At 46.0% G+C, this 288,358-nt stretch overlaps 2 protein-coding genes across 2 annotated transcripts; both read left to right on the top strand.

Annotated features, from left to right (window-relative positions):
• Positions 1 to 7,112: 7,112 nt before the first annotated feature.
• On the top strand, positions 7,113 to 146,674 carry LOC119973948 (POC1 centriolar protein homolog A-like). Its single transcript, XM_038812632.1, is given in 12 exon segments — positions 7,113 to 7,244; positions 12,399 to 12,483; positions 18,386 to 18,557; positions 29,137 to 29,275; positions 29,277 to 29,317; positions 32,335 to 32,442; positions 36,351 to 36,466; positions 46,536 to 46,669; positions 70,579 to 70,647; positions 83,058 to 83,207; positions 134,345 to 134,545; positions 146,247 to 146,674. Coding segments are annotated over 12 exon segments (1,311 nt in total). The 5' UTR covers positions 7,113 to 7,229; the 3' UTR covers positions 146,328 to 146,674.
• A 57,847-nt stretch (positions 146,675 to 204,521) lies between these two features.
• On the top strand, positions 204,522 to 210,030 carry dusp7 (dual specificity phosphatase 7). The gene is made up of 3 exons (XM_038812634.1): positions 204,522 to 205,337; positions 206,063 to 206,497; positions 208,111 to 210,030. The coding sequence occupies exons 1-3, from the start codon at positions 204,947 to 204,949 to the stop codon at positions 208,416 to 208,418; spliced, it is 1,134 nt and encodes a 377-aa protein (XP_038668562.1). The 5' UTR covers positions 204,522 to 204,946; the 3' UTR covers positions 208,419 to 210,030.
• The last annotated feature ends 78,328 nt before the right edge of the window (positions 210,031 to 288,358 follow it).

Genomic DNA, 288,358 nt, shown 5'->3' on the forward strand with positions numbered 1-288,358 from the left:
CAAAGATGCTACCAAACAAGTCGAGTATTTGCAACATTTTCTGTTTTTATTCACCACTTTTCTATTTTCAAAATTGTATATTCCTAGAAATCCCCAGTTTTATTTCAGATTCCCAGCATCAGCAAATTTCTTTTCAATCCCAAATTTTAGATTTAAAGAAAAATGTAATGATCTTGTGCCAACATGCGTAGGAAAGGGCAGCACGGTGGCGCAGTGGTTAGCATTGCTGCCTCACGGCGCTGGGGTCCCAGGTTCGATCCCGGCTCTGGGTCACTGTCCGTATGGAGTTTGCACATTCTCCCCATGTTTGCGGGGGTTTCGCCCCCACAACCCAAGGATGTGCAGGGTAGGTGGATTGACCACAGAAAATTGCCCCTTAATTGGAAAAAATGAATTGGGTATTCTAAATTTATAAAAATAAAACATGTGCAGGGAAGATTAGTTTGAGGGACAGCAACATCAGTGTAGCAGATTATCCAACTTGTGTTTCCTTGGGGTTAGACTCATGGGACTGTGGATTACAGAAGTTATCATTTGCTGTATAATAACCTCCTTTGTTTGATATTGAGGAATACATCTATTTATTGATTCTTCTCTGCTTGTGCCTGAGGATCATTGGATAACTTGTACAAACGGAATTATTTTGGAGAGACACAATGTAAATGATGCTCCATAAATTTACAATGAATGTTTCAATAAATCTGAGCATCCATTTCACCACACAGACTTCGGTGGAGCTGTCAGTACAATATTTGAACAGGGGGAGAGAACTCTTTAAAATATTATATACTTGTTGGCAGAAAATAATATATTGTGCCAGATGTGAAGTTTGCACGTTATCCCTCCTCTCTGTGTGGGTTTTCACCAGATGTTCTGGCTTCTTCCCACAGTCCAAAGATGTGCAGGTTAGGTGGATTGACCATGCTAAATTGCTCCTTAGTGTCCAAAGGATGTGCAGGTTAAGTGGATTGCCATAATCAATCTGGGGGGGTTACTGGGTAAGCGCGAGGGAGTGGGCGTACAGTGCTCTTTCAGAGAGTTGGTGCAGTCTCGATGGGCCGAATGGTCTCCTTCTGCACTGTAGGGATTCTATAGATTCCTGCTGACGGAAGATTCTTACAAACTCACTTAGTGCAACAACCTTGGAGACATCAGCAAAGGGAATCTGCGCAGAAGTCATGCCTCTCTTTTGGGAAACAGCTGCCGTATTCTGGTAAATAATTTGAAAGTCGAAAGGTTATGGAGAGAAGGTAAGTGGGTGGGGTCGGGTGGATCGGACGGTGAGTCAGGGAGGTTATGGAGGGTTGAAATGGTAAATGGTAGTGGGAGATATAGAGGGCAGGTCGGAGGAGAGTTAGGGTGCAGTCAGAGAATCTGGAGTAGTTGGTGGTGAACACTCTCCAGGTTAGATGGGGGGGGGGGGGTGTCAGGGCAGTTGGCGGATGGAATCAGGAGAGGTGATGAACGGGAGGTTAAGTCAGGGGCATTGGCGGGCAGTTGAATCAGGGGTATTGGTCGGGGGAATGTCAGGGAAGTTGGTGGGGGGAGTCAGGGAGGTTAAAGGGGGAGGAAGTCAGGGGTGGGTTGGTGGGCATGAGGTTACGTCAGGAGGGGTTAGTGGGTGATGTACCCTCAATAAAGTCACAAGAGTGTACTCGTAAACGAAGGCTTTAATAAACAGAGAACTTCACCAGCCAGAGAGATGAATGCTCACTGAGCGCTGCCCACAGGACGTTACCTTATATCTGGAACCCTGGGAAGTGGAGTCAGAGGCGGAATCCCCCAGGGTTCCAAACCTGGTCTTAAAGGGGTATTACATGCATCGGTCTTAAAGGTACATTACTCATTCATCACAGTGGACATGTTGGGGATTAGACAGAGGGTGTTGGCAGGCAAGCAGGGGACTATTAAATCAGGGGGGGTTGGTGGGTGTGGGGATTTAACAGGTGGGTGGATGGGCTGGAGGGAGTTAGAGTGTTGGTGGGGTGGTTTCAGGGGATTGGGGTTTAGCAGACAGTGGGGAGTCAGGGGTATGTGTGTGTGGGGTGGTGTTGGTGGGTGGGGTTCGGGGGGGGGGGGGTGTATCTTCAGTGTGAAAGATTGGGAGTGAGTTCTGTAGTATCCCCGGAATTAAGTTACAGGGAATTGCCCAACCGAAGATCAAACCTCCTGAGCAATTCCAATTGAGTCTGTGCGTTGGGACTCCTGCAGCCCGCCCCCCCCCCCCCCCCCCCACGCATGAGGAATATCTGGCCTTGACCATCCGTAGACTACATGGACCAGACCACAATCTGTCAGAGTAATGATGTGGAGATGCCGGCGTTGGACTGGGGTGAGCACAGTAAGAAGTCTTACAACACCAGGTTAAAGTCCAACAGGTTTGTTTCAAACACGAGCTTTCGGAGCACGGCTCCTTCTTCAGGTGAATGGAAAGGCTTGTTCCAGAAATGTTTATATAGACACAGTCAGAGATGCCCCGGAATGCGAGCACCTGCAGGCAATCAAATCATCAAAGATGCAGAGAGAGAGGTAACTCCAGGTTAAAGAGGTGTGAATTGTCCCAAGCCAGTTCAGTCGGTAGGCCTCTGCAAGTCCAGGCTTGTTGGTGGGGGCCGAATGTAATGCGACATGAATCCCAGATCCCGGTTGAGTCCGCATTCATGCGTGCGGAACTTAGCTATAAGTTTTTGCTCAGCAATTTTGCGTTGTCGCGTCTCCTGAAGGCCTCCTTGTAGAATGCTGACCCGGAGATCAGAGGCTGAATGTCCTTGACTGCTGAAGTGTTCCCCAACTGGAAGGGAACAGTCCTGCCTGTTGATAGTCGCACGATGCCCGTTTATTCGTTGTCGCAGTGTCTGCATTGTCTCGCCAATGTACCACGCTTCGGGACATCCTTTCCTGCAGCGTATGAGGTAGACTACATTGGTCGAGTCGCACGAGTATGCGCCGCGTACCTGGTGGGTGGTGTTTCCACGTGTAATGGTGGTGTCCATGTCGATGATCTGGCATGTCTTGCAGAGATTACCCTGGCAGGGTTTTGTGGTGTTGTGGTTGCTGTTCTGAAGGCTGGGTAATTTGCTGCAAACAATGGTTTGTTTGAGGTTGCGCGGTTGTTTGAAGGCCAGTAGTGGGGGTGTGGGGATGACCTTGGCAAGATGTCCATCCTCGCTGATGATGTGTTGGAGGCTGCGAAGAAGATGTCGTAGTTTCTCCGCCCCAGGAAAGTACTGGACGACGAAGGGTACTCTGTCAGTGGTGTCCCGTGTTTGTCTTCTGAGGAGGTCGGTGCGGTTTTTTGCTGTGGCGCGGTGGAACTGTCGATCAATGAGTCGAGCGCCATATCCCGTTCGTACGAGGGCATCTTTCAGCATCTGTAGGTGTCTGTTGCGCTCCTCCTTGTCTGAGCAGATCCTGTGTATACGGAGGGCTTGTCCATAGGGGATGACTTCTTTAATGTGTTTCGGGTGAAAGCTGGAGAAGTGGAGCATCGTGAGATTATCTGTGGGCTTGCGGTAAAGCGAGGTGCTGAGGTGACCGTCCTTGATGGAGACGAGTGTGTCCAAGAATGGAACTGAATTTGGAGAATAGTCCATGGTGAGTTTGATGGTGGGATGGAACTTATTGATGTCATCGTGTAGTCGTTTCAGTGATGTCTCGCCGTGGGTCCAAAGGAAAAAAATGTCATCGATGTATCTGGTGTATAGCATCGGTTGAAAGTCCTGTGTGGTGAGGAAGTCCTGTTCAAACTTGTGCATGAAGATGTTGGCATATTGAGGTGCAAATTTGGTCCCCATGGCTGTTCCGTGCGTCTGGATGAAGAATTTGTTGTCGAAGGTGAAGACGTTGTGGTCTAGAATGAAACGGATGAGTTGCAGAATTGCGTCTGGAGATTGGCAGTTGTCGGTGTTGAGGACTGAGGCTGTTGCAGCAATGCCGTCGTCATGGGGGATGCTGGTGTAGAGTGCCGAGACATCCATTGTGACGAGGAATGTTCCTGGTTCAACTGGTCCATGGGTGCTGAGTTTCTGTAGGAAGTCCGTCGTGTCGCGACAGAAGCTGGGTGTACCTTGTACGATGGGTTTCAAGATGCCCTCGATGTGGCCAGAGAGGTTCTCACACAGGGTCCCATTGCCTGAAACGATAGGACGGCCTGGTGTGTTGGCCTTGTGTATTTTCGGGAGGCAGTAGAGATCTCCAATGCGGGGATTACGTGGGATGAGAGCACGTAGGGTGTTCTGAAGGTCTGGATCTAAGGTCTTGATCAGTCTGCTGAGTTGGCGGATGTGTTCCTTGGTTGGATCTGCGGGTAACTGCCTGTAGTGTTCCTGGTTGTCGAGTTGTCGGTATACTTCTTTGCAGTAGTCTGTTCTGTTCAGTATGACGGTGGCCCCTCCTTTGTCTGCTGATTTGATGACGATGTTGCGGTTGGTCTTGAGAGTGCGGATGGCGTTGCGTTGTGCTTGGGTGACGTTTGAGGCTGCCTTGTGATTGCGAGTGATGAATCTGGCATTGACACGACTTCTGACGGCTTGAGCATACATGTCGAGTCTAGGGCAGCGGCCTTCCGGAGGGGTCCAATTTGACTCTTTCCTTTTCGGTTGCTGCACTGCAGATCTCGCGGTCTGCTGTTCCGGTTCATTGGTCGTGTCCCTGGGTTCGCTGTCGGCCTCTTGGGGTCTGTGGAAGAATTCCCGGAGCCTCATTCGCCTGATGAATTCCTCCGTATCTGCCGCGAGACTGATGGGTTCCATTTTGGTGGAGCACCCTACGTGCTCTCATCCCACGTAATCCCCGCATTGGAGATCTCTACTGCCTCCCGAAAATACACAAGGCCAACACACCAGGCCGTCCTATCGTTTCAGGCAATGGGACCCTGTGTGAGAACCTCTCTGGCCACATCGAGGGCATCTTGAAACCCATCGTACAAGGTACACCCAGCTTCTGTCGCGACACGACGGACTTCCTACAGAAACTCAGCACCCATGGACCAGTTGAACCAGGAACATTCCTCGTCACAATGGATGTCTCGGCACTCTACACCAGCATCCCCCATGACGACGGCATTGCTGCAACAGCCTCAGTCCTCAACACCGACAACTGCCAATCTCCAGACGCAATTCTGCAACTCATCCGTTTCATTCTAGACCACAACGTCTTCACCTTCGACAACAAATTCTTCATCCAGACGCACGGAACAGCCATGGGGACCAAATTTGCACCTCAATATGCCAACATCTTCATGCACAAGTTTGAACAGGACTTCCTCACCACACAGGACTTTCAACCGATGCTATACACCAGATACATCGATGACATTTTTTTCCTTTGGACCCACGGCGAGACATCACTGAAACGACTACACGATGACATCAATAAGTTCCATCCCACCATCAAACTCACCATGGACTATTCTCCAAATTCAGTTCCATTCTTGGACACACTCGTCTCCATCAAGGACGGTCACCTCAGCACCTCGCTTTACCGCAAGCCCACAGATAATCTCACGATGCTCCACTTCTCCAGCTTTCACCCGAAACACATTAAAGAACTCATCCCCTATGGACAAGCCCTCCGTATACACAGGATCTGCTCAGACAAGGAGGAGCGCAACAGACACCTACAGATGCTGAAAGATGCCCTCGTACGAACGGGATATGGCGCTCGACTCATTGATCGACAGTTCCACCGCGCCACAGCAAAAAACCGCACCGACCTCCTCAGAAGACAAACACGGGACACCACTGACAGAGTACCCTTCGTCGTCCAGTACTTTCCTGGGGCGGAGAAACTACGACATCTTCTTCGCAGCCTCCAACACATCATCAGCGAGGATGGACATCTTGCCAAGGTCATCCCCACACCCCCACTACTGGCCTTCAAACAACCGCGCAACCTCAAACAAACCATTGTTTGCAGCAAATTACCCAGCCTTCAGAACAGCAACCACAACACCACAAAACCCTGCCAGGGTAATCTCTGCAAGACATGCCAGATCATCGACATGGACACCACCATTACACGTGGAAACACCACCCACCAGGTACGCGGCGCATACTCGTGCGACTCGACCAATGTAGTCTACCTCATACGCTGCAGGAAAGGATGTCCCGAAGCGTGGTACATTGGCGAGACCATGCAGACACTGCGACAACGAATAAACGGGCATCGTGCGACTATCAACAGGCAGGACTGTTCCCTTCCAGTTGGGGAACACTTCAGCAGTCAAGGACATTCAGCCTCTGATCTCCGGGTCAGCATTCTACAAGGAGGCCTTCAGGAGACGCGACAACGCAAAATTGCTGAGCAAAAACTTATAGCTAAGTTCCGCACGCATGAATGCGGACTCAACCGGGATCTGGGATTCATGTCGCATTACATTCGGCCCCCACCAACAAGCCTGGACTTGCAGAGGCCTACCGACTGAACTGGCTTGGGACAATTCACACCTCTTTAACCTGGAGTTACCTCTCTCTCTGCATCTTTGATGATTTGATTGCCTGCAGGTGCTCGCATTCCGGGGCATCTCTGACTGTGTCTATATAAACATTTCTGGAACAAGCCTTTCCATTCACCTGAAGGAGCCGTGCTCCGAAAGCTCGTGTTTGAAACAAACCTGTTGGACTTTAACCTGGTGTTGTAAGACTTCTTACTGTCAGAGTAATGCAAAGTATAAAAAAATTGCAAAAAACATGTTTTGGAGGCATCATAGAATTTCTCCAGTGCAGAAGGATGTCCTTTTGGGCCATGGAGTCTGCACCAACCCTCCAAAAGAGCAGCCTACCCAGGCCCACTCCCTCACCCAACAACCTCACCAAACCTGCACATTTTTGGGCTGTGGGAGGAAATCCAGACAGACAGGGGGAGAAAGTGCAAACTCCACAGTCACCCAGACTGGAATTGAACCCAGGTCCCTGGAGCTGTGATGGAGCAGTGCTAGCCACCGCGCCACCATCCTGGAGGGGAACGTGACCCGAAAGCGCCCTTCTTTCAAAAGCGACTTTAACTCCTGCTGCTCGTTCTTCTGCTGTCAGGTGTTTGCCATTTAAATCGGCGGAGAGATATTTGGCCCATGCCTTCGCCTTTAAGGAAGGGGCGTGGCCTGGCGGCGGCGGCCAACTGCCCGCGGGAGAGGAGCGCCCGGATTGGTGGAGCGGGGTAACCAGGGTGACGGGAGGGTAGCGCCGGGCCTAGTAGGGCAGGCAGCTCCTGACTCCAGCTGAGGAGGCAAGATGAGTTCCGGCCTGGTAGGTGAGCCGCGATGGCCGGGGACCGGCTCGGCGGGGTTGGGGTGGCATATCAGAGCCGGCTCTCCGGGTGAAAGGTGGGAGGAGGGAAAGCTGAGAGCTGGGCAGGGGAGAGGCTCTACCAGGCTGTGGGGAGGGTGAGAGCTGGGCAGGGGAGAGGCTCTACCAGGCTGTGGGGAGGGTGAGAGCTGGGTAGGGGAGAGGCTCTGCCAGGCTGTGGGGAGGGTGAGAGCTGGGCTGGGGAGAGGCTCTGCCAGGGTGAGAGAGTGAGAGTTGGGCAGGGGAGGCTCTGCCAGGGTGAGAGCTGGGCAGGGGAGGCTCTACCATGCCGTGGGGAGGGTGAGAGCTGGGAGGAGGGGAGGCTTCACCAGGGTGAGAGCTGGGAGGCGGAGAGGCTCTGCCAGGGTGAGAGCTGGGCAGGGGAGAGTGAGAACTGGGAGGAGGGGAGTGCCAGGCTGAGAGAGTGAGAGCTGGGCAGGGGAGAGGCTCTGTTAGGCTGAGAGCTGGGAGGAGGAGAGGCTCTACCAGGGTGAGAGCTGGGCAGGGGAGGGGCTCTGCCAGGCTGTGGGGAAGGTGAGAACTGGGAGGAGGGGAGGCTCTGCCAGGGTGAGAGCTGGGAGGAGGGGAGGCTCTGCCAGGGTGAGAGCTGGGAGGAGGGGAGGCTCTGCCAGGGTGAGAGCTGGGAGGAGGGGAGGCTCTGCCAGGGTGAGAGCTGGGAGGAGGGGAGGCTCTGCCAGGGTGAGAGCTGGGAGGAGGGCAGGCTCTGCCAGGGTGAGAGCTGGGAGGAGGGCAGGCTCTGCCAGGGCGAGAGCTGGGAGGAGGGGAGGCTCTGCCAGGGTGAGAGCTGGGAGGAGGGGAGGCTCTGCCAGGGTGAGAGCTGGGAGGAGGGGAGGCTCTGCCAGGGTGAGAGCTGGGAGGAGGGGAGGCTCTGCCAGTGTGAGAGCTGGGCAGGGGAGGGGCTCTGCCAGTCTGTGGGGAGGGTGAGAGCTGGGAAGAAAGGAGGCTCTGCCAGGCTGACAAAGGGTGAGAGCTGGGCAGGGGAGGGGCTCTGCCAGGCTGTGGGGAGGGTGAGAGCTGGGAAGAAAGGAGGCTCTGCCAGGCTGACAGAGGGTGAGAGCTGGGCAGGGGAGAGGCTCTGCCAGGCTGTGGGGAGGATGAGAGCTGGAGTGTGTCAGCGGATTGACTTCTTGCACCATGAATGCCATATTTATTTTAATTTTTTCCATTGACTACCCTCCCATAACAAATACACGACTGCCCAAGGGCATCAGGTTCACTTCAGCTCAGCTTTAAATTGCAATATAGTGAAGCAGCCTGAAGATGTCACATTTTAAATCTGGATTTGGTCATTGCAAAACTTGTTTTGTTCCAATAATGGGTCACTGGTGTAGACATTTATCGTCCATTTCAGGAGCATGAGATCACGCTGCCCTCTCCTGACACTAACACTGATTATCAGTCCAGGGTCATCTGGAATGTGAAGGTAACTCCTGGCATCTTATCTCCCTGCTATGAACTGTCTACTTCAAGCCCTTTCCCTACTTCCTGTCCTTCAGCTGCAATTATGAGGAGTTTTCAGAATGCTTTGAAACTAACCTTGACACGGTTCATTCAACTGCCTTAGTTGTGTCTTTTCTCTCTCTATTACCCCCCCCCCCCCCCCCCCCCCCCCCGCCCCCAAACAACGCACTCACACACGCACCTAGACTTGGCACTTCTTTCAGTAGCATCCCTCCCCTCATGCCCTTTCTGAGCTCCCTTGATCCTATTCCTGCTAAATTGCCAACTGTCCCACTTGCCTTTTTCACTCCTTCAGTGGCTCAAAAGCCACTCCGATGCTGCTGGCACTGCAAACTGTTCATAGAACATACAGTGCATTCGGCCCCTCGAGTTTGCACCGACCCACTTAAGCCCCCACTTCCACCCTATCCCCGTAACCCAATAACCCCTCCTGACCTTTTTGGACACTAAGGGCAATTTAGCATGGCCAATCCATCTAACCTGTACATCTTTGGACTGTGGGAGGAAACCGGGGCACCCGGAGGAAACCCGCGCAGGCTCCGCACAGACAGTGACCCAGCGGGGAATAGAACCTGGGACCCTGGCACTGTGAAGCCACAGTGCTATCCACTTGTGCTACCGTGCTGCCCATAAGAAAGCTGTGAAGTGACAGTGCTAACCAATGTGCTATTACTGCTGCCCTCAACCTAGTATCATGTACCTAGATATTATACCTATTGTTTTCAAATCTGACACCATCATCCTTCTCCATTTATTAAAAATACCTTTGCTTTTTAAAATTTTCTTTTTAAAACCACTGCCCCATCTCTGACCTTTTCTTCCCTAAAGGCTTTAAACTTGTTGCTCCCTTCCAAATTTGTGTCCATCTTTCCTGCTGGCCCACATTTGAAATTCTTCAAGTCATATTTCCATCCCTTCAACAGCACAGAAACATTACGATCAAAGTGACAGTAGCATCTTGTGTGTCTGAAACAGTTGATTGCTATTCCTCCTCATCTTTCTCTATCCCTTTGCAACCTGAGATTCAACTGACATTGTTCAGGCCATTGTTAAAGGCTTCCCTCGAATATATTCCCACTGGTTGCCTTGGAATCTCTTGCAATGGCTTCTCTTACCATTCCTTTTGAGCCACTGAAGGACCGATCCTCGAGCTACTTCAACTTCTAATCAATATGATACCTCTTAGTAATATAATCTAAAATCGTGACACCAGTTTCGATATGTATGGTGATGACATTTGGTTCTATCCAACCACCAAAACTGCTACCAGACCACTCATCTGATGTCTACTCCTGGATGAGCCACAATTTCCATCAGCTAAATATTGGAAAGACCAAAGCTATTGTCTTCTGCCCCGTCACAAGTTTTGTTGTGCCACCCATTCCATTCACTTCCATTCCATTCGCTTCCATTCGCTTCACTTCACTTGTTGCTGTCTCCGGCTGACTGGACTGTTCACAACATTGGCATCATTATTAACCCTGAGCAGAGCTCCAGATCTCTGTACTCTCCCATCTAATTTCACATCCATAACATTTCTCGTTCTTACCACAGCCTTATGTCTTGGGTGCTGGAACTTTAATTCATACCTTGTTGACTCCAGACTGAAACATTCCAATGCTCTCCTGGTTGGCCTCCCATTTCCCACCACTCAAAAACCTGAATTCGTCCAAACTTTTTCTGTCCATATCCTAACGCACATTGACTCATTCAGCTATCAGCCTGAAACTTGCTGACCTACATTGGCTCCCATGTTCCTGCACTTCAGATAGAAATTCACAACCACATGGTCAAATCCCATTTGCCTTCCCTTCTTCCAGGAACTCTGGCTTGGATTTCTGCTGAGCCAAGTGATTTATTGCTTATGCTGCATGATGACATCACTGCTACTGGATATCCCCTTGGTGCCAGATTAGAACTGGTGTCAGGAAAGGGGAAATCCACAGCAAGGAGATTGCTACATCTTGTGGGCAGCTTTTCTTGAAGTCAGCAGTGAGCATTGTCACTTCACTGCTGCCCACAGAATGTATCCCAAATGCCAACTATAGTGTGATGAGAATTGGACACTACAACCCATATTAGCAAGAACAAACAACAAAGAAAAGTACTGCACAGGAACAGGCCCTTCAGCCTTTGATGCCTGCGCTGACCATGATGCCGGTCGAACCTAAAACCTTCTACACTTCTGGGTCTATATCCCGCAATTCTCATCTTATTCATGTATTTTTCACGATGCCCCTGAAACGTCACTATTGTACCTACTTCCACCACCTCCTCTGGCAGCGAGTTCCAGGCACTCACTGGCCTCTGTGTTTAAAAAAAAAACTTCCCTCGCACATCTTCTCTAACTTTGCCCCTCGCACCTTAAACCTATGTCCCACTGGTAATTGACTCTTCCACACTGTCAATGCCTCTCATAATTTTGTAGACTTCCATCAGGTTGCCCCTCAACTTCAGTCGTTCCAGTGAGAACAAACCAAGTTTATCCTACCTCTCCTCATAGCTAATGCTCTCCATACCAGGCAACATCCTGGTAAACCTCTTCGGTACTCTCTCCAAAACCTTCACATCCTTCTGGTAGTGTGGCGACCAGAATTGAACACTATACTCCAAGTATCTCCTAACTAAAGTTGCAGCATGACTTGCCAATTTTTATACTCAATGCGCCGGCCAATGAAGGCAAGCATGCCATATGACTTCTTGACTACCTTCTCCAATTAAGTTGCCACTTTCAGTGACCTGTGGACCAGCACACCCAGATCCCTCTGCATGTCAATACTCTTAAGGGTTCTGCCATTTACTGTATATTTCACACCTGTATTAGACCTTCCAAAATGCATTACCTCATATTTGTCCTGATTAAACGCCATCTGCCATCACTCTGACCAAGTCTCCAACTGACCTATATCCTCTGACAGTCCTCATCGCTATCCACAATTCCAACCTTTTTGTTGTCCGCAAACTTACAAATCAGATCAGTTATATTTTCCTCCAAATCATTTACATATTCTACAGTAGCAAATGTCCCAGCACTTATCCCTGTGGAACACCACTAGTCACAGCCCTCCATTGCCATTTATTCCAACCATCCTATTTCTGGTTGCTTAAGTTACTCTGAACATATGAAACAAAGGATGGGAAAAAGCAATCAGATGTGTCAAGTTTGCCTCAAGGCAAGTTGGAGGGGTGGGAGTGGGGTGGGATGGGGAGGTGATATTCAGTTTCTACCTGCGTTGGGTGCGAGGCTGCCAGAGCAGCAGTACTCCTTGCCTGAACCTGGTGGCAAGAAATCTGGACCATTTCAGTTTTGGTCCACGTTCCATTATTTTTCCAGAACTGTGGGTCTCAAAGGGGCATTATGCTGGTACTCATTGCGTGTGGGAAGGTGGAGAATTGGCGGACTGCTACTCAAAGCTAGCTGGAAGGTAGAACGCGTGAGAGGACAGATGCATGTATTTGTATGAAATAATTATCAAAACTGTTTTTGTGTAGGAATATTTTCTTTTTCGCAAAATGTGTGTTGCACAATCATTTAAAATAAATACACTGTAACAATAATTATTAACTGGGTGTAATTAATGTTTGAAACACAGTATGTGCAAATATTTAAGGTTTCACTTTTTTATCTTGTAGGAGGATCCGACATTAGAACGGCACTTTAAAGGCCATCGTGACACTGTCACAAGTATCGACTTTAACTCTAACATGAAGCAGTTGGGTATGTTTCATTTCCTGAATAAACTATCAATTTATAATATTTTGGGGCATCAATAAAGTTAGGGGATAAGGTATGTGACAACTTGTTTGTTTGGGGAGAAGGCATTGAGGACCTCTAGTGATCAAGCTACCTAGAAATAAAGACTTCCATTTACCTAGTGCATTTCATGACTTTGGGTGCTCCAAAGCACTTTGCAGCCAAGGAAGTACTTTTGAAGTCTAATGTTGTAATATAGGAAAAGTATTCTAACATCAGACAAAATCCCAGATTTTTTTCACCAGGTCAGAGTTTAGTCAACATCAGTGTTGATCATGAATAATCAAAACATCCAAATCCTCAACCGTGCATTCTGAATTGGACTACTATCACTGCAGGTCCAGACTCGATATTCTTACTGTTGCGAAACAAAGCCAAAGAATGAAATAGCGAAACACAACTTTGGCTCATCAAGTAAAGTTCACACTATGCAATTTACTTTGTGATATTAGGAAAGATTCTGTGTGTTGCAGACCCAATCTGGCAGATATATCTTTCAGGGTTTGGCCAGCTCAGTCAGTACTGGTGCTACTGAGGCACTCTTGGTGATGGACATCGATATCCCTCACTCAGAATACATTAGTACCCTCAGTCCTTCTGCGAAGTAGTGTTCAACTTGAAAGGGTACTGATTCATCAGCTAAGGAAGGGAGATAGATGTTAACAGCAGATTTCCTTGCCCATGTTTGACTTGATGTCATAAGATCCGATACGGTCCAGAATCATTGTTGAGGATTTCATGGGCTGTTCCTTCTCGAGTTGCCATTTCTGGTGGGTCTGTCCTGCCGGCGGGACAGGATGTCCATAGTGATGATGTTGGAGGGGTCTGGACTATTGGTTATTAGGTATGATTTGTTGAGGATGACGATGCCAGGCTGTTGCTTGGCTAGTCTTTGGGACAGCTCTTGCAATTTTGGCCATAAATCCCCAAATGTTAGTGAGGAGCACTTTGTAGGATTGACTGGGCATCTTGTGCTTTTGCTTGTTTATTCTTCCTTTACTGAATTGGCAATAGCATCTTCTTGTGTGAAGGCAGATCCAGAATACTCTTTCACTCCCTCAACCATGCCCTCTGTTTTCAAGATGATTTCCTTTTTGGTCCTTAATCTGTCCCATCTTCCCTCTCACCATCTTTTTAAATGTTTAGAAAAGACTGTGGGGGTGCTCTGTTTATGTGTTACCTTTTAATCTTCCCTCTTTTGTGCTATTTTCCCCTCTTACTTCACAAGAAACAGGAGCAGGAATGGGCCATTCAGCCCTTTGAGCCCGCTCCACTATTCAATGAGGTCATGGCTGATCTATTTCAACACCATTTTCCTGCACTATCGCCGTATCCCTTGATGTTTTGAATATGTATCAGCTGCAGAGAATTTCAGCGATTCAAGATCCTCTGAGTAAAGAAATTCCTCCTCCTCCTCCTCCTCAGTCTTAAATGATGTGCCTCTTAATCTGGGACTATGTCCCTTGGTTCTAGACACCGCAGCCGAGGAAACATCCTTTCTGCATTTACCTTTTAAGGGTATTTTGTCGAACCTTTTAAGAATTTATAATAATAATCGCTTATTGTCACAAGTAGGCTTCAATAAAGTTCCTGTGAAAAGCCCCTAGTCGGCATATTCCGGCGCCTGTTTGGAGCGGCCGGTACGGGAATTGAACCGACGCCTTGTTCTGCATTACAAGCCAGCTATTTAACCCATTGTGCTGAACCTTGTCACACGAAGGCTTCAGTGAAGTTACTGTGAAAAGTCCCTAGTCGCCACATTCCGGCGCCTGTTCGGGGAGGCCGGTACGGGAATTGAACCCGGGCTGCTGCCTTGTTCTGCATTACAAGCCAGCTATTTATGTATGTTTGAATGAGATCACGTCTCATTCTTCTAAAATCCAGAGATTAAAAGCCCTGTCTATTTAATTGTTTCTCATAGGATAATCCCCCCATCTCTGGAGTTAACTTAGTGTACCGTCATTACACACTGTATGGCAAATAAATATTACCTTGTTAAGAAGACCAAAACTGTGCACAATATTCCAGGTGCAGCCTCACCAAGGCTCTATAAAATTGCAGTAAGACATCTTTACTCCAATACTCAAATCCTCTTGCAATATAGGTCAGCATACCATTTACCTTTAGAATTACTTGTTGGACCTGCATGTTAGCTTTCAGTGACTCATTAACGAGGACACCCAAATCCCTTTGATGGTCAACACTTTCCAGCCTGTCACTATTTAAAAAATACTCTGCATTTCTGTTTTTTCTACCAAAGTAAATAACATCACATTTCTCCACATTGTATGCTAAATCTTTGCCCACGCGTTTAGCCTCTCCAAATCCCCATAAAGTACCTTTGCTTCCTCCTCACAACTCACATTTCCACTTAATTCTATCTGCAAACTTGGAAATATTACATTTAATCCCCACACCCAATTCATTGATATTGATTATGAATAGCTGGGACCCAAGTACTTACCCTTGCAGTACCTCACTAGCCACTGCTTGCCAATCTGAAAATGACCCATTGATTCACAATCTCTGTTTTCTGTCCGATAATGTTCTCAATCTATGCCAGCATTTTCTCCAATTCCATGTGCCCTAATTTTGTCTACCAATTTCTTGTGTGAGATCTTTTCAAAAGCATTCTGCAAATCTAAATATACCACATCCACCGGTTCCCCCTTATCTATTCTGCCAGTTGCAACTTCAAAAACCTCCCAACCGGCTTGTTAAGCATGATGTCCCTTTCATAAATCCACATTAACTCTGCCCAATGCTACCATTATTTTTGAAGTGTCATGTTATCACATATTTTATTGTAGATTCTAGCATTTTCCCTAGTACTGATATAAAGCGAACAGGCCTGTGGTCCCCCCCCCCCCCTTTTCTTTCTCCCTCCTTTCGTAAATAGTGGGGTTATATTTGCCACTTTCCAATCTGCAGGAACCATTTTGCAGTCTATAGAATTTTGAAAGGTGACCACCAATGCATCTATTACCTCTACAGCCAACTCTTTCAACAATCTGGCATGTAGATCATTAGGTCCAAGGGACCTTATTTACTTTAAGTCCTATTAATTTCTCTAGTACCTTTGATGTACTAATATTAATAACTTGCACTAGTTTACACTAGTTCCTTGATTCTTCATTATTTCTGGGAGGTTTTAGTATTTTCCTCCATGAAGACAGCCACACAGTATTTGTTTAGTTTCTCTGCCATTTGCTTATTACCAATTATAAATTCTTCAGACTCCACTTGTAGTAGACTCACATTTGCTTTTGCAATCTTTTCCTTTTTACATACCTATGGGAGATATTGCATTCCTTTTTTATGTTTCTTGCTAGTTCACTCTCATTTTCTATTTTCCCTTTCTTAATCTTTTTCTTGGTCCTCCTTTGCAGAATTCTAAAATGCTTCCACATCTCAGGCTTACTCTATTTTTTGGCAACTTTGTACGCCTCCTCCTTTGATCTAATAGGATCTTTGATTTCCTTTTATAATTCTGCTCTGCACTTGCTGCATGATTCCCTACTGTTTTTTTTTAACCTGACAGTTATCATAAGCCTCCTTTTCCCCATACATTTTTAAAAACCTCTTTAGCCATCTAGAGGGTTCTAACTTTGGATGCCCTTTCTCTGCCCTTGAGGAATATGTTTACCTTGTACTCAGACTATCTCTTCCGTGAAGGCCTCCCCCAATGCTCCTTCACCGTTTGACCTGCCAATCATCGGCTACAACCCTATATCATTTTCCAGCTCATTGGAATTAGCCCCGCTGGAGCTGAGTTTCTTCATTATAGAATTGTCCATCTCTTTCCATAATGACCCTAAACCTAATGATCGCTATTAGTTAGGAGAAAGTATTACTCAATAATGCAATCCTGTTCATTAAAAATAATATAATGTGCCTTTAGTTAGTAGAAGGTTTCTTAAGATTGATTATTTTGATGAATACTTGAATATTAAATATCAAATTTGCAGAAAACAACATCAATACAGATCCTTAATGTTTTCAGGACATAAACTACTGACAATCAAAGGGTGCACATTATTTTAACTGACTTTTTAAAGCAGCTATTTCCAGCAGCTGTTGGACAGATTTCTGTCAAATTGAGCGAAACAGCATTGCTCATCTATCTTTTTTAAAAATTCATTTATGGGATGTGGGCGTTGCTGGTTAGGCCAGCATTTATTGCACATCCCTAATTGCCCTTCAGAAGGTGGTGGTGGTCTGCCTTTATAGAATCTTAGAATTTACAGTGCAGAAGGAGGCCATTTGGCCCATCGAGTCTGCACCTGCCCTTGGAAAGTGCACCCTACTTAAGCCCACACCTCCACCCTATCCCAGTAACCCCACCCAATCTTTTTTGGACACTTGAGGACAATTTAGCATGGTCACTCCACCTAACCTGCACATATTTGGACTGTGGCAGGAAACCGGAGCACCTGGAGGAAACCCATGTAGATATGGGGAGAATGTGCAGACTCCACACAGACATTGACCCAAACCGGGAATCGAACCTGGGACCCTGGAGCTGTGAATCAACAGTGCTAACCACTGTGCTACAGTGCCTTGAACCACTGCAGGTCCTGAAGTGTACACCCACACTGCTGTTAGGGAGGGAGTTCCAGGATTTTGCCCCAGTGACAATGAAGGAACAGCCATATAGTTCCAAGTCGGGGTGGTGAGTAACTTGGAGGGGTGGTGTTCCCAGGTATCTGCTGCTCTTGTCCTTCTCGATGGTAGTGGCCATGGGTTTGGAATGTGCTGTCTAAGAAACCTTGACAAGTTATTGCAGTGCATCTGCCACTGTCATTTCTTTGTTTCTGAAGGGAAGTTTAACACAATAAATTTCTACCACAAAATAATTCATCGGCTTTATTTTATGCTAATAACGTGAAAGAAAGAAAGATTTGCATAATATAGAGTCTTTGATGATCCCCAGATTTCCTGAGCATTTTGCAGCTAATGAAGTACCTTTTGAAGAGTAGTCACTATAATATAGGAAACATGGCAGGCAATTTGCGTAGAGCAATCTCCCACAAACAACGTGACAATGGCCAGTTAATGTGTTTATTGTGATGTTATCTCCCCTGCTCTTCTTTGAAATACTGCTGTGGGATATTTTACCCAGACAGGTTCATGGTTTAACTTTTCATCCTTTTTCAGATAATGCCATATAATTACCTATTTTTCTCATTACCTTATCTGCTGGCTCAACTAATTCACCCATTGAATCCATATGGTCCATTTAGGTCAGGAAAGCCCAATCTCAGTTGGGGTAGTGGCGAGGGTGCAACTGACCTCTGCTTCCATGGCTTAAAGCAGGGAAAATCCGCTAGAAATCTGGCTCTAATTTGTGTCTGATGGTCTTTGCTGTTTGTTGGGCCAGGATGGAATTGGGTTTGGCTGTGATGTCTTCATTATTGAATCGTTTTCTATCGATGGGTGGTGCGGCTAATGGATGAATCGTGGCTGAAGAACTGTAAGGACAGTGAGAAAACAATAGGAGGAGAGAAAGTGGGTAGTTGGTGAAAGTAAAGAAAAGTAGTACTGCAAACCTTGGGGCTTTTGGGTAGTCCCTGGTCCTGAAAAGAGTAAAGAGATCCGAAAGCTGGGCATAAGATCAAATTCTGTTTCACAGTTTTTATACACTGATCAAAATTGGCAGATTTGAGACAGGTGAGGCATAGTTTTCATAGCATCATAGAAATTGTTGCATTGCAGATTATGGAATAAAATGGTTACGTACTCAGTTTACAAATTAGGGAAAGGGGTTGAAGGAGACTGCATTGATGCATACTTTTAAGGAAAGAAAATGTACCAGTTTACATTGCAGGTTTGAAACAAACCTTAAAACTTTGTTTTCTTTTAACAGCAACCGGATCAATGGATTCCTGTGTCATGATCTGGAATTTGAAGCCACAGATGAGAGCCTATCGATTTGTCGGTCACAAAGATGCAGTCCTGTCAATTCAGTTCTCTCCCTCTGGTCACTTAGTGGCTTCTGCATCCCGAGACAAAACAGTCCGCCTCTGGGTTCCCAGTGTGTAAGAAACGTTTTTTTTTGAACTTGTGATTTAAAGTGGTAAATGAAAAGATTGATACCTATTACTGCTCAGGAACTGTGGATTGTGACTCAGTCTGGTCCCTTTATTGTATCTGCCAATTTTTATTGTGATGGCTACAAGCAGGAATGTTTATGGAATGTGGGCATTGCTGGCTTGGTCCTTAATGTCCACCCAAATTGCCCTTGAGACGGTGGTGGTGGACTGCCTTCTTGAACTGCTGCAGTCTCTCTGATGTAGGTATACCCACAGTGCTGTTGGGGATGGAGTTCCAGGATTTTGACCCAGTGACAGTGAAGGAACTGTGACATATTTCCAAGTCAGGATGGTGAGTGACTTGGAGGGCAACTTTCAGGTGGTTTTGTTCCCACGTGTCTGCTGCCCTTGTCTTTCCAGATGGAAACACATCGATCGACAGTTCCAATACGCCACAGCAAAAAACCTCACCAACCTTCTCAGAAGACAAACATGGGACATAACCGACTGTGTACCCTTCGTCGTCCAGTACTTCTCCGGAGCGGAGAATCTACGGCATCTTCTTCGCAGCCTTCAATATGTCATCAATGAAGACGAACACCTTGCCAAGGTCATTCCCACACCCGCAATACTTGCTTCCAAACAATCGCGCAACCTCAAACAAACCATTGTTTGCAGAAAACTATCCAGCCTTCAAAACAGCGACCACGACACCACACAACCTGCCATGGCAATCTCTGCAAGACGTGCCAGATCATTGACATGGGTACCACCATTATACGTGGGAACACCACCCACCAGGTACATAGTACATACTCGTGCGACTCGGCCAACATGGGTCTACCTCATACACTGCAGGAAAGGATGTCCCAAAGCGTAGTACACTGGCGAGACCATGCAGACACTGCGACAATGAATGAACGGACATCGCGCGACAATTGCCAGGCAGGAATGTTCCTTTCCAATTGGGGAACACTTCAGCAGTCAAGGGCATTCAGCCTCTGATCTCTGGGTAAGCGTTCTCCAAGGTGGCCTTCAGGCCGCACGACAACGCAGAATCGCCGAGCAGAAACTTGTAGCCAAGTTACGCACCCATGGGTGCGGTCTCAACCGGGATCTTGGATTCATGTTACATTACATTCACCCCCCACCATCTGGCCTGGGCTTGCGAAATCCTACCAACTGTCCTGGCTTGAGACAATTCACACCTCTTTAACCTGTGATCACCCCTCTCTCTGGATCTGCAAAGACTTAATTACCTGCAAAGACTTGCATTCAAAGTATCGTATTGCATCTTTGACTTTGTCTATATATATGTTTCTGGAACCCACCTCTTCATTCTCCTGAGGAAGGTGCTGTGCTCCGAAAGCTGGTGATTCGAAACAAACCTGTTGGACTTTTAACCTGGTGTTGTAAGACTCTTTGCTCTGCTCACCCCAGTCCAACATCAGCATCTCCACATCATGGATGGAAACGGTTGTGAGTTTGAAACATGCTGCCTAAGGACCTTGGTGAGTTCCTGCATTAGTACATGGACTGCTTCAGTGCCTGAGGAGTCACGAGTGGTGTTGAACATTGTGCAATCATCAGCGAGCATCCATACTTCTGACCTTATGATGGAAGGAAGGTCATCAATGAAGCAACTCAAGATGGCTGAGCCCAGGAAACTGCCCTGAGGAACTCCTGCAGTGTTATCCTAGAGCTGAGATGATTGATCGCTAACAACATGGCAATCTTTCTTTGTGCCAGCTATGACTCCAACCAGCAGAAGGTCCCCCCCCTAGTTCCCATTGACTCCAGTTTTGCTGGGGCTCCTCAATGCTGCACTCGGTCAAATACTGCTTTGATATCAAGGGCAGTCACTCTCACCTCACCTCTGGGGAGGTTTTGTCCATGTTTGAACCAAGGCTGTAATGAGGTCAGAAACTGGGTGACCCTGGCAGAATCTCAACTGAGCATCAGTGAGCAGATTATGGCTAAGCAAGTGCTACTTGTTAGGATAATCTAAGGAATTGTAATATTTTTCTATTGCTAACATTCCGGTCTATTTTTAAACAGTTAGGGTATACGAATGATAATTAAAGCAAAGGACAAAGTGACTGTGGGAACGTAAATTGTAAGTTAGCTATGTTAATGAGACTAGCAAGACATTAAACAGATGTTTACTTATGGTGATTGAGTGAGGATGATTATAGAACAGGAATAGATTTGAATGGGTGTTGTGGCTCAGAGGATAAGGTAAATAAGGTGTGAAGGAAAGATGTCATAGGTAAAGTATGGATAAAGGAAGTTTACTTTTAAATTCTAAAAGCTAAAGTAAAGACATTAAATTAATCAATTCTGGGAGAAAGCAGCCCTTAAGAAACTGGACGAGAGATCAAAGAGAAAGAACATATTTGAGGAGATACTGAAACCTATGAAGGTTTAGATCTCTGCCAACAGCGGGAGTATCTGGTTAACTTTCAACAAACCGTTAGAACAAAGCCAGATCTGCAAAGCAAACTGCTGGGAAACCGCAGAGGACACACTAAAAGAAAATTAAAAGCACTGTTTGGTAAAAGTTACTGAACTTTTATAGACCTTAAAATCTATAAGGTGTTGCTGAACAGAAGAGGAAGATCAACTCTGAACTCTGAAGGTAGTTAAATTACTACCTGTTTAGGTAGCTGTTTAGCACAGGGCTAAATCGCTGGCTTTGAAAGCAGGCCAGCAGCACGGTTCGATTCCCATAACAGCCTCCCCGAACAGGCGCCGGAATGTGGCGACTAGGGGCTTTTCACAGTAACTTCATTTGAAGCCTACTCGTGACAATAAGCGATTTTCATTATTCAAATTATGATTGTCTGGAGCTGTGTAAAGTATTGGTACATGTGAAGTCATTGTCTGATATGTATACTTCTATTTTAGTTTATTGTTTTTGCCGATTACTTAATAAACATTTACTTTGCTATAAAAACATCACAAGTAGTCGGGGACATTATTTCTAGATTTCAAAACGTCTCCACCTACTATACAAATTGCAGAAAACAAAGGTGAGGTCAGTTGTTTCACGTTTCTCTTCTGGTATTTGACAGCTCGGCAGTTACTATCAGCCGTGCCTTAACACACTGGATGATGACCTCTTTCACCTGCAGTAGCCTTTTATTCTCAGTTTCTGTTGTGCATTGACTGTGAACCACACCCACAACTGCATGTCATTTTTGCTCCATCCAGCCTATGCCCGTGCAGCTCATTACCGGTTAGAACCAGAGGGAATTGTCCTTCAAGACAGACAAAATTCTCACCATAGAAATGGAATAGAAGCAATGTGCAGGGATACAGGAAAGGGCAGGGCAATGGCACTAAACCACGATGCTCGTTTGGAGAGCCAGTGCGCACACAACGGGCCAAATGGCAGCCTCCTGTACCGTGACAATTCTGGAATAGAACTTGTGCAGAGGTTTATTCGATGACGGCAACGAGCACTATCATAGACCTCTAAATCCTGGCCCGTGAGTAAATTAAGCACAGCTTGATAGGTGGAAAGCTGCTCCCTTCCGCTGGCTTCATGAATTTGGGCAGGTTTTATCCAGTTCTTGGTAACTATGCAGCTCCAGAAGAAAACTCTGTGAAAAATACAATACCAAGGGGATTTAGGCCCCAGTTTAGTTGGTATGGGAAATTAAAAAATGCCACCTTGGTACAGTTGGTGGTGCTGTGTAATACAGGTGTATTATTAGAGACGAGGATTGAGAGCTTTAATCTTCACCTCACTGGTCCAAATCTGGTTTCGGGCATGATACTGCCCTTGGGGGGGCTGAAATGGAAATTACCCTTCTTATCAGCAATGACATCTTTCACCTTGGACAGGTAAGGGACACATCCGATGAGCCAAAAGGTGATTAAGAGCCTCTTTTTTTTTGAATGAAATTAAAATTGGACATCATGGGCATTATGTGATACATGACCCCATAATGAAAAGGAAGGAGTGCTGATAGATTTAAACAGATTGTGTCGCATCTGTTTATTTGCTGGAAAACGCTGGGTATATTTAAGCTTCGCTCCCAAGACTTGGACTCATCAGCTAGTACAGTACTGACAGTGTGTCATTTTTACAGATGCTGTTGAATGTGATGTTAAACTATGTTTTGTCTAAGCATTGTGATTCTATTGCCCTACTCGAAGAGGAACAGGGGGTTTACCTTAATTCTTCAACCAAAACCATTAAAAGTAGATTAACTAATCATTTGTTTAATTGCTTTGTGTTGGATTTTGCTGTTTTCAAAATGGCTATCATATGCCTGCATCTGAGAGTAATTAATTGTACTTAAGCACTGTAATGCACTATTGAAAGATGTGATTTTGTTGCTGTATAAAAGTATTTTTTATTTTCTTCTGGTGTGCTTATGAATAGCCACTAGGTGGTGCTATTGATATTGTTCTTTTAAAACTGAAGATTTTGTGACGTTGAAATTTTGCTGAGGCTGTAAAAGTGTTTAGAAGGTTTGTAGTACTAAGGAGTGTGTACTCATCAAACAATGCACAATGTAGCATATTACAATGATACTATAAGAGATGTTTATCCAGTATTTCTTCTTTGTGTAAAGCCCGCACTTGAAGTGATCTCCAGATTAAATAATGGATGTATTTCAACAAGCTGAAAGCACTTCATTAAGTTGTTTTGATATTTGCTTATCTGCTTTGCATCTAACAATTACTAGATTATAATAATATAAAGGTGTACAGCAATTAGTAGAAGACTGTTTTGTTTCTTCAGCAGATGGTTTTTCCCTAGCCATGTGAGAAGGCCAATGAAACCCCCAGATCTCTAGCTTTTTTGAAAAACAAACAAAATTATGCATTGAGTAGAGCTTTTGATTTGATTGATTGATTGATTTATCGTCCCGTGGACCGAAATACAGTGTAAAGTATTTTTCTGCAGCCAAGGGAACGTACACAGTACGTACACAATAGACAAAAAGAATAATCGACAAAGTACATCGACAAATAAGTATTTGGTCACAGTGCGGAACAAGGGCCAAACATAGCAAATACATGAGCAAGAGCAGCATAGGGCGTCGTGAATAGTGTCTTGCAGGAACCAGATCAGTCCGAGGGAGAGTCGTTGAGGAGTCTCGTAGCTGTGGGGAAGGAGCTGTTCCTTTGTCTGGATGTGCGGGTCTTCTGCCTGATGGAAGGGCCTGGAGGAGGGCAAAGTCTGGTGTGAGAGATCTCTGACAATATTTTCTGCCTTCCCGAGGCAGTTGTGAATATAGAAACATAGGAAATGGGAGCAAGAGTAGGCCATTTGGCCCCTTGAGCTTGCTCTACCATTCAACTATATCATGGCTGTCTTTTACCTCAATGACATTTTCCCACATTATCTCCATATACCACATCCTAAAGTCTATCGATCTCTGTTCTGAATATATGCAACTGCTGAACTTCCACCGGCTTCTGGGGCAGTTTAGGGACGTACCTTTTCTAGGGGTTGGATAGGTGTTTTGAGTCTTTTTAAATATTGTAGCTATAATATGCTACGGTCATTAAAATAGGCAGTAAAATAAGGGAAGTTATCACTGGTTTAAAGCATGAAAATTTGCCACTTTGCAAGCCAATGTGACATTCACACACTTCACCCTTCGAAGAAATTCCAAAAAAACTAATTGCCAGAAATCAACTTGTATAATATAGACAAAAACAGTGGCGAGTTTGTTTCAAGGATGCATTGCAGATAATGGCAGTTATTTGAGCTTTGGTTTTGTCATATCAGTTTATTTATTCATCAACTGGATTTCTGGTCTGCAAAAGCCACTCACCAGGTTGAACCTCCAGATCAGCGTCCTGGCAAGGTTTCTATCTGCCTAGTGTGGATTGCATATCCCTCTAGAATACAATTATAGAATCCCTACAGTGCAGAAGGAGGCTGTTCAGCCCATTGAGCCTCCACCGGCCCTTGGAAAGAGCACCCAACTTAAGCCCATGCCTCCACCCTATCTCTGTAAAGCAGTAACACCGCCTAATCTTTTGGATACCTAAGGGGAAATTTAGCATGGCCAATCCACCTAACCTGTACATCTTTGGACTTTGGGAGGAAACCGGAGCACCCGGAGGAAACCCACGCAGACACGAGGAGAAAGTGCAAACTCCTCACAGACAGTCACTTGAAGCCAGAATTGAATCCGGGTCCTTGGAGCTGTGAGGCAGCAGTGCTAACCACTATGCCACCATGCCAGCCAGTTACTTCCCAGTTGCCCAAATTCATAGAACATAAATGCAGGTTAGCAGAGGCAAGGTTCTGGAATCCCGATGTGTATGTGTAGGTGAATGGCTGTAATTCAACTAGCTAAAACCACACTCATCAGAATTACATCATGCTATTTAACTACCTAGAGCTAGCCTACCTGTTGGGGCCTATCTAGAGCTGTGGCAAGAATTATGGCTTCCAGTGATGGTTTATTCCTCCAGGTGCCATCAGTGAGCTATTCTTGGAATACTGAATCTATAGCAGAGGGTTGCTTTAGTTTTGAGCTTACACCACTGTCAACTTACCCTACCAACTTTCCTCCAGTAGCTTCACGATTGGTTTGGCGTGAGACAGTTCCCCAGGTTTGTGCCCTTGATGGATGAAAAGCTAATCGTGAGACGCACGTTTATGGAATGTTTTTTATATTCTTTCATGGGAAATTGGTGTCACTGGCAAAGTGAGTTGCCCTTGAGACGATGGTGGTGGTGAATCGCCTTCTTGAACTGCGACAGTCAAACTCCATAAACCAACTAACTTCATACAAAGTAGTGAACAACAATTCTATGCTTGAAATTTAATTGGATTGCTTTCTGCTTTGAAACATGAACATTTCAGCTTTGCTGAAGCAAAATACTAAATGTGCATTGAATTCGGGCAAGCTGGTTAAAAATGATCCTTGGGCATGCAGACTATTGATAAGTGATCTGCACTTGTAATTGCTTGATTGGCAGAAGTTGATTGTGAATGTTGTTTATGAAATGGTCTAGCAGCATTTGAATTAACATAAATTTTGTTGGCAATTTTGTCCCTCGAGTGAAAATGAAAAATGTAATGTTTGTCTGCTGATCACTTACTCAGCTAGAAGTGTACAATAATTCTTCAGATTTATTTTGTTTAGACTGATGTATTGTGTGACTGGGGATTAAGTCCTATGAACATCACTGTGTTGTATCCACCATAATCCAGATATACAATGATTCAAGACCAAGAACGCTGATGATTAAAAGGTCTGAAAGTACTTGTAGATTGTTGCTGGGCAACATAAGAACGTTCAAATAGATGTTCTGAAAATATATTTAACAATAGCGGCCTGTGATAAAGAGATGCAGTGGCTATATTTAGCAGCGTGAACTTAGCAGCAATTTGTTTCCATGTACCTACCTTGAGGTTGTGCACCTTGATTTAAATGTGGGTTTGCAGTTTTTCAAGTGTGTGTCCTGATTTAAAATAAATGTCATTGTATTTAGAGCTCTTAATTGCATGCAAAAATGGAACAATAGCATTACAATCATTAATCCTTTGAGAGTTCTGGTTCATATTCAGTGGATAGACAAATGTGTTCTTGAATAATTGATGTAATTCTTCAATTATTGAATACTGAGATCTATTGTAAACAAACGGATCTCCTGTGGCATTGCTCACTGAGTTGGAAGCTGTGCTGTTTTACTGCAGGATTATTGGATCATGTAAACCAGAATTTAGTGAGTGACATGTCTTATGACATTGTTCATGAACCAAAAAATAAACTTCTCCCTGTAGTGCATAATCTAAAATGACAGTCCAGTGCAGAACTGAGGGAATGCTGCGTCGTCACAAAGTCATTTGTAGGGGTCAATAAACGGATCCATTGTCCAGTGCCTCAGATGATCCTTTGTTGCGACTTGAAGAGCGAGGAATTTTCCCAATGTTCTGGGAAATCCTCTCTAAACTAACCAACAGAAAAGACCCTGAATTCAAAATCAAAGTAGAAATCTGAGTGTAAAATTAAGCATCCATTGTAGAGTAAATGTTCATTGTGAATCTTATGCAAGGATCAGTACAAGCTATTTCAAATTTGCCTTTGAAGCTCATTGCTGATTTGTAACTAATTATAATCTCCAGTGTCTGTTTTTAAAAAATAGTTTATGCAATAGTCTTGTGTAATTTAGTATATTGATGTTTGTGTCACAGGGTCTTGCTTAGAGTAGTGGCTACTGAGGAGACTTATCAGAATGGTGCCAAAGAAGGACGGTAAAGGGGGGGGGGGGGGGGGGGGGGGGGGGCGGTGCTGCTGAAAATTCTGTGAATTGTTTTGACAGTGCACTGTCTGAAAGGTTGGTGGAATAAGGGCTAAATTTTACTGTTTGTGTGGAGGATCTGACAGTGGGGTCATATCCTTGGTTGTCTGCCAGCGTGCAGGGAGGCCAGCCAATTATTGGTGGCATGAGGAAGCTAGTGCCAGCCTTGAGGCATGATGCAGCCACAGGGTCCATCAGAATGAGTACAGAACAAGGGAACCTGCAGGGGAATGGCAAGCATTCAAGGAAGGTTCGCTCCAGAATTTAGTGATGCCGCCCTAGAGGTGCTGCTGCAGGCAGCAAGGGATTGGAGAGATGTGTTGCTTCCAATTGAAGAACAGAGGAAGCCAGCAAACCTCGCAAAGACCAAGGAAGTCGGGAGCTGTGAGATGATTGCAAGAACATGGGCCTAGTGCCAGAAGAGATCATTGACCTGATGTGGTCTGAAAAGGTTGGCATACATTATTGAAAATTGGCAACCTAACACAAATGAAATAGTGCCCATGAAATGTGAGCCAGATGTTTAACCCATGCCTCAGACATGACTTGGCACCAGCCTCCATGTTGAGGCGCCCATTTTCTGCATATCTGAACACCGAGCGGTGTTTTGAGATGACTGAATGGCCCTTTGCTCTTGCCATTCCAACGGCATGATGCTGCATATACAGTGCCTCAGTGAGTGGCACCGCTGGGCCTGAGACAGGAGTGACACTATGTATGGGTTTGCAGGAGAAGCATGCTCACAATGCCAGGCAGTGCTAACGGATGGGAGGTGCAGTCCATTGCTGTGGTGATGCCGATGGATGAGGAGGTGATGGAGGTCGGATGGTTGCGACAGGGCAGCCTGCTGCTGAGGACGAGAAGGGTGTGGCGCCCCTGGCACCAGTGAATATTCTGGGTCATGGAACAACTGAGATTCCTTCTCAGAACTAACCTATGTTTTAAAACCAGTTGAGCCGTGAAAGGAAGGTCACTGCAAAAATACACATGTTTGAGGGGGAGAAAAACAAACATGATCATAAAATAAAGAAGATGATTTTCAATATGCATGTCTCTTCATGCCACTTCCTCCATAGCCGTAGGATTGATAATATTGACTTCCAAGTGTACTAATAGCACAGGATGACATTGGACCATTGCATCTGTATTTTGCTTGGATAATAAATCATTTTATGTTGATGTTGAATCACAGTGTATCAGTTGTGAGCTACAGAAATATTTCATGCTCTAAAAGCACACTTTGCAATTTCGTTGCACTCATTAAAATATTTCAAAGGTATTTGGTGAGCATTTCCTGATTCACTGCTTAAGTCTACAGAATGTAACAAAGATTAATCAATGAGAGGGATTTTAAAAAACTATGGAACTAAGTGAGAAAGTACCTCTTATGACTTACTCTGATAGACTGACCAGAGGCATTTAATTACTCCTCAATATGCCAAACTATATGAAATACTTTTAAAATTTAACACAAAAATAATTTAGTTGCGGGAAATGTGAGATTTACTTGAGTTTCTGAATTGAAATTTGATTTATTTCAAGGAGTTAAGTCTACTTCACTTTTTGATCACCCGGCTGCATGTGCTCCCCCCCTCTCTGCACCCCACCAGCATCACCATCATCTTACTTTTTTTTTAAGTGTTGCCTTGAATTTATTTGCTATGCACTTGATCACACCAGGCATTCATGCATCGCTTATATAGAAATAGAAAATGCTGGAAAAATTCAACAGACCTGGCAGCATCTGTGGATAGAGAAACCGGGTAATGTTACCAGTCGTATGACTTCTTTGGAACTGACTCATGCATCACTTGTTAGGTTGGGAAATTATAAGATAATGTATAAGATAATGCATTTAGTTTTAAGGATATTTTTTCTCTCTCTCTCTCTCTCTCTCTCTCTCTCTCTTCCCCCCCCCCCCCCCCCCCCCCCCACACCCCAAACCATAATTCATTGCTTATGGAGGGCCCAAGGATGTGGGATTGGGGACAGTTTTTAATCAAAAAATTGGCCTTTTTTTTTGTAGATGCAGCTTACTGAGCCTCAAAAGATTTTGAATTTGATATTCTTTTGTGTCTGCATTCATTTGTTAACTTGATTATGGCATGCATCTGGTTTCTTGAAGTAGAGAAGTACTAGGACCTTAAGAAATAATAGCGGTCAGTGGGAGGTGGTGGATGGGAGGTTGCCTTTCGAGAGATGGTTCAATGTTTGGACACTTAATCTGTGGAAGCATTTGCTGTGTGGTGTGTAATATTGCTTTTCATGTAATCAATTCTTTCCCCCCACCATTTTTCTACAGAAAGGGTGAGTCAACCGTGTTAAAAGCTCACACAGGAACCATACGGAGCGTTCAGTTCTCCAGTGATGGACAATCATTGGTCACAGCTTCTGATGACAAAACAATCAAAGTTTGGACAGTTCATCGGCAGAAGTTTCTTTTTTTCGCTGAGCCAGCACATAAATTGGGTTCGCTGTGCCAAGTAAGTACTTCTGTGGTGGTAATGATACTTTACAGAGAGGAGGCAGGAAATGGTTTGGTTGGCATTCCTGTGTATCGTGCACATCGTTTGATGCATAGATTAGTCTTTGTGTGACTACAGAGACTGAGTAGATCTAAAATGTTAAAGCTTGTATTTTAAAGCATTTTGGCAGAATCTGTGTCCTCTGTACCAATGTTCCTTGTGTGGCTGGGTGGTCTGAGCATTTTAGTAATGCCCTTACTGCTGGTCTGCATTTTAAGAATGTGAAAAGTTATCCTCCCTGCTTAGTTTCTTTTCTTTTTCCACATGTTGCAAATTTGTTCTTTTTCCTTTGGAGGAAGTTAGAATGTGTTTGGTATATTATGCTAATTTTAAAGTGCTTTTTGTGTACTTGTATTGGTTTATGCTACATATACTATATTATAAACTTGTACTTCTGTTTGCTATTCCTTGCTTGGGGAGTTTGGATGGCCGGTATATTTAGATACTTATATTTGATATCCAGTATTAGGATAACATACATGTGCTTGTACTTGTATTTCTGTGCACCATCCTTTACGTGATGAGTTTGAATTTCCACCAACTCTCCGGAGAGGCACTAATTAGGAGTAGAGGAAACAACGTACAAGGGAAAGAGCGTGCCGTACCAAAACAGTTGTTTTCTAGTTTGATGTGATCAACCTACAGCAATATTGGTTGAGTCCTGGGCTTAATTTACTTATTCACATGCTTGACCAGTAGCTTCATGAAATTTTAAAAAATGAAATGGAGAAATAACTTTAAAAAATCAGATGGGAGGATCTCCCTTTCTCTATTTGGCTGGCAGAGTTTATCCTTCCTGTCTTCAAGGGCTGTTCTTTTTGGTTGGTGATATTTGGCTTCATTAATAGATTTGAAAGCGATCACTACGAATGAGTCATTTTATGGTATGTGTAATTCAGTAGATTATCCATATGGAGAGTATTTAAACATTATAAAATCTGTATATGATGCTGCCCTTTTATATAGTGCCACTTTGATCAAAAACCTGATAGTATCAAAGTACAACCTTTTATTCAGTTAGCACGGAGGTTTACAATTTTCACATAACAGGCAGCTTGCAGGTCGGAGGTGTGCTTCGACCAAATTTTGCAGTCAGCAGAGAACAAATGTCTCTCCCATTTCATTATAAAGAACAAGAACAAAGAACAATACAGCACAGGAACAGGCCCTTGGTCCTCCAAGCCTGTACCGGTCATGATACCAACCTTTGCCAAAACCCTCAGCACTTCATTGTGCCGGATCCCTCTATACCCATCCCATCCATGTGTTTGTCAAGATGCCTTTTGAACGCCGTTAATGGATCTGTTTCCACAACCTCCCCTGGCAACGCACTCCAGGCACTCACCACCCTCTGTGTAAATAAATAAATAAATCTGCCCCGCACATCTCCTCTAAACTTTGCTCCACGGACCTTAAACCTATGCTCCCTGGTGACTGTCCCTTCATTCAGGGAAAGAGTGCCTGCCCATCCACTCTATCCATGTCCCTCATAATCTTGTAGCTCTCTATCAGGTCGCCCCTCAACCTCCATCTTTCAAATGAAAACAGTCCGAGTCTATTCAGCCTCTCCACATAGCTGACACCCTCCAGACCAGGCAACATCCTGGTAAACCTCCTCTGCACCCTCCAGAGTCTCCACATCCTTCTGATAGTGTGACAACCAGAATTGTGCGCAATATTCCAGGTGCGGCTTACAAAGATTCTATGCAACTGTAGCATGGCTTGCCACTTTTTATACTTGATGCCCCGTCCAATGAAGGCAAGCATTCCGTATGCTTTCTTGACTACCTTGTCCACTTGGTTGCCACCTTCAAAGATCTGTGGATCTGCACGCACAGATCTCTCTGACTTTCTATATTCCTAAGAGTTTTACCATTTACAGCATATTTCCCCTCTATGTTCGACCTACCAAAATGCATTACCTCACATTTGTCCGGACTAAACTTCATTTGTCATTTCTCTGTCCAAGGGGCTGTTTAGCACAGGGCTAAATCACTGGCTTTGAAAGCAGACCAAGCAGGCCACCCTTCCTGCCCACCGAATTACAATTGGCTTTTGCAATGAAGTTGCAGTGATTCGATTCAAAACCCAAAATGGCACAGTGGGCTCTAACAAGTGACCTGTGTGAACACGGAAAGAATCCCTAATCAATCAGGCTGAAAAATCCTTAGTGAAGCACACCTGGTCTAAACTAGGAAGTGTAAGTTGAAATATTTAACTTAATATAAGATCATGGTTTGAAAGCAAAATAAATAGAGGGAAAGAAAGATGGGGTTTAAGAGAGGCATAAGAGACGAAGAAAAACATTTAAAGTAGAAAAACATAATTTTATAAAATCTCCAAAAATAATCAAAATTTGAAGGAATGATATTCTGTACCTGTTAATTTTCAATACCAGAGAGGTTGTTTGGTATTAATTGAGACTTTGCACTCTGTTAAAATTTCATTTACACTTGCATGGACAAGACCCAACTTTTTCTGGAATGTTTAGCGGATATATAGTTGGGTGTGTACTGGAACTATAAACAATTGAGGCCTTGGGGATCGAGGGACGGGGTTGCATTTGGACTGACTCGATTGTTCTGGGGATCGCAGGCATGGACTCAGTGGCCGAATGGCGGCCTCTGTGCTATAATTGAATCTATGATAGCACATCGTTCCATGTTGTGAGTCTCTCAACAAGCTACTGTCATAGTGAAGCTTCTGAAGAAGCTCGGCACCTCAGAACAGCAACTTCCTGATTTCTGTATTTTATTTAATTCCACTTTGTGTGGTCACTGGAAGTTGCTGTGCAATAATGTGAGTGCTGATAGGCTTGCAACTATTTTTATCACAAAATCCTGGCCAATATATTTGAGGGAGGTTCATTTTTTTGTAATTTCCATCTACATTTCTATTCAATGCATAGACCTGGGAATAAAGTATTTCTTCCATTTTTTAATAATTTAACTTTATTTTTTGTTTTCAAATTCAAGGTTTTCACCAGACGGACGACTCATTGTTTCTGCAAGTGATGACAAAACTATTAAAATTTGGGATAAAGCCACTAGAGAATGTATACATTCATTTTACGAACATGGAGGGTGAGTTTTAATTTTGTATGTTTGGAAGTAAATTTTCAGTGTATTAATAAGTGAACAATCCTTACCTGTAGTGCTTGCACTGTCACTCTGTTGTGCAGTGGAGTGATGGGGATGTAGGTTTGCTCCCAATGATTTTCCTGCCTGCCAATTTTCTAATCTCAGTGATGATATTGTGAGCTGGTACAGGATGTGGAGCTTCCTCTGGAAGGAAGGAAGGAACTTGGATGAAAGTACATTCTGTACCTTCTAGCATATGACGTATTTGCTGTGATACCCTGGAGTTAAAATAGAGTTTTGCTTAAAGAAGCAAACCAGGCTGGAGACTGTGGGTTTCACTATACCAGGATATTTATTGTAAGCGGTAAACTAGCTGGTGTGACATTAATTAGCTTATATATGTTAATAGTGGTTCATCATGCAAAACCATTTGGATTGTTGTCACCTTAAGTTTGTTTTGTCACCTGCAGATGATCCTTTAAGATTAAATAAATATGCAATTGGATAAGTGGATTTAGGTCTGACTTCTATTAGCTGACAGTGGTATAATACTATTTACAGTTAAACTTGATTTCCTTTGGCTCATGGAGATCAGGCAAGAGATCAAGTATGTTATTTTCTTTATTTGGGGAGGATATATATGTTTGCTGAACTACTGCCATCTGTTTTCCCTTTGTTACTACTTACCTTGTTAATGAACTTGTCTAATTTATAGCTTAAACTTTACACTATCACTTTGTAAAATACAGCAGATAGAACATAGAAAAATACTGAACAGAACAGGCCCTTCGGCCTACGATGTTGTGCCAAACTTTTGTCCTAGATTAAGAACAAATTAATCTACACCCCATCATTCTACCATAATCCATGTACCTATCCAATAGCCGCTTGAAGGTCCCGAATGTTTCCGACTCAACTACTTCCACAGGCAGTGCATTCCATGCCCCCACTACTCTCTAGGTAAAGAACCTACCTCTGACATCCCCCCCCCCCCGATATCTTCCACCATTCACCTTAAATTTATGTCCCTTTGTAATGGTTTGTTCCACCAGGAGAAAAAGTCTCTGACTGTCTACTCTATCTATTCCCCTGATCATCTTTTAAACCTCTATCAAGTCGCCCCTCATCCTTCTCCGTTCTAATGAGAAAAGGCCGAGCACCCTCAACCTTTCCTCATAAGACCTACTCTCCATTCCAGGCAACATCCTGGTAAATCTCCTTTGCACCTTTTCCAAAGCTTCCACATCCTTCCTAAAACGAGGCGACCAAAACTGCACATAGTACTCCAAATGTGGCCTTACCAAGGTTTTGTACAGCTGCATCATCACCTCACGGCTCTTAAATTCAATCCCTCTGTTAATGAATGCTAGCACACCATAGGCCTTCTTCACAGCTCTATCCACTTGAGTGGCAACTTTCAAAGATCTATGAACATAGACCCCAAGATCTCTCTGCTCCTCCACATTGCCAAGAACCCTACCATTAACCCTGTATTCCGCATTCATATTTGTCCTTCCAAAATGGACAACCTCACACTTTTCAAGGTTAAACTCCATCTGCCAGTTCTCAGCCCAGCTCTGCATCCTATCTATGTCTCTTTGCAGCCAACAACAGCCCTCCTCACTATCCACAACTCCACCAATCTTCGTATCGTCTGCAAATTTACTGACCCACCCTTCAACTCCCTCCTCCAAGTCATTAATGAAAATCACAAACAGCAGAGGACCCAGAACTGATCCCTGCGGTACGCCACTGGTAACTGGGCTCCAGGCTGAATATATGCCATCCACCACCACTCTCTGACTTCTATCGGTTAGCCAGTTTGTTATCCAACTGGCCAAATTTTCAACTATCCCATGCTTCCTTACTTTCTGCATAAGCCTACCATGGGGAACCTTATCAAATGCAGTGATGGAGTGATTTATGCAATGTCCAGAGCAAGTTGAGTGATGGAGAATTTCTTTGTGAAACATGGGCATGGAATCTTACCACATTTATGCTCCATGGAGCTTGGTTAATGCATTAAGTTTAGAATTAGAGAGTTTTGGATGTGGTGGCTGGGACGTGGAACATTTTTCTATAAACACTCCTTCAGTTTATTTTAGTGTGAATTAAGATGCAAGGTTCATCTCCTTTTACTCAGTGCATGATCCAATCTGACAAAAATAATAGACCAGAATTTACTGTGACTGGCAAACAAATGCCAACAATATTGCTCATTAGACTTGCCCTTGCACGTTACATTTCTATGACCTTTTAGCACAAGAGGTTCCTGTAAGTAAGTGGGAGATCAAAACAGCATGGGGTCCTCTACAGAGCATCTGGGCTCTGAGCGAACCGGGCAAGCAACTATGTGTTTCTTTGACGAATTGGATTAAAGTATTGTTAAATGAACAGCGCACATTCTCAACCAGGAAGGGTAAGCTTTGTAATGAATTGAATGTCAAATCAGATATAGAAAGCTAAATAAACAGAGGAAAGAAAAACTGGATTGAGAGATGGAGAGAAATAAAAGACTGAAAGAACAAACATTTCTACTAGCCATTAAAATCTGAAGGAATGGAATGCCGCACTTGTGAAAATTAATTTTCAATACCAAAAAGATTGTTTGACAGTAATTAATTCATATCGTACCATTTTTAAAAAGTAGTTAGATTGAAATGGACAATTATCCACTAAGGTTAGTCCATGTTGACCGTTCAAGTCCAACAACTTCACACTACTCGATACATTTGGTTGGGGATCCAGGTAGCGAGGTACTGTTTTCATGCAGCTCATGGCGGAACAGCACATCATGGACAGCAATATCTGGATTTTCATGTTGCACTATTCTGAAGGTGCTGTCCGGTTTGCGCTGTTCGCCTCACCATTAATCTTACATTAAGTTCTGTCCCACTATTTGTTGTACCAGTGTGATGCTGCTAACTTTTATACAGCAGCTTTCCTTGTTATCTTTCAATGTAATTGCCAGTATGTGCTGAAATGAGTTTTGTTCAATGAGCTTCTATTGACAAACTGTTGATTAAAACTGCTCACATGTATATAATTTTGAAGGCATTGGAATGGAAAAAAGGAAATATCTATCCATCGGTTAGGTCCTAGGTTTAAAAAGGCTTTGGGCAAAATTTTCCTGCAGGTTTTGGGATCCCGACGGCAGGACCTGATGGAGGTCCCATGCCCATACTTGACCTCCGAGAGATTGACACAGTAGTATTCCTGGAGATAACTTCCTAATTGGCTTCCAACATTGCAGGGCCAGTCAGAGGGCCGGCAATTCTGAAGAATCGGCAGCCCCACCTGGAGAGGTGGACGCTGCTGAAGCGGGCATGAAGCCTCAAGGGAACCTCAAAATGTAAGCTGACTCGAAGGAGTAAAGTTAAATATATTCCTCAGAGGGGGAAGAAAGCCTGTTGTTTTTCGGATTAGTGGGGACTGCTGTGGGTGGGGGTTGGGGGGCGGGGGGGGGGGGGGGGGAGTGTGGAGCGTGGAGGCATACTTTCCTGCCACAGGAAAGGTAGGAATGTCATAGGGCGGCTTCCTCATATAGCAAGGGCTCTCTACCAACAATCCAGTTTAATTGGGACCTTCATTGTTCCCCAATGACAGGAACGTGTTGGGTGTATCTGACCCAGCTCTCCAGCTTTCCGTTATGTTGCCGCTTCCAAGCCCACCACATGGTGCTGCAGAAATTCAGCCCATTGTTTTATCCAGTCCCCAAGTAGCTTAATCTGTGGTCCATGTTCCCACCAATTGCCATTATACTGTTGATGAAGTTTGGCTCAGCTGTTCTGCATTGTTGTTACCTAATGTAGACGAAAGAAAATAGCTTTGCTTTATGCCAGTAGCTTTCCCTCTCAGTAAAGTAAGAAAAATAAAAAAACCTAAAAGTTATTTTCTTTCCTTCCTAAAAGGTTTGTTAATTATGTAGATTTTCATCCCAATGGAACGTGTATTGCAGCAGCAGGAACAGACAACACTGTTAAACTTTGGGACATTCGTATGAATAAACTTCTTCAACATTATCGAGGCAAGTAGATTGCATTCCCTATATTATTTCAACTCCATTTGCCTCCTATGCATAATGACTACCATAAGTGGGTTTACAATATTTATTAGAATTTTCTGATACCCAATCTAGTTTATTTTAATTAGTAAGTTGGGATAGGAGCTTAAATATGTTTGCAATAACTATTTTGTGTATTTGCTCTTTAGATATTTTGTTAGGTTCCACAATTTTTTTGACTTTAATTGATGTCAGGCATAGCTCAAAGCCTGTAGGTTATGTATTCTTTATCCATGGAAAGTACCTTTCATGGTCACCTAACAGGAAAGACCATGTTATGATCCATACAAATTGTCATGTGAGAGTACCTTTCAAGAAATGGGTGTTTATAAATGGGTATGTATATAAATATCTGTACTGAGAGTACCTTTAAGAAATGGGTGTTTACTACTGCAGTGATGTCAGAGAGTGGATCGAGCTGGGCTGTCTGTCAGCTTTTTACTTTCATTTTTGAGCAGGCTACATGGTGTGTTTTAGTTTGGTTTTCAGTGTTGGAACTGAAACCAGAAAGAGCAGGTGTACTGTTGATTTCTCTGCCATGAAAAGACTATCTCTTGATCATTTGGTGAATTCAGAATTATAAATGTTCTCAGTAGTGAATGTAAACCTATTGTGCTTCTGTTAAAAGGTGTTTCTTCTCGATGTTGTTTGGGAAGTTATTAAAGATTACTCAGTGTTGTATTCTTTGGGGGTTGTATTTGAATTGATGGTTGCTAAGATGTTCACTGTATGTTTTAAAAAGATTAACTTGAGTTCATAAAATATTTTTCCATTTCTGCTCTATCACCCCTGTAGAGTGGGCTGTGTGCTCCCCATACCATAATCTATTAAAAGTCGTGGGTCAGGTGAACTCCATGATACACTTTGGGGTTCTCTAAACCCTGGCCCATAACACCTTACCTTAACTTAAATTAATGACCTTGAACTCCAGATGTACCTACAGGTTAAAAGTGAATGGATTACTGACAGCCAGAATTATTCTCGTTGATTGAATATTTAGAAAATTTCGCAATCGGGAGAAAAAGATTGCTTGAGGAAAGAATATTGAGAGAAAGTCAAAATTCATGCATTCGATATGTTACAAGGTCCTCGAAGCAAGTGTTATGACTCTTGTGGAGAACTGTAAACCGAAATAACCAAATTTACTCGGTGCCCCTCAGATACAGAGATCATCAACCAGAATCCGCATTTTGTAGTTTTTGTTGTAACATAAATCAGAACCAATGCAAATTACACATGAATTAACAAGCAAATGATACTTCAAATAAAAAGGTAAATTTGATTTTAAATAATTGAAATAAAGATATATTTTACACAACCATAAACATTCGCATCATTCTGTACAAACATGTGGCACCATGTAGCTACAGAGTTCCTACAATATGCTGGTCCTTATTCACACTGGGTAAGTCAGGAGTCCTATCCGACAACTGATATCGCCTTCAATTTCACTGGTATGATTTTCAACAGAAGGTACACTTCTATGCACCCCCTCGCGCCACGACATTTCTGATAGTGTAACTTTCCAGAGTACCTTCTTAGCCGACTGACCGATAACGTTCCGGTTCATGGTTTGGCTCCTTCTGAGGAAACACCCAGCTCTTCTATGTTCTATTAGACATATGGACGATAAGGGAATAGTGTAGATGGGCTTTAGAGTGGTTTCACAGGTCGGCGCAACATCGAGGGCCGAAGGGCCTGTACTGCGCTGTAATGTTCTTTGTTCTTTAGTGTTGCTGCGCTATTCACACACATTTCTAGATTTTAAACCTTTTTAGCCAGCTCACACAGTTCTTCCAAGTGTTCCTTGCTACTTTTCTGCCAAACAGAACATTCCTCTTCCCAAGAGTGATTTGCTTCTTCTCACATCAATAAACCTTTTGTGTTCATTTTTCTGTCTCTCTCTGCTTTCTCTTTTTTCCTGCATCCGTTTGCTGATTGCCTTCACCCTCCAGTTTCTCTACCCATTGCTCAACTTTGTGTCTGGAGCTCTGCTTTGTGTCTGGCCACATGGCTTATTTTTGACCTTCCTTTTTTAAAAAATATTTTTATTCAGATTTTAGCTTTTTTTTTAACAAAGCTTATGAAAAGACCATACATTTACATATCATGGTAGGAATATTCTCCCCCTCCCTACCATATCGAATAACCCCCCCCCCCTTATAATTAAAATGTTTCATTGGCGTCATGTTTTATCTTCCGTATTTAGGGGGCGGGATTCTCCAATCCCCCTGCAGAGTGGCCACGCCGTCGTAAACGCCGTCGCATTTTACAACGGCGTGAATGGGCCATTCCCACGTCTAATTCTGGCCCCTACAGGGGGCCAGCACGGCATTGGAGTGGTTCACACCGCTGTGAACTGGGCGGCGAGGGATCTATGCATGCGTGGTTGCGCCAGCGCCAACGAGAACATGCGCAGTGGCACCGGCGCAACATGCGCATGCGCAGTGGCTTCCATCAACGCGCCGGCCCTGATGCAACATGGCGCAGGGCTACAGCAGCCAACACGTCGGAAAGGAGGTCCCCAGTGACAGAGTCCCAGAGGTGGGTCCCGATCGTGGGCCAGGCCACATCGGAGTCCCACATCGGAGTCCCGCCTCGGGGCCGGACTCCCCCCCCCCCCCCCCCCCCAAACAGGCCGCCACGCGACCCTTAGACGCCGAGGTCCCGCCAGCCCAGAGCAGGTTAGAATGGCGCCGGCGGGACTCGACTCCTTTCCAATGGACGCTCGGCCCATCTGGCTGGAGAATCAGCGGGCCGGCCACGTAGAGCGGCCCGCGACCGGCGCCGCGCCAACCACGCCGGCGCCAATGGCACCGATTCTCGGCACTGCGGAGAATCGCGTGCCGGCGTCTGGGCGGCGTGGCCCGTTCACGCGATTCTCCGGCCGGCGTGGGGCTGGGAGAATACCGCCCATAGGGTTTTACTTATTTACTTGTGTCAACCCCAACAAAAAGAATAGCAAAGATGGGAGAGGGAGATGTTACATGTGGGGTACCTCGCTTCCATCTCTGCCCCCCCCCCCCGCCCCCCCTTTTCGGCGTACAATGGCTCGGTTCATTCGATGGTTTTATTTGCCCCTCCACGTACAGGGTTAATTCAGCCTGTGTAGGCCCCTGTTCCGAACTGGTACCCTTTCCTCTGCGGCCTTGTTCTCGGCCCCTACCTCCCCCCCCCCCCCGTCATCTGCCCCAGCTGTTTCCGTCTCTCACCCCCCCCCCCCTCCCCTCTTAGTCCTTGGAGTGTTAGTGGCCTTTGTGCTGTCCATCCTCGCTCTATTGGCTGTTGACTTCGAACAGGTTGGTGAATGGCTTCCATGTCTTGATATTTTCTGGAAGCCCTCTTCCAACCCTCGAATTGTGAATTTTATTTCTCCAGGTGCAGAAATTCCGACAGGTTGGCCAACCAGTCTGCAGCTTTGGGTGGCGCTGCTGATCGCCAGCGGAGCTTCTTTGGTGGGGGATTAGGGAGGCAAGGGCCTTGGCCCCCCCCCCCTCCGCATGAATAGTTCTGGCTGATCCGGTACCCAGAAGACTACCATTATCGGGCTTGGCTCCACTTTACCCCCACAACCTTGGACATTGCTTCAATGAAGGCTGTCCAGAACCCGGCAAGCTTCGGGCAGGCCCAGAACAGGTGGTTGGCTGAGCCTCTCCGTTCACATTTGTCCTCCACCTTTGAGAAGAACCTGCTCATTTGGGTCCTAATTAGGTATGCTATGTGCATCACTTTCAGTTGCATTAGGCTTAGCCTTGTGTATGTGGAGGTGGAGTTGGCCCTGTTCAGTGCTTTGCTCCAGAGCCCCCACTCTATGTCAATTCCTAGTTCTTCCTTCCATTTCTCCCATGTCTTGTTCAGCGGGGAGCGTGCCCCTTCTAACAGTCACCTATACAGATACCCGCAGTTCTCCCCCCCCCCCCCCCAGGTTGCCCACGTCCAACAGTTCCACTAACATTGAATGTCTGGGTGCCTGTGAGTATGATGTTGTCTCCTTGCAGAGGAAGATTTTTACTTGTAGGTGTGCAGTTTGTTCCAGTTGGACAGTTGTAGCCTTTCTGTCAGGTCCTCTAATGTTGCTAGTCTGTCGTCCATGTAGAAGACCGTGTCAACGTCCTTCCATCATGTCTCCACCCCTTAAAGGTGGCATCTATCATGGCTGGCGCAAACCTGTGATTGTTGCAGATGGGAGTCATAGTGGACATTACAGTCAGACCAAAGTGTTATCTCATTTGTTTCCAAGTTTGGAGTGTGGCTACTACCACTGGGCTTGTTGAGTGTTTGGCTGGCAGGGATGGGAGTGCTGTTGTGGCGAGGGCTCAGAGGAATGTACCTGTGCATCTTTGCCTATTCTGTTTGCGGTTCCTTCACCCATCCCCTCACTCTTTCTGCTGTAGGTTAGGGAGGGCCAGGCCCCTATACTTCTTTTTCTCTGTAGGACCATTTTGGGGATCCTTGGATTCCTCCTTCCGTTCACACCCCCCCCCCCCCCCCCCCCCCCCCCCACCCCCCCCGACAACCATCATGATAATTTTGTCAATTGTGTTAAAGAAGACCTTGGGGATGTAGATCTGTATGGACCTGACCAGCAAGAGGAACCTGGGCAGCACATTCACCTTGATTGCCTGCGACCTCCTGTCGCTATCTCAGATGGCCAACTGCAAAGGACCATGGGTATTATGGCCAACCAAGGACTCAGACACACTCAGAGCTTGTGTGTGTATTTGCAATCCAGATAGCTAGACGCGATCGAAACCCCAGCTCGTTTGCGTTCTAATGGCCCATTTTCCCAGAACAAAAGGACTGTACTCAGGTAACCGATACAGATGCAGATTAACCGGCACCACTCCCTTTGCTAAGAAAGCCCAAACAGCCAAGGTCAATGACTGCTCAGGACATGCCTTTATTGGCCAAAATCGAAGGCAGTGATCGAAGCCTGTTGAATTATTGGGTCCAAAGCTAAGGACCGTACCAAAGAGCGAGAAATCCCAGAGGGATAAAAAGAGACACAGCCATGTGTTCCGTCTCTCTTGGCCCCGGCCTACGCTTAAAACCAAGTGTAGCATTACGACCAGAAGACAAGTTCACAACCAACTATCACTACCAGACGGATGAGCCCAGCAGAAATTAAGCCACTTCTTCTACCCAGCCACGCAAGATCCAAACAAAAGGCCTTGTTCATCTGCAAAGAGCCAGTTGCCCTGAAGTTAAGTATAGGTTATTGTAGTTGCTAGGTGTAGTTTAACTTGTAGTGTTTTATGTTGCATGTCAAAGTAATCCTTGTGTGTTAATAAACTATCTTTGAACTTGAACTGACAAACTGGTTGTTTGATCTGTGATCGATATCCGGTAAAGCCTTGTGGTGGTATCATTTGATACCTGGCGACTCTGAAAAGCAATATTATCATTAATAACTGCCATATCTAGTTAATTTGGCAACATTATTGGTGCCGATTGGTGGGATAGTATTCCACTCATTAAAAAGAGCAAAATTATTGATGACTCCGGTGCCAATTGGCAACACTCCCCACTAGGAAGAGTGGGAGTGTGTCCCACTCTGCAGGCTTTTTTTTAACTTTCGCTGCCAGACTGTTCGGGTTCCATTTGTGGATCCACGTCCAGTCATGGGCAATTTGGATCCCCAGGTTGCGGAATTTTCCTTCCTGTTGGTGCTGCTTCTGGATCAAGGGTTGCCAGGTCACATGGACTGATATTTCTGATTAAATTTAAAAATTACAATTGATACATTTACAATTGATGCAAACGCTTAAAAGATCTTTTCAAACATTCTTAAAACAATTACAGATTCCACAGACCTTTTACAGAAATTATAAATTCTCCTGACTGTTAAATGTTATATTGGGTATTTGAAGAATCGCTGGTGTATATGCGCGTGATAACAGAAAAGGAGATCTGAAGGTTAAAGGGATTTCAATGGAGGTGTGTTGGTTTGTAGATCATAACAGGTTTGATGAGGGCAGCATGGTGGCGCAGTGGTTAGCACTGCTGCCTCACTGCACCGAGGTCTCAGGTTCGATCCCAGCTCTGGAACACTGTCCGAGTGGAGTATGCCGTTTCGCCCCTTGTTTGCGTTGGTTTTGCCCCACAACCCAAAGATGCAGGCTAGGTGGATTGGCCAATCTAAGTTGTCCCTTAATGGGAACTGATGGGCTCCAGTTTGTAGGGGCTTGCTTTCTTGGAAAGATTTTAAAAGATATTGAGGACAAGCTCTTTTCCAGTCCTTCTCTTCCAGATATAGTTATCAGCACCAGACTCTGGGATTGTGCTGCTTGCAACTGGTGTTCTGTGTTAATCCAGCCAGTATTAAAGGCAATAATCTATTGTGCATATTGGGGCATTGCTTTAATTTCAGTTGGAATTAATTGGCCTTCCAATGTAGCACTTGTACTACTGAGGACAACAATCACTAAATTTGTCTGCAGCCTGTGTATCAATTGGTAACTTGTGATCCCCAAGAAAGTATGAGAAAAAATGTGCACCGTTTCCAGATCAACTGATTTAAAGGTTTTCCTGTTGCTAAAAGAGAATTTCATAAGGGTTATTTATGCAGCAAACCATGTAACTTTTAGACCTTCTTGTTATGTTTCTGTTTGGACTGCAAGTTTTGATTTTATCTTCAGGATTTATTGAAGTTCATTATGGAAAGCGTGGCTCGATATAAAGACCAGTGAAGGTACTCTGGAAGGCCCAGGGAATTGGGACATACATATGAGAATCCTTTCAAAATATGGAAGGTGGAAAATCTAGAGAAAAAAAGTTAGAAAAGGACCAAAAGTGTAATGGTCTATAATAGATAGATAGATAGAGAAATACAGCACAGAACAGGCCCTTCGGCCCACGATGTTGCGCCGAACTTTTGTCCTAGGTTAATCATAGAATTTTGGACAATTTTTCATGGCCAATCCACCCAACCTGCACATCTTTGGACTGTGGGAGGAAACCGGAGTACCCGGAGGAAACCCACGCAGTCACGGGGAGGATGTGCAGACTCCACACAGACAGTGACCCAAGTCAAAATCGAACTTGGGACCCTGCAGCTGTGAAGCAATTGTGCTATCCACAATACTACCGTGCTGCCCTTAAGAAGTTAACCTACACTCCATTATTCTACCCTAATCCAAGTACCTATCCAATAGCCGCTTGAAGGTCCCTAACTTTTCCGACTCAACTACTACCACAGGCAGTGCATTCCATGCCCCCACTACTCTCTGGGTAAAGAACCTACCTCTGACATCCCCTCTATATCTTCCACCATTTATCTTAAATTTATGTCCCCTTGTAATGGTGTGTTCCACCCGGGGAAAAAGTCTCTGACTGTCTACTCTATCTATTCCCCTGATCATCTTATAAACCTCTATCAAGTCACCCCTCATCCTTCTCCGTTCTAATGAGAAAAGGCCTAGCACCCTCAACCTTTCCTCGTATGACCTACTCTCCATTCCAGGCAACATCCTGGTAAATCTCCTTTGCACCTATTCCAAAGCTTCCACATCCTTCCTAAAATGAGGTGACCAGAACTGCACACAGTACTCCAAATGTGGCCTGACCAAGGTTTTGTACAGCTGCATCATCACCTCACGGCTCTTAAATTCAATCCCTCTGCTAATGAACGCTAGCACACCATAGGCCTTCTTCACAGCTCTATCCACTTGAGTGGCAACTTTCAAAGATCTATGAACATAGACCCCAAGATCTCTCTGCTCCTCCACATTGCCAAGAACCCTACCATTAACCCTGTATTCCGCATTCAGATTTGTCCTTCCAAAATGGACAACCTCACACTTGTCAGGGTTAAACTCCATCTGCCACTTCTCAGCCCAGCTCTGCATTCTATCTATGTCTCTTTGAAGCCGACAACAGCCCTCCTCACTATCCACAACTCCACCAATCTTCGTATCATCTGCAAATTTACTGACCCACCCTTCAACTCCCTCATCCAAGTCATTAATGAAAATCACAAACAGCAGAGGACCCAGAACTGATCCCTGCGGTACGCCACTGATAACTGGGCTCCAGGCTGAATATTTGCCATCCACCACCACTCTCTGTCTTCTATCGGTTAGCCAGTTTGTTATCCAACTGGCCAAATTTCCCACTATCCCATGCCTCCTTACTTTCTGCATAGCCTACCATGGGGAACCTTATCAAATGCCTTACTAAAATCCATGTACACTACATCCACTGCTTTACCTTCATCCACATGCTTGGTCACCTCCTCAAAGAATTCAATAAGACTTGTAAGGCAAGACCTACCCCTCACAAATCCGTGCTGACTATCCCTAATCAAGCAATGCCTTTCCAGATGCTCAGAAATCCTATCCCTCAGCACCCTTTCCATTACTTTGCCTACCACCGAAGTAAGACTAACTGGCCTGTAATTCCCAGGGTTATCCCTATTCCCTTTTTTGAACAGGGGCACGACATTCGCCACTCTCCAATCCTCTGGTACCACCCCTGTTGACAGCGAGGACGAAAAGATCATTGCCAACGGCTCTGCAATTTCATTTCTTGCTTCCCATAGAATCCTTGGATATATCCCGTCAGGCCCTGGGGACTTGTCTATCCTCAAGTTTTTCAAAACGCGCAACACATCTTCCTTCCTGACAAGTATCTCCTCAAGCTTATCAGTCTGCTTCACGCTGTCCTCTCCAACAATATGGCCCCTCTCGTTTGTAAATACTGAAGAAAAATACTTGTTCAAGACCTCTCCTATCTCTTCAGACTCAATACACAATCTCCCGCTACTGTCCTTAATCGGACCTACCCTCGCTCTAGTCAATCTCATATTTCTCACATATGTGTAAAAGGCCTTGGGGTTTTCCTTGATCCTACCCGCCAAAGATTTTTCATGCCCTCTCTTAGCTCTCCTAATCCCTTTCTTCAGTTCCCTCCTGGCTATCTTGTATCCCTCCAGCGCCCTGTCTGAACCTTGTTTCTTCAGCCTTACATAAGTCTCCTTCTTCCTCTTAACAAGACATTCAACCTCTCTTGTCAACCATGGTTCCCTCACTCGACCATCTCTTCCCTGCCTGACAGGGACATACATATCAAAGACACGCAGTACCTGTTCCTTGAACAAGTTCCACATTTCACTTGTGTCCTTCCCTGACAGCCTATGTTCCCAACTTCTGCACTTCAATTCTTGTCTGACAGCATTGTATTTACCCTTCCCCCAATTATAAACCTTGCCCTGTTGCTCGCACCTATCCCTCTCCATTACTAAAGTGAAAGTCACAGAATTGTGGTGGAATGAGTGGAAAACAAATGTATATGAAAAGAAGAATAAAATACAGAGAAAGTAAGATATTAGCAGCATATTTTTCATACACTGAATTTTGTTTGTAAATCCTGGCAACTCTGTGGATCACAACTTAAAGGTATTTTGTAAGTCGCACTTAATGTAAAATAATCTGTAAAATGGATGGTGAGATGCATTCCAGGTGGATAACTACAAACTGGTAGGAAACTTTGGACTACGTCAAGGCTATTTAAAATATGTTTCCATTGGGATAGAATGGACTCAATCAAATTGGCGTACCTTTTTATACTTTTGTGATGTATTATTTTTACTACAAAGGTGTTATCTATTTTGACAGTTTCCCTTAGCAACCAAATGTAATGTTCTTTGCAGTTGGTTTTCTCGCCCTGTTTCCACTACCAGGAATGCTTGTGTTTTTAAAGGACGGCAACCGAAGAAGGAAAGATTACCCATCTCGTAGGATTGTCCCATTTCTTTTACATGTAGGCATTCACCACAGATCAAACTCTCACTCTGCCATCCCACGAGGCTGCTTTACATTTGGTATTGACGCTTTTGCAACTCGGGGACTGGGTCAAAATGTAATGGTTTGGAGTGGGTGGGGGATCCTCTGTATATTTCATGCCAAGTAGAGGAATGGGACATTGACTGAGGTAATTAATTTCAAAATGGTCGGGCTTTCTTTATTTTGAAAAGCCTGGGATACTTAATTCAAGGAATGGCGACTTAAGTTAGGTAATCTTTATTTTCTTACAGTTCATAGTGCTGTGGTAAACTGTCTCTCATTCCATCCAAATGGAAACTATCTCATCACTGCATCTAATGATTCAACACTGAAGATACTTGACTTGCTCGAAGGGAAGTTGCTCTACACGCTTCATGGTCATCAGGTCAGCACATCAGAATTGTTTGTTTCAGTGAGAATCTTTTCATTTTGACAGTGAGGGGTCTTTGCGTTTTGCATGGTGTAACTGTCTGTGGAAGATGTGTCCAGAATTTGTTTTTCATTATGACTCTGAATTCTAAATGAGTTAGTTTTCCATGTCCTGTCAAAGAAGTGCATATTATATTGAGGACTTTTCTTCAAGCTCCAAGGACGACAATTCAGATTGTTTCTTTCTTTCTCTCTTTTTTTGAATATGAATGGACCTCAACAGGAATGAAGGCAAGGAGACCTTGGGTTCTTCATGGCTGCTAATTTTAAGCTATCACTGAGAAAGACTTTGCAGCAGGTCAATCCAGAGTAGAGCATATCTCCTTACAAAAGGAGGAATTGACCTCCATACTTTGGATCCAACCTTGCTGGACCTTTAGTTAGTACTGAATATAAGGCTTCATGTTTCACACAAGATATTAGTGAGTGAATTAATTAGCCTTTTGGAATAGATTTGAAAGGTTTATCCTTAAAAAAAAAAGTGTCAAACTTTGGGTTACACCCCCATTACCAATGCTAATATTGATATGGAAGCATTCCTCACTTCCCGTTAGATGCTAGATATTCCAAGGCCGGGAAATACGCCCAGCCAATGTGTCAAAGTAAAGATAAAATATGAGCCATGCAGCTCATTAAAATATTTAAATAAATGACCCATCTCCTGGGATCGGATTCATCAGCCACTCCTGTTGTACGCCCCTATTGTGTTAAAACAAAACGCAGGTGGGTTTGAGGCAGATTGAGTTCAGGTATGAGATTTTAAACATTTCCACAGCCAGCTGACCCAAACTTACCTCTTTTTGGCAATTAAAATTACCCAAGATTCAGGTTGATGATTTTTCAGCAGAAGTGGAAACATTTAGATGTCTAACGGTATTTAAACAAGTACAAAGGTGGGGAGATGAGGAAAAAAAATGGAAGCGATCAGATTAGCTAGTGAATTTAAATTCAGTTAAATAAAATCTGGAATGAAAAGCTAGCATTCGTAATGGTGACTATGAAACTACCCAATTGTCATAAAAACCTAACTGGTTAATTAATGTCCTTTAAAATCAACAGGAGGGTTGTGGGAATGCTGTGTGTGTGATTGAAGATCCATGAGTTCTTCAGCCTGATAGCACCCAGACAAGTAAACCCATCCGTGATGTTGAAAGGGTTCAATTTGCAGAGTTGCAATTTCCCCATCTAACATATTTTGTTGCTGTCTACATGAAGATTTAGTAATCTATTTGTTACAAAGTGCTTCCAAGTCCTATTCCATATACAGTTTTTTTGCGTTTTAATAGTGGTGGTAATTTGCAGTATTGATCAACATTCCTGTTTCAAAATTCTGACCAGCAAATGGAATTTAAAAAAAAAATCCAAGGTAGGTTTACTGCTACGGTTGCTGGTGAGAATATTTATTTGGATTGTTATTTAAAATTTCTATCTATATAAGGAAAACCTAATTGTGGATTTTAACATTCAATGCTAAGTAGTATTATAATTTTATACAATTAATTATCCAGTAAGGACCCTGATACAACTGCAGCCAATGCTTGGGTGATACAGAGGTCTGCCAATGGTGGAATAAACTGTTTTTCCTCTTTTTTTCTCCATTGAACCACGTCTTTAATGGCTGGACTGTCCATTTTGAATATTTGTTGTAAACTCACAAAGGGGAAGGGGCAAACTTATAATAGTTTCTATTCTAACTGCAAACTCCTGTAACAAATGCCTTGGGCTGGATTCTCTGCACCCTGACGTCGAAATCGCGTTCGGTGACGGGGTGGAGAATCCAGTTTTTCCCCCATGAAATTGGGACCGGCAGCGGTTCGGCAATTCTCCGCCCACCGAAAAGTGCTGTACTCTGGGAGTATGCCTGCAGAGTATCCACCACCTGAGGCCATTGCCCCGCTATTCTCCGCCCCGACCAGCTGAATTCCCGACAGCGTATTTCTAACGTGGTCCCAGTTGTTTGGGATACTCGCGAGGCGTCCGCGGCCGCCACAGTTGGGGGTGGGTCGATCAAAAGGCAGGGGGTCCTCATTCGGGACTGGGGTATTTTTAGACTGGGGCTGGTTTAGCACACTGGGCTAAATCGCTGGCTTTTAAAGCAGACCAGGGCAGGCCAGCAGCACGGTTCAATTCCCGTACCAGCCTCCCCAAACAGGCGCCGGAATGTGGCGACTAGGGGCTTTTCACAGTAACTTAATTGAAGCCTACTCGTGACAATAAGCGATTTTCATTTTTGACCGGGCGGTCCGGGTCGGTCGGGTGGCCGATTGGGGGCAATATTTCCACAGTCTAAGGTCCGCAGTCTGAGTCCGCCATGGAGCTGCTGGAGGTCGCCGCCGTGCGCATGCGTGATCTCTGACCCGGAGGTGCGGGGGCCGTATCAGCAGCTGGCGACAGCTGCCTGCTAGTCCCCTACGAGGCAGTGAATCTGTGGCCTTTTGCCGTCAGTGTTTCTGGCACAAAAGACTACAGTTTTCACGACGGCGTGGAGCCATACTCCCTGAAACGGAGAATTCAACCCCTTGTGTCATAATTACTGATAATATATTAATACTGATATATTAAAGTTACGCAAGACCCTGAACCAAGCTATACAAAAGCAAAATGCTGTGGATGCTGGAAAGTCTCCGGCACCAGAGATTCGGCAGGGGCGGGAATCGTGCCGCGCCTATTGGCGGGCCCCTCCCCCGGCGATTCACCGACCCGCGATGGGCTGAAGTCCCGCTGCTGTCATGCCGGCGGGAATCAAACCACCTACCGGCGGGCCCAGGTGGCGCGGGTGGGGGCCAGGGTTCTGGGGGGGGGGGGGGGGGGTGGGGGGGGATCTGGCCAGGGGGGGTGCCCCCACGGTGGCCTGGCCCGCGATCAGGGCCCCCCGATCGGCGGGTAGGCCTGTGCCGTGGGGGCACTCTTTTCCTTCCGCGTTCGCCATAGTCTTCACGATGGCGGACGCGGAAGTGACCCCCTCCCCTGTGCATGCGCGGGGATGATGTCAGCAGCCGCTGACGCTCCAGCGCATGTGCGGACTTCCACCGGCCGGAGAAGTCCCTTCGGCCCCGGCTGGCGTGGCGCCAAATGCCTTTCCTGCCGGCCGGCGGGGCACCAACCACTCAGGCGCGGGCCTAGCCCCTCAAGGCGAGGGCTTGGCTCCTAAAGGTGTGGAGAAGTCCGCACCTTTGGGGCGGCCCGATGCCGGAATGGTTCACGCCACTCCATCCTGCCGGGATCCCCCGCCCCGCCGAGTAGGGGAGAATCCCGGCCCAGAAATTTTTTTAAAAGCACAAAATGCTGGAAATACTCAACGGGCCATAACTTCCGTGGAATGGTAATCAAGCCGACAAAAGGGAAGACACCGCTTCTTTTTTTTTATGGCATTAGCTTCCGTAATGCCGGTAAGTTTGAACATTCAGCCAGGGCTGAGTTAAGCGTGGAGCATGGGGAAGGGATGGTGGGGGTTGGATGGTCAGTGGTGGTGGCGGCGGGGGTGGGGTTGCTCAATGGGCAGTTGTCGGTGAGCATAGATGAGGAGTGGGGAGATAGTTCATAGAATCTTCATAGAATTTGCAGTGCAGAAGGAGACCATTCAGCCCATCGAGTCTGCACCGGCCCTTGGAAAGAGCACCCTACTTAAGCCCCACGTCTCCACCCGTTATCCCATAACCCAGTAACCCCACCCAACCTTTTTGGACACTAAGGGCAATTTAGCATAGCCAATCCACCTAACCTGCACATCTTTGGACTGAGAGAGGAAACCGGAGCACCCGGAGGAAACCCACGCAGGCACAGGGAGAACATGCAGACTCCACACAGACAGTGACCCAAGCCGGGAATTGAACCTGGGACCCTGGAGCTGTGAAGCATCTGTGCTAACCACTGGGCTACCATTGGGGGTGGGAAATGCAGTTGGTGGCTCAGGAGGTCATTAGGGGGTTGGGTACGCAGGTTGTGGTGGTAGTCAGGCTGGTCCGCAGTCTAAGGTCCGCAGACGTAGCAGTCCGTAGCCGGGACGTAGTTGGGCGTGTGGAGGGTATTCGGCATAGGGTGGGGGGAATAAGCATAGGGTGAGGAGGATAGGCATAGATCTCATGGAAGGTAGAGAGAATAGTAGGGGGTAGGGAGGGTTGGTGGAAATATTAGTGGTTGGTGGGATGGATTGGTGGAGAGCATATTTACGTGGGGAGATAGTTGGGTGGTGGGGAGGGTAGGCATGTTGAAGATGTGCTTTTGTTGTCTTATATGGTCAGGTGGTGCTCTCCAGTATAAGCCAGCCAGGGTATCCTGTACTGTGGTCATCTGTGCACTGTACAATATGATTATACAAGAAAGTATTTTTAATTTATTCTGTCATGGGCTGTGGGCATTGCTGACAGGGTCAGCATTTGTTTCCCATTGCTAATTACCCTTGAACTGAGTTATTTAAAAGACCATTTCAGAGGGCAATTGAGAGTCAACCACATTGCTGTGGGTGTCACATGTAGGCCAGACCAAGGAAGGATGGCAAATTTCCATACAACCAGAGAAAAGTTACAGCGCAGAAAACGGCCATTCAGCCCATCGTGTCTGTGCATTCTGAATTCTCCCTCTGTGTACCCGAACAGGTGCTGGAATGTGGCGGCTAGGGGCTTTTCACAGTAACTTCATTGCAGTGTTAATGTAAGCCTACTTGTGACAATAAAGATTTTTTTAAATCTAACCGACCATTTTAATCTCACCTTCCAGCACCTGCTCAATGGCCTTGCAGGTTGCAGAACTTCAGGTGTAGATCCAGGTACCTTAGAAATGAGTTGAGGGTTTCTGCCTCAACCACCAATCCAGACAGCGAATTCTACACACCTACCATGCCCTAGGTGGGAAAAGTGTTTCATACCATCTGCTCTAATCCTTTTAGCAATCTCCTTAAATCTGTGCCCCCTGGTACTTGACCTCTCCACTTGGGAAACAGGTCTGCTCTGTCTGCTCTATTTAGGTCCTTCATAATTTTTTACCCCTCACGCAAGTCACCCGTCAGCCTCTTCTGTTCTAAGGAAAACCACCTTGGCCGATCTAATCTTTCCTCTTGTCAGCCCTGGCAATATGCTTCTAAATCTCGTCTGTCGTCTCTCCAGATCAGTTATGTCCTTCCGGTAATTTGGTGACCAGAACTGTATGCAAAACGTCAGCTGTGGCCAACCAGCTGTGGCCTAACCAGTGTTTTATTCAGTTCCAGCATTACGTATCTGCTTTTGCATTCTATACCTCGTGCAATAAAGGAAAGAATTCCATGTCCCTCTTTACCACCTTATCTAACTGTCCTGTCACCTTCAGAGACCTGTGGACATACACTCCAAGGTCTCTCGCTTCCTCTGCCCCATCAATATCCTCCATTTATAGAGTATTCCCTTGCTTTGTTTGCCTTCCCAAAATGTATTACTTGACATTTCTCCAGGTTGAATTCCATTTGCCCTTTTTCTCAGAATTGATTCTAATAATTTGCTCGCCACCAAAGTAGTCTGACTAGTCTATAATTATTTGTCTTATTTCTTGCACCCTTTTTAAACAATGGTACAATGTTATCAGACTTCCAAACCTCTGGCACCTCATCTGTATCTGTGAGGATTGAAAGATGAGCCTCGGGACACCTGCTATTTCCTTCCAGGCTTCTGATAACACCCTGGAATACAATCGATCTGGTCCTGGTGACTTATCCACCTTCAAGGATGTCAGTCCCTCCAGTATTACCTCTCTCCTTATTGTATTTAATATTTCACACTCCTCATTAACTAGAATGTCTGCATTGTCTCTCTTCTTTGCGAAGACAGAGGCAAAGTACTCATTAAGTACCCTGATATACCCTCCCCTTTCCTGAGTTATCCCCTTACTCTTAATGTACTGTTAAAACAAGTTTGGTTTTCCTTAATTTTACCTGACTATATTCTTATCCTCTCGTTGCTTTCCTGATTTCTATTTTACTTGGCCCTGTGTTTTCAATACTTCTCAAGGCTTTCTAATGTATTAATTTTTTTATGACTGTGATCAACTTTCTTTTTCTACTTTATCTTACCCTGTGTGCTTCTAGAATAACCAAGATGCTCCAGATTTGGCAGTACCACCGTTGTGGAGACATGCCTACACTCTGCCCGTAGAATGTCACTTTTGATCCGTAGAATGCCACTTTTGAATGCCTCCCACTGGTCTATCACTGACTTCCCTTTAAGTAGCTGTAACCAGTCCACTTTTGCCTGATTGCTTCTCGGCTTTGTAAAATTTGTCTTTCCACAATTTAGAACTTTTGATCCAGTTCCAAGACTTTTCCATAATTATCCTAAATCTAACCGTATTATGGTCACTATCTCCAAAACCGTCACCCGCTGCTACTTCATCCACTTGCCAAGCTTCATCTCCTAAGTCTAAATCTAGATTTGCATTTTCTCTCATTGGGCTTAGTACTGGCTAAAAAAGTTCTGCTGAGTGCAGTTTAAGGATTTTGTGCCCTCTGTGCGCTTCACACTGTTCCTGTCCAAGTTGATATCAGGGCAGTTGAATTTTGCAACCATTATAATAATAACAATAACCATAATAATATTTATTATTGTCACAAGTAGGCTTACATTAATACTGCAGTGAAGTCACTGTGATAATCCCCTCGTCGCCACATTCCGGCACCTGTTCGGGTACACTGAGGGAGAATTCAGAATATCCAGTTCACCTAACAGGCACGTGTTTCGGGACTTCTGGGAGGAAACCAGAGCACCCGGAGGAACCCCACACAAACATGGGGAAAGCGTGCAGACTCTGCACAGACAGTGACCCAAGCCGGCAATCGAACCCGGGGCCCTGGCGCTGTGAAGCCACAGTGCTAACCACTGTGCTACCATGCCACCCAATTAGTAACAATAGTATCCTACTATTTTTGCACTCAGAAATTTGCTTACGTATATTTGCACTCCTCTCTATTTGGGGTCTGTAGTACAGTGCTAGTAGTGTTGCTACCCTTTATTTTTCTGAGCTCAACCCATATGGCCTCTTTCAATGATTCATTTAGTACACCATCCTTCCTCATAGCTATAATTGATTTTTCAACCAATAATGCTACATCCCCACCTTTTCCCTACTCCCTCCATCCTGTCAGAACATCCTATATCAAGGGATGTGGAGCTGACAATTTTGCTACTCTTTAAGCCAAGCTTCTGTTACAACAATTATATCAAACTACCATGTGTCTATATGTGCCCTCAGCTTATCGGTTTTCTTTGCTATACACCTTACATTTTACTATATACCTTTTAACACCACCAAATTCCAGTGCTTTACACTTTTCAATCTTTGTTTCTTCTGTCTTGTAGAATCACTACCTAATTTCCTGTCTCCTGCTCCCTGTTCTGAATTTGTCCTATATGAATCTGCCCACGGGTTCCCATCCCCCTGCCAATCTGGTTTAAGCCCTCCCCAACAACACTAGCAAATCTCCTGCAAGGACCAGTCTGGTTCAGGTGTAGACCATACTGCTCGTACTGATCCCACATTCCTATAACTGGTCCTAATGCACCTGAAATCTGAAGCCATCTCTCATTCACCATCTCTCCAGACACATATTCACCTGGCGTATTCTCCTATTCCAATACTTGCTGGCATGTGGTCTTGGGAGTAATCCGGAGATTACTAACATTGATGCCCTGCTTGCTAATCTCTTTCCTAACTCCCTAAACTCAGCCTGCAGAATCTCATCCATTTTGCTACCTATGTCGTTGGTACCTATATCGACCTCTGGCTGTTGTGCACCCTCACCCTTCAGAATGATCTGTAGCCATTTGGTGATATCCATGACTCAGTCACCAGAGAGGCAACCTGGGATCACATCTGCAACTACATATGTCCCTGTCTGTTCCTCTATCAAATGAATACCCTATCACTGCACCTCTTCCCCTCTTCCTTGCCTACTCTGTACAGCTGAGTCACTTATGGTGCCATGAACTTGGCTCTGATTGCACTCTTCTGAGGAACTAATAGCACCCAAACTGGAAAACAGATTAGCAAATGGAACCTATGAGGACTCTTGCACTACTTGCCTGATTTTCTTGGACTGCCCTGCAGTCACCCATTCTCTTTCTTCCTCCATGTTCCTAGCCTATCGTGTCATCAACTCTCTGAACATTATATCCACATAGATCTCAACCTTGCGGATGCGCCACAGTAGCTCGAGCCGTTGCTCAAGCTTCCAGAGCTCCGGTTTCTACAGCCAGTGATACTTTCTGCACATGTGGTCGTCTAGGTCACTGCTAGCATCCACAACTTCCCACATACTATAGGACACGACTTCCATGCGACCAAGCTGCTCTGCCATGTCTTAACTTCACTTCTGACAACTTTATTTTACTTTGGTTTACTTACATTAATTTTATTTGGCTTTAACTTAATAAACTATTGATAAACCTTACTAGTACTGGTAAATCAGGCTAATACTTAATACACTTTACGAGTTGCAGTAAACCTTACTTATAGCACCTCTTTCCCCTGTGCATTGAATTCCCACATGTACTTAATGCGTCATTCATTTGATCTCCATCTCACTCGGGCGTAGCCTCCTGTCTCCTTGCATGCCCCTTACTGATCTCCTTCCCTAAAGGACATTAGTGAACCATATGGGCTTTTACGATAGTCAATGATAGTTTCATGGTCACCATCACTGAGTTTAGCTTTCAGTTAATTAATTGAAAATAAATTCCATCAACTGCTATCATCTGAATCTGCGTCTCCAGAGCTGGGTCTGGGTCTGACCTGAACCTCTGGATTATTAATCGAATGACATTACACTATGCCATCATCTCCCCATTGATGGATGAGAAGGAGGGACTGATACACCACTCTTTTGCAGAGGAGGAGAAAGTGGGCACTGCAGCATAACCCAGTGCATAAGCATTGGTGGGAGGCTGCTGAGGACAGCGCAGGCCTTAACGGTGATTGTTGGGCCATGCTGATTCAGCAATGTTTTAACTGAGTGGTTCCAGGCCTGTGGCAGATAACTGCAACATTTCCATCAGAGAAATAAACTGTCCAGCAAGCACACACATCTGGATAATCCATTGCAACCCAAAGACATGAAACGTGATCGGCTGGATTTTCTGTTCCTGAGATTAAGTGTTGACGCCAGGGCAGGATTCATGGACTTTCACGACAGCAAAACTGGCGCCAAACCTGGACCGATTCAGCGACTGTGGAGGGGCTAGCACCGGCGCCATGTGGAACACAATCGATTCCAATGAAAAACAGTGCAGGATTTGCCGATCTGTGATTGACACTTGGGAGCCTGACAAGCTGCAGCCGCATATACACATTACACTCCCCACACACAATCATCCCAGCCAACAAGGTTGCACTGGAGCGTACCCACCCCATTGTTGGGTCGGCAGGGGCCAGATGGCACCTAGGGGGGTGGCCTGGGGGGAGATACATACGACGTGTGACCCTAAGTTCACAGTGGGCAGTCAGCGGCATGTGCAGCTGCATGGCTGCCTTGCAGGCTGCGGCAATAGTGCTCAATGCACTTGACCCCACAGCCCACTTCCTGGCCACTCCCCGCTACTCCACCGACCCTGGCAGAAGCACCCTGACCAGCGGCACAACTGTCTGCACACTATGGCAAAGTTGGACACTTACCATACCTCCTCTCTCTCCCTCATCAGGCACAATGCCGGCTTCATGATTTTTAAAAGCATAAGTGAACCGCGCCGTTGGGAATGCAGCCCATTTGAGGCGGAGAATCGCGGAGGCCCCAGAGAATACTGGGACAGGCCCACTAATAATATGCCAATGACATTTATTTTTCGTGCGTTCCAGAACGCATTGACACCACTGTTAAGGCGACGGAGAATTGCGATTTGGCGTTAAATTGGCAGCCACCGCGATTTCGACGTCCGAACTGATTGTCCGCACAATCGTGCTTTCTGATTTCCATGATGGCCAATGGATAATCCCGCCCGGGATGTCCAGTGCCATCATCCAGTGCCATCATTAGCCCGCATAACAGAACAGACATCCCCTTTTTTCAGTCTCCACCTCAGTTGACTAACGTATAGAAAACTGATCAATATTATTGTAGCAATAAAAATCAAATGATTAAAGAAAACAGAGAATGTCACCAGGTAACCCATCAATTCCAGCTAGCAGCGTGTCACCTTGTACTCACACCAACTCTGACATGTACAACCCCTGTGGCTGAGGATGAGGTGCAGGCAGTCTGCTCCATTGTAATTGCACCTGGCTAAGATGCCCATGGCTTTCTGGTCTCATCTTGAAAGTGTCTGTGAGGGCACCTCCACTGTGCCTGCACCGATGGAGGGGCAGCCTGCCACAGGGCCTTGCAACAGGGGCCGTTACTGAGCTGGAGAGGCCAAGGATGGACAGATGATGTTGATGGCCCCCTCATCAGCCTCTTTGACTGCCTAAGCCCTTTCATGGCGTCCTTCAATGCTGGGCACGATCACAGCTGGCATCCATTCCTCACACCTCTGTGCCACCAGCAACACTGTATTCCGTGTGACAGAGTCTCTCTCTTTCAGTGAATTGCTCCTGCATCCACTCAGTGGAGCTACATAGCTCTCTGTGACGATGCCCACTATTAATGGAGGAGCTCATGCACTGAAATCCCTGAGCCACGACAAAGAACAGTTCCTACGGTTTGAAGGGTAGCTAATGTAAACCCACTATTTAAAAAGGGAGGTAGAGCGGAAGCAAGGAATTATAGATCAGTCAGCCTGATGTCAGTAGTGGGGAAAATGCTAGAATCCCTTTATAAAAGATTTAATAACAGAGCACTTGGAAAACCGGCAGAATCGGATAGAGTCAGCATTGATTTACGAAAGGGAAATTATGCTTGACAAATCAACTGGAATTCTTTGAGGATGCAACTAGGAGAGTGGGGGGATCTCGTAGAAACCTATAAAATCCTAACAGGGCTACGTGCAGGAAGGATGTTCCTGATATTCCTGATGGCGAGGGAATCCAAAACAAGGGGTCACAGTCTGAGGATATGGGATAGACCATTGAGGGCTGAGATGAGGAGAAATGTCTTCACCCAGTGAGTGGTGAGTGTAATAACCTGCACAGGACTCATCCAGCTGGGGATGATCGTTCCCCGTGCTCAATTGGACTGAGTTAACCCAGCACTAGCATAAAAGATAGGCAGTTATAGAGCCAGCTAAAAAGGAATGAGGACCTGGTGAAAGGTAACTGGGCCCTGTGAACGTATGAAATGTTGCTGTTGCTGAAATAAAGGGCTTTTGCTCGTGTTGCTCTGACCAGATTGCAGACCCTGGCACTAAGTCTCAGTGCGACTTCAGAGTTGGCAGATCAGCACTTGACAGGATTTTCTCACTTCGCCAGTTATATAAGAAGTGTCACGTACAGCACAGACCACTCGACATTGCTCTCAAGACATCAACCAAGGTCTTCGACGTTGTCAGCAGGGTGTGATGAATGTAGAAATTTCAGATATATTGTATCATATGTAGTTGGTTCAGTAAGGATTAAAAGCTTGGGTTTGCAGTCATGTTTTAAAAAATCCTGGCTTGAAAGGCAGCTAGACCTTTTGGCGACGAAGGTACAATTAAAGCTTTGTAAAAGTTTGGATTAATGGACATTTGTTTATATTAAGAGGGTTTCCTAGGGAGTAGATAATTAGAGACATTATATTCAGATTAGTAAGATGATGTAGTTAATGGGTGGCATATTAGCACAGTGGTTAGCACTGTTGTTTCACAGCGCCAGGGTCCCAGGTTCGATTCCCGGCTTGAGTCACTGTCTGTGCAGAGTCTGCACGTTCTCCCCGTATCTGGGTGGGTTTCCTCCCACAAGTACCGAAAGACGTGCTGTTAGGTCATTTGGACATTCTGAATTCTCCCTCTGTGTACCCGAACAGGTGCCGGAATGTGGCGACTGGGGCCTTTCACAGTAACTTTATTGCAATGTTAATGTAAGCCTACTTGTGGCAATAAAGATTATTATTTTCAGTTTTGAAGTTTAGTTTTAGATCGGGATGTGAACAGTCAAGAAACAGTGCTCTCAATACAGTGAGGTTAGATCTGTCTGTAGACAGACTAGCAGTTTCTGGAGAAACAGTCAGTTAAAGATTTGACTGTGGACAGCCCAGCAGCTGATCTCAAGACAGTGAATTAATGATTTGATGTGAACAGGATAGGAGCAATTTTATAGATTGGCAGTTTAAACAGTAAGTTGAGACAAGCAAGAATCTGCAAGCTGGGTCCTGAAGGATATTGTTTTCTCAGAGTGGTTTATCCATGATATCTCTTTACAGCAAGTATTCATGTGTCTGCTAACTGTATTTAAAAATGGATTGTGGCCTGAGATGGGTTTTGTTAGAGTGGTGATAAAGATAGCAGTTAGGATTGTTTCATTGTATTGGTAAGCATTGTTTAATTGAAAGCTATTTGTCTTTGTGATAAAGTTAGCATTACTGTGTTGGTAATAAAGTTTGTTTTAATGTACCATGCCCGTATTAGTGTGTGAAATCACTCCTGGAACAAAGTATCCTTTCCTCAGAGTCTTACAAAATTAAAATAAAATATTAGGGTTTCTGCCTGGTTTCCTAGCAACTGTTGGGGTCTGGTCCGGGATCGTAATAAAAGACAGACTCTTTAAATTACTGTGGAAAAAGGCTGTTCTGAGCATCACTTTTTCTTTCCTTGAGAACATGCCCAATTTTGTCAGTATTAATGGAGCATCATTGGAGTCTTTCAAATTCAGCAGCAGGGTAAAACAAGGCTGCGTCCTTTGACATATTTTTCTCCATGTTGCCATTGTACATTCTCAGCAATTCAAATGAGAGTGTCTATTTGCATGCCAGAGCCGATGGCAAGCTGTTCAGCTTGGCAAGAGTACGCGCAAAAGTGTGTAATCTCCGAGTTCATAAGTTCATATTTGCTGATGATACCGAAGTTCACTTGCAATATCCTGTAGATCAGTTTTCATGAACGTCTATGATGTTTGGACTGACAATCAATGTCTGGAAGACCAAAGTTATGCGTAGAGACTCCAACTTCTATCAACATCGACAATCTCATTCTGAGGTCATTGGCAACTTCATATACATTGGATCAATTATAACCAGCAACCTGTACCTGATGCCAAAATCAGCATCAAGATTGTCAAGTCTGTAGCTGCCATGTTGAATTTGAGAATGGACCAACCGAAAACTAACCAAAAATACAAAGCTCCCTGTGTACTAGGCTTGTGTTCTCAGTACTTATCTTTATAGTAGTGAGGCACAGACAACTTATGTAAGACAAGAAAAGCGTCTGAACATCTTACACTTCTACCTCAGACAAATATTTAGAACATAGAACATAGTACAGTACAGCACAGAACAGGCCCTTCGGCCCTCGATGTTGTGCCGAGGAATGATCACCCTACTCAAACCCATGTATCCACCCTATACCCGTAACCCAACAACACCCCCCCCCACCTTATTTTTTTAGGACACTACGGGCAATTTAGCATGGCCAATCCACCTAACCCGCACATCTTTGGACTGTGGGAGGAAACTGGAGCACCCGGAGGAAACCCACGCACACACGGGGAGGACGTGCAGACTCCGCACAGACAGTGACCCAGCCGGGAACTGCACCTGGGACCCTGGAGCTGTGAAGCATTTATGCTAACCACCATGCTACCGTGCTGCTATTTGAACATCTGGCAAGACAGAGTGATGAAATATGGAAATACACTAATCTGTAGGGATTCCTATCATTTTTGTCCTTTTGAGTCAGCAGTAACTCTGTTGGCTTGTTCATGTGAGCCTAATGGATGACAACTGCATCCCCAAAGACATGGCCCGGGATTCTGCGATCCCGCGGCGGGTCGGAGAATCGGCGAGGGGCTGCGAGAATCGCGCCCTGCCGCTCCGACGCTGGGCCGTCGATTCTCCGGCGACCGGTGAATCGCCACCAATCCCGCCCGTGGGTTCGCCGCCGCGCTGGCCAGGGGCCATTGAAAGCGGCCCCCCCTGCCGATTCTCCACGCCTCGACAGACAGAGTGCCCGCTGGCGTGGGTTCCATAATGTCCTACCCGGCGGAACCTCGGAGGTCTAGCTGTGGAGGCCGTCCTGGTGTGGGGGTGGGACTATCCGACTCCGGCGGGGGCCTCCACGGTGGCCAGGCCCGTGATCAGGGCCTACTGATTTGCAGGCGGTTTAATTCCGTGGGGGGCCTATGTTCCTCTCGGCAAACTGGATTGCCTGGAGGTAAGCAGTGAGAAAGAGTTTGGAAGAAGCAGAGGGCAAAAGAAATGACTAAATGGAGCATTAGAGACCCTGCCAAAAGAATGAATATTGGTCGACCTCAGGCCAAAGCCATTCACCTGTGCTAGTTGTGGAAGGGACTGCCACTTGTGAATCAACCTCTACAGTCGCGACATGCGTGTTCAATATAGAAGTGATGTTCACCTTGGGTGCAGTCTGTTGTCTCCAAAGCAGACGGATGCCAATATACATAATACTGACCATAAAAGAACAAAATTAGTAGCGGAGAGCAAATTTGAAGAATAAGCTTGCTTTCTGGTCGTTTGTGATTCCAGAATCCTGGGTTTAAACAAAGAAATTACTGATTACATTTTACATTTTTTAAACTTGTTTGGAGCCAGTTTCTCATTGATGGATAGTTTTCTTACCTGTCTGGTGAACTAAATGCTAGGTTCACCCTCCTTTGGTAACCATTAGTTAAGAGTGATTTTAATTAGCCATGATTTTGTTTGCACAGTGGATGCTTTTGTGGTGTAACAGCCATTTTTCATGTGTGATTTTATGTGTTGTGAACTACGTGTGAGATTTTTATATATTTGTAATTAATGAAAAGCCTTGTGAATACTCTGTACTTCTGTAAACACTAGGTGTACTATCTGTGTCCTGATATTTAAATTGTGTTTTAATGATAAAGCGCAATCAATATTATATTTGGTCTTCAGTCAGCTTGGTATGTAAGTTCCCTGCCATCAGTCTGAAATGCTGTTCATAAAGTATTTACAGTCAGCAGATTTTGCCCACCAGTACCCTGCTGGCAACAGTATTTAACATTTTAATTGATCATTAATCTGTTGGTTCCCCATAGGGACCAATGTTTAATCCATTACTGGACCTCACCAGGTTTCTGGCCATCCACTGAGAATAACATTTTACAATTTTCTTTGGCGATCATTTACTTTTGCCTTTTTTTAGTGCCAGTGCAGTCAGTCACAGTCTGAGTGAATTAGTCTTGCTGCCAGTGTTTATAGTTATTTTTAGTCACAGAATCGCAGAATTGTTCTGACGACCCATCGTGCCTGCACTGGCCCTCCAAATGAGCATTGTGACTAAGTGCCATTCTCCACCTTTCCTTGTAACTCTGCACATTGTTTCTATTCTAATGATCATCTAATGGCCTCTTGACTTCCTCTGTGAAACCTGCTTCCACCAGACTTTCAGGCTTTGCTTCCAGACCCGAACCACTCACTGAGCGGAAAAGTTATTCCTCACATCACGTTTGCTTCTTTCACAAATCAATTTGAACCTGTGCCCTCTCACTTTAGGAGCAAGAACCATTTCTCCCCATTTACTTTGTCTGGCCCCTCTCGTGATTTTGAACATCGCTGTCAAATCTCTTAGCCTTCTCCTCTCCAAGGAGAACTTCTCCAATCTATCTTCGAAACTTTCTTATCTCTAGAACCATTTTTGTAAACCTCTTCTGCACTCTCTCCAATGTGTTCATGTCCTTAATAAAGTGTGGCACTCAGAACTATGCACAATACTCCAGCTGAGGTCTAACTAGTGTGCTACACATGTTTACCATAACCTCCTTGCTCTTGTACTCTCTGCCTCCATTAACAAAGCATATGCTCTATTAACTGCTCTCGTCTCTTGTCCTACTGCCTTTAATGACTTATGCACACCCAGGTCCTTTTGCTCCTGCACGCTTTTGAACCTCTTATTTTATATTATCTCTTCATGTTCTTCCTACTAAAATGAATCACCTCATACCTCTCTGCATTGAACTTCATCTGTCACCTATCTGCCCACTCTTTCAACTTGTCTATATATTTTTGAAGTTCTACACTGTGCCTCACAGTATACAGTGCTTCCAAGTTTTGTATCATCCACAAATATTCCCGCACACCAAGATCAAGATCATTACTATTTATCAGGAACAGCAAGGGTCCCAATACTGACGCTTGAGAAACTCCATTACAAACTTTCCTCCAACCCGAAAAATATCCATTAACCTTTACTTCCTGTTTTGTATTACTCAGCCAATTTTGTATCCATGTTACTACTATTCTTTTTATTCCATGAGCTATAACTTTTCTCATAAGTCTGTTGTATAGCAGTGTATCAAATGTCTTTTGGAAGTCCATGGACACCATATCAACAACATTACCCTCATTAACCCTTTCTATTACCTCTTCAATAAAACTCCAGCAAGTTAAACACGATCTTCTCTTAATAAATCCATGCTTGCTCTTCTAATCAGCCAACATTTTTCCATGTGACTGGTAATTCTATCTTGAATAATTGTTTCTAGAAGCTTTCCCACCACTGAAGTTAAACTTTCTGGTCTGTAATTGCTGGGGTTATCCTTCCAACCTTTTTTGAACAAGGGAGTAATGTCTACAGTTCTCCAGTCCTCTGGCACCTCCCCTGAGTCTAAGGAAGCTGAAAGGTTATTCTCGGTTTATCCCTGTAACTTCCACTCTCAGGGTGGCACGGTGGCGTAGTGGTTAGCACTGCTGCATCATGCCGACGAGGACCCAGGTTTGATCCTGGCCCCGGGTCACTGTCCATGTGGAGTTTGCACATTCTCCCCATGTTTGTATGGGTCTCACTGCCACAACCCAAAGATGCGTGGAGTAGGTGGATTGGCCAAGCTAAATTGCCCCTTAATTGGAAAACAGAATCGGGTACTCTAAATTTAAAACAAAAAAAAAAGTAATTTCCACTCTTGTGTCCTTCAGTATCCTTGGATGCATCTTATCCGCTCCTGGTACTTGTCTACTTTTGCATGCCAACAGTTTATCAAATTCCTCCTCCTAACCAATTTTGAACCCTTCTAGAGCAGAGTTTCCTCCTCTGCATCTGCTTTCTTGGTAAAGACAGATAAAAATAATTCATATAACACATCAGCCATGCTCCTGCCTCCACGCGCAAATCCCCATTTTGATCTTTCATTGGCCCTATTCCTTTTACTCCCTTATACGATTTTTGTGGTGGTAGAAGACTTTGGGATTCCCCTTTTTGTTGGTTATATTCATGGTACTTCGTAGAAATAAACTAAAACTAAGACCTTCATAGCACAGAAAGAGGCTGTTTGAATCCTTAGCGCTTAATATTAGCTCTTCTCTAGAGCAATCCAGAATAAGCCTTGGCCTCTTCATATATGTTATCATTTCCCATTTCAAATATGTATACACTTTTCCCGTAAGGTGCCACAGCAAAACATTACATAAAACAATTCTCCTCGCTTTCTCCTCACATTGCACTCTTAATGATAATCAGAAGTTGACGATCTCTCGTCATTAATTTTTTAAAATTCAGTTATGGAAGGTGGGTATCGCTGGCCAAACCAGCTGTCAGGGGCTGCGGAGTCCCCAGATCTTGTCTCCCAGAATTCTGACATCATAAACTGCCTTTTTTACTTAGGCCTTTGTGTGAATATTTTCACCTTTAACAATTGCCCTTGAGAAGGTGGTAGTGAGCTGCCTTGTTGAACCACTGCAATCCCTGAGGGGTAGGTACACCTACAGTGCAGTTAGAGAGGGTATTCCAATATTTTGACCCAACGACAGTGAAGGAATGTCGATTATATTTCCAAGTCAGAATGGTGAGTGACTTGGAGGGGAGCTTGGAGATGGTCATTGTTTGGCGTTTGCGGGAAGTATTATTTGCCACTTGTCAGCCTAAGCCTGGATATTGTCCAGATCTTGTTTTATTTGGACGTTTTATTTACTTCCGTAACTCAGAAGTCATGAACGGTGCTGAACATTGCGCAGTCAACAACGAACATCCCCACTTCTGACCTTATGATGAAGGAATATCATGGATGAGGCAGCTGAAAATGGTTGGACCTAGGACACTATCCTGAGAAACTCCTGCAGTGATGTCTCAGCTGAGATGATTGACCTCCAACCACCACAATGATCTTCCAGTCAGTGGAGTGTTTTCCCCTTGATTGCCATTGACTCCAGTTTTGCTCAGGCTCCTTGATGCCACACTCAAGTCAAATGCTGCCTTTATATAAAGCGCAGTCACTCTCGCCTCACCTTTTGGAGTTCAGCTATTTTGTGCATGTTTGAACCAAGGATGAAATGAGGTCAAGAGCTGAGTGACCAATACCTGGTAGAACACAAACTGAGCATCTGTGAGCAGGTTATTGCTGAGTAAATGCCACTTAATTGCACTGTTGATGACACCTTCCATCACTTTACTGTTGATTGAGAGTAGACTGATGGAATTTGGTTTCTTCTGTACATAGAATCATAGAATCCCGCAAAAGGGGGCCATACAGCCCATCGAGTCTGCACCAACCCCTCAAATGAGCACTTCTCCCCCCATTACCATACCCTAACCTGCACTCCATGGATACTAAGGGACAATTTATCATGGCCAATCCACTTAACCTGCACATCTTTGGACTGTAGGAGGAAACCGGAGCACCCAAAGGAAACCCACGCAGACAAATAAATAAATCTTTGTTAGTGTCACAAGTAGGCTTACATTAACACTGCAATGAAGTTACTGTGAAAAGCCCCTAGTGGCCACATTCCGGCGCCTGGTCGGGCACATGGAGGGAGAATTCAGAATGTCAAAATTACCTAACAGCACATCTTTCGGGACTTGTGGGAGGAAACCGGAGCACTCGGAAGAAACCCACGCAGACACGGGGAGAATGTACCAACTCCACACAGACAGTAACCCAAGCCGGAATTGAACCTGGGCTCCTGCTGCTGTGAGGCAGCAATGCTAGCCACCGTGCCGCCCATAACATGGCTGGGCAATTTTCCACATTGCCAGGTAAATGCCAGTATTCTAGCTGTACTGGGACCGCTAGGCTAGAGGTGCAGAAAGTTCTGGAGCACAAATCTTCAGCACTATTGTTGCAATGTTGTCAGGGCCCATAGCCTTTGCAGTATCCAGAACCTTCAGATGTTTCTTGACACCACATGGAATTAATCAAATTGCCTAAAGACTGACATCTGTGATGCTGGGGACATCCAGAGGGGCCAAGATGGATCATTCACTCGGCACCTTTGGCAGAAGACTATTGTGAATGTTTCAGCCTTATCTTTTGCACGGATGTACTGGGCTCCTCCATCATTGAGGATGAGGATATTTGTGGAGCCTCCTCCTCAAGTGAGTTGTTCAATTGTCTTTTACCATTCAAGGCTGGATGTGGCAGGGCTGGAGAATTTGGATATGATCCATTGGCTGTGGAATTGCTTAGCTCTGTTTATTACTTGCTGCTTACTCTGTTTGGCACTCGAGGAAGTAGTATTTCCCAGTTCAGTCTGTTCAAATTGTGGTTAATTTCAATATCTTGGCCTTGGCTCCAGTGGAAATAGAAAAGTATCTCAAAACTCAAACCTCCTATCTGAAGTTTCTTATTTTTTCTACCTTCCAGAAGAATATGTAATGTACTTTTAAATGTTAAGTTTTTAAATACCTTCACCATCCTTTGAAATATCACCTTACGAATATGACTTTGCTTACTCAAAGTGAAAGCTTGGATGAATGAATACATTTGTGCTCAGATTGAATTTGTCAATTGGAAGGTCAGGGAAGATGATGAAGATTAACTGAGGAACATGAGAAAGAAAAGGAGATGTGTGCATGTTATCATTTTTAAACCTAATTCTACTTTGAAAAATAAAAGTGTTATCACTTTTTGTAAATAAATTAAGCTGTTATGAATAATAATGAATCTACATTATTTTACTAAGTATCCAGTGATATAATAAGCATTGGAAAATAAAATATTGGATGGAACAATGCTCAGCAAGTATTTCAGAGTAGTGTTCTATGTACTTACAGAACAACTTGTTCTGAGAAATCTTCCAGCTGTATTTGTTTGTGTGGGTGAATGTGCCTGTTCCAGATTTGACATATGTTTTTGTCTGGCATCTCACTCGTATTCTGGGAGGGAACTGAGGAAGTGATAGATTAAAAGGGGAAGTGATAGTATTCCAGAAATATGCTTTGACGTAATAAGACCTCTGCTTCAGGCGCCTGGTATGTAAGATACCAGCTGATCATTGCTAGCTTACCCAGGGAGCAGGGCCAAGTTTGCATTCTTGTATATAATTATAACTTGATGGTCCTTCCTTTCCAAGGTTGGTGTTAACTGAGACCTTTTTGGTTTTGCACTGGTGACATTATACAGCTGCTTTTCCATATATGCACTTGCCTGAATGAAGTGGATGATGTGCAAGAAAATTTTAAATTTTACTGTTTGTTTAACTCTTCATCATTTTCATTCTGTTTCAAGCTCATGGCACGTAATTGTTTTTATTTCACGAATTACGAGGTGACTTTCATGAGCATAATTAATGTATTAAATATATAGAGGACATTCCTATTACTGACCTATGAAAGTTCTGTCGGAGATGTGAAAGACCCATAACTTATCGGTGCATTGAGGGCAGGGGAGTTGTTTTTCTGGATGAGTGAGCACTTAGTCACTGTTGAGATGGTCTGTTTATTCTCTTGGTTTGCATGGTAGTGGGACATTATGTTGCTTTGTACTTATTCTCCAGCTATGTGCCACATGGAACAGCAGTTACTTTACGTACATCCGTCAAAAAGCACACTTGTATGAAATTATTGATCATAAACCACAGACCGAACTTAATGGTTGTAAAATTATTTTACCTTTGTAATGTTTTAATGTACAATTCAAATTAGGAAACAACAAGTCTTATTAATTTACATTATTTTTCTTTCACTGTCTTTTCTCTTGATCCTCCAAATAGAGTACCTTTTCAGTTATTACATAGTTGCAAGGCGAGTATTATAATTATTTGATTCATGTGTTACTGCTCAAGTCATACGTGACCATGTTTCAGATCGTTCCAAAACATTTTACAGGGCACATTTGGAGAAAGTGTTCTGTTTTTTAAAAATTGCAATTAGTCATGCCAGAAGTATTTGAAACTGTTGGAAGGCTTATTTAGTATGTTTAATAATTGTAACAATATAAACAGTGTGATATAAGTGTTTAATTGATCAATAAAGAATATGAACTCCAGTTTTATTGTATGATGACTTATGTTGGTGCAATTCTGTATTTTGCAAGCAAGATATGATCTGCCCAAATAGTTCAGATTTGACCAATTAACAAGTTGTTGACCAATGTTAAAGCTTCCATGTGAATTTTCAGTTTGCTTGTTCAATGGGTATTGTGGCGATTTGAGACCATGCCATTTTGTTCAGTGAAAAATCTCAGTGATGTACTAAATTCTGGAGGCTGACTTTTAGGGTTTGCCTGTCAGCTGCACATATTGGGAAATCTGAGGTGCATGTCCATAATTTTACACTCATTAGACGTTCTGACAGCATGACCATATCTCCTGATGTTTCAGCAAATATCTTTAATATCCATTTTAATAAGACTTGGAGTTATTTGAGTAAGTTCTACAACTAGAAAATTAGGAGGGCAGGTTTCAATTTAAGAGATTTCAATTGGCACATTGTGAAGGGACCGGATATTTTTTTTTTTTGCTGCAGTCACCAGTACAAGTTGTTCAGTTTGTGAGAAAGTTAGTTTTGAAAAAAGTGTACAATTTTTTTTGTGCCCGTGTTGCTATTCAAAATTTATAACTTTTTAAAGTTTTTTTTTGATGAATTGCAGGTATGATTTGCAGGTAACCCGGACAGTTACATTTCCAGTGCTAGAAAGGGAAGCAGTCAGTTTTGTAAATGAAGATTTGTGTTGTAGGTCTGTTGCATCAAAAATAGGATTGACATGCACCCACCCAAAAACAGTCACTCACTCTTACACAAGGTTAGTCATGGAAGATGCATTTGATTCAATCTTCAACCACAACTATGTTCTAAAGGCTATTAATATATATTGTACTGGGCTAGTGATTGATGGCTTGCTGTAATCAGAGAAGCCCTAATAGTAGTAGCACTTATCACGTTTTTATGTCCTGGAGCACACTTTTGAATCTTTTCCAAAATGGGCATCTGGAAAATATAAAGACTCAAAAGATTTTGCCCTTGAATAAAATGCAAGTCCATGAAGAAGTACCGATTAGTTGGAATAGATGGAAGCCGTTATTATATTAGAATGATTTCAAATTTGAAAATTAATTGCTCTAGTATTAACAATTAAAAGCAATTTTGGCCCCTTTTAAAGGGCTTGAAGTGAGATTGATCGTCCTCTCCTGTTTCTGATCAGGAGCAATTAGTGCAGAGTGCATCTGAAGTACATACCACTATCACAAGCCCTTTGAGTGCCTGATCTTCAGTTTGTCATAGATTTGGTGTAGACACACACTGCGAGACTCTTGGTGCAGCAGAAAAATCCAAAGGAATTTCAACATGTACAGATCTTAAAGGCAACAACAATCTTCAAGGGCAGGGATATTGGAATTTCCAGGAAAATAAATTGCAGGACGGTTTATTGGGGGAGAATTTTCATCTTGCAAATTACTGGGTATGGATGGCACATCTCAAATTCACTTTTAAATGCCAGAAGTTCTAAGTTGCCTGTTAGATGTCTTCATCTTTACGCTGTCCCTTGTGAATATGTTTGTGTTCCTGGGTCATTGCTTGGATAGCAGCTGGAGTCCTATTGCCAGTTGTATCTCGAGGAGTGAGTTGGTAAGAGGGCAGTGTCATGTTATTGAGCAGAGGTGGAGAACCAGAGAAAATGAGTGTGGATGTGAAGAATAATGGTGAAGGAATAGGGAAAGTTTGACTTGATTATTTATTCTACACAAGGCTCACAGAATAGTTGTATGGGCAGCGTTGGTAGGGAAACCGATGTGACTCAGGAGAGGGCCAGATTACTTTTTTCAGTGGTTCTAAAAGACTTGTAGTTGTTTAGCCACATTTACCTCCAAATAAGGCATGTTGCAAAAGGCTGAGCATGGTGGCAAAGTTCTGAATTTAAACTCTATTACTATGTAAAAGATGAACAGCATTTGCTAACATTTATTGAAGGGACAAAACCATTTTTACTGTTAATATCACCCTGCCCTTTCAAAAGAAGCACCTAAACCGCAGATTATAGGGCAGCACAGTGGGTTAGCCCTGTTGGCTCACGGCGCCGAGGTCCCAGGTTCGATCCTGGCCTTGGGTCACTGTCCATGTGGAGTTTGCACATTCTCCCCGTGTTTGCGTGGGCTTTGACCCCACAACCCAAAAGACGTACAGGCTAGATGGATTGGCCATGCTAAATTGCCCCTTAATTGGAAAAAATGAATTGGGTACTCTAAATTTATATTTAAAAAACAGCAGATTATGAGGCAGTAACACTGGATTTTTATGGCAGCAGTTTATCTTTGATCTGCACTTAGTACAATTGGAGAAATTTGTATGAAAAACCTTCTGATGTTAAATTGCATATATTTACATTGCTTACCCTTTTTGAACATAGTCTGGTTCGGACACCCACAGTGTAATTTTGATAAAATGTTATTTGGGAGCAGGATAAGAGCCTAGAGTAAGATTTCATGTTGCTGACCCTGTTTAGGAGTAGGGCAGAGGAAACACTGTCATTATGTAAGCTATTTCAGCTTTATATGTATACCAACAGTAAACATTCGTGGTGAGATTTATTCTGGGTATTATCCTTAATGAAATTTAGATAAAAAGTAATTATGTTCAATTTCTTGTTTTCTGTTTAAAGGGCCCAGCTACTTGTGTTGCTTTTTCCAGTGCAGGGGACTTCTTTGCTTCAGGTGGCTCAGATGAACAGGTGGGAATCTATTGCAATTCTACTTTGCACTGATGTGATTGAGGGACTGCCATTTAAAATGTCTGAATAAAGTTTTCTTGTATTTAAGATGTAATTTTCTTTTAGCTTCTTAAAGCATTTCTGGGACTTTTATCTTTTATGAATACAATCTTAGTTGTAATTTATTCTTTTGCAAATACAAGTTTTTTGTTGCGCTATCTCATTAGAGAGATGGAATATCATGTTAGCTTACGACTTCCAATATTTTCCAATGGGCTTGTATGTAATTGAATGCAAAAAATCCCACCACTTCAGGCGATTATTTTTTCTCTATCTATTATACCCTTCCTCTCTCCTCTACTAAAGAATTTGATTTGTGCAAGTACATTGTCTCGAGTACCGGTTGTCCAGTAGTCCACTTCCCCTCTTTGAGGCGATTCTTTGAACCCAAGCATTGAGATTTGGGACTCTGCTTTCACAGAATTATAACAGCACAAAAGAAAACCAGAAGATCCTGCCTATTTTGTCTATGAGGGCAACTCGGATAGTCCCATGACCATGCCTTCACCCTTCCCCTTACCCCTATAGCCCTGTATTTCATTTATCTTCAGATAATTATCCAATTATCCTTTTGAAAGCCATGATTGAATCTGCCACCACTATGTGCTCTGACTGTGCATTCCAGATCCATTTGCGGTGTAAAGAAAATGTTCCTTGTGTCACCTCTGGTTCTTTTGCCAATCACTTTAAGAATACAATTCTTTGGTTCTTGATGCTTCTGTCAATAAGATAGTTTCTTCCTGTCTACTCTGTCCAGATCCTCATGCTTTCGAACATCTCTATCAAATCTCCTATTTTTCACTTCTCTGAAAAGGACATGCCCAGCCTTTCCAGTCTGTCCATGTAACTGAAGGCTCTCAAGCCTGGAAGCATTCTCATAAATCTTCTACTGCAACAATGCCTTCAGTTTCTTCCTAAAGTCCAGAATTCAAAACCATATTCCTGTTGAGGCAGAATTAAAATTTTATAAAGGTTCACTATGATTTATTGGCTTTTGTACTTTGTCTTTACATATAAAGCTCAAGATCCCCCTATGCCTTATTAACAGCTTTGTCACTCTGCCGTGCCACCTTCGGTGATTTGTGCATGTATGTTCCCAGGTTCCTCTGCTTCTAAAACCATTTTAAGATTGTATTCTTTATTTCATATTACTTTTCCTCATCTGAGCAAAATGTGTAGCTTCACACTTCTCAGCATTGAATTTCATCATGTCTGCCTATTCCACCAACCTGTCTATGACCTCTTGAAGTCTGTTACAATTCTCCTCACAGTTCACGTGTTTCCAAGTTTTGTGGCAACTGAAAATTTTGAAGTTGTGCCCTACACAGCCACATTTAGGATATTAGTATAGATCAAGAAAGTAAGTGGTTCGAATAGCAACCCTGGAGAACTCCACTATATTCCTTCATCCATTCCAAAAGTAAAACGGGAAAGATGGCCACACCATGGCTTAGTAGGGAAATTAGACGTGGTATTAAATCCAAGGAAGAAGCATACAAATTGGCCAATAAAAACAACAGACTTGAGCAATGGGAGCAGTTTAGAATTCAGCAAAGGAGGAAGGATTTGATTAAGAAGGGGAAAATAGATTATGAGAGCAAGCTTGCGGGGAACATAAAAACTGACTAAAATCCTCCATAGGTATGTGAAGAGAAAAAGATTGGTGAAGACAAAAGTAGGTCCCTTACAGTCAGAAACAGGGGAATTTATAATGGTGAACAAAGAAATGGCCGACCAACTAAATACTTTGGTTCTGACTTCACAAAGGAAGTCACAGATTTTCAGGCAAGAGAAGGAAGGAGGTAAAAGAGAGGGGGGGGGGGTTGCAATTTTGATCAGTGAATCAATTACAACAGGAAGGAATGACAATATCTGAGAAGGCTCTTCAACTGAAGCCATATATGTAGAACTTAAAGATCAAAAAGGAGCAATCCCATTGATGGGAGTGTTCTATAGGTCTCCTAACTGTCTGAGAGAAATAGAAGACCAGATGTGTAGGCAAATTTCAGAGACGCGTAAAGTAATAGGATAGTGATAATGGGGCATTTCAACTTTCCCAATATTAACTAGGGTAGCCAAAGAACAAAGAAAAGTACAGCACAGGAACAGGCCCTTCGGCCCTCCAAGGCCGTGCCGACCATGCTGCCCGTCTAAACTAAAATCTTCTACACTTTCTGGGTCTGTATCCCTCTATTCCCATCCTATTAATGTATTTGTCCAGATGCCCCTTAAATGTCACTATTGGCCCTGCTTCCACCACATCCTCCGGCAGTGGGTTCCAGGCACCCACTACCCTCTGTGTAAAAAAAAAAAACTTGCCTCGTGCATCTCCTCTAAACCTTGCCCCTCGCACATTAAACCTATACCCCCTAGTAATTGACCCCTCTACCCTGGGGAAAAGCCTCTGACTATCCACTCTGTCTATGCCCCTCATAATTTTGTAGACCTCTATCAGGTCGCCCCTCAACCTCCGTCGTTCCAGTGAGAACAAACCGAGTTTATTCAACCGCTCCTCATAGCTAATGCCCTCCATACCAGGCAACATCCTGGTAAATCTCTTCTGCATCCTCTCCAAAGCCTCCACATCCTTCTGGTAGTGTGGCGAGCAGAATTGAACACTATACTCCAAGTGTGGCCTAACTAAGGTTCTATACAACTGCAACATGACTTGCCAATTCTTATACTCAGTGCCCCGGCCAATGAAGGCAAGCATGCCGTATTCCTTCTTGACTACCTTCTCCACCTGTGTTGCCCCTTTCAGTGACCTGTGGACCTGTACACCTAGATCTCTCTGACTTTCAATACTCTTGAGGGTTCTACCATTCACTGTATATTCCCTACCTGCATTAGACCTTCCAACATGCATTACCTCACATTTGTCCGGATTAAACTCCATCTGCCATCTCTCCGCCCAAGTCTCCAAACAATCTAAATCCTGCTGTATCCTCTGACGATCCTCATCGCTATCAGCGATTCCACCAACCTTTGTGTCGTCTGCAAACTTATTAATCAGACCAGTTACATTTTCCTCCAAATCATTTATATATACTACAAACAGCAAAGGTCCCAGCACTGATCCCTGCGTCACTAGTCACAGCCCTCCAATTAGAAAAGCACCCTTCCATTGCTACTCCCTGCCTTCTATGACCTAGCCAGTTCTGTATCCACCTTGCCAGCTCACCCCTGATCCCGTGTGACTTCACCTTTTGTACCAGTCTACAATGCGGGACCTTGTCAAAGGCCTTACTGAAGTCCATATAGACAACATCCACTTCCCTACCTGCATCAATCATCTTTGTGACCTCTTCGAAAAACAATATCAAGTTAGTGAGACACAACCTCCCCTTCACAAAACCATGCTGCCTCTCACTAATACGTCCGTTTGCTTCCAAATGGGAGTAGATCCTGTCTCGAAGAATTATCTCCAGTAATTTCCCTACCACTGACGTAAGGCTCACCGGCCTGTAGTTCCCTGGATTATCGTTGCTACCCTTCTTAAACAAAGGAACACCATTGGCTATTCTCCAATTCTCTGGGACATCACCTGAAGACAGTGGGGATCCAGATTTCTGTCAAGGCCTCAGCAATTTCCTTTCTATCCTCCTTCAGTATTCTCGGGTAGATCCCATCAGCCCTGGGGACTTATCTACTTTAATGTTTTTCAAGACGCCCAACACCTCGTCTTTTTGGATCTCAATGTGACCCAGGCTATCTACACACCCTTCTCCAGACTCAACATCCACCAATTCCTTCTCTTTGGTGAATACTGATGCAAAGTATTTATTTAATACCTCGCCCATTTCCTCTGGCTCCACACATAGATTCCCTTGCCTATCCTTCAGTGGGCCAACCCTTTCCCTGGCTACCCTCTTGCTTTTTATGTATGTGTAAAAAGCCTTGGGATTTTTCTTAACCCTGACTCCTTGCTTAAGTTCCTTCCTACTTTTCTTGCATTCCACAGCTTAAAACGTTTAAAGAGATCAAAAGATATGGGGGAAAGGCAGGATCAGGCTATCGAGTTGGATGATCAGCCCATGATCCTAATTTACGGCAGATCAGACTCGAAGGGCAGAATGGCATCCTCCTGCTCCTGTTTTCTATAGTTCTATAACCAACTGTTCACCATTACTGTTGGTTCCCTGTCACTCAGACAACGTTATAGCCACTTTCCCTTTTATTCCGTGGACTTCAACTAAGCTATCAAATCTGTAATGTGGCACTTCATCAAACACCTTTTAAAAGCCCATGGCAGATGGACTTTTAGAACATTATCTTCATCAGGGCTCCCCTGTTACCTCATCAAAAACCCAAATCAAACTAGTTAAACACAATTTCCCCTTAAATCCATTCTAGCTTTGCTTAATTAATCTACTATTTTCCAAGTGACTGTTAATCTTGTCCTGGAATATTGTTTCTAAGAGCTTTCCCATGAGGGAGGTTATTTCTAATACATCCTCTTTATCAACTTATTCAATGACTTTAGCTGTATCCTCTTGTTAAAGAATATGCAAAATACTGATTTAGCACCTCAGCCATGCTCTCTGCCTCCATGTGGAAATGTGATCCCTGATCAGCCTTACCTCTCTTTTTACCATCATTTACTATTCATATCCCTACAGAAGACGTTGGGATTTATGTTGGGTGCAAGCCTCTTCTCATAATTTCTCTTTTCACTTCCTCTCTGAGATTTCTATATTCAGTTTGATTCTTTTATTATCAGTCTGATACCTGACATACACACCCTTTTAATGTTTCATCTTGCTCTCTTTCATCATCCAGTGAGCTTGTCCTTTCCTCCCACATGGGAATGTACCTCTTTAAAGTCAGCCCATTGTTCAATTATAATTTTGTTTCCCAGACTTTGCTTCCAATTAGCTTGGCCAGATCTATAAGAACCGAAGAAATAGGAGCAAGAGTCGGCTATTTGGCCCCTTGAGCCTGCTGCTTTCAATAAGATCATTGTTGATCTGATTGTGGCTTTAACTCCACTTTCCTGCCTACCCACCTCATAGCCCTTGACTTTCTTGTAGATCCAATATCTGTCTAACTCCGCTTTGAATATATTCAATGACCCAGTCTCCACTACTTTCTGAGGTAGAGAAGTCCAAAGATTACGTTTTTCTTTGAGAAAATAAATTCCTTCTCATCTCCATTTGTTTTCACCCCTTTGAAACTGCTCCGACCATTATTTTTACTCTGGAATGCTCCTTGTCCTTTCCATGGGTAATCTGAACCGTATGATAATGTGGTCACTGTTCCCAAAATATTCCCCTACTGACACATGATGCACTTGACTCATCTAATTCCCCAGAATCAGATCCAGAAATGCCTCGTTCCTTGTTGGACTGGAAAGATACTGTTGCAGGAAATTTCCTGAATGCACTCTAGAAATTCCAGCCCCAATCCCCGATATCCCTTTTATACTATTACTATCCTAGTCTATATTAGCAAAATTAAAGTCCCTCATTACAACTATGCTACAATTCTTGCACCTCACATAGTTTCCTTGCAGATTTGTTCCTTTATTTCTTTCCCAGTAGGTAGAGGCCTATAGACACCCAATAGTGTCAAGGTACCTCTTTGCTTCTTCCCTTTAACCAAATAGATTCTGTCCTTGACTGCTCTAACACATCCTCTCCCTTCAGCCTTAATCAGTACGGCTGCTACTTTTTCTGTCCTACCATACCTTTCCTGAATACCTCTATCCAGGAATAATTAGTATCCATTTCTGCTTTTTTTTTGAGTTAATTCCCCGTTATTACCACATCATACTTCTCGAAGTGACTGTTAGTTTTGTCCTGGAATATTGGGCGCGATCTACCAGCCACGCTGTGCCCCTAAAGCAGCCTGCCACGGTGCAATGTGGCTGGCAAATGACGTGAGACCCCACTCCTGAGATCTACCCAGCTCGCCACGGCTCGCAAGATCTATTCGTGGGCAGTATCACCTTTTCGCAAATCTGCATATTAGAGCGAGTCAGCTAGTCTCACTTTAATATGCAGTTCCCTGAGGTAATCAGGACGTTGGGATCTATCCCCTTCGCCTATGAGACCTCGGGCGAGTTCAGTACTGGTCTCCACAAACGGGGACCATACAGAACGTCTCTTGTGGGGGTCTCTCGGGGCATTGGAGGCCCCCAGGTGCATGCCCTCTGGTCAGGGTGGTACCCTGGCTAGCATTGAGAGCTGGAAGGACCACTGTTAGGGTGCCAGGGTGGCACTGCTATGGTACCAAGCAGGCATTGTTTGCATGGTGATGATTGGGCGGGGGTGTTGCCCTGTGAGGTATGCCCTTACGTTGGGTTGGGAGTTTCGGGTGTTGTGTCAGGGGCTCGAGAGATCGGGTCTCCATTTAACAAATGGTGTCCCGATCTCTCCCTGCACTGAGGAATTTTGATGAGCGGGGCTCCTCGGTGCAGGGAACAGGACTAAGTGCAGTTTCGGCCCCGTGTTCCCTGCTGAGGCCCCGTATCTAACCGGAGTCACGCTAGATAGCGTGTTTCTCGGCGTTGCGAGCGGTGGTAAACACGTAGCTAAATGTGCTCGCTATGGCAGTGTTCTTCAAAGTCGGGGGCGCGACCCGCAGGTGTGTCATGGGCGGGTGTCGGTAGGGTCGCGGAGCCATTGTCCACAGCGCTCCCGATTGCGCAAATCCCCACGCAGCATCCGGCTTTTCATAACACCGGCTGCAAGCGGCCGGGAACATGTCAAAAAAAATTTGGCGGGGGGGGCTTTATTTGATAAAACTTTACAGGAAAAAAATTCAGAACTTTGGACAGGTGGAGACTCCGTACTTTCCGACACCGGAAGGCTTCACCGTCATCCAATAGGTTCCATTGGAGGAGCGTGTACGAGGGTCAAAGGGACCCAAAACCATTTCCTCCATTTTTGTCAGCAGCAAACAAGGTAAGAGAAAATGGTGGGTCGCGAAGGTCAGCCGGCGTGGGTCGTGAAGGTCGGCCGGCGTGGGTCGCGAAGGTCGGCCTGGTTGGGTCCCGAAGGTTAGCCGGTTGGTAAAAGTGGGTCCCCGGAAAAAAAGTTTGAAGAACACTGCGCTATGGGACATCGTTCCAATTTGGTTAAATCATGCCCATTGTTTCTAAAATCTTTTCCAAAAGGGAGAGTAAATGATCAGCCTGTATTTACTGGGTATATCTTTAGCTTTTACTTTTTCTCCATCTGTTATACCCTGTGGCTCTGGCTATCTGTGCTTGCAGCTCACCAACCTTATTTATCATGCTCGGCACATTCACATGAATGCACAGTAAAAAGCTAATGTTATACGAACAAGCTATCGAATCGGGGATTTTCTTTTGGTCCATGTATTCCTTCTCAGGCCAGGTTGCATATAGATCCACTGAATTATTGCAAGCCTGACCTTGGATATTGTGACACAATTCTACTGACTACTTTTTCTTTAACATGCATTAAAATGTTCTCTAACACTTGAGCTTCTATATATTCCAATCTTCTTATCATGGGAAATTTTTTTAAATTGTCATTTGGAAGAAGATGCTAAGTGAGTGACCATAACTATCAAAATATATTCAGCTTTTTCTGGAAATGTATGCTGGAATATTTGACTTAGTACCACCAATTAGTTTTTGGTCCAGAATCAATTTGTTTCAGAAAATGAGTTATTTATAAGGGTCTTTCAGCCATAATTTCAACATTCCTTGGAAATTACTCAGTTGTTTTTACAGCATATATACTAGCCAACATGAACAAGCAGCAGGATTCCAGTAAATAGGCTAGCTTAGACCCAAGAATCTCACCCTGAAAGAATTTTATGTGTAGCAGTTGAACATAACATACATTCTGTGTCACAGTTAAAAATTATAAGCCTTCTTAGAATGGTGTACTTCTACATTTTAAGAGTTGTGTACTGTTGAATTCTAACTTTTAAAGATTATGACTCATTTTCTATTGCAAGACTTAAGCAAAATTGTTTGGTTATAGGTCAGCTCCCATGGTGAGATGAGGCAAGGCAAAGTTTAAGCTTTACGTTAAGTAGAATATGAAGTGGTGAATAATTGGGGCGGGGCGGGGCGGACGGACGGACTGTGATGCACAAGGGTAGAAGCAGTTAGAGGTGGTATTTAGAACAGAATTAGAGACTGGGTGGTTGGTAAGGGATAGTAAGAAGCCAAGGGACTGAGATGTCCAAGAATAGTGCTCAAGGTATTCTCATAATGTCCTGAGCCACTTCACTGCCACTGAAGTATTTTTGAAGTTTAGTACCTATTGTAATCTTGGTAAATATGGTGGCTATTTTGTGCAACAATATCCCACAAGCTCTCTTGCTTTTCTTCTAGTAATGTCATGAGATATTTTATGTCCACCTGAGAGGGGAGAGACAAGGCATTGTTTTAACATCTTACTTGATAGACATCATCTCAGTGAAGCACTCCCTCAGTGCTCCGCTGAATATGAGAGATTATGTACTCCTGTTTCCCTGGAGAGTGACTTGTATAAGATCTTCTGACCTGAGTAACTTACTACTGAGTAAGGCTGCGATGAAGGACAATGAAGCTCAGAAGAAACTAACTGTTTTCAGATTATATAGTGGAGCAGACAGCATATGGATGTGCAATAGATGGAGAGGTAAGGATGGATCCTGAGGGGATACTAGAGACAACGGTAAATGAGTGGGAAAATAAACTATTGTCGGTAATTCTCTGCCTGCAATTAGATGGATAAGAACAAAACCAGATGAGTGTTGTCTCAGGCAGCTAGGTTACTATGATTAGATTTAGATTTATTGTCACACCCACCGAACATCTCTCATGTTCAGTGAAATGTATTGTTGTGCATACAGTCCAGGCAGATCGCTTCATACATGAAAACATGAACATAGACATCGGGTGATGCATGCAGAATATAGTGCTATAACTGTAGAGAAGATGGGTAGAATGATTAGTTCAGTCCATAAGAGGAGTCTATAAGAGACAAAGAGCGGAAAGAAGCTGTTTTTGAATCTATTAGTGCATGTTTTGAAACTTCTGTACCAACTGCCAATCGAAGAGTTTGGGAGAGAGAATAACCCGGCTCTGCTGCCCGCTTACCCAAGGCAGCGGGAGGTGGAGACACAGTCAATGGATGGGAGGCGGTTTTGCGTGATGGTCTGGGCTGTGTTCACGACTCTCTGTAGTTTCTTGAAGTCTTGAACTGAGCAGTTGCCATACCAAGCTGTGATGCAGCCAGATAGGATGCTTTCCATAAATTGGTAAGAGTCATTGTGGGCAGGCCGAATTCCCTGCGGAGGTATAGACGCTGTTGTGCTTTCTTGGTCACAATGTTGACATGGGTGGACCAGGGTAGATTTTTGGTGATGTGCACTCCTAGGAATTTGAAGCTGTCAACCATCTCCAGCTCGCACCATTGATACAGACAGGCTTGCTTCCTGAAGTCAATGACCAGCTCCTTAGTTTTTCTGACATTGAGGGATAGATTGTTGTCGTTACACCTCGCCACTAAGTTCTCTATCTCCCTCCTGTACTCTGACTCGTCGTTGTTTGAGATCCGACTCACTGCGTTTGTGTCATCAGCAAACGTGTAGGCGTAGTTGGAGTCAAATCTTGCCACACAGCTGTGTGTCTATAAGGAGTATAGTAGGGGGCTAAATACGCAATCGTGTGGGGCCCCCGTATTATCGTGGAGGAGGTGTCATTGTTTATCCTTATTGATTACGGTCTGTGGATCAGGAAGTCGAGGACCCAGTTGCAGAGGGAGGAACATGACCTAGGTTTTGGAGTTTAGAAACGAGCTTGTCTGGGATTATGGTTTTGAAGGCGGAGGTATAGACAACGAACAGGAGTCTGACGTAGGTGGCCTTGTTGTCGAGATGCTCCAGGGATGGGTGTATGGCCATGGAGATGGCATCTTCTGTGGACCGAATTACAGTGGATCAAGGCATTCTGGAAGGTTGGAGTTGAAATGTCTCATGACTAACCTCGCGGAGCACTTCATAATATTAGATGTCAGGGCCACCGGTCGATAGTCATTGAGGCAAAATGCCTGAATCTTCTTTGCCACAGCATTTGAGGAATGTGGTCAACTATGTCAAAGGCTGCAGACTTTGAATCATAGAATTTATAGTGCAGAAGGAGGCCATTCGGCCCATCAAGTCTGCATCGGCCCTTGGAAAGAGCACCCTACTTAAGCCCACACCTCTGCCCTATCCCCGTGACCCAGTAACCCCACCTAACCATTTTTTTGGACATTAAGGGCAATTTATCATGGCCTATCCACCTAACCTGCACATCTTTGGACTGTGGGAGGAAACCGGAGCACCCGGACGAAACCCACGCAGATACGGGGAGAACGTGAAGACTCCGCACAAGACCGTGACCCAAGCCGGGAATCGAACCTGAGACACTGGCGCTCTGAAAAAAACAGTGCTAACCACTGTGCTACCGTGCTGTCCTTCTTTGTTGCAATCCCATGTTATTTGTCTCTTTGATAAGAGTCATTTTGTTGCTGTGACAGGGGAGGAAACCTGATTAGAGGGATTCAAACATAGAGTTCCAGTTAAAGGTGGGCACTGATTTGGGAAGTGGCAGCACAGTTTTGTGAGGAAACTACTAAAGCACATTATTACTGTGTTACCGTGCTATGTGTTATTGACGGCCACCTTTCCCAACAAGGGTGACCACACTGACTGTAAAGCACATTGGGATACCTTTATGAAAGATGCTGTATGAATGCAAGTTCTTTGCTTTATGGTTTAAATGGAGATGGTTTATTTTACCACTTGTGCATCTGTGTTTTTAAATACTTGGGGCGCGATTCTCCGGACTCACGGCCCTCTGTTGCTCCGACCTCCACCTGCTGTACCTGCTCAGCTGTGATGTGCCAACCAGACTGTGCCCCAGGAGACTCATCACTAAATAGGCCCGCCGGGGTGTGTGTCTCTGGGATGATGGATGTGGTGGGAGAAAGCAGTGCCGCAAGCCCGACGCTCTCAATGTTTAGGGCCTCCTCCAGGGTGTGGGGCTGCTCAGCGTCAGGAGGGTTGTCCCTGGCCATTTCTGGTGGTAGTGGACTTCGAACCCTCTGTGCATCCTGGTCCGCAGATTGGGTTGGGGCGGATGGGGCTGCCCGCTGATCGGGCACCCTCTGTTGTGAGGCCCCGGGTGAGGTGGCGGCAGATTCCTGTGTCCGTCTGGAGGCAGACGGCCCTGGTCGTTCGGCATCACGTCCTAGGGAAGAGAATGAGACGGGTTATTTCGATTTGCTCGGCAGGCCGCTGGACGGTCCCAGTGGGCAGGGTGTGTGAAGGGACAGAGGATGGGGGAGGTGTCCCAGTGGGCAGGGTGTGTGAAGGGACAGAGGATGGGGGAGGGGTGAGTGTTTGTCAGGGAGGGTTGTCTCACTTGCTGCAGTTCCGCCAACCTCTCATAGCGCGATATCGCGGCTGGCAGACCCCCCAACAAGGTCCAGGGCCCTCTGTTCAAAGGTGCTGAGGGGGTGCAGGTTGGGTGAACCCCCTCCAGTCTTGTGCCGCTCACGGTGGTTGTGAGCGGCCTTGGCCTGTTGGGGGAGGGAACATAGGTAGATCATTACAAAACGGAAGGTATCAGCAGTCCGTTCAGATACTGGCACAGTTTGGGGGGGGTCAAGTTGTCATGAGACGATTGCATCTCTCCTCGGGGCCAGAGCGCTGGGTCTGCGACAACTTTGTGAACCATCCTCAAATAACTCTGCCCCAATCCCTCTCCCCCCCCCCCCTCCCGTGCCGGGGGGGGGGGGGGGGGGGTGCTTAAGTTAAGGGGGAGGGATGGTTGTGACTAGGGGGCACCCTCATGGCACTTACCCTGGCAGACCTGGTGAGGTCGTGTAGCTTCTTCCTACATTGCTCAGATGAGCGAGGGGTCTGCCCCACAGCACTGACGGCAGCCACGTCACGCCAGGCCTGGCGTACCGCGCTGGCAGGTTGGCGATGCCCTCTCCGCGGGCGGATGATGCCCCTCCTCTGCTCCACGGCATCGAGCAGCGCCTCGACGTCAGCATCAACAAAGCGAGGAGCAGCTCTCCTCGGCTCCGACATCCTGCCCGACAGATTCTGTGGTCGCCCGCGCCTTTTTACGGCGTCGGGCGGCGTCACGTGGGCGTGATCGTGTCGTCGCCGCGTTCCGTCGTCATCACACACGTAATTGACGCGGCCGCGCTACTAGCCCATTTCCAGGAAGTGAATCCGTCGGGAAATGAAGCCTTCGCGACCGTCGTAAAACGCTCCCGATTTTTACGACGGTTTTACGATTTTCCGCGGGTGCGGAGAATTTCGCCCATAGTATGCAATGCGATGTCCTCAAATTTATACATGTGCGGTAATCACCATTTTGTGTAACTTATTTAACACTTTTTTTTCAGGTTATGGTATGGAAGACTAATTTTGATGCTGCAGATTATGGGGAAATGCTGAAACATCAATCTCAACCAATGACTGTTAATTACATCTTGAAGGATTCTGATGGTCCTTCTTCAATGTCAGAGCATACTTCAAAGTCACATGTGGTGGAGGTAGGTTTTATTTGATATGTGCAATATTCTCTTCGCGGTACCTGACTCAAAATGCATTGTGTAAATACATTGTCACGTCTTTTATTTGATAATGAGAAGTTTTCTTTTCTATTCTTTTGAGTGAAGCGGGTATTGTATTTAAGCACATACAGGTTCCTGGAAATGCGCTGACACGAGGATCAAATGCTCATGAATACCCAGAACAGTTCCTCCAGTAAAGCTTTTCTTCTATTGACTTTAGTGGAGCGCAATGACAGCTGTCACTGTCCTGGACAACTGGCAACCATTCCAAAGTGAATTTGCTGGATGTACCTATTCCAGGTACTGAGAAACTTGGCAACAATTTGGCAAGTTTATCTTGGGGCTGCATTGGCTGCACGTTGGGAGCATGTTGGAAATTGCAGGCTCAGCACTCCACTGAAACGAAATATCAAAGCACCGGAAAGTCAAGCTGCTACTGCGGTTGAAACAGTTTTTCACCATCAAATGTGACATTTCGCTCTGTGGCCTCTCTCAAGGTTGCATCTCCAATATTAAGCTCAAGGGGGTGAATGGGAAGAAAATTCCTGCTTTGGATGGGCTCGGATCTGATTTGACTGTCAGAAGCCAACTGTCATGGCCTGGAACATTGCTGCAGGAATTCCTGACAATATCCTCGTGATCTTCAGCTGCTTCATCAAAAACCTTCCCTCTATTGTAGCATCAGTAATTTGGCAGGTTGGTCACAATTTTGCAATGTTTCTCTGTAGGTGCTGCCTGACTTGCTGAGTATTTCCAACATTTTGTGTTTTTATTTCCGGATCGCAGCATCTGCTGGGTTTTGTTTTTGTATACATGTTATAATTGTTTGTATGTTCCTGTTTGAGAGGAATTACTTTAAATATTTACATCTCATCTTCATTACTACTCTTTTGCCTTTACACTTTCAATAATATCTCTGATTCCTGTAAAATATGTCTGTTTCACAAGTTGTGACTTAACTATTATGTATGTATTTTATTTTGTCTTCTGTGTAGGTACAGTGCACTTAACCCAATAATTCAATTTGATCAATGGATAGGTATGCATCAGCAAACATAAACAAGTTTGTTGTTCTAAGGCACATCTTAATAGACGGTATTCATTTGGGAACAAATTTACTGCATCTATGAGATCTTGGGGGATATTTTACTATGGGTGAGCAGTTGGGTATTTAAGTGAGGAAAAATTCCAATTTTGGCATCTGGTAACCAACTCCAGCCTGCTCACTTGCGGTTTTATCAAGATGGGACAAGGGACAGGCAGCCAACCTGTCCTCAGAAAGCTGATTAGGCTTTGAGATATATTGGTATGGCTGGAAGCCTTGGACAACCCACTTTGCATATTTTAACTGCGGGGACCTGAATTTCCCAGGCTTCACACCAGTCCTTGTGGGCCAGATAGAGCGAGAGTGCTTCCTTCCATCTTCCCAAGTGTTCCCACAATCAGACCCCCATAACCATCCAGAGTGATTCCAACCCTGGTACCAAACCTGCCTGGTCTCCTTTTGGAGTTCTCCTTGTCCAACTGTAGACCAAGCCTGTCAGTCAGGCTGACCTCTGGGCAGGGAACCTGGAGGGACCAAAAGACACTCTCAGCAAACTGCACGGTAACTGAATGCTATTTAATTGTATTTAATATTCAAATTGTTTAATCAAATAAATAAAACAAAGTACATGGAAAAGAATAGTGTGCACACTGTCCCAGAGGTTTCTCGCATTATGATGCCAATTTATATTGCTTTGGCACCCTTTCTCTCATGTGATGATGATTTGTATCTACGTGGTCAACTTTATGTTAGACATCAGCTGGTATGGCTCAGGAAGTGGCTCCGGCTATCCTATGGTATGGCAGTCTCTGCCACATTTTCTGCAGATAAAGGCAGTCAGCCGAGAAAGTGCTAGATTCGCTGGCCACTGTTTTCTCAGCCAGCTCACTTTTCCATGTTTTTAAAAATTCTTCCACTGCTCCTCCAAACAGTCGGGCTCCAGAAGTTACGGCTGTCAGCAAATATCTCCCATTGCCAGTATCAATGTCCTTGCTTCCAAGGTATCCTTGTAGTGGAGGTATGAACATCCAGCAGGTCATGATCCAATGGCCAGTTCACCGTACAGAAGATCTTTGGGTATGAAGTTATCATCTTGCCAATGAACTTGGCCAAGCAAGCACAGATATTGTTAGCTTCATGAGTGTATACTGATACAATTAGCATGGTCCAGCACCTCTGAGTTGGTTAACTTGCCCTGTCAGAGATGTGGAAAATAGCTCTGAGACAGTGAAGGTGGAAAGTGTTCCGCCTTTTCTCCTGCCTAACATAAATTGACCGGGTCTCGCCAGTGCAGAGGAGTACACTGCGGATGCAGGCTTGGTAAGTTGGTGTTCTCAGTCAGGTTGCTGTTGTTCGACACTATTCTTCAGCTTCTACATAACAGCTGCAGCTTCTGTGATGCGTGTGTTGATTTTAGCCTCAAGTGACAGATTGCTGGTGATGTGGAGCCTCGAAGTGTGAAGCTATCAACAACTTCCAGCGTCATATTCTCAACGCTGATCGAGTATGGCAACATCCTGGACCATAACATTTGTCTTCCTGATGGCTGATGGTCAAACTAAACTGTTCACATGCGTGCGAGGATTTGTCCGCTTGCCTTTGAAAGTGCTCTTTGATCTGAAATGCGAGTGGCATTGTTGCCATTCAGCAACCTGCTGATGATTTGTTCCATTTTGTCCTGGATTTCAATTGGGTAATGAACATAGAACATAGAACGATACAGTGCAGTACAGGCCCTTCGGCCCTCGATGTTGCACCGACATGGAAAAAATCTAAAGGCCATCTAACCTACACTATGCCCTTATCATCCATATGCTTATCCAATAAATTTTTAAATGCCCTCAATGTTGGCGTGTTCACTACTGTTGCAGGTAGGGCATTCCACGGCCTCACCACTCTTTGCGTAAAAAACCCACCTCTGACCTCTGTCCTATATCTATTACCCCTCAATTTAAGGCTATGTCCCCTCGTGCTAGCCACCTCCATCCGCGGGAGAAGGCTCTCGCTGTCCACCCTATCTAACCCTCTGATCATTTTGTATGCCTCTATTAAGTCACCTCTTAACCTTCTTCTCTCTAACGAAAACAACCTCAAGTCCATCAGCCTTTCCTCATAAGATTTTCCCTCCATACCAGGCAATATCCTGGTAAATCTCCGTTGCACCCGTTCCAAAGCTTCCACGTCCTTCCTATAATGAGGCGACCAGAACTGTACGCAATACTCCAAATGCGGCCGTACTAGAGTTTTGTACAACTGCAACATGACCTCATGGCTCCGGAACTCAATCCCTCTACCAATAAAGGCCAACACACCATAGGCCTTCTTCACAACCCTATCAACCTGGGTGGCAACTTTCAGGGATCTATGTACATGGACACCGAGATCCCTCTGCTCATCCACACTACCAAGAATTTTACCATTAGCCAAATATTCCGCATTTCTGTTATTCTTTCCAAAGTGAATCACCTCACACTTCTCCACATTAAACTCCATTTGCCACCTCTCAGCCCAGCTCTGCAGCTTATCTATGTCCCTCTGTAACCTGCAACATCCTTCCGCACTGTCTACAACTCCACCGACTTTAGTGTCGTCTGCAAATTTACTCACCCATCCTTCTGCGCCCTCCTCTAGGTCATTTATAAAATGACAAACAGCAACGGCCCCAGAACAGATCCTTGTGGTACGCCACTCGTAACTGAACTCCATTCTGAACATTTCCCATCAACTACCACTCTCTGTCTTCTTTCAACTAGCCAATTTCTGATCCACATCTCTAAATCACCCTCAATCCCCAGCCTCCGTATTTTCTGCAATAGCCGACCGTGGGGAACCTTATCAAACGCTTTACTGAAATCCATATACACCACATCAACTGCTCTACCCTCGTCTACCTGTTCAGTCACCTTCTCAAAGAACTCGATAAGGTTTGTGAGGCATGACCTACCCTTCACAAAACCATGCTGACTGTCCCTAATCATATTATTCCTATCTAGATGATTATAAATCGTATCTTTTATAATCCTCTCCAAGACTTTACCCACCACAGACGTTAGGCTCACCGGCCTATAGTTACCGGGGTTATCTCTACTCCCCTTCTTGAACAAAGGGACCACATTTGCTATCCTCCAGTCCTCTGGCACTATTCCTGTGGCCAATGATGACCTAAAATTCAAAGCCAAAGGCTCAGCAATCTCTTCCCTGGCTTCCCAGAGAATCCTAGGATAAATTCCATCCGGCCCCGGGGACTTATCTATTCTCACCTTGTCCAGAATTGCCAACACTTCTTCCTTACGCACCTCAATGCCATCTATTCTAATAGCCTGGGTCTCAGCATTCTCCTCCACAATATTATCTTTTTCTTGAGTGAATACTGACGAAAAGTATTCATTTAATATCTCGCTTATCTCCTCAGCCTCCACACACAACTTCCCACCACTGTCCTTGACTGGCGAAATGCTGAAATATTTTTCTGTCAGTTGTGCCATGAAGTAGATATCCTCTTCAGATAAACTGAAGGTGACAACAGCAAATAGAAGAATATGCCAGAGTATTGCCGCCAGAGCGCAGCCCTGTTTGACCCCATTGCGATTCCCAGAGGGTTCCAGTGTTGCCCTGCCCTAGCTGACCTAAGTTGTCATGGGAGGGGAGAATCAGTGAGCAGCATTGGCAGGCAGCCAATTTTTATTTTCAGCAGCTTAAATAAACAGCCTCTGCACACATGGTCAAATGACTTGGTGAGATCAATGAAGGTAATATATAGTGATCTCCTTTGTTCATAGCATTTCTTCTGCAGCTGTTAGACTGAGAAGATCATGTCGATAATGGAATTGCCAATTTTTAAACCAGATTGGGATTTGGAATAGATGCATTCACCCAAGGTCTGTAGTCCAACAAAGACATCGCTGGCAAGTACTTTTCCCAAAATGCCCAGCAGCGCAATGCCTTGATAATTATTGCAATCACTTCGGTCACCCTTGTTCTTGTCCCCAGGATTACAATCTTTTCATCTCACATATTCTTGGGCACGGTCCCCTTCATCTAGCAAAGATAGAGAAGTTTGTGCGGATACTGCAGGAGTGCCTGTTTGAGTCCGGGAAGTATAAGATCATTACCTGGCAAGCAAATCAGTAGCTTTTCTAAGCTGCTCTAATGTAGGTTTGACATCCCGTGATAGGCAGACTCTCCATGGTGTCCAGAGCTTCCTTCATGACTATGTTCCCCCTCAACTACAATTCAAATTAGTGTTGCACCCATCTCTCCAACTGTATATCGCAGTCGATGATGACCTCTCACTCTTGTTTACAATGGACCTTTTGCCTATTTGATCCTTTTGTACAAGCCCCAATGTTACCGGTGTTGAAGGTAATCTGGGTATTGTCGCAAAATTGTATCGAGTATTTTGGCATTGTACCTGTTGGAATTTATTTTTTAAAAACTCTTGTGTCCGAGTCATCCCACATGGATCACTCTTGTAATTAATGAGAGCGGATTACTTGGCTTCGAGTAAAGGTTCCATTACAGCAATATAAGCTTTGAACCATGTCAGGATTTTTCTGCTCTTATTGAACTCTCAGCATTTGAAAAGCTGATGTCTCAAAAAATGTTCTACTTATCTTCTGCACTCTGTGAAAATGCAGGAAAGCACCTGTTCCACTGAGTTGGGAAACTATCTTTGTTGGCAGTGCAGCTAACATTGTTACGAGGACAGCATTTCTTCTTTAAAAGAAAAGGGCATTCAGGATTACACCCTAATCCTGGTTAACATTAGGGAGCAATCAGTCTTGAAGTGAACACTGGTAGCTGTATTGCAGTGAGCACTGGTAGCTGTATTGCAGTGAGCACTGGTAGCTGTTTTGCAGTGAGCACTGGTAGCTGTATTGCAGTGAGCACTGGTAGCTGTATTGCAGTGAGCACTGGTAGCTGTATTGCAGTGAACACTGGTAGCTGTATTGCAGTGTACACTGGTAGCTGTATTGCAGTGAGCACTGGTAGCTGTATTGCAGTGAGCACTGGTAGCTGTATTGTAGTGAGCACTGGTAGCTGTATTGCAGTGAACACTGGTAGCTGTATTGCAGTGAGCGCTGGTAGCTGTATTGCAGTGAGCACTGGTAGCTGTATTGCAGTGAGCACTGGTAGCTGCATTGCAGTGAGCACTGGTAGCTGTATTGCAGTGAGCACTGGTAGCTGTATTGCAGTGAGCACTGGTAGCTGTATTGCAGTGAGCACTGGTAGCTGTATTGCAGTGAGCACTGATTGAGAATTCTGTGGAGAGTCCTGTCTGGTGGTGATTAGGCCTAGTTGGTGCCAATATTCTGATCTTGGATGTCGCCATGCCAACATGCGGCATAGTTATTACTTAAAAAATGTTAGTTTCATAAAGCTCGTGCTAGCAGCAAAGCTGAAGCTGTCTATTTTAACTTATTTTTCCTGTGCCGTGATAACTGAAGCAGGAGGGCCATGTCTCATGGTCCACACCCATTCTTGCATTGATATCCCCCAGTAGGTAAAGGTGTTCTGTCTTTGGGATTCTGTTTTTAGCAATGGAATTAATCTTTACCTCTGTAGTGGACACAGCTTTAGACTATAGACAATCATGAGGTTAACTGGTCCTGTTTGAGTTGAGAGGCCGATAGAGAGAATATATTCTGAACCGTTTGTGAGAGGGTGGGGCTCTATCATGTGTTATGGGAGCGGCGTTTTCAGAACCCCAAAATGTATCATGGAGTTCAATCAACCTCCCTTTAATGTATTGTTGCTTTTGAAGCACACGGCTTGGTTTCCAGGTGTGGTATTACAATTATGGACTTGTGGGTTTTTAAACACAAAACAATGTTTATTCCATGAAGTCAACTTAACCTTTTTAAATAAATATTGGATCCCTTAACACCCCTTACTTCAAAGATAACCCCTAAAATAATGCAACACTAAATAATCCCTCAAAATGTTCCTTCAAACCTCCAAAAGACTTAACACCTTTAAACAGAAACACATCAGGTTAAAGACATTACGATTATGAGTTTAAATCACCCAAATGATTCAGAGATAGACTTTCCTGGCAGAGATCACAGCAGATCCATCTCATTGCAAACGCAGACACACCCAAGCTCTTTTTCTTCATGCAGCTCTCAGCAAACCAGCCAGGCACTTTTCAGCTGCTCTCTCAAACTGAAACTAAAAGCAGAAGTGAGCTCACCCCACCCTCTGACATCACTTCAGTAATATGAGCTGCTCCATTTCTTAAAGGTACATTGCTTAAACATCAATGTCTTAAAGGTACTCTCACATGACACATGGAGCATAGAGAGTCCCTTGCAGCAAAGTGTACAACCTGCTCACAAGTGTCCACTAAACTCTTCTTCCAAATGAATGAGTAATGTTTTTCATTGAGTGATCCACTCCTGGTGAGCCTCGTCCTTTGTAGAGAAGCTATGTATATGTTCATCTTTTCATGTTCCATGTCAATCTCATCTGCCTTGCATGCGTTATCAACCAGCTACAATTTGTCTGTCAATTCCAAGCACATAGATTTGTAGCGGAGAGGTTCTAAGCTCCTAACATCCAGTGAACCAGGTGGCCATGGTTGGTCGGCACCTTGTCAAGGGCTGCCCAACATAGCGGACAGCCCATAGTCTCAATGCCATGCCAATCATATTGGACTTAACATTTGTAATGGCTGCCTCCTATAAGACCATAAGACATAGGAGCAGAATTAGGCCATTCAGCCCATTTAGCCTGCCCCGCCATTCAATCATCTCTCATCCCCATTCTCCTGCCTTCTCCCCTTAACCCCTGATCCCATTATTAATCAAGAATGTGGTGTTGACGCTCTTAAGTAAACTAAAGTGTCCTCTCTAGGGCACAAGCCCGTAGGTAAATTTTATGGAGTCCTTGGGCTGCACAAACATCAGATTCAGTCCAAAGAATGTGAAGCACTACATTTAGCACGTGCTTGGTTGCAAGAGTTACTGGGAAGATGGCATATTTAGATTTCAGCCAGTATTTTGGCTCCACTCCAGATTTTATTGTCAGGGTTTACTCCCTTAGCCGTTAACACGTCTGAGGTATCCAGGAGGCAGTGGCCCACTTCACCCATAGCTTAGACTTTGGTTCATAAGTGCTGGATTTATCCATGCACCAGTGGGCCTGCACACCGCATGTCTGGGGGCTAAAGCTCCTCTGGTTTCCTGAGTAGCCTTAACCTGGGACTGCGAGCTACCTAACGTCTGTGTATTACCACAAGAAGGGACAGGAGAGGACTTGCTGATGGAGTGATACTGTGCACTGACAGGGAGGGATTTAGACATTTGGCTCTCCTTGCTTTGCTGTTGGGTGGTGGGGTAGGTTGAAAATGAGAAGCAAGGTAGCACACAAAAAGCAGGAAGCACGCAAACTCTCTTCACCAAATGCTAGATGCATCACATTGACCTGTTGATACACAAAAATTGCACTCCATTACCCTCCAATATTATTTATGCTAGTGTTTGAAGAGTTGGCAAGAGGGGACTTAATTTGCATGTGTTAAATGGTTGCAAGAGTAACTCCGTATTTGCCCACGCCCCCTTCTGACCCTATCAATTTTCCTATCTTGTCAACCTGCAGCATTTTTAAAAATTATACTTTTCAGGGGTTGCACCCCCACCAAGGGAGCCCTTTGTTGATCCTTATTGAGGCCACCTACTCAGCATCCTAACTACTATGCTGCTCCACTTTGTTTTTCTTTCCTTCCTGGCTTACGGAATCAATGCCCTTTGCCATCATCTGCCTTGTAAAAGATGAACAGAAGTTTCACAGCTTATATGGCATTGCCGACACTTTTGGAAATCTGATGCAACTGGCAGTCAGTAATTCTTCTGGGACTTCTACTGCTGCAAATGGTGGAAACATTGTACAATTTCAGAACCACAATCGGCAATGCTTAATTAAGAATAAACTGTGAGGTGTCAGCAATTGTAAGCCGAAGATCTGATTTTTCATAGACATTCAGATAATTTGGTATTACATGGTCCTTCTTTTCAGAGGCAGTTTCCTTATTCTGTACCGGGGTTTTCAGGACCTCCACAAGATGGCTCCCTTTTGAACAAGAAGCATTCGGAAAATATCAGCTTCTTTTCTCATGTATTTTCTCGTCATTTTAATTTTGTGATGCTTACTACTTTGGTGTCTTTATGTGAATGATATCCTGTCATTTAAATAACCTAAATCTTCAGCACATTATTTTTGAACTTTATAAGAGGAAATCTACTGCAGTATTCCAAGAAGGAGCATGGATGTGAATTGTCCGTGCTTCCTGTACTCATGCCTAACTTTGGTTACTTAAAATCATGACTGTGTTTTCCTGTAATCAGTCTTTGACTTCCTTTTTGAAACTATATGCAGTAGACTAGTGTCTGTACATCTGCAGATACTTTTCCGGCAATACAATTAAGTTACCATAGTGAAGTAGAATGATGTAATATTTGTATTGACTGATCATATAAAAAATTACCGCTGACTTAAACAGTTTACTATATTTTGACAGAAGTTAGAATTTACAGTTAAGGTTTGTGTACACAGACTTCTAACTACAAAGTTATATGGCGCAATGATTCAGTGGTTTTGCAACCATGGTAGAATTCTGCTATATTTGAGTAACTATAACATTTGCCAACTCCCACCCCAAGCACACCCTCGGTTGCCATTGACTACTAACACGACATCGGAGTGCCACCACATGCTAGTTCCTCTCCAAGTCACACTATACTGACTTGGAATTATATCACCATCCTTCCCTGTCACTGGGTCAAAATCCTGGAATTCCTCTCAATTGACACTAAGTATATCTACAGCACCTAGACTGCATTTATTTAAAAGGTTCTTCGCCACCTGCTCAAGGGAAATTAGGCATGGACAATAAATGCTGACCTTACCAGTGATATCCATATCCCAAGAAAGGATAAGATAAATTTGGCCTATTTCAGCTGGCATCTTGTGAATGGCATCTCTACTTGCACTAAAACAGTGACTACATTTCAAAGTATTTCATTGTGTAAAGTTTGAGTTTGGGAGTCACAGATTACCCGAAAAGGGGCTTGAGCTCATCAGTGATTTTCGAGTAGCTTATTGAGTAGTTTACCACAAAACTACGGTTTAAATATGATGCGTAAGATAAATAGGAATGGTTCGGTCTTGAAGGACAAATGGACTGATGATGCAGAGTGAGTATTGATATTTGTGGTGGCAGCCTTCTGTCCTCTAGTCTAGTTGAAGTGTTCTCGTTTGAGAAAGGCCCCTATTTCCCCTCTTCTTTATATAACTTTTTTCTAGGGACTGTTTGCCTACCCCATACCAATGTCTTGTTTGATCCGATCTGGCCAATTACTGATGTACAGGTACCCAAGGTCATTTCCCTAACTTTTCATCTCTTTATCTTGAGGTCAACTTTCAGCTTATCTCTTGCAGGTACCATTTCTTTTAACTCCTGTCAGCACTTGTCTAGGTAAGAGCGTACAAGACTACATGCTATCAACTTTGGAATTTCAGCACGGAAGCCCCTATTAGGAGGTTGTGACATGAGACCCCTGAAAGCACCATTCTCCTTTGTATTAGCTCTGTTTACCTCAATTGCTGCTAAATACTGTTTTCATTGAAGAGAGAGGGAAAGAGAACCAACCTTCTGCTAAAGCTTCACAATTGCATACCTGCTGATTCTATGATATTCTAATCTGCCATTGCTTGCAATGGATTTATTTTTGGTTATGGAAGACATTCTGTAATTACGTATCACACAGTCTGACTCTCTCCATCTGCATTTCTGTTTGCCTTTTTTGTCCTTCTTCCATATGTCCAGTTTTAGTGTCTCCATATGGTGGGGGACATTGAGACTTTAGAAAGTGTGCAGAGAAAGGCCATAAGTTTAATTCTCAGTGCAAAATACTTCCGATAGCCAGATAGGCTCAAAGAGCTGGTTCTGTATACTTAAACCTTAGAATCAGGTGATTTGATCAAGATTTGTAAAATAATGAAAGGACTAACTTATATTTAAATTGACTAATTCTTCTAACTTGGATAGGTTCGAGAAAACCAGTGATTATTCTTGCAAATTATGTCCATCAAATTACTTTAACCATTAACTGAAATTTTATTATACCTTTCACCCCTATGATACTGAATATAGTCTGTGATGGCAATTGAAATTTTTTTTTAAATGTCTCTTGCGATCAATCAATAAATGGCTACTTTTGTAACTACAGACTGTGATGTGAATGCTTCTTTCGTGGGTGTAACCATCCCAATGATAGGGTGGCTAGTTCTATATTACAGGAGGTATTTATGGGCTGCAGAATCCAAACAGTGAGGACTGCTACCTGTGCCCACTGGATGCAAGCACCCCATTGAATGGCAACCAAGAATTCAGAGCTGGAGCACTCCACTCGTTGGGAGTGCCTGGGAGTTAGATTCCATCCCTGCAGCTGCTGAGTCAGAGATGGGGCTGCTATCACTAAGCCAAAGGCTCATTCCTGTTTGATTATAACTTTAAACAAAAAAACACCTTTAACTGCTCTTGGAGTGTTTCAGTTCAGGAGTACAGTGATCAGGTCTCCATAAGGATTATAAGAATTAGGCCACTTGGCCCATCGAGTCTGCTCCACCATTCAATCGTGGCTGATATTTTCTCATCCTCATTCTCCTGCCTTCTCCCCATAAACCCTGATCCCCTTATTAATCACGAACCTATCTATCTCTGCCTTAAAGACACTCAGTGAATTGGCCTCCACAGTCTTCTGCGGCAAAGAGTTCCACAGATTGACCACACTCTGGCTGAAGAAATTCCTCCTCATCTCTGTTTTAAAGGATTGTCCTCTGATTCTAGTCTTCCATGTATGTAGACAAACAGTACATTGTTACCAACTGACTCCACCAAAGAAGTAAGGATCAAATTGGACAATAAATTTCATTGCTCATGATGAATCAGTTCAACAACATCAATGTTAAACTATTTGCACAAACTGTAGCCTCAATATTGGAGCATTTAAATGAATTGTGACTCACATGGCTATTTGAAGGCAATGCATTTGGCTTTGTCGCACAAAAATGTGAAAAATTTAAAGAATAAACTGTTCAATTCATTCATTCTATTATTCATTTCTGAGAATGTTACTCACTCCAGCTGAAAGTTTCACAACGTCTAAATATTGCTTTCATGGACTGGATTTAGTGGTTATGCAGAAGCGTGCAGCTCACGATGCCCTCCCTTTGTTCACGCAGGAGATGTTGGTCCACAACAGACAGGAAAGGGCTCAAATGAGTTTTGGGGTGCCGGACATCCTCGCCCCGGACAAGGAGTAGGCTCTGGAGGTTGCGGGGTGGCCGAGGACAGATTGGTCACTGACGTTGAAATTGCCTTGCGCCGCAGAGGTGAGCACCCAACAGTCCTAACCCAGATGACCTGTCACATGTGATGTTCAGGCCAAACATAATCATCCTTCCCTCTCACTGACCAAATGTCCATTGTCCCATCGGATCTCCATCTGATGGTGTCGGCCCATCCAGGGTAACCCCCCCCCCAGGTCCACGAGAACACCTCGGGGGAGAAGCCAGAGGATGCCACCATTGAGGTGTCACAAATGTCATCATCTCCACCAGAGTACAGACCCACATCTTGATAGGCAACATTGTGCACCAAAAGCCTGTTCACTAATCTGGTGAGCACCACACAGTTGCGGTGGCAGGAGTGTACAGAGGGGACAACAGTCGGTTGGAAGTCTGCTGGATCCCAAGACCTAGCTGTGCCCCAGTCAGATGCTGAGCCTCTGGACCAGGTTATCCCGGAGATGATGTACACTCTAGGGTGAGGCCGTGAGATTCAGAGGGGAATGTCAGTGACACACCAGCGGGTTCATAGGCGATTGGAGTAGTCCAAAAGGCTTTGGGCGCAGGAGATGGCATCCTTGATGTGTGGCACATAAGCAAACACTGCTCGGTTGGTGACTTCCATGGAGAGCCTGGAGCACGATGTCAGCATCATGAGTGATGGTGTCCAAGACATTGCTCGTTAGTGACAGCCATGACTGATGGCCTTGACAGCGTGACCCAGTCTCTGGGGGACATGTCCCTGATGTGGGTGGACCTTACAGAGATGCTGCAGAGCATGCCCCAGTCTCCGGTGGACATTGCTGAGGCGCTCCAGACCATGTCCCAGACGTGCACATTGGTGAAGCATTGCAGAGCGTGGCCTGGTTACAGAGGGGCATCGCTGAGGGCATTAACATCATGGTGCAAACAATGGGGAGCCGCCAGGGATGGCGAGAGCCAGATGATGCAGGGGTCTCTGGACCTCAATACAGCCCCTCTGTCCCAAGGTGACCCTCAGGGCCATATGGGCCATGACCAGGAGGAGGGAGTGCTGCAGGCCAACCTGGGGCCTCCCGACAGGGAAATGACGGTAGTCACCAGCTCGCCTGAATTCCTTGCCCCCTGTCCCCGACAGCGGTGCAACTTGGCGTCACTGGTGAGGCATCTGCCACTGGCAAGTCGGCCAGGGCCCACCAGCCCCAGGCCCTCCAAAGGATGCCTGCCACGGCGTCAAAACCACAGGGTCCGGTAAACAGTATGCTGCCTCCACCTCTGATGTGCATCTAGGGGACAGATCTAGACGTAGTGGCAGGACTCAGAAGGTTATAAAGATTGTGGATCACTGAGAGGACACTGGTGGTGGGGGGTGGGGGGCAGCACCATCGGGAGCTTGGGACAGTTAGGACAATGATTGTACACCATTAAAACACATTACACCCAAGACGTGTGAAGCCTCTGTCATATTATTCCGCACTAGGGGTCGGCCTGTACACCCTTCCCCATTGTCCTCCCACCGGCCCCAGCCCCTGGGCACAGTGGTCCTAAATCTGGGCACCCCCCAACAAGGTGTACCATATGCAGGTGATGGTTGTGAGCGTGCAGTCAATAGACACACAGATTGAGGAGCTCAATTCACAGTGGGTTACCATTACCCTCCTGACTTGTATATTGACTGCCGACGGAGCCGATATAGGCCCACCACCTTGGAGTGATGTAACACAGACCCTGGGAGGGTGGAACAGGGTGATTCGGGATGGGGGGGGTGTCGGGTGTGGGAAAGGAGAGGTGGATCGGGAGGGGGGATGGGTGGGTGGGTACGGTGGGTGGAAAGGGGGAGAGGGTGCAATGTCAGACGAAACCACATCCTATGAGAAGCCTCCATCCTCGTTGTCGCCGACGCCTGTATTCCATCCTTCGGCTGGTCCCGTGGGTCCTCCCCGGGCCCCTTCTGGTTCAATCCCTCCTCCTCCAAAGCCGCATGTTCCTCCACCATCATAACGTCGCCCTGCTGCTGTGCCAGGTTGTGGAGAGCACAGCTGACCACAAAACGGGCGAACCTCCAGGGGTTGTACTGCAATGCTGCACCAGAGCGGTCAAGGCATCGAAACCGCATTTTAAGCAATGCCATGCACCGCTCAGTGAGATCCCAGGTGGCCACAGTTATGTTGGATCTCCACATCGGTTCCCGGCCTCCACACTGTTGTGATTAGCCAGGACCTAAGCGGGTACTCCTTATCCCTCAAGAACCAACCAGTCATCCTGGGGTGTCTCTCTAAGACACCGAGGATCTCTGACTGCCCCAGGATGTAGCTGTCATGCACACTACATGGGAAGCGTGTACACACATGCATGATGTGGGGCAGCGTTCGCACACAAGTTGAACATTCAGGTAGTGGAACCCTTTCCTGTTTACGAAGGGCGCTCCTGGACCACCTAGTGTGTGCAAGGTGACATGCAAGTCATATATTAACCCGTGGACCTGGGGCATCCCGGCGATGGTGGAGAAGCCTGCTGCCTGGGTATCTTGATGGGCTTGGTCCATGTCAAAGTTTATACAGCCAGCTGCCTGTGCAAATAGGGGCGGATGCACTTGTGGGCTGTTGGATGGGATATGAGCCTGGAATGAACTCTAGGCATAAAAATTCAGGGCTGCTGTGACATTGATGGTGACCAGGAGTGGGTATCCTCCTTCACCACATGGTGCCAAGTCCTCAAGGACATGACACAGGTGCCACACCATCCCCTCATTGAGGCGGAGCCTCCTGTGGCACATGCTGTATAACATCTCTTCGAACGACCAGCGACGCCTATTAACCTTGGGCTGTCGCCGGCCTACCCTTCTGGGCCCCTCCTTTGCCAGGTGGGAGGCCGAGTCCTCAGGGTGTGGGGCAGGCCGCTGTACATGGGATTCCACCTTGTGCCTTTGTCAATGCTGATGCCGCTTCCTTCTCCGGCATCTGGCTGCCTGGCATGGCCACTGCGAGGGCAGATTTTGTGGGCTCCACAATACCATTCATATCATAAGCAATTGGAGGGGGTGAGAGACCGACAATCAGTTATGGCTTCCACCCTGGTGCACTCAAATCCCCCAAGCCTCCCCCACCATACATTCCCTGCCATCTCTCGGGGTGCCATCCAACGAGCCAGTTGTGCTGGGGGGACCCTGCCCTGTACGCGTACGCTTGGCCACAGCAGGATTCCTGGGCACCGGAATCCAGACCCCAGATCCCCACCAAGTACCGGGCTCGGGTTACCCCGTCCCCCCGACCCGCACACCCACCTTCTGGTCATGAGGGTTATCCACAGCGCTGCGGCCCAGCTTATGGGTGTTTGATTGTTGGCTACTGCCCCTGCAGTGTTGAAGCCTCTAGTGTTCAGCCGAAGTGTCCGGATCACAGTCTGATTGGGGTGCTGGGCACTAATACTCCGAATTGTCACGTCTACCCACGAATTCCTATGGCTATGTTTTAGCTTAATAACAGTTCCATAATACAAAAATACAAAGCAGAATACAGAGCAAACAGCAATACAATGCAATTGCCCACTATACACCAGACAAAACCCAATAAACAATCAACAAGAAACAAAACCACCAGCATCCAAGACAGCGCATGCCACCACCCCAGTCCAGACTCTCCAGCAGCAGCCCCACGTCAGTGGAAAGACACCCAAGAGCATATATAGGAAAGCATGCATGTAGAAAACAGTGCGTGCATGTTGGCGAGAGTGTGCATGTGTGAAGGAGATTATGAGCGAATGTCTGCATGTGCATGCCTGTAAGAGTGTGTGTGTGTGTGTGTGAGAACAGGCAGCACAGTTCACCGAAAAAAGACACATCGACACAGGGCACGACGGAAGAGAGAGAGAACATCCCTCCCCTTCCCAAACCAGGAGCAGCAGATAACCACTGACACAAAAAGTCACCAGTCGTCCACAAAGGTATCCCAACCCAAACTTCGATTTGCTGAATCGAACCGGGTCACCGCCCTTCCTTTCCTGCAGTCCCGCATCTGGTTTCCCGACACCACCCAGTTCTAGGACCGGGCCACAGGAACACAGAGGACATGAACAAGTGACGCACAGTTTCTGACGTAAGTCAACAAACAATCAAAAATCAATAAACAAAATATTCCAATGAAGATAACAAACCACGGTGGCACAGTGGTGCAGAAGCTAGCACTGCTAACTCATGGGCCTAGGATTTGGGTTCGATCCCAGCCCCGAGTTACTATCTGTGATGTTCGGGCACATTCTCCCCGTGTCTGCATGGTCTCACTGTACAGGGTAGGTCAATTGGCCACGCTAAATTGCCCCTTAATTGGAAACAATTTTTTTATTTTAAAAGATGTCAACTAACTGCAAACCCTCCTCCATCTTCAGCCCAGTAGCAGGCCAGCCAAAATCCTCTCCTTGCTGCACTCCAGGTCAAAGAAGCAGCTGCAAGCTGAAACACGGCCCCATGCACTGCAGTAGCAGGCAGGCTTCATCCTCTCTCTTCCCCCCTCTGGCAGCTCCCAGCCACAGAATCTCAAAACTGGAATAGTCAGTACCTGAGAGCCACAGTAACACAAAGCACAGCAGAGGAGTGAGAAAGCCCTTCTTCAAACTGGTAGTTCTTCTGAAGGGCAACCAGGGATGGGCAATAAATGTTGGCCTAACCAGCGAAGCCCATAACGGCAAAATTATTTAAAAAAAAAAAAATAGGCATGTTTACAGCCTTCCTTTGCCTCGTTCCAGGCTTCAGAAGCAGAAAAAGCAGCAACAAACAAAACGCTAGGTTTTCAAACAGTTCTGCAGCGAAAAAGCAGGAGAGCACAGAGCACACACAACCTGGAGCCACTTGGGAGCTGTGAAGTGCTCACAGTATTAGCTTTGGCAATTCCTTATTAATAATAGCCTTCAGCTATGCGGCCAGAGGCTGCCACGGTCAGTGAACGTTAAAGTGACCTGCACCATATTACAGGCAGAAGCTGAAGTTGCCCTTGTGTATGGGTATACACGATGGGGGGTGGCATTATGGACCCGTGGGGGCTGACCCCCCCCCCCCCAACACCAGCCTAGGGGCGAACCCCACCGACCAAACCCGTTCTCTACCTCCCCACCCCAACTGGGGGACTTCCCCAACACCCCTGAACACTGGAGCAGCAGCTCCAGAACCCATGGGCTGATTGTCCGATGTTCAAGATGGCTACTCAGCACCTCCGACCCTACTGCAGCCATTGCTTTAACTTCACATTTTAAAATAGATTTGCTATAGGGCGCCCACATGACCACTCGTTGAGGAATCGGTTAGATTATGGGAGGTCGTTCAATAGGGCGTCCTTTCAGTTAATGGGATGGAGATTGGCCTTAATTGTTGATTATTGGTTTCTTGACATGCTGCGGCGGGATCGCGCCAATGGGAGTAGGCCGGTTAGATCGGAAATTGATCGCACCTGGCACAGTTCCCGATTTCATCCCCTCCTGTGATCTAACTGGCTCACTAGGATTTGCACCTGGCACGATGCAGCCGTCAGACCGCGCCCAAGATATTTTGTTGATTGCAACCAACAAGGATATTGGTTTCTTTGCATTTTCCTGATTTAAATTGAGTGTAGTTCCCCAAAATGTAGTTTACTCTGCATGTTACTTCTTCCAGAGTTTGACCTTTTAATCTGGGTCACTAGCCAGTAATCTGTTGTTTGTCTGCTCAAGGTTTACCAATAATTGCTTGCACCAGAAGGCTTCCAACTAACTGGCCAGAAAATTAATGAGTCTTCAGGCAGATGCATTGTGAAGCTTTTTTTATGATTTAGGGTTAGCTGCCAATGAATGATCATCATTAGTCCCTTTTCTGATAATGATGGCTTTTATAATTATTGGTTAAATTGAATAAACAATGAGAGCTTGAAACAGACTATTCAGGTTAAGAGGGTCGGATTGCATCAGCCAGCATTGTTAAAATAGTGGCTTTTTTGGTGAAAATAAAAATTGTGTATGTTTGCCAAATCTCATATTTATTGCAATTTGACTTGCCAAATGCTAAATACCCCAAACTTTAAGCATTTTACTGACATTTATGCTGGGATCTTGTACTTTCACTGGTGGTGAGCGTCAGTGACGTAGCTTCACATGATAACAGCATGAGGAGACATAGTTCCATGTCGAGCCTTGTGTAGAAACTGCCTTGTAAATAGTTAACATTTTGCTCAGTAAAAAGTAGAGTTTGCTAACAGTATTGCTTCTTAGTCTGTACCTGTAAGTCCAGAACCACAACTAACACATAACAGTTCAAAGACAACAACAACAGATGGCAACGGCTAAATGTGCAAATGGAATAACAAGTGAAGAGCACACCATTTTCAAGGGGCAGCAATGTAACCGACTGACGATCAAGGACAGCGTGAGAAAATCGTCAACCCTACTCCAGAAGAAGCAACAGTGAAAAGGAAGAGATGGACAAAGTTCTACATTTACTCAAGTGCTTCGACCACATAGTAGGCCCCAGATCAAACTGAGACGTGGCAGAATTGGCTTATTCAGGTTTGCCAGGTACAGAACAGCATTGATTGGGACTAGCATAAAAAATTAGTAAGGAGCTGGTCAGTACACTTACACCATTGGCTGTAGTGCAGGTGTCTTTATGGTCAGACAGGACATAACTTCCTCACATAATGCAGTATTTTTGTTTATCAAAGCCGTTAATACTTTAACCTTCAGAAAAACACCATTATAGAACAAGTAAAATTTTAATAGGTGCACCCAAAGACCTTGAGAAAGCATAGATTCCTTTATTAATGAGCTATTCAAAGAAAATTGTGAATACAGTGCCCTGAAAGACAAATTAATTGAAGATCACGTTGTCGTGGGAGTCTTGGAAGAGACTTTCTCAGATTTTGTTTGCAGTCACAGGAAAACTTGATCCTATCAAAAATGCTACAAATAGCGGGCAGGCAGAAGAGAGGAAGCAAGTTTCATTCAAGGTGAAAAGAAAATCGTGTAGAAAACAGGCTGATACAATCCAGTTTATAGCACAAAGGAATTGCAGCATTCCCAACCCCAAGCAAAGCAAGAAAGAGACGGGTTCATTCGCCATCATTATTCCATGTTCTCGCTGTGGTGGGGAAAGACTGCATTGGCATGAAGAATGCCCTGCCAACCATTCTGAAAGAAGAGAGGCCTTTTTTAAATTAATTTGTCACAGAAAATGGCTTTTCACAGGACAAAAAGGAGAAACAGCCAAGATCATTCAGGAAATTGGGGGCATTCAACAAGTTGAAAAATAGAAGCATCATTCTTGAGCAATGTCAAAGATTCAAATGCAACTTATTGCATTGCAGTTATTATAGTTAGACGCTGGAGCAGGAGTTTGAATTCTTTCAGACACCAGAGTCTCTCTATCCATGAGTATAAGACTCCATGGTCCATGACGCATTCAGTTGAAAGTCATGGGACAGTTAACTGCAAAACTCCAACATAAAGGAAGAGAAATCACAGAAGTCTTGAATGTGATTCACAATCAAAAATGCTCACTGGTGATCTGGAAACTTCGCACAGAGCTGGAACGCATCTACGAAGTTGATGAGCTCGGAAGCTGAGAAAAATCAACAGCATTCAGGGCAGAATTCTGTGATGAATATAGAAATTGTTACATATTATATCTGTTGTAGTAATATTATTAAAGAACTATGTGCACTAATATCCAGACTGCACGAAAGCAGTAATTAAAGAGTCGAAAAAAGGCGAGGTCATGATTGATTCCAGCCACCTACCTGGTTACAGATAAAGAGCTGATAGGATATTGTTATAATTGCTGGAGATTCCCTGGAGAATAGATAATTTATGAAGGGTTGTATTTAGTCCTAGCTAAGCAGGTCGTGTGACATCTTAGTAGGACATAGATGATGTAATGAATGGGAAGAGTCAGGTCTGTGCAGTCTTGCATATTTTGCCATAGGATTTGAGTCTGACAAGATAGAATTATTTTAAGTTGCACAACAATCTTGCTAAATATTGCCAAGTTGAGCAGAAGTGTACTGAATCTTCTTTTGAAAAGGGTCTCTATCTCTGAAAGTCTCCAGGCAGAAAAGCGAGTAATCGGTTAACTTTATTTCTAAGTGGCATTTGAACTGTATTGGGTTGCTTAATTGGAGTTGATAGCAGGTATAAGGTTTTCCTTGTATTTACAAACTATTTAACTGATAATTATAAAGCTGTTTCTTCGCTGTTAATGTGGTTAATTCTTTGTTTAAAGTTTGTTTTAACATAATAGATACCTATTGGGCTGAGTCATCACTTCTGGGATAAAGTATCCTTTCCTCAGTTTTACAAATTTTAAAAACTATTTGAGGTTCTTGTCTGGTATCGTAACAAATGTTGGGGCCTGGTTTGGTCTCCGAACAATTCCCAAAGTTATTCAGAGATCTGCACAAGATGAAAACAGCCTATTGTATCACAATGAGGCCAGATGCAAAACCAATGTGCTTGTTCACTGCAAGTAAGGTTCTATGCCCACTTATAAAGAAAGTGAAACAAGAAATTAATCCATGCTGCATCAGAGAGTCTTCTCACCTGTCAACAGACCTATGAAATGGTATCCAGGCATGGTTCTTGTGCCAAAAACAAGTTCCTCAATACACATCTGTGCTGCCCTCACGTAGCTAAACAAGACATCCAAAAAGGAGATGTACCTACTAGCTTTTATGGATGAAAATCTGGCATAAAATAACATTTTTCCCAAGTTTTATGCTAACAATGGCTTCTGGCAACTATCTGGACTAGGAATCCAAATTACTGACTGCATTTACCACCTCCTTTGAGAGGCATTGTTTTAATCACCTACCTTTTGGAATTGCATCAGCTCCAGAGATTTTCCAGAGAACAATGACAACCATTTTGTAGGGATTGGCAGAGGTCTTCTGCCACATGGATGACATCCTGATCCACAGAAACATGATGCAAGAGTGAAAGCAGTGTTGTGATACTTGGAAGAAGCAATGCTAATTATCAACAAGTATCGTAAGTTTTCCCCACCCTCTATCAAGTTCTTGAAACAAATCTTTCCTGTGTCAGGCATTGGGGATGATGCCACCCCATCAAACTAAGGCCATAAGACATTTTCCACCATCCCGTATCATTGCAGTGTTCCAACGCTTCATGGGTATGGTCAATCAGGAAGGGAAGTTCCTCCCTAACATGGCACATGTGAACAAGCCACTAGGACAACTGCTCAGACAAGACCAGGCAATGTTGTTAGGAAGAACATCAACAAATCTCATTCCAGAACATCAAGAACATGCTTATGTCACCAGACACACTGGCACTTAATGACCTGCAACTGCCCACAGTAGTTGCTGTGGATGAATTAACAACTGGACTGGGAGCAGTACTCATCTAAATCTAGGAAGATGTTACCTACAGATCTTTATATTATGCATCTAGGTCATTAACTGAACAAAGGTACACTGTGATCAAAATGTGGCATTAGCTTCCTCATGAGCCTACGAGAGGTTCACCGCCTATGTCCTAGGCTTCGTGTTTACAAAGAAATGGACCACAAGCCATTGTATTAATTACCAAGGAACTAATAAAGATGCCACCTAGTGCCCAGAGATTATGGCTGATACTCATGAAGTTTGATGCCAAAACTGTACAAGGCAAGCAGCAAATAACAGCAGATGGATTGTCATACAATCCTGTTAGGAAGCCCACATGGAAGCTGAATGAAATAAGCCAACCACAGAAAAGAGTTGACGAATGTACTAAAATCAGAGGAAACTGAAAATGTAGAGCCAGAATATGTTCCTAATAACATATCTTAAAACAGTACATCAAGCATTGCAAGCATCTCAGTGTTGTGGATGAGTTTATCTACAATGAGCGGTTGCTCATACCAAGAGTCCTCAGACTCATAATTTTTCAAAGAAAAGACCAGAAACACCTCGGCCTTACAAGTACTAGGTCACATTCAGTTTGGTGGTCAGGAATTTCAAAATCCACCAAAGGACATGATTTCAAACTGCATCACTGGTGACATCACCAAGAGCAGGAAGGACTTTTGATGGTACCATAATTTCCATCCAGATCCTGGGAACATCTTGGAACAGATCTGTTTGAGCTCAAGAAGAAGATATTCCTCATAGTTGTTGATTATTTACCCCAGATGAATTAAAGTTAAAGATGCTCATGGAACAACCACAGTTGGCATTCATTCACTAAAATAATTTTTTTCCCACTCATGGCATCCCAGATCTTGTAATTTCAGACAATGGTCTGAAGGAAGGGTTCAAGAAATTTACAGAAGACTATGGATTTGTCCAGACAACTAGTTTTCCCCAGTACGAACAAATGGTGAGGCTAAGAAAGGAGTTATAGAGAGTCATAAACTGCAGAAGAGGCCTTTCAGACCATCAGGTCTGCACCGACAAAACTAATCTAAGTCTATACTTTCCAGTACTTGACCCATAGCCTTGAATGTTATGACATTCCAAGTGCTCATCCAAATATGTTTTAAAGGTTGTGAGGTTCCCTGCCTGTACTAACCTCCAAGGCTGTGCATCCAGGTTCCCACCACCCTCTGGGTGAAAAGAAAAGTCCCCAAGTCCCCTCTAAACCTCCTGCCTCTCACCTTAAAAGTATGCCCCCCTATTATTGACCCTCCATTCCCCTCAATATTATACACATCAGTTCGGTCCCCCCCTCCGCCTTCTCTGCTCTAAAGAAAACAGCCTCAGCCTATCCAACATCTCTTAATAGCTCAGATGCTTCATCCCAGGCAACATCCTGGTGAACCTCCTCTGCACACTCTCCAATACAATCACATCCTTCCTATAGTGAGGCTACCAGAACTGCATTAAAGTACTCCAGTAGTCCCAACCAAAGCTATGTACAACTCCCTGCCCTTATAATCTATGCCATTATTGATAACGGCAAGTGTCCCCTATGCCTTTTTAATCATAGAATCTACGGTGCAGAAGGAGGACATTCAGCCCATCGAGTCTGCACTGACTCTTGGAAAGAGCACCCGACATAAGCCACCACCTATAGGGGCTGGTTTAGCACACTGGGCTAAATCGCTGGCTTTTAAAGCAGACCAAGGCAGGCCAGCAGCATGGTTCAATTCCCGTACCAGTCTCCCCGAACAGGTGCCGGAATGTGGCGACTAGGGGCTTTTCACAGTAACTTCATTGAAGCCTACTTGTGACAATAAGTGATTTTCATTTCATAACCCAGTAACCCCACCTCGCCTTTATGGTCACTAAGGAGCAATTTAGCAGGGCCAATCCACCTAACCTGCACATGTTTGGACTGTGGAAGGAAACTGGAGCATCCGGAGGAAACCCACGCATACATTTAATTTTCATTTCATTTCATTTCATACATAGGGAGAAAGTTCAAATTCCACACAGGCAGACTCACGAGGCTGAAATTGAACCCGGGTCCCTGGAGGTGAGGCAGCAGTGCTAACCACTGTGTCACCGTACTGCCCTATTAACTACCCTAGTAACCTGACCTGCTTTCAGGGATCTCTGGACAAGCACCCCAAGATCCCTGTGTTCCTCTGTGCTTCTTAGTGTCCTGTCATTCATTGAGTACTCCTTTGTCTTGTTACCCCTTTCAATACTTTGCACTTTTCAGTGTTAAATTCCATCTGCCACTGATCTGACAGCTGTCTATATCTTCCTGCAACCTTGCATCTTCTTTATCAGTCTCTGATGTGCTTTTTTTGGCCCCCCTATTTGCTCTCCTAATTGCTTTCTTAAGATTTCTCCCCACCCCCACACTTCTTTTGTACCTGTTCAGAGCCTCTTTCTTTCCTGAATATTCCGAGACATACAGGGTTCTCTGGGCTAGTTGCTCCTATATTTCACCCTAAAGGGAACATGTTGGGTCTGTACTCTCCCCATTTTATTTTTGAATGCCCCCCCCCCCCCCCAACCCTCTCAACTGCTCTGCTGTAGACTTCCCCACAAGAAGTTGCTCCCAGTCTCCTTTGGCTAGAACCTGCTTTAGACTATAAAATCTGCCTTCCCCAAATCTCAGATCATTTTTTGCAGACCATCTTTTTCCTTTACCATAACAAACTTGGTCATTCTGTGTTGTGGAGGCTGTCATTAAAATGCTCCCCCACTGCCACCTCGAACACCTGCCTGGTTTTGTTCCCCAGAATTAGATCCAGCACCGCACCGTCCCTTGTTGGACCATCTACATATTGCCATAAAAAGCTCTCCTGAATATATTTCAAGAAATCCGCTCCTCTAAATCCTTTACACTATGACAATGCCAATGAATGTTGGGGGAGTTTAAATCCCTTCATATAATTACCCTGTCATTACTTTTGCACACCTCAGTGAATTGTCTACATATCTGTTCCTGTTGGTGAGGGATGAAGTTTATCGATAGCAAGGAGTGATGTAGGATCAGAAGGCATAGAATCTCTGTGGGTAGAGTTGAGGAATCACAAAGGTAAAAAGACCCTGATGGGAGTTACGTACAGGTCTCTAGCAGTAGTCAGGATGTGCGGCAGAAAATAAATCAGGAGATAGAGAAAGCATGTAAAAAAGGCAATATCACAATAATTATAGGGGGACTTCAATATGCAGGTGGACTGGGAAAATCAGGTTGGTAGTATCCAAGAGATGTTTTTTGGGAGCAGCTTGTGACAGCCCACTAGGGAAACAGGCAATTCTGGATTTGGTGAGGCAGACTTGATTAGGGAACTTAAGATGAAGGAAGCCTCAGGGAGCAGTGACCACAATATGATAGAATTTACCCTGCAGTTTGAGAGGGAAAAGCTAGAATCAGATGTAACGGTATTACAATTTAAATTTCCAGAAGGCCTTTGACAAGGTGCCGCACAAGCGGCTGTTAAATAAGTTAAGAGCCCATGGTGTTAAAGGATCCTGTAAGATCCTGGCAGGGATAGAGGATTCGCTGACTAGCAAAAGGCAGTGAGTGGGGATAAAGGGGTCCTTTTCAGGATGGCAGCCGGTGACTAGTGGTGTGCCTTGGGTCTGTGCTGGGACTACAACTTTTCACAATATACATTAATGATCTGGAAGAAGGAACTGAAGGCACTGTTGCTAAGTTTCCTGATGACACACCGATCTGTAGAGGGACAGGTAGTATTGAGGAAGCAGAGGAGGTGCAGAAGGATTTGAACAGGCTAAGAGAGTGGGCAATGAAGTGACAGATGAAATACGATGTGGAAAAGTGTGAGGTTATGCACTTTGGAAGGAGGAATTGAGGCATAGATTATTTTCTAAATGGAGAAATGCTTAGGAAATCAGAAGCACAAAGGGACTTGAGAGTCCTTGTTCACGATTCTCTTCAGGTTAACGTACAGATTCAGTCGGCAGTTAGGAAGGTGAATGCAATGTTAGCATTCATGTCGAGAGGGCTAGAATACAAGAGCAGGGATGTACTTCTGAGGCTGTATAAGACTCTGGTCAGACCCCATTTGGAGTATTGTGAGCAGTTTTGGGCCCTGTGTCTGAGGAAGGATGTGCTGGCCTTGGAAAGGGTCCCGAGGAGGTTCACAAGAATGATCGCTGGAATAAAGAGCTTGTCGCATGAGGAACGGTTGAGGACTCTGGGTCTGTACTCGGAGTTTAGAAGGATGAGGGAGCGATCTTATTGAAACTTACAGGATACTGCGAGGCCTGGATAGAATGGATGTGGAGAGGATGTTTCCACTTGTTGGAAAAACTAGAAGCAGAGGACACAATCTCAGACTAAAGGGACGATCCTTTAAAATAGAGATGATGAGGAATTTTGGCAGCCAGAGGGTGGTGAATCTGGAACTTTTTGCTACAGAAGGCTGTGGAGGCCAAATCACTGAGTATCTTTAAGACAGAGATAGATAGGTTCTTGATTAATAAGGGGATCAGGGGTTATGGGGAGAAGGCAGGAGAATAGGGATGAGAAAAATATCAGGCATGATGGAAGGTGGAGCAGACTCGTTGGGCTGAGTGGCCTAATTCTGCTCTTATGTCTTATGGAAGGAGATTTTTCACTCAACTTCCTTTCACAAACCCTCATACCATGTCTCAAAATCTTGGACATCAAGAGAGTAAGGGAGGATGAATATTGTGAAAATTAGCCAAAGAATTGCAATTGGTTTCGAGACATTACTTGCGAATATCATGTACTGGAAAAGACACAGTCCGAGATTGGATGTGGTGGAATCCAAGAATGGGATAGTAAGAAAGAATAGAAGTGTACTTGTATCAACAAGAAGCTGACAATCAATTGAGTGGGATAACTATCCATATAATAAGGAAGGCAACCTGAACAGAGAACCAATAGTCTCTGAAATCCTCCATAAGATGACTGTATGGGAATTGCCCGGAAACTCAGTCCTCCATTGGCAATGTCCCTGTACTGAAACATTCCAATATTCCAATAGTAGAGACTGGATGGCTCGACCTATCTTAGCAGAATGGTTAGCCAGGAAAAGTTAGAAGTATTCAAACCACTTCCAACTCCTGGTTTACTGACCACCCAACCACCCCCTCCGTCAGCAGCCGAGGCCACGACACATCAACAAAATTCAATCCCTTGTCGTAGAAGAGATACTGTAACATTGTTGACTAAGTTCTTATCTGGGCTGAAAGCAGGCCATTTCTGATCCACCAGCATTGACAACATGCTGAATACTTCTCCACTGCAAGTTTCTCTTTATTGATGGGGAAGGGGAAAGAAAGTATATCCAACAGTATCGCATAAATGCAGGGAAAATCTTGTTTGTTTTTCTTGAGCATTTGCCTTCAAGCTGCTACACCTGGCACCTATGAGTTATTAACTGTACTCAGTTTATTTTATTGCTCGAGTTCTTGGCAATAGCTGTTAAAATATGTGTACGGTTAATGGGTTGGTGCTTGAATTTGTTATATTATGATGTAGTAATTTTCCTCTCAATTTATTTTGTAGTTTCAAGGAAAGCTGTAAGTGGTAGAATGGCATCAATTCCTTAAATGGTTGGTTAAAAAAAGTACAGTATGTCGTATAAATGATAAAAATGAAATTTAAACCAAACATTCCCACTTTGTTACAATACTGAACTTTATAGATTACTTTTGACTCCGTATGAAAATTGTACTTTCACTCATTTACTATAACATATATGAAATATTGTTGGTTCAGCTCTGATTTTCTGAATGTGACATTTGAATTTGGAGTAACTTCTACATTAGAAATTTAATAACATTGCTTCACTGCAATGATAAATTTACTTTTAATACATGTGAAATGTAACATTTGCAGGCTTGGCTTTGTACTAGTGTATGGTCTCAGATTTTCACTCTAACAAACAACTATCGTGCAATTATTTTCACATTTCTTGTGTCCACATGTGCTCGTATGTGTTAGAACAGCGTTTTTCAAACTTTTTTCCCCCGGAACCCACTTTTGCCAACAGGCTCACCTTCGCAACCCGCACTAGCCGACCTTCGCGACACAAGCAAAATTTGCTTACCTTTAATGCAAAAGGGGACACTGCTTAGCCCTCATGAATTCACTCCAATCAGCTTCACAGGAAGAGAGGTGCAGGCTTCAGCCAGTTCCTTTGTGCTGTCTTCATCTTTGTGAGAATGGAAATTCCAACCTCTCACATGTAGGTTGTCATGAAAGGTAATAGCAACAAAATACTTGGTTTACTCAGCACTGGATATTCCTGGGAGATGCAACTGCAGAATGTTGACAGCCTCATTGACTTTTAGTGTCTTTTTAATGTGCTGTCACAGGTCAGGTACAGCAGCATAGTCTTTTCATTTGGAGTCAGCTGTAAGTTAATAACTGACTCTGAGGTCCCAACCACGAAAGGAATTTTTTACCCACTACTTCTCTTTCAAAATCTGAAACTTCTTCTCTCAAAGAACAAAGAGCAATACAACACAGGAACAGGCCTTTGGCCCTCCAAGCCTGTGCCGGTCATGATAGCACCATTGACCAAAACCCTCAGCACTTCCTAGTGCTGTATCCCTCTATACATCCTATCCATGCATTTGTCAAGATGCCTTTTGAACGCCGTTTAATGTATCTGCTTCCACAACCTCCCCTTGCAACGTGTTCCCAGCACTCACCACCCTCTGTGGGGAAAAAAAAACCTGCCACGCACATCTCCTCTAAACTTTGGCCCATGGAATTAAACATATGCCCCCTAGTGACTGACCCCTCCACCCTGGGAAAGAGTGCCTGCCCATCCACTCTATCCATGCCCTCATAATCTTGTAGACCTCTATCAGGTCACCTCTCAACCTCCGTCATTCTAATGAAAACAGTCTGAGTCTATTCAGCCTCTCCGCGTAGCTAACCCTCCAGACCAGACAGCATCCTCCTCTGCACCCTCTCCAAAGTCTCCACATTCTTCTACCAGTACTTCCCTGCATATAATATATGCATATGGGCTTCGCATTCTTTTTTGCATTGGAACAATTGACAACATCATACCTCAAGAAATCATCTTTATACTGCTTAGTTCCCGAATAGGATGTTCTGCACAGAGCTCACACTAGTACTTCTCTGTTGTCATAGATAGAAGTCATAGAACAGTACAGCACAGAACAGGCCCTTCGGCCCTCAATGTTGTGCCGAGCCATGATCACCCTACTCAAACCCATGTATCCACCCTATACCCGTAACCCAACAACCCCCCCCCCTTAACCTTACTTTTATTAGGACACTACGGGCAATTTATCACGGCCAATCCACCTAACCCGCACATCTTTGGACTGTGGGAGGAAACCGGAGCACCCGGAGGAAACCCACGCACACAGGGGGAGGACGTGCAGACTCCACACAGACAGTGACCCAGCCGGGAATCGAACCTGGGACCCTGGAGCTGTGAAGCATTTATGCTAACCACCATGCTACCCTGCTGCCCCTGTTCCTGAGTTCCTGAGCAGCTCTCTTCATGAGATTCAGATGTAAGATCCTGGCCAGTAGGTACTCAGCTTGTCTCTGTCCCTCTCTTGTCAGGAAACAATTCATCTTCACAGTCCTCTTGCCTTGCTTGTCAGCACCTAAGAAATGGAAGAAGCTCTCCTCTGTGATTTGGTGCCAAAAGCATGTACATCCAGGCTGCTTGAGGTCACGTGTACGTGCAGGGCAGGTGGCATGCTTACTAATGCCGCTTATGGTCAGAGGACTACATACAGCCTGATTTCCTTCTCATTTAAAAGGTGAAAGCCGCGCCATTCTCAATTAAGATGCTAGTATTAGCCATTGGGCGCTTCGTCCGCGACCGGGATCACCGTGGGAATGCCACAATCGTTTGCTCTGTGACCCTCCCGACACCATGAAACATGCTGCACACGCTCTCTCGCCAAAAACCAGCGCAGATACTGTACTGGCATGTCGGTGAGCAGTAGTGGTCGGTTGGTAGTGTGCAGTAGTGAAGGTACAACATGCTTGCTTGTTCAGATGGTGGAGGCAAGGAGTGCCGTGGATGTCAGAGCGCTAGAGACCAGGACTATGATGAGTCTGAGGCAGATTATGTCCCTGGAGTTGCCAATCATGCAGAAAATGCTGGATGGCAAGCGGAATGCGAGGGGAGATCTGACGGCGATCTCTGAAGGTCTTTGTGCCATGGTCTCTGTCATGGAGGAGATCTTTGTGGAGATAAGTTTTGCGTTTGACCCTTAGCTCCGAGCACACAGCCTCATCCACTGAGAGTGGCGACTCTCATGGAGAGGCAACTTCAGGAATTAAATTAGAGGTTCCTGGGGTTTTGTTTGGGCCTGCAAGGCCTCACACAGGCACAAACCACAGGTGTTCACTGCACGTGTGGGAGAAGGCTGCAGCACCCAGTTTTTTCGATGGGTGCCTATCTTTAATTGGTGAGCAGGGTGTCAAGCCACAACTCTCAATGGTGGAGTCACGATTAAGTATAGCCACCGGGTTTGTAAATTTTAGCACAAATAACCTTTTATTATTTAACATTAATTAATCTTAAATAACTGAAATTTTGGCACCTATCCCCGTGCTCTTCTATCTGGCCCTTCAGCTCACCCAAAGCCTCTGCTTTCAAATCTGTTTTCAAATCTGCATTAAGTTGTTGGCCCCCATTCTCCACTGTTTACAATTAAAGATTCTCATCCTCACATTTAAAATTCTTCATAGCTATAATTCTTTGTCTCGTGTAACTTTTTTCAAGCTTGGGAACTTCCCTTCCCTCAAGAATTCTACATTCCTTAAATTCTGACATGTTATGCATCCCTCTCTCCTGTTGGTCCACTCTTGGCGGCTGTTTCAAAAAGAAGAAGAATTTTCATTTTTATCGAACCTTTAACATACATAATGTAGCAAGGCGCTATGTAAATGAAATTTATGGTTCTTGTCCTGTTCTGCATCTTGATTCTGTGTCCATACTATGGAGGGTTGGAAAATAACCTTTTTAAGCAAGTGATATGCATATTAAATAGGAAGGATCGAATGCTGGTTTGTGAATTATCAAACTGTCTTTAGTCTCTAATTGGGATATTTTGAACTGGGTTCGGGCAGTGTGGGGGGTGGATGGGTTTGTCTTTTCAGTTCTGTAAATGGAAGTTTAAATGTTATAGTAAGAGTAGGTTGCCTTATTTAATTAGACTTGTGACAGGAAGACACTCTGCAAATACTCAAACCATCTGTTATGGTTCAGATGGGAGGATTAGCTCTTCATCAACGTGCTTGTTTTGTTAATAATGAATATCCGGTTGGGAGTAATTTAGTGTTACTGATTCTGTCTTCCCAGAATTCATTTTTACACGGCGTTAAAACGCAACCTCATCATAGTTTTATCTGGCATGCAATATCCTGTTTATTTATTTTTATTTTTATTATATGTCCCTGGATACATATCTGAAACAAGGAATAGCACATGAAAACAACAGATTAAAAATCTGCCCTGTTGTCTTTTGATGCCATGATTATATTCTTTAAAATGCAATAGAACCATCTGCAGATCAATTCCTCTTTGAGAAAGCACAAAAAAAATCTCTTCTAATGTGTTTATCCTTGTGGAATCAATTTTGCTTTTGCTGCAGTCGAAAATTCATTTGATATTGCCTATTTTTGTAACCCCTTATTGCATTTTCAAGGCATACTGAAACATTTGTGGTATTTTATTGCTACTGTCATACTAAGTTATTTTCCTTCAATACATCTTCGTGTTCAACCAGTTTTAACTAATTTGAAAGTTGTAGCTTGGAAAAACTGGACATGTTTTTTGTGGCCCATATGAACCCTTATACACTGATCTGTAAATTATAGTTAGCCAGACATTAAATTTACCAGATATATATCTATTATATATATATATATATATATATGTATATATTTTATATATATATATACATATTTATATGAGACGCTGTTATTTCTTTTTTTTTAATTCCCATCTTTTTGTACATTATAAATTAATTATTGCAGTTAGAAGGTTTGACTGTGAGCCTTATGTCCTGAAGTATATTAATTATGATGTCTCTGAGGAGGAGGAGGAGAGAAACATTTCTAGCTCTTCCCTTGGCATCACCACCTCCACCCAGGCACAAATTGCACAGTATTTGTGTTTCTATGTGTGTCTCTTGCATCTTCCCATTTCCAGGGCTGCTGCTGCTCCGGTTGGATTCATCCTGTGCCGATTGTAGCCCTCCTTATGCCTTTTTTTTTTCTTGAGGGATTTATGCCATATACTGACATGCTGGCAGGCATGTTGTCAGTAATGGCTGACCAAGAATCTCTTCTGCTCTTATCGCCTGCCATAAGCGTATTGGAAGGATTAGCAGATTAATTATCATCACCCTGCTCGGCTGTATCACAAAGTCTTCTTCATGGCCAATTAATCCTGGAGTGAGACTTCAAAGTGGAGCTTCTGGCTCAGAGGTAGGGGAGTGATCCATTGTGCCAGGGGACCCTCATTCCAGAGTTTATAACTTGCTAAATTATAAGACTGTGAAGTAGTTAGTGGGCTTCCTGAAATGGCCTTAACTCTAGAAGTCTGAGAAATTGATTACCCAGTTATGCACAGAAAAGTTAATAAAACACCAAGAGAAACAATCTTGCTGATGAAGATTCTTTTCATTTTCACCAAGACAGCATAGAAAAAAAGTGTATACTTTTTCAGCTTTGTTGCAAAATTTTTTTGCAGAATTATCTATTTCATTTTAGAAAATGCTGGAGACGAGGTGAGCATGACTACCCCTGGAATTGAGACAGCATTTGAGCAAGTATGGCATCAAGGAGCCCTAACAAAACTAGTGAAAACACTGATGTGGCTGAAATTGTACCCCACAAAATAAAATAGCCATGAGTGTTGGAAACCAATAATTGCACCCCCCCCGCCCCCCCAGATTTCCTGTCGGAGTTCTTGAGGACAGCTTCTATAACAAACATTTTCAACTATTCCACCATAAAACTGAGGAGTGCAACATTTTCTGGTCATTTTGAAGTATGCAGTTTCATTCACGTCAATTTATATTTACATAGGGCCTTTAACTTAATAAAATCCCCCAGGGTACTTCACAGGATCATTACAAGGCCAATCGAAGGAGTGATCTTTGTCCACAGCGATCATGTGGTGGCTTTGGATGCGGAGGTGGGGCTCCTAGAGGACCTCTGTAAAATGTTGAGGGCAAATGTGGAGGAGCAGGAAAATACCTCGAGAAGGCAGAACCTGCGAATAGTGGGTCTGCCTGAAGGAGTCGAGGTGTGAATGCCATAAAGTATGTCTCCAAGATGCTGGCGGGGCTGGTGGCAGAAGGGGTGCTAGATAAAGGCGCTTGAAGTGGACGGAGCGCATAGTAACCTGAGGCAGAAGCCTAGAGCTGGGGAGCCGCTGCGGGCGGTGATCGTGAGACTCCACAAATTTGTGGAGAAAGAAGGTTTTGCTTTGGACCAGGGAGAAGCATACCTGTGACTGGGACAGGAATAAGGTCCGAATTTATCAGGACATCAGAACCGAGTTGGCGAAGCAGCGGGCAGGCTTCAACAAGCGCAAGGTGGTGCTGTATGGCGGCAAATTAGGGTTGGGGTGCTCTACCTGCCGAAATTATGGATGATGTTCGGAGGCTGCGAGTTTTAATTTGAGACCCCAGAAGTGGCCGACGACTTCATTAAGGAGCATAAACTGGGGGAGAACTGAGCGGACAATGCTTGGGAACCGGGGTGCTGGCACTTTGTAATGGTCAGGAGCATGTTTGAAGTGGGAGTAAGGATTTGGGAGATTTTCTTCTTTCTTTGGGGGAGGGGGTTGCTGTTTACTGTTGGGATTGTAAGGCGTTGTAGGGGTGAAAAGTTTATGTGAGGGTGGCTGCCCCCTGCCCCCAGCCCCCCCCCCTCCTGTTTTATGGGACTGTTTGTGTTTCACATTTTTTTGTTAGATTTTGGAGATGGCTGCCTGGAGTTCAAGAGAAGTCTTTATTTGGGTGGGGGAGTACAAGGTCAACAGGGAGCCTTCATCCTTGAGCTGAGGAGTGGGGGAGAAGGGAAGGCCATTCGGAGGTGCCTTTGGGAAGGGGCTGCTGCGCTAACAGGTGATGCTGGTGAACGGAGGTGAGGTGATGAGGGAGAAGCAGAGTGGGATGGCCGGGGGAGGTTGAAGAAGGGGGGATGGTAGGTTGTTGTGACGTGGCAGGGGATGAGAGATGACATGGTCGGGGGTGGAGAAAGGGGCCATCTGAGTTTGACTAGGTATAGGATGGAACTAGGGGAGGGCGGGATGTAAGTGGGGAAGATGACGGACGGTAGAGGAGAATTGAGGCGCAAGCCTCCAGTAAGGTTGGTGACATGGAACGTTCGGGGACTGAATGGGCTGGTTAAAAAGTCACGGGTGTTTGCGCACCTCAGGAGCTTGAAAGCAGGCATGGTGTTTCTGCAGGAGACGCACCTCCTGTGAGAAGGTCAAGGTTAGGTTAAGGAAGTAGTGTGTCGGGCAGGTTTTTTACTCAGGGTTTGATTCAAAATCAAGCGATTTTAATGAGCAAAAAAATGGGATTTGTGAGTGCTAAGGAGGTGAGGGATCTGGGGTGGGATATGTTCTTGCGAGTGGGGTATTGGAAAGAGCACCGATGGTGTTGGTAAATGTGCATGCCCCAAATTGGGATGATGTAGGTGTTATGAGGGTTTGCTGGCAGCGATCCCAGATTTGGCCACCCATCAGTTGATTAATGGAGGAGATTTTAACTGTGTCCTAGAGCCGAGGGTGGATAGGTTGAGCCCCAGGTCGATGGGTAGGGTACGGATGGCAAGGGAGCTTGGGGGGTTTTATGGAGAGGATGGGTATGGTGGATCCATAGCGCTTTCAGAACCTCTGGGAAAGGGAGTATTCCTTCTTTTCACACGTCTATAAGGTATATTCAAGGATTGATTACTTTGTAGTGAATCAGGAGATTTTGGTTGGGGTGGAGGGGGCAGAGTATGCGGGGATAGTTATCTCGGACCATGCACTTCATTGGCTGAAGATTCGGTTTAGATCGAGATGAGAACAGAGGCTGGGATGGAGGTTTGACTCGGGGTTGTTGCCGGATGGAGGTTTTTGAAATAAGGTGCTGGCGGCGATTAAGGAGTATGTAGAGTTGAATCAGAATGGGGAGGTTTCCCCTTTTCTTAGGAAGCACTGAAGGCAGTGGCCCGGGGTGAAATTATTGTGTTTAGGCTTGTGGGATCGGGAAGGGAGGGAGGAACATGACCGCCTAATGAGTGAGATAGTGGAGGCGGACAGGGAATATTTGAGGGTGCCCACCGTGGAAGGATTGGTGAGGAAGAAAAGGTTGCTGGGGCAGTTCAGAGGCTGACAATGGGGAGGGCGGTAGGGCAACTACGTAGGGCAAGAGGGGTGGAATATGAGTATGGGGAGAATGTGAGCCAGATGTTGGTGCACCAGCTGTGGAGGCAGGCTGCGTCCAGGGAAATAAAGATACGGAATGGGGCTGGGAATGTGGTTTCAGAGCCAGGGAGGATAAACAAGGGGTTTAGGAAGTATTACCAGGGTTGGACGAGGTGGACCCGGGGGGGAGAGGAGGAGACATGGGGGAGGTTTCTGGACGAGCTGGAATTTCCTCAGGTGGAGGAAGCAGTGGCAGGTGGTGGAGGAGCTCCTGGGGCTGAGGGAGGTGTTGAATAGTATCAGGGGTATGAAGTCGGGGAAGGCCCCTGGGCCGGATGGGTACCCGGCGGAATTTTATAAGGAATTTGCGACGGACCTGGCACCAAATCTGTTGGGGGCGTTTAATGAAGCACTGGAGAAGGGGGAGTTACCGGAGATGATGACGTAGGCAGTAATTGCACTAATCCCAAAAAAGGGGAAGGACCCGATGGAATGTGGGTCGGATAGACCCATATCACTATTGAACACGGATGTGAAAGTTGTTGGCGGGGAGGATGGAGGATTGTATCCTGGGGGTGGTTGGAAAAGGTCAACAGACTTTGTGAAGGGCAGGCAGCTCGCGAGTAATATAAGATGCTATTGAATGTGGTGATGAATCTGTTGGGGGCTCTGGTACTGGAGGTGATGGTGTCCATGGATGCGGAGAAGGCATTTGCTCGGGTGGAGTACTTGTTTGAGGTTTTGGGTTTGGGCCGAGTTTTGTGGCATGGATGTGGTTGCTGTATGTGGCACCAAGGGCGAGGGTGAGGACGAATGATGAGTTCACGAAGCTTTGACTTACACAGGAGTACGAGGCAGGGGTGCCCGCTGTCACCATTGTTATTTGCACTGGCCATAGAGCCATTGGCGATGGCTCTTAAGGGGGTCGGCGGAGTGGTGCGGGATTATGAGGGGACAGAGGGAGCATCAGGTGCCGCTCTGTGGCAATGACCTCTTTCTATATGTTTTGCACCCGTTGGAGAGTATGAGAAGGATTATGGGCTAGCTGGGGAGGTTTGGAGGGTTCTCGGGGTACAGGTTGAATGCAGGGAAAAGCAAGGTTTTCATGATGAATGAGCTGGGACAGCGGGCTAATTTAGGGGGGATGCCATTTACGGTAGCGAGGGATAGGATTAGGTATTTGGGGATTCAGGTAGCGAGGGAATGGACGGAGCTCCAGAAGTGGAACTTAACGAAGCTGGTGGAGGAGGCCAGGGAGGATGTTAAGAGGTGGGATACATTGCACTTAACAAGGTTCTTGTTTATCTTTCAGACTCTCCTGATTTCTATACCAAAGGCCTTTTTTCGGAAAGTGGACACGATCATTTTGAACTTTTATGGTCGGGGAAGGTGCCGATGGTGGGGAGGACCCTGCCTCAGAGGCAGCGGTGGGGGGGGGGGGGGGGAGATCAATTGGGCAGTATGGAGTGAGTCACTGCGTAGGGTAAATGAGATCTCCTTTTGTGCAAGGATTAGCCTGATACAGTTTAAGGTGGTGTACAGGGTGCATATGACTCAGGCGAGAATGAGGAAGCGGAGTTAGGAGGGGAGATCAATTGGGGAGTATTGAGTGAGTCACTCCGTAGGGTAAACGAGACCTCCTTTTGTGCAAGGATGAGCCTGATACAATTTAAGGTGGTGTACAGGGTGCATATGACTCAGGCGAGAATGAGTGGGTTCTTTCAGGGGGTAGCAGATGAGTGTGTGGGGTGTGGCAGGGCCAGCGAACATGCGCACGTTTTGCGGTTGTGAAAAATTGGGAAGATTCTGGACGGGAGTGTTTGCGGTCTTAGCCAGGATAGTGGAGGAGGAGGTGGACCCAGACCCTTTGGTGGTGATATTTGGGGTTTCAGAGACGCTGGAGCTCATGGAGAGGAGGAAGACCGATGTCGTGGCCTTTGCCTCTCCGATTCCACGTTGGCAAATTTTACTGGAGTGGCGGTCGGCATTGCCACCAGGGTTGGCGGCTTGGTTGGGTGATCTGTACAACGTCCTGTGGTTGGAGAACATAAAATATGAGTTAAGGAGCTCTGCAGGGGGTTTGAGAAAAGGTGGGGGATGTTTGTGACTGTTTGAGGAGCTGTTCGTCGCACGGGGGGGAGAGGGGGGTAGGGGGGAGGGTGAAAAAGGGAAAAAATCTGTACAGTCTGTATAGTTGATTGATGGCAAGTATGTTTCACAGGGTGTTTATTTGCTGTAACCTGTTTTGATACATGTTTGTGATGAAATACTTTTTTTTTAAATCAAAGACCTGGGTATTAAGGGGTTAAATGAGGAGAGAGGCAGACAGTTTCGAGAGGGAATTCCAGAATTCGGGGGCCAAAGCAGCCGAAGGCACAGCCACCAATGGTGGAGTGATTAAAATTGGCAATTCTCAAACAGCCAACATAACATGGATACCTCAAAGATAGTTGGACCCAACCAAGCCGCCAACCCTGGTGGCAATTCCAAAGATAGGCAGGTGAAAGGCCATGGTGATTTTAAAATCAAGGTGTTGCTTGATCAGGCTCCTGCAATAATGATACACCAGGAATGGGCAGCAGTTAGGCTGACAAGTAGCATGTATCAGGTTTTGGGCAATGACAGCATAGGATTTTATGTGAACATAGTTTGTTTTATCATGTTATAAGTAGTTCATAGCGTTTACAATTAATTGAGATGCTAGAATAGCTGGAATCAAGCCCTGAAATCCTCAAGTCCTACAATAATATCAGCATAACTATATATGTTTGGAGTCCAGGTTGAATAATTGCCAGGTAGTGGCAATGTCTCCTAATTCCTCAATTAACTGCATTTCCTTTAGTGGATTGTTTTTCAAATATGCCATTCACATTTTTAGCTCCTATGCAATATTCCTTGGCGATAGTCTCACTCCTGATTTAGAAGATTGTGGTTTCAAGTCCCACTCTAGAATTTAAGTGCAGAATCTAGGCTGACATTTCAATTAAGTGTTGGGCTGAATTTTACCCGCCCTCTGGATGAATGGTATGGAGGTGGGGAGCTGTATTGGAATGGCTGTCTATTGTTCTCCCAATGCTCTGGAAGTTTCTTACTGGAGAGAAGAAGGCAGGCTGCTAATTTGCAAAATTAAGGCCCCAATTTGGGGAAATTTAATGGGGCTGCCAATATTTTGCCAATGACACACTTGCATGGTAACCCACCATCTCCTTGGAGACAGCCTTGCTGCGACAGTCTGGGGCAATCAAGGCCAGTGGCTTTAGGGCCAAATAAAGGACAATGGGCCAGAAAGGCCAACTTTAGGGCACCAATCATTTATCCGGAACAGTTTCTTCTCTATCCCTGTGGCCTCTACCGGCCTTGGCCCCCTAAATGTTCATCTTGCGTGGGGTGCCTCTGTCTTGAGGTCGAACGAAGATTCTTTACATGTTTAATATAGAAGCTTTGCTTTTCAATTCAATCCTTCTAGAAATGAACCACAATACTCTATTTTTTTCATGGCTTTCTACTTTTAGTGTATTTGTTGCCCAGATCCCTCTGTTCCTCTTCCATGTTTGAACATATGGGCTGTGGTATCAGCGCAGGAGTGAAGAGGGAACCAGGTTAGAAGGCACTGATATTTCACAGTAGGGAAACCTGGAAGCATGGACTTCCCTCGGGTTCCTAATGAATTTGACAGCAGGAGCTGTTCAAGAACTTTTGCCGACACTTTCTGACTAGCCAACTAGATTTGAGGCATTTTGGGAGTGGGGGAAACGTGCGTGGGGATGAGAGTGGAGGGGCTGGGGAGATCCGAAACTTTGGAAGGGAAGAGAACTGAGATAGAAAATTAGAGGCATCTATGAGAGGCGTTTGTGGCTCAGATTGAAGTTGGCAGGGGGATGGGGAAGAAAAGCAGGCGAATTGGATCTGACGGTGCCTCCTATTAGCTGCTGGGTTTCCTGAGGCATGGGAAACTCAGTTTGCCAAGGTTAACTTTATAATGGAGATTAAATTGGAGGCATACAGCCTCATAATCATATTTATCTCACCAAGCCCTACTCCCAGGTGCAGGTTGGTTGCCTGCCCACCTCCTCCTGTCATTCTGCCTCGGCTAAAACAAGAAATGGGAGGGATTGGGTCAGGTTTGAAATTTCTAAACTCTTAACATCCTGCCCAATCCAGTTGTGTGTGTGCAGGAGTGGGGGGGAGCGACATGATTAGCCCTCCCCTATTATCCATGGAGTATGTCGCCTACTTCTTCCTACCACCTGTCATTTATTGATATTAAAGTACATTGACCTATTACACAAGTTTATTGTCGAGAAATTTAATTTCATAGAATCCCCATGGTGCAGAAGGAGGCCTTTCGGCCCATCGAGTCTGCACTGACCTTTCGAAAGAGCTCTCTACCCATGTCCACTCACCCAGTCCACTCACCCATCTACCCAGCCGTAACCCCATAACCTAACCCGCACATCCCTGGACACTAAGGGGCAATTTTATCATGGCTGATCCACCAAACCCATATATCTTTGGACTATGGGAGGAAACTAGAGCACTCAGAGGAAATCCATGCAGACTGAGGGAGAACGTACAAATTGCACACAGACAGGGACCCAAGGCTGGAATTGAACCCAGTTTTCTTGTTGAGTGACTGTACATTTTGATCATAAAATATTTGGAGGAATACATACCAGTAGATTTGAGTCTTGGGAAAACTGAGCAGTGTGGCATGCTTTAGTCATCTTTCAATGTCCAGAAACGAAAACAACAAGTGACTAATTTATTTCCAGGATATTCCTTGATATTGTTACTCATCACGTACCATGCTTCATTTAATCTGCTTTATTTATTGATACAGTACTTGATTTTTATTTATGTTCAAAGTACTGTATAATTGATCTAATACCCTGTATGTTAAATCATTAATACTGAAGTACTAATGGTTAACACTGCTGCCTCACAGCACCAGGGATCTGGGTTGGATTCCGGTCATGGGTAACTGTCTGTGCGGAGTTTGCACGTTCTCCCCATGTCTGTCTGTGTTTCCTCCAGGTGCTCCAGTTTTCTCCCAGAGTCCAAAGACGTGCAGGTTAGGTGAGGTTACGGGTATAGAGTGGACCTAGGTGGGGTGCTCTTTTGGAGGGTGTGTGTTTGTGTTGACTTGATGGGCCTAATGGCATTCTTTTGCACTGTAGGGATTCTATGAAGGCAAACTTATTTGGGTCTTATTTATTGAAGCTCGTGCATTTATACATCCATGTATGACTAACCGTACCTGAGTTCAAGAATTATTGGAAAACATTTATTGTATTGTATTGCTGATTGGAGGCTGTGTCAAATGCCATCAAATTAAAAGGTGAAAACTCGCATGATCCAGTTACTGCATGTAAGCAAAATACAAGTAATCATACAAATTAGAAGCAAGAGTAGGACACTCAAGCTTACTCCACCATTCAATAAGGTCATGGCTGATCTAGTTTTATCCTCAACTTCACATTCCTGCCTCCCCCATAACCTTTTACCCCTTGCTTATCAACCATTTTTCTACTTCTGCCTTAAAGATATTCAAACGCTTCCTCAACCACCTTTTGAGGAACAGAATTCCCAAGTCCCACGACCTTTTGAGAGAAAGACTTTTCCTCATCTCTGTCTTAAATGGGTGAGCCCCCATCCTTAAACAGTGGCCCCTCATTCCAAGTTCTCCCACAAGCGGATACATTCTTTCTACATCCACCTTGTCAAGTCCTCTCAGGAATCCATATGTTTCAATCAAGTTCTTATTGCTCTTCTAGTTTCCAGTAGATACAAGCCTAGCCTGTCTAGCCTTTCCTCATAAGACAACCCGTCCATTCCAGTATTCATAGAATCCGTTCAGTGCAGAAGGAAGCCATTCGGCCCATCGAGCCTGCACCGACCCTCCAAAGAACACTCCACCCAAGCTCACTCCCTCGTCCTATCCCAATAAGTCTTTAACCTAACATACACATCTTTTTGGACACTAAGGGGCAATTTAGCCAATCCACCTAACGTGCACATCTTTGGACTGTGGGAGGACTTTGAAGCACCCGGAGGAAACACACACAGACAGTGGGAGAGCATGCAAACTTCACAGACAGTCACCTAAGGCCAGAATTTAACCCGGGTCCCTGGAGCTTGTGCCACCGTGCTGCCCAATAGAAGGAGCCCATTTGGCCACCAGGACTGTGCTGACTCTCTGTACGAGCACCCCACCTAACCCCTTAGACACTAAGGGGCAATTTTAGCATGGCTAATCCACCTAACCTGCACATCTTTGGAGTGTCTGAGGAAATCCACGCAGACTCAGGGATAACATGCAAACTCCACACAGTCACCCAAGCTGGAATTGAACCTAGGTCCCTGGCGCTGTGAGGTAGCAATACCTGCCACCGTGCCGCCCCAATTATTAATCCAGTAAACCTTCTCTTAACTGTTTCAAATGCATTTACATCTTTTCTTAAATAAAGAGACCAGTACTATACCCGGTACTCCAGATGTGGTCTCACCAAAGCCCAGTGTAACTGAAGTATAAATTCTTTACTCTTGTATTCAACTCACCTTGCAATAAACCATAATCTTGTTAGCTTTGCTAATTAATTGCTCCACCTGCAATTCATACACTAGAACATGCAGATCTCTCTGCGTCTCAGAGCTCTGCAATCTTTCACCATTTAAGTAATATACATTTTTATTCGTCCTTGCCCAAATGGAAAATTTCACATTTTTCCACAGTATACTCCCATTGGCCAGATCTTTGCCTACTCCAGCTATCTATATCCTTTTGTAGCCTCCTTATGTCTGTCATCTTCGGTACTTAATTTGCTACCTATCTTTGTGTCAACAGCAAATTTAGCAACTGTACCATTGGTCTCTTCTTTCAAATAGTTTATACGAATTGTAGAATTCCTAGGGCTGCACATCACCAACAATCTGTCTTGGTCCTCCCACGCCGATGCTACGACCAAGAAAGCACAACTGCGCCGATACGTCCTCGGGAAACTAAAGAAATTTGACATGTCCACATTGACTCTTAACAATTTTTACAGATGCACCACAGAAAGTATCCTATCTGACTGCATCACAGCTTGGTATGGTAACTGCTTGGCCCAAGACCGTAAGAAACTACAGAGTCGTGAACACAGCCCAGTCCATTGCACAAAACCACCTCCCAACTATTGACTCTGACTCTGCCTACACCTCCGGCTGCCTTGGGAAAGTGGGCAGCATAATCAAAGACCCCTCTTTGATTGGGTTAATCTCTCTTCCAACATCTTCCATCGAGCAGGAAATACAGAAGTTTGAGAACACGTACAAACAGGTTCAAACACATCTTCATCCCTGTTACCAGACTCCTGAATGACCACCTTATGGATTGAACTGATCACTTCACACATCTTCTCTACTGAGTAGTACTACAATCCGTATGCTTCACCCGATGCCTATGTCTATGTATTTACATTGTGTATTTATGTGTGTCCAATTTTTTTCATGTACAGAACAATCTGTCTGGACTGTACACAGAACAATACTTTTCACTGTACCTCAGTACAGGGGACAATAAATAAAATAAAATAAAATCAGAAAGTTGAGACTCCAGCACTGATCCCTGTAACACACCACCCATCACATCTAGCAAACACGAAAATGACCCATTTATTCCTACTCTGTTCCTGTTAGCTAGCAAATTTTCTATCACTATTAATATGTTACCCTCTGCACAATAAGCTTTGATGAGACAAATGCTTCAAAAAAATTTAAGTGGAATAGTCTCCCTTCCTTTTTGAATAAATGAGTTAATGTTTCAAGTTCATATGACTCATCCTGGTGCGGCACTGTGGCACAATGGTTAGCACTGCTGCATCACAGCTTCAGGGACCTGGGTTCAATTCCGGCCTTGGGTAACTGCCTGTGTGGAGTTTGCACTTTCTCCCTGTGTCTGCGTGGGTTTCTTCCGGGTGCTCCGGTCTCCTCTCACAGTCCAAAGATATGCTGAGTGGGTGGATTAGCTATGCTAAATTGCCCTTAGTGTCCAGAAGGTTAGATGGGGTTTCTGGGTTACGGGGATAGGGTGGAGGCATGGGCTTAAGTAGGGTGCTCTTTCCAAGGGCCGGTGCAGACTTGATGGGCTGAATGGCCTCCTTCTGCACTGTAGGGATTCTATGATTTGTCAGAGCTTCAGTAATTTGGGCTTGAAATTATAACTCTGTTTCTCTCTCCACAGATGCTGCCTGACCTGCTGAGTTTATTCTGCATTTTCTGTTTTTATTTCAGATTTCTAGCATATGCAGCATTTTACGTTTATCCAGTTCTATATCCTGGTTTCCTGAACTTAAGTCATCCATCTCTGTTATGCTAATGTCATCGTTAATTAACAGAAGCATCCCTCCACCTTTTCCGACTTTGGGTCACATACTCTTCAATATTTAGGACAAATCTACTTAACCATACCTATTTAGTTAAATAATGCACAAAATGCAACTAAAATCGGATTATGAAATAGCATAACTTGAAAACACAATAAGGATTAATTCACAGTCAATATATCCTAAAAGTTGATTTTCTTTCATTTAAAAAAAGATGATTTCTGGATGACACACTTGATAGTCCTTCCAGATGTAGGATGGAATTTAATGGAATTTAAATGTTGAAAAACATTTCAGAAAGATGATTTGTTGTAACACTATGTCCTGTGCTCTCCCATAGCCTTCGATAACTAATATTTGCAAATTTTTAAATTGAAAATACAGAAGCAATACGTGTTTAAACTGTTACGACACCCCGGGCTAGTGTGCAGTCAATTCAAGCCCCACCTGACCCGGAGTTGCAACACAATTGATTTATCCAATAATTCTTAAGAGTTGCATTGTAGATTCTTTCAGAAATACAGCAACTCACAGCCTCTCTGGAGAAAACTTGAGAGAGAGAGAGAGGAAGGAGAAGAAGAAGTTGTTGTTGTTGCCCTGAGTGTCCATGATTCAAACCATCCTTTCCTTAGGTCTCTCAAATTCATCCCACTCAGGCAGGATCCAGTCACTACCTGTTACCGAGCAGTATACGGGCATTTGCCCAATTCAGTGGCCACCAGCCAATCAATCGAGCCACGTCACACCTATCTCTCGGGTGCTAAGAAATCTGAGTGTTGCTGTCCAAAGCTAGCAGTACCATATACTATTTTGCAACTTCTTGAATTCTTCCTTCTCTCTGCTGCTTGACTTAAAGATACATGTCCTTTAAGCGTCAATGGATCAAAATGATAACAATAAAAATAAAGATAACAATAAAATAAAGGTAACAAAAACAATTTGCAAATATTGTAGGCAGCACGGTAGCATAGTGGTTAGCACAGTTGATTCACAGCTCCAGGGTCCCAGGTTCGATTCCGGCTGGGTCACTGTCTGTGCAGAGTCTGCACGTTCTCCCCGTGTGTGCATGGGTTTCCTTCGGGTGCTCCAGTTTCCTCCCACAGTCCAAAGGTGTGTGGGTAAGGTGGATTGGCTATGCTAAATTTTCCTTAGTGTCCAAAAAATGTTAAGTGGGGGTTACTGGTTTACGGGGATAGGGTGGATACGTGGGCTTCAGTAGGGTGCTCTTTGTAAGGGCCGGTGCGGACTTGATGGGCCAAATGGCCTCCTTCTGCATTGTAAATTCTGTAAAAAGAAAGGGGGGGATAAGGGAATCAACAGGAAGGACCCTTACAAACAGAAGCATTAAACTTGGTGTAACATATGGAAATTTCAGATGTTTGGGGCTGTGAGCAGCAAATAAATAACAAGCATCAGAAAAAATCTCCCTGAATGTAAATTTCAGTATTTTTCAGTAGTTATGTATTCCGGTTAACTTTAAGAAATACAAATGTAATTTATGAGGAGGAACTAAGGGCAGAATTTGTGAACTCTCATCAATGCAATGGACTAAAAGGGCATTATGAGTTGATATCAGAAACCAGCTTTAAACACTGACATAAACACATGCTTTAAATTTGTTTGTTTGATAACTTCCAGGTACCCACTAGATAAGTTTGTCCGCTGTGAAATAATTTATAGGTTGCAGGTGCGTACTATTTCCTGTTACCTTTCTGCAGGCTTTTGAAATAGTTTAACATGCCAGATATTTTTGTGAAAGGAGTAGCGTAAATTCATCTTCAAACAGAGCCTGTCAGGAAAGACCAAAGGTCAATCCAGTGAAAAGCACACATTACATTTGAAAGCTGAAAAACTGGTTTTGAGCAGTGACTGAGCTGTTTGATAATCTGGGGTTTTTTTACCCTCTGGATCTCTGAAAATAATGGAATCATCTGTTTACTTTTCTTCAGAGACTGTGGGATGGCGCTTTAGTTGTGCCTAAAAATCAACCAGTATGTGACTAAATGCTTATGATTCAAATTTTCTATTGTTACGTTCTGTCAGATATTGATGATTTCCACCTTGGAATGTAACTTGCTTACGTGTGCTTAGGCTCTCACCTGGTCAACAGATGTGAAGATTACTGACTTAATCTGAGCAGGCAACTCGCAATTCTAATTAAAGTGGAGGAAGTACAACATCTAGCAAATGTTATTATTGCAGTCTATCACATGCTTCCCGAGGTGAAAAGAAAATTAAGGTTTTTGTTTTGGAAAATGTCCAAGTTGGTTACTTTGTTCAATATGGTAATGCAACATCGATGAGAATTTTCTACTGCATGCCCTTGACGACGTCTAACTAACCTGTGTTAGAACTATCTGCAGCAGGAAATTCCTGTCTGCTGTGGCTTCATCATCTGTATGTGTATTTCTTCTTAAATTGGTCTTTAAAATGAAATTGCTGGAGCCAGAAACAAGTCAGTGTCTGAAGCTGGATTTAATTATTTAAATTTCAGAATATATATTCTGAGTTTTCAATAAGATATTAATTTCTTTTAATTATAATTAATTATATTGTTCCGCTGATATTTAAAGATTTAATTTAATAAGAATAGACGTTAAGCCCACTTGTTTCCATATTTTTCGATCTATCTTTAAAATAGCTGTAATTTATATCTTTGAAATTTCTAAAGTCTGTGATGCAAATCTTTCATTGTTGTTTAATTATACTAGTTTTGTGGATTGCGTTTCTGTTGCAGGTCATGTTGTTTGTGAGGTTTGTTTGCTGCTGAAAAGTATTGATAGAAAATAAATATTTTAGCATATTTACCATGGATCATGATGTATAATTTGACCCGGTGTATAAGATAGCCCCACGATCATGTTTTTGCATTTACTTATAGAAGTCAACTCCCCCCACTTATAGCCACAACATGCTATACTCACATTAATAGCCATCCTCAATTTTTCACCCCACAAATACATGTTTTACTTAGCCAGTAACTGTATGTGAGGGATTGACTGGGTTGTGAAGATGTGCAGGAGTTTAAGCCATCAACACAGAGCAGACCCATGTGGCAAATGATGAAGAGAAATTAGTCTTCCAACAAAATTAATGAAGTTTGAAAGGTAAACGTTGTAACATTTGCTGACTCTTCAAATAACTGTGCTGAAGCAAGGGAATTCCATGTCAGTGAAAACTGGTGCAAGGACAGAAGAAAAAATCCAACCCGAAGAAGATGCTCAAGACCAAATGTGTCCTGAAAACAGGAACCGACCACTGGCCTGATCTCAAGGAGCATGTATTGGAATGGGTCCTCAAATTGTAAGGAAGTTTTCATGGTCATCAGAAATGCAATGTGTATATACACACTTAACTCAAATTCAGCAAAGATTTCGCCAGCAGCTAGTTGGTGTAGCTGCTTTATGGGACCAGAAACGAGATCACTGAGAGACCACCAAAATTACCAGTTTTCAGCTTTATCAGATAGAGCAAAAACATGAGTACCCATTATGCCACATCAGCAACATGGATGAAGCACCTATGAATTTCAATATGCCAAGCAACAAAGCTGTAGAGTGAACATAGAACATAAAACAGACAGTGCAGAAGGAGGCCATTCGGCCCATCGAATCTGCACCGACCCACTTAAGCCCTCACTTCCACCCTATCCCTGTAACCCAGTAACCCCTCCGAACCTTTTTGGACACTAAGGGCAATTTAGCATGGCCAATCCACCTAACCTGCACGTCTTTGGACTCTGAGAGGAAACCGGAACACCTGGCGGAAACCCACGCAGACACGGGGCGAACATGCAGACTCCGCACATTGACCCAGCGGGGAATCGAACCTGGGACCCTGGCGCTTTGAAGCCATAGTGCTAGCCACTTGTGCTACCGTGCTGCCCCACAGTGGAAAGGTTCACAAACAATTCTAGTGAAAACCACAGGACATGAGAATCACAGTTGCCTGCATGGCCGACACAACTAAATTAAAGCTTATGGTAATTTTCAAACGTAAAACCGGGCCAAAATTCAAGTTCCTTTTTTGTATGTGCCCATGACCATGGTTGAATGGATAAAGATGGAGTGAAGTTATGGATCAGTAATGAATTAACATGTTCAAATTCCATTTAACTGATGAGATGGCGAGGTGCCTGCAAAGTAATATCACTTACATTGCAGTTATACCGGGAAGTCTAATATCCATAGTTTAACCCTTTGGATGTGTGCCTCAATAAACCATTCAACGGATCATGTTTGTACTGAAGGATGATTGATGGAGGAAAAAGCCCTCTCAAAGCACTACTCTGCTCGCCTGTTGTGTATGGTTTTGTCATCAAATCATGTGATGTTGTTATTGCACAAATGGTCATCAGATTGTTCAAAAGATGTGCAATATTCAATTCAGTGGATGGAGGGGAAAATGATTTGTTGTGGAGGCATGGTTATGAAAGCGACAGCGCCATGTCTGGTCCAAAGTGTGGTTCTTACGATGATGCTAACAGAATTAGACGGGATAGATTCAGAAAGAATGTTCTCGATGGTGGGTGAGTACAGAACTAGGGGTAATAGTTTGAGGATAAGGGGTAAACATTTTAGGACTGAAGGAAGGAGAAATTCCTTCACCCAGAGAGTGGTGAATCTGTGGAATTAACTACCACAGAAAGTAGTTGAGGCCAAAACGTTGTGTAATTTCAAGAAGGAATTAGATACAGCTCTTGAGGCTAAAGGGATCAAGGGATATGGGAGGAAGGTGGGATAAGGTTATTGAACTTGATGATCAGCCTTGATCATAATGAATGGTGGAGCAGCCTTGAAGAACCAAATGGCCTCCTCCTGCTGCTATTTTCTATGTTTCTATACCATAGCCAAAGTGATGCAGGATGAATTGATGAACTCTTTGCTTGTTTTCCCCAACATTAGTAGAAATGCCTCACTGTTTCTCCACACGAGAGATATTTCTTGAGTTATGCTTTTAACTTCTTGATCTAATAGTCAATCAGCCAAATTTATGAGTTTTCCTGCTTCTCTTCGAAGCCAAAATGATCACCTGCCTCTGGAAAAATACAGAACTAGCTGTGGTGAATTTTCTTTCTCAAAAATTGTTTCTGCTACAGACAAAATTTGTCTTCAATTGATGCCCACATATCCTTGTGATTTCACTGAGAGGTGAGGTAATGGTTCTGAGCTTTGCTGCAATCTGTAAAATCTGTGAGAAATGTTAAACTCAAAGGGGGTCATTTTTAATTTAGGACGATTGTGTCCAACAAGAGATATCAGAGTAGCTGCTGGTTAAGCATCTCTCCAGATATTCATGACTGAAATGGAAATCTGGAGATGTAAAGCTGGCCGTTGCTCTAATAGCACCTGTTTGTACTATCATCTTAAGTCGGAATTTTCCAAAATATGTTACAGCAACTGTTATTTGTAACGTTGCACTGGGATTTGTACATAGTTATGTCTATTTGAGTAAAACTCAAAACAAGATCAATGGTCCTGGGAACTTCTGGCACAGCATTTTAATCTGTTGCATAATACTTTGAGAATTTGGGGCCTCACGGTAGCATGGTGGTTAGCATCAATGCTTCACAGCTCCAGGGTCCCAGGTTCGATTCCCGGCTGGGTCACTGTCTGTGTGGAGTCTGCACGTCCTCCCCGTGTGTGCGTGGGTTTCCTCCGGGTGCTCCGGTTTCCTCCCACAGTCCAAAGATGTGCGGGTTAGGTGGATTGGCCATGCTAAAATTGCCCGTAGTGTAAGGTTAATGGGGGGATTGTTGGGTTACGGGTATGTGGGTTTAAGTAGGGTGATCATTGCTCGGCACAACATCGAGGGCTGAAGGGCCTGTTCTGTGCTGTACTGTTCTATGTTCTATGTTCTAATTATTGACTATATTTATTGATTTCCATTATTTATCAGATTTCAGCATTTTACATTTTAAATTGTGTGAAGGAAAAGTAGTTTCCCTTTGGGCTATCTTTGATAGTAGAAATTGTTCAGTTACTCAAATAAAGTAGTTGATCCACCACCTCAAAGAGTTTATAAAGCGGATATTCAGAGATTGAGTAGGAACCACATTTACCATTTCAGGCAAAACCTTGAAAACAGCCCACAGCAGTTCAAAGACCTCTTAAACCAAGAATAACTTAATTCAGAAGAAGAACTTGTGCATAAATGAGTTTCATGGTTGTAATTTGGAATCAACTGGCACAAATATATTGTTTAAAAATAAATGAAAGTTTCTGAATTAGGATAATTGGGTGCTGGAAGGAAAGGAATCCAACATTGCCTGTTCATGCTCGTAATATACTGGAATGACGAAGGGTAGAAATTCCAATTGAAGTGGATATACAAAGATATAACACAATAATTGCTGTATATGTTATTATGCTGATGCTAATCAGATTTAACACCTTTAAAAAAAGCAAAAGCCAGACTATACGTAATATGCAGTGAAATTGCCAATTCGAATTTCTAGTCTAAATCTTTGTTTGCTACCTTACTCTTATATTAGTTTCTCTGAACATCTCTTTGCACATTGTGGTCTCTAAATCTACTTTGGGTAAAATGTACAAAAGGAAATTTCTGACATCTAGTTTGTGTGAGTCTGCAGTACAAATCTAGACCTGAACAAAGAGGCTAATAGGAGGTCTTGCTCTAGCACAGTCGAACAAGAATTTAAATATTTTGAGATCTAACTAGTGTAAAACTAGTCTTTTAAAGTTCGACACAACATTGCAAAAAAGGAAAACAGTTATTGAGAGAGGTAAGTAATCGTCTCTGGGTGGGGAATTTTTAACTTCATATTTGTACAGAACAGAACATTAAGTTTTCAAAGGTTGATTGCATGGCTGCTTATTTATGTTTACACACAACTCGCTGAAGAAATTGAAGTATTATAGGAACTCAATATGTTGATATTATTGATCTAAGCCAGGCTTGTCCAACAAACAGCCCCTGTGTGTGGCCCCTGAGGCCAGTTTTCAAAATGCTGGTCAAACAAGTAAGCTAAAATGGAAGATTCTGCAAAGAGCCGCACCTCCAATCATAGGCCCTTCCTTTTGTGTGAGTGAGTGTGAGTGTGAATCTGTGTGTGTGAGAGACGGTGAATGAGTGTGTGTGTGTGAGAGGCCGAGTATGATTGTGTGAGAGAGAGGGCGAGTGTGTGTTTGTGTGTGGCAGAATGAGAGGCTGTCTGCCTTCTTCCCAATCTCAGGATTTACTTACATACACATACACAAAAAGAGTGAGCACCCTGAGACTCAGAGTGCGTCTGGCACATATACTCTGACCTTCTCACACTCTGGCCATTTTTATTCATTAGCTGTACTCTTTTTATTCACGTAACAATTTATTGCAGGCTATTGCTTTAGTTTTACACAATTGTTTGTTTCCTTAATTTTTTTTTGAAATTCAATTTAAAGTTGTGTCAAACCTTATCTTTCCGAAGTTTAATAGTCGGCCCCTTGAATGAGAAATAAATGGAAATTTACCCCTCCCCCAAGCAAAAAGCTAGGACAAGCCTGGCCTAGGGTGATTCTACAAAAAAAAAATTTGATTCAGGTTACCCTTGAACCATGTGCCAGCTTTTAAATATCTTCTGTTTGTGTTGTAGAAGCGCTTGGAGACAAACTTTTCAGACACTGGGTCAACTGACCTAAATCAACAAAAGAGCCATTCAGGCAACGGTCTGGCATCCAATGCAAAACCTGTTCTTCCCTTAAACCAGTTTCATCTGCAAGAAGGGAACGGCATCCCCTCAGCACTTGCAAGTACTCTGGAACACATAGTAGGGCAGCTGGATGTTCTCACTCAGGTAGGTGACATCAGTTGCAGCACTTTGTCACTAGTGAAATATTGGGAGGATTTCCTATCTGAGTCACCTGGGTCAGTGAGTATGTGTGTGTGAGACAGCCACTCTTAGCATTTGTTTAAACATAGCATCACAGTAACCTATTTTTACTTCACTGGAGAAGCACCCTAATGTTTAAATGCCAATATACATCGCAGTAACTAGCTTTAGCTTTAAAATACTTCAGCTTGAACAAAATGGCAGGATGTAACATACAAAATGTTCTGATTTCCATCTAACAACAATTTCCACTTTCATTTATTGTGTTTCTAACACAATTGGATATTTGAAGTTACTTTGGAAAAGTGTAAGTAACAGACATCAAACAGGAACTATGCGAAGCAAATAGGATCCAAAGGCCTGGTGGAAAAGGTTCACTTTGAAAAAACTTTCAGAAGGTGTGCAAAATGTAGCACAGGGTTTGGGAAGAACTCCACAGTTAAGGGACGGGATTCTCCCAGCCCCGCGCCGGGCCGGAGAATCCCCGCAACCGCGCCACGCCGCCCCGACGACGGCACATGATTCTCCATGGAGCGGAGAATCAGCGGCTTTGCGCCGGCGCGTTTGGTGCGGCACCGGTCGTGGGCCACTCTACGCGGCCAGGCCGCCGTCCACACCTGGTCGCAGCTGGCGGGAACTCTGTGCGCAGTGTCGGGGGGTGGCCTGTGAAGGGAGGGGAGGGGGCTCCAATGTGGGGGAGGCCTCCGATGGGGCCTGGCCCACGATCGGGGCCCACCGATCGGCGGGCCGGCCTCTGAACTCCCGCGCCATGTTGCGTCGGGGCCGGCATGTTGAGGGAGGCCACCGCGCATGCGCAGGTTGGCGCGGCACACTGTTCGCTCCGGGATAGGAGGCTGGAGCGGTGTGAACCTCTCCAGTGCCATGCTGGCCCCCTGTAGAGGCCAGAATTGGTACTCCCAGCGGCCTGTTCACGCTGTCGTGAAAAACGACGGTGTTTCCAACGGCGTTTCCAACCGAATGAGAGAACCTCACCCACTATGGGTGTTGTGCCGTTGATAATTCAATGGAAGGAAGATATAACAAGTCTTGATTCAATAGAATGGAGTGTGTTCTGAGACATGGGCCTGCTTTATCTGGATGACAGGGTCTCGCTTTCTGCCCTCCAACGTGTCGGTGAGAAACGCACCATCTGAGTGCCCTGCAGCCATTTCACGCTCAAGCAGTTTAATACCCGCGTGAATTTCCCACTGGATCTTCTGTTGGGAAACCTGCTGGAGGCTGGTGTGAAACTGGTCTGCATCCCGCTAACACCTTCACCGTAACCCATTAACCCCACCCAACCTTTTTGGACACTAAGGGCAATTTTGCATGGCCAATCCACCTAACCTGCACATCTTTGAACTGTGGGAGGAAACTGAAACACCCAGAGGAAACCCACGCAGGCACGGGGAGAAAGTGCAGACTCCGCACAGACCCAAGCCGGGAATCAAACCTGGGACCCTGCAGCTGTGAAGCAACTGTGATAACCACTGTGCTACCGTGCAGCATGCTAGATTTGGTCAGAATATTGAATACAGGAGTTGGGATGGCTTGTTGAAGTACAAGACTTTCGTAAGACCACACATGGCATCTGTGTTCAGTTCTGGTCACCCTATTATAGGAAGGATATTGTTAAACTAGAATGAGTGCAAAAAATATTTACGAGGATGCTACCAGGACTTGATGATCTGAGTTATAAGGAGAGGCTGGATAGGCTGTGGCTTTTTCCCCTGGAGTGTAGGAGCCTTCTGGGTGATCTTATAGAGGTCTATAAAATAATGAGGAACATCGATAAGGTAGATAGTCGACATCTTTTCCCAAAGGTAGAGGAGTCTAGAACTAGAGGGCAAAGTTTTAAGGTGAGAGGGGAGTGATAGAAAAAGAGACCAGAGGGGAAATTTCTTCACACTGAGGGTGGTGAGTATCTGGAACAGGCTGCTAGAGGCAGTGGTAGGGGCCGGTACACTTTTTTTCCTTTAAAAAGCAGTTAGACAGTTACATGTGCAGGGTGGATATAGAGGGATATGGGCCAAATGCAGGCAAGTGGGGACTAGCTTAGTGATAGACACTGGGCGGCATGGACCCGATGGGCCTGTTTCCAAGCTGTAAACATCTATGACTCTATCTATGATTCTATGACCACCATTTCCCCAAATGCTTCTGAGAAAGGCTCACATTTCTGAATTCCAGCTCATTTTCCAAATTGGAGTGTGGTTATGCTGGATGCCATTAATCAGCAATTCTCCCTTAACTAGTCAGCGCCACATGTAAATATAAATTTCCATATCCCACAGGGGGAGATTACCTAGAGGGTGTGTAACACATTGCAGAAATTTTCCTCAGGAAATGCAGTGGATTGGGTAAATTCCAAGAGGCAGCATGTTTGAAATGGATGAATTTTCACTTTTTTTCTCTCATGCCGTGACAACAAAACCATTTTGGACTAGAAAATATTCACAGTCCTTTGCTATCATTCTGGGTTGAAGGGGAAGGGCAGAGGCCACTGCGGGTACATCATAGTTTGTTTGATGGTAGTTTGCTCCACCTATATAGATGGCAGCACGGTAGCATAGTGGTGGCAGCACGGTAGCATAGTGGTTAGCATAAATGCTTCACAGCTCCAGGGTCCCAGGTTCAGTTCCCGGCTGGGTCACTGTCTGTGCGGAGTCTGCACGTCCTCCCCGTGTGTGTGTGGGTTTCCTCCGGGTGCTCCGGTTTCCTCCCACAGTCCAAAGATGTGCGGGTTAGGTAGATTGGCCATGCTAAATTGCCCGTAGTGTCCTAAAATAAAGTAAGGTTAAGGGGGGTGGGGTTGTTGGGTTACGGGTATAGGGTGGATACGTGGGTTTGAGTAGGGTGATCATTGCTCAGCACAACATCGAGGGCCGAAGGGCCTGTTCTGTGCTGTTCTATGTTCTATATTCCAAAATTTGTAAGTTTCCAAGAAATCCTATTGAGTACCTAGAGAACTTTAAAATTCACCTTTTCCATTTTTTTGTTGAGGCGATACCCTTGTGGAGCAGGAACTGACGCAGCTCATCGCTCATGAATCAGGATCCTCTGTCACTGTGGATGTAGGAGGGGAAGTCGAACAGAGCGAAGATGGTGTTGAGGGCTTTGATGACGGTGGCAGCATCATGTCGGGCATGGGATGGCGAAGGGGAATTTGGAGTATTCATCGACCACACTGAGGAAATACGTGTTCCGGTCGGTGGAGTGGAGGGGCCCTTTGAAGTCTACGCTGAGGCGTTCAAAGGGGCGGAGGCCTTCACCAGGCGCGCACGGTCCGGCTGGTAGAAGTGCGGTTTGCACTCCGCACAGACCTGGCAGTCTCTGGTGATGGCCCTGACTTCCTCGACGGAGTAGGGCAGATTGTGGGCCTTGATGAAGTGGTACAACCATGTGACTCCCGGGTGACAAAGGTTGTCGTGCAGAGTCCGGAGTCGGTCCACCTGTGCGCTGGCACATGTACCTCGGGATAGGACATCGGGAGGCTCGGTGAGCTTACCGGGGGATACAAAATCTCGTAGTTGGAGGTGGAGAGCTCGATCCTCCACCTCAAGATTTTATCATTTTTGATCTTGCCCCGCTGTGTGTTGTTAAACATGAAGGCTACCGACCGTTGGTCAGTGAGGAGAGTGAATCTCCTGCCGGCCAAGTAATGTCTCCAATGCCGCACTGCTCCAACGATGGCCTAGGCCTCTTTTCGACGGAGAAGTGCCGAATTTCGGAGGCATGAAGGGTTCGTGAAAAGAATGCCACGGGCTTGCCTACCTGGTTGTGGGTGGCGGCTAGAGCGACGTCTGATGCGTCGCTCTCGACTTGAAAGGGTAATGTCTCGTCGAATGCGTGCATCGTGGCCTTGGCAATGTCGGCCCTAATACGGTTGAAGGCCTGTTGAGCCTCGCCCATCAGGGGGAAAAGGGTGGACTGGATGAGTGGGCGGGCCTTGTCCGCATAATTTGGAACCCACTGGGCGTAGTAAGAAAAGAAGCCCAGGCAGCGTTTGAGGGCCTTGGGGCAGTGGGGAAGTGGGAGTTCCATGAGGGGGCGCATGCGGTCGGGATCGGGCCCCAGAACTCCGTTCTAGACCACATAGCCAAGGATGGCTAAACGGTTCGTGCTGAATATGCACTTCTCCTTGTTATAAGTGAGGTTTAGGAGAGTGGCGGTGCGGAAAAATTTGGCACGGTTGGCGTCGTGGTCCTGCTGGTTGTGGCCGCAGATGGTGACATTGTCTAGGTATGGGAAAGTGGCCCGCAGCCCGTACCGGTCTACCATTCAGTCCATCTCCCTTTGGAAGACCGAGACCCTGTTGGTGATGCCGAAGGGACCCCTAAGTAAGTGGTAGAGGCGGCCATCTGCCTCAAATAGCATGGCTATACAGTACCCCCGGATCGCCACGGAGTGTGACCCGGAGGCCAGGAAGATTCTCTGATTGGCGGGGTGTACCGCGAGGGAGCAGCGTCTTACCGTATCGAGATGTGTGAAGCTCTCAGTGCTCCCGGAGTCCAGCAGACAGGAGATCTCGTGCCCATCGATCTTCATGCTAGATTGTGTGGTCGATCGTGACCGAGGCAAGCCACGGCTGGTCGTTGCTGCTGTCAGACAATGGGGTGCCCGGGGGGCATGGGTCCTGGAACGACGGTGGCGCCCACGTGCTCTGGGGGAGTCAATTTGGCGGCGCCTGACGATCCTGAGGAGGGCTAGATGGCGACACCCACGGGCCACACGTGGCAGGGTTTGAACAAGATGGCGGTGCCCATGGGCCGTACGTGGCCTGGGGAGGGGAAGATGGCGGCGCCCACTTGCCGTGCGTGGTCCGCGGGGGGGAAGATGTCGGCGCCCCTGTCCTTAGGTTGGGGGGGGGGTCGGTGCGATAGCGGCGACTGAGCGAGCCTGGCACACCACAGTGAAGTGCCCCTTTTTGCCGCAGGCCTTGCAAAGGACACTCCAGGTCGGGCAGCATTGGAGGGATGTTTTGACTGCCCACAGAAGTAACATCTGGAGCCCCCTGGGGTTGGCTGGTTGGCACTTGGCACAGGCGTATGGTTGGCTGAGTGGGGTCCCCAATGGGGCGGCCGTCTGCGGGGTCCACAATGCGTAGGAGGGGTGGGCCACGCAGCCGGGTGTGTAGGCCTGGATATTGCGCGAGCGCCCGTCATCGATAGCGCCAGCTTTTTGGTTGCCACGAGGTCGAGCGTGGCCCCCTCTAAAAGTCGCTGGTGGATGTGATCTGACGCAATCCCTGTAACAAAAGCGTGAGTAAATTCGAGTGTTCCGTGGCCGTGACGGCCTGACAGTCAGAGTCTCTGACCAGGGGAATTAGGGCACGCCAGAAATCTTCTATTGACTCACCAGGGAGTTGACTGCGAGTTGAGAGAAGGTGCCAGGCGTAAAACGTGTTAGTCCGCTGAGCGTAACTCTCTTTCAGTCACACCATGGCTTCATCGTGGGTCGGCGCATCCTGGATAAGCAGAAAAACGCTGGAGCTCAGCCGCGTGTAGAGGATCTGGATCTTCTGAGCTTCCGGAATTGGGTCTGGTGCAGACCTGATCTAAGATTCGCAACAAGCCAGCCAGTGTTCAAAGTCCTTTTTGGCATTGCTTGATTGCGGATCCAGCTGCAGGCGATCCGGCTTGATGCGGAGGTCCATCTTCTGAAAACTTTAGTGTAATAAATTGATGCACGATCAATTGCACAAAGACGAGAGTTGAATACAACTGAGGCTTTATTACACTAAGACGTGTGGCCTCCTACAGCAGCTGGCGAAATGGCTGCTATACGGGGAGCACACATATTTATACTCCGCCTACTGGGCAGAGCCAGCAGGCAGGGACTACCCCCGTACCTGTAGTACAGGGCCTTACCATACATACCCTAATATATACAGCAGTGGTTACTACCACATCTAGCAAGCATAAATGAGCCACAGTATGAGCTCAGCTGATTATCTTGAATTGGTTAATATCATTCTGTGATTTACAAATTGAAAACCGCCACCTCATCAACCCCAGTCTGTGAACAAGCTTGTCAAGGAGCTAAACGGGCTCTCAATTGGAGGAAATTGGGTTCCTGTCCTCCCTTTTAAAATTACATCACGTTATAGAGATGGTAGGGTATGGTATTTTCAATCACACCCATAGTTGTTCCTGTCCCCACTGGCAATTGAAAATCAAGTCCATGATTATTTTTGATCTTATCTGTTCCTTGCTATGTGACTCAGCTAGTTAGTGTTAGTTGTGAATTTGCGTTAGGAGTGGAACATAAGTTGTGCCAGGGCCCCAGATTCAATTCCCACTTTGGTCACTGTCTTTGTGGAATCTGCATGTTCTCCGTGTGTCTGCATGGGTTTCCTCCGGGTGCTCTGGTTTCCTCCCACAAGTCCCGAAAGACTAGCTGTTGGTTGAATTGGACATTCTGAATTCTCCCTCTGTGTACCCGATCAGGCGCCCAAGTGTGGTGACTAGGGGATTTTCACAATAACTTAATTGCAGTGTTAATGCAAGCCTACTTGTGATAATAATAAAGATTAATGAATTAATTGTACAATGTTAGTTTATCACAAGTGTGACAATACTTTGAGGTAGTTCACAATGTTGTATAAGTAATAAACTGCCTGCATTTAAGCCTATACTACTTGCTTTATGTATTATTTAAACCAGTTATTTGTTTTTTTTGTAACCCAACTTCTTTATCAGTGAACTGTCTCAGGTGGTCAACAGTACATGTGTCAGGAGGTGATTTACCTTGTGGATTTGTTTGTGGAAGATTAACTTTATTCACAGAATCAGCAACATTCAACCTACATTAATTTTACTACCAAACAAAGATAAACAAGCTGAAAGCTTTCCGAATTGACATTATTTAACAGTTTGAGTAATGCTAATCGAAATCCATTCTCATCTTCTCAAGAAAAGTTTGTTGGAGTAAAATAATTAGTAAGAATGTTGTGAAGAAAATGCACACAAACATCCCAATGTAGTTACAAATGATTTTTACCCTATTTGCACTGGATGAGTGGTGTTTTAAAACAGATAATCACTCGTACTGAATTTCGGGATTTCGCACAGAAGGTTTCTATAAGTAGGCTTACTGTTTTAAAAAAGAGACCCTTGTTAAAATGAGGTGCTCGAAATTGAATCTAATTGTACATACACTTCAGAAATTAAGAAACATATTGCAATCATGTCATAATTCGAAAGTATTGCACTCTCATTAAAATTGACTATCCATCAAAATATTATTAATGAACAATTTACAAATTTGAAACAATATATTGCATTATATTATAATATTTTAAATATTCCAGTGATGATTCTAAAAAGCAGTGTTAACTTTAGTTGTTCAGAGATGATCATCAAATAGGATATCGCGATATAGAATCTGTTTTCAGAGGCTGATTGAAACAAGAGCAATCTTTTTGAAATCAGATAGCCATGCCCTGAAAAAGTTTTGTAAACTCAGAGGAATTCAATTATTTCCATGTGTTTCTAATATTTGGCTTGAAAACCACCATTTTGTCTACCAGAGAGAGAAGACATCTGGTTTACATTTCTGGAGGAAGTAGGTCTGTAAACTGCTGTGTTTCTCTTGTGGCATGTGGTAAATAGCGCAAGTCTAACAGAAAAGAAGGCTTCCAGGCATATTGGGCAATTTATTGACATTCCATACTCTCAACCATTTGCTTAGACTGTTGCCCTCTGACCTAGCAGTCTGGTTTTCCAGGGACGCTGTCACACTTTCAAAGATACCTAAAATGGTCTCCCTTGTTAATCTGGGTCATTCATGATTGTCAGTAAGACCATAAGGCAAAGGGCATAGTTGAATGGATCAGATGGATAAGTTGGATGGATCAGATGGGCAAAGCTTGTCGATTGCTAACACTTTAAAAAGATGAATATTCTAGGAACAGTGGAATCTTTTTAATAATTGTTTGCTTATATCTTTATCTGCAATACACCACTTTGATCTGAAAATATATGTCCTGAATCACTTTGATAACTGTTTTCTAAATAACATTTAATATTCTGTCTACAACCTTTAATTTAGTTACCTTAATTAAGGTTGCATTAAGCCTCAATTTCTGTTAAAGGTTCTTTTCAGTGCAAAAAAAACTGCATTTATTTAATTTTTTATAAATTTAGTGTACCCAATTATTTTTTTCCAATTAAAGGCCAATTTAGTGTGTTCAATCCACCTACCTTGCACATCTTTGGGTTATGGGGGTGAAACCCACGCAAACACGGGGAGAATGTGCAAACTCCACACAGACAGTGACCCAGAGCCGGGATCGAACCTGGGATCTCGATGCTGTGAGGCAGCAGGGCTAACCCACTGCGCCACCGTGCTGCCCTAAAAACTGCATTTATAATAGCTTTCGTAGCCTTGATGTGGAAACAACTCCATTTATATTATGGATGAAATTAGAAATCACTGAGAAAAATACAACTATGCCTGCAAAGCCATGGTAACTTTTAAGTTATTGTTAGCTTTGTTTCTAGTGGTTGGGCGTATGCATACAGGATGGTGTCTGCAGAACCATTCAGCTCTTCACTGTCTGTGAAAGAAAAAGTAATTAGATTCTGTATCTTGCCATCAGGACATTCCAAGGCACTTTATGACAAATGAATTATTTTCAAAAACTGACCCACTTGTTACACAGGGAAATATGGTGGCCAATTTGCGTACAGGAACCTCCCAGTTGATTTGCTATAACAGTTGCAGAATCAACACCCTACCCTTCTTTAAATAGTATTGTGGGACTTTTACCTCTGTTTAATGGCTCATTCATAAAACAGCTCCCGAGTAACAGGGCATTTCTTCAGTGTTGCACTGAAGCATCAGGCTAGATTAGGTGGTCAAGTCCTAGAGTGCAACTTGATTTCAGAGGCAAGAACACCTGTACTTTTTGGACACAAAGGAAGCCGAGGGATTATCAAGATGGGAAAGTGGAGCTGAGGTGGAAGATCAACCATAATCATATTGAATGGTGGAGTCGGCAGTGTGGCCTATTCCTGCTCCCATTTTTTATTGTTCCAATACAATCAACTGTGTCGTACTGGCTCCATGCCTTCAACACAGCAAAAGCCTTTAAAATGATATTCCTGTTGAGCTGCCACAATCTTTGCAGAAACCACCTCTTTTAGTCAGTCTTAGATGCAAAGAAGTCAGCAGCTCATTTCAGCTTTGACAAAGGGTCACCTGGACTCGAAACTTTAGCTCTTTTCTCTCTCTACAAATGCTGCCAGACCTGCTGAGATTTTCCAGCATTTTCTCTTTGGTTTCAGATTCCAGCATCCGCAGTAATTTGCTTTTAGCTCATTTAATTTATTTTATTGTTGTGCCACTGAAATCCGAGCTGCTCATTTCCCTCGTAAAGAGCATTGTAGAATGACACCCCGTTTCCTGTTGATTTTCTCTTTAGACAAGGAATCCGTGATGGATTTAAAATTAAAGATTATGTTAATTGCTTTGCACACAATATAACAATGAGATATTCTACCAAGTGGATGTGCACCATGCAGAGCTCATCTGCTTCCTGTCTGGTTCAGCGGAATATTGGCCAGGAACACTCTACAAAGGAGATCTTTGGAAGAAGCTTTATTTGAGCAGTTGATTTCGTTCTGAAATATTTTGCCCCACATAAAATTCAGGCTATGAAACACCCAAGGGTTCAAGCAGTTACTGTTCAAAATACCACCCTATCAGTTATCATAATTGTTTTTTACAAGTTGCACAACAACCTGAGTGACATGGTTTTGGGGCACTCATTTGTTGAACTGTAGAGTAATGGGCTGCACATTTGCATCAGCGGTGTATTATTTTCTCTTCCGCCGACATCACATGCTGAGCTCTGATCTTAGCTCTGTAACCATGTGGTAGTCAAAAGGTTGGGTCAGTCCTATATTATTTATGTAGGTTTGCCCAGAATATAAAATGACCATAATAACAGCTAACCTTTACCATATCAGTTTTATGCTGTTCATTTAAACAATGAATTTTCATGGCCTTTTGTTTCACAAGCCTTGCTGATTACATAGATATTTTTGGCTTACAATGAATTAATAAAAATGTTATCTCAATTCAAGTGTCCTTTGTGTGCTCCATGGGCTATTACCTTCCTCCTAGCCCAGTTGCACAAATGATACAGTAGTTCAGACTTTATATACCGCTGTGTATTTACTGATTCAATATAATCTTGACTGTTGAAATGTGAAATTTTATCTCCACATTTCAATGCCAGATCATATTTTTAGGATGTGCAATTTGCAGCACAACGATCGTGCAATGTCAATGATGAGCATAAGACCCACTGCAAGGACAGGACGGTGGCGCAGTGGTTAGCACTGCTGCCTCACAGCACCGAGGACCCAATCCCAGCCCCAGGTCACTGTTTGTGTGGAGATTGCACATTATCCCTGTAATTGCATGGGTCTCCCCACAACTCAAAAATGTGCAGGGTAGGTGGATTGGCCACGCTAAATTGCCCCTTAATTGGCAAAAAAAATTAAAATTAAAAAATAAATCCCACTGCAGCAATGTCAGATAAACTGTGTCCTAACTTTCCCCTGGACAGCACTGCTCACTACCAGCTAACTATTGCCAAGTGATCTATCTCGCACTCTGTCTTGCTAGGCTAAAAATAAAGTAAGGGATAAAAATTAAATACTCAGGAGAAGAAATTGGGTATTTTAAAATATTTGTAAGTGAATTTTGATGTACTTGAAACCTATTTATGTTAACTTCACTAAAAAGTGCATATAACATTCTTCAAAAAAACTTTTGGACATCTCGTCTACCTCTGCTTTAAGTTGACATTTTCACCAAGGGAAAATTTTTAATCAAATAATATATGCCTTGAGTGGGACCAATCTTATTTTGAACTACATATTAATGGTCCAAGCCAATTCTTTTCTTCAATTACTGATTCAAATTAATTATATGTTAATAAAATGGGGGGTCAGTTAAATTAGTGGAAGCAATTATTGAATATGACATTTGTAATATCAATATTCCACAGATAATGGTTTCTTGCAAATTGGTTAATACTTGGGATACTATTGTCGTTAGAATGGTATAGAATAAAGGTTACAACACTGTTCTGAAAAAGTCAAAGCCTCTTGTATATTGTGATGTGAATGTTTTTGTCCTATGTGGGCCCCAACCCCAAGGGAATATCAAGGAAACTGCTTTACTCTGATCCATTTAGAAGAATCTCACTATACCAGATGTCAGAGCTCATAAAGTTTAGAGAATCATGGTATCTGAATTGCAGGCAAAAAGAGAGCAGCAATGCTATTAACTCCTTAGCCTTTGGTTATATTGAAGGAGACAGTAAAAAGAAACTGGGAATTAGATGAAAGTTTTCAACCAATTTTTTTGTGTGTATGTGTGTGTGCGGTATTTGGGTACGGGCAGCATGCAATAAATTCTGTAACTGATGTAAAATCATCCAAATTGTTGCAAGCAAGATGATGTGCTACTCTAAGGCCACTCAAGATAAGTATAATTTTCATGTGCCTGTTCATTTCAGCTCAGAAATGTTTGCGTATGACAGGAAGCAGTATCACAAGCCCCTAATGCTGGCATATGAAAAGGCTATTTGTGCTGCATCCCTTTATTTTCAATGAACAGCACTTTATCTTTTCATTTTACTCTTCAGACTGTGACGATTCTTGAACAGCGACTTACATTAACAGAAGACAAGCTGCGTGAATGTCTTGACAAGCAACAGAAGTCATGATTAAAGTAAGGTCTACTGTTTGAAAACAGGACTGAAGTACCAGTGGGACTGGAAGATTAAGCATTTTGACTGACAGATGTTTAAAGTGTGTTAATCCACAGATCACCAATCAATTTTGTAAAATAGTTCATCCTCCTCGTTGCCTGAGAGCAGCTGCACTGATATTTTCAGCAGTCATCTGTATACCTTTTTCTACATTTTATACAGTGATGCCCTCTGTGTGAGGGAGTATTTCTTATAATGAAATAAATTTCTTTTTATTGTTCTATTTCAGACCGAAATGGACCCATTTGTATTAGATTTTAAACATTCTAATAAAATTTTCATCTTAAAGTTAACAGCTAAAATTTGTCAAGTCCGATGGGAATGTGATTCAATTGTTTTGAACGGTTTCAGTTGGAAATAAAGGGCTGAATTTTGTCGTGTTAGCGGGGACCCTGACAGGCAGCTGGAATGCCGAAACACATTCCAGTTTCTGCCGTTTGAGCGATCCCCAACCAGATTCTGTGGCAGTCAGACAGCTCATGAACTGCCATTGGAGCTCCTGTTCATTTAACAGATGAGACCCCCACCTCCAAGAGCTGGCAACTAATCAGTGGGCCAGCAGCTCCTCAGTCTCAGTTTTACCACCAGGACCACTGGGCACTGCTGATCTGCACTGGTGTGGAGAAACTGCATTGGCGCTGTCCTTGAACCAAGATGGATGGGGTGGGGGTTTCAGGGTTGTTTGAGGCGGTGGGGGGGGGGGTCAGGCAGACCAGCAGACCCCAGTCATGGGTTGGGAGTAGTTGAGGGGGACATGGTGTTTCCCTTGAGGGAAGCCCTTGGCTACAGGAAAGGGTGACTCCATGGGTCGATCACTGGATGCAGCCAGGTTTTACAGGGTGGTTTCCCCATGTGGCAGAGAGCACCCCGGCCAGTAGTAAAATACCAGTAGGAGCATGAGAAGACATTTAAATGGTCAGCTTAAGGGCTTCAATTAACAGCACTGATAAAATTCCATTGTGTCAAGATATGATTTGTTTCAATGAATGTTCTTCCCAGGATCTTACAATCACTAGGTAAAAAAGCAGTTGAAATATCTGAAGCAAAAAAGAATATGTTGGAATTACTCGGCTGGAATTACTTGGGGCGGCACAGTGGTTAGCATTGCTGCCTCACAGCACCAGGGATCCGTGTTCAATTCTGGCCTTGGGTGATTGTCTGTGTGGAGTTTGCACTTTCTCCCCGTGTCTGCGTGGGTTTCCTCCGTGTGCTCCGGTTTCCTCCCACAGTCCAAAAATGTGCAGGTGAGGTGGGGTTACAGGGATAGGATGGAGGTGTGAGCTTAAGTGGGTGCTCTTTCAGTGGGTCAATGCAGACTTGATGGGCCAAACGGCCTCCTGCTGTCTTGGGATGATTTGCCGGAGCATTTTTGCCAGCAGGGTACATTTCCAGGAATAGGTTAGGAATAGGATCGGCTTTGCACTGCACTGCATTAAGATGGGTAAATCCCCAGTTAGGGAGGATTTTTGCAGCCACTCCAGCATTTTGTTGCTGGTAGTGCGCCCCCCACCACTACTTGTGGAGGCCAGTAGCTCAAATGAGACAGGCTTCCCTGCAGCAGGCGGGTGAATCATCAGAGCCAGACACCCCAAAGGCAGGAAAGACCGCATGTGGCCCAAACAATACCTCTGACTCGCCTTTTTCCTCAACTCTTGAGGGCTTTGGCCCTCACTACATTTGATTTTCATAGTTGTCTCCAAGGGCACCTCTATATTGAGACAACTTTGCACCCTTGAGAGGACAAGCATGGAGTCGGCCAATTAGGAAGCCACCTGTGGGAAGATTGTGCCTTTTGGCATGCCGCCGTCAAATGGAGACTCTGGTCTCCCATTTGGTCCTGAAGCTTGCCACAAAACCCAGCCCATTGTTTCAAATTAATGACTAGGAAATGTTACAAATATTTAAAGCAAGTATAAAGACAGCAAGAGAGGGGAGCGAAAGTTAGAAAAAAGGTCTGGAAGTAGAAGACAAGTGAGATTAAATGACAAAAGGATTGATGGTGCATCAAAAGGAGGTGATAATGGGATAAAGAAAGAAAGAAAAGATGCCTTGCGGAGGTGCAAGGTGGGAAAGCAGAATCATTACTAAGAGTTGCCATCCAAAAACCATGCCACAAACAAAATGTGGGGAAGAGTTTATGATCCAAAATTACTGAATGGAATGTTTAGTCCAGAAGTTTGTAAAGTACCTGATCAAAAGATGAAGTGCATTTCCTTGAATTTACTTTTAAGCTTCATTGGAGCATTGTAGGAAGAGTGAGAATGAAGCAGAATATAACAGGTGTTTGGTAGCTTGACGTCACACTTGCAAACTGAATGGAGGTGTTCTGCAAAGCATTCAACAAATCTGAGTTTGGCCTCCCTACTGTAGAGAACAGTGGGTTGTAAGCAGTGAATACAGTATAACAAATCGAAAGAAGGACAAGCGAATCAGTTTTCATTTGCGAGATGTGCTTGGAAGCTTGGGTGATGAGAAAAGATAAAAGGATCAGTGGTCTAGCTTTAAACTTCCGTAATCAAGCAGATCCTGCAAGTAACTCTGGTGCTGAACAATATGCTGGATTTTTACCTATATCTGCCATCACAAGACATTGGACACCTTTGTATGGGCAGGTTTGCTGTAATCAGTATAATACTGTTGGCTTGCAGGAAAAGCTATGTTAACCCATCTCGTCTAAATCCCAAGATATTAACTGTAAATGGGCATGCCACGGTATGAGAAATGTATTCTCTTCCATACTCTGTTCATCTACTTAAGAAATTTGAAAAAGATAATTTATCAGAGATGGAAAGTTATCGGAAATCTTTTGCAGGCCATCAACATGACGGGTATGTCAATTCACTTCAGAAAGATTTGTACTGTAGTGGCAGAATTAAATGATGCATCGTACGATATGCAAAGTGTGTTAATTCCAAGATAACTCCAGTGGCTCCAGTGGCGATATGTGTAACAGTAATTTATTTCTTTTATGCATTGGCTTCATCAACATATTTACAAAATGGAGTCCAGAAGATTTCCATCAAACAGATCTACTTTAATTAATTTAATCTAAAATTAATTCTATATAAAGTATTGTGCCTCAGTCAGTTGTGGGCAACCTGTGACCCGGGGGCCATATGTGGTTCATCTGGGTTCGTAGTGTGGCCCACGAGACATTTTGTTGACCATTGTCCAGGCACGTGTTGCTTCATTCTGCTGACTTCTGTCCACACAGTTTTCTTTCCTACCTGTAAGACTAGATGCTCGTAAAGAAAAGGCAACTAAGTGAGGTGCATACTGATTGCACACAACATTGACTGTGAGAGCCATGCGCATCCTCTTAGTCCAATAAATGATTTTGTCTTTCCCACTTGAAGTGACAGTTCTATTCATAAATAAATGATTAAGCATTTTCTATTACTTGTTATGAAATACTCTTTTGTTCTATTCGTTCATGGGATGTGGGCGTCGTTGGCTGGGCCAGCATTTATTGCCTATCCCTGAGGGCACTTAAGAGTCAACCACATTGCCGTGGATCTGCAGTCACATGTAGGTAAGACCAGGTAAGGAAGACAGATTTCCTTCCCTAAAGGACATTAGTGGACCAGATGGGTTTTAATGACAATCAACAATGGTTTCGTGGTCACCTTTTAGACTTTCAAATTCCAGATTTTTGAGTTCAAATTTCACCATCTGCCATGGTGGGATTTGAACCAGGGTCCCCAGAACATGACTGGGCCTCTAGATTACTAGACCAGCGATTATACCACCACACCACTGCCTCCCCTTCAGCGTGTATCAAATGTATTTAATCTTATTTATGGGTCATGGTTCGTGAAGATGCCCATTTTCAATCTGAGTGGCTCACTGAGATGAATGAGGACCACTCATGCGGCCCACTCACTAGCTTAGTTTGCCCATCACTGGTCTAGGTTATCAATTTGAGGTTACAGCTATACTACACTGGAATTATTATCTCCTCAGTGCCACCACACCTACCTATTTTGCCTACCATCTGGCTGGACTTTCAGAAGCAGAAAACAATACATACAGAGTAATCAAGTTACAGATTTACAGTTTAAATTATGTGATTGTCAATTTTTCATCTCCAAGGCACTGATTAAAAAAACAAAAATATCATAAATAATAAATTATTTTAATTTATGTCGCCTATAATCTAATGGCCCTGATAAGTGTTACGGGACATAAAACAGTATAGTGCTGAACTTTAACTTCCATTTCAAAATGAAAATTGTACAGTGGGCATCTAGTCTGTGAGTGTCAATTTTGCGCACCTACTTAATTTATCATAGAATTATAGCATTTATAGTGCAGAAGGATGCTAATCTTTATGTGTGTCACAAGTAGACTTACATTAACACTGCAATGAAGTTACTGTGAAAATCCCTTAGTCGCCACACTACCTGTTCGGGTAAACTGAGGGAATATTCAGGATGTTCAATTCGCCTAACAAGCACATCTTTCGGGACTTGGTGGGAGGAAACCAGAGTGCCCGGAGGAAACCCGGGTTTCCCTTTTCTTCCCATGTACTGAATGATCTGTTGAGCTGCTTGCATAAAAATACATTTCACTGTACCTCGGTACATGTGACAATAAACAAATCAAATCCAATCCAAACGAACCCGAGTCACTGGCGCTGTGAAGCAACAGTGCTAACCACTGTGCTACCGTGCTGACCCATATCCTCCCAAGATACCTTGAACATTAGTATGGCAAATCCACTATTATGCATATAATGCCTGATGAATCAAATTTAATGAAAGCAAAATTTGGATGTGATGGATACCTGTTGAAAATCCTAACCGTGGACAATAATTCACAGTACAAAACACTATATAGAATACAGTAATACTTTTGGAATAGCAGTAATCAGTGACTCATGCGAACATCTATATCAGAGCATACAAATTCAGAGCAGGAGTAGACCATTTGCCCCCTCAAGCCTGCTCTGCCATTCAATATGATCAATCATTGTGCACCACCTCCACATTCTCACCTACCCCCAATAATCTTTAACTCCCTTCTTAGTCAAGAATCTATCTAACTCTGCCTTAAAAACATTCAATGAATCTGACTCCATTGCTCTAGGAGAGTTCCAAAAACTCATGAAGATCGGAGAGAGAAACATTCTCCTCCTCTCTGTCTTAAATGGGCTATCCCTTGTTTTAAAACTGCATCACCTTCCACAGCATCCACCTGGTCAAGTCGCCACAGGATCTTTAGTGTTTCATTAATATCACCACTCATTCTTCTGAACTCCAATGGATACAGACTGAACCTGTCCAACATTTCCTCATAAAATGAACTGTGAACCCCCCCCCCCCCCATTCCAGATATCAGTCGAATGACTCCATACTCCTAATGTCATGGCAATATTTTAAGTGTGAATCAGGAGAAGAAAGTTGGCAACCCTATATACTGTGACTATTATTATAACAGGGTTGTAGAAAAAGTAATTCTCTGTGCCAATTTAATTGCTATTAATTTCTATCATTATGTCATTATGGCAGCAAAAGCTAGCATTTCTGGGGGGGAGCGGCTGTGAATATTTTGCAAAATATCGAAGTACCGCATTGACATTATAGTTAAAATACAAATCGGAAATAAAATATGGGCAACAGCTAATCAGTGTCAAATGTGCCATAGCAAATAATTCTCATGGATCAGATGAACTGAGCATTTCATAAGTTGGGGAAGAAAAAAGACACTCAACACAAATTCAAATGTTCTATAGAATTGCTGTGCTCGAGACCAGACAGGAAAGGCACTATTTATTGGTGCTTTAGGAAGTAAATTGCACAGCAGAGCATTTCCTATTGTGTTAGTCCTTTGCTGTATGCACTGGGGAAGGGAATCAAGAGAAAATGACTTCAATAAATGCCTGGTGAATCAAATTTAATGAAAGCAGAATTTGGATGTGAGCCTGACGAGCTATGCCAATTATGATGTCTTTCCTCATCACAATGTCCCTCATTGCCAGAATTCCACACAAATTATAGATTGATATTTTGGTGTGCTGACTTAGTATTTTGTTACGCAGCAAAGGTCTTGCAATTTAACTCTTTATGGGTAGATTATGCGATAGCCCAAAGGGTTGCGCTTGAAATAAATCTGCTTTGGCAGTTTGTCAAGCAAATGTGTGGAAATTGCAAACAGAATATTGAATATCATTTTATTTAGGCCGATGCACATTTTTCAATAATTTGAATCTTTAAGTCAGTCAGGTACAGAGTTAAAATTCAATAACATATAAATGTTCTCCTTTTTAATTCCAAAGGTCAAACAAGCAAAGGTTTCAGTAAAATTTTCCTTTTAATTTGTGATTTCTGTTGGTCCTCTATTTGATGATTCAGACACAAGAGCTGTCAGTTTCAAGTAACTGAAAGTTAACCGGGTGTGTATAAAGCTGTAATTGTCCAGTGACACAATTGCTTTTATGCTCAAGAGCGCAGCTGTGATGAAATCAAATGGTGCTGTTCTCATTTTCATATAGGAGATGGAACTCCCACAATTAAAATCCTCTTGCTTAGCCCATTATATTATAACAAGTAACAGAAATGGTTTCTGGAATGTAAATTTATACATTCCATGCCTCCATTAATATTCCGTGTGAAACTGAAGTATAATTAGAGGGGTGTTCAGCGGTTTGTACACCATAAATTTATTTTAGGTTGTTCTCCTTCAGTTCACACACTCTGGGTTTTCTTCCATACTCCCTACATCTTTAAATGTATGCATATTCCGATACTTGCACCTTGCAGTCAAATAAACCAACAGATTTGGTTTATTTGGATAAACCAAATAAACCAACATGGTACCACGGTAGCATGGTGGTTAGCATCAATGCTTCACAGCTCCAGGGTCCCAGGTTCGGTTCCCGGCTGGGTCACTGTCTGTGCGGAGTCTGCACGTCCTCCCCGTGTGTGCGTGGGTTTCCTCCGGGTGCTCCGGTTTCCTCCCACAGTCCAAAGATGTGCGGGTTAGGTGGATTGGCCATGCTAAATTGCCCGTAGTGTCCTAAAAAGTAAGGTTAAGGGGGAGTTGTTGGGTTACGGGTATAGGGTGGATACGTGAGTTTGAGTAGGGTGATCATTGCTCGGCACAACATCGAGGGCCGAAGGGCCTGTTCTGTTCTGTGCTGTACTGTTCTAAATTCTAAATTTGAGGTGTGAACGTTTGGGTTCAGAAGAAGGATCATATACAGCAGTTGCCTCTTGAATTGTAAGGTTGTATTAATAGATGCAAGGAATAACATTTACTGTTGTTAATGATATGATGTGAGAAATACTACCATAGCAAATTGAGCTTAAAAATCCAGTATTTTCATTGACTTTGTTCAAAGTCAATTCAGACGAATCAGACACAATTGAATATACTTCATTACTCAAGGTTCCCACAGGTGGACTTGAGAATTTCCGAAAAGAACGAAAAACATTCTGGCACCTTAAATAAATGGTGACTTTTCTGTGTCTTTACATGGTTTAAGATAAAACTACTTGGGAAGACAATTAAGGAAATTTAGTTGGAGATTTATTTTGCCTCTTAGCAAATAATCTTTTGTGTGACGAATCTTAATGGAAGTTAGAACGTTTCAAGTCGACCTGATAGACTAGTGAACCCTATCCTGTCATAGAATCATAGAATTTACAGTGCAGAAGGAAGCCATTCAGCCCGCCGAGTCTGCACCGGCCCTTGGAAAGAGCACAGTACCTAAGCTCACACCTTCACCCCTTCCGATAACCCCACCTGATTTGGACACTAAGGGCAATTTAGCATAGTTAATCCACCTAACCTGCACATCTTTGGACTGAGAGAGGAAACCGGAGCACCCGGACGAAACCTACGCAGACACAGGGAGAATGTGCAGACTTCGCACAGACAGTGACCCAGGCCTGGAAACAAACCTGTGACCCTGTAGCTGTACGCAACTGTGCTACTGTGCTGTTCTCAACAAGCTTCCCGTAACAGCCTCCCCGAACAGGCGCCGGAATGTGGCGACTAGGGGCTTTTCACAGTAACTTCATTGAAGCCTACTCCTGACAATGAGTGATTTTCATTTCATTTTTTCATTTCATATGCATACTTTTTAGTAGTGTCACTGGATAGCAATTCTGGCTAATTTCACCATATCTCCGCTCCGTAAAACTAGTTGCTATTTTGTCACTACAACTGAATTTGACTTAAACAAAAGCAGGAATTGCATCCAGATTAGTGTGTATCTGAAATAGAAAGGCTCTTTAGCTATATGAACATGATTATTATGACAAGCCAGCTAGCCTTTTATGTTAAGTGGTTATGTCTGATGGGAATACTTTTAACTGCAGTCACCTGCGATAGATTATTATTGATCTACAAAATTTTAAGATCAATTTCATATTTGATTATTCTTTTCGAATGAAAGATTTGTCAGAACAATGCTGTGTGGAATGTAGTTTCAATAATAACTTGGCTTCTAACTAAGCCTAAGTTTTTCTCGAGTGCAACCGCGATCAGAAATGAGATGGGTAGAACCTTTGCTCTCTCTGCTTGTCATAACCCACATGGGACTTACGAAGTAGCAATGATTAAACACCCTGTGAGCCTCACCGAATACGAGCTCCCCCATTAAAGGGGGCGGGGAACACTGTATAAATTCGGCCAGTTTGGGTACCGACGGAAGAGACCCGACTAGGGATCTTTTGTGCTGTGCAAATCTTAATTAGCCTTTATTCCCTTTTAACAACTCAGTGTGGGCTCATTTGTGGTCTACAAAACTGCTGCATAAATGTTAACCCTGTTGAGCGTCCTACAGTCAGCGTATGATATATTCTTGGTGAGTTCCGAATTTTTTAACATTTCAAACTTTTCCCATTAATAAGTAATAACTGATGCCCTGTTACTGGATTTAAAAGCCCTTTAGCAGCTAAGGCCTAGTGGCCTGATGTAATATCAATTACGACGAGATGAGAGTAGAGAGTAATCAAGGCTTTATTACGCAGAGATGTGTAGCCTCTGGCAGCTGTTGCTGAAATGGCTGCAGCTCGGAGAGCCCACACATTTATACTCCGCTTACTGGGCGGAGCCAGCAGGCAGGGATCTACTCCTGTACCTGTAGTACTGCCTTACCGCAATACACCTCATATGTGATTACATATATACAACAGTGGTGACTACCACATTCACCCCCTGTTCAAAAAAGAGCCCGGCGGGGGTGGTGGAAGACTATTTACATGCTTAGGTTAACATTTTAGGAAAAGTTTACAAATTCAGACGATCAGGTGCCTTGATCCTCCATTGCGAGCGCCGCAGTCCCGGTGGCGATGCAGGCGTCGGTTTGGTCGCCGGTGACTCCGGGAGTGTGTCAATCTCATCTTCAACCCCGGGTGGTACCAAGGGGAGGACAGATTGGCCTGAAGCGGGGGCTGTGGTGAGGTGCACTGGGGGGAGGAAGTGTTGGCACTGGGGCAGAGGGGGGGGGGGGGGGGGTGTGGGGACCCAGCTGGCACCAGGTCTGAGGGTGACTGTGTCTTGGCGGCCATTGGGGTACGCCACATAGGCGTACTGCGGGTTCGCATGGAGTAGCTGTACCCTCCCAATCAACGGGTCCACCTTGTGGAGTCGCACGTGCTTATGGAGGAGAACAGGTACTGGAGCTGCCAGCCACGTTGGGAGCGAAACCCCGGAGGTGGACCTCATGGGGAAGGCAAAGAGACATTCATGGGGGATTTCATTAGTCGCAGTGCAAAGGAGCGACCGAATGGAGTGAGGGGCGTCGGGGTGGACCTCTTGCCAGCGGGACGCCGGGAGAATCTTGGACCGTAGGGCCAGCTGGACGGCCTTCCATACCATCCCATTCTCCTGCTCCACCTGCCCGTTTCCCCAGGGGTTGTAGCTGGTCATCCTGCTCGAGGCGATGCCCTTGCTGAGCAGGTACTGGCGCAGCTCATCACTCATAAAGAGCATCCCCAGTCGCTGTGGACGAAGGCGGGGAAACCAAACAGCAAAGATGGTGTTGAGGGCTTTGATGATGGTGGCAAACGTCATATAGGGGCATGGGACGACGAAGGGGAATCTGGAGTATTCGTCGACCACGTTAAGGAAATACGTGTTCCGGTCGGTGGAGGGGAGGGGCACTTTGAAATCCATGCTGAGACGTTCAAAGGGGCAGGAGGCCTTCACTAGGTGCGCTCGGTCTGGCTGGTAGAAGTGCGGTTTGCACTCCACGCAGATCTGGCAGTCTCTAGTGAAAGCCCTGACTTCCTCGATGGAGTAGGGCAGATTGCAGGCCTTTATGAAGTGAAAAAACCGGGTGACCCCTGGGTGACAGAGATCGTCGTGTAGGGTCCCGTGTCGGTCCACTTGTGCGCTGGCACATGTACCTCGGGACAGAGCATCGGGGGGCTCAATGAGCTTACCGGGGCGATACAAAATCTCGCAATTGTAGGTGGAGAGCTCGATCCTCCACCTCAAGATCTTATCATTTTTGATCTTGCCCCACTGTGTGTTGCTGAACATGAAGGCAACCGACCGTTGGTCAGTGAGGAGAGTGAATCTCCTGCCGGCCAGGTAACGCCTCCAATGTCGCACAGCTTCTATGATGACTTGGGCCTCCTTCTCGACGGAGGAGTGCTGAATTTCGGAGGCATGGAGGGTGCGTGAAAAGAATGCCACGGGCCTGCCTGGTTGAGGGTGGCGGCCAGAGTGATGTCTGATGCATCACTCTCGACTTGGAAGGGGAGCGTCTCGTCGACCGCGTGCATCGCGGCCTTGGCGATGTCGGCCTTGATACGGTTGAAGGCCTGGTGAGCCTTGGCCGTCAGTGGGAAAACGGTGAAGTGGATGAGTGGGCAGGCCTTGCCTGCATAGTTAGGGACCCATTGGGCGTAGGATGACAAGAACCCCAGGTATCATTTGAGGGCCTTGGAGCAGTGGGGAAGAGGGAGTTCCATGAGGGGGCGCATGCGATCAGGGTCTGGCCCGTCAACTCCATTTTGAACCACAAAGCCAAGGATGGCTAAGCGGTTGGTGCTGAACACGCACTTCTCCTAGTTGTAGGTTTGGTTGAGGAGTATGGCGGTGTGGAGGAATTTGGAAAGGTTAGCGTCATGGTCCTGCTGGTCGTGGCCGCAGATGGTGATGTTATCTAGGTATGGGAAGGTGGCCTGCAGTCCGTACCAGTCAACAATTCGGTCCATCTCCCGTTGGAAGACCGAGACCCCGTTAGTGACGCCGAAGGGAACCCTAAGGAAGTGGTAAAGGCGGCCGTCCGCTTCAAACGCCGTGTACGGGCGGTCCGACTTGCGAATGGGGAGCTGGTGGTAGGCAGATTTCAGGTCCACTATCGAGAAGACCCGGTACTGTGCAATCTGATTGACCATATCAGATATGTGTGGGAGGGGGTACGCGTCAAGCTGCGTGTACCGATTGATGGTCTGACTGTAGTCAACGACCATCCTGTTTTTCTCCCCAGTTTTCACAACTACCACTTGGGCTCTCCAGGGGTTGTTGCTGGCCTCGATAATGCCTTCCCGTTGCAGCCGCTGGGCCTCAGAACCTCAGACCTGATGAAGGTCCTGTCCTGGGCACTGTACCATCTGCTCCTGGTGGCGAAGGGGTTGCAATCGGGGGTGAGGTTTGCAAACAGAGAAGGCAGGTCGACCTTAAGGCTCATGAGACCGCATACAGTAAGGGATGGTAGGGGCCCGCCAAATTTCAGGGTTAGACTCTGGAGGTTGCACTGGAAGTCCAGGCCGAGTAGCAAGACAGCACAGAGGTTGGGGAGGATGTAGAGCCGGAAGCCGCTGATCTCCACGCCCTGGATGGTGAGGGTGGCGGTGCAGTACCCTCGGAGCGCCACTAAGTGGGATCCGGAGGCCAGGGAGATTTTCTGGTTAATGGGGTGTACCGCGAGATAGCAGCGTCTTACCGTATCGGGGTGAATGAAGTTCTCAGTGCTCCCGGAGTTAAGAAGGCATGATGTCTTGTGCCCGTCGACCTTCACTGTCATCGATGCGGTCACGAGGTTGTGCGGTCGGGACTGGTGAATCGTAATGGAGGCGAGACGCGGCTGGTGTTGGAAGGCTCCTGGCTGGTCGGTGGCGGTTGCAGGCGATGAGCGGCCCGATGAGGCGCCCGACTAGCAGGTGTCCTGAGGCAGGGAAGATGGCGGCGCCCACGGGCCGCACGTGTCTTGAGGCAAGCAAGATGGAGGCACCCACGGGCCGCACGAGGTCTGAGGCAAGCAAGACGGAGGTGCCCACGGGCCGCACGTGGTCTGAGGCGAGGAAGATGGCGGCGCCCACGGGTTGCACGGGGTCTGAGGCGAGGAAGATGGCGGCGCCCACGATTCGCACGTGTGGGGATGCAGGGACAATGGGCCTGGTTACAGCGGCGATCGAGCGTGCCTGGCACACAGCAGCAAAATGTCCTTTCTTCCTGCAGGCCTTGCAGCGCCGGGCAGCGCTGCCGAGGGTGCTTTGTTTGCCCGCAGAAGTAGCACTTGGGTCCCCCCCGAGTTGATTGGCTACTGCGTGGCGCAGGCTTGGGGTTGGCTGGGGGCGGTTGCTGGTGGGGTCCATGATGTCCAGGAGGGGGCGCCGTGCGGTCGGGGGCGTACACTTGTACATTGCGGGAGGCGACTGTTAGTGAGATCACGAGTTTCTTGGTCGCCGCGAGGTCGAGGGTAGCCCCTTCTAAGAGACGCTGGCGGATGTAAGCTGACCCTATGCCCGTAACGAAAGCATCCCTAATTAGGAGTTCAGAATGTTCAACGGCCGAAACGGCCCGGCAATCGCTGTCCCTCGCCATCCGATGTATGCTTCAAAGCAAGCTAGCCAATGTGCGAAGGCTGACTTGGCGTTGTCTGCTTGAGGGTGCAGTTGCAGGCGATCCGGCTTGATGCAGAGATCCATCGTTTTAAATTCTCTGCGTAATAAATTGATGTACTATCAATTATGACGAGACAAGAGTAGAGTGTAATCGAGGCTTTATTACGCAGAGATGTAGCCTCCCGCAACTGCTGCCGAAATGGCTGCAGCTCGGAGAGCCCACACATTTATAATCCGCCTACTGGGCGGAGCCAGCAGGCAGGGATCTACCCCCTTACCTGTAGTACAGGAGCCTTACCGTAATACACCTCATGTGATATATATGCAACAGTGTGACTACCACATGGCCATCAAACATTTTTTAAAGTCGTATCTGTTAATTGGGCAGAATCATACCGTTACTCAGTGGTTTGGACCCAAATATGGAATAGGAGGGCGACCTGTTTGGGACTGCAAAGTAACAAAGGGTATGTGGACATCCAGTGGAAGGAGGTAACCAGGAGAATGGAGTGCTGACACCAATGCGTGAAAACTCTTTTTACTATTAAAAACTTGAATGATTTTACCAGGTCAGTCAAGAGCAGAGCCATCAACACTTTACAAGAATTAATTGCAACAAACAAGTTGGCAACTTGAATCCACCCACCCCATTGTGCTAAAGTCCTTCAAGGACTTACCATTAATGCTCAGGGTTTGTGTGGACCTTTTATTTCCTGACCTTCATCTGCAAGTATTCCTGCACTCAAAACCTCAAATGGTATGGAAAAGTTGGTTCATGCATTTGTTATCTCCATCATCATGATGTTCTCGCTGATACTTAGGCTTCTGTATTTCATGGAATCTAGAAGGCATTGTTTTCACATCCTTCATTGAGAAGAAGACCACCCATGATACAAGAAAGAAATTGGCCATAGATGATAGACTCTACAACATCTGTCTGCTCAAACCATACACTAAGGAATTGCTGCGGCTACTGAGGAAGCAGCCAACAGAAGAAGGTGAGCAGGTACTAACTACCGATTGATTGTGACTTTCTGTTTCTCCATTCTAATTTTATTGTGCCCTTCATTATCTGTCAGCAAATTCCGAAAACTTGGATAAGAAGGGTAGGAAGAGATTGTATAGGAATGTTCAGAATTTTGATGAGAGCAAGATGAACCTGTTTCCACTGGCAAGTGGATTCATCGTCGAGGACAGAATTGTATGATAATTTGCAAATTGAACAGAGGGGACATTTCTTTACTCTCTGACTTGCAATTTGGAATGTTACCTGGAGAGGTTTGTGGAATCAAATTCAATGGTAATTTTCAAAAGGAAATGGTTTAAATAGTTGAAAAGGTTGTAGGGCTGTGGGACAGAGTGGGGGAATAGCTCAGAATGAATAGCTTTTATTGTGACACAGGCACAAGAGGTCACATGGCCTCCTCTGGGCCTTAAGATTCATCCATTTTGGCCCAGTAATTGGCTACACAGATATACACAGCTACTTGCATTTCATACAACACTTATAACATAGAAACATGCTTCAAGGTGCCTGGGACAAGTATCTCTCAGGGCTTTACTGATCTGATCATTACAGTTCCGTCTGCTTTCCCAGAGGTCAGAGTCCATACAGAGTACTCATGTCATGCAGGAAAGTGGAGTATGCATGTCCTCCTGTAACCCACTTCAAGTGCCTCTGCATATGACATAAAGGTTGAAGCTGCTCATAAAGCAGCACAAAATGTGTAACCTGCAGAAAGTTCAGCACTTCAGCTGCCATGAAGCATGGGTCACATCAATCACTTTGGGCTCACGTTGGAATTGAGCAGCATTGCATGCATGCTTGCTACTCAGCACCTAGCAGAAGCTAGGTCGAGTTCACTTGTAACACACTTTCATGGAAACACAGTGGAAGGAAACATTAGACCATAATGCTCTGTGGATTTTCAATTAAACTTATGGCTATGCAATAGTTAGTGCATGTGCAGACATTATTTTTGGAAAGATTTGGCAGTGTCTTTGATGAGGTGGCATAAATGCGAACTGTGTGACTTGATGCACACACAAGACTGTCTGTATGTGAAGACATTTTTGTGGTGGGAAGAGAGAAGATGTAGACAAGACTGTTAATCAGTGGTCAAGAGAAGGTTTCCTGGACCAGATTGACATTGGCAACAGGTTGTCTTCCGCAGCCATTTCAGGATACTGTTACTCATTTGGCAGCCCCCACCCACGCCCCCACTGCCCAAAGGTACCTCGGGGGGCGATTTTGAGCCCGCGTTAGCAGTCACTTTGAAAGGCGACCCGGTCGAAAATTTGGCGAGAATCGGAAAACGTGATTCTCTCCGAGATCACCAGCATTTCACCAGGCTCCTCACCAGCGACGTGATGGGAAATCTGCAGTGTAAGACCGGGAATCATATTTTAATGTATTATAATATCATTAGCGAGCACTCCCTCTGGGACTTCCCCACTCACTGAATGTTCATTGGTCTCTGGCGTGACTTCACTGCGGCATGATTTATAACAGTTGTGTAAAACCCAGGACATGGTGACCTCACCTCCAAACAGGATGTTGGAGGTGGACGCTCAGGTCACCATCACACTACAGGGAGCCAGTCGCAGAGGGGGCAGCGGAGAGGCCATGGGGGCCTTGGGATCGATGTGGGGGGGGGGGGGGGGGGGAGGAGAGAGAGTCACTCGTAGGCCTTAGTGACCCATTATGTCTGTGAGCCTCGGGGCATAAAGGAGTCGGTTGGCTGGTATTCAGCAGCGCTTCCCATGTCCTCCTTGCTGGGCTTGTGGCAATATCACTGTGGTGATATGATTTGCATACCTGTCTGCCATTGGGGCAGAACACCGGCTTACCATTGGCCCTGGTCGGTCATGTGCCTCTCGACCGATTGGCCGAGAGGCTGAGTTAACCACGCCTCCATTAACAAGGTATAAATGGACAAACGCCCGGCGATCGTCCATTCCATTGTAGACGATCGCAGAGCTATGTTCTAGTCTATTAAAGCCTGACTTTTGTAAAGCACTCGTCTCTCGTACAATTGATGGCACATCAATCACCACTGACAAATTGCCCTTCCAGAGTGGCAGCTGCAAAGTGGGTAGGAGCAGGTGAATTCACAGGGTCAGCACTGGGGCAGTTGAGAGGTTGTTGGGTGGGGTCCCATGAGAGGCCAGGCTGCATGGGCAGAGTGGGTGACTCTGAGAACGGGTGGTCTCTAGCCTCATGAGGCTAGAGCCTAGACCCCACCCAACAACCTCTAGCCTCATGAGGCCTGAAGACCCTCACACAGGGAGGAGGCCAACTGCAGTGAAAATGAACCCCACAGGCAGCACTGTGATGCCAGAGGGCCTGAGCTATATGGAAGTTCAAGGCCCGTGGTTATGGAGCCCGGGCAGTCAGGGATTTGTTTCTGGCGGGCTGGCTGTTCCAGTTGGGAGACTTGTTAAATCCACAGCCCATGTGTGTATTTTAGTTTAATAACATTATCAAAATACAGAGAACAGTACAACAAATACACCAAACACATGGCACCCCAGAACACATTTACCACCCCCCACCCCCGACATTCATCAGCGGAAAGGCACACCGGCCCAACCCACCAGAACAGACTACACCAACACGGAGCAGGGCGGAGAAGAGAGAGAAAGAACAGTCCACCCTTCTCGAGAGGGGCATAGGTCAGCCCGGAATAACCCCAGCACATCATAAACCAAACCATACAGAGCATATCAAAAGACAAGGAACAACACCACCAGCTGCCGAGGCAGTGCCCCCCCCCCCCCAGCTCCGCCCACTGGCCGCAGAGACCCACATTGGTGGAAGCGCGCTCAGTATGTGTAAGGGAAAGTATGCGATTAAAGTAGTGCATGCATATCGGCATAAGAGTATATGCATGAATGACTGCACGTGCATGCGTGCCTTTCAGAGTACGTGTGCGTGAAAATGAGCAGCCCAACTCACCGGAACAGGTCTCGCTGACAAGGGCTAGATTGGAAGAAGGAGAGGGAATATCCCCACCCCCACCCCTACCAGCATCAGTAGCGTGCACCGAAAGAAAAAAAACGGGCAGAAACACAGCGAATCCAGCCCAGACAGTAGACAAATAAACAGCACCAATACAATAACAAGCATACGAGCAAACATTAAACAACAATTTGCAACAGCACAAAGCACAAAGACACCAGCCATTAACATGGCCTTCCAAACTTGAACCAGAAACAGTCATTACTACATGGAAGCGGCCAACAGCCTTCAAGGACGCGCCATTATGGCCTCCAAGGTGTCCAGTTGAGGTGAGCCACCACCGTCCTCCTCCTGCAGTCCCAATGTCCGTTCACCTTCTCCAGCCAGCCCCCAGTCCAGGCCACAGATGTAGGGGCGGCAGGAACAACTCATGGCTTCCAAACATTGCAACTGTAAACAGTCAGCAGTCCAAACAAAAGCAGCATCAGATGGTAAATCAGTCCTCCAAACCTCCATCATGTTACAGTTGATTCGGGCCACCACCCTTCCGAAGCACAGGCAACACCGGCAGCAGGGCACCTGACTTCCTCCCTGGAACAAGTCACTCAGATGAACCAGCCACCACCCTTCTGTCCTCCTTCCTCCGACTGGCAGCAGCAGCAGTACTCCATCAAACAAGCAGAAAGGGAGGCAGGCAATTGTTAAATCCAGCCTCAGGCTGAAGCCTAGGCCAGGCCTTACCAGCAGAATGTCGTGCCCCCCTTTCTCTCTTGTTTGCAAATGCTTGTAGCAGTCTCTCAGCACTGGAATCGAGAGCCTCCACAGCCCATGTGTTTATTTTAGTTTAACAACATTATCAAAATACAGAAAACAGTCCAAGGATACCAAACACATAGCACCCCAGAACAAACTTACCACCTCCTCCCCCCAAAAAAAAACTACATCAGCGGAAAGGCACACCAGCCCAACCCTGGCTTGCATTGAGGACAGACTGATGCTCCTCTCTTCCTCAACGATATGTCTGACACCTGCATGACAGAGAACTGAATGGATGCTGCCAATGAACTTGCTTATCATGGGGTTCAGCGACTTTGGATGACAAATCTCAGCTGCTACTGCCTCCTCTGAGGTCAGAGGTCCTGGTGTTTTTCTCCACCTTACATATGAATTGGGATGCCTCTCAACAGTTTGTCATCCCCCATTGAATCCTCATCGCTAGAGAAGACTAGCAGGCATCAGGTAGATGATGTGGGGTGGGGGCTCGGCCAGCTGCGACATATCTTTAGAGATAGATAGAGAAATACAGCACAGAACAGGCGCTTTGGCCCACGATGTTGTGCCGAACTTTTGTCCTAGGTTAATCATAGAATTTTGGACACTAAGGGCAATTTTTCATGGCCAATCCACCCAACCTGGACTGTGGGAGGAAACCGGAGTACCTGGAGGAAACCCACGCACACACGGGGAGGATGTGCAGACTCCACACAGACAGTGACCCAAGTTGAAATCGAACTTGGGACCCTGCAGCTGTGAAGCAATTGTGCTATCCACAATGCTACCGTGCTGCCCTTAAGAAGAAGTTAATCTACACTCCATTATTCTACCCTAATCCATGTACCTATCCAATAGCCGCTTGAAGGTCCCTAACGTTTCCGACTCAACTACTTCCACAGGCAGTGCATTCCATGCCCCCACTTCTCTCTGGGTAAAGAACCTACCTCTGACATCCCCTCTATATCTTCCGCCATTTATCTTAAATTTATGTCCCCTTGTAATGGTGTGTTCCACCCGGGGAAAAGGTCTCTGACTGTCTACTCTATCTAGTCCCCTGATCATCTTATAAACCTCTATCAAGTCGCCCCTCATCCTTCTCCGTTCTAATGAGAAAAGGCCTAGCACCCTCAACCTTTCCTCGTATGACCTACTCTCCATTCCAGGCAACATCCTGGTAAATCTCCTTTGCACCTTTTCCAAAGTTCCCACATCCTTCCTAAAATGAGGCGACCTGAACTGCACACAGTACTCCAAATGTGGCCTTACCAAGGTTTTGTACAGCTGCATCATCACCTCACGGTTCTTAAATTCAATCCCTCTGCTAATGAACGCTAGCACACCATAGGCCTTCTTCACAGCTCTATCCACTTGAGTGGCAACTTTCAAAGATCTATGAACATAGACCCCAAGATATCTCTGCTCCTCCACATTGCCAAGAACTCTACCATTAACCCTGTATTCCGCATTCATATTTGTCCTTCCAAAATGGACAACCTCACACTTTTCAGGGTTAAACTCCATCTGCCACTTCTCAGCCCAGCTCTGCATCCTATCTATGTCTCTTTGAAGCAGACAACAGCCCTCCTCACTATCCACAACTCCACCGTATCATCTGCAAATTTACTGACCCACCCTTCAACTCCCTTATCCAAGTCGTTAATGAAAATCACAAACAGCAGAGGACCCAGAACTGCGCTGATAACTGGGCTCCAGGCTGAATATTTGCCATCCACCACCACTCTCTGTCTTCTATCGGTTAGCCAGTTTGTTATCCAACTGGCCAAATTCCCACTATCCCATGCCTCCTTACTTTCTGCACAAGCCTACAATGGGGAACATTATCAAATGCCTTACTAAAATCCATGTACACTACATTCACTGCTTTACCTTCATCCACATGCTTGGTCACCTCCTCAAAGAAGTCAATACGACTTGTAAGGCAAGACCTACCCCTCACAAATCCGTGCTGACTATCCCTAATCAAGCATTACTGCATTGTCAGTGTGGGAGCTGTCACAATATCCACTCATGTATATCATGAGATGCAGACAGGCAGTGATTGACACACAGGATAACCAATGAACACACACGACACAGAACAACCAATCACCAGACAGGACGGCACCACTGTAAAGCCCACAGGGCATTAAGGCTCTCCCTCTCTCATAGGACACGGCTAGGGAGATAGTCACAGTGCACAGGCCAATGAACATCATCACCATGTGATAGAGAGCTAGTCTGATCAAGCCAGTAGGAGGTTATCAGTTAGGTTAATAGAGTGTCAACCCACAGCAGATTATGTAGAGCAATCAACAGGTTCAATAAAACGGTGTAGGACCATCTCCTGTGTCGGAAGCCTGTTTCTCGTTTTACTGCATCCAGTTGCAGTCGATGTTAGACCAACACAGATAACACATCATGGTACCAGAGAGCTATAAACTCTAACGAACCTACCTCGAGTGAATCTGCAACGACCAGGCGCCGAACAGGCGGCGGAATGTGGCGACTAGGGGCTTTTCACAGTAACTTCATTTGAAGCCTACTCGTGACATTAAGCGATTTTCATTTCATTTTTCATTTCAGCCATTCAGCGGCATGGAAAAGATCCAACCTCCTCCGCAACTCCAGATCTCCGGCAACCTCAGCGCCAACTGGGAAGTCTCCAAACAGAAGTTCCTCCTGTACATCGAGGCCTCCGACCTCGAGGCAGCATCAGACGCCCGAAAAATCGCACTGTTCCTGTCGACCGCGGGGGCCACCCCATCCACTCGCTCACATTTGCCGATGGCGAAGATAAGATGAAGTGCGACATTGAGGTGAATGAGAGCTTTGAACGGTTCATCTTCCAACAGAGGCTTCAGGGTAAGGATGAACCTTTTCAGTCCTTCTTGACCCATCTCCGCATCCTAGCTCAGTCATGTAATTATGACTTGACGGCTGATTCCATGATCCGGGATCAGATCGTTTTCGGGGTCCAGTCCGACTCCCTGCGGGAGCAGCTCCTCAAAATCAAACAGTTGACCCTCTCCGTCGCCATCGAAACGTGCGTTGTCCATAAGCATGCCAGGAATCGTTACTCCTGCATCAGGGCGGCAGAAAATGCAAAACAGGGTGCTCAGACAGATCCATGAGGGTCACCTGGGGGTCGAGAAATATCGACGCAGAGCTCGGCAGGCAGTTTACTGGCCTGGCATCAGCCAGGACATTGCCAACACAGTCCTCAACTGCACAACATGCCAGAAGTTTCAACCAGCTCAGCCCAAGGAAACGCTGCAACAGCACGAGATCGTGACCTCTCCGTGGTCCAGGGTGGGGATAGACCTCTTTCGCGCTAATGGGCGTGATTACGTGCTCCTGGTACCCGGAAGTGGTGAAACTGTCGGACTTCACGTCCAAGTCTGTCATCAACACCTGCAAAGAGACGTTTGCCAGGCATGGGATACCACTCATGGTAATGAGTGACAACGGTCCATGTTTCTGCAGCCAAGAGTGGTCCGACTTTGTACGATCCTGCCACTTGAGTCACATCACATCCAGTCCCCATTACCTGCAAGCAAACGGGAAGGCCGAGAAAGGGGTCCATATTGTCAAGCGGCTGCTGTGCAAGGCTGCAGACTCAGCCTCGGATTTCACGCTGGCGCTGTTGGCATACAGGGCAGCCCCTATGTCGACTGGTTTGTCTCCGGCGCAGTTGCTCATGAACCGCAACCTGAGGACGACTGTTCCAGCCATCCATGTTCCAGACCGTGACCACCTCACGGTGCTGCAGAAGGTGCAGCGATCCAGGGACCAGCAAAAGATCACGTATGATGCTCATGGCAAGGATCTGCCTGCGCTGGCTCCAGACGATGTTGTTCGCATTCAGCTGCCTGAGGGAGGTTGGTCAGCTCCAGCTGTTGTTGTCAGACAGTCTGCTCCCTGGTCTTTTGTTGTCCAAATGGCTGATGGCTCCATTTTACGGCGCAACATGAGGGCGCTGCGTAAAGTTCTCCCGATCACCTGACCGCACTTCTCTGCATATCATCATGCCTCCTCCGGACGTCTTGCATGACGAGGCCACCGATCTGGCAGCGATCCCACCTGTCCACGAGACCACCGAGATGGCAGCCGTCCCGCCTGTCCAGGTGCCGGCGTCTTCCCCCCCCCACTCCACCTCTGCGGCGATCGACGAGAATTCATCACCCACCACAAAGACTGAATCTATAGACTTAAATCTTGTAAATTTTGTTCAGTTTGCTCTGTATCTGCACGATAGACACCTTCCCACGTACACATGTTCATTCATTCCCCACTTGTACATAGTTATGCATGCCACGTTCCAAAATTTATTTTAAAAGGGGGAGATGTCATAATATCCACTCATGTATATAATGAGATGCAGACAGGCAGTGATTGACACACAGGATAACCAATGAACACACACGACACAGAACAACCAATCACCAGACAGGACACCACCACTATAAAGCCCAAAGGGCATTAAGGCTCTCTCACAGAACACGGCCAGGGAGATAGTCGCAGTGCACAGGCCAATGAACATCATCACCACATGGTAGAGAGCTAGCCTGGTCAAGCCAGTAAGAGGTTATCAGTTAGGTTAATAGGAGTGTCAACCCACAGCAGATTATATACAGCAATCAACAGGTTCAATAAAACAGTGTTGGACCATCTCCTGTGTCGGAAGCCTGTTTCTTATTTTACTGCAACCAGTTGCAGTCGATATTAGACCAACACAGATAACACATCAGGAGCTGGGAGCGACATATAGCTGCTATTCTCACACTCCACAAGGATGAAGCACTGAGCGTGCGGAGCAGAGCTTGGGGAGCATAGAAATTACAGCGTGGAGGATCTTATGGGTGAACAAAGTGATGATACAAGAGCGATATTACAATGATGATTTATCTCCGCTAGTGCCCAGGTTCATCCATGCCCACTTGGTGATTACAGTTTCTTACTCTTCCGTATCCTCCCACTATGTCGAGGTGTATCCCCAGGATCCACAGCTGAGGTTGAAGCGGCCTGCTGTCTTCCACGCTCTGTTTCCTGATAAGAACCTGGCGGGAGTCCCATGGGTGGCCTGGACCTTGAGGGTCCGGGTCTACTTTTGGGCTGCATGGGTGTTGCAGTGCTGCGCTCAGTTTGCGAGGCTGGTGGTGTGTTGCTCACAGGGAGGGGGGTGTCAGATGGGCTGGTCATTCTCTGGGTCCCTTGGGTAGAGGGCCCCAGCCTGCGCTTCTGCCATCCTCTTCCCTGCAGGTGCCCAAATTCTCCAGGCTCCTCCATGCGAAAGAGAGGCAGCTGGTGTGAGATCCAGAAAGCCCGCCATCCTCTGGCACTAACGCTCAAGAATTTCCACTAGTACCTGCACCATGCAGTTGAAGACCTGCACCATGGAGCTCATGCTGTCAGCCATGGAGGTCATGAGCTGAACCATGGAGCGGACATCCCCTGCCATGGTGTGCATGTTATGCGCCAGTGTCTCCACTGCGGGCGCGACCCTACAGTGTTAGCCTCAATGTGCTGGAGTGGCGACACCATCTCCTGGGACAGAAGGCAATGGGACTCCTCCAGTCGGCTCTGCAGTCTGAGGAGGGATGCTGTCATCCCTTCCTGATGCTCGCAAATCTGCCTTTCCAGCTCCAGCAGCTCTGGGATGAGCAGATCCAGGCGCACATCATCATCGGGGGCTCAGCTGAGTGCTAGGCTCTGGCTTCCCTCCGAGTGCCGGATCCCTGGGTCATTCTTTCCTCTGTCTGCTGAGGATCTTCAACTGAGATGCTGACCAGTCAGTGACCCAGAAACCTGCCTACTAGTTAATCCCACCGAGGCGAGTATCTGCGCAGGTGGAGGGTGCAAGTGGCAACCGTGATGCCTCCTCAGTGCTTGTTTCGAGATGTCTCCCATGGAGCTGCTCTGGTCTGTACTGTCCAGAGAGCACAAGGATGCTACAGGTCGGTCGACTGATTGATCTGCCAGGGAAGCGAGACGGTATTAGTGCATTACAGTGGATAAATGATGGGAGAAAATTGACTCATGTAAGGCATACACCATTGCTACATGTCTTGACCGTTCTCACTTTTGTCTGCTGCCCCCACCTTGCCCTCTTTATGGTTCGGTTCTGCTCATCTCATAGAACATAGAACAGTACAGCACAGAACAGGCCCTTCGGCCCTCGATGTTGTGCCGAGCAATGATCACCCTACTTAAACCCACGTAACCCGTATACCCGTAACCCAACAATCCCCCCATTAACCTTACACTACGGGCAATTTAGCATGGCCAATCCACCTAACCCGCACATCTTTGGACTGTGGGAGGAAACCGGAGCACCCGGAGGAAACCCATGCACACACGGGGAGGACGTGCAGACTCCACACAGACAGTGACCCAGCCAGGAATCGAACCTGGGACCCTGGAGCTGTGAAGAATTGATGCTAACCACCATGCTACCGTGAGGCCCCTGACAGCTCAAGTGATCTCTCCTCAAAGGGTGTTAGGCATAGTTTGGGCATGACTCCGGCAGGCTCTGCCTGCTCACGCCAATTGCGGTTGAGTTTGTGCTGCAATGAGACAGTTGTGGAGAGTGTAGGCGGGTGTTCTGTTGAGTCAGATGTTGAAGCAGTGTGGGACGTGAGTGGGAGTGGGGATGTGAGAAGCAAATTATCTATTGGGGGAACATGGGAGTGGGGCGGGGGCGAGGAGGGTGCCATGAGAATTGTGAGGTGGCTAGGTGAAAGATCATCATGGAGGTGTGAAGGGAGTGTGAATGGATGCAGTGGAATACTTCAGGAGACAGATTTACCCTGAAATCTCCCGATACTGTTGCTCCGCCCTCTTATTTAGCGAGCTGACACTCAATATTGCGGCCACTGCCTCCCAGGCAGGGTTGGTGACTTTGGTTGATGTCATCTGCGGGAACGTGGGTAGAAGATGTCACGCCTCTGCTCCACACCATCCAGGAGTTTGGTACTGGCTCCCCCCGAAATCCTGGTGCTCTCTTCCTGGCAGCCATCCCCCGACTGGACTGGGACATGTTCAGGAAAGTGCTGAGGGGCGTTTGAAAGGAACCCCACTGATTTCAGAAATTAAGTTTTCCCAGGGCCAACAAATCAGAGGCAAGCTGCCATGAACGCGGCTTGAATCGTGCAGGGGAAAAAAAAGTGTTGTTAAAGAGGTCAATATTGGCTGACTTTTCTCACCGGTTTTCTCACCAGAACTGACACTTTGAAGAACTATGGTAAGATTGCGGCCCTAATTGGTGGACGGTACCCTGAGACTGTATTGAAGAACACGATTCCCAAACAAACCACCCCCACCCCACCTACCCACCATCTCGTCCAGGCCATTGCGGGCAACTGAAGCAAACTGCAACAGTCTGACTGCACTCTAAAATGACTCTAATGGAAAAATTGATCTTGATGGAGGATTGTTGAGCTTGTGTTCTGGGAAACATCACTCATTTCTGCAGGAAGTACCCTTCATCTCCCAGGAGCCACCCAAAGACTTTCCTTTTATGGAGTGCCCTGTGTGGTGGGCTTCCTCATAATGGAGGTTCATGAACTGGAAGGTGGGCTTCTTTGTAATGGTGGTTTCCTGACAACTCTAAAGAAAGCAAGTATTCACAGGCACATTGAAACGCTGTTTTTTGCAAACTTGGATATGGAAGATAGGATGTGCAGTACAGAAACAGGCCATTTGATCCGAGCAGTCCGTGCTGGTGTTTATGGTCCATTTAAGCCTCTTCCTGTCTTTTCTCATCTCAATCTACCACTCTAACTATCTATTCCATTCTCCTCCATGTGCTTGACTAGTTTTCCCTTAAATGCATCTGTGTTACTGAGACTGTAGTAGTTTAAGATATATTTTTAATCCATGTTAATCTTAAAATTTGTGTATTTGTTAAGCTAGGAGGGGAGTAAAGGAGGATTGTATCATCATCCAATTTTCCATGTTTAATAAATGTTTTCTCTTGTTGAAACTAATTAGCAGTCCTGTGTCACTGCTCCTCCCAAGTTTTGTTCTTTTAGAAAGTAAAAGTTACGGACTTTTGAGCCATTCTGAGATCTTCCTGCCCAGCCATAACACGAACTGGGATTGTAACAGTTGTAAGATCTTTATTTCTGGTTTTGTGTCCAAATTGTATCTTTCAACTTTATTTTGGAGTTCAAGATGATTGTTTAAGGGGTATTACATCACATCTAATCTTCATTTCAGTCTACAAAAGCAAAATACCGCAGATGCTGGAAATCTGAAGGTGAAAACAGAAAATGCACGAAATATTCAGCACATCAGGGACATCTGTGGAGAGCGTAACAGAATTAACATTTCACAGGAACTCAGTTAGACATTGTCTTGTTTTATTTATTATCATCTTTTTTATTCTACCTCATTTAGACAGTTATGTTAAAGTGAACATCAACTTCTTAGTATCATCCTATCATACTTAGTTTTGGTATTGGGGAGGCAGGGGTGTAGCAGTATTGTCACTGGACTAATAATCCAGAGACCCAGAGTTATGCTCTGGGGACCCGGGTTCGTATCCTGCCATGGCAGATGGTGAAATTTGAATTCAATTTTTTAAAAATCTAATTACTTAAGAAGCAAATATACATTTTAATGAGTAAAATATACTTGAGGTTAACAAAATGTGTTATATTCCGTTTATTACTACCAATTAAATGTACTTTCACAATTAAACTAAATCTGGCTTTAACGTCAATATTCTGCAGCGGATTACTTTTGTGCAGCAGTCACTCCGCCAACACTACATATATTTGCAAAATAAAAGAAGACTTGCATTTATATAGTACCTTTCATGACCACAAGATGTACCAAAGCACTATCCAGCCAATTAAATATTTTTGAAGTGTAGTCACTGTGGTTATGTGGAAAATGCAGTGGCCATTTTGCACAGCAAGTTCCCACAAGCAACAAAATGATAATGACTGGATAGTTTTGTGGTATTGTTTGAGGGATACATATTGGCCAGAATATAGCTAGGGCGGCACCGTAGCACAGTGGTTAGCACTGCTGTCTCACAGCGCCAGGGACCTGTCATAATATACGCACAGGTATATGATGGTGCACAAACAGGCAATGATTGACACACAGGATGACCAGTGAACACAGAACACAGCAGCCAATCACCAGACAGGACACGACCACTGTAAAGCCAGAGGGCACTAGTTTTCCCGCTCTCTTGGGATCCAACCTCTGAGACAGTCAGAGCCCATGAGAAGCAACTAGAACATACACCATGTGGTAGTAAGATAGTCTGGTCAGGTTAGTCTCAGGTCTCCAGTCAAGTCAGCATAGTGTCAACCCACAGTTAAAGTATGTATGATAGTTAAGGGATCAATAAAATCGAGTTGCATTTCTTCAAGTGTTGGAAGCCTGTCTCTCTCACTACTGCAGTAAACGCAGTCCTCGCAGACCCAGCTTACCCAACACATCATGGTACCAGTGAGTCATGCTCAAATTTGACGGACATACCTTGAGATAGTTTGCCTTTGACCAGCAATCAACCATCCGGTAACATGGACAGCGTCTGCCCTCCCCCGCAGCTCCGCATCGCCGGCAACCTCAGTGCAAACTGGAATATTTTCAAGCAGAAGTTCCAGCTGTATCTTGAAGCCACTGACCTCGAAGCCGCATCGGATGCCAGGAAGATTGCTCTCTTCCTCTCTACAGCCGGGGACCACGCTATCCACATCTTTAACTCCCTCACCTTTGCTGAAGGCGAGGACAAGCCAAAGTTTAAAACAGTCCTGCTGAAGTTCGACATCCACTGTGACATTGAAGTCAATGAGAGCTTTGAACGCTATGTATTCCAGCAGAGGGTTCAGGGTAAGGATGAACCTTTTCAGTCCTTTTAAACCCATCTCAGCATCCTCGCGCAGTCCTGCAACTACGGCTCCACTTCCAACTCCATGATCCGCGACCAGATCGTTTTCGGGGTCCACTCCGATCCCCTTCGCCAGCAGCTCCTTAAAGTTAAGCAGTTCACCATTACCATCGCCATCGAAACCTGCATCCTCCACGAGCATGCTACTAACCGGTACTCCCATATCAAGGCGGCAAGATGGCGGATGCGGGCCATAAAACAGCTCCAGGGTCTGAGTCTGGATGAGGGCGGCCATTTAGCTCGTTTTTCCCAGGCTCCTGCGCATGCGCGCCACGACCAAGGGGACGATGAGGCCGATGACCGAACTGCGCAGGTGCACACATCATTCGACCGCATCACGCATGGGTGGTGGCGCACGGAGCGTCCTGAGGTCGGTGCCATGACGTGCAACAACTGCGGCTCCACCCATTTAAAGCGGCAATGTCCCGCAAAATCTCATCGCTGTCTCCGTGTGGCAAGCTTGGCCACTACGCAGCCCTGTGCCGATCTGCCCAACTGCCCAACACACATCGATCCCAGCCGCAGCGCAGGAACATCCGGCCAGTACAGCAGCCCGTTGCAGACTCCGACTCCGACATGCTTCCAGATCCCGACACCGAGGGCCTCACATCCCCATTCCGGGTGGGCATCATCACCAAGCATACGCTGCCTTCAGCACAGAATGTGAGCATTGATCCGGACGACGAGTGGTGTGCCACCCTCACGATCAACAAGGCTCGCATACGCTTCAGGCTGGACACCGGCGCTTCAGCGAACCTCATTTCAAAGTCTGACCTTGACACCATCCGCGTCAAGCCAAGCATTCTTCCACCGGCCTGCCAGCTCCTCGACTACAATGGCAATGCCATTGCTGCCAGTGGCTCATGCCAGCTTGCGGTATCCCATCGTTCTTCAAAAGCAACCCCGCGCTTTGAAATTGTAGGATCCAACAGAGCTTTCCTGCTCGGTGCTCGGGCCTGCAAACTCCTGAATCTTGTGCAGCGGGTTCACACCATGTCATCCGCAGAGTCAACGGCTTCACCAGATGTCAACTTCCAAGCCCAATTAGATGACATCATAGCACAATACCACAGCGTCTTCGAAGGTATGGGCACACTCCCTTACCGATACAAGATACTGCTGAAGCCGAATGCCACATCTGTGGTTCATGCACCACGTCGGGCACTGGCGCCCTTTAAGGACCGCTTCAAGCAGCAGCTGCAAGACCTCCAGGACCAGGGCGTCATTTCTAAGGTCACAGAACCCATGGACTGGGTTAGCTCCATGGTTTGTGTCAAAAAACCGTCAGGGGAATTTCGCATTTGTATCGACCCCAAAGGTTTGAACCGTAACATCATGAAGGAACACTACCCTTACCTAAACGAGAAGAGCTCACCAGCGAAATGGCTCACGCCAAGTTTTTCATGAAGCTGGATGCCTCCAAGGGGTTTTGGCAAATACAGCTGGATACGTCCAGTCGAAAGCTGTGCACATTTAACACCCCGTACGGTCGTTACTGTTACAACCGGATGCCCTTTGGCATCATCTCAGCCTCGGAGGTGTTCCACCGAATAATGGAGCAAATGATGGAGGGCATCGAGGGGGTGCAGGTGTACGTCGATGATATCATTATCTGGTCCACAACTCCTCAGGAGCACATCGATCGCCTCAAGTGAGTGTTCCAGAGGATCCACGAGCATGGCCTCCGCCTCAACAGAGCCAAATGCTCGTTCGGTCAAGCAGAAATAAAGTTCCTTGGCGACCATATTTCGCAGTTTGGTGTGCAGCCGGATGCAGACAAAGTGTCGGCGATCAACGCCATGAAGACCCCGAAGGACAAGAAGGCGGTCCTCCACTTCCTCGGGATGGTCACCTTCCTTGGGAAGTTTATCCCCAACCTGGCATCACACACCACAGCTCTCCGCCATCTTGTTAAAAAAACCACGGACTTCTAGTGGCTCCCCGCTCATGAGCAAGAGTGGCGTGAGCTCAGGGCGAAACTCACCAAGGCCCCGGTACTGGCATTTTTCGACCCCGCCAAGGTGACGAAGATCTCCACCGACGTGAGCCAGGCTGGCATTGGGGCAGTACTCCTCCAGCGGGACGATTCCTCCTCATGGGCCCCAGTCGCATATGCCTCGAGAGCCATGACACCCACTGAACAACGATACGCTCAGATCGATAAAGAATGGCTGGACCTCCTCACGGGGATTGACAAATTCCATGATTATGTGTATGGACGACTTCCGGTGGCGTCTGCGAACGGAGCGGCCGCGTTCAGAAGAGGCTCCCGCCGGTCCGCGATCTTTTTCGAGGGTTCCCCGCGGATTTTTCGGCAAAAAGAGCGCCGAACGGACCGAACATCCCCCACCCCCAGCGGAGCAAGTGCCCCGGAGCGCCGACCGGACCGAGCCCCCCCCCCCCAGCGGAGCAAGTGCCCCGGAGTGCCGACCGGACCGAGCCCCCCCCCCCCCCCCCCCCCCCCCAGCGGAACAAGCGCCCCGGAGCGCCGACCGGACTGAGCGCCCCCCCCAGCGACCTGCGAGCCGGCCCGGCCAAGCCCACCACCCCCCGCAACCACCACGAGGCAGTGGCAGAACAAAGGAGCCCCAACCCGACCAGAAGCCTCTCCCTCTCCCGACCCTGGTGAGTGAGGAGAGGAAAAGGGAAAAGAAGATCCCCCCCCCCGCAACAAAAAAAACAACAAAGACTTTGGAAAGAAAACCTCTGGAAGAAGGGGGGAAATAACAAAAAAATTCCTCTTTTTGTCCTTTTTGTCCCGATTTTTTTTTTCTCCAACCTCTTTTTTTTTAAAAAACTTATCTAAAGAAAATGCCAGAAGGGAACCAGAGCAGAGGGAGACGAGGCACCAAAATCAAACGGGACGATACTATGTGAGCCCGTTCAGACGCGTCCACCAGGAAAATATGGTTAATCCCACAGGAACGAGGGGGCAGAAGCCCCCCAACAGGATAGTCACCTGGAACGTAAGGGGACTCAACGGCCCAGTGAAAAGATCCAGAGTCCTCACCCACTTAAGAAATATGAAGGCCGACATAGTCTTCCTCCAAGAGACGCACCTGAGAGAGCAGGACCGACTGCGGGTAAGAAAGGGCTGGGTGGGACAGACCTACCATTCCTGCTACGGGACGAGGGCCAGCAGGGTGGCAATACTGATCAGCAAATGGATGATGTTTAGGCCAACAAAGACGGTTATGGACCCAGGGGGACGGTACGCGGGACCCTGGATGGGGCACCGATAATACTAGTTAACTTGTACGCGCCCAACTGGGACGACATAAGCTTCATCAAGAAGACCATGGCGGAAATTCCGGACATAGCGACGCACCAACTAATCATGGGGGGGGGGACTTCAACTGTGTACAGGATCCAACGACTGACAGATCAAACCCCAAAACGGGGAAGACTTCAAGCATGGCAAGAGAACTCGGTCACTTTATGGAACAGATGGGAGCGGTGGACCCCTGGAGGTTCACACACCCAGGGGAGAAGGAATTCTTCTTCTTCTCCCCAGTACACAACATATACACCAGACTTGACTTCTTTGTGGTGGGGAAAATGGTGCTTCCGGGGATAGATAAAGTGGGATACTCTGCAATGGTGATATCAGATCACGCCCCACACTACATGAACGTGAGGCTGGAGACGGGCAGGGCCCAGCGCCCCACCTGGAAGTTGGACGTTGCCCTACTAGCAGACAAGGCCTTCAATGAAAAGATATCACAGGCCATAGCAAAGTACACGAAGAATAACCAGAATGGGGAGGTCTCACCTTCTACGTTCTGGGAAGCACTAAAGGCCGTAATAAGAGGGGAAATCATCGCTTTCAAAGCGCGAAGAGATAGGGAGGAAAGGGCGGCTAGGCAGCAGCTGGTCAACTCCATACTGGAGGTAGACCGCAAATACTCCGAGGCTCCTGGTGGAGAGGAAAGAGTTACAAAGGAACTTCGATCTGCTCTCCACCAGGGAAGCACTGCATCAACTCCGCCAGGCACGTGGGACCCTATACGAACATGGAGACAATGCCAGCCGCCTGCTGGCACACCAGCTGAGAAAGCAGGCAGCCACCAGAGAAATTGCACAAATCAGGGACACTCGGGGCACATTAGAAATGAACTAGAAAAGATCAACAAAACATTCAAGGCCTTTTACCAAGGGCTGTACACCTCAGAGCCCCCAAGGGGGGAGTCCGGGATGAAACGGTTCCTTGATGGACTGGACATACCAGTCGTGGGGAGGGCAGAAAACAGAGCCTGGAAGCACCACTACCACTGAGAGAGATCATGGACAGCATTAGCTCCATGCAGACGGGGAAGGCGCCGGGACCAGACGGGTTCCCGGCGGACTTCTACAAAAAATTCACGACAGCACTGGCCCCGCACCTGCGGGAGATGTTCACAGACTCGCTGCCACCCACGCTAGCACAGGCCTCAATCTCGCTGATACCTAAGAAGGACAAAGACCCAACGGGATGTGGGTCATACAGACCAATCTCACTTCTGAACGCGGATGCCAAAATACTGGCCAAGATTCTAGCCAAAAGGCTGGAAGACTGCGTGCCAGAGGTGGTAGCAGAAGACCAGACGGGCTTTGTCAAAGGTAGACAGCTTACTTCGTACATTAGGCACCTGCTGAACGTGATAATGACCCCATCCGGGGAGAGAACACAAGAGGTGATCGTCTCCCGAGATGCAGAAAAGGCCTTCGACAGGGCCGAATGGAAATACCTCATAGAGGTACTGGAGCGGTTCGGGCTTGGAACAGGATTCACCTCCTGGGTAAAACTCCTATATAGCGCACCCATGGCGAGCGTACGGACAAACAACACCAACTCCCGATACTTCCAGCTGCACAGGGGCACCAGACAAGGATGCCCACTGTCCCCGCTGCTGTTCGCTCGAGCGATCGAGCCACTAGCAATTGCGCTCAGAGCGGCAAAAAGCTGGAGGGGGATCCGAAGGGACAGCAGAGAGCACAGTCTCACTCTATGCAGATGATCTGCTCCTCTACATTTCGGACCCACAAAGCAGCATGGACGGAATCATCGTGCTCCTGAAAGAGCTTGGCGCCTTCTCGGGCTACAAACTCAACATGAGCAAAAGCGAGATCTTCCCAGTACACCCGCAAGGGGGGGGGGGGGGGGGGGGCAGCACTAACGGGATTGCCGTTTAAACAAGCCCGACACAAATTCCGCTACTTGGGGATCCAAATAGCCCATGACTGGAAAGGGATCCACAAATGGAACCTCACCAGTCTGACAGAGGAAGTAAAAAAGGACCTGCAAAGATGGAACACACTCCCACTCACCCTCGCGGGGAGAGTCCAGACGATTAAAATGAACGTGCTGCCCAGGTACCTCTTCCTATTCAGATCCATCTCGATCTACATCCCCAAGGCCTTTTTCAAAGCACCAGACAAACTAATCATGGCGTTTGTATGGGGGGGGGAAGAATGCTGGGATCCCAAAGAAGGTCTTGCAAAAAACAAAATCCAGGGGGGGGGCTTGCCCTCCCAAACCTACAACTCTACCACTAGGCGGTGACGGCTGAGTGTGTAAGGGGATGGATCAAAGAGTCAGAAGCCGAGTGGGTGCGCGTGGAGGAGACCTCCTGCAGGGGGACCTTACTCCGGGCCTTCGCCACGGTGGCACTCCCATCCCCACCCAAACAACACTCCAGCAGCCCGGTGGTGACAGCCACCCTCCAATCCTGGAACCAACTACGGCAGCAATTTGGCCTGACCAAAATGTCAGGTAAAGCTCCCATCTGCAACAACCATAGGTTCACGCCAGCGCTGACTGATGCCACCTTCAAAAGGTGGGGACAGGACAGAGGGACACTGACAGTCAGGGACCTATACACGGACGGCAGGATCGCAACACTGGGCGAACTGACAGAGAAATTCCAGCGAGCCAGGGGGAACGAGCTAAGGTACCTGCAATTAAAAAACTTCCTACGAAAGGAGACAAGGACATACCCACAACCACCACGACAGACACTACTGGAAGAGTTACTAGACGCAAGCATACTAGATAAAGGAAACTGTAGCGACATGTACGACCGACTGGTAGAAAGGGCCGACACCGTACTGGACACAATAAGAAGGAAGTGGGAGGAGGACCTGGGGATCGAGATAAGGTGGGGACTCTGGAGCGAAGCACTGCATAGGGTCAACTCCACCTCCACGTGCGCAAGGCTCAGCCTGACGCAACTAAAAGTGGTACATAGAGCCCACTTAACAAGAACCCGAATGAGTAGGTTCTTCCCAGAGGTGGAGGACAGATGTGAACGGTGCCAAAGAGGCCCGGCCAACCACGCCCACATGTTCTGGTCTTGCCCCAGACTTGTGGAGTACTGGGGCGGGATTCTCCCCTACCCGGCGTGACGGAGGGTGCCGGCGTAGGGGAGTGGCGCCAACCACTCAGGGGTCGCGCCTCCTCCAAAGGTGGGGAATTCTCCCCACCTTTGGGGGCCAGCCCCGCGCCGGAGCAGTTTGCACCGGTAGACTGGCGCAAACACCCGGCGCAGTCGGAAGCGGGGCTGGCCGAAAGGCTTTCGGCGGTCGGCGCATGCGCCGGCAGTGACGTCAGCGGCAGCTGGCCGCTGACCTCACTGCCGGCGCATGCGCGATGCGGGGTTCTCCTCCGCGTCCGCCATGGCGGAGGCCGTGGCGGCGCGGAAGGAGAAAGAGTGCCCCCACGGCACTGCCCCGCGGAGTGAGCGGGGGGCCCCGATCGCGGGCCAGGCCTCCGTGGGGGCACCCCCCCGGGTCCGATCGCCCCCCGCCCCCCCCAGGACCCTGGGGGCCCGCTCGCGCCGCTGAGTCCGCCGTTTCTGAGGTGGTGTACACCTCGGCGGCGGGAGAAGGCCTCCCAGCGGCGGGACTTCGGCCCATCCGGGCCGGAGATTTAAAGGTGAGTTTAAAAAAAATGAAATCCCGCCGGCGCCAGCTGTTTTCACAGGCTGCCGGCGGGATTTGCACAACGCCGGTTTTTTACCGGCGGAAGAATTAGGAGACCTGCGGGAGCGGAAATCACGCCGCTTCCCGCCAATTCTCCGACCCTGCGTGGGGTCGGAGAATCCCGCCCATGGACAGCCTTCTTCGAGGCCATGTCCAAAGTGGTAGGGGTGAGGGTGGGGCCATGCCCGAAAGTGGCGGTCTTCGGGGTTTCAGACCAGCCAGATCTATTCCTGGGGAGGAGGGCGGACGCCCTTGCCTTTGCCTCCCTGAGTGCCCGCCGTAGAATCCTGTTTGGCTGGCGGTCAGCAGCACCACCCAAAGCTGCAGACTGGCTGTCCGACCTCTCGGAATCTCTCCAAATGGGGAAAATCAAATTCGCCATCCGAGGGTCAGACGACGGCTTCCACAGAATGTGGGAGCCGTTCATCCAATTGTTCCGGGACCTGTTCGTGGCCAACAAACAAGCAGAAGAGCAGCCAGGTAGCCAAGAAACGGGAAAGTAGCGAAAGCATGAGAGGGAGAGATAGACCGGGAGAGGGGGGGAGGGACAGCTAAATCTAAGAGGAAGGAAAGGCGAACCACAGGGCTGGGGGGGGGAAGGGCAGAAGCGGGGAGAGGGGGGCAGAGGGGAGAGACAGGGAGCAATAGAGGAGAGCCAGGGAAGGGGAGGGGGGATGCAGGGAGACGTTAGCAAACCTGGCATCCACAGAAACAGAGAAAATGGGGAAGACGGGAGGGCGGCAGAAGCGGAAGTGCGCACGAGACGACAACGTCAGTGAAATCCGTCCGGAAGAAGCAAGGGACAACACCACGAACGGATGCCTACATATGTGTGTTAATAACTTTGCCAAGGGTACAGAGCTGCCGCCGTTGAGCGGGGGCACAATACCGTCCGCTGACTTCGCCGGGAAAATTAACACTTCAGCAGCAGCAGCGACCCATTGGGGGGGGGAGGGGGGGGGGGGGAGTTCCCCGATGGGAGGGGGTGGGAGGATTGAGGCACGTGGGGTAAAGTCTAGTGGATTGCTGATGTATATTCTCTTTATGCACTCGATTAATGTTCACTCAGTTAAGATTATTACTATTTAATATAGAAAATTTTGCAAAACCTTAATTTTAAAAAAAACAGCAGCAGCAACCCAGGGAGGGGGGGGGGGCGATTTCTTTTCCTTTTTGTAAGGGGCGCATGCTCTATCCTGTTTTGAATTTAGTGTAACTTTACTAAACTGTATCGATTAGAGGGTTACATTGTTCTGTTCTGTTGGCATGTTGCCCTTCTTTCTTTGTATTATTTTCCTTTTTGGAGAGTTTTGTAAACTTATTGAAAACTTTGAATAAATACATTTTTTAAAAAATGATGTGTATGGACTCCCCAAATTCACGATCGAGACGGACCACAGGCCATTGGTTCACATCATCCAAAAAGACCTCAATGATATGACTCCACGGCTACAACGTATCCTCCTCAAACTCCGCCGCTACGATTTCGACCTGGTCTACACCCCGGGCAAAGAGCTCATTATGGCCGACGCACTCTCTAGATCCATCACCACGCCGTGCGAGCAGTCAGACTTTGTCTGTCAGATAGACGCTCATGTGAAGTTTTGTGCATCCAATTTTCCGGCCACTGACGAAAGGGTCGTGCAAATTCGTCAGGAGACGGCCAGGGATCCTTTACTACAGCGGGTCATGCGACATCTCACGGATGGTTGGCAAAAGTGGCAGCGTCCCCAGTTTTATAATATAAAGGACAATCTAGCAGTAGTGGACGGCATACCAATGAAACTGGACAGGATAGTAATCCCACAGGGTATGCGAGAGCTGGTCCTTGGCCAAATCCACGAGGGTCACCTGGGGGTCGTAAAGTGTCGCCGTCGAGCCCGAGAGGCAGTATATTGGCCAGGCACCTATCAGGATATCGCCAACACTGTCCTCAATTGCCCAACGTGTCAAAGGTTCCCGCCGGCTCAGCCTAAAGAGACTCTACAGCCGCATGAACTGGTGTCCTCCCCATGGTCCAAAGTTGGTATTGACCTCTTTCATGCAAAGGGCCGAGACTATGTCCTCCTCGTGGACTACTTTTCTAACTACCTCGAGGTGGTCAGACAGTCATCAAGGCATGCAAAGAGACCTTTGCCCGTCATGGCATTCCACTTACAGTTATGACTGATAATGGCCCGTGCTTCTTCAGCCAGAAGTGGATGGATTTTGCCCAGCTGTACAATTTTACGCACGTCAATTCAAGCCCCCACGACCCCCAGTCGAATGGCAAGGCTGAAAAGGGGGTCCACATTGTTAAAAGACTGTTGTGCAAAGCTGGCGCTGTTAGCCTACAGGGCAACTCCTTTGTCCGCTGGCCTGTCCCCAGCACAGCTGCTAATGAACCGCACACTACGGACGACGGTGCCGGACCTTGACAATTTTCCGGTCCTGCAGAGGATGCAACGGTCTCAGGCCCAATGCAAGTCGGCGTACGACGCCCACGCCACTGATCTCCCTGCTCTGGTCCCTGCTGATCGAGTTTATGTTCAGTTACCTGACGGTGGCTGGTCAGCCACAGCTGTGGTGGTTAAACAAGTGGCCCGAGATTGTTCCTCATTCACATGCCTGATGGTTCCTTTCTTCGGCGTAATAGGCGGGCACTGCGGCGACTTCCACGCCTGCCACCTGACCCTGATGTCCCGCCTCGCATGCTGGTTCCTCAGGACGCGCCCTTCCACGAGGCCACCGATCTGCCAGTTGTTCTACCGAAGTCTAAATTGGAGGCAGTTCCGCCCGTTCCAGTGCAGGCGGCCCCTAACCCACCCTTGAGGTGGTCAACCAGAATTCGTCGCCCGCCACAGAGACTGAATTTATGGACTGAATGTTGCATTACCTTGTGACCCGTTTACACATCTGTACATATTGTTTCTTCCTAATTTGTTATCTGCCCTCTATCTGCACTGGACACCTTCCCATGTAAATACGTTACCATACTCTGTATATAGTCAGGCTCCTGTACACACACATTCACTATTTATTGACCTACACACATTTTTTTTTAAAGTAAAAAAAGGGGGGGGGGAAGATGTCATAATATACACACAAGTATATGATGGTGCACAGACAGGCAGTGATTGACACACAGGATGACCAATGAACACGCACAACACAGCAGCCAATCACCAGACAGGACACAACCACTATAAAGCCAGAGGGCACTAGTTTTCCCGCTCTCTTGGGATCCAGCCTCTGAGACAGTCAGAGCCCATGAGCAGCAACTAGAACACACACCATGTGGTAGTAAGATAGTCTGGTCAGGTTAGCCTCAGGTCTCCAGTCAAGTCAGCATAGTGTCAACCCACAGTTCAAGAATGTATGATAGTTAAGAGATCAATAAAATCGAGTTGCATTTCTCTCACTCTCTCTCTCACTACTGCAGTAAACGCAGTCCTCGCAGACCCAGCTTACCCAACACATCAGGACCCGGGTTTTATTCTAGCCTTGGGTGACTACGTTGAGTTTGCATGTTCCCTTATGTCTGCATGGGTTTCCTTTGGGTGCTCGGTTTCCTCCCACGGTCCAAAGGTGCTTAGGTTAGGTGGATTGGCCATGCTAAAATTGCCCCATGCTGTCCAAAGATGTGCAGTTTAGGTGAGGTTATGGGGATAGAGGGGTGGAATGGGCCCAGGTAGGGTGTTCTTTCAGAGGTTCGGTACAGACTTGATGGCCGGATGGCCTCCTTCTGCACTGTCGTGATTCTATGGATTCAAAAGAAAATGCTTTGGGATCTTTTCGATCCATATGAGTGGGAAGAGTGGCCTTAGTTCAACTTCCCATCTGAATGACCACCTCTGACAGTGCAGCATTCCCTCAGTGCCATGCCAGTTATTTTTATCCTCAAGTCACTTGAAGTGGATTACACTGAAAAGAAAATAGTAAGGTTTTGAAATAATTGTCTTCTGAAATAATTGGATTTATGCTTCCTCCCTATTACTTCCTAGTTCAAATGTTCTCGTGTTATAAATTTCCCTCATCGGGAAGGTTAAACATATTTGAGATATGAACCTTGTCGAATCCGGCATGGGGTGGGAATGCTTGTCTTCCCCGTGAACCTTGCACTTCGCACCTGCGGTGTTTATTTGTAACTTCAAAGACGGTGCTCGCTTGCTCTCTGGGATTGTCGTCCATCAAACGAGACCAGTATCATACCAATTTTGAGTCTGGGTGCAATGAATGAAATGACACCTGGATCACATTCGCTCACGAAGGTTGCTGCCTCGTGCAGGGCATGGAAAGAAGCATGCCCTGAATCCTCCTGCTCTCCTGCCAAACCAGCCTGCTGTGACGCCTCCAGTGTCTCGCGATGCTGTCATGGCCGACGTTGTCTCATCAGACTCCGAGATGGAGACGCAGACCTCGGAGGTCTCGGGCGCCGACTCCATAGTTCAGCCGCCTCCTGATGATCGTCCACCACGTCATTCCTGCCGCCGACGGCATCCGCCAGAACTATATACGCCGACTGATCTGGCGCATCCGCTCCATGAGGATTATTGGAGTCAAGAGATTCCGACATCCTCCGCCTGCTCCTCCTCCTCCATCTCACTGCCTGTCACGGAGGTTTTGAGAATTTGGGGGAGGAATTTAGTATCCCGCACGGGGCCTACGGGGTGGGAAAGCTGGCCTTCCCATGCTCCTTGCAGAGTACGAGCTTCCCCGCTAGTTTATAAGGTTGGCCAGTAAGGCACCAACCAGAGAAGTACCCGGTAGGGGTCTGCTGGGGAGTGTAAATATACTGTTCGTAAATAAAACTTCATTCTTACTCGGTTGGGCTCCCGCATCCTTATTAAACCCCTGATGTGGTGACATTATAGTACTGTGTATCCACAAAGCTTGATTTATTACAACATTAGAAAGTTTCTGGGAAGTTGGATCTGATCTAAATACTGATTCTTTGCGTTGAAGATGCAGAGGAATTTTAATTTGGCCTCATTAAGAAGAAGCTGTATGTGTTAGGTCTGAGGAGGGAGGATTGCATTGAAATAAAAATAGAAAATGATGTAAAAGCTCAGCAGGTCTGGCAGCATCTATGGAGAGAGGAACAGAGTTAATGGGCGCGATTCTCCGCTGCCCACGACGGGTCAGAGAATAGCGGGAGGGCGTCCCCGACATTTTTCACGGCCTCCCGCTATTCTCCCCCCCCACCTGGGACCCTGGAGCTGTGAAGCATTGATGCTAACCACCATGCTACCGTGAGGCCCCCAAAGCGGAAGAGAAACCCACATCGCGCATGCGCCGGTGGTGACATCAGTGGCAACTGGCCGCTGATGTCACCGCTGGCGCATGCGCTGACCGGCGAAAGCCTTTCGGCCAGCCCGCTGCCGGGGGCGCCGTTTTTTTGCCCCATTCTTCTGGTGCCAACCACTCCGGCGCGGGGCTGGCCCCCAAAGGTGGGGAGAATTCCCCACCTTTGGGGAGGCCCGACCCCTGAGTGGTTGCCGCCACTCCCCTATGCCGGGACCCTCCGTCACGCCGGGTAGGGGAGAATCCCGCCCATGATGTGTTTGATGCTGTTAAAACAGAGGAGGGGGCAGGTGAAGCACAATAAAAGATGAGGGATAGGCAAGAGAGTTAAATGAGAAAGTTGTTATGGAACTCGACAAAGGAATTGGTAATGGTATTAAAGACTAATGCATGTGCTAATAGGGAAATAAAAGTCAGCACCGTCTGAAAGCAAAAACATGAGAACAAGTACAGTCTGGGACTTATGGGTGGCGGGGGAATCAAAATGGAGAACAGAGTTTGATGCACGATCAATTGTACAAAGACTAAGGTTGGATACAACTGTGGCTTTATTGCAGTAAGATGTGTGGCCTCTCACAGCAGCTGGCAAAATGGTTGCTGAATAGAGGACACGCTCCTCCTACTGGACGGAACCAGCAGGCAGGGGCTACCGGCGAACCTGTAATACTGGTCCTATCTTACATCACCTAATACAGGTGTAACAGTGGTTTACCACATTCACCCCCTGTTAAAAATAAGTCCGGCAGGGGTGGTGGAGAACTATATACAGTAGTGAATTTATGTACAGTGTTTTATCAGGGAAAAAAAAATGTCCTTTGAAAGTCCGGTGCCAGTTAGAGATTCAACCTGTCTGGTGCCTTGACGTTCCACTGGGAGCGATGTAGCGGTGGCGGCGATATCGATGCTGGTCTGATGTTGGATGACTCCGGGAGTGTACCGAAACCCTCTTCATCCTCTGGCATTGGCAGGGGAAGGAGGGATGGTCCTGGTGGGGTTAATGTTGGGAGCGGCAGGGGAGGGGAGGGTGGCGCCGGGCCGGAGAAGTGTGCATGGGTGGAACCTGCTGGTGCCAAGTCCCTGAGGGAGACAGTATCTTGGCGGCCGTCGGGGTACGCCACATAGGCATACTGGGGGTTGGCATGGAGCAAGTGCACCCTATCCACCAACGGGTCCGCCTTGTGGAGTCGGACATGCCTACGGAGCAGGACCAGTCCTGGAGCTGCGAGCCAAGTCGGGAGCTGGGTAAGGCAAAAAGACGCTCATGGAGTGTGTTATTCGTAGCGGTGCACAGTAGTGACTGGATAGAGTGTAGTGCATCAGGGAGGACCTCCTGCCAGCGAGAGGCTGGGAGGTTCCTGGACCGTAGGGCCAGTTGGACGGCCCTCCAAACCGTCCCGTTCTCCCTCTCTACCTGCCCGTTTCCCCGGGGATTATAGCTGGTCATCCTGCTGGAGGCGATACCCCTGCTGAGCAGGAACTGAGGCAGCTCATCGCTCATGAATGAGGATCCCCTGTCACTGTGGATGTATGCGGGGAAACCGAACAGAGCGAAGATTGTGTTTAGGGCTTTGATGACGGTGGCAGACGTCATATAGGGGCATGGGATGGTGAAGGGGAATCTGGAGTACTCATCAACCACACTGAGAATATATGTGTTTCGGTCGGTGGAGGGGAGGGGCCCTTTGAAATCCACGCTGAGGCGTTCAAAGGGGTGGGAGGCCGTCACCAGACGCGCAGGGTCCGGCCGGTAGAAGTGCGGCTTGCACTCCGCACAGACCTGGCAGTCCCTGGTGACTGTCCGTATTTCCTCGACGGAGTAGGGCAGATTGCGAGCCTGGACAAGATGGTACAATCGTGTGACCCCCGGGTGACAAAGGCTTTCGTATAGGGCCCGGAGTCGGTCTACTTGTGCGCTGGCACATGTACCTCGGGATAGGGCGTCTGGGGGCTCGTTGAGTTTGCCGGGGCGATACAAAATCTCGTAACTGTAGGTGGAGGGCTCGATTCTCCACGGCAAGATTTTATCATTTTTGATCTTGCCCCGCTGCGTATTGTTAAACATGAAGGCTTACTGACCATTGGTCAGTGAGGAGAGTGAATCTCCTGCCGGCCAGGTAATGCCTCCAATGCCGCACAGCTTCAACGATAGCTTGGGCCTCTTTTTCAACGGACGAGTGCCAAATTTCTGAGGCATGAAGGGTGCGGGAAAAGAACGCCACGCGTCTGCCTGCCTGATTGAGGGTGGCGGCAAGGGCGACGTCTGATGCGTCTCTTTCTACTTGGAAGGGCAGTGTCTCGTCTACTGAGTGCATCCCAGCCTTGGCTATATCAGCTCTGATGCGGGCGAAGGACTGTTGTTCCTCGGCCGTCAGGGGAAAGTGGATGGACTGAATGAGTGGGCGGGCCTTGTCCACATAGTTTGGGACCCACTGGGCGTTGTAGGAGAAGGACCCCAGGCATTGTTTGAGGGCCTTGGGACAGTGGGGGAGGGGAAGCTCCATGAGGGGGCGCATGCGGTCGGCATCGGGCCCCAGAACTCCGTTCTGGACCACATAGCCGAGGATGGCTAAGCGGGTTGTGCTGAACACACACTTCTTATTGTAGATGAGGTTGAGGAGAGTGGCGGTGTGGAGGAATTTGGCAAGTGTAGCCACCTGGGGTGGCCACGTCCCGATTCCAAAATGGACATTCGCAAAGAATACAGGGAAAAATGGACAGCACTAGGAAAACAAGCAGGTACAAGGTTTCCTGTGGATTGGAACTTGCAGAACACAGACAGAACTGAAACTACAAGCCATTAGCATAGTATTGAGCTATCTCCGGGGACAAAAGAGAAACATTTAAACAATCGGTACCAGGCGCCAGTGGAGACTAAAACAAAGGCAAGCCAATGGTTACCTAGGGCCCGCCCAGCGATCGAGGAACAACCCCGTTATTGGAGAGAATCGATACAAACAATTAGGACATGGTCCAATTAATTGGGACCAAGTCCAGGGTCCGCCAAGAAGGGCGCGAAACCCTTTGGGGTATAAAGAAGAGTCCCCAAGGTCAGAGCGCACTCTTCTTCTTGACCTTCACCTTGGCTCTCAGCGACGAGAGGCCAGCCAAGCACCAGCCAAGTAAGTCTAAGGTCAGCGCACGCTACGAGATAGGCGCTCCTAGCTACTATTCTATACCAGTTCGAAGCCAGCAGTATCAGAACCAGACAACGGCCATTGTTCCTCTGACTGAATGGGCGCCCGAAGCTAAGTATAGGCTTTTAGTAGTAGTTGTAGTTTAGCGAGTAGAGTTTGTGCATGAGCAATAATTGACAGTGTGTGTAAATAAATGTATATTGATTTCAAACTTACGAACTGGTGTATCAAGTCATTGATCAGTATTTGGTTTTGAACCTTGTGGTGGTATCAAAAAGATACCTGGCGACTCTTGAGCAAAGGTAATTAAAACAGCAAATTAAGGAAAGCATAACGAGCAACATTTACTGGCGACATCTGACGGGACTCGACTTAGACGTGGCCCCCCCACTCCGAGAGAACCCAAAATTTGAATTAGAGATCCAATTGGAAACAGAAGAACCACAAGTGTTTAAACAGCACTGATCAAGCCTCCAGAATTCGGAAGTGTGTTAATGCATGCGTACTAACAGGGATATAAAGTAAACCTGAGAGATTTTGTTGCATAAAACTGTCGGGCGTTTTGTAGGCCGAAAATTAGCGTAAGCCGTACCCGTGGTTACATCACCGCTTTATCACCCCCTGTTCCAAATTCAGTAGAGAACCCAGATATAGGAAAAATGGCAATGAAGGCAATGGAACGCCTTACGAATCACCAGGAATTTGAGGTCACAGCAACCAGCAGAGTAGGACAGTGTCCCGTTTGGGAAGAGGAAATAAGGAAGTACCTCAAAGGGAAAGGATGGCCCCTTTGGAGCGAATTTTGTGCAAATGAGGAAACAGGTCCCGGGAGTATAGGACATACTTGGTGGGAGAACCTGACAGAGATCCACAAGAAGAGCTTGGGAAAAGCTCGCAAGCCGATGGCAATCGTGTTCTGTCTGGCACAATTGCGAGGCACAGAGGAGGTCGTTAGGACGCTCCGTAGAGAGATAGAGGAGAGAGATAGAACCAGTAAGGTAGATGTGAGCGAGATAGAGAGAGAGAACAGCGAGGTAAAAGAGAAGCTAGCAGCAAAAGACAGAGAGGTGGATGATGCCAAGAGGGCACACCAGTCTTGTCTGGCGCACTTAAGCAGCTTCCAGACCCAGTATGACAAGGCCTACCAGGACACACAACGTGGGGTCTTGGTAAGACAGGAAACAGAACAGCAAGTAGAGACATTGCAGAAACAGTGCAATGATTTAAAAGCAGCCCTACGAGCACTCCACACTTCCACAATGGAACAAAGGCAGAGCTCGGTAGACCACGCAAAGTGCCGGAAGCAAATTGCAGAATTGCAATCCCTGCTTTCTGTTCAAAATGGCTTTCAGAGCACATTCGGACCCCAACTAGATCAGGAAAACGGCCCCAATTGGCAGGAATTAAACGAAACAGCCCATAGATACGTACATTGAGCATGTACGCAGGAGAAGCCCCAGAAAAGGAGAGCACCTCAACCCCCCACTGAACAGGCAGAACACACCCCCATGAATCCGGTAACCACACACCGCAGAGCCGCAGCGGACGGAGACACAGATTTTCACTACACAACCCCCTTAACCGTGACCCAATTACGGGACGCGTGCGAGAAAATTACACCGTTCCTCCCCACTTCAGACCCCAACCAATTCTTCGCTAGGGTAAAACAGCAGGCCACCATGTACGGCCTGGACGAGAGAGAGCAGGTAAAGCTCACAGTTTTAAGCCTCGATCCTTCAGTCGTGGCAGCCCTTCCAGACCCACAGAATGTAGGAGGAGGCACCCTAACAGAGATGCAAACAGCGATCCTTGATGCGATCGGCTATAACAGAGGAGACCCGGTAGAAGGCCTAAATAGCTGCAGGCAAAAGAAAACAGAACACCCCACAGCGTTTGCTGGACGCTTGTTGATTCATTTCACTGCAGTTTTTGGAGAATTAGCCCGCGCCCATTTGTCCCCAGATAACATGGCTAGTCTCCCATGCAACAGAGGCAGGACAGAGAGCTTGCGCGAATTACGACCCCTCAGATGAGGCCCACTATGCGAAATGGGTTTTGAAAAGGTTATCCCGCGCTTGGGAGCAATCCATTCAGAACAAGATAGATGCAGATATTCATACAGTTAAAGTGCACCAGAACCCCGCCTGGATAAATGAGAGTAGGAACAGCCCACCCCAGCCCAAATCACAGGAGTGTTACAACTGTGGTCAGTTAGGACACGGCACGAGAGTGCAACGCCCCACAGAAACAGAGAATGCAACAGACAGTCACCCTAAATAGGAATAGGGCAAAGCCTATCCATAGTGTTAGCGCCCGTTCAGACCATGCAGACATGAACGGCACAGACTGATGGTGTTCGGGCTCCCCAACGTGTGTCTGTGACACCCTTTGGGATAAGTCCGGTCGACCGGTCATAGCAGGCAGAGTCCGGGGTCAGCCCGTTGAGTTTCTTTGGGACACAGGAGGGTCCCGCACCACACTCAGGGCGCGATTCTCCCAAAACGGGAGAAATCGTAAAGCTGGCGTCAAACCCGGGCGGGTTTGACGCCAGCGCGTCCCTTCCCGACCGGGAACCGATTCTGGTCCCCGGTCGGGGCTAGCAGCCCGACGCCGTAGGCTCCGGCATGACGGGCTTAACGAATATCGTTAAGCCCGCTTGCCGGAGTTAGCGCCGGCTGACGCGTCATATGACGTCAGCCGCGCATGCGCGGATTGGAAGACTCCAACCCGCGCATGCGCGGATGACGTCATCGCGTATTTGCGCGAAACCCGCGCATGCGCGGGCCGGGTTGCCCCTCAGCCGCCCCGCGAATGGATACTGCGGGGCGGCGGAAGGAGAAAGAGTGCCAATCGGTGCCATGGTTATGAAAAGCGAGTTTGTGACGCCGTTTTTACGAACGGCCAGACCAGGTGTGTTTGCCGTTCGTAAAAACGGCGTAAAGGGCTGGGACTTCAGCCCATCGAACAGCTGTGAATCGCTGCCGGCCGTAAAAAAACGGCGGCAGCGATTCGGGTCGGGAGTTGGGCGGGGGGTGGGGGAGAATAGCGGGAGGGCGGGAAAAATGTCGGGAAGGCCCTCCCGCTATTCTCTGACCCGTCGTGGGGGTCGGAGAATTTCGCCCTCAATTCTTCCACGATATTTCAGAGGGACACGTGGCCCACAACAGACTCCATCACCCTCAGCGGCTTTACAGGCCACTCACAGCAGGGACACATCACAGCCCCTGTATCCATACAAATCGGCAATATAACAACCAAGCACCCCATAGTGTTAGTTTATCTGCCCCACACAGCAGAACATATTTTAGGGATCGACTTTATGAGCACCCACAACCTTTCATTCGATCCAGTCAACAAATGTGTCTGGAAAATGGCAAAAGCAGCTCGAGCCCCCACCACGCTCACAGTAGGAGAATATGTAAATAGGATTAGCTCAGTTGGAGACTACTGGTTTGACCCGCGAACCATTAGTGCAGATAAACAGGTTAGGGCAGTCCTGCAAGAACACAAAGCAGCATTTGCACAGCACAAGCATGACTGTGGCAGAATGGCTGGCTCTGTGCAGATTACAGGTCCTGACCCAGACCCCAGAAGCAGTACGGATTTCCCCAGGACGCAGAGGGAGATATCTCAAAAGTTATAGACAGCTTGCTAGACCAGGGCGTACTGAGATCAGTAGCCTCCACTAACAATGCACCGATTTGGCCCGTCAGGAAACCCGATGGATCATGGCGACTGACCATTGATTACCGGGAACTGAATAATGTAACCCCAGCAGCAGCCCCCACCGTAGCCACAAGTCCCGAGACCATGCTCAAGCAGGGACTCCAGTCACGATTCTTTACGGTTTTGGACATTAGTAACGGCCTTTGGTCCATTCTATTGGCTAAAGAGTGCCAGTACAAATTTGCCTTCACTTTTAAAAGACAGCAGTATACGTGGACGTGCCTTCCACAAGGCTTCCATAACTCCCCCTCTATTTTACACCGACAGCTGGCAAATGGATTAGCAAAATCTTCCCGCCCCGAATGTCTGGTCCAGTATGTAGACGACCTGCTACTACAGACAGACACAAAAGCAGAGCACATTTAGCTTCCAGTAGAACTCCTAGGACTCCTAAAAAAAATTGGCTGTAAGGTTAAGCCCAAAAAGGCCCAGATTTTGGAAGAAAAGGTGATATACTTGGGAACAGTTATCACACACGGTAAATGCGAGATCGAGCAGAAAAGGATTGACTCGATTGTCAAATTGCCCCTTCCCCACAATGTCTCAGCCCTCCAGTCATTTTTAGGACTGGTTGGCTACTGCCGAAACCATATTGATGGTTTTGCCACTAAAGCAGTGCCCCTATCGGAACTTCTCAAGAAGCAGGCACCTTGGGAATGGCTTCCACAGCATACAGATGCCGTGGATGCTTTAAAAAGAGCACTCAGCACAGCCCCCGCACTACAGGTTCCAGACCCACTTTCCCCGTACTCTATCGAAGTAGCAAGCACCGACTGAACCCTTTCGGCCGTGCTCCTCCAGGAACGGCATGACCAGTTAAGACCCGTGGCATACTCCTCAAGAGTGTTAGACCCTGTCGAGCAAGGATTTTCTGCCTGTGAAAGGCACCTGCTCGCAGTTTTTTGGGCAGTACAGTACTTCTCATTCATCACAGGACTCAACCCCATCACCATCCTCACCGAACACACCCCAACACAGCTATTGTTAGACGGCCGACTTAAAGATGGCAGTCAGCCAAATCCGAGCAGCCCGTTGGACCCTTCTTATACAGGGACGGGACATCACAGTTAAAAGAACAAAAACCCACACCTTCCTTGCAGACAATTTACAGTACCCAGGCACCCCTCATGAATGTGAGATTATCTCCACACAGCACATCACAGGCCCATTCATTCCAAAGACACCTCCCAGGAAGATAGGCAGTTCACCCCAGAGACCCCAGCCCACAGACACGTGCGCACCCCTGGAAATCTATGTGGATCGCTCCTCCACAGTTGTAGACGGCAAACGCATAACAGGATGCGGTATTTATGTAGCGGACACGCAGGGATGCGCCCTAGAAGAGATTTCACTAAAGTTGCCAGGACACTTAGGCTCGCAGGCAGCAGAGCTGGCAGCAATAGCGTATATAGTAGACCACCCCGACTCGTTCCCCACTCCAGACATCTAATCAGACAGCTTGTACATCTGCAATAGTTTAACCGAATTTCTACCCCTGTGGGAAACAAGAGGATTTGTTTCCGCAGACGGAAAGCCCCTACCATCAGCCCCATTACTCCGCCATATTTTAAAGCAGGCAAAGGACAGGAAATACGGCATTGTAAAGATCCGCAATCACCACCGCTCTTCCCCTCCCGTAATGTTAAAACAGACGCCCTAGCAAAGGCAGGTTCTAGGCATGGTTATTTCTGGAACCCCCCCCCCCAAAGCACCCCAGTACACACAGTTCAGGTCTCACAGACCAACATTCAGGATTTAGCCCAGTCACAGAAACAGGATGAGAAACTCAGGGAAGTTTTAAAGGGAACCTACCCAGCCCCTCATGACAAATTCAAGAATTCCATAACCACACATGACGGTGTGATTCTAAAAGACAGCCTTTATGTAGTTCCAAAGCAGGATAGGAACCAGCTCATCTGTAAGTTCCATGACAATCATGGACATCAGGGAATTGAACCCACTTTAGCCCACCTCAGACCGCTCTGTTGGTGGCCAAATTTAAAAGCCGATGTGACACACTACGTTGAGAATTGCTTAATCTGTGTCCAGAACAATCCAGACAGGTATGCAAAGAAGGCTCAACTTAGCCATACCCGTCCCGTAAATGGTCAATGGACTAATCTCCAGATAGACTTCATAGGACCCCTACCCCCTTGCAGAAACGGATATAAGTATGTGTTGGTGGTCATCGACACCTTCACAAAATGGGTGGAAGCATTTCCATCGCGCACCAATACGGCAAAGACAACAGCAAAAATACTAACCCACCACATCTTTACAAGATGGGGACTCCCCCGCAGTATCGAGTCTGATCAAGGCTCCCATTTTACAGGACTGAGTTATGAAAAACGTCCTCACAGTTTTCAGAATTACTCAAAAGTTTCATATCGCGTATCACCCCCAGTCAAGTGGTATCGTCGAGCGCATGAATAGGATACTCAAAGCCACCCTTAGGAAAATGGTACAGCAGAATAACAGCATCTGGGATTCAGTTCTCCCATTTGCCTTAATGTTTTTGAGAAACACGGTATCCACATCCACAGGATACACCCCCCACACCCTCATGACCAGACGCCCCATGAAAGGAACAGAATATTTATTAGGTTTAGATTTGACCTGCCCCGCAGTGACAGCCCTCACACACGAAGACGCTGTACAACAGTTAATAGAGAATGTTAAAGCGGCCCAACTCGCAGCAGCTGTGAGACTGGGAACAAGGAAGTAACAGAGCAAGACTTGTTTCGATAACACAGTGCATGCCACTGAGTTTGAAGTAGGGCAGCAAGTGATGCTTTCCCTCTACAAACCAAGCACATACCTTTCACCAAAATACTCAGGTCCGTACTCCATTTCGGACAAAGTAAGACCCTCTGTCTACAAAATAAAATACCATAATGGAAAGTCTGCGTAGTTTCACATAAACCAGCTCAAGGCTTATGGCTTGCAGAATAGCCACACACACCACATCCTGCTCGCAGCAGCAGACAACCACGCCCCGCCCACAAATGACACATTCCTACCCTCCCCCAGCCAGTCCAGCCCGTCCACAGACTCAACTTCGACTCCACCCCAGACACACGACTCCGCCTCTCCCCGCCCCCAGACAGCAGCGACAGCGACAGTGACTGCGAAAGCACTGACGACAGCCACAGCATACCACGTTACTATCCCTCTGCACCAGGCCCCATTCCCAGCGACTCCGAGTATAATTCAAGTGATCCCTTTGAGATAACATACATCAAAGCCCCTGACCCAGACCCACCGCCCGACGATTACGGACTGAACTCCAGTAGCTCCAACCTAGACACACGAATCTGGCACCGAGACAATTCATTCAGGCTCATCAGGAACGATGAGATAGACCCCAAATCACCCCACGCAGCTTTGGCAAGGCTACTACAGTCAAGAGTATGGCAGCCGGGAGAAGATGATGACATTGAGTCTGACTCCCACCACACGAATCCCTTTGCGACCCTGTTTGCAACTGAAAACTGAGGTGTCCACATGATGTTTAAAAGGAACCGCCAGAGAGATACGGTGTCCTTTCTGATGGAACCTGCACGATGTTTGTTGCATGTTTGTTTGTATGTATTTGTTAAGTGTTCAGTGTGTAGAATTTAAACACAGCCCCATGCCACCATTCCTTTAACGACCCTTGGCAGTTAATGGAACAAGTTGGTCCACGGACAGCTGACTAGCCCATCAGCAGAAACCTCTGAGAATTTTCGCAGACACCGGTTCGTAACTGCTCTTCTAATTTGAAGGTAGAAGAGGCATTACTGCAACCCACCACGACGACTACATTCGTGCCCGTTCTTACCGGTTACTCAGGCAGTGGAGAAATGGAACTTATCCCCGCCCTGCCTGAGGACCCCCCTCTGGTCAGCTAAGCTCGGATAGAGCACATCCCGTCCTACCCGGGGATTCCATCCAATTCTTACCCGCCGCGGTCCATACGCACCTCATTTTGGCTCTTTTATTTCACAAATTTTGTTTTGTTTCATGGCGACCCTTCGGTTACTTTCCTCCTGCTATTTACATCCTCAAACATTGGGATGGTAAATCGCACAGGCTGCCAGACGGCTCGCACTGTGTCAGTATTTTTCCAGAATGACGTGTCCAGAAATCCGGCTTTTAAAAAATGAGGGAGTCACAGATGGTGACCAATTATAAAGGGTAATTGGCAATAAAGGACAGACAGACAAACACACGAGATCTTAAGCAAGATAATGACAGATATTATGCTTGTGTTCACAGGATTCCAGAAGAAGACAAGAAGAGAAGTAAGAAGGAAAGATGAAGACGACCTCCATCTTTGGTTGCGCGCGAACGCGAACCCCCTCACCCCCACCCCACAGGCCGTCAATGATTCACTCCTCACAGTACTCAGAGCCCAGCAACAGTCAACAGTACCCCAACCTGGTGTGATACGTTTATCACTTGGTTTTTCCCTCTCATATGTCGTAGAAGCACTTTTAGCACTGGCGATACTTTGCAGTGTGTACAGACCATTAGAATGAAGAAATGGTGAAGGAGAGCCTACCGCTCTCAGACCCCGGTATACAGAATTAGATCCCCTATTTTCGGTTTTCACCAGACCTCAGTACCCCTTGACATGGATTTGGGTGCATTTGTTTTGTTTTGTGTGTGTTCGTTTGTTCAATATAGAAATGTGAACTCTGGGCGCGATTCTCCGCTGCCCACGACGGGTCAGAGAATAGCGGGAGGGCCTTCACGACATTTTTCCCGACCTCCCGCTATTCTCCCCTCCCCCCCCCCTCCACGGCCGCCCTACGACACGAATCGCTGCTCGCCATTTTTTACGGCGAACAGCGATTCTCCCCTGGCCGATGGGCCGAGTTCCCAGGCCTTTACGGCCGTTTTCACGAACGCAAACGCACCTGCTCTCACCATTCGTGAAAACGGCCGCAAAGTGCCGTTCGAGACAACCATGGCACCGATTGGCATGGCCGTGCCAAGGGTGGCATGGGCCCGCGATCGGTGCCCACCGATCGCGGGCAGCGGGTCCGATACCCGCGCACTCTTTGTTCCTCCGCCGCCCCGCAGGATCAGTCCGCGGGGCGGCTGAGGGGCATGACGGCCCGCCCATGCGCGGGTTTGACGCATATGCGTGATGACGTCATCCGCGCATGCGCGGGTTGGAGCCGTCCAACCCGCGCATGCGCGGCTGACGTCATCGTGCGCGTCAGCCGCCGTGTCGCTAAGCCCGCGATGCCGTTCTTCACGGGGCCGCGCTGCTATCCCCGACCGGGGGGGAGAATCGGGTCCCGGGAGGGGGCGCGGAGGCTGCTGTGAAACACGGCCAGTTTCACGGCAGCTTTTACGACTCTCCGCATTTGCGGAGAATCGCGCCCTCTGTGTTTGACTGCCAAACCAGAGAAATTTGAATGCTGCTATTTTGTAGTTAAGATGTTAGGATATTTTTTGAATTGTTTGAGTGAGGATAGTTTATTGAGAATAGTTAGAGGTTCCAGTTTTTTATTTTGTAATGCATGTCCTTGATGCCATAGCGCCACGTAGAGTTTTGATGATGTGTGTATGTAAAATTGTTTAGTTAAAAATATGTTGCATAGTTAAGGTCAGAGTAGAGCCTAGTCATGGGTGCCCAGCTTGGTCAGAGAACGAAGACATCGCAGTAATGTGATCCTTCACGCTTCGCGTGGAGGATCACAAGGAGGGAGTGTAGCCACCTGGGATGGCCACGTCCCAATTCCAAAATGGACATTCACAAAGAATACAGGAAAAATGGACAGCACTAGGATCGCGAGGCCGCACACAGTGAGGGGTGGTAGGGCCTGCTGAATTTGAGGGTAAGGCTATGGAGATTGCACTGGACGTCCAGGCCTAGTAGTAGTGCAGCGCAGAGATTAGGAAGGACGTAGAGGCGGAAGCCGCTGAATTCTACGCCCTGGACCGTGAGAGTGACCGTGCAGAACACCTGGATCGCGACGGAATGGGATCTGGAGGCCAGGGAGATTGATTGGCGGGGTGGACCACGAGGGAGAAGAGCCTTACTGTATCCGCGTGGATGAAGCTTTCGGTGCTCCCGGAGTCCAGCAGGCAAGAGGTCACATGACCGTTGATTCTCACACTGGTCGAAGCGGTGGCCAGGTTGTGCGGACGATACTGGTCAATCGTCACTGAGGCGAGCTGCGGTCGGTCGTCGCTGGCGTCAGAAGATGAAGAGCGTGGGGGGCCCAGGTCGTGAAATGCTGTCGGCGTCCTTGCCCCGTGGGGAAGACGAGATGGCCGCGCCTGAAGATCCTGCGGGGGACAAAATAGCAGCGCCCATGGGCCGCATGTTGCGGGGGCTGGACAAGATGGCGGCGCCATGGGCTGCACGTGGACTGAGGGGGGAAGATGGCAGTGCCCACTGGCCGCTTGTGGCCCTGGGAGGTGAAGATGGCGGTGCCCACTGGCTGCGTGTGGTCCGGGGAGGTGAGGATGGCGGCACCCACTGGCCGCGCGTGGTCCGGGACGAAGATGGCGGTGCCCATTGTGTGTAGGTCGGGGGGAGGGGGCGGTGGCGGTGACTGCCCGGGCCTGGCACACCGCAACGAAGTGCCCCATTTTGCCGCAAGCCTTGCAAATGGTAGTGCGGGCCGGGCAGTGTTGGCGGTGTTGCTTCTGCTGGCCCCAGAAGTAATATCGGGGACCCCCAGGGTGTGAGGGTTGGCGTGTGGCGCAGGCGTACTGGCTGGGTAAAGCCCCGGCTGGGGCGGCCGTCTGTGGGGTCCACGAGGGATAGGAGGAGTGGGCCGCACGGCCGGAGGGGTAGGCCTGAGCATTACGTGAGGCGACTGTCATGGAGAGTGCTAGCCTTTTTGTCTCACCTAGGTCGAGCGTGGCCCCTTCTAGCAGGCTTTGGCGTATGAGGTCCGACCCAATCCCCGTTACAAACGCATCGTGCATAAGAAGGTTGGAATGTTCGGTGGCCGTAATGGCCTGACAGTCACAGTCTCGGACGAGTGGGATTAGGGCCCAAAGAAGTCTTCTATGGACTCACCAGTGAGTTGAGAGCGAGTGGCGAGTACGTGCCTGGCGAAGAGCGTGTTCGTTTTCTGTGTGTAGTTTTCTTTGAGCAGCGCCATGGCGTCTGCGTAGTTCGGGGCGTCCTGGATCAGCGGAAACACACTGGAGCTCAACCTTGAGTACAGATCTGTATCTTCTGAACCTCCTTCAGAGGGGTGGTCGCTGAGTTGATATAGGCCTCGAAGCAAGCTAGCCAGTGATTAAAGTCCTTTTTGGCGTCGCTTGATTGCGGATCCAACTGCAGGCGATCTGATTTGATTCGGAGGTCCATCTTTTAGAAAATCTTACTGCAATAAATTGATGCACGATCAATTGTACAAAGACTAAGGTTGGATACAACTGTGGCTTTATTGCAGTAAGATGTGTGGCCTCCCACAGCAGCTGGTGAAATGGCTGCTGAATAGAGGACACGCATATTTATACTCCTCCTACTGGGCGGAGCCAGCAGGCAGGGGCTACAGGCGAACCTGTAGTACAGGTCCTACCTTATATCACCTAATACAGGTGTAACAGTGGTTTACCACAGAGTTCATGGTCTGAAGTTGTCGAACTCACTGCTAAATCTAGAATGCTGGAAAGTGCCAATTCGGAAAATGAGGTGCTGTTCCTCCAGCTTGCTTTGGGCTTCACTGGAACATTGTAGCAGGCTGAGGACAGGAACAGGAATGAGAGAGCCAGGTGGTGAATTGAAATGCCGAGCGACAGGAAGGTCAGAGTCATGCTTGCTGACTGAGTGAAGGTGTTCCACAAATCAGTCACCCAGTCTGCACTTGGCCTCCCCAATGTAAGTGGAAAGGACATTGGAAATTTGGAATTCAATGTGGGACATGCGAGATAGTTCAATTTGGAAGAAAGAATGAGAAGGTGGATTATTATTTAAACGGAGAGAGACAGCAGGAATCTTTAGCGCAAAGGGAGTGGGGTGGGGCAGGGTGGGTTGGGGGGTGGTCCTTGTTCTTGAAACCCAGAATACTGCATACAGGCTCAGAATAGGGAAGGCAAATGGAATGCTGGCCTTTATTTCAAGGGGGCTAGAGTGTAAAAGTAAAGAGGTGCTACTGCAACTGTACATGGTACTGACTGGTGAGGCCACATTTTGAATACTGTGTACAGCCTCACGGTAGCATGGTGGTTAGCATCAATGCTTCACAGCTCCAGGGTCCCAGGTTCGATTCCCGGCTGGGTCACTGTCTGTGTGGAGTCTGCACGTCCTCCCCGTGTGTGTGTGGGTTTCCTCCGGGTGCTCCGGTTTCCTCCCACAGTCCAAAGATGTGCGGGTTAGGTGGATTGGCCATGCTAAATTGCCCGTAGTGTAAGGTTAATGGGGGGGATTGTTGGGTTACGGGTATACGGGTTACGTGGGTTTAAGTAGGGTGATCATTGCTCGGCACAACATCGAGGGCCGAAGGGCCTGTTCTGTGCTGTACTGTTCTATGTTCTATGTTTTGATCCCCTTAATTTAAGGAAAAATATATTACTATTGGTGGCATACAGGAGAGATTTACTAGGATGATCCCAGATATGGAACGACTGTTACATGAGGAAAGATTAAACAGGTTGGATCTGTACTTTTTGGAGTTCAGAAGAATGAGAGGTGACATGATTGAAACATATAGATTCTTCGGGGGTGAGACAGGGTAAATTTTGGCAGGATGTTTCCACTCATGGGAGAGTGTTGGACCAGAGAGCATAGTCGCAGAATATTGGGGGTGCTCATTTATGATAGATATGAGAAAGAATTCCGTCTACCAAGAGTGGTGAACCTTTGGAATTCTTTGCCCCAGGAACTTGAGGAGGCCGAGTCCTTAAACATTTTCAAAGCTGAGATCGATAGGTTTTTAATCAGTGGGGCAATTAAAGGCTACAGAGATAAAGCAGGAAAGTGGACGTACTGAGTGTGAGATCAGCCATGATCTTATTAAATGGCAGAGCGGGCTCAGGCTGATAATAATAATCTTTATTGTCACAAGTAGGCTTACATTAACACTGAAATGAAGTTACTGTGGGAAAACCCCTAGTCGCCACACTCCAGCGCCTGTTCGGGTACATGGAGGAGAATGTCCAAATTACCCAACACCACATCTTTCAGGAATTGTGGGAGGAAACTGGAGCACCCGAAGGACACCCAAGCAGACATAGGGAGAAAGACAGTGACCCAAGCTGGGAATCGAACCATGGATCCTGGCACTGTGAAGCAACAGTGCTACCTACTATGCTACCATGATTGGCATTCTCCTGCTCCTATTTCTTTTGGCCTTATATAGAGGAGACGATATTGTGAGCAGTGAGCACTAAATTGAAAGAGTTACAAGTAAGACCATGAGACATAGGAGCAGAATTAGGCCATTCAATCATGGCTGATATTTTTCTCATCCCCATAACCCCTGATCCCATTAAATTGCTGCTTCACCCGGAATGGATGTTCGGGGCCCTGGACATTGAGGGGTGATGAGGTAAAAGGGCAGGTGTTACACCTCCTATGATTGCATGGAATGGTACTGTGGGAAGGGGATGAGGTGTTGGGGTAATAGAGTGGACTAGAGTGACACAGAGGGAACAATCGCTGCAGAATGCTGACAGGGGAGGTATGGGGAAGATGTGTTTGGTGGTGGCATTGCGCTGGAGTTAGCAGAAATTGTGGAGAATGATCCTTTGAATGTAGAGGCTGGTGGGGAAGTGGGTACAGAAGAGGAAAGTGCAGGCAAGCGGATTCTTGCCATGGTACTGGGAGGGGAAGGAGTGAGGATAGAAGTGTAGGAAATGGGTCAGATATGGTTGAGGGCCCTGTCAACCACAGTGAGGAGAGTGTAGCATTGATGTACACTGTATGGATTTAAATTTGGAGGCATCAGTCATGTTTTATAGATATTACTCTGATACATTACATTAAAAACATTCCTTTAAAAGATCACTGGTGGCAAGCATTTTGATGCAGGTTTGATTTAGACTTGTGAGAATTGGATTGCCATGTTGAGTATTGATATAATTACAAAACCACAATGCGAACTTTGCATTGAATTTGGTTGTTTCCTACACACACTTGAGGTCTTAAATTATTGAGGTCTTCCAAATTAAACCACATCCTCTTGATATTACTGATTCTTGAACAATTTGTTGAAAGAAAAACACTTGCCTAGAAACAAAACCTGGCTGTGTGAAAATTGTGATAACCCAACTATGATCTGCTCTCACTTTTGAGGATTTACAGTCATACTTTGACTTTATGCATTTTGATTTCTTGCTGTTGCGGTTACTTGTTTGACAAACATTACATTGTTTAGAATGTTTTCAAAAACTCAAGTCTCACTTAGCTTAACATATTGTGTTAGAAGCTATATTTCCCAGCGGACAATGTGACTGTGGACACATTCCCTCAACTAATCTAGAATTTTGGGCATTGTAGGCAAAGACTTGCTATTAATCAAATGGCACTGCAGAGTCCGGAATTTCAGTTTCGGGGGCTGAGTTGCTAAGGTTCATGTTTTAGTCATTTCAAAAAATTGCATATTATTTCTATGAAATGAAACTATTAATTTATATTCCTAAACACATGTGAAATTTCAGTAAGGACTGATTTCGTAGCTCGGGCATAATCTGGGAGTGTTTTTCAGCAGCCGGGAGTATATATTGATTATAAATAGGTTGCCCCATTGAAAAGACTGAAACAAGAATGTTGCACTTCAGCAACTTGAGTAAAGACAGAAGTTGTTAATCCTGTTATGGATGGTCTTTCATATTGTTTTACAGGAAATCGCACTATAACCATCCGTTGCAGGAAATCGTTTTGAAACTTCCCTGGAGACGGGCCAAGAAACAAGTTGAGTGGTGACACCAGTTCCTGGGGCAGGATCATATTTAGACGCTGGATTAAACATATTTACTTTGCGCATCTGTCCTTGGGACTACAAACATTTTTTGGTGCGCCTCATGTAACCATGAAAATTCCACCCCCCCCCCCCTCTTCTCTGATTCACTCTTTTTTACCTTTTACGAAGATGAAATGTCAGAGGAAGCCTTGGGCACTTTATAACTTTATATTGTTTTAAGTGACTGGGCGATGAGCAATAATTAATGACTTGTTAGTAAGATTTGTTACTGTATGTACACGAGTCCACCCCCCCCCAAAAAAACTTTCATTAATAAGATGGCACGGGCGAGTTACTCATTGACTCACTCCAACCCCGCGCTTTCTCCACCCAAACAAGGAGATACAGCCGCACCGCTGCCATGGAGATGTGACGTCGCCGGCCTCTCATTGGCCCGCCTCTGTTTTTTTTTAGCTACACTCTGGGAAGTCGGAGCCACGGCGCGGGCGCTGCTGATTGGCCGAAGGGGCCGCAGCGGGGCGGGGGCACACGGCGCCGGTGCTGCTGATTGGCCGAGAGACCGCGGCGGGCGGGCGCATGGCGCGGGCGCTGCTGATTGGCCGCGGGGGGGCGGGCCCACGGCGCGGGTGCTGCTGATTGGCGGAAGGGGCCGCGGGGGGGCGGGGCCGCGGGCGGGTCCGGGGAGGAAGCGGCTGCTGAACCCCAGTGGCGGCGCCGCCTGTCAATCGGGGAGCGTCAGCGGGGCTGCTCTGCCTTAACTCGGGGGGCTGGCAGCAGGGAATGAACACAGTGAGGGAACCAGCGCTACTGAGCGGAGGAGGTCCAGGAGCAAACCAGGCTTGCATAGGAAATGGTAAATGAAGAGCAGCCAGATCAGACAAGTAGTTTCAATCGCAGGCACTGCAGCCCGATGATCTCTCCCGACCCTTCCGCAGAGAAATTGCTTCTGAATGTTCATTTCCTTGGAGCAACGTTTTTATTAGCTCCTCTTTAAAAGGAACACACGGTTCCATTGGACTTGTGCCTTTTCTGTGGGGGTGGGGGGAGGGTTTGTGTGTGTGTGTGAGAGAGAGGAGGGGGGCAACGTTTCAGTTCAAAGGAGGACATTAGCCCGTCGGCGATCCCCTTCAAAAGGTTTTCCTCATGAAAAATCAGCTTTTCTCTACTACCTCGGCCATGGCGATGAACAAGAATGTCGACTGGCTCCAAGAGCAACTGGAATCCGGGGAGGCGAGCCTGCTGCTGCTTGACTGCCGCTCTCACGAGCTGTACGAGTCCTCGCACATTGAGTCGGCCATCAATGTGGTCATCCCGGGGCTGATGCTCAGGAGGCTCAAGAAGGGTAACCTGCCCATCAAGTCGCTCATCCCCAACAACGAGGACAAGGAGAAATTCGTCAAACGGTGCAGGACCGACACCGTCATTCTGTACGACGAGTGCACGATCGAGTGGCACGAAAACGGGGCGAGCTCTGTGCTGGGCTTGTTGCTCCAGAAATTGAGAGACGACGGCTGCAAGGCTTATTATCTGGAGGGTAAGACTTAGAAACAATCTCCCCATTTAGATCCGTAACACCAATGAACCCCTGCTAAATGAAACATGAACTTTTTTGATTGGAGGGGTATTACTTCCAAAGCCATTTACCTGTTCTCTTCTCCTCCCCCCCACAAAAAAAAAGAGATGCCTTTAAAACTTTTCCCCAGGTCGGCTGATTTATTCAACGTGGTGGGATAATCTCCAGAAGTCACTCTGGTCAACTTTACTCATGGGTTGTGTGGGAAAAGTCACCGATTCCATGTGGGCCACCCCCCCCCCCCCCCCGTTCTGTTTTGATGCAGTGACATGTTAAGACAGTGAAACTTTTTTGTTTCATGACTCCTGCACCTTGTCTTTGAGGTGCTTCAGACGTGGGAGGGAAATAGTTTTTGGACATTTTATACGCAAGAGCTCCGTGGCGAGTAGAAAGTTCGTGTAATATTGGGGGGGGGGGGGGGGGGGAAGAAAGAGAAACAAGATCTTTCCACCAAATTTTCCAAAATGGCTCCGCCATGTTGTCTTGGTTGAGTAAAATCCGCGTTTTCATGAATGAAGGATGTTCTTGTTTTAAATCACTAGGCGACGGGCCGCACCGAAATGTCGTTCTATATCAGGGTGACTATTCTGATTTTGGGCGGGATATTCGCTGTGACATGTCAGTGGGACAGTGGCTTAGTTTTATTTCTAACTCCTGTTGTCTCTCTCTCTCTCTCTCTCACATAGGGGGCTTCAATAAGTTTCAGAGTGAATACATAGAGCACTGCGAGACCAACCTGGATTGCTCCTGCCCCAGCAGTTCGCCCCCCGTGTCGGTGTTGGGCCTGGGAGGACTTCGAATAAGTTCCGATTGTTCCGACGGAGAGTCCGACGCGGATCGAGAGCCCAACAGCGCGACCGAGTCCGAGGGAAGCCCCCTGCCGAATAACCAGCCAGCCTTCCCCGTCCAGATTCTGCCCTACTTGTACCTCGGCTGTGCCAAAGATTCGGCCAACCTCGATGTCCTGGGAAAGTATGGCATCAAATATATCCTGAATGTAACCCCCAACCTTCCCAATATGTTCGAAAATGACGGGCAATTCAAGTACAAACAGATTCCAATCTCGGACCATTGGAGCCAGAATCTCTCTCAGTTCTTCCCAGAAGCTATTTCTTTCATAGGTAAGCTTTTCCATTATTTAGAGGCTTCTCATTCATAGTCGGTAACGTGTTTTGTGTGACCTGGAGGAGCTGATTTGAATTGTCCTTTGAGCTCCTTCACCATACTTCAAAGTTGGGTGCATTTGGAGGGGGGTGGGTGTATTTATATACCTCAAGTTACCTCTGTTGCTAATGTCCTCAATATCTGTACATTACATCTGTTAAATATCATTTAGAAGTAATTTATTGTTGATTTTTAATGTGGTGTGTCATCTGGAGAATAATGCCATTTGGGATTTAGAAAGTACTGGAGCTCTGAGGATGCCAGTTCCTGAACAAACCTGAGGCTTGACTCAGTTGCTTGTTTTTCGGTGAACAATCCTCTAATCCTGAATCAATCTTCTTTAACTTCTTAAATATAAAATGAGTTTGTCTGCTGAAACAAAGCTACATTCTTTTTATGTTTGAACTTTACTGAATTTATTATGTGCTGTGACTCTCCTCGTACTTAATGCACAGCCTGGAATATTAACATTTTAACATGGCTGTCGCACATTTTACTGCAGTCCTAATGGCATGACAATTTATTTTCAAACAGTAAACACGACCAAATTTGAGAAATGTGATTAGAAAGGCAACTTCACCTTTTTGTTCAAAGAATGCCTGAAATTGTACATTACTAGAGGCAGCCTATAGATGCCCTGTGAAACCCAAAATGGTTCAATTAATATGGCCTGGTATCAATCCTTCTCACAATGGTCCTCTCCTCTCTTCCCCTTTATTAAGCAGGCTACCTCTCTCCATTCTAGTATCTTTAGTAACATAATCATATGCAAGGGTCCATTTGCAATACCTGGGATACAAATTTGTTTAAAAATTGTAATGCATCCTCTGGTTTAAAAATACAATTTTTATTCATGCACATGGCTGAAAAGCCAGAGATTGTCTTGTATGATGACCACTTAATAGCCCCAAGTGGCAACAGTAAATATTTCCCTTCTGCTCTTTCCTACACCCTGTCCACCTTGATTTGTGTGCATATCTGCAGTCATACTTTTATGAATTATTTGGAAAAATGAACAGTTGCTGTTGTGCCTCTATTGTATATGTTTCAATAGACAACTATTTTGCGCTGAATTACATCACGACAAAAGCTTTAAACTGGAAACCTAATGTTCAAATTTGAACACTCCTACAGCTTGCATGCTTGAACTGCTCCCACACTTACAGTGGTGGGGGCAGTAAACTGCATTGTTTAGCCTTCATTGAGACTACTCCAGCAACAACTTTAAAAACTATTTGCTGGCCTTTCAGTGTTGACCAACATAATGTTGTTCAGTAACCATATTCACATGTAGTGAATATATTATTTTTGACCCTACTTCCAGTTGACTCTAGCTTTGACAAAGAGTCCCCCAGACTCAGAACGTTAGCACCCTTCTCTCTGCATAGATGCTGAGATTGTCCAGTGTTTTTGTTGTTGAATATAATTTTTATTTATTTTAGAAATAACTAAAACATTTGATTTTACAATGTGGAAAAGTTTTTGTGTATAGGATACAAGTTTTTTTTTTTCTTCACTAGAGTCTGTATCATTGTAATTAATATTTTCTTTTATATTTATTTTGGGACAGATGAAGCCAGATCGAAGAAGTGTGGCATCCTCGTTCACTGTTTAGCTGGGATTAGCAGGTCAGTCACTGTGACTGTTGCATATCTCATGCAGAAACTAAACCTGTCCCTGAATGACGCTTATGATTTTGTGAAAAGGAAAAAGTCCAATATCTCTCCGAACTTCAACTTCATGGGGCAGCTTTTAGACTTTGAAAGGACTCTAGGTCTTACCAGTCCTTGTGACAACAGGGCACCGAAAGAGCAGCTGTATTTCACCACTCCTACCAACCACAATGTTTTCCAGCTGGAATCCCTTGAGTCAACATGAAGAAAGGAACACGTGCAAATCTTTATCCTAACCGTTTGAAAAGCTTGCCATCAGGCGATCTTGGGGAGAAAACTGGTCTGACCAGGTTGACGTATCTGATCACTGTTTGGAGAGCTTGCTATCTCATATCGACCTGATAATAGTGATCAGGAAATAAACTGTGACGTTCACTGAAGAGTGGGTCTTCAGCCGCAAGGTATTAAAGTTTTGGGCAAGAATGGTGGTTTTTCAGCGCGCAGTTATCTTCTGTGACAGCTGATTTTGTTGAGCACAAAGACTGGCGATGAAACCCACTACAAATCTATTGGCTAAATGTGATGAAAAGACTTAAGGCACTTGGACATCTCCAGGAAGGTGCCATCCCAGTACTCTTCTGATTTGCATTTTGAGGTAGTTTTACTCTACAAAACGTAGGGTGTCTTTTTTTCCCCCCTCTAATAACCAGACTGTTGTACGAGCAGTTAATTGTTCAGTCACATTTTTATGATTGTTTTCTATGTTATTTGTTGACCGAATGCAGTTTGCACAGTTGTGAAGCCTTCAAGTCACGGCACTTCATGGTACTCCACAGAGAATGGACACTTCATTGTAGTAGGCATCTAGCAAATGTGAATGGAGCAGACCTGGATGTTCTTGTACGCAGATCATGCTTTGAGAGGTTTTGTAGGAGAGTTAGCAGGGCAAGAAGAGCGTTGTTAAATGTGTTTCCCTGAATGCTTAAAAGCTGAAGAAGATGGACCTTTTTGAAGTCCAAAGCCAATTTCTTTACAGCATGCTTGAGGTTGCCCTAGCTGTGTATAGTCAACAGGCTATGATTAATGTCAAACAGCTGGGCTAAATCGGATCCAGGTCAGTCTGTCAGTGGGAAGTAATTGTAGATGCCAGCACTTATCTTGCATATTACATACTGAATTTTTTTTACTGTTGCTGCTACTCTGAGGTCCCAGACACAGTTGAAATAGAAACCTTTATGAGCTACAAATAACAGAAACCAAGCTTACTGTAGTGTTATATTTGGGTGGAAAATTGTCTAAGGCTTCAGCTTTGGCTGACCTTGTAACCTATTTCAGCATTTTTTTTTGTAGTATGGTCTCTTCTAATGTATTGAAAATCCACTGAGATGCTTGGTATTAAAAATGACTTTGACGTAATTTGTATTGATGACCGAAGCTTTTGGGTCCAAATTTCTGCACTCTTTTGTGCATTCTGGTTCCTTTTTTTTTAAAGTCCAATTTTCTTAGCCTTTTTTTGTGGAGGAATGTTAATGTGACCGTGTAAGATACAAAGAAAAGGTTTAGCAGTTAAATTACCACAGGCATTATTTGGGGGAGGGGGGGGGATTGGTTCATTACAAAATGGATCATTTTGCATCTTACCTCACTGAGGACTATCAGGGATTATGAAAATGCATCAGTTATCGTGTTACAGCTGAGTGGATTTGTAAAGCTTTTGTGCTGTACCCGGTTGAGATGCATACATGTTTCAATATGAGCTTGGTAGAGGGTAGTTTTTGCTTTCTGATTATGAAGGAAAAACTCTATATTGTATAATATTCTGAACCAATACAACACATGTTTATACTGCAAATAAATATTGAATTATTTTTTCTTTAGACGCTGTGTCACATTTCTGTGTCTACTTCATTTTTTTTTTAACCTGTTGTGAATGACTTTGGCAAGCCATTGGTTGTCTTGCGAGCATGTAGGGTTAACCGCATAGTATGGGAGTAGAACTACAAACAAAGCAGTTTGTGAAAGAGATGATGAGTGAATCAGTTCCGTTTTTACAGTCACTTACTGGCACTAAGTTTCACAACTTATGACCTCTGGGTTATTAACCTGGTACCATAACCACTAGGCAAAACTCCTTTTGTTATAACTTCTTTTCCCTACAGTTCCTGTTTTTGTGTTTTCCTGTTCACTAACATAATATCTTCTACTAAAGTTTCTCATCAGGATTTCCCCCTTTTTTTAAATCCCTGACAAATGCACTGTTTAACATATTTTGTATTAGCCAGTTGAAAAATGGTAACTTTGGTGGTTGAAATTAAATACTCAACTGTGGTGGTGTTTCATCCCAATGTGCCTAAGCTGAAATGTGCCTGTTTTTATTTGACTGGAAAGTGATCTCTTATCAATAGGGTCAGGGTCCCGGCCCAATTATTAGGGGAGCTTGTATACTGCAAGCTCCCCTGGTAGCGGATCATCCCTACCTCCTTAAACCCATGCCAGTTTTAACAGGATGTCTCTTAATTTCAATCTTCCTCTGCCTGAGTGATGAGAAAGGTAGATGTGAAGTATTTGGGTAAGCTTAGAATTTTGGATCCACATTCATTTTTGATTAACTTGTAGTAAATTATACAGTTTATTTAACCTCTTTGTAAATATGTTGCATTCATGTATCCTAATGCTGTCACTCTAGAAATTTTATTTAAATGTGGTTTTCAATTTTGTATATGCGCTTCCAAGGATACAGTGGTTGTTATGTTAACAAGGTATTGAAAAAGGCACCAAACTACCACAAACATCAAAATAAATGGACACCATTTCCTAAATATGTTCTGAGCAATGCTCTTTATGCCTCCCTAACTTCCATTAGGTGGATACTTTAGGTTTTTTTAAATAGGTTTTGGCCGCATCGGTCAGATGGCTAGAACCCAAGTCCAGCTCCCCATATCCTGAGTATTGGAGGGTTTTCCAAATCAGTCCAGTTTCTCTGCCAAAGTACTTCAGCAACCAAAGGCAAGACCTACATTTAATATAATGTGCAGTCATCATAGGGGTTTGATTTCATGTCCCATATAATTTGCTTGCACATTCAATAGATGGACTCTACGAATAATGCCTTCTTGCCCTCCTTAAGTGATTGTGATTGGACTGAAGTAACTATAGCAACATTTGACCTTTTTCCTATCCAAGACAATAGGGTGTTAAATAATGTATTATAAACTGGTTGAAATAGGGTTTTTTTTCACCCCACCAAAAAAGTAACTAATTACAGTAGTAAATGGGCAAGCAATTTGAGCTAATTCTGCCATAAATTAAACACTACAACTTTTTTACGTGTTAATTCTATAAGGGAAAAATAATGATGGTGGTAACCAGAACTGGAGTGCTGAATGTTTCTGGTTCTAAAAGATGTGTGCTTTTTATCTACAATGAGACTGTCTGAAGGTCAGCTGTGTTGCTATTTTGCTTCCTGTATCATTTGTGGTTTTCAAAGCACGTCATCATGTGACTAGCCTGCTTCCGATGTTTCTCACCACTAAAGTTTCTCTTCCTTCCTCAGCCTCAAAATGTCAGTGAGTCATGGCCAGGACAGATAAGGGTTGTCCTATAAGGGTACTGTGCAAATTTCAAGTTGATATTCATTGATACATGTTTATGTATTTCCTGAGATCAGGTTGCGAACTGTCGTATTACCTTTCATTCTCCTCCTCCTGATACCCAGAATAGTCTTCCTTTTTGTGAACTTTACCTCAATTATGTGCTGTGCTTTTTATAAATTCCCATTCCCAATCCCACTATTGTACACCCCCAGCAATGTTGAAGATTTTCTGTGTGGTTAGCATGATCAGTTGAACTTGATAGCAAGCTGGATGTTAAAATGTATTGGCATTTTTTTTTTGTGCTATTTGTTGCAAAAACGTCGTGGCTAATTAGGAACTCTTGTTTAAGTCGTCACACTGCAACATCCATGCAACATGGTGGTAGTAGTAGAAACCTTAGTTAATTGAATTTATCTCTCTTCCTTTTTCTTAATCCATATGAGTAATTCGAAACACTGTTCTCTTAAAAAAAAAAAAAATTGTGAATTTTAAAAAATCTTTGCAGATGGTTACTTTTTCTGCACCCATTCCAGATCAAATTAACAGGCTACTCCGTCAGTTGGAACAGAATTTCTGGAGTGTGACCCAGAACTCCAGACATTATTGCTTCCAAATAAAACAGGCTACAAATCCAATTTACTGTCAGTTGAATTAAAAATATATATTTCAGGTGTTGTCTGTGTTCCAAAACTCCAACCATTTGATGCAAAATGTTTTTTTTTAATTCAATTTGTTTGAAGAATGAGTTTTTAAAAGAGTATATTTTAAGAATTAGGTCAAATGCCTGAAGACATGTTCAATATATTTTAAGTGGAAATTAGACTTCCAGGCTCTATTAAGCAACGGCTGTTTTTCAGTACTGACATTGGAGCCAGTTAAAATTTTATATAGACTCCTTCTAAATCAGGTTTGACAAGGTTCTGAGTACTCTTTTGTATTGGTATTTTTCCTGGAGGTTGGAATTGTAATTAAAAGCCTGAATTGGCTTGCCAGTTAGAACTTCATTCTCTCTCTCTCCTGTTATAGAGGAGAGAGAGATGGTGGATATATGCATGAAAGAAGAATTGCTTTTTCAGGTCATCATAATATCTAATCCTGACCATCATAGTTTTGTGATGTGTTTTCAGTTTCTCTGAAATTGATATTTTCTATTATGTGTTGCAGAATGATTCCTTTAATTTGTGGGTGATCAAAATGATCCTTTTATTTTAACTAGGAGACTGTCGATAAAAGAGAATAGAGATTAATGGATAATTTATTTAAGCCTCACTCTTTAAAATCAGCCAATAAAGAGACACAACATAATTTAAGTGTTTTTTTAAAAAAAACACTCTCCCCGTGTCTGGGTGGGTTTCCTCCCGGTACTCCGGTTTCCTCCAGGGATAGGGTTGAGGTGTGGACTTAAGTGGGGTGCTTTTTCCAAGAACCGCTGCAGACTTGATGGACCGAATGGCCTCGTTCTGCACTGTAGATTCTATGATATGTTGTAAAAGTTTTGAATTTCATACATGTGCTTGATTTTTGTGATATTTTTGATTCATGTTTTCAGTGTAATTTTACACAGACAGGCAAAGAAAGCAGTACAAGATTCAAATAATTGATACATGCTAAGCTTGGACAACTTTGAGAATAACTACCCTTGGGGCTTATAACACTACACTGAAGTTACTGTGAAAAGCCCCAGTTGCCACATTCCGGCACCTGTTTCCTCCCACAGTCCAAAGATGTGCGGGTTAGGTGGATTGGCCACGCTAAATTGCCCGTAGTGTCCTAAAAAGTAAGGTTAAGGGGGGGTTGTTGGGTTACGGGTATAGGGTGGATACGTGGGTTTGAGTAGGGTGATCATTGCTCGGCACAACATTGAGGGCCGAAGGGCCTGTTCTGTGCTGTACTGTTCTATGTTCTATAGTGGGAGAATTCAGAATGTCCAAATTACCGAACAGCATGTCTTTCGGGATTTGTGGGAGGAAACCGGGGGAAACCCACGCAAACTTGGAGAATGTGCAGACTCCACACAGACAGTGACCCAAGCCGGGAATCGAACCTGGGACCGTGGAGCTGTGAGGCAACAGTGCTACCCACTGTGCTACCATGCCGCCCACCTCTTATAAAGAAGTAACTGTACAGATGTTTTTTATGGAGTCAGAAATAACCAAGTAAGTGACTTTTGCAACTATAGATTTTAGAGTAGAAAACATTGATTAGAAGCTGTGAATGATTCAGAAATAACATGCTTTTTAGGTTTCCAATGCAATACAAATCAATCAAAAGTACATTACCATGACACAGTTTAGTGTAGATAATAGGAATGCTACATTTGTGTGCCTACCAATTCCCTTTAACCTGTTGGCAGAATTGTGGATCCAGATTTGTCTTGATTTGCACTTTGGGGGGAATAGATATTGTAACTAGCCTTTTTTTTTTTGTTCAATGTATTTTTCCCCATTTTAAAATCTGCCCATAGTTGGGATTTGCAGGTATGTAAAGACATTTAATCAATAATTGTTTTCAGATGTTTAGAGGTGCAGTTAATGATGCCATGTGTTTTTTCTTATGGTGATGTCGCCAGTGATATTAAGTCTAAAGTTCCTGGTAAGACCTGCCTGGCACATCAGAGTTTTTATTTACTTAATAAAAGCTAACCTGTTACTCGTGCAAGAACACCTAGTACTGGCCAAACTCTTCATTAGTGAGGACTGCAAAAGTTAAATTGCTACTATATCCATCTACTGTATGCATATTGCAGGAAATAAACAAGCCTATCAGCATCTATAAAGTGAAAACAACAAATTAATGCATTAGATGTAGACACATCACCAGAACTGAAAGCCAGATGATCAAGCAAACAAAAAGAGGGAGAAAGAACGAACAGATTGACAAGTCCAAGCTGCTGAATCCTAAACAAATGATTTGTTAATAGATTTAACACTTTTTATACGCTTTTTCTCTTATAATATTTACTTATGTGAATAAACCTTGATGAAGTGCTTGGGCAAAAATGACCTATTTTAAAATTGAATTCATGCAACTTGGGGTCTGTAACAAAATTGATTGTGTTCTCTGCATTTTACTAAGTAAAATTTTCTTAAGTAAAATTTATTTGCCACATTTGATTCATATGTTTTTCTAGCTAAACTGCATCCACAATGTAGGATATGATTCATTGCTTTATATAAGCTTCAGTGTTCTGTCCTGGTTAGCTTGTCACAATCTCATTAAGTAGGAATATTGGTAGTGTTATCAAAATACTGTTTTTAGAACTTGCAATAATTGTTTCACGCAACTAAATTAATATAATTTAGAAAAAGTGATATTTGGACAACCCAGTTCTACAACCATTGAATCACTTTTTTTTTTTTAACCTGCTTAACTAAAAATGCTAACCTAATTTATCAGTGGTGCAGTTTTGTGGGTTCATATCCACATGGAATGTTCTGAACTCTACTGTGGGGTGCTCTACCGAGCAGCAGTGAGGCATCCCTCCTTTGTGTGTGTGTGTAGAGCATTGGCAGTACCTGTCCAGAGTAAGTAATACTTCCATTCCGTAATCTGTCTGAAATTAGCAAAAACCCTGAGTCACGCCGTATACTAGATTTCTTATTTCTGATGCCACTTTAGGTCAGACCAGGCTTCCGCCTATTTCTGAGCAGTATAGAGCAGGTCAGATGGACTACAGAAGTTAAGTTTGCACGTTGGGCTTTCAAAATTGATCTCTATTGAAGAATTCGGACAAAAAGGGGAACTTTATCAGATCCTCTGTGAATTCATATTTTAACAAATGCAATTAAAATGATGTATGTTATTGTCTAGTACATTGTTTAATATAATAGATTTTTGTTGTAGTCCCTGATTAAATTACACACCTTTTATTGTACTTTCTATTTGTTTTATACTCTCTTTTTTTCCCTCCTTAACAAGACTGACTCTCACTCTTGAATTATCCATGCCACTGCCACACTACTAAATGCTACCTAACTGAAAAGATAGTGAACAGCCTGTGCCTTAGGATCTGCTGGCAGCACTTATCAGCTACTGTGGCAAGATCAAGAATGGCCTGAAATGTACGCTTTTCCCCCTGTGATAAGATGGTTTCATCCAAATAAAAACATGAACGATCATTGACCAAGCTGTCTGGCACACCGAGGCTGCACTGCTCGTAAGTAATGGATGCTAAATATTCTTATTGGCATGTATTATTGCAAATTAACTTTTTTTTTCCTGTTCATGTACCTGGTACCATATTATGCAGAGTTGTATATTGCTTGGATTTTCTGCTAGGGTTCTCTTGTAGCAGCAGCACAAACTCCTTGGAATGAGTGTGACTTCACATGGTTCACCAAGATTCCATGGAAGTTACAACAGGATATTGTGAGAGCCTCTGCAGAAATTTCACATCGTAATATCCACCATTGCAGAACATGGAATTCAAGGTGTCTGCCTCCATAGGTCATTCTGACAACAAAAATGAAATAGACAAATCTAATCTTGTTTTATTATGGGACATGGTGGAAGAATGATACAGTATCCTTCAAAGATTTCAAGTGTAGCACTTGGGTGTTGTTGCAAAATGTTGACCTACTTTTGTTCAGCTGCAATTTGAACATTGTATGCAGGTATGTAGGAGGCAAGGGTGTTGGATAACATTGTCTGTCTACTTCTTTTCATGACTCAAACAGATACATTACTTGCAGCTCAAATCCAAGCCCTTCATTGTTGCATAGATAGTTATGAGTGCGTTGCGCTTTTGTATTACAATTATAACAAAATATTTATAGCTCAGAAACGGGCCATTTGGCCCAACGGTTCTATTTAAGCTCCACAAGAGCCTCTCCTTGCCCTACATCACTGGACTACATTAACATAACCTGTGCACTAATGATTTATGCTTCCAGATAATTTTTTTCCAAATTCCATTTAGAAACTTATTTTCTAAGGAGCATGTGATCTCCTTCTAAAATGTACAAGCTCACACTTCCCTAATATTGAAGATGTAAATGCCAATTACATGTCATTCTGCAGGTTTATTAATGTCTGCGTATACTTTGTTATTGTTCTCCTAAATGGACTGCAACTTGGTATCATCCTAGCTGCAACTTGGTATCATCCTTAAATTTTGAAATTGCATTTCTCATTCCTGAGCCCAAATCTATAATGTAAATGGTGGACAAAATTGGTCCCAGCACCAATCCTTACAGAACACCCCTTCCTATCTTTTGCTAATCTGAATAACTACCTTTATCTCCGACCTTCTATATTTAAAGTCAAAAAGACAGATGAAAGGAAAATAAATTAATTATGGAATAACCACGGGCGGGATTCTCTGTAGGCCGATGCCGGAATTGTGAAACGTGATTGGGCGGAGAATCTGTTTTGATGCCAAAATTGTGGACGGCGCTGGTTTCACGCCAAATCGCAATTCTCCGGTGGCTCAACAGTGGCATTCCACTCCACATGTACAGTAAATTTCGTTGACACATCATTAGCAGACCTGACTAGGTAGAGCCTCTGCGAATTCCCGATGGTGAGGTCACTTGTGCTTTCAAAAAACGTGAAATGGGTGCTGAGGGATACGGAAAGTGTCTAACATCGCTGACAATTACGTCATTGGCTGGGGGCCTTCTGCCAGCGCCGGTTGGGTGTAGTGGGGATAGCCAGGAGATGAGCTGTGGGGCCGGGGTGGACAACACACTGCTGACTTCCCACTGTGAACTTAGTGCCACGGGTCGTATGGGTATCCCCCTAGGTCATACCCCCTCCTGCTCCCCCAGGTGCTCTCCAGCCGACGGGGTGGGCGCACCCCAGCACAACCAGTGCCATCTTGTTGGCATGGATGCGTGTGTGTGTGGGGAGTTCAGTGTGTGAATATGTGCCTGCAGCTTGTCAGCCTCCTGAGTGTCAATCATGAATCCGGCACCTTTCTCATTGGAATCGATTGTGTGCTACGTGGCGCCAGTCCTAGCCCCTCACTGAATCAGTCCAGGTGCGGCACCAATTTTGCTGATCTAGATCTCTGCGAATCCTGCCTCGGCGTCAATACTTAGTCTCAGGAACAGGAAAAAGCTGAGAAACATTTAAATATTAATTACAAACGACTCCGTTATCCAATGGCTCAGTGGGTGAATGAGGTCAAATACTCCGATGTACAAACTAGAAACTTCAGTGGTTCAAACCTACTATACTGCTCTGTGTTATTCTTGGTTGGAATAAAGTGAATACAGTTTACTTTCCAGAGCTAGTCCAGGTTCTGTTTTGCTTTGGGCAGCACGGTACCACAAGTGGCTAGCAGTGTGGCTTCACAGCACCAGGGTCTCGGGTTCGATTTCCCCACTGGGTCACTGTCTCTGTGGAGTCTGCACGTTCTCCCTGTGTTTGCGTGGGCTTCCTCCAGGTGCTCTGGTTTCCTCCCACAGGCCAAAGCCGTGCAGGTTAGGTGGATTGGCCAAGTTAAATTGCCCTTGGTGTCCAAAAAGTTTAGGAGGGGTTATTGGGTTACGGGGATAGGGCGGAAGTGAGGGCTTAAGTGGGTCGGTGCAGACTCGATGGGCCAAATGGCCTCCTTCTGCACTGTATGTTCTTTTTTTTAAAAATAATTTATTGGAATTTTTTACAGAAAATATAAAAATATAACAAGTAGTAATATGCAACTAACTGCCCTATAACACCCACAAATCCCCCCCCCAAACCATAACATCACATGTATCACACTCCCCCCACCCCACCCCCCCAACAAGAAAACTTAACCATGAATTAAAATTTAAATAAATCAAATTTAAATAAAATAAACAAACATAGGCATCGTCTCTCCCCACCCCCCCCCCCCCCCCCCCCGGGTTGCTGCTGCTACTGTCCCAGTACCCTATCGTTGAGCCAGAAAGTCGAGGAAAGGTTGCCACCGCTTAAAGAACCCTTGCACCGATCCTCTCAGGGCGAATTTGACCTTCACTAGCTTAATAAAACCTGCCATGTCATTGATCCAGGTCTCCATGCTTGGGGGCCTCGCGTCCTTCCATTGTAGCAAAATCCTTCGCCGGGCTACTAGGGACGCAAAGGCCAGCACACCGGCCTCTTTCGCCTCCTGCACTCCCGGCTCTACCCCAACCCCAAAGATCGCGAGTCCCCATCCTGGCTTGACCCTGGATCCCACCACCCTTGACACCGTCCTCGCCACCCCCTTCCAGAACTCCTCCAGTGCCAGGCATGCCCAGAACATATGGGCATGGTTCGCTGGACTCCCCGAGCACCTGACATACCTATCTTCACCCCCAAAGAACCTACTCATCCTCGCCCCAGTCATGTGGGCCCTATGCAGCACCTTGAATTGGATGAGGCTAAGCCGCGCACACGAGGAGGAAGAATTTACCCTCTCCAGGGCATCAGCCCATGTCCCGTCTTCGATCTGTTCCCCCAGTTCCCCCTCCCACTTCGTTTTCAGCTCCTCTACTGACGCCTCTTCCACCTCCTGCATAAGCTTGTAGATATCGGATATCTTCCCCTCCCTGACCCAGACCCCCGAAAGCACCCTGTCACTCACCCCCCTCGTGGGGAGCGCAGGGAATCCCTCCACCTGCCGTCTATTTGTACATGCAGATATCTAAACATGTTTCCCGGAGGGAGCCCAAATTTCTCCTCCAACTCCCCCAGGCCCGCAAACCTTCCGTCGATTAAACAGGTCCCTCAGCTGTCTAATGCCCGCTCTGTACCATCCCTGAAATCCCCCATCCATGTTCCCTGGGACGAACCTATGGTTCCCCCTTAAGGAACCTCCATCGAGCCCCCCACTTCTCCCCTATGTTGCCTCCACTGCCCCCAAATCTTGAGGGTAGCCGCCACCACCGGACTCGTGGTATACCTCATGGGAGGGAGCGGCCACGGCGCCGTTACCAGGGCCCCCAGGCTTGTATCCCCACAAGACGCTCTCTCCATCCGTTTCCATGCTTCCCCCGCCCCCTCCATCACCCACTTGCGCACCATCGACACGTTGGCTGCCCAGTAGTACCCCGAGAGGTTGGGCAACGCCAGCCCCCCCCCCCCCCCCCCCCATCTCTACCCCGCTCCAAGAAAACCCTCTTCACCCTCGGGGTGCCATGCGCCCAAACAAATCCCATGATGCTGCTGGTCACCCTTTTTAAAAAAGGCCCTAGGGATAAAGATGGGCAAGCACTGGAAGAGGAACAAGAACCTCGGGAGAACCGTCATTTTGACGGATTGCACTTTGCGCCAGCGATAGCGGCACCATGTCCCACCTTTTAAATTCCTCCTCCATCTGTTCCACTAGTCTGGTGAAGTTAAGCTTATGGAGAGCCCCCCAACTCCTGGCCACCTGCACCCCCAGGTACCCTTAAACTCTTCACTGCCCTCCTGAAAGGGAGCCTCCCAATTCCCTCCTCTTGATCTCCCGGGTGCACTACAAATACCTCTCTCTTTCCTAAATTAAGCTTATAGCCCGAGAAGCCCCCAAATTCCGCTAACAGCTCCATCACCCCCGGCATTCCCCCCTCTGGGTCCGCCACATATAACAGCAGGTCGTCCGCATACATCGATACCCGGTGCTCCTCCCCACCCCGCACCAGACCCCTCCATTTCCCTGACTCCCTCAATGCCATGGCCAGCGGTTCAATTGCCAGTGCAAAGAGCAGGGGGGACAAGGGCCACCCCTGCCTGGTCCCACGATAGAACCTAAAGTACTCCGATCTCCTTCCATTTGTGACTACACTCTCCATCGGAGCCGCGTAAAGCATCCTCACCCATTTGATGAATCCCTCCCCAAATCCAAACCTCTCCAGCACCTCCCACAGGTACCCCCACTCAACTCTATCAAATGCTTTCTCTGCGTCCAGCGCCACCACTATCTCCGCCTCCCCCTCCACTGCCGGCATCATGATAACATTGAGCAGTCTCCGCACATTCGTGTTGAGCTGTCGCCCCTTGACAAATCCTGTCTGATCTTCGTGAATTACCTCTGGCACACAATCCTCTATCCTGGTAGCCAGGATCTTCGCCAGCAACTTAGTGTCTACGTTAAGGAACGAGATAGGCCTATATGATCCGCACTGCAAGGGGTCCTTATCCCGTTTTAGGATCAAAGAGATCAGTGCCCGCGACATCGTCGGGGGCAAAGCCCCCCCCCCCCCCCCCCCCCCCCCTCCCTCCCATGCCTCATTGAAGGTTCGCACCAACAGGGGACCCACCAGGTCCGCATAATTTTTGTAAAATTCCGCCGGGAACCCGTCCGGCCCCGGGGCCTTACCTGACTGCATTTGTCCGATCCCCCTGACTAGCTCCTCCAACTCTATCGGTGCCCCCAGCCCCTCTACCAGCCTCTCTTGAACCCTTGGGAAACATAGCCTGTTCATGAAGTTCTCCATCCCCTCTCTCCCCCTCGGAGGTTCCGACCAGTACAATCCCTCGTAGAAGTCCCTAAAGACCCCGTTTACTTCTGTCCCCTTCTGCACTACATTTCCACCCCCATCCTTCACTCCACCAATTTCCCTAGCTGCATCTCGCCTACGGAGCTGATGCGCCAACATCCTGCTCGCCTTCTCTCCATACTCGTATCCTGCGCCCTCCTCCACTGTGTCTCCGCCTTTCTGGTGGTCAACAAGTCAAAATTGGCCTGCAAACTGCGCCGTTCTCCCAGCAACCCTTCCTCCGGTGCCTCCGCATATCTCCTGTCCACCTCCAGGAGCTCTCCCACCAGTCTCTCCCTCTCCCTCCTTTCCCTGTGGGCCCGGATGGAGATCAGCTCCCCCCGGATCACTGCTTTCAGAGCTTCCCAGACCATCCCCATCTGTACCTCCCCCGTATCATTGGTATCCAGATACCCCTCAATGCTTCTCCGAACCCTCTTACATACCTCCTCCTCCGCCAGCATCCCCACATCCAGGCGCAAGAGCTGGTCCCGCGCCTCTACCATCTCCAAATCAACCCAGTGCGGGGCATGGTCCGAAATCGCTATGGCCGAGTACTCGGCATCCTGCACCCTCTGAATCAATCCCCTGCTCAGGACAAAAAATCTATCCGGGAATAAACCCTATGGACGTGAGAGAAAAAGGAATACTCCCGTGCTCTCGGTCTCCCAAACCTCCAGGGATCAACCCCTCCCATCTGGTCCATGTATCCCCTCAGCACTTTGGCTGCTGCCGGTCTCCTACCCGTCCTTTAACTGGACCGGTCCAGTGTGGGATCCAGCACTGTGTTAAAATCTCCCCCAATGATCAGGCACCCTGCCTCCAGGTCCGGGATGCGGCCCAACAATCGCCTCATGAAGCCAGCATCATCCCAATTCGGGGCATATACGTTCACCAGCACCACCTTCTCTCCCTGCAGCCTACCCTTCACCATAATATATCTGCCCTCCTTGTCCGACACCACCTCAGCCACCTCGAACGCCACCCTCTTCCCCACCAGAATCGGCACCCCCCGGTTCTTCGCGTCCAATCCTGAATGATAAACCTACCCCACCCACCCCTTCCTCAGACGAACCTTGTCCGCCAGGTGGGTCTCCTGGAGCATAGCCACGTCTGCCTTCAACCCCCTTAGATGGGAAAACACCCTGGTTCTCTTAACCGGCCCGCTCAGCCCCCTCACGTTCCAGGTGATCAGAGGGCAACCCGCCCCCCTCCCCCGCCAACTAGCCATAGCTTGGCAGATGTTCTCCCCAGGCCAGCACACCCGGCTCGACCCGTTCCCCATGGTGATAACGCCTCTCCTCTTCCCTCCCCGGCCCCCATCGGCTCCTTCCTAGTCGTTCCAGCAGCAACCCGGTATTCCCCCCCCCTATCTCCTCCCTCCCCACCCCCCCCCCCCCCCCCCCCCCCCCCCCCCCAAGGCTAGGACCCCTCCTAGCCGCGACGCACCCTCCATGGTACTTCCGTGAGCCAGCTGACTTCTGACCCCGGCAGCTCCCGCCAAAACCCATCCCCTCCTGGAATGGGGTCGTCCCCCTCTTGCCACACCTCCTTGGCATTGCTGCAGCGCGGGGAAAAAAGACCCGTAGAGGCCCTGCCCCCACCGCAAGCTCCACCCCCCCCTGCCCCGCAGCGCGGGAAACCAGAGGAAAGCCCGCGCTTTCACACTGCCACACCCCACCCTTCTGACGCAGTTCCCCAAAGTCCAGTTTCACCTCAATCCCCAGCCCTGTACAGAAGAGAACATATAAAACACAAACCCCCACCTACCCCACAACCATGCCCAACAAACAAACCCACCCGTAACCAGAGCAAACAGAAAACCAGCATACATTTCACACATGTCGAAGTTAAAAAAAGTTGAAACAAAACAGCCACAGCGGAACCAACGACGGCCAAAGTATGTCCCCAGGCCCTAGTTCGAGTCCAGCTTCTCCGTCTGTACAAAGGCCCACGCCTCCTCCGGGGACTCTAATTAATGGTGCCGGTCCTTGTATGTCACCCACAGGCGCGCAGGCTACAGCATTCCAAACCTGACCTGCTTGGCATGAAGCACCGCCTTCGTCCGGTTGAACCCGGCCCGCCGCTTAGCCACCTCCGCACTCCAGTCCTGGTAGACCCTCACTACCGAATTCTCCCATTTACTGCTCCTCTCTTTCTTGGCCCAACGCAGCACACACTCCCGGTCACTGAATCGATGGAACCGCACCAGCACCGCCCTCGGGGCCTCACCTGCCTTGGGCCTCCTGGCCAGCACTCTGTGGGCTCCCTCAAGCTCCAGGGGCAAGTGGAAGGACCCTGCTCCCATTAACTAGCTCAGCATCGTGGTCACATACGCCGGGAGATCCGACCCCTCCAGCCCCTCCGCCAGGCCCAGGATCCTCAGATTCTTTTGCCTCGTGCGAACGTCGAGCTCCTCCAAGCGGTCCTGCCACTTTTTATGAAGTGCCTCGTGCAACTCCACTTTCCCCACGAGGACCACGGCCTCCTCCTCCCTTTCAATGGCCTGCTGCTGCAACTCCCGAATAGACTCCGCCTGGGTCCCAAGCAGCTTGTTCGTAGTTGCATTCATGGAGTCCAGCAGCTCAGCCTTCAGCTCAGCAAAACAACGTAGGAGCGAGGCCTGTTGCTCCTGCGCCCACTTCCACCAGTCCTCGGGTGTTGCGCCGGCTGCCATTTTGTTTTCCTTCCCCCGCTTTTTTTGGGGAGTTGCTGCAGCCTTTTTCTTCGTCCCACTCCGGGTGAGCACCATATAGTGTGGGGAAAGTTCATCCAGGCACCTTCCCCCACCGGGATGCGTAAAAACAGCGCCGTTTGGGGCCCTCGAAATGGCCCAAAAGTCCCTAAATAGCGGGAGCTGCCGAACGTGTGGCTTAGCTCCGCATAGCCACAACCGGAAGTCTCTGCACTGTATGTTCTAACTATCAATGCTTTTCACAGGGAATTATGGACAGTCGGCTGTGACTGCCACTCTGGCCATCACCTACAGACTGAACTCCCGTCCTGAGTGATCCATTCCTTAAGGACACGTGCTGTGTCAGTTGAAGCCATTGAATCAATTGATAACCTTGACAATCACCTGTAATTGCTTCCCCTATCATACAGAAAAGGAAAGACCGACCTCTGCTTTCCACTTTTGCACTCCCCAATCTGGTGATTTCTTTTCTGGGCTGTCAAAGGGAATGGGCAGAAAGTTGCAGGGAAAAAAAAAACAACTCTAGTTCAACTGTTTTGCCTCCACCAGAAGTCCACTGAGATTTGTTGTCAAGCATCACGTGAGATTTGGCAGACTATCTAGCTAACTGGTGGGGTTTGTGAAATATTCCAACATTAGGAGAACAGAGGCGGCTAGAAATGTTGCTGGTTCCCAAGATCTCTCATTGAATGCAAGTGATGATGTGGCATTTGTCTTTCCCACAAAGTAACACAAAATTCCAATAGGAAAGGTTGCATCTTTTTTTCTGCCAAGGATTGAGCCAACATTTATCTTCACTCATTAAATGTTATCTAGAAAATTAATTATTCTATTGAAATTTGTAATATATTTTGCTACTTTCATGTTTGCCTTTGGAAAGGTTAGTCATTGAGTAATTAATACTTTTCTCTATGTTCAGACAGTTGAAACTACTATGAGCCACTGTTAAATATATGACGAATATTTCATAACCGAGTAATGAGTAAACAAGATTTCATATGCTCTCCCATATTCTGGATTAACTTTATTGTTACAATCTCCGTCGAGACTAATAACTTTTAATGAGAAATTAGAAATTCCAGTTAACAACTGAGAGAGCAACACATCAAAAGTTTAGCGTTTTAAATTTTTTACTCTAACAAATGACTAACTATTGATGAAATACTTCTTTTTATAGACAAATCATATTTAAACTACAGAAAAGAGATTCTCCATTAGCTTTTACCCGGACCAATAATCTGATGAATTATGTCCCTTAGCTGAACACTTCACCTTGTACGAGCCAGTCAAAAAGGATTCTGTTCCTCATGGCATGCTTCCTTTTTACTTTCCCAGCTGGTTAACTTCTGATTCCAGTACTCAATGGGCTAAATGGCCTCCTTCTGCAATGTAGATTCTTTGATTCAGTACTGACTTTCACTGTGAGGGTTACATTGTAAATTCTATCCCTCTAGCCAAGCCATGTGAATCTTCCAGCCTCTTCTAAATCCTCGTCAACTCAGTCACTTTTGAGAACAAGCTCCCACTTGCATTCTGCTTGGTAAACTGTAGAACCATTACTTTAGTTGCTTCCTGTGCAGAATTGGCTGCTTATATCTCTTGCTCTCTGCCTCTCAGATGGCTGCAGATCGCACCAAAGCTGCTATCGTAATATTAATGGATATGCAGGGAAGCCTGTAACTTGATCTTAAAAATGTATTTCTCTTTCCCATGATAACGTGAACTGTATCAACCTTGCTACTTCCCTTAGTTTATCTTCAGGCACCAAAAGTGATTGTTGCACATCCTCCACCCAGTACTCTGGCTGGACCATAACACCTGCTTCCCCCACCTCCCCATCCTGCCACTTGCTTGGGTCTACAGAATATACAACACGCCCTTGCCCACTATGAGAGTCAGTATGTGTCGAGCTATCATCCAAGGGAGAGTCGGTGTGAGTGGAACCCATATCCCACATAGTCTCTCCCTCTCATGCACAGACCATCTTGTTGTCCTGCTTGCGCACTCTCTTTTACTCACAATCTCTGTCTCTCACACGCACGCACACACATAAGGGGGAAAGAGAAATACAGCATTTTTTATCTTAAAATTCAATCCACTAGCAATGACGTTTCATTTTAAAACCTCTGTGAATCAACCGTCAAGGAATCTTATTGCAATTCTAAATTATATAATTACAACCTAGGATTATAAATCTGCGGCAGCATATCTCTTTCGTACCAAAATGCTTTAAACTGGTGCAGTATTCAGTATTTTAACAACTTATCAGCTCCAGAGTTGCAGTTTGCAGCCACATGGAATAGATGACAAGCAGCAGTGCATTGTGGGGAATGGAAGCATTTCCTGCAGAAGCTGTGCACACTCGTGGGAATTCTAGTTCTTGCTGCTAACTTTCTCTGGTTACATAATTTGTTGAATACTGAACCAAACTGCTTGTAACAAATAGCTAAAATAAATAACTCTCCATAACTATTCTGTTTCCAGTGCATTTTTCTGTGTGGGATGCAGTTGCATGCACATGGTCACTGATCTACTACAGGAATTGGGGGGAGGAAAAATTATTTCACAAATCATAATATATTTTTACTTCTTAATGGTGCAGGCATGAAGCAGCTTGGTATCCAGCCCATCATGATTTTAAAAAACACTAATGTTAAACATGTGCTCCTTCCATACACGTTAACACTGTCTATATGCTTACATGTATGTTAGACTCAATAGGATGAATTGTCTATGATGTGCACAGGATGCTCGCTGAAGCGAGAATACCAACCTGTAGCTCGCAGGCTGCACCACCAGCTTTTCTCACTACAATTTCATTTTGCAGCACTGTCAGAAGAAATCTCCCAGCGTGACCCACGCCGTCACGCAGGTGGGACAGGTCTAATAGAGCCGGGAACACTGGATCTATAAGCAGCACCCCGATCTGTGATTTAAAAATCCCGCCAGAGATCAGGGGAACCCTCACTATAGATAAGGGGGAAACCCTCCCCAATGGGTCCAGTGCCTGGGTACTGCCCAGCCATGTCCCTATCCGCCCGTGGGTTATACTTACCTGTGCACCCCCGGCGGGTTACCTATTCCTGGTTCCCATTTTCCAAAGTAGCTGTAAACCTCGCCAACGGGGGAATTCCAAATGTGGGGAGGGGCGAACAACATTGGGTGGGGGCACACATGACATGGCGGGGAAATCCGCTAATTATATAAAAATCCATTGAAATAAGGTTCTTTGCTATCCTGGATGGGAATCTCGTTACATCACCGGCAGAGGACGGGTAGAATCGGAAAACGAGATTCACAACTGGCTAAATGATTTTTGAGCAGGGATCATCACCAATAAGCGCAAATGTTACATTTTGAGTGCTGATAAATGCAAATGATGTCAATATTTTGAACTGATGGGCGCCATCCCTTTAGTGGAAAATCTGCAATTGGGCAGCATCTGTGGAATAACCTTCGGGTGCTGATGACTGTGCTAAAAATTAATTTAAGATAATCAATTGAACTTATAGCATGGCTCATTTTATGCTTGGTATAAACAACATACAGTTATAGACAGGGACCCGTTCTTTGCTAACAAAATGAATATGTTCAAGCCCTGCAGTTTTATTGACTACCTGGGAGTTTGGGGAAATCTATAGTTCCTTGTTCTTTTCTCCATGTCGACTTTCCAGCCAAGCGGCACTCATTTCTCCTGGAGTATAAATTATTGTAATAATTTGAACATTGGCATTATTGTGTTGACCTGATGATCAAAAGCTTCAGTAACATTTCCGGGCAGCACGGTAGCACAAGTGGATAGCAGTGTGGCTTCACAGCGCAAGGGTCCCAGGTTTGATTCCCTGCTGGGTCACTGTCTGTGGGAGTCTGCTCGTTCCCATTGTCTGCGTGGGTTTCCTCCGGGTGCTCCGGCTTCCTCCCACAGTCCAAAGACGTGCAGGTTAGGTGGATTGACCATGATGAATTGCCCTTCGTGACCAAAGAGGTTGGTTGAGTGGGGGGAGTTATTGGGTTACGGGGATAGGGTGGAAGTGAGGGCTTAAGTGAGTCGGTGCAGATTCGATGGGCTGAATGGCCTCCTACTGCACTGTATGTTCTATGTTCATTGTCTCTTTTCAGCAATATTAAAGTTCTATATTACCTATTGACAGCTTTATAAGATTGTGGGTATAGTCGTGGTATACGCGGCAACTGCTACCATTGGTTCTAAGTGTAAATATGTTGCATCTTCTCAGTTAAACAATCCAGGCCTCCTTTTGATCTCTTGCAATCAAACCACTGAGGCTTACTGTCAGGTGGACGGCTGACAGGTCATGTGACCCCATTCAATTGCCCTTCATTTAAAGATACAGTCCCAAAATATAATCTTATAAACCTCAATTGTAACATTGTTATATATTTTATACTACAGTTAGAGTATTCTAGTCTCTAGTTGAATGTACACTGAAAATGGTATAAAACTCCAGTAGTCTCACACCCCTACAGTTTGACACAGAGGAGTATCAACAGTTTTTTTAAAAAGTGCTCTAGGCATCTCTTTTAAATTTACCTGGAGTTCATTTGAATGTTTATAGCATATACAGACAGCACTTTGAATGTTTAAATTCTTCCTTGGCTACTAAAATGTAATTATCAGTATAAATAGCCCTCCATTTAAAAATTTAATTTTGAATCTGACCGAATAAATGGGGTACCTCAACAAATCTTTCACTTGAAACCTTTTTTTCTCACCTCCTATTGATATTTCAATTTCTTCCTTCCAGCCCAAGCTCCAGCTGGCCTCTGGCGCTATAATGTCATGCTCGTCATCCCTGCCCTTAATTTACACATTAAGCTTAGCATTTGAAGGTAAGGATGAATATTCTATGATCTCATCCCATCGTACCTCTAATTTTCACCTGTCTTTTCTTCCACATATGTTTGATCCTCTGCTGCTGGCATTCTCCCACTTTTTTTTTGCCTCACCGAGCCTTGTGTTGCCAAGGCAACTCTCCCTCCTCCCCTTCGCACTTGCCTCTTCATCCTTTTTGTGAAAAGGAGTACTCAAAACCCATCTTTTGAACAAGCTTTTAAGTCAACCTTTCTAAATCTTTCTCCGCGGGTTTGGTGTCTATCCCCTACTTGCATCATGAATTACCATGAGACGTTTTCATAGGTTAGTGATATTTTGTCAATACTTACTTTCTCTCAGCTGCTCATTCTTCTTAGTTGTTACAAACAGAACCACACAGAACACACTGACTATTTTTAAGGTATGCAAATAAATCACCATTATGGTGTGAGAATGGTATAAGCACACTGTTGGAAGTATTCATCAATATTTTAAGACATTAATGAGCTGAGTTCTTTGAGTCAAGCCCATAATCCTCGTTAGTATAGTGGTCAGTATCCCTGCCGGTCAACAGGAGACGGGGGTTCAATTCTCAGACGGGCAGCTTTGCAGCTCTCCAGGAACTCTACTGGAATCCTTTGGGTGGGTACAGTAGCACAGTGGTTAGTACTGCTTTGCAGTGCCAGGGTCACAGGTTCGATTCCCAGCTTGGGTCGCTGTCTGTGTGGAGTCTGCACGTTCTCCCGGTGTCTGCGTGGGTTTCCTCCCGGGTGCTCCTGTTTCCTCCCACAAGTCCCGAAAGATGTGACGTTAGGTAATTTGGACGTTCCGAATTCTCCCTCTGTGTACCCAACCAGGCACCAGATTGTGGAGACTAGGGGCTTTTCACAGTAACTTCATTGCAGTGTTAATGTAAGCCTAATTGTGACGACAACAAATTATTATAAAATTAATATTGGAGCACTTTTTCAACAACAATTTTAGATACATTGTGATTTGTCACTGCAGAAACAGTGCTGTAACTGAGACAGCAAGACTCGCCCAAGGGAATTGCCATGACTATACTAGGAAATTAAGATATTTTATCATGTAAATAATTTACTGTTCAGAGGAAATAAATTCATCACCCAACTCCAATTAGAATTAACAGGAACAGCAGAGATATAGGTAAAATACACATCTTTTAAGCCTTTTTTGGAACGTATTGACAGTGTCACCTCCAAGCTTTTCCAGCTCCGGATGTATGTAGCCTGTGTGACAGTAATCATTTCATTGCCACCGCACACTGAAGCTTTAAACTATAAATGCAGTGGTTTGCGTAAGTATAAATAAACCAGTGATAAATTATGCTAATTAGCATGCTGGCCAAAAGTCAATGTTTTCCCTTTTTTCTTTGTCTTGTACATATCCTTCTATCATGTCAATTATTGTTCAAAAATGCAACCGGACAGTTGTATAACGAGAGGGTTCTGAATGGTAAATATGGTTAGAATTTTGGATCATGTAAAAACATCACATCCTCAAAATTTAGGTTGCTGCTGTGAAAGGAGTCGTTGTCCTTCTCTTTCAAATTCTGCATTAAAAAGGGAGTGATTTCCAACCCCCCCCCCCCCCCCCCCCCCCCCCCCCCCGATTTTGGGATCTAATTTTTTGTTGCACATCATTTAATATTTATGCTTGGTGGCCTCATGTTAAAATAATGCTTTTAAATTGCAATGGGTAGTGAGATTGGGGAAATGCAACATTCCACAAATGGGTACGGGCAATGAATAATCAGTTGATCCTTATTTTGGTGTTGCTGATTCTGGGAGAAATGTGGGCCAGGATACCAGGAGATCATCCTACATTTTGAATGGTGTTTTTAACACATTCCTGAATAACTGAAGCCTCAGTTTAATATCTCAGCCAAAGTTATTGCCTGGACCATTAAAAAAAGCATTTGCCTTTTATATGGTGTCTTTTGAACCGGATGTTGCAAAATGGTTCACGTCCAATTATTCAGAAGTATAGTTACAGTGCAGCCAAATTACATGTAGCAAGGTCCCTCAAACGTCAGCGAAGATATTAATTGGTGATAAATGTTTTTGATCTTGATTCCAGATAAATAAATGTTGACTAGGACACCAGGTTCTGGTTGAACTCGTTCCAAAGGGCCTTAATATGTTTTCATCTGAAAGACGGTGGGCGGGATTTTCTGACTTCCGTTCCCGCGGTGGGTTCCCTGGCAACCGGACGGGTGAGCCACGCAAAACACCTTCCTGCCAATGTCAACTCTTTGCCACCGGAGAAAACACAGTGGAGGGGTCAGAAAATCCCTGAACCTTCTACCTAGAGCTTCAAGTATCTGCAGTAATACTTGAACCCACAACCTATGTTCATTGGGGCGAGTGATGCTGATATTGATTATGACATTGTAGTTGCTATGGTTCAATTGAGAAGTAATTTGTAATTGATTACTGGAAAAGTTGATGAGCAGCATATTCAGTATCATTTTACTGACGGTGGCCTTTGGATTTATAAAGTAGTTGACACCATAATTGTGCAATTGTTTATTGTATTAAATGTGAACACTGTATTTTGCCCAGTAAAATATGTATGGATGTGTTCCTGCATGTAGCACAGGAAGATATTTTTCTCATGTCACACCCACGCAGTTATGAAAAATGGACACTACTTTTTTTTAAATGTGCTGTGGAAACCCTGCCCCACTAACAGATGTCCCAGGAAGTTCAAACTTGCATTTAGCAACTGCCTTGCAACAGGAACCATCCGAAAGTAGGACTCGAGTTGCAAATGTCAGGTGGTCCTGGCTGTCGTAAGGTAATAGTTACGAGAAAAAGTTAGAATTCAAACCACTTCTAACATCTGGATGACTTTCGCACTGATGCCCCCACCCCATGGGGTGCCCGACTGCCCTTCCCTTTTGCCGACTATACCCACCGACCACCTGACCTGACCACCTTACCCGTTTACCTTCTTCCTATTCTAGTGGTTGGCCCTTCAAACAGCTTGTGCTGTTTGATGCGCTATCAATTACAACGAGATTAGAGTAGAGAGTAATCGAGGCTTTATTACACAGATGTGTGGCCTCCTACAGCAGCTGGTGAAACGGCTGCTGTTCGGAGAGCAAGCACATTTATACTCTGCCTATGGGGTAGAGCCAGCAGGCAGGGATCTACCCCTGTACCTGTAGAACAGGGGCCTTGTCATAATACCAATATATACAATATAATACAACAGTGGTGACTACCACACTTTTTTTTAAAAAGAAAAATGAATTGTGGCTTCCTGTCCTGGACACGAGGCCTTAGGCCACTTATCGCCCAGCCTGAGTCAAAAAGTCAAGTAAGAAAACGGCTTTATTTTCAGGTAAATCAGAACAGAGTGGATTGCCAGTCCACCGAGATTATGGAGCTGTAAAATGCAACAGATCTCTCCTATGAATGTAATAGCTGCTGTTGTCCATAAATTAGCATGCAATAGCCTGCAGACTTGTTTGCAGATTTGAATTCCACATGATGGATGTGAGGAGAACCCATTCTATCTCATGGCAATGAAAATGGTTGAAACTCGGACACTATTCTGTGTTAATGCTCAAGCTATTAAGAACCATTGTTGTGGACAATGGAAAAACCAATGCACCATGGTCATCTGACGGAAAGCAGGTTACAACGTGTGGTAGTATGACTAGAGGTACTACGGTACCTGGGAGTGTGAGCTGCTATTGGTGTAGAAGGCTTGCTGCCCATTGGCCCAAGTGTTGTCTTCTCATTGGTCGAGAGGAAGGTAGCTCCGCCAACAAGGCGGAGTATAAGAACCCGTGTTTCCCAGCAGCCATCTTTCTTTCTGTACACTAGCTGCTGGGCACACGTCTTGTAGATTAAAGCCTTCGATTCGGACTACTCCTTCGTTTCTGAGTTCATTGATCGCGCATCACAAAACAAGCATTTATTAACACACATTTGAGAGAGTAGTCTGCGAGATGAAGAGACTGAGGGACGAGATGCGGCCTAGAAAACAGGGAGAGAAATGGGCAAGCCTTTACCTAGAGATTTTGATGAACCAAGCCAGATATTTGGAATAGGGGCTTGTTGGAACAAAACCAGAAACCTGCTGCTGTAAGTAAGCCATTGTGAATTTATCGCCAGAAACTTTCAAACTCCAGAATCATCAGGCCTACAATGTTTCAAGCTTCCATCTCAAAACCAAAACTGAAGTGAGGTTTTGGATTTGAAAAAAATTAAACTTGTGCTACTGCTTTTTGTAATCAACTTTTCATACGTGCCTTTTCATGCCTGCATGTGTGGGCATGCATGTGTCGCTGTGAATACTTCCAGGTGTTGAGAAATAAACATTTAGTCCTACATTTTTCTTACTTACGAGAAAAATTGTCTTTCTGAGAGTCTTGAGTGATTAAAGCAAATCATCCATCTGTGATCAGTCAAGAGTTGGCGAAAGGGAAAACCATCCTACCAGCTCTCCCATGTCTAAAACAGTTACAAGGTTCCTTTTTGCATTTGCAATGATTGTTTTTTTTAAAATATCATTTATATTAACTCTTGTGTTATATTTCAGAACTCATGGCCTTCTGTTGATTAGTTCTATCAGATCTGAAGCGTGATCTTTTCCATTTTCAGTAACATGCAAGATTAAGGTCAAGTTACTGGAGAAACTAATCTGTTTCAAATCTTATGGGGCAGCAAGTAAAGTGACCAGGCTGCTTTTCCCTTTGAGGGGGAGACCTGACAGGTGCAGATTCAATCTGAGGATCACCACACCTCAGCCGAAGGGAAAAAGGTTGAAAAGGCGGGGAAAAGTCTTGGATAAAGCTGAAGATAACCGTAGCCGGTGCAGGAATTGAACCTGCGCTGTTGGCTTCTTTCTGTATCACGAACCAACTGTCCAGCCAACTGAGCTTAAAAAAAAGCTCAGGGAGAGGCGGTAGTTCACGGGACAATAGCAAGGGAAACAAGGTCTAGTAATTCAGTGGGATGGTATAGTTGTATGGTAGACTAACTAACCTAAACATCAAGAGTTCAAATTCTAGCATGGTAATGTCTGTTTCCTAACCTAGGCTACCTGTGTAATTCCAATTAGTGTTGAACTTGAAATGGTCTCAAAGATCATTCAGCTATAAACAATCACGGCAAAACACACTCGTGGATGTTTGATATTTTTCCCCTCTCGGCAGTAGCCTAGACACTGGAGCAGCATAATCCCTGCCCAGTCATCCCTCTAAAGCTATGGACTGTAAAGACAAAAGCTTTTCCTCAGAAAGAGTGCCCAAGATGGCACTCGCTTCCCTAATTTGATAAAAGCATTGTGGAAAATTAGTGGCGTGGAAGCGACACTCGAGTGTTCTTCAGTTGGATGGTGATTGCTAAAAACATGGAGGTGATCTGAGGGAGACTTGGTTTTAGTTCAGGGTTTTTATTTAAATATGGTCAGCAAATTGCCTCTGCAAAATGTCCCACTCACCAAATTGGACAGGGCTATCGAATGTGAAGACCCTGCACAAAGGGGAGGAATTGACCCACTGAAATTGGACAAAAAGCAGCATTTCAGAACAATTCTTTATTTTAAAAATCTGCATATTAAATAACCATTATCATTATAGTATGCTCATTTATTTTTATGTAGACTACCTCTGCATGAGTTTTGCATTTCCTGCTGCTATTTTCAACTATTGATCATGTAAGCGCAATTGAACACTTGGTACTTGCCAAATGCTGCATTAATTTAACAGTTGTGGATAGATTTGGATTTTGTTTCTTGTCATGTGTACCAAGATACAAGTGAAAAGTACTTTCCTGCTAGCAGCTCAACAGATCATTAAGTACATGAAAAGAAAAGGAAATAAAAGAAAATACATAATAGGGCAACACCAGGTATGCAATGTAACTACGTAACACTGGCATCGGGTGAAGCATACAGGGGTGTAGTGCTAATGAGGTCAGTCCACAAGAGGCTCGTTTAGGAGTCTGGTATCAGCGGGGAAGAAGCTGTTTTTGAGTCTGTTGGTGCGTGTTCTCAGACTTCTGTATCTCCTGCCCAATGGAAGAAGTTGGAAGAGTGAGTAAGCCGGGTGGGAGGTGTCTTTGATTACGCTGCCCGCTTTCCCCAGGCAGCTGGAGGTGTAGATGGAGTCAATGGATGAGAGGCAGGTTTGTGTGATGGACTGGGCTGTGTTCACGACTCTCTGAAGTTTCTTGCGGTCGTGGGCCGAGCAGTTGCCGTACCAAGCTGTGATGCAGCCAGATGGGATGCTTTCTATGGTGCATCTGTTTAAAAAAAAAAAAAAAGAAAAATTGGGTAGAGCTAATGTGGACATGTCGAATTTCCTTAGTTTCCTGAGGAAGTATAGGCACTGTTGTGCTTTCTTGGTGGTAGCGTCGATGTAGGTGGACCAGGACAGATTTTTAAAAATGTTTTCAACTAGGAATTTGAAACTGGTAACCATCTCCACCTTGCTCCCATTGATGCTGATAGAGGTGTTTACAGTACTTTGCTTTCTGAAGTCAATGACCAGGTATTAAGTTTTTCTTTGCATTGAGGGATAGATTGTTGTCACTGCACCACTCCACTAGGTTCTCTATCTCCCTCCTGTATTCTCCTCCTGTATTCTGAGTTGGCGTTATTCGAGATCCGGCCCACTATGGTCGTATTGTCAGCAAACTTGTAGATGGAGTTGGAACCAAATTTTCCCACACAGTATGTGTGTACAGGGAGTATAGTAGGGAGCTAAGTACACAGCCTTGCGGGGCCCCAGTATTGAGGATTATTGTGGAGCAGGTGTTGTTGTTTATTTTTATTAATTGTGGTCTTTGGGTTAGAAAGTCGAGGATCCAGTTGCAAAGTGAGGAGCCAATCCCTAGGTTTTGGATCTTTAATATGAGCTTGGCTGAAATTATGGTGTTGAAGGCGGAGCTATAGTCAATAAATAGGAGTCTGATGTAGGAGCCCTTGTTGATATGCTCTAGGGATGAGTGTAGGGCCAGGGAGATGGCATCTGCTGTGGACAGGTTGCGGTGGTATGTGAATTGCAGTGGATCAAGGTGTTCTGGAAGTATGGAGGTCATGCACTTCATGACCAAACTCTCGAAGCACTTCATTATGACTGAAGTCAGGGCCACCGGACAGTAGTCACTGTGGCACATTGCCTGGTTCTTCTTTGGCGCCAGTATCATGGTGGTCTTCTTGAAGCAGGTGGGGACCTTGGAGTGGAGTAGGGACAGGTGAAAGATGTCCGCCACCACCTACACTCAAGTATTGGAAGCCTTTTGTGGCTCAAACCCCACAAGTGACTACCATAATAATAAAGGCCTGGATATTTGTGTCTCTGGATCACCGGAGACCGGGAATTACTGCAAGATGCACTTTGGGACTCTGCAGAAGTACAGATGCAATTACTTTGTGGGAATTGCCTGGGGAGTTGAAACTTGCAATGGGCAATACCCCTGATCTCTGACTCTTGAGTTAGTGTCAGAGACCTCCGACTCTGATCAAAGGGTGTTCCAAACATCCAGCCAGATTTCCCTGACTGCTGCTCAGGATCTCTTTAGAATTTTACCGACAGTGGGCGTCTTCCAACTTGTGCTGCCCACAGTTGGTGGTGGGCAAGACCAGGAAATGGAAATAACAATGTGGCCAGAGAATAAAATGGCATTGCGGTTCCTGACTGTGTGTCTTCTGATCCCAATTAACATCCATGTTTGCAATGCCTACCAGTTTGTGGTCTGCACGACTTGGCAGTCCGTTATGTTTCCATTCTGTGCGCTATTTTGGTATGACAAATTGGGATATGAAAAATTTTCCCCAGCGTGTCTTCATTCACCTAATTCTTTGCAGAATTGTAACGGGCAGGATTCTCCAGTTCCACCAACTGTGTGTTTCTCGGTTGCGCGCATTCACTGGTGGCGAGATTCTGTCTGCATTGTAACTGCCGCCCACCGTCGCGAAATACGTCAGCTGGGGCTACGCTGCCAGTGGGAAAATTGAATCACGAATGCCATGGAATTCCAGTGTCCAAAACAAAATAAATGTCAGGAGAAACTGAGTGGAATTCATTATGCTGTATTAAACTGGAAATTTAGGCAGGCTGATGGAATTTTCATCTTTTCCTACTTATCATTAAGGAGAAAAAAAATATATAGCTGCCTGGGGAATGCCCAAAACTACTATGGGTTGGACATGTTGGGCTCTTCGACTGGTAGGTTAACTCTCCATTTCTCTAAAACCGAGTGCACTTCGATTTATCACACAATGTAATTATAACCCAGCAGAATTAGAACATCTCAAGTGTACCCTATAATTAGTGAGTATTCTACAGAACAAGAAGATCTTGACAAATAAGTACATCAAAATAGTTAGGCACTCTTTATCTACACAGGATGCAGATTTCTTTAAAATAACACATCCGCACGACTGTATCTTTCAACCTTTTTTTTAAAAAAAAGTTTTAAGGATTATGGTGCCCTGAAGGTCAGTAATGCCCCTGTAATTAATAGCCTGTAATCAAACACTCCCTGGCTGAGCCTCATTGAGCTGGGACAGATACCGTCAGACCCAACTGGATTCAGAATCTTACAAGGGAGGGCTGTAATCAGCACTCACTTCAAAGCATCACGGCAACATGCTTTCAAGCCTTTTTTTTTGTCAGAGAAATACCTTATTGAGATGCTGTCACACACACTGAGCATTTCACTTTTTGTTGTCTTCATTCTGCGCATGTTTGCAAACAGCCATGGTTACCAGTTTGTAAGATGGTGCAGGACCCTGAAAATGATGCTATTAACGGTGTTATTCCGGTGGAGCGCAGAATATGCTCTAGGTGGGGAGCTTCAACGTCCATCATCAAAAGCGGCTTGCTAGGGCAGTACGTTGGAGCAATGGTAGCACTGCAGCCTCACGGCGCTGAGGTCCCAGGTTCAATCCCGGCTCTGGGTCACTGGCTGTGTGGAGTTTGCACATTCTCCCTGTGTTTGTGTAGGTTTCGCCCCCACAACCCAAAAATGTGCAGGGTAGGTGGATTGGCCACACTAAATTGCCCCTTAATTGGAAAAATGAATTGGGCACTGTAAATTTATTTAAAAAAGAGTGGCTTGGTATTATCATCACAGACCGAGCTGGCCAGGTCCTAAAGGACATAACTGCTAGACTGGGACTGCAGCAGGTGGTGGGAGAACCAACAAGAAGGAAAAACATAGGGCAGCACGGTGGCCTAGTGGTTAGCACAACCGCCTCACGGCGCTGAGGTCCCAGGTTCGATCCCAGCTCTGGGTCACTGTCCATGTGGAGTTTGCACATTCTCCCCGTGTCTGCGTGGGTTTTGCCCCCACAACCCAAAAATGTGCAGAGTAGGTGGATTGGCCACGCTAAATTGCCCCTTAATTGGAAAAAATAATTGGGTAATCTAAATTTATATTAAAAAAAAGAAGGAAAAACATATTTGACCTCATCCTCACTAATCTGCCTCCTGTAGATGCATCTGTCCATGATAGTATCGGCAGGAGTGACCACCGCACAGTCCTTGTGGAGACAAAGTCTCGTCTTCACATTGATGAAATTCACATTGAGAATACCCTCCATTGTGTTGTGTGACACTAGCACTGTGCTAAATGGGATAGTCTAGCAACTTGAGACTGGGCGTCCACGAGGCGCTGTGGGCCATCAACAGCAGCAGAATTGCACTCAACCACAATCTGCAACCTCATGACCTGGCATATCCCCCAATCTACCATTACCACCAAGCCAGGGGATCAACATTGGTTCAATGAAGAGAGCAGGAGAACATGCCAGGAGCAACATCAGGCATTCCAAAAAATGAGGTGTCAACCTGGTGAAGCTATAACACACGACTAGTTGTGTGCCAAACAGCATAAGCAGCAAGTAATTGACAGAGCTACGTGATTCCCCAACAAATTCATCAGATCTAAGCTCTGCAGTCCTGCCACATCCAGCAGTGAATGGTGGTGGACTATTAAACGACTCACTGGAGGTTCGCTCCACATATATTCCCATCCTCAATGATGGAGGAATCTAGCATATATTCCCATCCTCAACAATGGAGGAATCCAGCATATATTCCCATCCTCAATGATAGAGGAGCCCAGCACTTACGTACAAAAGACAAGGCTGAGGCATTCGCAACAATCTTCAGCCAGAAGTGCCGAGTGGATGATCCATCTCGGTCTCCTCCAGAGGTCCCCAGCATCACCGGTGTCAGTCTTCAGCTAATATGATTCACTCCACGTAATATCCAGAAACGTCGGAAGGCACTGGATACTGCAACGGTATGGGCCCTGATAATATTCCGGCAATGGTACTGACGTCTTGTGCTCCAAACCTTGCCACACCCCTAGCCAAGCTGTTCCAGCAGAGCTACAACACTGGAATCTGCCTAGCAATGTGGGAAATTGCCCAGGTGTGTCCTTTACAAGAAACAATGCAAATTCAACCCAGCCAATTACTGCCCTATCAGTTTACTCCATCATCTGCAAAGTGATGGAAGGAGTCATCCATCAACAGTGATATCAAGTGGCACTTACTCAGCAATAACCTGCTTACAGATGCTCAGTTTGTGTTCTGCCAGGGTCACTCAGCTCCTGACCTCATTACAGCCTTGGTTCAAATATAGACAAAAGAGCTGAATGCCAGAGGTGAGGTGAGAGTGACTGTCCTTGACATCAAGACAGCATTTGACTGAATATGGCATCAAGGAGCTCTAGATAAACTGGAGTCAATGGGAATCAGGGGGAAAACTCTCCGCTGGTTGGAGTCATACCTGGCACAAAGGAAGATGGTTGTGGTGGTTGGAGGTCAATCATCTCTGCTCCAGGACATCACTGCCGGAGTTCTTCAGGGTAGTCCTAGGTTCAACCATCTTCAGCTGCTTCATCAATGACCTGCCTTCCATCATAAGGTCAGAAGTGGAGATGTTTGCGGATGACTGCACAATGAAATGAAATGAAAATCGCTTATTGTCACAAGCAGGCTTCAAATGAAGTTACTGTGAAAAGCCCCTAGTCGCCACATTCTGACGCTTGTTCGGGGAGGCTGATACTGGAATCGAACTGTGCTGCTGGCCTGCCTTGGTCTGCTTTCAAAGCCAGCGATTTAGCCCTGTGCTAAAGAGCCCCTAATGTTCAGCACCATTCATGCCTCCTCAGATAATGAAGCAGTCTATGTCCAAATGGAGCAAGACCTGGACAATATCCAGGTTTGGGCTGACAAGTGGCAAGTTACATTCACACCACATAATTGCCAGGCAATATCCATCTCCTACAAGAGAGGATCTAACCACCGCCCCTTGACATTCAGACCTAACCACCACCCCTTGACAGTCAATGGCATTACCATCGCTGAAACCCCAACAATCAACATCCTGGGGTTACCATTATTCAGAAACTGAACTGGACTTGCCACATTAATACTGTGGCTAGCAGGGCAGGTCAAAGGCGAGTATCTAACCACCTGACCTCCCGAAGTCTGCCCACCATCTACAAGCAACAATTCAAGAGTGTAATGAAACACTCTCCACTTGCCTGGATGAGTGCAGCTCCAACAACACTCATGAAGCTCGACACCATCCAGGCCAAAGCAGACTGCTTGATTTCTCCACAAATATTCAAACCCTCCACCACCTACAAGATGCACTGCAGTAACTCACAAGGTTCCTTAGACAGAACTTTCCAAACCCACGACCACTACCATCTAGAAGGACAAGAGCAGCAGATATTAGGAGCCCCACCACCTGGAGGATCCGCTCCACGTCGCTCACCACCCTGACTTGGAAGAATATCGCCATTCCTTTGCTGTCCCTGGGACAAAATACTGGAACATCCTCCCTAACAGCACCGAGGGTGTACCTACACCTCAAGGACTGCAGTGGTTCAAGAAGGCAGCTCACCACCACCTTCTGAGGGGCAACTAGAGATGGGCAATAAATGCTGGCCTAACTAACGATGCCCACATTCCGTAAATGCATTTTTTAAAATCCCCACAATTATCCAAGGGCAGCTCCCAAAAAGCCCCTCTCCACCCCCCACCCCCACCGTCCTGCTTCTTTCCCACCTTCTAAAATTTATGGGTTCACCTTTGAAACAATTAAGTTTAAAAACAGTGGGCTTGCCGCTGCCCACGCCTAATGTTTTAATAGCATGGGCTGTATTATCAGGGTCAATTGGTTTGAAAACAAGTCTAATTGACCGTTAATTATTCCTTTAAATATGGCTGGCGAGCTGCCAATTTCAGTGCCCACCTGCCCCTGTATTGTGGGGGCGAGCTCTGGGGATGGAAAGGGAAGTTGTGTGGTCCGTCATTTGGTCGAAAAGGGGCCAAGAGCTGAAGAGGTATGCCTAATGCACAAAATGAGTTGAGACAAAATCCTAGGTTAGCCAAGCTGGATGCACAACTACAAGTGTTAGCTTTCTGAGGTGTAGTCGGGCTTTGTGGGTTTGTAGAACCTGATGCTTAACATATCTGAAAGGCAAAGGAGAAACTCCAGTATATACAGGGTTATTAATTATGCGTTTCTTCGGAGCTGCCAATACACAAATTGCACCCCTGAAGGCATAGACCTTGCGTGCAAGGACGTTTTGCCGTGTCAGTTAGTTAAGGTTGATGAGACTGACTGACAAGCCAGGTAGATTCAACAAGTAAGTATGTAAAATAATCACTAGTGCATGAAATTGTTTGGTTTATTGTTTAGCAGGATATGCTGGATTCAGGTCGCAGATCACAATAAGATTTAACAAAACACTGTTGTGGTATTAACATGATATTTCCCTCTTGGACATTCTCTCAAATTAACTGATAAAATAAGCTTCCATATGGTTTGAGTTAAAATGAATTATTCTCACTGTTTTGGAGGAGATTTGGATAAAAATCTAAAAGAGATTCAGGAGGAGGGTATGTTGACTTTTGATTTTAGTTTTGACCCGGTCCACAATCCAATGTAAATTGAAGCCAGGATGTAAACCAAATATGGAAAATTTCTTTGCATTTTCATTTAATTCTTCAATATTTAACATTAATAAATGACTTTCAAACATCTATCTCTCTAATCTCCTCCAGTCACACAATCCACCGAAATATCAGCACTCCTCTCATTCTGATCTTTAGCGCACCTCAATTTTAAGTACTTCACCATTGGTGGCCATGTCTTTAGTTGGCTGACCCCAAGCTTTGGAATGCCTCCAGAGCCTACACATCTCTACCTCTCCATCTCTTTCCTCCTATTAAGACACTCCTTAAAATGTACCTCTTTGACCTAATCTTTAGTCATCTGACCTCTCTTCTTACTGCCCGCCATTGGTGTATTGGAAGGATTTGCAATTCAATAATAAACCTGTTTGACCACATTGTGAACACACCTTCCATGGCCATCAAGAGCCCCAAACGTCTGGCTCAGAGTTAGAGATGCTACCCACAGCACCACAAGACCTCCCCATCAAGAAACATTAGGGAACCTGTAAAATAATGGGCTAGATTCTCAGGTTTTGAGGCTATGTCCGGAGGCAGTCTCGTTTTACATTGCAAAAGTCAGCGTCGCCCCCCCCCGCACTGTTGCTCCGCCCAGTGGGGGGCTAGCAGCTGCGCCCCGTGAAACACCTGGCATTCCTGACATAAACGGCCAGAGAATTGCCCGGTCCGTGGCCGCGCTTGCGCACGGCGATGACCTTCACTGCCGCGCCGTATGACATGGCGCCGGCCGCGTGTGGACCCAGCCGGCCAAATTGTGTCCTCCTGGACACCCCTTCGCCACCCCCAGCCCACCCCCCAACAGTTCCCCCAGCCCTCGCCAAAGCCCCCTTGCCAGCAGCACGGCTCCTGCCCAGCTGTGGCGGTGCTGGACACAGTCTGCAGCCGCCATGCCGGGTTTACGAAAACGCAGACAACATGCGACCCGCGCTGTCGGGGACTCGGCCCATCGGGGGTGGAGCACCGGGGCAGGGCCTCAAAGCGATGTGCTGATGCCGTTGTGACAGCTTGCGCCGCGCACCTAGATGATGCAAATTTGGAGGTGGCAGAGCATCCGAAAAATGGCACCGGCCCCAATTCGGTCGTAAACGGGGATTCTCCACACGATTGCCCAATGCGATTTCGGCGTCCGGCAACAGAGAATCTTGCCCAATGATTTTAATACAGCTGGATTGTGCAAATTCAGGAAGCCAAGTCGGCAGGTTTATTTTGTCCTTTTCGCATTAATGGTGTTTCTGTCCAGCCAGTGCTGGGTATTTTCCCCAGAGCCTCTTATTTCAACAAATTCTCTATCAGGAGAAACCAATGGAGATTCATATCGAAGCAAAAAAGAGGATCGAGCAATTCACTCTGATGACAGATTACTTGCACCAATGATCAAACAATCTGAATTGTCTTCGTTCTGCAATACACAACACAAATTTTAAGTAGAGTTTGATCAAATCTATTCCACAATCAAATTTACAATAGATCTTACAAAAATGTATTATTAGTGTAAATCAGTGGAAAATAATAGATATAGAATAAACCAACCTATAGTCTTAGCTGATGTAATAGAACAAAGAAAAGTGCAAAACAGGAACAGACCCTTCGCCCCTCCAAGCCTGTGCCGAGCATGCTGCCCATCTAGCCTAAAACCTTCTACACTTGCGGGGCCTGTATCCCTCCATTCCCATCCTATTCATGTAGTTGTCAAAACGTCCCTTAAACATCACTATCGTCCATGCTTCCAGCACCACCTCCGGCAGTGAGTTCCAGGCACCCTCTGTGTAGAATAAAAAAAGATTCATCGCACATCTCCTCTAAACTTTGCCCCTCACACCTGGTAAACCTATGTCCCCTAGTAATTGACTCTTCCACCCAGGGAAAAAGCTTCTGACTATCCACTCTGTCTATGCCCCTCATAATTTTGTAGACCTCTATCAGGTCGCCCCTCAACCTCCGTCATTCCAGTGAGAACAAACCGAGTTTATCCAACCTCAGTTCATAGCTAATGCTCTCCATACCAGGCAACATCCTGGTAAACCTTTTCTGTACCCTCTCCAAAGCCTCTACATCCTTCTGGTGGTGGGACGACCAGAATTAAAGATATTTTCCAAGTGTGGCCAAACTAAAGTTCTATACAGCGACAGCATGACTTGCCAATTTTTATACTCCACACCCCAGCAGATGAAGGCAAGCATGCGGTATGCCGCCTTGACTACCTTCTCCATCTGCGTTGCCACTTTCAGTGACCTGTGGACCTGTGCACACAGATCCCTCTCCTTGCCAATACTCTTAAGGGTTCTGCTATTTACTGTATATTCCCCACCTGTATTATACCTTCCAAGATGCATTACCTCACATTTGTCTGGATTAAACTCCATCTGCCATCTCTCCACCCAAGTTTCTAACCGATCTATATCCTGCTGTATCCTCTGACAGTCCTCATCGCTATCCGCAATTCCACCAACCTTTGTGTCGTCCATAAACTTACTATCAGACCAGTTACATTTTCCTCCAAATCATTTGTGCATATCCAAATCATCATACCAATAATATTTATTAATCATTTAATTTGTCAGTGTTACAATCCTAGTTAGTGTTATAACTATGTTAGGGGAAGATCCCTAAACAGAACCCTGGCTCAAAAAACCATGGGCTGGATTCTCCGTCGGCTGAAATCAGAATCAGGAAACACGATTGGGCAGAGATTCGGTTTTAATGCCAAAATTGTGGTGGGCGCCGGTTTCACACCAAATCAGCCACTCACGGCTCCTATCCCCAAACCCCACACAACCTGCACATCCCTGGATACTAAGAGCCAATTTACCATTACCGATCCATCTAACCTGCACATCTTTGGACGGTGGGAGGAAACTGGACCATTCGGAGGAAACACACGCATATACGGGGAGAATGTATAAACTCCACACAGTTACCCAAGGCTGGAATTGAACCCGGGTCCCTGGCACAGTCAGGCAGCAGTGCTCACTGCTGTGCCACCATGTTGCCCGATGCCTGTGGATCTCTCCTCAAAACCCTGCAGATGATTCTTATACCATGAGCCGCCTTGTCTCGCTGAACTCTGGCTTCCACAGGAGTGATTGCAAATTCCGCTTTCAAAAGTCATACTTTCAAATCTTTTTTAAAATTATGCTTTCACTTCGTGTTTTGCATTCCAAAATCAGTGCAAGTTTTACAGATGGCTTTGTTAATCCAAGCTTCTGCTCTACTTTTAACATCGTATCCAGTCCAGGATTTTACACCAGCCCCTTTGCTTTCCTTAATTTCAACTGCGTTTACAGAAACTCCGAGATCCAGCCACCGATTTCCATAGTTGTTTCAACTCATGTTCCACAGGCTGTAGTAAAATCTCACAAACCTGAAAATCACTTCTGGCATCTCGGCCTTCTCAGCTCTGTCTGTTTTTACTGACCAGTGTTCTGGTCTAATACCCGAGACTTCTTGGGGAACTTCTCTTCGTTTTTCTTGTTTTTTTAGCTAGCTGCTCTTCAGATCTCTGCACTTGTTTTCTTAACCATTACTCCGTAGTATGGCTTTTCTTCCGGCAAGAAAAATGTTACCTATCTAGCCTTCGGAACTAACTGCTTCCAGCAGAGAACTTCCCACAAATTCAGCTAAAACTAAAGCTTAAAAGCTTCTCTACCTTACAAGGCGTCCAGTTGCTAAGGAACACCCACAATATTACTTTAGTTATTCTTCACACCGTTGCCCACTCTAAGCACAATAGAAACACTGTTGGAACTTAACCAATTGTCACACATACAAACTATAGGTTTTACCCTTCCAGGCACAGAGACATTAAATTAAACCGACTTAAAATTATACCTTGTTTCAAATATTTATCAATGCAAAATAAATCCCTTAAAACTAGCTTTGTTTTCCTAACAGTCAGAGACTCTTAATCGCTGATCACGCAGATGGCATAAGTGGTTTTCTTTTTACCTTTTATGCATACCTATGATGGTCATGTGTTACGTTTATTAAGATCAGTCCTATTAACCAAATTAGAAGGCATGAAAAATATTAGATTTTCTATCCTTTACTTTGTGAAAATTACTCTGAATTATTCTTCTTATAATTTTAGGAGTGCAGGTTAAAGTGCATTAGAAAGCTCTAACTAGGTTAAAAAAAAATAGTAATTTCACAGAGCTAAATGAAATTGGGGAAGAGTAATATGTAAGTGCATTAATAATTAATGTGGTGAAGCTACACAATGGACACCAGTGAAATACGCAATTTACAGTAAAAATGGATGATCCCATGGTGACTCACGTAGATCTTTCCTCCTGGGTGCAGTAATCAATGGTTGAATAGGAGTATTCTAATCAAAGTAAGATAAGTGACTTTTATTTAATTTTGGTTTCATTTTAATAAAGATTATTTCAGATGTAGCACCTATCACACTGGGGATAGATTTACTCTATGATCCTGATCAATGAAACACTGACCAGTTACCTGTCCCTTTGCCATTGAATGTCCTGCTCACGTTCACACTTGATTATATAGAATGTTAAGGACTGAGCTGGTTGCTTCTGTGACCTTAGCCATTGAATGGGCAGAAGCTGATTCAATGGCTTTACTCTTTTTTAAATTCAAAATTCAAACACAGGTGGTGACACTGGCAAGGCCAACAATTATTGTCGGTCATCTGCCCTCGACCATTTCAAAGGGCTATTAAGAACATTGCTGTGTGTCACATAAAGGACAAGCCATGTAAAGGTCACAAATTTCCTTCTCCACAGAACCTCACATGGGAGGTAACCATGAATAACATGAGTACGAGACCACTCACTTTAGAACACAGAATACTGCTGCAAGTGAACTATTGAGTTGAAGGTGTTTGTTTGAACACCAAGCTGTAAGGTCTGTCTGTATACTTATATCGGCTAGAAGGGGAACCAAACCTATTTGACCTCCATCCTGTATCAACTGGCTGCTCTTCAATCCCATTAATAGGATCCTTTTCTTTCTACCTTGTCCTGTTACTTACTCTTTAATATCTCTATGACTTTCTCCGAACTGTGTTTCAAATAGAGTTGATGACTGTTCTTGTTTAGATGAGCGATGCTATTTAGTTAGACCTGCAAATAGAGCAATATAATTTCTACATAAGCACACTTGGGTACTTTATTATGTGTACTTATTCAACTTCTGTGCCTACTCACTGTGCATGGAAACAATAATGTAACATATTGTGTAAGCTATAGAATATATTTATTACTTTGATATTCATAAATTTGTTGTATCTGTGACATTTTAGGCAGCATGTAGCGCAGCGGTTAGCACTGGGACTACTGCCCTGAGGACCTGGGTTTGAATCCCACCCCTGAGCCATGACATTTTAAAATTTTTGTTGGCACAAATGTCCTGCCTAAAAACCCTTACTTCCTGTTGTCAATGTTTCCCATTTCAAATTCCTATATTCCCACTTGTAAGTGAAGCTACCTCTTCAAACCATGTAATCTTGTCTTACTGTGATTGTGAGTCGTTGTCAGTGGTGGTGTTTCAGTGCCTCAGTGCTGCACCTCACATTCCCCTCAGCCCTCTTCTGCAGAGAAACACTTATGCTCTAACTTTGTTGTACCTATACTAATTCCTTGAAAGAGCTGTCCAATTTACTCCCATGTCCCAGCTTTCCCCTTGTAATCCTGCAATTTACTCATTTTAAAGTACCTGTCCATTGCCTTGAAATCTCATATAGAATCTGCTTGGATCATCCTTTCATTGTGTTTCAGATATTAACACTCAGTGTGAAAAGATTTCTGCTCATTTCCCCTCAAGTTCTTATGCCAAGTATTTCATATCTATGGGCGTCTGGCTACTGACACTTGTTCGAAGAGAAAGATTCTCCCCTCTTCCTCGATTAAAACCTCTGATAATTTTGAATGCCTCTGTTAGGCTTCCCCTTACCTTTCTCGGCACTAAGGAGAAAGCCCCCGAATTCTCAAATCTCCCCGCATAATTGGTATCCCGCATGCATGGTAACATTTTGTTAAAGTTCCTCTCTACCTCTTCCAGTTGGGTCCTGGCACCTTCCTGAATGCCTAGAATTGTACGTAAGATTCCAACAGAGGCCGGACCAGCAATTTATAAAAGTTTATCTTAACTTCCTTCTTTTTGTACTCGGTGCCCCAAAACTAAACCAAGTATCTCAATTCTTTTTCAACTTGACCTGCAAAATTCAAAGAATTGTGAATATGCATTTCCAGGTCCCTCTGTTTTTAACCTCTCTCAAATAGTGTTATTTAAATTATACTACCTCGACATCAATTTCTCACAAAGTGCATCACTTCACAATTATCTGCGTTAAATTGCTTCTATCATGTTTTTACTCATTTCACCAGAATGACTGATCTTGAATATGCTTCTATCCTCCTCACTATTTACTATGTGCCCAAGTTTTCTATCATCTGCAAATTTTAAAAATTGTATTTCCTTTACCCAAGTCCAGTCTATTTATAGATAACAAAGAAAATGGTCATAATATTATTATGGGGCAGCACGATAGCATGGTGGTTAGCATAAATGCTTCACAGCTCCAGGGTCCCAGGTTCGATTCCCGGCTGGGTCACTGTCTGTGTGGAGTCTGCACGTCCTCCCCGTGTCTGCGTGGGTTTCCTCCGGGTGCTCCGGTTTCCTCCCACAGTCCAAAGATGTGCGGGTTAGGTGGATTGGCCATGCTAAATTGCCTGTAGTGCCCTTAAAAGTAAGGTTAGGGGGGGGGGGGGTTGTTGGGTTACGGGTATAGGGTGGATACGTGGGTTTGAGTGGGGTGATCATTGCTCGGCGCAACATCGAGGGCCGAAGGGCCTGTTCTGTGCTGTACTGTTCTATGTTCTATTACTCATTGGGGAACCTCACTGCATATTGTTCTCCAGTCAGAAAAACATCTGTTCACCACTACTCTGTCACCTCTTCCTTAGCAATTACATTGTCAGCATCCTTTAAATCCTATGTTCTGAATAAGTCTGATACTTTTGAAATTGAAAATTGAAATTGAAATTGAAAATCACTTATTGTCACGAGTAGGCTTCAACGAAGTTACTGTGAAAAGCCCCTAGTCGCCACATTCCGGCGCCTGTCCGGGGAGGCTGGTACGGGAATCGAACCGTGTTGTTGGCCTGCTTGGTCTGCTTTAAAAGCCAGCGATTTAACTCAGTGAGCTAAACCAGTACTTTATCAAATGCCATTTTGAAAGTCTGTATATACAACATCTACTACACTGCCTTAATCAATCCTCTGCTGCTTCATGAAAGAATTTCCCTCTTTCTTAGCCAATTACATTATCACCATACTTTTAATCCCATGTTCTGAATAAGTCTCGTATTTTGCAGTACTTTGTCAGATGCCCTTTTGAAATGAAATGAAATGAAATGAAAATCGCTTATTGTCACGAGTAGGCTTCAATGAAGTTACTGTAAAAAGACCCCAGTCGCCACATTCCGCCGCCTATCCATCTGTAAGTCTGTATATACCATGTCTACTATACTACCTTCATCAACCCTCCACTGCTTCATCAAAGAGTTCAATCAGGTTAGTCAGAAATGATGTACAATTAATAAATCCATACTTTCCTCCCTTATTAACTGCTTTTCCAAATGAGAATCAATTTATTCTGTAGCAAAGGCATCTAGTAGCTTTCCCACCACTGATCTTCGATTGCTCTATCATTACCAAGATTCTCGCTCACCTTTTTTGGAATGAGATGAAGCATTTGTGGTCTTCCAGTTCTCTGACACCCAAGGCGGATTCAGAGATTCTGCTATTTCTACCCTTTGCCCAGCTATCTAGGATGTATCGTGCATGGATTGGATGACTTATTAAGTTTGAGTGTTGTAAAATATAAATTTAAAGTACCCAATTTTTTTTTGCCAATTAAAGGACAATTTAACGTGGCCAATCCACCTAGCCTGCACATCTTTGGGTTGTGGGGATGAGACCCATGCAAACGCGGGGAGACTCCACACGGACAGTGACCCAGGGCCGGGTTCGAACTCGGGTCCACAGCGCCGTGAGGCAGCAGTGCCAACCACTGTGCCACCGTGCTGTCCACTGATCTTCAACCAGTTTCCTTGAATAAAAAATGCCCTGGATGGACCAACAAAGACATGTTTACTGTGATTAGCGTGTTGGTTTATTGAAGATCGTTATAAAGAGTTGTTCATTTTACTGTTTATTTCAGAAATCGCATTTAAAGGCATCAGATATTTCAGAACCATGCATTTCTGAAATAATGTTCGAAAGCTGTTATTTCCAGTGGCCAGTTCCATTATTTTCATTCGAAGTGGAAAAGCTAGGCCTCCTAATCTTGGATCCTGTGAAAATGAATTTGTCTATTTTTAAAGTTGGCCAATTCTCTCTCTCTTTGGTGCCCTCTTGCATGCTGTGCTCTGCTGCAATGTGATTTCACTCCAAACTTACATAATTACTTAAAGCAGAGTCCCAGCACAGCACTGATCCAGCAGCACGCTGCTGTGTTGGAGCTTACAGTTTTATTGCGCATACTTCCTTGAGTCAGATTGTCAATTTATAAATGCTGCTGTATATTAATGGAAACCATATGTGATACAGAGGAGGCTCCTCGCATATCTGCAGCATTTTAAACCCCAAATGGAAAAATGTAAGTTTGAATTTTGGAGCTGATTCCAATAATATTATAAATTCCAAGTAGCTGCACTGGCACTCTTGCACGATCCCACTTCATGTGAACACTGACATTATATATTTGTATTCAAGAACCACATGTGTTGTAGGAAAGTTGTTGCTTTACCTCCGTAATAATGCAGCCCTGTTTCCGATGTTGGCCTTAGAAATAGGCCATATTGTTGTCTCAAGCAGGTTCCCAGGTTCAAGCTCTCCTGTATTTTTATGTTTTCAAGTTGAGGTAGGTTTGGGGAGTGCCACAGCCAGCCGCTGGCCAATATAGAGAAAAATATGGGCGGCACGATAGCACAATGGTTAGCGCTGTTGCTTCACAGTGCCAGGGACCCGGGTTTGATTCCCGGCTTGGGTCACTGTCTGTGTTGAGTCTGCACGTTCTCCCCGTATCTGTGTGGGCGCTCTGGTTTCCTCCCACAAGTCCCAAAAGACTGGACATTCTGAATTCTCCCTCAGTGTACCTGAACAGGTGCCGGAATATGGCAACTAGGGACTTTTCACAGTAGCTTCATAGTAGTTTTAATGTAAGGCTACTTGCGACACTAGTAAAGATTATTATTACTATAATTAAGGATTCCCATTGCTGATTTTAAAAAAAACGTTTTTAGTGATGTTGTTACATTTTATATACCTTACATTCAGCAAGGGTGTATGTGTTGGTTGCAATATACAAGTAATTTCCTTCTGTTTTGACCCTCCCGACCCTTCCCTGCCCCTCCTTTTGTTGCTTTAGGATCGTTTCCTGGATCGCTTATTATACATTGGGCAGTTATCTTCTGTTTACATATGTGCAGTGTTTTACCCTTCCCTTCCCCCCCCTCTTCTTGTCTATTGCCCTCAGCCCCCTGCTCCTCTTCACCACCCCCCTTCCTACTTTTGCCGTTTCTTTGAGGGTTCTGTTTCTTTTGACCTTGTTCTGGGACCCCTGATTTCTGTATCTGCCATTTTCCAGTCTCCTCCTCTTCTCTCTCTGACCTCCCCCTCCCGTCCCTATCTGTCCCTGGAGTCTCGTTGACTCCCATGTGCCCCCGCCCCTCCTTCACTCTATTGGCTGTTTGCCTCGAACAGGTCCTGGAACAGTTGGTGAATGGCCTCAACGCTTTGTGGAAGACATCTTCCGACCCTCTGATAGTGAACTTGATCTTCTTCAGGCAGAGAAATTCCGACAGGTCTGCCAGCCAGTCTGCTACTGTGGGTGGTGCTGCTGATCGGCAGCCGAGCAGGATTCTCTGGTGGGTGATTAGGGAAGCAAGGGCATCGGCCCTCTTCCCTATGAATAGTTCTGGCTGGTCCGATACCCCGAAGACTGCCACTCTTGGGCACAGCTCCACCCTCACCCCCACACCCTTGGACATTGCCTGGAAGAAGGCTGTCCAAAACTTAACGGGTCTGGGGCATGCCCAGAACATGTGGGCATGTTTGGCCGGGCCTCCCTGGCGCCGTTCACATTTATCCTCCACATCCGGGAAGAACCTGTTCATTCGGGTTCTGGTCAGGCGTACTCTGTGCACCACTTTCAGCTTCCCATTCCTGATTGCCGTGTGGAAATCCATCCTGGATATACATGGATAATGGATGAGGACAGGGCCTCACCCAGCTATGAACCACCACGCAGGCTCACTTGTGAAGAATAGCCACTTGGATGCCGTTTCAGGTTTTCCAGCATCTGTGGAGCTTTAACTGAACACGGGTCAGTGCTTTCCAGAGAAGTGGTGATGAGGAGATAACTTTACAAAAAAACCCCACAACAGATCCATATGATGATATGAAACGGTTGTGGGTTCACAAGCTATTTTTCCTTAAAACCAAAGTTTCTTAGTGTAATAAAACAACAAGCTAACTATTATTGCTGGCAATTCTTTATGAACACACAGAGGATCTTAATAATGCCTAAGCTGTGTCATACCGAAAACAACAATAGTTTTACCTTTGCAGAGAGAAGATACATATGTGGTTGCATGTAACTTGTCACATAAATGTATCGCATTGGCAACCATGGGTTAACCCCCGATGTTGCAATCGGCAAAGAATGTTCAGAGCTTGCCGTATTGAGCCTTAATGATGCCATTCAGAGTAAGGAGAAGCACACAAGCTCTGTTGTGTAGGAGTGGCGCATCTAATTCATGGTCTATTTACTAACTGTATTGTTCTGCATGTGTTGTTTACATCGCAGGAAAAAGAATCTAAATGTACAAATAGTTTAGGTGGTCTGTGCATGCTTTAACACGAAACAGGACAATCTGGTGTCGCGTCAAGTTGCAAACGAACTGATTCTTCAAATTATTCAGTCGCACATTTCCGCAGCACTGCAAAGTACAAGGAAGCATCGGGAAACATTAGCGGCCGAGTATTGACATCCAACTTGAAAGTCGGAGGTTCACATCCTAATTTGCACCATTGTTGGGCATTTCACTCATCCCCGTGGCCTTTGAATTAATTTTTGTCCAATGCAGAAAGTTTAAAATAAGCCATATATTAGTTAGCATCGGGAAAAACAAATTTCTTAACCATATCCACTTTAATTAAAATAAGATCTATGCTGGAATCTTGTTGAAAATTGAAACAAATTGTTCCTGCAGGTAAGACCAGCTTAAATTCTTGCATTGTAAACTGGTTGCCCCATTTTTCAAAGCTCCTGCATTCTCTTGACAGCTGTACCAGTTGGGCATTGTTCACTTCACCCTGAATGACATTACTGATTATAGGTGTCCTTGCATTTGTGTACAGAATTGATAAGATTAATAATTGCTTTTGTAAATCCATTAACTCTGATAAACTGACGTCTTTGACATTCAGTAACATTTCTATACAATGCCCGAGTATTACCTGCATCAATCGACTGAACAAAATAGTAATAGTAAGCAAGGATATGGGATTTTTACGGGTAATGATCTTCAGTGAGATGACTGTCATTCCTATTGTGTCACATAAATGTTTACTCCAGCCAGTACAAGTGTGTTTGTTGTATGATCTCAAGTAAGCTCATTGAAGCTGATCTTTTTCATGAGATCATTGACTTCTTAATGAGGTACAATCAACAGGCACTGTGCCTTGCTGAAGTAGCCACTAGTTCTGTGTGAACTGTGACAGTGAATGCTTTCCTAATGCAAAGCCATTATTTGTGCGACTGCATTGTAACAGATTTTACCACCACATTAACACCATTTCATCACATCCTGGGTGCCAATCCAATGGGAAACAACATGGTACCAGGGGTACCCCTCTATTAGAGCATGTTCCAGCTGTCAAAAATTGGATTGGATTGGATTTGATTATTGTCACTTGTACCGAGGTACAGTGAAAAGTATTTTTCTGCGAGCAGCTCAGCAGATCATTAGGTACGTGGGAAGAAAAGGGAATAAAAGAAAATACATAATAGGGAAACACAAGGTATACAATGTAACTACATAAGCACCGGCATCGGGTGAAGCATACAGGGTATAGTTTTAATGAGGTCCGTCCATAAGAGGGTCATTTAGGAGTCTGGTAAAAGCGGGGAAGAAGCTGTTTTTGAGTCTGTTCGGGCGTGCTCTCAGACTTTTGTATCTCCTGCCCGATGGAAGAAGTTGGAAGAGTGAGTGGGAGGGGTCTTTGATTATGCTGCCCACTTTCCCCAGGCAGCAGGAGGTGTAGATGGAGTCAATGGATGAGAGGCAGCGCCGGCCCTAGGGTTGCTGGCGCCCCGGGCAAGCTGAACTTCAGCGCCCTTGGGGGGGGGGCCGAGGCGGGGCCGAGAGGGGGGCGGGGCCGGGGCGGACGGGGGGGGGGGGTGGGCCGGAGGGGGGCGGGGCGGGGCGGGCCGGAGGGGGGGTCGGCCGGGGTGGGCGGCCAGAGTGGGGGGGGGGGCGGCCGGAGGGGGCCGCCCTAGGGGAGGGCGACCACCGCGCATGCGCTGGTTGGCACCGGCCCAACTGCGCATGCGCGGGACCCGAGTCTCTGGCGCCCCCTAGCACATGGCGCCCCGGGCGACTGCCCGAGTTGCCGGTACCTTGGGCCGGCCCTGATGAGAGGCAGGTTCATGTGATGGATTGGGCGGTGTTCACGACTCTCTGAAGTTTCTTGCGGTCCTGGGCCGAGCAGTTGCCATACCCGGCTATGATGCAGCCAGATAGGATGCTTTCTATGGTGCATCTGTAAAAGTTGGTAAGAGTTAATGTGGACATGCCAAAATTCCTTAGTTTCCTGAGGAAGTATAGGCACTGTTGTGCTTTCTTGGTGGTAGCGACGATGTAGGTGGACCAGGACAGATTTTTGGAGTTGTGTAGATGTGTACCCCTAGGAATTTGATACTGCTAACCATCTCCACCTCGGCCCTATTGATGCTGACAGGGGTGTGTACAGTACTTTGCTTCCTGAAGTCAATGACCAGCTCTTTAGTTTTCCTGGCATTGAAGGGGAGATTATTGTCGCTGCACCACTCCACTAGGTTCTCTACTCCCTCCAGTATTCTGTCTCGTTGTTATTCGAGATCCGGCACACTATGGTCATATCGTCAGCAAACCTGTAGATGGAGTTGGAACCAAAATTTTCCACGCAGTGTGTGTGTACAGGGAGTAGAGTAGGGGGCTAAGTACATAGCCTTGCAGGGCCCTGGTATTGAGGACCATTGTGGAGGGGGTGTTGGTGTTCATTCTTACTGATTGTGGTCTGTTAGTCAGAAAATCGAGGATCCAGTTGCCGAGTAGGAAGCCAAGTCCTAGGTTTTGGAGCTTTGATATGAGCTTGGCTGGGATTATGGTGTTAAAGGCGGAGTCTGATGTAGGAGTCCTTGTTGTCGTGATGCTCTAGGGATGAGTGTAGGGCCAGGAAAATGGTATCTGCTGTGGACCGGTTGCAACGGTATACGAATTGCAGTCGATCAAGGCGTTCTGGGAGTATGGAGGTGATACACTTCATGATCAACCTCTCGAAGCACTTCATTACGACTGAAGTCAGGGTCACCGGACGGTAGTCATTGGGGCATGTTACCTGGTTCTTCTTTGGCACCAGTATGATGGTGGTCTTCTTGAAGCAGGTGGAATAGGGCGGAGCGGAATAGGGACAGGTTAAAGATGTCCGCGGATACCTCTGCCAGCTGGTCCGTGCAGGCTCTGAGTGCATGACCAGGGATCCCATCTGGGCCCGTCGCCTTCCGAGGATCCACTTGCAGGAAGTCCGATCGGAAGCTGTGATAGTGGGTATGGGTGAGTTATTGGCTGCTGGGGCACTCGACAGCGGATTGTTGGTTACCTGCTCAAACCGAGCATAGAATGCATTGAGTTCATCGGGGAGGGGTGCGCTGTTGCTAGAGATACTGCTCGGCTTTGCTTTGTAGCCCGTTATGTTGTTTAGTCCTTGCCACAACTGCTGAGAGTCTGTGACTCTAGCTTGGTTTGATATTCTCTCTTGGCATCTCGGATGGCTTTGCGGAGGTTGTACCTGGATTTCTTGTATAGGTCAGGGTCGTCTGACTTGAGAGCCTCAGATCTGTCCTTCAGTAGGGAGTCAATCTCATGATTGAGCTATGGCTTCCGGTTGGGGAACGTACGTACCGCTTTCTTTGGCACGCAGTCGTCCACACATTTGCTGATGAAGTCTGACGGTGGTGGCATACTCGTGTATGCCAAAAATGTAGCTCTTTCTCTTCCTCTGATTATATTTTGGGACTTTAACGTCTTCCTATTTACTTCTCATGCACCTGGTGTATTTTTATCGGGTTGCTTGTTTCGTCATTCCAGTCAGTGTTCGATGCAGTCCACAATGTCTCCAATTACAAAACCACACCAGGAGGTTGCTTTGTCTGGGGGAGTCCTTTGAGTTGGAGTTTTGAATTACGCTTAAACTTCCATCATTCAAAACTGGTGCTGAATTATAATTATATTTGGAAGCAGGAAGATAGTGAGATGAATTTAAAAAGCAAATGCAAATCTAAGTGGAGGCACCAGATGGTCAGCATTAGCATCATTGTGCTTCATCAGTTTGGTTTTGATCAATTTAGAAAGTCTTTGAGTACAGTAAAAAACAACTCTGCACTGTGCTTATTTTGGAAGAGGAAAACATACATTTCATAATAGCAATTATAATTCTAAACAGATTATCTTCCCTATTTAATCAATTAGTTCTCAACAGGCAGGCTTCATACTGGAGAAGGGAGCAAACTGATTGAAGCATGATGTATTACATCCATACCAGAATTGAGACAGGGCTTAATTTAAATTCAAGACAATGCACATACCCATTATGACAGAATACACAACAGAGTTGGTTAAATCAAAAGGTAAAAGTCAAGGCCCTAAAATTCTGTTGTACGAGCTGCACGGTAGGACTAACGACTGCCCAATGCTCCCAATACTGACTGCCTCTGAACAGGAAATCTCGGAGGCTAGCTCATGAGAGCCTTGCTGGGTGAGAAAATTGCTGGGCAAGTCGAGTAATGGTGGGTTGTGCTTGAGCGGCTCGGAAACTACATTTGGGGGGAGGGTGGTGGAGGTTCTTCTGAATGCAACACTAAAACATGAAAGCTGGACATTCAACTGCTGGTAAAGCTGAACCACGCACAGGAAAGTGAAGACAAGATTCCAATACGAACAAGAAAAGAACAACAAACTTCTCAAAAGTAAAAATATTCTTCTGGCTGAAGATAGGCAAATAAGAAATGGAATAATGGAAGCAAATGACAGAGACCTACCTAATCAAGAAGCCAGAACCATGCAGGAGAAGTTGGTTCAAGGGGTTAGTGACAACTGCCTTTGCCAGTAATGAAAGGTGACCTGGCTTTTTAATATTATTCATTCGGGGATGTGAGTGTCGCTTCTTAGGACAGCATTTATTGCTCATCCCTTAATTGCTCTTGAGAAGATTGTGGTGAGCCACCTTCTTGAACCGCTGCAGTCCATGTTGTGTAGGCACACCCACCGTACAGTTAGGGAGTTCCTCATCATGGGTATTTCTGTTTGTGGGACTGTGCTATGCTCCGGAATTGGCTGCTTTCTACATTACTCTACAACGGTGACTACATTTCAGAAATACCTCACTGACATAAAATGCTTTGGGATATCCTGAGATTGTGAAAGTCATACAGTTGCAAGTCTTGATGGCTTAGTCGATGGGAGCAAACCAGTACTCATGCATATTTTAATCTTAACAGGCTTCAAACAGTTATTTTTCCAATTAAGGGGCAATTTAGCATGGCCAATCTACCTACCCTGCACATCTTTGGGTTGTGGGGGTGAAACCTACGCAGACACAGGGAGAATGTACAAACTCTACACGGAGAGTGACCCAGGGCCGGGATTCGAACCCGGGTCCTCAGCGCCATAGGCAGCAATGCTAACCACTGTGCCACCGTGCTGCCCATGCTTCAAACAGTATTAATCACACAATTGACTTAATAAGCTATAAAGCAAAAGAAATCCACACATTCCTTATAGGGAAATAATTACATCACTAGAACATCTCATAATGCATATCCTTTTGTAGAAACATTTTCACTCCGAGAACTGACATGATGGGTGCAATTTAACGGGACCAAAACAGATAAAACAGGGGAATGCCCTGCTGAGACCGCATTTACATCATTTCCTGCACCGACGAGCTCAACTCACCAGTGCCATTTTTAAATGCCGCCTGATCTCTTGACGCCTTGCCCCCTCTCAGCCATCCCACTGTGGCCTCCGGACCCCCAACCCTCTGTACCCAACTTACCTCTTACGGGTTTCTCAACCCCCCCCCCCCCACCACCTCTTAAGGGCAAGGCTCTCCCAGGCCTGATCTCTGGCACCTGGGCACCTTAGGCACTGCCAGCCTGGCACCCTGGCAGTGCCCCAGCCAGTTTGGCAGTACCTAGCAATGCCAAAGTGCCCGGTGGCCAGCAGGAGTGCTAGGGTACAACCCTGCCCAGATTCTGACCACCCAGAGGTCTCTAATGGCCTGGGAGACCCCCTCACCCCAGGTACCATTGCACCTGGTCCACGTTTGTGGAAACCAATGCTAAATGGCATCCTGGTGAGTCTCCCAAGCATTCCGTTCAGTCCGGGCAGCAGGAGAATCAGCCTAATGGCCCAGCGAGGGCGAGATCAATATCGCAAGTGATTCAATGGCCTTATCGCGTCACCGAGTCAGGCTTGACACAAGATCAAATCGCCCCCAAGATTGCCAATAGTTGGTAATAAACGGGTCTGTGCCCAAAGGTAATTAGCATTCTTTTTCATACAGAAAGTATATAGTTTGTGGGAACAACAATCTGCAGTTTAGCACAGGGCTAAATCACTGGCTTTGAAAGCAGACCAAGGCAGACCAGCAGCATGGTTCTATTCCCCTCACAGCCTCCCCAAACAGGCGCCGGAATGTGGCCACTAGGGGCTTTTCACAGTAACTTCATTTGAAGCCTACTTGTGACAATAAGCGATTTTCATTTCATTTCATTTCAGAAGAAAGAAGAAGAAAGTTGCCCATGAACCTAGAAGAAGTTAATTAAGATGAAAAGACCTTTGTTAACTAAGATGCGAGGGGAGGATTGGGAGATCTGACACTCGCAGTTGGTAAGTGCGGATGATAAAAGAATTCTGGTTTTCACGCAATCATTCTGAAGAAATTCTTACATGGGCAGTACAAAACAAATCAATGGATAGGAAGAACTTCATTGTGTTTTTCTGCCTTAATCTCACTAAAGAAACTGGAAGCAGGTAAATAAAGAGAGAGAAACAGGCTAAACACCATTTCCATTTGAAACTAAAGATCAGTTTGACAAGTGGTCGAATCATTAACATTATCATTTTAACACTTTTGTCCAAAGTTAAAATGGTCACCTTGGCCTGTATGTAGGGCCACAAGAGATTAGGAAGTGTTTATTTTATATAAATGTAATTTAATACAATTACCAACATCACAGATTTGAAATTCTATATTAAACAAGGTTATCGAACAACACAACAGTTCATCATTCATTCTGTCACATCACTCAGTTAAGCATTTTTGTATTTTTCATTAGAGGCTGCACTTTGAGCTTTTTGTCCTCTTCCCATCCTAACCTCGTCCTCATCTGAATCCTTAACAGATTTATTATCTCAAGATTTGGTTTGCAAACGTGACCCCGCACAAACTTCAACTTGTCCAAACTCCATGTCAATCACTGTTCAATTTTCCTTCCTTCTACATTTCTTCTTCTGAAGACGGACGACAAAGGCAAGAGTAGACTCCATAGAATCCCTGCAGTGCACAAGAAGGCCATTCGGCCTATCAAGTCTGCACCGAACCTCTGTAAGAACACCCTCTCTAGGCCCATTCCCCCACGCTATCCCCATAACCCCACCTCGGCTTTGGAAACTAAGGGGACAACCCACCTAACCTGCTCATCTTTGGACTGTAGGGCGGCTAACCTCGCTAGCTCCCACCTGGACCACAGGCAGCGCTGACTTGGAAATTCCCGGCTCCCTCTGTTCTGGAATAGCCACAGGAACGCCGATGGCACTAGTTGGATCCATCTGCTCTGGATTGGGGGTTAGCATCCCCCGGCTCCTCACATGGTCGGCATGTTTCTGCACAGCCCTGCCATTAACAGTTACCACATACCACGCAGGTCCAGATTAGGACATGACCTGACCAGCTGACCAGAGTGGGCCCAAGGTGAAATTCTGAACTAGAACCAGGTTATCGACCTGGAATAATCTCTCACCTTTTGTGAAGTATGTTGATTTTTCTGGAAGGCCTGACGTGCCTCCAGTCTCCCTGCCAAATTTGCAAATATCAAGTCCAAATGTGTTCTGAGGTGACGTCCCATAAGCAATTCAACTGGCATGACCCCTTTGTGGCATGGGGGGTCGTGGTGTACGAAAATAGGACGTTGGCTAGCAGATGGTGAAATGGCAGGTATGATTGCTTCTTCAGAGCATTTTTTAAAGTCTGCACGATCCTTTTCGCAAACCCGTTGGATGCAGGCTGATATGGGGCTGTCCTGGTGTGCCAAACTCTGTCTGAATAAAGTGTTGGCCATCGTTCCCAGTAAAAAGGATGCCAATATCAGACACAATGGCTTCTGGTAGGATGTGTATGGTGAACACACAGAGTGCACTGCAGTTGCTGAGGTCGTAGCTCCTATCTCTTGCATGGATAGCCATTTGGAACGAGCGTCCACCAAGACAAGACACATCCTGCCCAAGAAAGGGATGGCATAGTCGACATGTACTCTTGTCCATGGGCAACCTGGTCACTTACAGTGGTAGAGATTGGCCGAAGGAGGTAACAATTGTTGACTCTGGCAGGGAATGATTGCTAAACCACTTCTTCAATAACTTTATCAAACTTTTACACAAGATACAACTGCGAGTCAGCATCTTCATCTTTGTTTGGCCTGGATGGCTGCTGTGTAATTCTTATGAGAGGGTTTCCCTCACTGGGGGTGGAACAACGACTTGAGAACCCCAAAGTATTGCTCCAGCTTTGCAGGTTAGTTCATCACTGCAGGTTAAGTACAGCCTCGACTGTTCGGACTTCTTGTAGTGTCAACCTGTTTGTATCATCCATTTTACCTTGGATAAGACTGGATCTCACTGGGTCCAATTTCGTATTTATCCAGACAACATCGGAGGTTCACAGCCAAGAGGATTTCTTGGGGTACTGGTGGTGGCGCCACATTCTTTGACAAAGGGAGTGACTTAATGCATCCACATTGTAGATTTGGATGCCAGGCCTGTGATGGAAAGATTATTTGTATGTTGCGAGCAGCAAGGCTCAATGTTGCAGCATAGCAAGGGTAATTGGGGGTATTGGCTTGTCTCTCTGAAAAGACCCAATCACAGCTTATTATCACCAATCGCTGTCTGTAAATGTATTATTGGAACTTTTTAACACCTCTTCAATTTGGACATAATTTCACAACTTCTGAGGGAGTCCTTGAGGCAAAGGCAATTGGCCATTCTGATCCTTCTTCCATCTTGTAGGATAGGACTGCCCCTATCCCATATGGCAACGCGTCGCAGGTGAGAACAATTGACTTCCTCAGCTTGAAATTAATTAAAAGGTTTGAAGATTGCAGAGCTTGTTTTATCAAGCAGAAAGCTTGCTCTTGCTGCCCCTTTCATTGCCAACGTTGTTGTTTCCTTAACAACTGGTGTAGTGGTACCAATGTCATAGAGTCATACAGTGCAGAAAAGGCCCTTCAGATCATGGAGTCGTTGGGAAAAAACAACTACCTAATTATTCTAATCCCATTTTAAAGCACTTGGCCCATAGCCTTGTACGCCTTGGGATCACAAGTGCAAATCTAAATACTTCCTAAATGTTACAAGGGTCTCTGTCTCCATCGCCCTTTCAGGCAGTTCGTTCCAGACTCCCACCATCTTCTGGGTTAAAAATTTTTTCTCATCCCCTCCAAACGTCCTGCCCCTTAACATTAAATCTATGCCCAGTCATTGATCCCTCTGAAAGATTTCTTCCTGTTTACTCTATCTATGCCTCTCATAATTTTATGCATCTCAATGATGTCCCACCTCAATCTCCTCTGCTCCAAGGAAAACAAGCCCAGTCTATCCAATCTCTCTTCATAACTAAAACCCTCCAGCCCAGGCAACATCCTGGTGAATCTCCTTTGCACCCTTTCCAGTGCTATCACATCCCTCCTATAATGTGGTTTACAGAACTGCGCACAATAGCTGTGGCCTAACCCAAATTTATATACAGTTCCAGCATAACCTCCCTGTTCTTACACTCTATGCCTCGGCTAATAAAGGCAAGTATACCAAAGGCCGCCTTAACCACTGGGCGCAGAGTATGCTCTGGATGGGGGACTTCAATGTCCAGCACCAAGAGTGGCTTGGTAGTACCACCACAGGCCGAGCTGGCCAGGTCCTAAAGTACATAGCTGCTGGACTGGGACTGTAGCAGGTGGTGAGGGAACCAACAAGAGGGAGAAACATACTTGACCTCATCCTCACTAATCTGCAGATGCATTTGTCCATGACAGTACCGGTAGAAGTGACCACTGCACAGTCCTTGTGGAGACAAAGTCCCATCTTCACATTGAGGATACCCTCCATCATGTTGTGCGGCACTACCACTGTGCTGATTGGGATAGGCTTCAAACAGATCTGGCAACTCAAGATTGGGCATCCACGGAATGCTGCGGGACATCAGTAGCAGCAGAATTATACTCAACCACAATCAGCAACCTCATGGCCCGGCATATTCCCCACTCTATCATTACCACCAAGTCAGGAGATCCACCCTGGTTCAATGAAGAGCACAGGCGGGCTTGCCAGGAGCAACACCAGGCATACCTGAAAATGAGGTGTCAACCTGGCCGGGATGGAACCCGGGTCCTCAGTGCCGTGAGGCAGCAGTGCTAACCACTGCACCACCGTGCCACCCTTTAATTACTGATATTTTATTGAGTTTATACTCAGTTTATATTCCACCATCTGCTGTGGTGGGATTCAAACCCAGATCCCCAGATCATTACCCTGGGTGTCTCGATTACTAGTCCAACGACAATACCACTACGCCACTGCCGGATTGATTGTGAGCTTATAGTCCCCACATATTTTTCTTGATTGGTCTTGATTGATCAGGCTTCAACACAGATAAAATGGGGCTGCCCACTCGGAAAATTGCAATGGCTAATTATTCCCAAGTACTCTAATTGCTTTAGCACAGCATCGACCATTTGATGCAGGGCATAAGCGACTGGTATGGCCCAAAAAGCTTAGGTGTCGAGATTGGATTGATATAAATTTTGGCCTTCACGCCCTTGAGCAAACTTAAGTCATTGTGGAACACATCCTCAAATGTTCACAGCATGTCTTGAAAAATGCAGTTTGAAATGTTAAAGATTTCCAACCAATTTAGTTGAATTTGCTGTAACAAGTCCCTTCCCATCAGGCTTGGTCTGTGTCCCTCCACAACCATCAAAGGCAGCTAGCCTCTTATTCTTTGTAAGCAATTGGCGTGCTGGTGGTCCCAGGAATTTCTACTGTTTCCCCTGTATAATTTGACAGCTTGGCAGTCGTGCTACCCAAATTCAGCTTCTGAACTGTTTCTTGAATGTAATCAAGCCTCTGCTCCCCTACAACCATAATGGACGCCCTGGTATCGACCTCCATTTAGCGTGGCCAATTCACCTACACTGCAAATCTTTGGGTTGTAGGGGTGAAACCCCCCCAAACACGGGGAGAATGTGCAAACTCCACATGGACAGTGACCCAGGGCCTGGATTGAACCCGGTCCTTAGTGCCGTGAGGCAGCAGTGCTAACCACAGCGCCACCATGCCTCCCCTTTGACCACCATTTTCAAAAGTCTTCCATTCACTTGCAGAATTATTTTTATTGGGGCTGTCTTATTTACTTTCACGCCTGATCTATCTCGATAGCTTTTTCTAACATGATTATAGTTTCAGCCAGGAGCTATTTCTGAATGCTGGCACTGTTAATTCCACACACTAGACAGTCAGGTAGCACATCACTGAATGCAGCACCGGATTCATGATGCTTGGCCATTTGGCAGAACCTGGTTACGAAAGCGTAGATAGACTCTTCTGGGTCCCGAACAGCAGAGTTGAATTTGTTCTGCTGCAGTATGATGATGGGTCTGGGGTTAAAATGTCTGTTGACCAATGTGACTAACTGGCCAAAGACCTTTGAGTCGGGAGCCTCTGGGGACATAAGGGCCGGGATTCTCCGAGCCTCCGCACCGCAATCGTTCTCGGCGCGGGGGCGGAGAATGGGGCCTCGGACCCGCTATGGCTTCCTGCGATTCTCCGTCGGCCGGATAATCGGCAGCAGTCGCGCGTGCGTGATTGAGGCAGCATCGGTCGGGGGCCGTTGAAAGAGGCCCCCGCAATGATTCTCCGCAGATAACCGGCCGAGTTTCTGCCGGCGTGATTCACATATGGGGGGGCGATTCTCCAAGCCCTGCGCTGGGCCGGAGCATCGCCGCAACTGCGCCACGATGCCCCACTGCCGGCGCCCGATTCTCCGAGGTGCGGAGAATTGGCACCATTTGCGCCGGCGTGTTTGGCGCGGTGCCGGCCGCTGGAATCGGCGGGGCTGCCAATTGTCCGGCCCGGATGGGCTGAGCGGCCGCACCGATACGACAGAGTCCCGCTGGCGCCGTTCACCCCTGGTCGCTGCCGGCGGGAACTCTGCGGGAACAGTCGGGGGGGGCAGCCTGTGGGGGGGGGGGCGGGGAGGAGGGGGCTTCAGCACTGGGCGGGGCCTCCGATGGGGTCTGGCCCTCGATCGGGGCCCAGCGATTGGCGCCCTCCCCCCCCCCCAGGGCCGGTGCGCTGAAGAAGACCCCCGTTATTGACCCTGTGGGGGCCAGAATTGGTCATACCAGGGCCCAGTTCACGCCGTCGTAAAACGCGACGCCGTTCATGACGGCACGAACACTTGGGCCCAATATTGGAGAATTGCCCCCACGGTTCCACCCGGTGGGAGCTCGGAGTTGCGGCTGCCGTGGCCGTCCTGGTGGGGGGGCGGGGGGATCCGTCACCGGGGTGTGCCTCCATGACTGCCAGGTCCGCGATCGGGGGCCACCTACTTCTTCGGCGCTTGCCCGCTGTGTGGGTCCGCCATGTCGCGTGGGGCCGGCGCAGCAGGCGGCCACCGCACGCATGTGCGGACCCGCAGCCCCCCGTATCGGCAGCTGGAGCTGCGTGGAGCACTCCGGGGCCCTGCAAGTCCCCTTAAAAATGGAGAATCACCCTGAACTTTCTAGAAAAAAGATCCAGAGTGATTCCCGCCCATTTTCTCGTGGGCGTGGGGACATTATTAGAGAATCCCGCCCAAAATTTATTTTCGGGTTGTAAGTTTGAGGCCCACAAACCATCATTAGTATCACTTTCTATTTGTCTTCCCCTGTTATTTCATTTCTGTGAAGGAATAGTGGATGTTCTGGTTGAAGTCCTCCGTCCTCTGGTCAAACAGTTCTAATTTTCTTATCATTGCCATGTTACTCACTTTTTGGGTGTTACCGTCGATGGTTCCACTACTTGTCTGTCTTTGGAGACTTCTTCCTACCCCCTCTCATATCCCGATCTGCTGAAGATTAATGATTAAACTGCTTACCTTGTCACCAACCCTCGAGACAATACACTAGACTAGAGGCTCCCAGTAACAACAAAGGGGGTTTATTTACAGTGGGCAAAGTCAACTGGGCAACACTGGCTAGATCTCAACTCTCCAGCTCTGCTCCCAGAGTCCCGTTCTTTCTCTCTATTGGTCGGGGTTTGTGTACTCCTGCGCGATTGGTCCAGAGCTGGTCATGTGGACCACAAAGACTGCTCCCTTAAAGGGGCTGCATTACCCCATCAGGATGTGGTAATATATAAGAAACAATTATTAATTGTGAAATACTACCAAGTAGTTCTAAATTGTAAATTATGTTCATAAAAATAAACACTACACAGTCTCTTATTGCCTCACACACAGAGAGTGAAGACCATGCAATAATTTTTAACTTTGGAGGATAATACTAAACATGCTTGGCCATGAGGTAAGTGCTTCTCCTGATTTTCAGTTCCAGAACGAAACGATGTTGAATGGATTGCTGAATTGTTATTGCTCATTTCACACCAACTTCCAATAGCCTCCGAAGTGTGGGGTTCCGGTGAAAGGGGCTCAGAGGACAAGAGTAATTGGGACAAGTGTGCGCAGATATAGCTCATTCCCTATTTTAAAGTGATTAATCATTCTGTCCTAGCTTTTATAATTTCCATTACAAATCCTTATAGCCATATTTATTGTGTAATGGAAACTGCCTATGTAAACATAACATGTGGTAATTATATTTTCCCACCAGTGTTGGCACTGCAGTACCTCCATTGGGGAGAAGGTGTATTTAAGCATGGTTTAGAAGCAGTTAGCATTACAAAAGGGGACGATGACGGTTATAATAGCAAAAATTGACAGGATGTCTGTGTGCAGATTTAAAATCTGGCCCAGGCTAATTTCTAAGTTTTAAGATGTTTTCTCTCTGCAGTTTTGTGAAGCTCAAAGATGAGAGCTAAAGATCATCAAGCCATTACTGTGCAGAGTCTTGGCGAGGAGAGAGCGCTGGAAACTGAGCATAAACAAATTATGTTGAACTAAGAATATGGGATTCTGAAGTTGTTCATTGTAAGATTTGTTGGTTTTAGAAATTAACCTTGTTAGTATTTTACATTCCTGTTACTACCAAAGGGTTAGTATATTTGTGAAATGATCTGTATGCTGTGCCAAGTGAAACCCACCTTGAGTTTGTGTACTATACGGCTCATAAGGGTGTTGGGAAAAGTCAACTTAAAGAGGTTGAAGACAGCTGAAAAGCAGTACTTCAATTTATCATTCGTACTAAAAATAAAACAAAGCCAACAACAACTCATGCCTTTAACTCGCAAGATGTACCAGAGCATTTTACAGAATAGCAATGAGCCACGGCGTGCTGATCAAGTTGAGAGAATTTGGGGAAGTGCGGGAATGGGGGAGGGTGGGTGGAGTTTATTAAAGCTTTAGACAAAACCTTCGGTTGTAAGAAAATTTTGAAGGGAGGAAAACAGTGGTCAGACAGATTTTTGTTCACATGTTGGTTGTCTCACCACCTGTCTGGCAGCCAAGTACTTCAGGACTCGGCCAGCTTGGTTAGGAGTGGTGCCACCAAGCCACCCTTGGTAATGGACATTGAATATACACACAGAGTACATTCTGTGCCCTTGGTACCCTCAGCACCTCTTCCAAGTAGTGTTCACTGTGGAGAAGTAATTCATCAAGCACCATTTACAACTCCACAGCACTGAAGCAGTCCGTGTTTGCATGCAGCAAGCCTGGACAACCTTCAGGCTTGGGTCGATGTATGACATAAATGTTACTTATCACTTAAGTGACAGGTAATTACTCTCCAATTGGAGAGAACCTAACCATTTCCTCTTGATATTCAATTACATTATCATCGCTGAATTCCCTAATATTGCCATCCTGGGGGTGACACCTGGCCAGAAACCTAAATGGACCAGCCATATACTGAGACTACACAGGCAGGTCAGCGGTTCGGAATTTTGCAGCGAGCAATTCACTACCAGCTATAAGGCACAAATAAAGAGTGTAATGGAATAGTCTCCACTTTCCTGGATGAGTGCGGCAGCAACATTAAAGAAACCCAGCTTGACTAGCACCCCGTGAACTGCCTTGAGCATTCACTCCTTCCACCACAAGCTGCAATTCTCCTATCTACGTGACGCACTGCAGCAGCTCAGCAAGGCTACTTCGACAGAACTTTCCAAGTCTGCAGCATGTACTGCCGAGAAGGATAAGGGCACCAGATGCGCGAGAACACCATCGCCTGCAAGTTCTCCTTCAAGTCACACGCTGGCTTTCTTCAAAATTGTTGGATAAAAATCCCAGACTTCCATAATATTAATCTTTATTAGTGTCACAAGTAGGCTTAAATTAACACTGCAATGAGGTTATTGTGAAAATCCCCTAGCCGTCACACTACGGCGCCTGTTTGGGTACACTGAGGGAGAATTTAGAATGTCCATTTCATCTATCAGGCACGTCTTTCGGGACTTGTGGGAGGAAATCGGAGCACCCGGAGGAAACCCATGCAGACACGTGCAGACTCCGCACAGACAGTGACCCAAGCCTGGAAATTGAACCCGGGTCTCTAGCGCTGTGAAGCAACAGTGCTAGCCACTGTGCTACCATGCCACCCATCCCTGACAGCATTGTGGATGTACCTACAACATAGGGACTGCAGCAGTTCAAGAAGCCAGCTTACAAATACCTCTCAAAGGAAGTTAGGAATGGGAACTTAAATGCTGGTCTTGCCAGTGATGGCGACAGCCCATTGAACAAATACAAGAAAATGCACCTCATCGGCAGTGATTCTGTTATCTGCCTGGGACTTGCAACCTTGAGTTGCTCTTCTGAGGAGGCACGAGGGATATCTAATGAGAGGCAATGGGGTCCTTCTTAACATATGCGTATCGGGCTGCCATTTAAACCCGAAGGCACCAGACTGCAATTTTGACTGAGACTTAGTCGCAGATGACATTGTAGCATTAACACTGTGATAGGCAGGCACCATTAGGAGCCAGAAGCACTGAGAGGCAATCGTTACTTTGATGCAGAAATATTTAGCAGTATTTACAAGGTTTCCAACATCTGATTAAAATAGAATTTTGGGATGTCGAAATATTAAAATGTAACAATAATGCCCGCGTTTGAATATTGCACTTTCAACTGTCTTTCATTATAGTTCACACAATGATACATTACTTGCATCCAGTCAGAAAAGTGGTTTCTTTGATGAAGAAACTCCCCGACTGCATCATTTTTAGAAATAATATTTACTTCCTGTCCATTAATCCTGGGGGGGGGGGGGGATATTGCAGTCAGAATTGCAGACTTCTGCCCCTTGCTGAAATCTTCAATCCAGAGTCAAAGGTCAGTGAAGAGCTGTTAGAATGATGGTTTGTCCCCTAGTATAATTGTACCACACTGCCACAGAAGGATTCGCTGGGAACTATTAAATTGCTGTCTTGGTCTGCTCATCCCACAACCTGCCTGAAGTATTGTAAGAAAGAAAGAATTTGCCATTTTAAGACATCTCCCGTCTTCAAAATGTCCCAAAATGCTTCATGGCTAATTAATAATTTTTGAAATGCTGTTGTTGTACTGACACAGGTAATCTGCCAGCGAGGTCACACAAACAAAGTGAGATCACTGGCCAGCCAAGCTCTTTTGGTAATGTTCATTGGGGGTATGAATGTTGGACAGCACACGAGGAGAACGCTTGGCTCTTCTTTGAATCATTGAAGAGACAGAGAGGGTCTCTGCTAAACATTTAATCTAAACAGTACCCCCAACGCTGTACTAAAGCTTTGGCCTGGATTCTGTGCTCATGTCCTGCTGTGGACTTGAACCTATGCCCTTGTGACTCAGAGGTGAGAATGCTACCATTGAGTTATTTTAATAATCCTCCTTAGTGTCTGCCAAACCTCCTACTGTTGTGTCAACAACAAATTTCAAGGTTTTATTCTCTATACCCAAGTCCAAACCACCCATGTGTACACCAAGAACCAAGGTATACTTGGCATTAATCCTTGGGGTGCACCACATCTTTAACCCTTCTCCTGTCTGAGCACCATCCGTTTCCCCTTTCCCCTGTCTGTCAACCAACTTTATATCCATTCTACGACATCCCTCTTGTCCTGAATTTGCAAGATACCCTATCCAATGCCCCCTGACAAAATCCATATACACTGTTGGGGGGAGAGTCTCCCAAGAAATGAATGTCATTTTTGGCGGGAAAACCAGCAGGAATCCCGCCAGCTATTCTGGTGTGATTCCCATCGCCAGGTTGACACTGCCAAGGGGCAGTGGCAGGGTGCCAGGGGGCTGTGCCCTGGGGCTCCAAAAGCCTCCGGTGAGGCCAACTGACCTGCTTTTCATTTTTGGAAACCACTGCTGCTTTACGTCGGTCTCTCATTACGCCTGTTGGGGTGGGGAACCCAGGAAGCTGGGAGATGCTGTCTTTGAACAGGCTGAGCATACTTAAATCAGTTTTTTTTAAATAATCTTTATTGTCATAAGTAGGCTTACATTAAAACTACAATGAAGTTACTGTGAGAAGCCCCAAGTTGTCACATTCTGGCACCTGTTTCGGTACACAGAGGGAGAATTCAGAATGTCCACTTCATCTAACATGTCTTTCAGGACTTGGGGGAGGAAACCGGAGCACCCGGAGGAAACCCCGCAGACACAGGGAGAACGTGCAGACCCCGCACAGACAGTGACCAAGCCGAGACTCAAAGTGGGACCCTGGCGCTGTGAAGCAACAGTGCTAACCACTGTGCTACCGTGTTGCCCTGCTTAAAGTCAGCGCCGGCCCTAGGGTTGCTGGCGCCCCGGGCAAGCTGAACTTCGGCGCCCTTGGGGGGGGGGGGGGGGGGGGGGGGGCGGGGCCGGGGCCGAGGAGGGGGGCGGGGCCGAGGAGGGGGGGGGGCCGAGGAGGGGCAGACCCGAGCGGGGGGGCGGACCCGAGGGGGGGCGGGGGGCGGACCCGAGGGGGGGGCGGGTGGGGCGGACCCGAGGGGGAGGCGGGTGGGGCGGACCCGAGGGGGGGGGCGGGTGGGGCAGACCCGAGGGGGGGGCGGACCCGCGGTGGGGGCGGACCCGAGGGGGGGCGGACCCGCGATGGGGGCAGACCTGAGGGGGGGCGGACCCGCGGTGGGGGCGGACCCGAGGTGGGGGCGGACCCGAGGGGGGGGCGGACCCGAGGGGGGGCGGACCCGCGGTGGGGGCGGACCCGAGGGGGGGCGGGGGGGCGGACCCGAGGGGGGGCGGACCTGAGGGCGGGGCGGGGGGGCGGACCCGAGGGGGGGGGCGGGGGGGCGGACCCGAGGGGGGGGGCGGACCCGAGGGGGGGGGGCGGACCGAGAGGGGGAGCGGACCGAGAGGGGGAGCGGACCGAGAGGGGGAGCGGACCGAGCGGGGGGGCGGACCGGGGGGGCAGCCCTGGGGAGGGCGGCCACCGCGCATGCGCTGGTTGGCACCGGCCCAACTGCGCATGCGCGGGACCCGAGTCTCTGGCGCCCCCTCGCACATGGCGCCCCGGGCGACTGCTCGAGTTGCCGGTGCCTTGAGCCGGCCCTGCTTAAAGTTAGTTTAAAGGCTAACTTAAGTATGCTAGTCTGGTTCAAGCTTAGCAAAGGTGTGAACAAGACCGCGTTGGGTGCCGTGGGCCGGAAGCATCATGCTCCGTTCAGCGGCCGGCATGAATCCCGTTTAGGGGTTCTCCAGCTTTTCCTCGGGAATAGCGGGAGGTGTGCTGGGCACAACACGAGGAGAGAATCACGCCCTGTGCCTGCTGCATTCTTCCTTTAGCATATACAATTAGTCGCTTATTCAAAAACCGTTACCAAATATATCAAACAGGGAATTCATACTCTTCTATAACTTTTGTCTTTAACAAATCGGTGTCAGCTGAACTCGATTAATGCATACTTTACTAATGCTCACTTATTTATTCACAAATTATGAATTTTATAAGTCAGACTAGGAGTTCGACCAACAGCTCTTGAGTTACCTGGCTCTTGTAGTCTCCTAATCTCCCTACTTGAACAGTGATGTTGAAACCCATAACATATTTTGCAGTTTTAAGTAATGATAGAAACAATTGAGTTGGCTCATCCAAAAATGGTAGCGAAGCGATGTTCGCCTCCTATTCGGTCTCACACTGACATTGCACTACTGGCCTTTCTATATCTATTGCCAGCATAGCAATTCAAACTATCTTATCTATGCCAACATTTACCTTTTTGTTATAGTGGTTCCTTTGTTTTGGAACAAAATATCTTCACAATTTCTGAAGCCCTCTTCAAACACTCCAGCAGACTAAGTTATAGAAGAGTATGAATTCCCAAAAAAAAGGGTTTCAAGGGAACTCTACTGAGAGCTGAGGAACAGGCTGTGGTACAAAACCAACAGCCAGTCATTTATTTGCATCCAGTCTGCTCCATATTGAACAGAGACCTTCTAATGTCTCTTCCTCGCAGAGTTGGCAACAGTTGTTGTCAGAGTTTTCACACCTTCCGGAAGGGAAGCCAAGATAGAACTGAACCTAATTTAGTCAAAGCTAAGGTCCCCCCCCCAAAGGAATGCAATTTATTGTAAATGTATTGTTTTATTTGAACATCCATAGCTATGATAGTTAATTTGATTCAGCATTGGGAATTTTCTACAAATCTATAAGATTTTAACTTGGGTTTTTCATGTCAATTGCTCGCAATATGGGGACTTTTTTTTCTCTCTCCTAGCCCTCCCCTTCTCCCGGATTGGCAAAATCCTACTAAATATCTCATCTTATTCAGGCAATGCTTTTTCCAACTTTACCTGGATACTGAACATGGCTCTCTCAGTGTAGCTACTGGAAATCTAAATAGCAAAGTTAACTGTAGAAAATACAATAAATGCACACAAATAATTGCAACACAATGGAGTTTTAAATGTAAGATTGTACAAGTAAAGTATCAATATGAACTAATTATTAAAATCTTCCGCAGACTTCTTACTGCTTGAAAAATATGGGAAAATTGCAGCCTGTTAAGTTATCCAAGGTCAGAATATTTCGATAGCAGACAGCAAGATAGAGCTATTCCCTGATAAACCTTTAGCCTGTCTCAATATGCTCTGAAATGGAAAATTGTGTAAAAGGACAAACTGCATTGCAGATAAGACTTGGCACATCCGGTGATAGTTACACAGTAACAGGTTATTACACAATTGTGGTGATGTTGACTGAAGTACAGGCCAAGGTCTACTGATAAGTAATGTGATGTATCCCAATGCTATTACGGTACCCTGTTCAGCTAGAATATTAATGATAAAGCAATCACAATGATATGTCTTGCTTAATAAACCATTCATTTATTTGTGTCACTCTTGTGTTTTGGTTATTGCAGATGTCATTGTGATGTTGCAACATTAAGAGCTTAGCAACTTCAAAACAATAGAGAAACTGTATTCATACCTTGATTTCATTTTCTGTCAGCTTTTGTTTGCGACTGGAGAATGCTTTCAGTATTCTGCTTTGTTAATTGTAAAATAGAAACAGGGAAGTACCTTGTTAAAACACCCTTAAGCTTGAATATGGAGAAAATTTCAGGCCAATGTCAGCAGCAACAAACAACTCATGTTTATTTATTGCCTTTAGCAGACTAAAATGTCCTGAGGCACTTTGCAGGCAGAATATCAAACAAAACTTGACATCAGGCCACATTAGGAAATATTAGGACAGATGACCCAAAGCTTCCTCGGAGAGTTCAGCTTTAGACATAGAAAATAGGAGCAGGAGGAGGCCATTTGGCCGTTCGAGCCTGCTCCGCCCATTCATTATGATCAGGGCTGATCAACCAACTCAATAGCCTGATCCATTCCCCACACCCCCTCCCAATATGCTTTGATCACCTTCACCCCAAATGCTATATTGAACTGCTTATTGAAAACATACATGGCAGAATTCTCCATTCCTGAAACTAAGTGTTGATGTCCGGGGAGGATTCGCGGACTTCCACGACAGGAAAACTGGCGCCGCACCTGGACCGATTCCACGATCGTTGAGAGTCTAGCACCGGTGCCACATTGAACACAATCGATTCCAATGAGAAATGATGGTGCGGGATTCGCCATATGCACGATTGACACTCAGGAGGCTGACAAACTTCGGCCGCATGAACACACTTCACTCCCCACACACACCATCCCAGCCAACAAGATGGCAGTGAGGAGAGTGGCACCAAGGTTCATGGAGGTCAAGCTTCAGACACTGCTGGATACTGTGGCAGAGAGGAAGGCGACCCTGTAACCCGGCCCGCGATGGAGGATGCCAGCTGCCGCCGTTCGGCGTGCCTGTGCGCGGGTGGCAGAAGCTGTAAGCACCACCAGCAAAACCGTGCAGACCAGCCAGCAATACAGGAAAAAGCAGCATGACCACCTCAGGACAGCTAGGGTGATTAGGCAGCATTATGCCCCTGGCACTAACCCCATCCCTCACACCCGTAACCCCCCCACTCCTCCCCCCTCCCCGCCCACCAGGAGGGTATGCGAACACCCACCCTGCACCACATGCCGGCACCCATACCAGCCGCCATGGCTGGGTACCCTGGTCATTGAAGCCACCAGCTACCCATATCTGGGCAGCATTTATTGGACTGTCTAACACTATGTATTTTCTGTTTCCCCCTCTGCCCCCCAGGAGAAGGCCACCTTAACTGCTGGGAGCTGGATGGGGAACACTGGGCCTACGGTCCCTTATGGTAGCAGGGCAGCGAGCCCAAGGAAAGAGTTGTCGCTGGGGAGGAGATCAGCATCGGGGAAGGAAGTGAGGCCCCGCTGAACATAGAAAAAGAACAAAGAAAAATTACAACACAGGAACAGGCCCTCTGGCCCTCCAAGCCTGCGCCAATCCAGATCCTCTATGTAAAACTGTTGCCTATTTTCTAAGGATCTGTATCCCTGTTCCCTGCCCATTCATGTATCTGTCTAGATACATCTTAAATGATACTATCGTGCCCGCCTCTACCACCTCCGCCGGCAATGTGTTCCAGGCACCCACCACCCTCTGCGTAAAGAACTTTCCACACATATCTCCCTTAAACTTTTCCCCTCTCACCTTGAACTCATGACCCCATGTAATTGAATCCCCCACTTGGGAAAAAGCTTCTTGCTATCCACCCTGTCTATACCTCTCATGATTTTGTAGACCGCAATGAGGTCCCCCCTCAACCTCCATCTTTCTAATGAAAATAATCCTAATCTACTCAACCTCCCTTCATAGCTAGCGCCCTCCATACCAGGCAACATCCTGGTGAACCTCCTCTGCACCCTCTCCAAAGCATCCACATCCTTTTGGTAATGTGGCGACCAGAACTGTACGCAGTATTCCAAATGTGGCCGAACCAAAGTCTTATACAACTGTAACATGACTTTCCAACTCTTGTACTCAATACCCCTTCTGATGAAGGAAAGCATGCCGAATGCCTTCTTGACCATTCTATTGACCTGCGCAGCCACCTTCAGGGTACAACGGACCTGAACACCAAGATCTCTCTGTACATCAATTTTCCCCAGCGTTTTTTCATTTACTGTATAGTTTGCTCTTGAATTGGATCTTCCAAAATGCATCACCTCGCATTTGCCCTCCATCTGCCATTTCTCTGCCCAACTCTCCAATCTATCTATATTCTGCTGTATTCTCTGACAGTCCCCTTCACTATCTGCTACTCCACCAATCTTAGTGTCATCTGCAAACTTGCTAATCGACCACCTATACCTTCCACCAGATCATTTATGTATATCACAAACAATAGTGGTCCCAGGATGGATCCATGTGGAACACCACTGGTCACAGTTCTCCATTTTGAGAAACTCCTGTCCACTACTACGCTCTGTCTCCTGTTGCCCAGCCAGTTCTTTATCCATCGAGCTACTACACCCTGGACCCCATGAGACTACACTTTCTCCATCAGCCTACCATGGGGAACCTTATCAAATGCCTTACTGAAGTCCATGTATATGACATCTACAGAGTTTCCCTCATCAATCAACTTTGTCACTTCCTCAAATAATTCTATTAAGTTGGTAAGACATGACTTTCCCTGCACAAAACCATGTTGCCTATCTCTGATAAGCTTAATTTCTTCCAAATGGGAATAGATCCTATCCCTCAGTATCTTCTCCAGCAGCTTCCCTACCACTGACATCAGGCTCACCAGTCTATAATTACCTGGATTATCCCTGCTACCCTTCTTAAACAAGGGGACAACATTAGCAATTCTCCAGTCCTCCGGTACCTCACCCCTGTTCAAGGATGCTGCAAAGATATCTGTTAAGGCCCCAGCTATTTCCTCTCTCACTTCCCTCAGTAACCTGGGATAGATCCCATCCGGACCTGGGGACTTGTTCACCTTAATGCCTTTTAGAGTACCCAACACATCCTCCCTCCTTATGCCGACTTGACCTAGAGTAATCAAACATCTATTCCTAACCTCATCATCCGTCATGTCCCTCTTCTCGGTGAACACCGATGCAAAGTACTTGTTAAGAATCTGACCCATTTCCTCTGACTCCACGCATAACTTTCCTCCTTTGTCCTTGAGTGGGCCAACCCTTTCTCTAGTTACCCTCTTGCTCCTTATATATGAATAACAGGCTTTGGGATTTTCCTTAACCCTGTTTGCTAAAGATATTTCATGACCCCTTTTAGCCCTCTTGATTCCTCATTTCAGATTGGTCCCACATTCCCGATATTCTTCCAAAGCTTCGTCTGTCTTTAATCGCCTAGATTCCTTTTTCCTCTTAGCTAGTCTCCCAATTTCACCTGTCATCCATGGTTCCCTAATCTTGCCATTTCTATCCCTCATTTTCACAGGGACATGTCTGTCCTGCACGCTAATCAACCTCTCTTTAAAAGTTTCCCACCTATCAAATGTGGATTTACCTTCAAACAGCTGCTCCCAATTCACATTCCCCAGCTCCTGCCGAATTTTGGTACAGTTGTCCTTCCCCCAATTTAGCACACTTCCTTTAGGACCACTCTCGTCTTTGTCCATGAGTATTCTAAAACTTACGGAATTGTGATTACTATTCCCAAAGGAATCCCCGACTGAAACTTCAACCACCTGGCCGGGCTCATTCCCCAACACCGGGTCCAGTATGTCCCCTTCCCGAGTTGGACTATTTACATACTGCTCTAGAAAACCCTCCTGGATGCTCCTTACAAATTCTGCTCCATCTAGACCTCTGACACTAAGTGTATCCCAGTCAATGTTGGGAAAATTAAAATCTCCTATCACCACCCTGTGCTCTTACATCTTTCCATAATCTGTTTACATATTTGTACCTCTATCTCACGCTCACTGTTTTTGAGGTCTGTAGGTACAGCCCCAACATTGTTACCGCACCCTTCCTATTTCTGAGCTCTGCCCATATCGCCTCACTGCTCGAGTCCTCCATAGTGCCCTCCTTCAGCACAGCTGTGATATCCTCTCTGACCAGTAATGTAACTCCTCCACCCCTTTTACCTCCTTCTCTATCCCATCGGAAGCATCTATATCTTGGGATATGTAGTTGCCAATCATGCCCTTCCCTCAACCAAGTCTCAGTAATAGCAATAACATTATACTCCCAGGTACTAATCCAAGCCCTAAGTTCATCTGCCTTCTCTACTACACTTCTTGCATTAAAACAAATGCACCTCAGATCACCAGTCCCTTTGCGTTTATCATCTGCTCCCTGCCTACTCTTCCCCTTAGTCACGCTGACTTCATGATCTAGTTCCTTACAGGCTTTAGTTACTACCTCCTTACTGTCCACAAACCTCCTCATTTGGTTCCCATCCCCCTGCCACATTAGTTTAAACCCTCCCCAACAGTGTTAGCAAAAGCACCCCCAAGGACATAGGTTCCAGTCCGGCCCAGGTATAGACCGTCCAATTTGTAGTAGTCCCACCTCCCCCAGAACCAGTCCCAATGTCGCAAAAATCTGAAACCCTCCCTCCTGCACCATCTCTCAAGCCACGCATTCATCCTGCCTGTTCCTTCATTTCTACTCTGACTACCACGTGGCACAGGTAGCAATCCTGAGATTACTACCTCTGAGGTCCGACTTTTTAACTTGACTCCTAACTCCCTAAATTCTGCTGGTAGTGCCTCATCCCGTTTTCTACCCACATCATTGGTGCCTATATGCACCACAACTGGCTGTTCACTCTCCCCCTTCAGAATGTTCTGCAGCGAATCTTAAACATCCCTGACCCATGCACCTGGGACTGTCACTTGACAACAGCTCCTCCGCAAACCACCTTCTGGATACAGTGACCACAATGCACTGATGCAAATTTTAAACGTAACAGCCAATCAGCGGCTCCGCTCTACTGCCCTCTGCTGGAAGCTTGCCTTCACTTGAGCACAGAGGGTGTCTTGCTCGGGTACACCTTCTGGATACAGTGACCGCAATGCACTGATGCAAATTTTCCCCGCAACAGCCAATCAGCGTCTCCGCTCTGCTACCCTCTGCTGGATCCGGTCTGCTGCCCTCCGCTACTGTAGCTTCCTCCTCCTCAGCGCCGGGACCGCCCGCCCCATCGGGTAGGGGAGAATCCTGCCCACTGTCTTTTGTTTTTGTCCTTGATTCCGCTTCCTCTGACTCCTTGCAGAGGTTCCCGTCCCCCTGCCATTTTAGATGGAGAGTGATGGAGATGTTTTGAATTCCAGAGTTTAAGTACTCGTCAGCAGAAGACACCGCCGTCATTGGTGGAGCAATTAATATTGGGGATGTACAAGAGGTCAGAATTAGAGGAATGCAACGATCCCAGAGGGTGTTAGGACAGGAGGAGATAACAAACATAATGAGGGATGAGGCAGTGGAGTGTTTTGAAAACACAGATGAGAATTTTAAAATTGCAGCATTGCTGAACTGGGAAGTGATGGGTGAGGGTGACTTAATGTAAGTTAGACTATGGGTGGCAGAGTTTTAGATGAGCTCAGGTTTATGGAAGATGGGAGGCCGGTCAAAAACATCTTGGTTATGATGGGATAGGCCATTTAAAAAAAACATTCATAGAATGTGGGCTTCACTGGCTAGTCCAGCATTTATTGCCCATGTCTAATTATCCTTGAGAAGGTGGTGGTGAGCTGCCTTCTTGAAGTGCTGCAGTCCCTGTGGTGTAGGTTCACCCGCATTGCTGTTAGGGAGGGAGTTCCAGGATTTTGACCCAGTGACAGTGAAGGAACAGTGATATATTTCCAAGTCATGGTGGTGAGTGACTTGGAGGGGAACCTCCAGGTGTTACCATGTGTTTGCCGCCCTTGTCCTTCTTCATAGGATTTACAGTGCAGAAGGAGGCCATTCGGCCCATTGAGTCTGCACCGGCTCTTGGAAAGAGCACCCTACCCAAGCTCAACACCTCCACCCTATCCCCATAACCCAGTAACCCCACCCAACACTAAGGGCAATTTTGGACACTAAGGGTAATTTATCATGGTCAACCCACCTAACCTGCACATCTTTGGACTGTGGGAGGAAACCGGAGCACCCGGAGCACCCGGAGGAAATCCACACACACACGGGGAGGATGTGCAGACTCCGCACAGACAGTGACCCAAGCCGGAATCGAACCTGGGACCCTGGAGCTGTGAAGCAATTGTGCTATCCACAATGCTACCGTGCTGCCCTGTATTGTCAGTAAAAAAAACGGGCGGGATTCTCCGTTGCCCGATGCCAATATTGTAATCGGCAATTGGGCGGAGAATCCATTCAGATGCCTAAATCAGGCCGGCGCCTATTTGACACCGGTCAGCCATGCTCCGCCCCCACCGGAAGTGGCGTAATCGCGTTGCTCACCACTCATCATTGGCATGGCGTTGCCACGTCACCGGAAGGCCCTCCCACGATTTCCACCCCCAATGGGCCAAGTTACCGACTGCGTGGTCATTTCATGTGGTCTGAGCGGTTGGGAAACTGGTGTGGCGCCTGCGGATTGTGTCCAGCTGCCACACTCAGCCGGGAGCCGTGCCGCTGACCGGGAGGGGGGGCTTCCCCGAGGACTGTGGGGACTGGTGGGGGTTGGCCAGGGTGTGCCCAGGAAGTGGCCTGTGGGATCGCGGATGGCGGGTCGAGTCTGTGCACGGCCAGCGCCATGTTGTATACCGCGACTGCAGCTGGATGTCTCCGTACGCATGCGCGGCCATGGAGCCGGCCATCCTCTGGCTGTTTTCGGCACGGGAGCCGGGAGTTTCACCCGGTGCTGCTGCTAGCCCGTCACATACCGTATCCTTGGTATGTTTCCATCCTGTGGTCAGAGGATGTTTTTACTTCCAAAGTCCACCATTGATTAGATCATTCCTCTTTTCCCCTTTTTTTCAACCGTTCTTCCCTCCTTTAACACCTTTTGCTAATAATGTGGATTCTTTGAAGGCCATGCTTTCCTGAAAAAGTGTTTAAAATGAACCTAATGGTACATTGTCAGATCAGTTAGCAGCAATACAATGTGTGGATCCCAGAGGAGTATAATGCAAGGGATTTTATTTTGTTTCCAATAACTGTTTAATACCATGGTAACCAAAAGCCTTGAAATGGTTAAATGTTACTGAGGATTTAATCCTTCTTATTCTAAAGCCAGACAAGACAAAATCTCTTCTAAGCTGAAGGTTAAGAAATGTGATGCCCTGATTTATGCATGACACGAAAACTATGTGTTCCCTGAAGAATTTCTGGCATCGCAAACAGCAATGGAACTGATACAGCACCATATCGAATAGTTAAAAAAACAGTCCAGTGAGCAGTATGTAAAAGACACCACCACACAGTTCCCCAGAACTAAGCTACTAGATATTCTTTTCTTTTAGTATAAATTTAGAGTACCCAATTCATTTTTTCCAATTAAGGGGCAATTTAGCATGACCAATCCGCCTAGCCCGCACATTTTTTGGGTTGTGGGGGCAAAACCCATGCAAACATGGGGAGAATGTGCAAACTCCACACGGACAGTGACCCAGAGCTGAGATCGAACCTGGGACCTAGGCGCCGCGAGGCAGCAGTGCTAACCCACTGCGCCACCGTGCTGCCCTTGCTGCTAGATTTTCTTGATAAACATGCAGTAAGGGTATCACAGTCATTCAACCTTCTTTGAGAGTGTCGTCATGTCAAAGATGTGTACTGTTGGCATTATCAGTGGATCCAATATTGAGTTACATTGCAACATGAAATTTGCAGGATATTCTCAATAAATGACACATGAATTGAGTGGTGCCCCAAGAATCTATTATTGGAGTTGAGGGGATGATCATAAATTGATTAAGTTTTGTGGTTCACGCTGTCAATTGAATTCTTTCATTTGATCGTACTCTTGTGACCACTTGCAATCAACCGCTTTCTTCTCACAGTATCTAACTTGTAAAAGGAGTTTTTCCTGAGCAAACGACAGATTGTTTTCCCGTAAATCCTCAGTGATGACTTCACAACGCCTCTTCCCCTTTAAGCTGCTCAACTCCTCGTTTGCGACAGAAACCCAGCAACACCTCAAAATATATTGTTGCCGCTGCCAGAAAAGAGTATTTTTATCCACTGACATGAGAAAGGCAACAGACTAAATTAAAGTTACCAGCTGCCGGTTGGAAACTGGCGCACAGCTTTACTGCTTGAAACAACAAGGCTAAAAAAAAACAGAGTGGCATAAATAAAATGCTCCCCCCCGCAAAATAGAACAGGAGGTACCAGAGTAAAATCTGATGTTCAGCTTCACATGTCAACCGTGTGATGGTAGCTGAGACCTTCAGTCGGTCTATGGTTTCGCATATCCATTACACCCTATTGATCCCTGTAATAAAATGAGAGGAATGCAATGTCAAGGCTGAAGTGCAGTGAGGTGGTGTTGTATTTGAATATGTTGTACCGTGCAGCGCCAGGCCTCAGAGATGTGCGACCTGAGTTTCAGTGAGTTTCTAATCTTGGTCTTGGGTACTGCTAAGCGCAGCCTGCATGCCCACAAGATGCCACCAACTTCTTAGGTGCAGTGTGAAAACAATATCCTGCCTCTACTCCACACCCTCACAGTGCTGATATCAAGCGTGCAGTCACTTTTGCTGTCCTTGGTTTGATATTTGCTTCTCCACCCTCTTGACCTTTGCCTCCCCTGCAGACATGGAGGGAGTCTACCTGCGTACTGGGTGATGCACAATCAATGGACACGAAACGTAGATAAAGTCCGAACGATAGGCTTTAATACACAAGAAGTGGACCCGGCAGCAGACGTACAGAAGAAAGGCTGACTGCCGGGAAACACGGGTTCTTATATCCCGCCTCGTAGGCGGAGCTACCTACCTCTCAGCCAATCGGATGAGAGGCACATGACATACCTGGGCCAATGGGCAGCGAGTCCTCTGCACCAATGGGCAGCTCACACTTCCAGGTACCGTAATACCCCTAGTCATACTACCACACTGGGTCAGACGGCAAACTCCAAATGCCTGCCCAGACTGACCGCAAAGACTAAATGTGGAGCACATCCTTATCAGAGCACTCCTGCCCGGGGATGATTTTATGCTCATCACTCACATGGGGACTGAGCTACAAATGGTCATGGACTTTCTTCTCCCATGTCTGACACTTGATCGACCCCTCACAATAAGTGTCAAGAACACTGATTTACAGGACAGGGTGTCACATCTCTAATCTTGATCACATTAAACAACACTCTGCTGAAAGTGGGTAGCAAATTCCACTACCTTAGCTCCACACAGTGACAGACAATCTGATTCTTGATGTGGAACATGGCACACTCGTAGGAAAAGCAGCCACATTGAAAAAATGAAAATCGCTTATTGTCACGAGTAGGCCTCAAATGAAGTTACTGTGAAAAGCCCCTAGTCGCCACATTCCGGCGCCTGTTCAGGGAGGCTGTTACGGCCGACTCACAAAACATACGTGGAATAACACCAAGCTGGGACCAGGGTGATGGTTTGTGAGGTCTGCGTTCTGAGCACCTTGTTCATAAAATCATAGACATTACAGTGCAAAAGGAGGGCATTCGGCCCATCGAGTCTGCACCGGCCCCCGGAAATAACACCCCACTTAAGCTCACAACTCCACCCCTATCCCTGTAACCCAGTAACCCCCACCTAACCTTTTGGACACTGAGGGGCAGTTTAGCGTGGCTAATCTAACCTAACCTGCACATCTTTGGACTGTGAGAAGAAACCGGAGCACCCGGAGGAAACCCACGCAGACAAGGGGAGACAGTGCAAACTCCACGCAGTCACCCGAGATGGGAATTGATCCCAGGACCCTGATCTGTGAGGAAGCAGTGCTAACCACTGTGCCACCTTGTTGTACAGCTATGCAGCATTAATGGCTGGAAGCTCAATGATTTTCATCTTCATTGTTCATGTCGTGTTCTCAGCATCTCATGCAAGGACAAAATCATGAATGTGATGGTCCTCTCTAAGGCAATTCTTCTGATGCTGGCACTATTATCACGAAGCAGCTTTGCTGGCTTGGGTACATTCGCAGGATGATAGCCAGACACATTGCCAAGGATATTATGCATGTCGCGGTGGCTGGGGCCCAAAGCTCCATTTCAAGGATCAGTGCAAGTGTGACATGAAGGCCCTAAACATCGATATTCACAAGTGGGAGACACTAGCCAACAACAGTGAGAAATGGCGACATTACCTGTGAAGCAGTCTGTGCCACCGTGACAAGCTGTGGCTACAGTACCTTGTCAGCTGGCCCCAACTCTGATGACAATCACCCACAACCACACCTGATAACCACTTCAAATGCAACACTGGCAGAACATACCTCTCACAGAGCGCTTTCTCCTGCCATCCGCAAATGTGAACCATATGAAGCCATCCCTTTGCCAACTAACTTGCTGCATCTTCATCATCTGGCAATAGATGGAAGAATGCCAATGATGTTGGAATGATGATAAGGGAGTTAATTTTGTCACGCTTTGAAGCACTGCCTCAGAGAGGCCATCTCACATCACTTAGGCTTGTCACTGCATGGAGCATTACGCAAATCCAGCCATCCCAATTCTTGATTGGTAGGCTATGCTTCAAGGGCGTATGGTTGAAGAATTGGCGACACAGATTGAAAACTCTTTTATCTATAATTTCTATGAAAATAACTTCCTACTGGCAGCGCAGTATCAATATTTGTGCCCATTCTGAAACTGTATTGTTAACCTGGGTGTAAAATATACCCATGAGTTAGTTGGAATTTCTAGGCACTTAATAGATATATCATAGAATTTACAGTGCAGAAGGAGGCCATTCGGCCCATCAAGTCTGCACCAGCTCTTGGAGAGAGCATCCTACCCAAGGTCCACACCTCCACCCTATCCCCATAACCCAGTCACCCCACACAACACTAAGGGCAATTTTGGACACTAAGAGCAATTTATCATGGCCAATCCACCTAACCTGCACATCTTTGGACTGTGGGAGGAACACCCACGCACACACAGGGAGAATGTGCAGACTCCGCACAGACAGTGACCCAAGCCGGGAATCGAACCTAGGACCCTGGATCTATGAAGCAATTGTACTAACCACTATGCTACTGTGCTGCCATAAACTGAAGCACATTTTTACATTTTAAAAATGGTGATTTTCTCACCCATTCTAGGCGCAGTTAAAATCTATTACAACACACACACCGTGAATATTAGCACATTGAAGGGGTACATTTTATATCTCCAGGCAACTTGCAGTATATCTCTTGAATTACAACTCTGAATCATTGTCCACAATTAGTGGCCTTGAAGTACAGCCCCAAGATCCTTTTTTTTGTCAGTAGATTTAAAGTGCCCAATTACTTTTTTCCAAATTAAGGGGAAATTTAGCGTGGCCAATCCACCTACCCTTCACATCTTTGGGCTGTGGGGGTGAAACCCACGCAAACATGGGGAAATGTGTAAAGGCCACACAAACAATGACCCAGAGCTGGGATCGAACCTGGGACCTCGGCGCAGTGAGGCAGCTAACCACTGTGCCACCGTGCTGCCCTCAGCCCAAGGTCCTTGAAATTGCCTTCCACGGTCTTTCCCAGGACCTCAACACGGAAGCTCCTTCGCCTCCTTCAATCTCACCATCCAATTTTCAAATTCCAAGATTAACCTAAACTAATAACTATTTATTTTGTCCTTATCTTTCAATCTGCCCAACGTTGGATGATGTTCCACATTAGCTATTTGGCCCATAATGCAGGTTTCCAAAGGATAAATCTGGCTCTTAATGTAGGTTTCTAAATGATAAACATTTATAAGTAAGCAAGTGGTTCAAGAGCAGCATTGATAGAATGCTGGGAGCAGGATATCTGGCTGCTCTTTTGGTCAGGGACTGGTATATAGTCTGGGGCGTCTAAGGAAGAAGAGAAAATAAATAACACGTTTGGAAAATAAAAACCGTCTGGTGACATGAGCATACTGAATCCTGAGTCCTTGACTTTAAAGTGGTACTCCACTTAATAACCTGTTAATTAAAATCATTGTTTTGTCTTTATATTTTGCGTTACTCAAAATTACTCAGTTTTTAAAAGTTAGTAGTTTGGAAAAAAAGCCTGCGGAAAACACTTAGTTTACAATTGCCCTCTTTCATTCACTTTACCTGGCAATATCAAAGTCACCACATTAATTAAAATAATTTATAGGAATAGGGAAAATTATATAATTCTTGTAAGCGTTATTAAAGGGAATGTAGGGTAGCACGGTGGCGCAGTGGGTTATCCCTACTGCCTCACGGCGCCGAGGTCCCAGGTTCGATCCCGGCTCTGGGTCAGTGTCCGTGTGGAGTTTGCACATTCTCCCCGTGTTTGTGTGAGTTTTTGCCCCCACAACCCAAAGATGTGCAGGTTAGGTGGATTGGCCACGCTAAATTGCCCCTTAATTGGAAAAAATGAATTGGGTGCTCTAAATCTTTTTTTAAATTAAAGGGAATGTGAATATACATATCAGACATGCCCAATTCAGATATTATGGGGATAAAAACAGATGTTGAATTTCAGTATTAGATTTTTAATGTAGGTTTAAAGTCCGTTTGCAGAACTTGGATATGCTAAATGCATTATTGAAACAACGAAATATTAATCACGTTAAGAAAGCTTTTCCTTAACAAGGGAAGGATCGCACTAAAAGCTCTTCAGGAAATTCTGAAGTGCTTTTTATAAAAGGCTCCTCAGGTCACTGCCCTGATGTCAAGCTTTTAGTGCCCCTTCATAGAGTTAATATATAACCTATCATATTATGTGTAACGTTAGCATTACTCCTGTGCCAGCCAGAAGTGCAGAACATCTTACCGACAATTGGAGTCACTCAGTGCAATTATTCATCATCACATCATGCTATTGGTAAATGCACCTTGGAGCTTTTTACAAACTGACAGGAAGTGACTCATTTATAAAGCTGCTTCCCCATGGTTGTGGAAAATCTTGTTGAGCATATTCAAGGGGAAAAAGGGCAGGAGAAAAATGGTGGTGGGATGTGGCCAAACAGGCTTCTTCGTGTGGCCATAAAACATTTTGTTGACCACTGCCCACAATCAGTTTTTTTGCTACCCAGTCTGATTGAAGTGATAAAGTAGATGTGGAGCGGATGCTTCCTCTTGTGGGGCATTCTATAACGAGATCTCATAGTCTTAGGATAAGAGGGAGCAAATTTTAAAAAGAGATGAGGAGATACTATTTCTCCCAAAAGGGTCGTGAATCTGTGGACTTCGCTACCGCAGAGTGCGGGTGGATGCTGGGATAGTGAGTAAGTTTAAGGAGGAGTTTGACAGAGTTTTAATTCATAATGGGTTGAAGGGTTACCGAGAACGAGCAGGATGGTGGAGGTGAGGCCATGATGAGATCAGCCATGATCGTATTGAACGGTGGAGCAGGCTCGAGAGGCTAAATTGCCTACTCCTGCTCCTAGTTCTTGTGTCCTAAGAAAGAACTATTCTGTCTAATTCCACATTCCAACTCTTGGTCTGTAACCCTGAAGGTAACAGCACCTCAAGCACAAATCTTGGTGTTCTTGATTAATAAGGGGATTTCTTGATTAATAAGGAGATCAGGAGTTATGGAGGGAAGGCAGGAGAATGGGGTTGAAGAACATATCAACCATGATCCAATGGCGGAGCTGATTGGCCTAATTCTGCTCCTATATATTGTAGTCTTGTGGTCTAAGTGACATGCATGCAAAGCAATGGAAAGCGAAGTGAGGTATCATTGACGGTGAGAACCGTGCGCTCCCACTCTGTACAATCAAAGCGCAAACATTTATTTTGTTTTTACCATTTGAAGTTAGTTTTATTCTATGAATGATTTCTACATCCCATTATGAAATAGTCATCATGTATTAAATGTATTCAATCTTATTCATGGGGTCCATGGTTAGTCAACAGGCCTCATTGGGGCCCACTGAGGTAAAAGTGGGCCACTCATGTGGCCCACTCACCGGCCTTGGATGAGCACTTTGTGGTAAACACCACTAGTGATATATTGTATGTATTACGGCAGCCCATATATTACAGGTACGACGGTAAATCCCTGCCTGCTGGCTCCACCCATCAGGCGTATAAAAGTGTATGCTCTCCTGCGCTGCTTCCATTCTGGTTCCAGCTGCAGGAGGCACAACATCTTGTGCAATAAAGCCTCGATTGTTCCACCATTCTCGTCTCGTAGTAATTGATGGTGCATCAATTTATTGCATAAGATTTTACAAGATGAACATCTTAATCAAGTCTGATCACCTGCAGCTGAGCCCTCACACAGCCAACGCCACGTCTACCTTCGACCACTGGCTAGCCAGCTTCGAAAGCTACCTCAGAGCAGCCACTGAAGAACTCTCAGACCCACAGAAGCTCCAAGTCCTCTACTCATGGGTGAGCCCTGTCATTTTTCCCCTCATCTGGGATGCACCCACCTACTCTGAAGCGATGGCTCCTAAAGGGACATTACGTTAAACCGGTGAATCAAGTGTAGGCCAGGCACCTCCTAGCCACGAGACAGCAACTCCCCAGGGAGACCCTGGACGATTTCTTGAGGGTCCTACAGATCCTCGGTAGGAACTGTGACTGCCAGGCAGTTTCGGCAGTCCAACACACCAAACGTTTAGTTAGAGACGCTAATGTCACGGGCATGAAGTCTGCGTACGCCCACCAGCGACTATTTGAAGGGGGTATGCTTGATCTTGCGGGGCCTAGGCAGCTTGCTAATTCATTAGAAGTGGCCTCCCGTAACGTGCAGTCCTACGTCCCCGACCGCGTGGCATCCTCGTGGGCCCCACCAGCCGACTCCAGCTCACCACAAGCCTGCGCCACGCGGCAGCCAGCCAACTCTGGGGGACCCCAAGTGGTATTTTTGTGGACATAGCAAACACCCCAGGCAGCGCTGCCCAGCGCGGAGCGCGACCTGCAATGGATGTGGGAAGAAAGGACACTTTTGTTTCCGTTTGCCAGGTCTGGTCGGTCGCAGCTGTTTCCAGGCCCGGCATTTCTACACTCCACACATGTGGCTGGTGGGCCCTGCCATCTTTGATGCCGCCCGCCATGTGCGCCCCGTGGGCGCCGCCATCTTCGGCGCCATTTTGGACCGTGCCTCAGGACCCCTGCTCGTCTGGCCGTTCACTGCCTACTGCTACCTCAGCCACCGCTGATCAGCCCAGGACCTCCCTGCATCTTCCGCAGCTTGCCTCCATCACCCTGGATGACCGCTACGATGACGGTGAAGATCAACGGGCAGGAGACGACCTGCCTCTTTGACTCCGGGAGCACAGAGTTTCATCCACCCCACTATGGTAAGGCGCTGCTCCCTCCCAGTACATCCTGTCACCCAGAAAATCTCCCTGGCCTCCGGATCCCATTCTGTGGAAATCCGGGGGTACTGTATCACGACCCTCACCATCCAGGGCGTAGAGTTCAATAACTTCAGGCTCCACGTCCTCCCCCACCTCTGTTGCTCGGCCTGGATTTTCAATGCCATCTCCAAAGCCTTACTTTGAAATTCGGCGGACCCCTGCCTCCCCTCACTGCCTGTGGCCTA

Source organism: Scyliorhinus canicula, chromosome 11 (assembly GCF_902713615.1).
Source record: "Scyliorhinus canicula chromosome 11, sScyCan1.1, whole genome shotgun sequence".
Classification (NCBI taxonomy): Eukaryota; Metazoa; Chordata; class Chondrichthyes; order Carcharhiniformes; family Scyliorhinidae; genus Scyliorhinus; species Scyliorhinus canicula.

What these genes read in the sequence shown, in the direction of transcription:
- dusp7 (XM_038812634.1), top strand. Translation starts at nt 204,947, where the DNA reads ATGAAAAATCAGCTTTTCTCTACTACCTCGGCCATGGCGATGAACAAG. An exon ending in CAAGGCTTATTATCTGGAGG is followed by an intron (nt 205,338 to 206,062) that starts GTAAGACTTAGA and finishes TCTCTCACATAG; the next exon opens with GGGGCTTCAATAAGTTTCAG. An exon ending in AGAAGCTATTTCTTTCATAG is followed by an intron (nt 206,498 to 208,110) that starts GTAAGCTTTTCC and finishes ATTTTGGGACAG; the next exon opens with ATGAAGCCAGATCGAAGAAG.